Source organism: Manis pentadactyla, chromosome 7, assembly GCF_030020395.1.
Source record: "Manis pentadactyla isolate mManPen7 chromosome 7, mManPen7.hap1, whole genome shotgun sequence".
In the NCBI taxonomy this organism is placed as follows: Eukaryota; Metazoa; Chordata; class Mammalia; order Pholidota; family Manidae; genus Manis; species Manis pentadactyla.
Window position 1 is genome coordinate 135,399,227 of NC_080025.1, and position 288,358 is coordinate 135,687,584.

The following is a 288,358-nucleotide window of genomic DNA, read 5'->3' on the forward strand; positions in this document are numbered from 1 at the left end:
GGGAGCCTCCTGGGCACTCTGTACATATGTCAAAATGGCCCAGCTTTCTAGAAGACAGTAAGATGAAAATGCAAGCAAGTAGAGAGAAAGCAGCTTCACTTTCCAGGGTGAACTTCTCCTGTTCCTCCAATATCCCCTCTTCCTGTCACCATGGCAATGGGTAGAAAATGAAGGTTTTAATTTTTTTATCTTGTTTGAGGAGCTTAATGTTATCGGTTGAATTGCATCCTCCCAAATTCATGTGTTGGAGTCCTAACCCCCAGTACCTCGGAATGTGACCTTATTTGGAGCTAGGTCACTGCAGATATAATTAGATAAGCTGAAGTCATGAGGGCGGGCCTAATCCAATCTAACAGTGTCCTTATAAAAAGGGGAGATTTGGCTGTAGACTTGGACGTAGGGAGAACGCCGTGTGGACGTGAAGGCAGGTCAGGGTGATGCATCTACAAGTCAAGGAACACCAAAGCTGGCCAGCAGGTAGGCGAGAGGCAAGCCACGGATTCTCCCTGGCAGTCCTCAGAAGGAAGCAGCTTGGCCACTGCCTTGATCTCAGACTTCGAGACTCCAGGACTATGAGATGGAATATTCCTGCTGTCTAGGCTCCCTAGTTTGTGGTACTTTGTTCCAGCAGCCCTAGGAAATGAGGACACTTACCTGGTCCTTTGACAGGCCATGAGAAAATGCCTCATTATCCCGTTTCAAACATCTCAAAGTGCTAAGCTACCCAGATTTTACAGACCAGATGGAAGAAACATACACCCGTGTTTGAGCCCACCTTAAACTTTGTCCACTGGGACAGTGACAACCTCAATCCAGAGGTGTGTCTGTGTAGCTGAGGTTTCTCTGGAAACAAGAGAAACAAGGACAGTCCATTCACAACTCGGCTTGAAGAACCAGGCCAGAGTCAGCAGAATGGGGCAAATATGTGTTTTCTGCCTGAAAAACCTTACAGCCTAACACCAGGCTTCTCCAAGAGTACTGACATTATCCTCCAGCAGTGCCCCAATGGAGGTCACAGGCAACAGAGAAGGTTTGCTCCGCTACCTAATACACCAAGCACCTCTGAGGGAATTTCTACTTGTGGAAGAACCCAGGTGAGTCAGAGCCCAGAGAAGCCAAGGAGTCTCCACATTGGAGCCTTTTCTCCAAGGAGAGTGACCTACTGCCCAAGGGCTGCAGTTGGCCCCTGTGTGTGCCTTTTTGAGAATTATGAAAAGTGGGCCCTTGTGGGTAGGCTCACAGAGAGCAGGTGGACTTGAAAAGTGCACCCCTTCCTCCAGGCAGACACAGCTAGCCAGGTGGCTTGGCTTAGTGACCAGATAAGGGCTGAATTCCAAATCCCAATGCCTCCCTCTCCTCTACCCCCAGGCCAGGTGCCTTTGTGCAGTGAGCAACTTGCACAAATGTACATGGCGGGTCTGAGTGCTCAGTTTGCATCTGATTCTATTAATGTACTTATGCCACAAGGTGGGGGATTTGTCCTGTTGCCCAAGGGTATCAAAGGCCCAAAGCTTTGAACAAGAGACACTGAATACCCCACATTCTAAGTCCAGGGACCCGAGCAGTCCCACCAAGCCATTCAGCAGGGTCTACTGAGTGGTACTTACTGAGAACTCCTCCCCACCCCACACCCAACATAAAACCTCAGGGAGGGAAGGAGACCGTCAGTATTTGGAAGGATAGTGCTTGTAGAGAGATGCTATTTCCTTAAAGGGGGTGGGCGCGTTCCCTCCATGAAGCCAACCTCGGGGCTGCAAGGAAACCCCTAGTAAAGATTAGGGGGTGTCTCAGAAAAGGGGACTGGAGACCACTCCCTGCCTGAATGTTTGCTGCGGAGTGCACTTGCTCCTCGGGTTTCTGTCTGGAGCCAGTGGGAATGGCGGGGCCGAGGCGGCTCTCCCAGAGGCTGTCCGGGAACGCAGGGCTCGGCCCCGATCAGAATCTGTGGCCAGAGCTGCACTCAGGGAGGGCAGGAAGCAAGCCTGTCTGGGCTCTGAGTCCCTGGAGGGACTTGCTCCGGCTCGCTTGTCTCCCTGAACACCGTTCCCACTCCCAAAGGGACTCCTTCCCAGCAGGGCCTGAAACTGAGTCCACTCCCGCCTTTTCTTTCCTGCTCAAGGCAGCATGTTCCAAAGCTGTAGCGACCGCCGGCTTCACGTTAGAACGTGCGAGTGTGTCTTTGTTGTCACTAGATGGCGACCCCGCGTCAAGGTAAAGCAAAACATCCTAGAAGTGGCGGCCGCCTGCCGGCCTGAGGCGGCCAGGGGAAGGCGGCCCTCTCCCCGCGAGGATGGGCCCCTGGAGGGGACGCAGAGCCGCCGGCTGCACGAGCAGGTGCTCGCCTCCCGTCCGCCGGGGCCCGGCGGGCGCGGGGCTGGAGGGCCCGGCCTCCCGCTGCCCCAGGGCCTTCCCCGCGCCCCCGCCCGGCCCCGGAGAACACACACACCGGCCGAGCGGGGGCCCCAGGCCCAGACCCGGGGCTCAAGGCCACGGCCGAGGCGGCGCGCGGGGGCCAGTGCGCAGCGGGGGCCAGTCTCCCGGACCGCCGGGTGACTCTGTGTGCGCGCAGCTTGGACAGTTTCGTAGCAGCAATAATAACAACCGCTCTGCGATGTGTTTGGAAGGAAGCCTGTGGAATTGCTTCAGTCATGCAAATTCACGGCACCAAAATCAGAGGGTTTGGGGAGCGATGAGTCTGTTTAGGTCGAAGAAACGAGCGCTGGGAGAGCATTTTCCGCGGCCCGAATAGACCTCACGCTTGATGCGAGTTCACCCTGGCCTGCGAGTGTCTCTCTCAGGTGTCTTGTCTGTCCAGGACTTCAGCGTGCAGCCTCCGCGCGGCCACCGGTGTCACCTGTGGGTTGTAAACAGAAAGAATGCGGCTGCAGGGCGGGCGGCGGGGGGAGCGCTTCAGAGAAACCCAGCCGCCGTTTCCAAAGCAAAATCAAGGTAAATAAAGATGTTTAAAAGGCTGCATTTGTACCCCATTCAAGTTGAAAACGGTTTTATTACTACAGGAGACAGTACTCTACTATTTGCAGTATTTTTGCTACTAGTAACTTATAGTATGCAGTGCAGTAATGAAAACAGCAAGAATTACCGGATTTTTGCTAATAGTGGTATTTTTACTACTTCCAATACCTCCTTCACTGAATTATAGAATGTTTGTGAGGAAAAAAAATTTACTCTCTTTTGAGCCCCTAAAATGTTCATCAATGCCTAGGTACACTTGAAAAGTAATGACTGGAGGAAACTTTCTAATTCACAGAGTATGTTCTATGGACCTTTCAGTTCAGCCCTGGAACAGCTCCAGCAGGTAGAGGGGAACTGAAGCCTAGAGTAAGGAGGTGATGTGCTGAGGGCAAATCTGGTAAATCAACAGCCCCACTAGGGCTGCACTTAGCATGTGCCACGTGGCCAGAAGCATTTGCTGAGACTGCTGTGTGCCAGGCGCCGTGTAAGATTAAGGAAATTCAGCGCAAAGGAAGAAGCTGGGTGCCTCATGGCTTCAGGTTGGAAGTTACCCATCAGAGAGGTGGTGGGCCCCGACTACCCCATAAAACAGCCTCCTGCCTCTCTGTAGTTCCCACTTCCACGGCAAGCATCCCCATTTGATGGCTTTATCTTACCCGCCCTCCACCCACACACCCTCAAATACACACACTATAGTGTATTGTTCCAGGAGAAGGTGCCCAATAAATCCCAGGGAGCACATGAAGATGCCTGCATCTGTCCAACACCCCTCACCTGAGGTCTGTCCCTCAATTTTTCCCTGGGCAGAGCAGCCCCAGAGTTTCCTGTTTTTTTTTGGAAGGGTTCCCTGCCACCACACACTGTTTCCAGAAACCAAGTTATGGGTTTCTTGTTTGAGGGGGCTTCTGGCCCCCCGAGTCCACTCCCCTCCCTTGTTGGCTACTTGCTGTGCCCCATGGTTGTCAAGTTCAGGCTTCTGGTCTGGATGAGGAAAAACACCTAATAATAACTCCCCGAAGTCCAAAGTGGTTCCAGCGCCTGGTGGGGCAGAGTCCGCAGGGCTGCTTAGCCTTCAAGAGCGATACTTCCCAAGATTGTCTTGAATCTCCAAATGTTCAAATACGGCAATATTCTGCAGACATTAGTGATTGTCACACCAGGTGTGGGGGCTTACCAGTGGCATCTAGTGGCTGGAGACCAGGTAAGCATCCTACCAGGCACAGGGCAGCCCCCCAACAGAGAATCATCACAACCAAAATATCACAAGTGCAGAAGCTGAGAAACTATGGAATATACGAATGTGTATTTGGCTCTTGAGTTGCTCCTTAAAAAAAATCACGATGCTTATTCTCATACTACAAGTTAGTTACCTTTTCCTTGTCTACTAATGTTTCATTTCCTACCTTTTTCAAACAATTGTGCCAGCTCCTATCACTTCTGGATCATCTCTGAATGTTTGGTAATGTGGGGGCAACAGCAAAACTGCAGTGAGAGATGGAGGCTGGCTAGCTGGCTAGGCCCGCTCACTAGACAGGTAAGCGCTCTTCTACACCATTGTCTGAAAAACTATGCATCTACACGTCATGGGCCTGTGGTCACTCACAAAATGAGGACACTAAGACTTAGACTCACTTACCCATGTCTTAATGCTTAAGAAGAGGTTTAGACAACAAATATTTAGTGGGTGGGTTTATGAATAAGTGAGAAATTGACCACCAGCTTATTGTCCAAACAGGCAGAGGATCAGCCTGGGTTCTGTGAGGACAGGTGCTGACATCCAAACGTCTTTTGGGGGCGCTGTTCTCTCTTCAGAAGAGCACCTACTAGTCTGAGGACTGCTCATATTCAGGTGTGATCCGTCAGCACCGGTGATTGGTGGGTTCATGACTAATCCTGATGCTGCCATGGAAACCCTGCTCACATGCAGGTCGGAGAGAGCAGGGAGACCCCGACTCGGGAATCCTGCTCTCTTGATTTCCTGTCTTAGTGAGGAAACCGACTGGAATATTTCTGACCAGACCCAGCCCAAAGCGCAATACCTTTGGGCACACTTTACAGCTCACTCGTAATTCATCTTGTGTATTATTTTGCAACTCTCAGTCAGAAGAATGTTCACTTATACTGTATTCTTCACCTCAAAATCAAGTTGAACTGTTTCAGAGAACTTTTGGCCCAGTAATTCCACCTCTAGAAATTTCTTCATCAGAAACACTTCTACAAGGGCACAAAAGTATATGTGCTAGAATGTTCCCTGTAGCATTGTTTGTATTACTAAAAAACTCAAAAGAACTTAAATCCATCAATAGGAGAATAATGAAGTAACAATAATGGTACCACCACACTATGGAATACTATATAATTTTAAAGAAATGCACTTGAGCTTTATGAAATGACAGAGAAAGCAAGTTGCAGAATGTATTAGGCAACTCCATTTTTGTAAAAAAAAACATTTATTTTACCTATATTAAAAAGCAGTTAGAGACACATATAGTATACCAGACTCTAAAGAAAAGTTATTTAAAAAATTTAGAGTAGTCTGCATAAAACTTTGTATTAGTTTTGCAATAAAATCTGTGTTTATTGTTGTTGTTTTAGAAAAAAATACAAAATATGATTTGGTTTTCTTCCTTAGCCAGTGTGAGTTGAGTTTTCTGTCATTTGCAGGTTCCTGTTCCCCTCCTGGGAGAGGCCTAATGCATGAGGCAGTAGTTTGGGACAGGATTATTATGAAGACATCTTTCTCATCCAAAAGTCAATCTTTTGGCCAGGACCAGCTTTTATTGACTGCAGATTTTGGGTACATCAGGAAGTGCTAAACATAGTTGTGCTTTTACTCTTGGAGCTGGTACCCAGGACCCTCGCCTTTGTGGAGCGGGAGTCCGGTGGTCTGTGGGTGGGGAACTGCTGAAGAGAGAGAGAGAGACCACCAAGAGGCTCAGGTTCCACCTGCGGGTGGGGCCCTTGTCCTGAAGCTCCAAGGGCTGCTCTGTCTACCTTGTTGACCTTGGGTGGAGAAAGTGAAGAAAGAATCCTATGGCCAGAATTCTCACCTGGCCCTGATCGGCTTGCTCACTACACACGTGTGTGCAATACGTTGTTATTGACTCTATATAAAGAGCTATAGGGCTGCAAGGCTGCAGAGACTGGGTGGAGGCAGACACAGAGGTGGATTACGGACCTACAGACTGCTGGATGCAGATGTGATCTTAGTGCTCAACCTACTGCCAGGAGAATAAAGCCAGGTATAAACCCTTCTACCCCAAGAACATTCCACTGTCATTTCTTGGTCTCACTGAATCCATAGTGAACTTGCCAGGGGCTGAAACCCTCAGGTAAGACAATCACCTGTTATAAATAATGGTTAGTGGTGTTAATGGCCAAACCAAAATCAAGCACTTCTGGAGTATTTTTGGGGCCAGGGTGACAAAGAAAGGCCTAGTGAGCTTGCAGCTAGCTCCCTGATGTCCCTCCAGAGACCCTTTGGACCCCAAATCCAGGCTTGCTCAGATGCTAGCCTCTCTATGTTTCTGAAAAACGAGGTAAGTCCCCAGCCTTGAGTTCTCAGAGCTGAACTCTAAGCTCCCCTTTCCCTCCAAAGGTCTCCCCAGCCTCTGCTCCTAACCAAAGAAACATACAGGCTGCTCTCCTTTGCCCAGCTCCCGGCCAGCATCCCGGGGCTTTGCTAACCCAGCCATGGTCTCTCAATCAAAATCTCAACTAGGTCACACATTCCATGATCCAGGGATCTTCCCCAGTTGCTCTGAAGTAAGAATTCTAACATAGATTCTCTGAATGCCACTTAAAGGTGAGGCTTGGTAGGTTGATGTTCAATGAAAATGCACATGTACTCAGTTAGACATTCAGAAGGATAGAATACAAAAAACAAGTCTTTCTTCCACCCTCTATCCCCAGTTCCACCAGACAGAGATAAACACCCCTTAACTGTTCCTTGTGTTTTCACAAAAATTCTCATGCTTATTTAAGTGCGCACACACACACACACACGCACACACATTTTGGTAGACACAAATACGCACACACTATACACACTCTTCTTCACTTTGCTTTCTTCTAACTTAATTTATCTTGGAGATTGTTCCAAATCCTGTGATTTACTCTGTTCTTTTTCAACAGCTGTATAATGTTCCACTGCGTATATGGCAAATGTGTTTTTTTTGCCCAGCAGACTTTCATCTTTTTCCCTGGAAAAGTAGCCTGCATTTCCTTTGGGGGGTCATCACTTCCCCACTCTCAGTCCCGTGATTTGGGTGGGGATGTCCCTGATCCCAGCTCCAGACTTGGACATACGGCCCAGACCTCACCACAGTGATTGGTTCAGGGTGACATGTGACCCGGGCTGGGGCAATGCCAGTCATGGTCAGGACTTTATTTAAACTACTAAGAAGAGAGAAGCTCCCTTTTTCTGCTAGCCTTGCACCTGGGGATGTGTGGTCCTGGAGCACTCTCCATGGTGGGAGTCTGAGAATAAAGTCACTACGGAGAAGGGAAAAGCCAAAATATGGAGAGAGATGCTTATCTTGATGACACAGTTTGAGATTCTGGTTCAGGTTGTACCTGGAGCCCTCCCTCTCCACCCTGAACTTTCAGTCACATGAGCCCGTGGATTTCTTTTTTGCCTAAGCCAATCTGGGCAGGGTGTACAGTAATTCACCCTGGGAAGAGTCCTGATAGAACAACTGGCATAAAGATTGGGGGATTGCAAATGACCCTGGACACAGACCTGGCAGAGTCAAGGCAAGCTGAAGCCCCTTCTCTTCTTGGCCAGCTTGCTAGTTGCCCATTCTTGTCATGTAGCAGTGTCACGACTCATCACACTGTTGCCACCCCGACTAGGTGTGCGCCAGGGCTGGAGAATTAGGGACCCAAATAGATAAAAGCTTATTCTCGCCGCTCTCAGCAAGACCCTACATGAAGGAAACACACCTACAGGAAATCCTGCTGCAGTGTGGGCGAAACCTGGGCACGTTATCCTGAATCAAACAAGCCAGTCACAGAAAGACGAGCACTGTGTTATTCCTCTTACATGAGGCACTAGACTAGTCAAATACGCAGGGAAAGAAAGTAGAGCAGTGGTTCTCAGGCTGCGGCAGACGGGAACAGGGAGTTGCTGTTTAATGGGTACCCAATTTATTTTGCAAGATGAAAAGCGTTCTGGAGATGGATGGTGGTGATGGTGGCACAGCCGTGCATGCCGCTGACATTCAGCGAGTGCCATGGAACCACACAGTTTAAAGTGGCTAAGATGGTAAATTTTATGTTACATGTATTTTCCCACAATTTAAAAGGCAGGTACATGGAAAGAAGAAAATACAGCTTTATTAAGAGAGGCTCTTTCTGCCTGTGGCTGAGTGTCTGGCCAAGTTAAATTGGAAAAGCTGAATTACCTACAACAAGCTGTAGTTACCGTGAGCAAAGGCTGAGAGGCAGGAAACAGCCAGACAGCAGGTTGGAACTTGGAGAACAATGACACTAGCTGACATGCAGGTGTCTCTTGTAAGTGTTCTACATATGTGAACTCAGGCCCTCATGACAGCGCTCTGACACAGGCGCTGCTTTACAGATGAGGACAGTGAAGGCGTGGGGGAAGTTAAATAAATCAGCCATGACAAAGTGAGGGACAGAGCCTGGGCTGTGACCTGGGCAGGCCGTGGCTTCGTGACTACTCCACTGCACTGGGAAGCAAATAGCCCGAAGCCCCTCAATACCCTAGGCATGTGTGTTGTCAGAGCTATGGGCGTACAGCTGACGCGAGCTGGTGTTGGCTGACCCCCAGAGAGAGCTCCAGGCCCTGCTACCCCATGAGTGGGTGACCCTGGGTGCGGAAAAGCCATCGTGGGGATTTACAAGCTACCACCATCCACCCACCCCCTCCCACCCTCCCATCTTTGCTCTCACATTCTTCACCACCTGTGCACTGTCTTTCCTTCCTGAGGACAATCTTTGGAGCAGCTTCAGGAAACTGCTGGCTGTGCAAAATTAGTTGCTGCTTTGAGGGTTTCTTCACCACAATCACCTTTTGACATGCCCATGTCCAGGGTGTGACTGAGTCCACGATCATCTCCTGGGCCGCATTATCATGGGTGCTGGGTCTCACAATTGGCTCTGGGATTGGAAAATCTCTTGGCCAAAGTCTTTTGACTATCCCTACTATTTGTGCTTTGAACAATCTGTTTGTGTGTACTACTTGGGGTTGCAAATACAGGCTACATATTAGGCTTAGGCTGAGGATGAAAAAAGTTCTGAGTTATCACCTGGCTGAGGAGTTGCTGATAGGAACGAGCAGAGGATAAATCGTATCACTGGGAACCTGTGGCCAAAAAGGGCAGGACAGAGGAGTGCTCCTTACCTGCTGGGCATTCCAGCAAGATGAGCCACCATCCAGAGAGAAACACCCGACAGAGGGGAGGCTTTGCCCCAGCAGAGAGGCATTTCAATGGAAGGATGCTCCCCCATCTCACGAGAAGGACAATGTCTTCCTGAACCCAGGGCAGAAGGAGCTTGAAGACCCGGCGGACTCACACCGACTTGGCAATGAGCATTTGATTGTTGACAGTGCAGGAGAGACTCGTAAAGGAGACTATGCCACAACACCACCATGTCATAAAATATACTCTGCTGCCAGTATACTGCCAATATACTCTTCTCTTCTCCTTGTCTTGGTCCCACAAATTTTTCTCTTTATTAAATTTTGCACAGTAAAGTGGATTACTTATTTATATTTGTTATTATAAATGATCTGTTCCAAGCCCAGAGGTGGGCTCCTTCCTGCATATGTATGTGCATTGTTGCTGCTGGGGCTTGCCTTACGGTGTTTTCTCTGCAAATAAGAATTATGTGTCAGCATTAAAATTTATGAAGTTTCTCATAACAACTCAGATTTCCAACTCCTTTGGAAAACTGGGAAGCACTGGTTCCCAGTAGGGCAGCATTCCCACTTGGCAATAACTGACTTCTGACCTGGCTGAGGGTCCTCCACGCTCCCTGCTGGTGGGACTTACTCTTGCCTGTGCCCAGTCTGGCTGGGCCCTGGGCATGTGGGTTTGCAGCTCTGGGCCTTCCTCATCCAGGAAACACCAGCATTCCAGAACTGCTCAGGTCACGTGGGGATTCAGGTCTACTCATCAAACTCTGGCAGGTGGCAGGATATCTACTGTAATACAATTTTTGTTCATCTCTCCACATGTTCCCTAATCGTAAACAATACACCAGGCTTTGCATCTCCTTGCCTTAAGGACTTTGGTGGACGAGAGAGCAAAGCTGCCCAAAAAAGAAGCTGACTTGTAATAAAAGCCTACGGCCACTGAAGGGATGATAGGGTATCCTGGAGTGGGAGGGAACACGGTGAGGGTCCTTGGAGAAGTGATGAGGTGACAGAGCAAGCCCCTGCCTGGGTAGGGCAGAGAGGTCTGGGGGCTCCTCAAGCGCAGCAGGGCCCCCACCACTCCATGACAGCCTCCTTCAGGTGGCCACGGGATGGGTGGCCAGGAGAGGCAGAACTCTGGCCCCAGACCCCTGTTCTAGCAAGACCCCATATCCCACGAAAGGCAGGAAGCAGGGCCTGCTGGTCTTCAGGGGACATGCTGAGTTGACATAGGTGTCAGCCATGGCTTCACTCATAAGCCTGATACAATCTTAGAAGAAGAGCCCTCAAAACAGACTGAGATGGAAAAGAATGAAGGACTGACACATGCAATCCAATGGACGACCCTCGAAAACATGCTAAGCGAAAGAAGCCCGTCACGAAAGACCACATGTTGTTATTTATATGAAATGTCCGAAATAGGCAAATCCATACAGACAGAAAGTAGGTCAGTGGTTGACAGGGGCCGGGAGAGGGGCCATGGGGCGTGGCTGCTTTATGAGTACCTGGTTTCTTCATAGTGTGGTGAGAATGTTCTGGAATTAGTGGTGATGGTTGCACAACATTGTGAATATACTGAAAGACACTGGTTTGTAGACTTTAAAATGGTTAAAATGGTGTATTTTATGATTTAATCTCAATCAAAAATTAAAAAAACAAAAACTGAGATGAAATTTTCTACCAGCCCAGTGGGATGGTGGCCTGAAGTTAAAATCAAGCTGGTTGAAAAGAAGAAAAGGAAATGTTGGTTTTTCCTGTGACTGAATTACTTCCTATCACCTAACTCAAGGAGTGGGTACCCTGAGACACAGGAATGCACGTTTACTGGGGATGGAACCATTTCGAGGTAGGGACACGCAGCGTGATAGAAAGCAGTAAAAACGCTGTCCCGGGGGCCAAGGGAAGAATGGTGCTTGCCACAGAAGTCTGAAATATTCCCAGACCTCTCCTTCTTAAGCTCACCCCCATTCTGATCAAGTACCTGTTAAGCCTCCTTAACAGTATGTGACACTGATGTGGGGGTTCCCCGGGGAGCTTTACATGGCCCTTGTAGGAATCCAAGGGCATCTGATAGCAGAGGGTTTAGTTTCTGCTCAGCCTTGCCCGGTAACACTGGGCTCCCCTCAGGATAAGGGGCCCAGACTCTGCTTGGTCCTGGTGGTACAGATGCTGCAGCCATGGCCACCCACTGCCCAAGAGGGGCCCTCTTAAAAGCTCTGTGCTCTCTTGGGCCTAGGGGTAGGGGGCCTGGGTGGGTTGTATCTCAACTGTAGTGTCCATTATCATGAGCTTCTCTTTGACCACAGCAGCCCCTTCCAAAGGACCCTAATTTAGACAGTCACAGGGGTCAGTGTCTCAGTTTGGGTTTCCCCAGAAAAGACTCAGGTGCCGGGCTTTGAATGTAAGTAGTTTATTTGGGATGTGATTCCAGGAAGCACTGGTAGGGGAGCAAGAAAGCCAATAAGGGGCTTCTGGGAGGCTTCATCCTTACCTCTGATCAAGTCCTAAAGGCTGTGATGACCGCTGGAACGGGGAGAGAGGGCAGATTGAGACTTTAAAAGGGAGCATTCGTAAGAGTTGGTGGCTCATTGGATTTGGGGAGGGAGAGCGCAGAAGGAGGGGCGGATGAGGAACCATGGAGGACACAGGACACAGACGTGGTGCTGGGCTGGGACTGGAGGGGACATGGAGCCTGAGGAGACCGCCGCCTCCACGAAAGTGCACAGGAGGCATGAAGGCCGACCAGGGCACCCCGGCCTGGGAGTCAGGAAACCCACAGTGCACTTGCACGATGCCCCTTCAGAAATGCCTTTGACCCTCATTACCCCCAATCCTGAGCCTACACTGGGGATGTTGTCAGCTAAAGTAAAAGCCCCTGGCGCTTAGAAAATGCTCATCAAAGTTAATTGAGCGAAAATGTCGCTCCACCTGACCCCTCAAATCTTTGCTTTCTCGCCGTTTCTGTGGCTACTCTCCTGAGGCAAGAGTCTGGGCAGAGTCGCACCCCCTCCCACCCCGTTACCGCCCCTTCCTCAAACCCCTGCCCCCGCCCCCCACATCGCGCTGGCTCCACGCAGCCCGGGGCAAAGGCTGCCCTCCTCCTAGAGCCGCAGCGCGTGGTCCTGGTAAACCTGATTCCCGAAACAGAGGGCGAACGGGGGGCTGGAGGTGCAGCAGGACCAGAAGTCAGGTCCCCGGCCCAGGATCCGCGCTCCTCGCCCCGCAGCAGCTGGCGTCCGGCCGAGGGAGGGGCGCGCGGCGGGCCCGGGGCTGCGGGGCTGGCCCTGCTCGGCGGCGCCTCCTCCCCGACCGTCTCCCGCCCCGCCCCGCGCGCCGGCTCCGCGCGGAGGCTGCGGCTCGGCGGGGGCAGGCGCGGCGCGCACGGCGGCGGCGGGGACCGGGCGCGGCGGCGGGGCCGCCGCGGGGAGCCGGGCTCAGCCCCGGCCTGCGCGAGCCGCAGCCCTCGGCCACCCGAGGCCGGCCTGGGGGGCCCGCGGGGCGCGCGGGGCGCGGAGTGCGCGTCGGCCGGGGCCCCGGACCCCGGCGCAGGAGCGCGGACGCGGCGCGGCGGAGCGCTCGGCATGGAGCCGGCCCGCGAGCCCCCCGCGCGGGTCCGGCCGCCGCCGCCCCCCGCCGCCCGCCCCGCGCCCGCCGCGCCCAGGCCGCGCTCGCCGGCTGAGGCGGAGGGCCGCGGCCCCGAGGGGCTGCTGCGGCGATCGGGGTCGGGCTACGAGGGCAGCACCAGCTGGAAGGCAGCCTTGGAGGGTAAGCGCCCCAGCGGCCCTCCATCCCCGGCCGGGGACCCGGGAGGCGGGTCGGAGTCACCTTGGCCGAGTCCCGGGGCGGACGGCGGAGCGCGACTGGGACCCGGAGGATTGATTTCAGGCCATCAGATGCCACGCGGGGCGGGGAGGGGCGCGGGAGATGTAACGGGGGCCGCCGGTGGTGACAGCCCGACCCGACCTCTGCAGCCGGCTCACTCTTTGACCTTGGGAGCAGGATTCATGCTCCGAACCCCATTTTCCACACAGGGAAAGGGGACAGTTACTGCCTGATGCTCACCTGAAGGGCATGTTGAGAGGGCGGCTTGAATCTAGCTAGCACTGGAAGGGCTTTGGGCAAAGTGACCACAGCTGTAGCCCCCAGAGAGGTGCTGGCGCTGTGTGTGTGTGGGTGCTTGGAGGTGATGGGGCCACCCGGGGTGGGGGGAGGTGGAGAGGTTCAAGGCCCTTCCTGGCAAGGTTCTGGGTCCCAACTACCCCTTCCAGTCAGATGTGCCTAGGGAGTGACCCGGGCGGGCCAAGGGCAGTAACCAAAGTGGGAAATAGATTTCAAGTTCATGAGTGTTTTGGGAAACTTTGTGTGCACTGTGGTGTGCGGTGTGGGAGATGCTGGAGTGAGCAACACAGCCAGCCCTCTTGACTTCTGTGTCCTCCTGACATCCCCAGTCCAAAGGCTGAGGATCTGGCAGCGCTAACTAGGGAAGGGCAGAGCCTGGATCACCCAGGGAAGGGGTGTCAGAAAAGGAAGGCTTCCGGGAGTAGGTGACCTCTTAGGAGGTGTGGAGAGATAAAGGAAGGGTGGATCAGGCTCAAGGAGCGTCATGTCCGGGGGCCAAGGGGCCAGAGCTAGTCGGCTCCTGGTGGGGACTGAACCCCAGAGTGGTTGGACAGGGGCTAGCGGTAGGCGGAGATGAGTCTGGAGGACCCAGACCGTCAGTGGCCACCCAGGCCTTGCCAGAGAGTCTGGACTTTGTTCTGAAGAACCGCCGAGAGGTTTCAAGCACAGAATGAGACAGTGTGCTTGCCCTTGGGGAAGTGGTGGTGACCCAGAAGAGTCAGAGCAAGGCCAGGCCAGTGAAGGAGGTGGGGCAGTGTTGGTGGGGAGGGGACACGGCCAGCACCTGCTGGGGCAGGGGTCCTGCCCAGGAAGGACAGGTGGGGACAGGAATGTCAGCGTTTGGTCCAAGGGCTGCTGGGCCACAGGGTGTGGACCGCCTGAGGAGGGGCTGTGCAGACGGAGGGGGGTTGTTACATGCCTGGATGGTGATTTGGGACCAAGATGCTGGATCATAGAGTAGAAGAACAGCTGCAGGCTGCGAAGAGCTGAGTGAAAGGCAGTGCACAAACCTGCCTCTTTGAGGGGCATCTCCAGGCCATTGCTGGGTTTGCCTGTGACCCCCTGTTTCTTGAAGTTGCTCACTCTTGCCTGTATGCCTTCCTCTGTTCATTGGTAAGCATTTGTGCAGGGTCTGCCCTGACCTAGCTAACCCCTGATGACAGGGCCACGTCAGGGGCCGGGGCGTCTTGTAATGCCTCTGGCTTGCTGGTTCCTGCCCTACCTCCCGCCCTGACTTTGGCTCCTTCTGCTGCTTTCTGCCAAGGTGGCTGGCGCACGACCTGCGAGGTGGGCTGAGGAGGGCACCCGGGGCAGGAAAACGGCCCGGCGGCTCTCTCCCAGCAGCCCCTGGGGACTCTAGCCCGCTCCATGCTTCGTGCCTGCCCTGTATCCCTGTCCTGCTGTGGTTCTGTGTCTCATGCTGCCTCCGGTCCTCATCCGCCTCCCATGGTCCCCCAGGAGCAGTCCCACCATTGGTACCAGTGGCCCTAGGGGGCTCAGCATCTGGGGCCTGTGGACTGTTTCCACAGGAGTTGTAGGATCTGGAGTCTGAGTCCAGGGCTTCCCACCAGCCCGTTGTCTCCTGGATGTTCCCTGGGTGCCCCCAGCTCCTGGAAGAAGAGGGAAGCTCAGGGACCAGGACCAGCTCTTTCTGGGGTGTTGTCATGTGGGCCCAGTGCCCACGTTCATCCACTCTTCCTTTCCCTCCACAAACATTCATGGAGGGTCCACCCTGTCCAGGCTCGACTTTAGGTGCTGGGAACATCCCTGCCCTCGCAGAAATCACGGGACAAGGGCTGAGGCAGCTTCGTGGGGTGCAAAGAGCACAGAGTCTGAAGTCAGGTAAATCCAAGCCTGATCCTTCCACAGCCACAGGCTAGCAGGTTTTTGAACTTGTTTGAGCCTCAGTTTCCTCATCTACTAAGCTAGATAATGGTTTCTGCCTTTCAGGGCCCCACAAAGGTGCTGGGCTGTAGGCTACACGCAGGTGCCTTCTCTCCCCAGCTCCCTGGAGTTGGACCCTGCAGCCTGATGGGAGCGCTCTCTTGAAGGCCTTTGTCTGCTGGTCTGCCTGCCTTGCATCTGCTCCCCACCCCAAACTGAAGTCCACGTAATGAGCCCAGTCCATGGACTCTTGAGAAACACCTGTGATGGGATGGGGGGTCTGCCAGGCCTGGGGACCAAGGGGTGTTGCAGCATCTGCTTAGCCAAGCACCTGTCTTGAGAACCAGGAGACTTCTCCACCTGACCCAGCTGAACACGCAGGCACCTACCATGTGCTGGACCCGTGTGGAAGTGTTGCCGTGCCATCCCCTTTGATCCTCACACATACCCTTGCAGGGGGTTCGTGAGTGTTGCATCTATTTTCTAGATGAGGAAACAGACTCAGAAAGGCTACATGTCTTGCCCAAGGACCCATGTTAGTTACTCACACACGGACCCCCCTTGTTGGGTTTTGCACAAGGACCCTGTGGCGTGAAAGCTCTGATCCCGTCCTGTGCTGAGCAACGATGTGGGGCTTGGTGAGGTGAATTGAAGAGGATCAAAGTGCGCTTCCGGCCCAGGTAGCCCTCCTCTCCATGCTCCTCAGACAACCCGCCGCCTCCATCACAATTTTCCTTCTCACAGGTTAAGTGAACTGGAGAAGTTCTTACATCTAGAGTCAGGATGAGAGCCTAGGTTTGTAAGACTTTCCTTAGATGAACCGTTAGCTTTACAAATAGGAAGCCAAACAGAAGTTCTCCTTGTCAAGTCTTCTCTCCCTGCGGACTGTAACCTTTCCCCCCACCCCAGCCTCGGTGGAGGGGCTGGGGAAGGTGACCGGGAGCCGCAGCCTAGGTTCTGGAAGGCTGGAGGTGCTTCTGGGTGCGTTTATTTCCGGCATAGGGCGAGCGTGGGGATAAATGGCCTGGGGGCACAGCAGAGGGGACAGCGTGATTCTGCATACCTCAGGCTATAGATTTTTCAGGGCTCACTGGTTCTGAATATTTAATGTGGAAAGTTTCTTGATTAGGCATAAACCCTCAACTTCCTGATCAAAACCACACACATACTTTTAGCAAGCCCTTTTAAAAATTTAAAAATGACCAAACTCTACATCTGATAGTTTTGAAGTCAAGACTAAGCTTGCCAGTCAGTGGCCATGACAATTTAGAGACGTCAGCTATGAGCCCCTTTCGGGCCGCGGGTGTGAGGGTGAGGGGAGAGTGGTCTGGGCGTGGGAGCCGGAGAGTTTCAGTTGTTCCTCCTAACATTAGGCTAAATCATATCCATTTATAAATGAATAGATTGCACCCCAAGCCCCACCTAATACGGGCCATTGCACAGAAGGAACGACTGTTGAGTTAGACAGCTGTCTGGCTTGAATTATATCCCTCCCCACCCCTCAAAGAGATATGTCAGAGTCCTAACCTCCAGCACCCCAGGTTGTGACTTTATTTGGAAATACAGTCATTGCAGGTATAAGTAGTTAAGATGGGGGCACTGTGGAGTAGGGTGGGCTCCTCATTCCGTATCACTGTTGTCTTTGTAAGAAGCTGGTCACGTGAAGACAGACACACCGGGAGAGGGCCACGTGATGAGGAGGCAGACCCTGGAGCGAGGCAGCCGCCAGCCAAGGACTGCCAAAGATCGCAGCAAGCTGCCTGAAACCAAGGAAGGATTCCGGGGAGGAACGGTCCTGCTGACACCTCGACTGTGGGCTTCTGGCCTCCAGAACTGAGAGACAACAAATTTCCGATGTTTTAAGCCACCTAGTTTGTCGCACTCTCTGATGGCAGCCCTAGGAAATGGATACACCATTGTTTGGGGTCGTCTAGCCCCACAGCTGTCCTCTGTGAGGGCAGAGAGTGAACAATGAGTCAGGACTTCCTAGAGTGTCCTTTCCCTGTCCACAGGGCATCGTCCAGAGCAGTTATTCCCATGGAAGAACAGAGATTCTTTGGTTCTGGTGGTGTTGGAGACGCACGCACAGATTCCCCTTCCCCCACCTGCTCTCCTACAGACTCCTGTATCCACGTTGCCTTTCCTACAGTCTCACTTGAGTTTAAGGCTGATGAAGGACGTTGTCACTGGTGCTGCCAAATTCTCCACATGTTTTTTAGTACCAGGGGGTCCTCTGTAACACGCAAGGCAACGGCTGAATCCTGCCATAGAGAACCCAGAGGTGAGTAGGGTACAGCCCTTGCCCGAAGCAGCCTGTGGGCTGATCAGCAGCCGCAGCATGTTGGTGACTGCTTATGCAAGGCACTGTTCTAAGCACTATATATTGAATTCTCACAAAATTCTATGACCAGATACTGCCTTACTTCATTTTAAAGATGAGGAAATGACGGTGGGGCGGAAGATGGCGGCGTGAGTAGAGCAGCGGAAATCTCCTCCCAAAACAACATATATCTATGAAAATATAACAAAGACAACCCTTCCTAGAATAAAGACCAGAGGACACAGGACAATATCCAGACCACATCCGCACCTGAGAGAACCCAGCGCCTCGCGAAGGGGGTAAGATACAAGCCCCGGCCCCGCGGGAGCCGAGCGCCCCTCCCCCCAGCTCCCGGCGGGAGAAGAGCAGGCAGAGCGGGAGGGAGACGGAGCCCAGGGCTGCCGAACACCCAGCCCCAGCCATCCGGGCCAGAGTGCAGGGCCCTCGATACTGGGAAAACAGGGCAGCAAGAACAGTGAGCAGGCACTGGAGGCTGGGCGACAGAGAACATAAGAAAAGCGCGCGACCATTTTTTTTTTTTGCTTTTTTGCTGCTTTGTTTTGGCGAGCGCTTTTTGGAAGTCTTAAAGGGACAGGGACCCCAATATTAGGGAAACAGGGCAGAAAGACGGGTGAGCAGAGGCCTGAGGCTGGCACCGGAGAATAAAGAAAAACGAACGACCACCTTTTTTTTTTAATTAAAAATTTTTTTTTTTTTTTAATTAAAAAAATTTTTTTTCTTGTTTTTTTTTGTGGTCGTTGTTTTGTTTTGGCGGGTGCTTTTTGGAAGTCTTAAAGGGGCAGGGCGGGCCACTTAATCCAGAGGTAGGGAATCCGGGACCTCTGGGCACCCTAACCCCTGGGCTGCAGGGAGCAGGGAGGCCCCTTACGGAGATAAATAGCCTCCCAGCAGCTCCTGCTCCAACGCGACTCCACCATTTTGGAGTAGCTGCCCGAGCCAGGCCACGCCCACAGCAACAGCGGAGATTAACTCCACAGCAGCCGGGCAGGAAGCAGAAACCCTGTCTGCGCGCAGCTGCGCAGCACAAGCCACTAGAGGCCGCTGTTCTCCCAGGAGAGGAGGGCCACAAACCAACAAGAAAGGAAGTCCTTCCAGCCGTCACTCGTCCCAGCTCTGCAGACTATTCCTATCACCATGAAAAGGCAAAGCTACAGGCAGACAAAGATCACAGAGACAACACCAGAGAAGGAGACAGACCTAACCAGTCTTCCTGACAAAGAATTCAAAATAAGAATCATAAACATGCTGACAGAGATGCAGAGAAATACGCAAGAAAAATGGGATGAAGTCCGGAAAGAGATCACAGATGCCAGAAAGGAGATCGCAGAAATGAAACAAACTCTGGAAGGGTTTATAAGCAGAATGGATAGAATGCAAGAGGCCATTGATGGAATTGAAATCAGAGAACAGGAACGCATGGAAGCTGACATAGAGAGAGACAAAAGGATCTCCAGGAATGAAACAATATTAAGAGAACTGTGTGACCAATCTAAAAGGAGCAATATCCGTATTATAGGGGTCCCAGAAGAAGAAGAGAGAGGAAAAGAGATGGAAAGTATCTTAGAAGAAATAATTGCTGAAAACTTCCCCACACTGGGGGAGGAAGTAATCAAACAGACCACGGAAATACACAGAACCCCCAACAGAAAGGATCCAAGAAGGGCAACACCAAGACACATAATAATTAAAATGGCAAAGATCAAGGACAAGGAAAGAGTGTTAAAGGCAGCTAGAGAGAAAAAGGTCACCTATAAAGGGAAACCCATCAGGCTAACGTCAGATTTCTCAACAGAAACCCTACAGGCCAGAAGAGAATGGCATGATATATTTAATACAATGAAACAGAAGGGCCTTGAACCAAGGATACTGTATCCAGCACGACTATCATTCAAATATGACGGTGGGATTAAACAATTCCCAGACAAACAAAAGCTGAGGGAATTTGCTTTCCACAAACCACCTCTACAGAACATCTTACAGGGACTGCTCTAGATGGGAGCACTCCTAGAAAGAGCACAGCACAAAACACCCAACATATGAAGAATCGAGGAGGAGGAACAAGAAGGGAGAGAAGAAAAGAATCTCCAGACAGTGTATATAACAGCTCAATAAGCGAGCTAAGTTAGGCAGTAAGATACTAAAGAGGCTAACCTTGAACCTTTGGTAACCACGAATTTAAAGCCTGCAATGGCAATAAGTACATATCTTTCAATAGTCACCCTAAATGTTAATGGGTTGAATGCACCAATCAAAAGACACAGAGTAACAGAATGGATAAAAAAGCAAGACCCATCTATATGCTGCTTACAAGAAACTCACCTCAAACCCAAAGACATGTACAGACTAAAAGTCAAGGGATGGAAAAACATATTTCAAGCAAACAACAGTGAGAAGAAAGCAGGGGTTGCAGTACTAATATCAGACAAAATAGACTTCAAAACAAAGAAAGTAACAAGAGATAGAGAAGGACACTACATAATGATAAAGGGCTCAGTCAAACAAGAGGATATAACCATTCTAAATATATATGCACCCAACACAGGAGCACCAGCATATGTGAAACAAATACTAACAGAACTAAAGGTGGATATAGACTGCAATGCATTCATTCTAGGAGACTTCAACACACCACTCACCCCAAAGGATAGATCCACTGGGCAGAAAATAAGTAAGGACACGGAAGCACTGAACAACACAGTAGAGCAGATGGACCTAATAGACATCTAAAGAACTCTACATCCAAAAGCAGCGGGATATACATTCTTCTCAAGTGCACATGGAACATTCTCCAGAATAGACCACATACTAGGCCACAAAAAGAGCCTCAGAAAATTCCAAAAGATTGAAATCCTACCAACCAACTTTTCAGACCACAAAGGCATAAAACTAGAAATAAACTGTACAAAGAAAGCAAAGAGGCTCATGAACACATGGAGGCTTAACAACACGCTCCTAAATAATCAATGGATCAATGACCAAATCAAAATGGAGATCCAGCAATATATGGAAACAAATGACAACAACAACACTAAGCCCCAACTTCTGTGGGACACAGCAAAAGCAGTCTTAAGAGGAAAGTATATAGCAATCCAAGCATATTTAAAAAAGGAAGAGCAATCCCAAATGAATGGTCTAATGTCACAATTATCGAAATTGGAAAAAGAAGAACAGATGAGGCCTAAGGTCAGCAGAAGGAGGGACATAATAAAGATCAGAGAAGAAATAAATAAAATTGAGAAGAATAAAACAATAGCAAAAATCAATGAAACCAAGAGCTGGTTCTTCGAGAAAATAAACAAAATCGATAAGCCTCTAGCCAGACTTATTAAGAAGAAAAGAGAGTCAACACAAATCAACAGTATCAGAAACGAGAAAGGAAAAATCACGACGGACCCCACGGAAATGCAAAGAATTATTGGAGAATACTATGAAAACCTATATGCTAACAAGCTGGGAAACCTAGGAGAAATGGACAACTTCCTAGAAAAATATAACCTTCCAAGATTGACCCAGGAAGAAACAGAAAATCTAAACAGACCAATTACCAGCAACGAAATTGAAGAGGTAATCAAAAAACTACCAAAGAACAAAACCCCCGGGCCAGATGGATTTACCTCGGAATTTTATCAGACATACAGGGAAGACATAATACCCATTCTCCTTAAAGTCTTCCAAAAAATAGAGGAGGAGGGGATACTCCCAAACTCATTCTATGAAGCTAACATCACCCTAATACCAAAACCAGGCAAAGACACCACCAAAAAAGAAAACTACAGACCAATATCCCTGATGAACGTAGATGCAAAAATACTCAACAAAATATTAGCAAACCGAATTCAAAAATACATCAAAAGGATCATACACCATGACCAAGTGGGATTCATTCCAGGGATGCAAGGATGGTACAACATTCGAAAGTCCATCAACATCATCCACCACATCAACAAAAAGAAAGACAAAAACCACATGATCATCTCCATAGATGCTGAAAAAGCATTTGACAAAGTTCAACATCCATTCATGTTAAAAACTCTCAGCAAAATGGGAATAGAGGGCAAGTACCTCAACATAATAAAGGCCATCTATGATAAACCCACAGCCAACATTATATTGAACAGCGAGAAGCTGAAAGCATTTCCTCTGAGATCGGGAACTAGACAGGGATGCCCACTCTCTCCACTGTTATTTAACATAGTACTGGAGGTCCTAGCCACGGCAATCAGACAAAATAAAGAAATACAAGGAATCCAGATTGGTAAAGAAGAAGTTAAACTGTCACTATTTGCAGATGACATGATACTGTACATAAAAAACCCTAAAGACTCCACCCCAAAACTACTAGAACTGATATCGGAATACAGCAAAGTTGCAGGATACAAAATCAACACACAGAAATCTGTGGCTTTCCTATATACTAACAATGAACCAACAGAGAGAGAAATCAGGAAAACAACTCCATTCACAATTGCATCAAAAAAAATAAAATACCTAGGAATAAACCTAACCAAAGAAGTGAAAGACTTATACTCTGAAAACTACAAGTCACTCTTAAGAGAAATTAAAGGGGACACTAACAAATGGAAACTCATCCCATGCTCGTGGCTAGGAAGAATTAATATCGTTAAAATGGCCATCCTGCCCAAAGCAATATACAGATTTGATGCAATCCCTATGAAACTACCAGCAACATTCTTCAATGAACTGGAACAAATAATTCAAAAATTCATATGGAAACACCAAAGACCCCGAATAGCCAAAGCAATCCTGAGAAAGAAGAATAAAGTAGGGGGGATCTCACTCCCCAACTTCAAGCTCTACTATAAAGCCATAGTAATCAAGACAATTTGGTACTGGCACAAGAGCAGAGCCACAGACCAATGGAACAGACTAGAGAATCCAGACATTAACCCAGACATATATGGTCAATTAATATTTGATAAAGGAGCCATGGACATACAATGGCGAAATGACAGTCTCTTCAACAGGTGGTGCTGGCAAAACTGGACAGCTACATGTAGGAGAATGAAACTGGACCATTGTCTAACCCCATATACAAAAGTAAACTCAAAATGGATCAAAGACCTGAATGTAAGCCATGAAACCATTAAACTCCTGGAAGAAAACATAGGCGAAAACCTCTTAGACATAAACATGAGTGACCTCTTCTTGAACATATCTCCCCGGGCAAGGAAAACAACAGCAAAAATGAGTAAGTGGGACTATATTAAGCTGAAAAGCTTCTGTACAGCAAAAGACACCATCAATAGAACAAGAAGGATCCCTACAGTATGGGAGAATATATTTGAAAATGACACATCCGATAATGGCTTGACGTCCAGAATATATAAGGAGCTCACACGCCTCAACAAACAAAAAACAAATAACCCAATTAAAAAATGGGCAGAGGAACTGAACAGACAGTTCTCCAAAAAAGAAATACAGATGGCCAACAGACACATGAAAAGATGCTCCACATCGCTAATTATCAGAGAAATGCAAATTAAATCTACAATGAGGTATCACCTCACACCAGTAAGGATGGCTGCCATCCAAAAGACAAACAACAACAAATGTTGGCGAGGCTGTGGAGAAAGGGGAACCCTCCTACACTGCTGGTGGGAATGTAAGTTAGTTCAACCATTGTGGAAAGCAGTATGGAGGTACATCAAAATGCTCAAAACAGACTTACCATTTGACCCAGGAATTCCACTCCTAGGAATTTACCCTAAGAATGCAGCAATCAAGTATGAGAAAGACAGATGCACCCCTATGTTTATTGCAGCACTATTTACAATAGCCAAGAATTGGAAGCAACCTAAATGTCCATCAATAGATGAATGGATAAAGAAGATGTGGTACATATACACAATGGAATACTACTCAGCTATAAGAAAAGGGCAAATCCAATCATTTGCAGCAACATGGATGGAGCTGGAGGGTATTATGCTCAGTGAAACAAGCCAAGCGGAGAAAGAGAAATACCAAATGATTTCACTTATCTGTGGAATATAAGAACAAAGGAAAAACTGAAGGAACAAAACAGCAGCAGAATCACAGAACTCAAGAATGGACTAACAGGTACCAAAGGGAAAGGGACTGGGGAGGATGGGTGGGTAGGGAGGGATAAGGGGGGGAGAAGTAGGGGGGTATTAAGATTAACATGCATGGTGGGGTAGGAGAAAAGGGAGGGCTGTACAACACAGAGAAGGCAAGTAGTGATTCTACAACATTTTGCTATGCTGATGGACAGTGACTGTAAAGGGGTTTATAGGGGAGACCTGGTATAGGGGAGAGCCTAGTAAACATAATATTCGTCATGTAAGTGTAGATTAGTGATAGCAAAAAAAAAAAAAAAAAAAAAAAGGGCAGTTCCTGTGTGGTAACCTCCAACGAGTTCTACACAAGGGTATAAAGGGCATATAAAAGTGTAGGCAAAGGGTCTGTTTGTGTTTATACAGAGGATCAAAGCCTAATTGGGCTACCCCGAAAATGAACTAAGATACGATATGAAAAAGAACTTCCAACATCTGCACCCTCTGGAAGACTCATGCCAGAAGATGATCATCAAAAAACCCCAACAAAGATCCACGCACTGCTACAGCTGTAGATGCACTCATCCCACCAGTTCCTGGACCTGCCATGGGAATGAGGAAGGAGATATCTAAGCTGGCCTGTGCATGCAGTAAAACAACAAAATTGGACTGGATCTATACTGTTGGAACTCAACCAAGAATTTGGAGAAGTGCAAATTGTAGCGCTCCAAAGTCTTACAACTACAAACTATTTATTGTTAAAAGAACATATGGCATGTGAACAGTCCCCAGGAATGGGTTGTTTTAATTTGTCTGATTTCTCTCAGACTGTTCAAGTTCAGTTGGACAATATCCACCATATCATAGATAAGTTTTCACAAATGCCTAAGGTGCCTAACTGGTTTTCTTGGTTTCACTGCAGATGGCTGGTAATTACAGATATGCTTTGGTTATGTAACTATACTCCTATTATGTTAATGTGTGTGTGCAATTTAAGTAGTAGCTTAAAACCTATACATGCTGAAGTTACTCTACAAGAAGATATATCAAAGAAATAATCAATCTTCTCATGTTTTCTTCCGCCTGCTACTTCTATAGCTTTTCTTCTTCCTTCCTAATTACAACCCTTAAATAGAATTCGTGCCTCATATCAAATTTACCGAGTATCATAATTCTTCCAAGTGGTAAAGATACCTCAAGACAAATGCTGGGCATAGAAGCCACAGGGCATAAATATGCAAAGAAGTAAAAAGCTAACTTTTTCAAACAATAAGGCTTCTCTCTCACTTACCAACTTCACATTTCCCTGTATGGCCCCGGAAGATGACTGGTTAGCCAGAGACGGGTAAGATTCCTCAAGGGAGGAACAACCTAAGACAGGCACAGTCGCAGGGGGGCCATCAGGTGAGAAATTGGGGATCAACAGAGGTGAGGCTTAGAACCTCACCCCCCCGTTCTGAGAGAAATCTTCTGCATACGTGGATGTTTTATTGCCCTTGTCTAGCTTGGATTAACACATAGTCTACAGGCACACACCTGATCATCTACATGTGCTCTCTTACAACACTAAACTATGTTTTCTACCTTTATCTTGTATCTACCTACCACTTCAGCATTTTATTAAAAATAATAATAATAAAGAGAGAAATGTGGTATCCACATATAAATCAAGTATAAAAACCAAATGAGTATTCATATTTGAACTGACTGTTTATAGTTCATAATGCATGAGCAAAACCGAAAGTTTCTGTGATGACTGCCCTTGTACTGTTCACTATGTAACTTATTCATTATGTAAGAATTTGTTCTCCATGTAAAAACTTGTTTGTTATGCCTCAGAAGATTGGAGACTGACAAAAATTAGGCTTGGGGTGGAATAATGATTGTGCATTGAGCATTGACTCCCCTATACAGAATTTTATTGTCGTTAACAACCATTTGATCAATAAATATGAGAGATGCCCTCACAAAAAAAAAAAAAAAAAAAAAAAAAAGGACAGACTTCCAATGGTAAAATAAATTAGTAACCGGGATGTAATGTATAGCATAAGGAATATAGTCAAGATATTGTAACAGCCTGGTAGGGTGATAGCTGGAACCTAGAATTATGTATATAAATGTTCTACCACTGTGTTGTACACTTGAAACTCATGTAATGTAATACTGTGTGTCAACTACCCTTCAATAAAAAATAATTATTAAAAAAAAAAAAAAAAAAAAAAAAGATGAGGAAATGAAATAAAATAGAAGCTAAGTGACTTTGCTGTGCAAATTACAAAGTCATTTAGAAAGTGGCACAGAGACTCAGGCAGTGGAGACAGACAGAGCCAAGATTTGAATCCAGGGGAAGTGGTTTAAGGTGCTATGCTCTTAGCCTTAATGCCCAAAGGGTTACAGTGCCAGTGTGAGAAGAGAGGACTGAGAGGTGTGTAAAGAAAGGAAAGGAAGGACACAGCTCACCACAGGTACCATCGTGTGCTCAAAGGGGATCAACCTTCCTGCAAGATGCCACCATGGACAGCAGAGCAGATGCAGAAAGATCCCAGTGCTCGAGGACAGGTGTGAACCTCTGCTGTTACTGTACCCAGAGCATCCACCTCTGGACTCTCAGTAACTTGCCAGTGCAGACCTTGCTCATAGGAAGGACTCCAAAATATTGGTAGGATATGCAGGCAAATGATGGCAGACTGAATGCATGCATTGATTCTCTTTCTTTTAGAAGCCCACTAATACAACAGTAAAGGGGGTTTCAAAAGGCCACAAGGACAACAAGAACAGGAGAGAAGACAATAGCAACAAAATTGTGAGCGATGGGTCAGTGATGAGTGGTCCTGACTTCACCAGCCTGAGGAAGTTCAGAAAGCAGAGGAGCATCCCTGAGAGCACAGAGATGGGGGTACAGTCATCATGGCAGTGAGTGAAGACCGAGTGGAGTACTGGACGTCTGGTGGACATTTCTTTAGGAAGGATTAGATCCCAGGTCCTCATTCTGTACAGCTCCTTCCCAGCCTGGCAGGAGCCTGAGGCTAAATCTGGTGAGAGAGGACCTGTAGACACCAACCCATTGAGAGGCAGCATTAAAGGTGACATTGACATACTGAATGCCAAGGAGGTTTTCCAGACTCTTCTCCCAGTCAAGCCTACACCCTCCAGGAGGGAAAACTGAAGATCCATCTCCAGGAACTCTGGCCCACCCAAGAGGAAATCCCAAGGACATTCAGAGAGCCTTGAGGGTCAGCCCAGTGGGATTGCTCCACTGTGAGCTCCACAGCTGATGGACCCCTCTCCTGGCCTCAGAGGCTACAACGAACTCTTGAGTCCTCCTGCTTTAATCATGAACAAATAACCAGGGGTCCCCTTACATCTGAGAAAACTCTGACATGGAAGTAAAGACCAAAACAAATGAACAGAAAAAAAAGCAGTTTGGAAGAAACAGACTATACAGGCAGGAATAAACTTTCTGCTCAACTCTCCCTTCTATCCTCCCCGACCCCCCCAAGAAACTACCACTAATATTCTCAGAGAGGTAACTGAAAATAATCATTAAAACAGGAACAGGATGCTTTAACAACAGATGCTTTAAAAAGAACAGAAGCCAAAAAAGAAAAAAGCCTTGGAAATTAAAAATTGTAGAAATGGAAAATTCAGGAGAGGGCAATAAGGCAAAGGGATAGTGGACAAAAGAGAAAGAGAGAAAAAAGAAAAGAAAAGAAGCTTGGACCAATCCAAGAGGCCTAACATTTGAAGAATATGACCTCCAGAAAGAGGACAGAGAAAATGGAAGAGAGAAAACCATCAATGATATAACTGAAGAAAATTTCCTGGAGCTGAAAGACATGAGCCTCCAGATTCAGAGGGCCCACTGATTGTCTACTGTAGTAGACGGAAACAGACCCAAACCAAGGCATGGCATGCATGACGAAATTTTAGAACACTGTGTGATAATGATCAGATCCTAACAGCTTCCAGAGGGGCAACAAATAAACAATTGATATTACAAGGATAATCGATGAGAATGGCTCTAGACTTTTAAAGAGCAACACTAGAACTAGAAGACAATTAAGTAATGCCTTCAAAATTCTGAAGGAGAATTATTTCCAACCTATAGGATTCAGGCCTCTGAGTTCACAACTCCAGGGAGCACCGTTCACCCCAGAACACATGAAAGCATTTGCCTCTGGGAGTTGTGCAGTGCACTGGGCCTACCCTTTCCAGGCAGCCTTGGGAAGATGGGCTCCACCCAAGCAAGGGAGGAAACCCACACAGGAAGACGTGGGACAGAAGGAGCAGGAGAGGCAGCACAGGAGAGAGACAGAGATCCTCAGGCTGCTGGCGAGGGGAGACCCCAAGGCGGCAGCTGGGCCGGAGGGCAAAGTTACCTTGGAACAGCACAGAAGGTTCTGGGGACACTTCCTCAGGGAGGATGTTATGAACTGAATGTTTGTGTCTCCCCAAGTTCAACCACCAGATGAATGGATTAACAGAATGTAGATATTCTTCCAACGGAATATTATCCAGCCATTAAAAGGAAGAAATTCTGATACATGCTACAACGTGGATGAACCTTGAAAATATGCTAACTGAAAAAAGGACAAGTATTGTATGGTTCCACTTGTATGGAATATCTAGAACAGGCTAATTCATAGAGACAGGAAGCAGATTAAAGGTTATCCCGGGCTGGGGGAGATGCGAGTGGGGAGTTAATGCTTAAATCCATACAGAGTTTCTGTTTCAGGTGATGGGGAAGTTTTGCAAATAGGCAAATTATACAATATTGTGAATATAATTAATGCTACTAATTGTACCCTTAAAAATGGGTTAAAATGGTAGCCTTCATTTTATGTGTATTTTGTCACAATAAAAAAACTTCCAAAGACCTTATGTCTAAAGTTTAAAAGCGTTCTTTTATTAAATACAAAATAAAAATGTTAAGTGGTAGCAAAAATAAAATGTAAAAAGGGAGAAGCCAGAGGCTCGGGAAATGTCTGGTTAAGGGGATGGGAGGTGGAAGGTGGGCAGGTTTTCAAGAGGTAGCAGTGCAGGAGAAGGGCTTCGGGGGCAGAGACCCAGCTGCAGGGCTGCGGGGACAGGCTGGGTTATTCAAGGAGTCTGTGCGGCTGACAGCAGGGATCAAGCAGAGAAGCGGCAAGAGGTTAAAGGCTGGAAGACTGACGGCCACAGAAGGAGTTCAAGTGCGAAGCCCTGGTGGGAGGGTGTTTTAACAGGGGTGCCACAGAATCAGGGCTCTGCTCCAGAACAGCCCCCTCACACTCCAGCGTGCGTCAGAATTACCCAGAGGGCTTGTTAGAGCACAGATCGCTGGGTCAGCTCTGAGTTTCTCACTATTAGGACTCAGGGCTGGCGGTGGGGATTGGCCGTGGGGGATTGGCAGGTGTCCGGGTATTGAACCCCTTTCTTTTCTCCTCAGACACCACCACGCGTCTCCTGCTGGGGGCCATTGCCGTCCTTCTCTTCGCCATCCTGGTGGTGATGAGCATCTTGGGTGAGCATGGATATTAAGAGCGTTTAGGCACCGTGCTTGTCAAGAGCACGTCTAATTAGCTAAAGAAAGGTTCCAGACATACCATGTATTCTGCTGGGGATAAAGCAAATAGAAGATGGGGGGTTGTTTCTAGATGAGATTTTAGCCTAAAATAATATATTCACATACTGTATATACATGTTCCCTTTACTAAGCCATGCAGGGAAAGTGGAGATGTTACTCAGGCACTATTACTCAATCCCCATGAGAACTCAGAACACACCTGGCGTGGATTACACAGGCAGTGGTTCTTGGGGTTGGTTTGGAGATGAGGGCTTTTAAAGATCACATTTATTCATGATTTGTGTGTTCATTCAACAAACATTGATTTAGCCCTGCTGTATGTTGGGCCTTCAGCTAAGTGTGCTAGGGATAAAAAATGATGAGTATGGCATTATCTCCCCTGTCTAGTTATAGTGGCTTTACTGCCCAGTGCGGGCACATGTGCTAAACCCTAAAGAATGAGTAGGGGTGACCTAGAGACCAGGAGATAGAGAGGACAGAACATTCCAAGGTGAGAGGCCTCAGGAACATGGAGTGGCACGTGGGACTGAAAGGTGGAAAGAATAAAAGAAGAAACTGCACCCAAGAACAGGTGCAGCCACATGACCAGGAAATTTGGCTGTTTTCAGTGGATTCAAGCTGAAGTGTGTCGTGGGTTCTGCAGGGTTTTTAATCTTTGAGAAACTCCATCAGATCAGAGGTGGGCACCTCAAAATGGGAGAAAAGTCCACTGGCAATATCAGTTCCCACCAAGTCCTCACCTTTGGGCCTGCATGATGGGCAGGGGGTTTGTGAGTGTCTGCAAAAAAGTATGTTGACCATTGGGGCCAGCTTGGAGTCACCTAGAATAATTACTACAAATTAACAAGTTTATTTTTGTTCCGTTACTAGGTTGGGATGTCAGGACGAGGCATAAACATAGCATACTGTGATTTCAGTAAAACACAACAGTGTTTCTTTGGACATCCTTGTGGAAAAGCCGCTGAACTGTAGCCACACCGTGGTCAGTGCTCCCAAGTGGACCTGCTGCTTATTGCACAGATTTGCCAGTGACAGTTAATTAATTGGTGTTGGCATGACTGTAGATCCCTAAGAGCTGAAGTATCATGGGCATGTTTTTGGCTCTTTTAGTCAATCACTTGCATGAAAACAAACAAAAATATGCTAACGGAATTTGTAAGTGATACAATTCGAATAGGGATGCTTAAATATGAGAGATGGAAAAAAAAATCAAGATTGAGATTTATCTTTAAAAATTCAAATGAGCTAACATCAATGACATAAATGTGGAAGAAATACATAGAAGACCTTCCGTTTCAGTTAAAAAAGTGATTTACACATGTTCTGGACATGGGGGAGACCTGGCTTGGAAACAGATCATATGAAAACAACAGAAGACAATGGTTAAATTCCTTTAGGCAGGGAGGCCCCTTGAGAATCTGATGGAAGCGCTGGGCTTCCTTCCCGGAGAAGGGCATGCATGCACGTACCCACAGACTCTTTTCATTGAAGCAGTCTGTAGACTGGAAAGGCCACAGCAACTGAAGGCAGTGTGGTGACCTCGGTTGCTGGTGGTAGGGCTGTGCTGGTGGTGGCACGTTAGTGGTAATGTGGGCGCATTGCAGTGAGCCAGGCAGGATGGAGAGGGGTCTGGAGAGCACCCTCTGCAGGGAGCAGTGGAAGAGATGGTGTCTGTGTAAGCCTGGGTGAGGGGAGGCTGGCATCCATCGGCCGTAGATGGCAGACTGGGTTTGCTCTTTGCCACTCCAGAGACTGATCCTGGACTAGCAGGTCTAGGTTGCAGCAAGGCAGGTTGGGATGCAAAATTGGAAAAGAACTTTCCAGAGGTTTAGGGGTGGAACAGGCCGCCTTGTTGGACAGTGAGCGTAGGCCCATTGACCTTGTGGAGTGAGGACGCATGGCCTCCAGGTCCTTTCCATATCTGAGTTTCTGGAGTTCCATGCCTTGGGGGGTCCAGAGAGAGAGAGGAGACCCTAACCCAGGGGCTGCCTGCTGTCACTTCCCTCATGTGGCATCCCTGCCAGACCCCCAGGTTTCCTGTCCTTACTTATTCAGTCACCAACCTTTTACCTGCCAGGCCCCGAGAGAGGTGCTCCCCTGAGAAGGCACCACAGGAGCCCTGTCGCTGAAGGGCACCAAGGTTGGGGCAGGTGGAGGGGACTCTGGAGTGGGATTCCTCAGGGCGGGCAGGGGCCAGGCGCTAGCAGACCCGAGCTCCTCTCTTCCTGCAGCTTCCAAGGGCTGTATCAAGTGTGAAGCGCCCTGCCCCGAGGACTGGCTGCTCTACGGGAGGAAATGCTACTTCTTTTCAGAGGAGCCAAGAGACTGGAACACAGGCAGGCAGTACTGCCACACCCACGAGGCCGCGCTGGCTGTGATTCAGAGCCAGAAGGAGCTGGTGAGGGCTGGGGACCAGGGGCCTGCAGAGGGAGCCCCACCCCGAGGACGTGGTGTTTCCAGAGCACACCCAGCCACAGCACCGCCTGGGGTGTGCAGGTGGGCCCTGCGGGGTCTGAGCAGGTCCACGAGTGGCTTGTGTGCATGGCCAACCATTTCAATCCGAGGCTGGTTTGCTGAGCTTGACTCAGTATTGGAAAGCATGAGAATTACAAATTACAAATGCATTTGTGAAATGGGAGAACACGCTGGCATCATCTACTAGTCCAAATCAGGGCATGAGCGCTCACTTAACACCCAAAATAGTTTTATAGTAGAAATGTGAAAGAAACACAATTAATGGGTCTATTGGCGTTTTGGATATTGAGGGTAATAATGGTGTGGCAATCCAAAAAGCAGATAATCTAAAAACACTTCTGTTTGTCTCTGATGCACAGTATAATAGCTTCCTTCTGCAAAGAAAGGCCCAGAAGTATTTGGGTAGAAAGACAGGGAACTTGAGCATAGGGAAATATCCCATATAATCCACCAGGTGAGCAGTCCCAAACTTCCTGCCAACCGCAGGCTTCCAGGGACACTGGCATGCTGGGCTGCTAAGCTAGGAAGACAAACCCTGTCCCAGGCTTCCCGGCCCAGCAGGCATGCTTCCAGAGCCCAGCCCCTCGGGGTCTGTTGCTGGGAGGGCAGTGTAAGTGCAGTAACCCCGGCTCCTCACCTGAGGAGTGCAGTAAGGTGTTGCCCTTTTCGCATCTATACGTCGTGGGAGCGAGTCCTCCAAGCTGAGATTAGTCTGGGAATGTGTGAGCAGCCAGGAGACTGTATGGAACTGAATTTGCCCTCTTTTCCTTGGTGCAGGAATTCATGTTCAAGTTCACACGGAGGGAGCCCTGGATTGGCCTGCGCAGAGTGGGGGACGAATTCCACTGGGTCAATGGTGATCCGTTTGACCCGGACACGTGAGCCGAGGCTTTGTCTTCTAGCCACTGAGCTTAGACTGGGGAAGGCCTAGCCCGCAGGACACACAGCCTTGCAAGGGAGAACCACAGGTTTTGTGCTGTTCGGAGCTACTGACCTCTAGGTTCTGTGGGGTATCACAGAGACCCATTCCTGATCATGGCTTTACTTCTCTCTCTCCCATAAAGTCCAGCATGGTTTGGCTGCTCTGCTCCATGTAGTTATCGGTCCCTCCTGCTGCCGAGCCCCAGGCTCTTTCCATCTTGTGACCCCTCCGTCCAAGAAGCCGCCCATCTGCATGGCTCAGTGTGGCTCAGAAGAAGGGGAGGACATGCCTGGGAGTTCCTCTGCATTGGCCAGAACATAGCCACATGACCACACCTGGCTGCAAGGGAGGGTGGAAGATGGGGCCTCTCCTTGGGCAGCCATGTGCCACCTAAACATTGTTACTATGGAAGAAAGGGGTTCTGAACCCTGGGCACCACAACATTCTCTTCAAGAAGACACCTCGTGAGGGTGGTGGTGGTGGGTGCAGTGATAGTATTATCTGTGTGGCCCATGTGGTGTGGCAGTGAGTGTGTGATGGGGTGGTGGGTGTGTGGTGCCAGGGACTTCCTGTGGGGTGATGGTGGCAGCATGGGTTGTGGGGGTGATGATAGTGTTGGGGGGCAGTCTAGGCTTACAGAAGTGCATACAGGGGATTAAGAACCTTCCAGTGTTGGTCCTAAGGCTGGAGAAATAGGCCTGGGGAGCCAGGCTGGGGCCCAGCTGCTGGCCTGAGGTGACTGGAGTGGCAGGAGCAGTACAAGGGCACGAAGACGCCCAGCCGTCCCCTGCGGCTGCAGCCGGCCATCACCGCCTTCCTGGCTGGCTTAGAGCCACCTCCGCCCGGCAGCCTCTGGAGGCTGAGCGGCCTGAGGACAGCGGCCCCTCCCCCCTGCCCCTGTCTCCTGCACTCTGCATTTGGCGCACTCTGTCCTCATCGCCTCCTTTCTATTCTCTTTCCCTTTCTTGCCCTCAGCCCAGATCTGCTCTTAGAGCTGCTGAGGCAGCCTTGCCCTTTCTCTCCCCTTCTCCCGCACTTCTGGAAGCTTCCTGCTCCCAGACACCCTCCTGGGAGGGCGCTGGAACTGGGGTTCCCAGAGTTCCGACCACCTGGGGACCAACAGGCCTAAGGGTCATGGCAGCCTGATGTGGAGGGGTCCGGCCGGCAGCCCCTCACCGGAGGGCTCCTTCCGATGCCCCCCCTTGTGAGACCCCAGCTCTGGCCTTGGCTTGGGGCTCAGATCAGGGTGACCGAATGAGGTTAAGACATCTTGAGATTTAAAAGGGATTATTTGAGGCAGGAAGAACCGCCTGCCCCAGGCCCAGGGGTGATGTCATTGAATTCCTGGGCAACACAGCCCAGGTGTTCAACACTGTGGTCCTTCCCGTCCACCCGAATCTGTGAGGTCACTGAATTTAGCTCATCTCTGCCGAGCTCTACCTGTGCTAGACACGGAGTGCTGTGCGGGAGCCGAGATGAAAGGCACAGAGCCGCCGGGTGGGGAGTGCTGGGGACAGACAGCCTCAGGAGGCGGAGATGTGCAGGCGGGGTGTGGCGGGGAAGGAGGGTGGGCAGAGGGTGGTCTTGAACTGGGTCCCAGGCTGTGGGACAGGTGAGCTGACCCTGGAAGCATGTGGAAACAGGTGTGGGAGTGCAGGGTGTGTCCAGGAAGTGTCCGGGGGCATCCCCAGGGAGGCTGGAGCCCAGCACACAGGGCGGGGAGGTAATGGGAGGCCACACTCACTAGAAAGGGCTGTCGGGGCTGAAAGTCCTGGAAGCTGGCTCCAGAGGGCGGGCTGGGTCAGAGTGCCTCCAGGACTGTCCAGTGATGGGCTATGTGTGCCAAGTCCTAAGCACCGGTCTCTTCTCTCCTGGCCACAGATTCACCATCTCGGGCCTGGGGGAGTGTGTCTTCGTGGAGGCCACCAGGCTGGTGTCGACAGAGTGTCTGATGACCCGGCCCTGGGTGTGCAGCAAGATGGCCTACACATGAGGTAGGTCAGGCCAGAGGCAGCCCTCCAGCCTGGCTCTGCAACCACCTGCCCAGGTCCCTTCCAGGATGACACAGTGATGGGGGAGGTCCCACCCTGGGTCCCTCTCCCTGGTCCTGCAGCCCCGGCTCCTGGACTCCTCGGCCCCAGGCTGGTCCTGTGGCTCTGCTGACAAATCCCACATGCTCAGAAGTGTAGTACCTGTTCCCAGACACACACACACCTATGAATGTGTGAGTGTGCACACAGTTCCCTCTCAGGTTCAGAGTCCACTCTTAGTCACCCCAGCAAGTCCCTCCCTGGCCACATGCTGGCATGTTCCTCCCTCACATGGCCCTGGTGCTTTGAGGAAGAATGGGCACTGACACGGACTGCATTACTGTCTGCACAGACAGGCTGCCTCACTGGTCGTTTCTCTCCTTGTTGCTGGGGAGGCAGGGAGGGCTGGCTGCCCTCACCTGGGCCTCCTACGAACACCACCTCTTCGCCTTCCCTGGGATGCTCAGGCAGGCCTGTGCCCATGGGGCTGGTGTGTTGGTCACTGATGAATAAAGAGATTGCTGGCATCAAGAGAATCTGCTGCTATTTGTTCCAGGGTCATGTCTCAGGGAAAGAGCAGAGGGGCACATCTCTGGGTGCCCATCTGTAAGAGGCACCACCAAGATGCACTTAAGATAGTGTGTCAGGTGGCAATATGTAGGAACTGAGGACAAAAACACGTTCTGAGGCCTTAGGGCACCATGTAATTTTGCTAGGCCGCCGAGTTATTCTTAGATGTCTGAGGGATTTGCTCCATCTGGCTTCTTCATTACTATTCAACTCAATATGACAAATGTTTATTCACACCTACCACGTGCCAGACACCACACCAGGCATGGGCATCAACAGATTTATCACCCAAGGAGCACAGAGGGAGCAGAGGAAACAGCTTGGAAAATACCAGAATGTTCTGGAACATAGTTGAGGGATGGTTATTCTGCGTTGGGGGAGGAGGAGGTGAAGTGGGCCCGAAGATCAGCCGTGGACAAGAGATGATGTTCATGTTGGGCTGATAAAGGGTTTGTGCAGGTCCTATGGCCCCTTCCAATCCCCCCTGGTCAGCTTGGGGAGGAACTCACAGTTCCCCTGGGCCTTATGGCTCTAAGAGCTACCCCCTCCATCACACACACACACACACACTTGGCACCCCAGAGCAAACTGCGGTGGGGCCTGGGCCTCCTCAACCTCCTCCTCTCAGTGGCCCTGGCTGTGTGAGACAAGGGTGGCCTGCCTGGGAGCTGCATGTATGAATTTGGGTCCTGGCCCAGTTTCAGAAAATAGTCAAGAGGGAAACCAGGTCCTGCTCTGCTCAGTTCAATCCTTTACTGTTGGTTTTCAGACAAAACTGTCAACTTGGTTTTGTTGTTCTTGCTGCATGTTTTCCAGATGTTCTGTAAAATATGGGTATTTTGCAGTTTTGTATTTTGTCTTTACTGGGAAGCCAGTGAGGAATGCGGGTGTGCCATCAAGAAGTTAAAGGAGTTCAGGGTGGTGGTGGTGGGCAGCAGCAAGCCCTTGCCTTCCCAGCACCTGTGGGGAATGTGTTGAGGGGCTGTGGGTTGAGGAATGGTCTCCTGCCGCTGCTTGATGGGAGGCTGGGGTGGGGAGTCTCTCGGTGCCACGTGTTCTTAGTGGAACAAGCCTGTGGTTCTCACTAGGATTTTCCCCTCAAAGATGCTGAGGCTTAAAAGCCTCAGCTGCTGCATCACACGTGGCACCTCACTGAATTCGCTGCAAACGTCTCGGCAGGTAATGCTGCGCAGGTGATGAAACTGAACCTTGGCAGGATCCCGAGGCTGTGAGGAGTACTGGAGCCCGGTCTAGGGCTTCTGAGCTGTGCTCTTGCAGGCCCTGTGGGTTCAGCTGGGAAGAACTGGGCCATGAGTGGGCTGGAAAGGAAGCCGTGTGAGCCCTTCGGACCTTCTTTTTTAGTTGGCTATATTTGCTGCGAAAATTTGTATAAAGGGAAGCCTCACTGACGTGGCGTCAGGAGGCCTGCAGGGGGAGCTCTCAAGCCCACCACCTCTGGTCAATTGCATATCCCACCAGAAGGAAGAGAAAGATACCTGCTGACTTTACTATTTTGGCTACTTTACCACCCAGGAGGAGGATGAAAAAGTTTCTGCCTATCCCAGCAACAGCCGGCAACAGCCCAACCAATGAGAGACTGTTAGAACTCAGCCAATGAGCAGCCCTGACACATGGGACCCCCAGTTTCCTCCAAAGGGCCTTTTGCTTAGAGCAGTCCGGTCTTCCTCCTGTAAAAGAGCGTTCCTGGCGTTGTTCTCCGGGACGTGCCTGCGGTTTTGCCAAGGCCTGCTTATCCTCAATTGCAGTTCTCTGCTCTTCCATTTTGCTGGTAAAATAACTGACAGCTTTCGTTTTAGGGTTAATGTCGCTTATCCAAAGCCTGCTGTCCAGAGCTTTCGAGGCCGACAAATAAGCTCTCAACCTTGAGTGTGTACTGGGAACATGACAGTTCCAAATCAGTTCCGGAAAACTAAAGGGACCCTGACACAGGGTCACCCATGTTCTGAGAGTCTTCCTACCTGGTTCCTACTGAGGAAGGAGACACAAGACGGAAAGAAAACAGAACGCTGGCACGGCAAACTTCAAACATGTAGATACCCTCCCTGTGGCCTGAGTCCAGCCCCGTTTACAGGGCTGCGGAGCCCGGTGCTGTGCCCCCGGTGGCCACAGGGGGCAGCACCGCGGGCGGGCCCACCGCCTGCCTCTGAGCCCTGGAGCTCCTGCCTCCTTTGGCGGGGAGGGCCCAAAGGACCGCCCTTCCCCAAGACCCCCAAGCCCACTCCGCAGCCCCTTGGGAAGACTTTTCCTTGGAGCTGCGGGTGTGCTTAGTTTAGAGCTTGGGCTGCCGCTCGCTGGGCGGATTTGGGCCCAAAGCCCAGTCCTCAGTATAACCCTTGGGTCAGACAGGGTGCCTGGGGAAGGCTGGAGCCCGCACACCAGTCACCCTCAGATGACCTTTGTGAAGATGGAGGATGAGGGAGGGACTTTTTAAGGAGAAGTCAGTGCCAGCGGGTTAACTTGTGTTTGCTTAGTCAGTGCCCCCAGCCCTGCACCGCCTGCACGGTCGGCCTTCTCTTCCGGATGAGGAGACAGGCTCAGAGCAGTTCAGGGGCTGGTCCACACGACACAGCTGGCAGGAGACCCATTCCTACCTGGTTCTTGGGAAGCCACCTGTGTGGCAGGCCTGTCCCCTGCTCAGCCAGCTCTGAGGAGGAGGGTGGGAGGGTGTTTCTGCCCCTGTGCTGGAGAAGGAGCCACCCTGGGGAAGGACATCGGGTGCCCATGGGAGATCCTCTTTCTGGACCCTTTTATCGTGTTCATGTGGTTTTCATATGAATTACCCAGAGAGAGTTGGGTGATGCAAATGATGACTCTCCTCCTCTCTCTTCAAGGCCCGGCTCGAGCCTCCCTGGGATGCCTACTGGGACCACAGCAGCCCTCAGTGACCGCTCCCTTTCCCCAAGGCCTCCAGGACTTAGGACTGAGCCTCTCACATGGCCCCTGGGTCGGCCTGGCCACCTATGACTCACTTCTTCACCTGCATCAGATCCTGTCATCTGATTGTAAACCTCTGGAGAGCAGGGATTGTGTGTTGGCCTCTGCGTGGCTCACAAAGCACGTATGCCAAAGATTGTTGTGTGTGACACTAAGATCGCCCACGTGTTGTTGACTGTTTCCTCCGGTGGCAGGTAGCAGTGGCCGCCAGCCTCAGAAGACTCGTCTCTTAAGCTTCGGTGGACATGGTGTGATTTTAGATGCCAGGATGAACCCTTGTTTTGCTTCACTTAAGTGAGCTGGCTCACCTTTCCTAAGCACGCTCACGCTGTGGGCTGAGTGGGTAGCGGCCCAGAAGTACAGGGCCAGCGGGGGAAACGCTGCCGCAGCCTCCAAAGTATCCTTTGGTCTTACCCAGAGCCCACTGATGAGGAGACGGCTGCAGGGGAACCCAGGCCCAGGGATTCCACTGGCGACCGGGGTTGGCTGCCTGAGGGTCCTGTGCTCATGGGGATAGTCATGCTAGTGTCCCTGTGCCGTTCTATGAAAGACAATTTGCTTTTCAGAAGTGTGCACTGTCTGCTGAGTGCTTACGCCAGGAGCAGGGGGAGGTGGAGGAGGAAACTGCCTCTTCCCTCTTCTTGGTCTGTAGCCAGCTCCCAACTGTAAGTATGGGATTCAAACTGGGGACATCCAGAAAGCCTCCTCATGCCTGTCAGAGATCCCACCTCTCTGCCAAGGCAGCCTGGAGTGGACATGCACCAGGCCTGGCTCCGAAGGCTGCCTGAGTCTGGTCTGGGACCAGCTCTACCAACAAGTAGTGTGGAGCCCAGGCTGCTGTGCTCACCCTCTCTGACCCCCAGCTTCACCTCTGTAAGGGAGACATCATGTTTGCTGGGCTTACCTCACAGGGTTTTGAGAACCACAGATGTTAGAATTACAGGTATGAGAAATGATCTGTCCCATTCTGCTATCCCTGAGGCCTAGAGAGTTTAAGTAACATGTCCAAGGTCACACAGCTAGTCGTTGAACTCGAACTCAGGTCTGTGGCTCTCCTGTTCCCTGTTTATACTCTTATTACTGCACAAGTCATGCTTGTTTGTTTACTTGCTCACTGTCCATGCAGAAGTGTAAGCTCCTAGAGGGCAGGGGTCCACTTTCACATGCCTTTGTTTCTCTAGCACCTGGTACAAACAGAAGGTGTTCAATAAATGTGTGTTGAACTGAACTAATCTTGACTCCTAGTTCAAGTGCTCTTTCCTCTGCTCTGATCCCAGAAACCTTCACTTCTAGCTTACTGAGCACAAAGTATGCAAACCTGCAGATGTAGAAAAAAGTAAGCAAGATACTCAACCACCTTATTACTGTGATCTAATAAGTTATAAGAAATATGTATTTGGTCATTCAGATGACCACATTTATATTTCCTGCATATATTTGGTCTTCATCCACAGTTCCTGAAAACATGTGAAAGCCCTAAAGGTGAAATGGGTGTCTTGTCGTTTTGATGAGAGACTTTTGGACCCCACCCAAGGGCAGGGGCTGGACGTTGATCAGCCAATGGCCATCGATTTAGCCAATTCTGACTATGCAATGAACCCCTCACAAAACCGGTGAGAAGAGCATCTCTTTCTTGGGTCCTGCTGCTCTATTGGAAAGAGTTTCTACACTTGGGGAACCAGAATGCTTCCATGTGCAGCCCAGGAGGGTAGAAGCTCCTTTATTTGGGACCTTGGCCTAAGCATCCCTTCATTTGGCTGTTAACTTGTACCCTTTATTAAACTGGCAAATTTAAGTGTTTTCCTGGGTTCTGTGGGCTGCTCTAGCAAATTATTCAGACCTAAGGGGGAGGTCGTTGGAACCTTCAATCCATAGCCGGTTGGTCAGCAGCACAGGGAACAGCCTGAGGCTTGAGACTGACAGCCTGAGCGGGGGTGGAGGGCGGTCTTGGAGGACGGAGCCCTTGACCTGGGGAATCTGGTGCTGTCTCTGGGCAGATAACATCAGAATTGAGTTCTTGGAGGCCCTGATGGCATTCAAGAATTGCTTGGTATTGTGCACCGGAAGACCACACACACACGCACACACACACGCTGGTATTGGGTCCAGGAATTGCTTGCTATTGGAAGACCACACACACACACACACACACTGGTATTGGGTCCAGGAAGACCACACACACACACACACACACACACACACACACACACACACACACACACACACACACACACACACACACACGCACACACACTGGTATTGGGTCCAGGAACCTGAAAGGAGTTATACTATACTTGGAAAGAAAACAGTGTCCTACAGTCTACTGAACAGACTCCATTTGAACAGATACATTACATCTAAGAAAAAGTTGGAACAGTAACAATGAACATTAATTAAGAGCTTATTAAGGCCAAGGACTGTGCTAAGCATTTCACACATGAGGGCTTAGCACATTGCCTTGCCCACAGTAGGTGCTTAATAAAAACTTATAATTACTGTTATTTTTAAGTATAATGGAGATTGGGTAGGGTATTAGAGTATGCCAGCTCCTGTAGTAATGCCCAAATTTCAGAGGCTTACCAAAGTAAAGCTCTCTTTCTGGCCAGGTCAGTGATGGGGAATAGCTCTGCTCCATTCAGGGCCTTTCAATGTGGAAATTCACACAGGATCAGGATGCGTTTCAGGGAATGTGGTAGGGATGACTGACATACACCCTTTCCTCTGGGCACGTGGAAGGATTGTATTTCCTGGTCTCTTTGAAGTTAGGTGTCCAATGGCTTCCTTTAACCAATGAAAAGTGACATGTGTCATTTCCAGGTGGAAGTATTTAAGCACCATTGCACGCTTCTCCATGTTTTCCCTCCCCTACCAAATCATGAATTGTCGATTTGGAGGCTCCCTAAGATTGAAGCCTCTGGGACTAAGTCGGCGTGGGTCGGGGTGGGGAGTGTGGGGGGAGGCAGATAGGTTCCCTGGAGAGCTGTGTGGACCTGCAGCAAACTGGTAAATGAGGAGACAAGCCTCTGAGATTTTGAGTCTGCTGTAGTAATACCGTATCTTCCCCTAAACTGACAGGGGCTAGTTGGGAGGGTGCACACGTTCTGCCCTCGGCCCATTGCTGGGATAGTCGTGGGAGGCTGAGCAATACACTCGTGCTGTGTGTGCGTGTGCCCTGAGATTCTCAGTCTTGTGAGTTGATGCTTTTGATCGATTTTGGAAACTTCTTCACCTTTATCTCTTTAATATTCCTTCTGCAGAAATCTTCTTCTTCTGGGACTCCAATTAAGGCTGTTTGATATAATCACCCAGGTATCTGTTGCTCTAGTTTTTGTTGTTTGTTTTTGTCAAGTCTACAAAAAAAGCGTTCTGGGATTTTGATGGGGATTTCAGTGAATCTCATAGATAAATTTGAGGGACAATGTCATTTTAACAATTTGACAATTCCAATCAATGAATGAAGTAGATTTCTCCATTTATTTATTTTTGATTTTTTGATTTTTACTAAGGTATTATTATGTACAATCTTATGAAGGCTTCATGAAAAACAATGTGGTTACTACATTCACCCATATTATCGAGTAGACCCCCTTACCCCATTACAGTCACTGTCCATCAGTGCAGCAAGATGCCACAGATTCACTATTTCCCTTCTCTGTGCTACACTGTTCTCCCCGTGATCCCCCACACCATGTGTACTAAACATAATACCCCTCAATCCCCTTCTCCCTCCCTCCCCACCTGTCCTCCCACACCCCTCCCCTTTGGTAACCACTAGTTCCTTCTTGAAGTCTCTGAGTCTGCTGCCATTTTGTTCCTTCAGTTTTGCTTCGTTGTTATACTCCACAAATGAGGGAAATCACTTGGCACTTGTCTTTCTCTGCCTGTCTTATTTCACTGAGCATAATATCCTCCAGCTCCATCTATGTTGTTGCAAATGGTAGGATTTGTTTCTTTCTTATGGCTGAATAGTATTCCATTGTGTATATGTACCAACTCTTCTTTATCCATTCATCTACTGATGGGCACTTAGGTTGCTTCCATATCTTGGCTATTGTTAAAAGTGCTGCAATAAACATACAGGTGCATATGACTTTTTGAATCTGAGAAGTTGTATTCTTAGGGTAAATTTCAAGGAGTGGGATTCCCGGGTCAAACGATATTTCTATTTTCAGTTTTTTGAGGAACCTCCCTATTGCTTTCCACAATTGTTGAACTAGCTTACATTCCCACCAGCAGTGTAGGAGGGTTCCCCTTTCTCCACAACCTCGCCAACATTTGTTGTTGATTGTCTTTTCGATCATGGCGATCCTCACTGGTGTGAGGTGATATCTCATTGTGGTTTTAATTTGCATTTCTCTGATGACAAGTGATGTGGAGCATCTTTTCATGTGTCTGTTGGCCATCTGAATTTCTTCTTTAGAGAACTGTCTATTCAGCTCCTCTGCCCATTTTTTAATTGGATTATTTGCTTTGTTGAGGTGTGTGAGCTCTTTATATAATTTTGGATGTCAGCCCTTTATCGGATCTGTCATTTATGAATATATTCTCCCATACTGTAGGATACCTCTTTGTTCTACTGATGGTGTCCTTTGCTGTACAGAAGCTTTTTAGCTTGATATAGTCCCACTTGTTCACTTTTGCTTTTGTTTCCCTTGCCTGGGGAGATATGTTCATGAAGAAGTCACTCATGTTTATGTCCAAGAGATTTTTGCCTATGTTTTTTTCTAAGAGTTTTATGGTTTCATGACTTATACTCAGCTCTTTGATCCATTTCGAATTTACTTTTGTGTATGGGGTTAGACAGTGATACAGTTTCATTCTCTTACATGTAGCTGTCCAGTTTTGCCAGCACCATCTGTTGAAGAAACTGTCATTTCCCTATTGTATGTCCATGGGTCCTTTATCATATATTAATTGACCATATATGTTTGGGTTAATGTCTGGAGTCTCTATTCTGTTCCACTGGTCTGTGGCTCTGTTCTTGTGCCAGTACCAATTTGTCTTGATTACTGTGGCTTTGTAGTAGAGCTTGAAGTTGGGGAGCAAGATCACCCCCACTTTATTCTTCCTTCTCAGGATTGCTTTGGCTATTTGGGGTCTTTGGCGGTTCCATATGAATTTTTGAACTATTTGTTCCAGTTCGTTGGAGAATGCTGTTGGTAATTTGATAGTGATTGCATCAAATCTGTATATTGCTTTGGGCAGGATGGCCATTTTGATGATATTAATTCTTCCTAGCCATGAGCATGGGATGAGTTTCCATTTGTTAGTGTCTTCTTTAATTTCTCTTAAGAGTGTCTTATAGTTTTCAGGGTATAGGTCTTTCACTTGCTTGGTTAGGTTTAGTCCTAGGTATTTTATTCTTTTTGATGCTATTGTGAATGGAATTGTTTTCCTGATTTCTCTTTCTATTAGTTCATTGTTAGTGTATAGGAAAGCTACAGATTTCTGTGTGTTAATTTTGTATCCTGAAACTTTGCTGAATTCTGATATTAGTTCTAGTAGTTTTGGAGTGGAGTCTTTAGGGTTTTTTATGTACAATATCATGTCATCTGCAAATAGTGACAGTTTTAACTTCTTCTTTACCAATCTGGATTCCTTGTATTTCTTTGTTTTGTCTAATTGCCATGGCTAGGACCTCCAGTACTATGTTAAATAACAGTGGGGAGAGTGGGCATCCCTGTCTAGTTCCCGATCTCAGAGCAAAAGCTTTCAGCCTCTCGCTGTTCAGTATGATGTTAGCTGTGGGTTTATCATATATGGCCTTTATTATGTTGAGGTACTTGTCCTCTATGCCCATTTTGTTCAGAATTTTTATCATGAACGGATATTGAATTTTGCCAAATGCTTTTTCAGCATCTATGGAGATGATCATGTGGTTTTGTCCTTCTTTTTGTTTATGTGGTGGATGATATTGATGGATTTTTGAATGTTGTACCATCCTTGCTTCCCTGGGATGAATCCCACTTGGTCATGGTGTATGATCCTTTTGATGTATTTTTAAATTTGGTTTGCTAATATTTTGTTGAGTATTTTTGCATCTACGTTCATCAGGGATATTGGTATGTAGTTTTCTTTTTTGGTGGTGTCTTTGCCTGGTTTTGGTATTAGGGTGATGTTGGCTTCATAGAATGAGTTTGGGAGTATTCCCTCCTCTTCTATTTTTTGGAAAACTTTAAGGAGAATGGGTATTATGTCTTCTTTGTATGTCTGATAAAATTCTGAAGTAAATCCACCTGGCCCGGGGGTTTTGTTCTTGGGTAGATTTTGATTACCACTTCAATTTTCTTGCTGGTAATTGGTCTGTTTAGATTTTCTGTTTCTTTCTGGGTCAGTCTTGGAAGGTTGTATTTTTCTAGGAAGTTGTCCATTTCTCCTAGGTTTCCCAGCTTGTTAGCATATAGGTTTTCATAGTATTCTCTAATAATTCTTTGTATTTCTGTGGGGTCCGTCATGATTTTTCCTTTCTTGTTTCTGATACTGTTGATTTGTGTTGACTCTCTTTTCTTCTTAATAAGTCTGGCTAGAGGCTTATCTATTTTGTTTATTTTCTCGAAGAACCAGCTCTTGGTTTCATTGATTTTTGCTATTGTTTTATTCTTCTCAATTTTATTTATTTCTTCTCTGATCTTTATTATGTCCCTCTGTCTGCTGACCTTAGGCCACATTTGTTCTTCTTTTTCCAATTTCGATAATTGTGACATTAGACCATTCATTTGGGATTGCTCTTCTTTTTTTAAATATGCTTGGATTGCTATATACTTTCCTCTTAAGACTGCTTTTGCTGTGTCCCACAGAAGTTGGGGCTTAGTGTTGTTGTTGTCGTTTGTTTCCATATATTGCTGGATCTCCATTTTAATTTGGTCATTGATCCATTGATTATTTAGGAGCATGTTGTTAAGCCTCCATGTGTTTGTGAGCCTTTTTGCTTTCTTTGTACAGTTTATTTCTAGTTTTATACCTTTGTGGTCTGAAAAGTTGGTTGGTAGGATTTCAATCTTTTGGAATTTTCTGAGGCTCTTTTTGTGGCCTAGTATGTGGTCTATTCTGGAGAATGTTCCATGTGCACTTGAGAAGAATGTGTATCCTGTTGCTTTTCGATGTAGAGTTCTATAGATGTCTATTAGGTCCATCTGTTCTAGTGTGTTGTTCAGTGCCTCTGTGTCCTTATATTTTTCTGTCTGGTGGATCTGTCCTTTGGGGTGAGTGGTGTGTTAAAGTCTCCCAAAATGAATGCATTGCATTCTATTTCCTCCTTTAGTTCTGTTAGTATTTGTTTCAGGTATGTTGGTGCTCCTGTATTGGGTGCATATATGTTTATAATGGTTATACCCTCTTGTTGGGCTGAGCCCTTTACCATTATGTAGTGTCCTTCTTTATCTCTTGTTACTTTCTTTGTTTTGAAGTCTATTTTGTCTGATACTAGTACTGCAACACCTGCTTTTTTCTCCCTATTGTTTGCATGAAATATCTTTTTTCATTCCTTGACTTTTAATCTGTGCATGTCTTTGGGTTTGAGGTGAGTCTCTTGTAAGCGGCATATAGATGGGTCTTGCTTTTTTATCCATTCTATTACTCTGTGTCTTTTGATTGGTGCATTCAGTCCATTTACATTTAGGGTGACTATTGAAAGATATGTACTTATTGCTATTGCAGGCTTTAGATTCATGGTTACCAAAGGTTCAAGGGTAATTCCCTTACTATCTAACAGTCTAATTTAACTCACTTAATATGCTATTACAAACACAACCTAATGGTTCCTTTTTTTCCCTCCTTCATTCTTTATATATTAGGTATCATATTCTGTACTTTGTCTATCCCTTGACTGACTTTGGGGATAGTTGATTTGATTTTGCATCTGCTTAGTAATTAATTGTTCTACTTTCTTCACTGTGGTTTTATTTCCTCTGGTTACAGCTATTTAGCCTTAGGAACACTTCCAACTTTAGCAGTCCCTCCAAAATGCACTGTAGAGGTGGTTTGCAGAAGTTAAATTCTCTCAGCTTTTGCTTATCTGGAAATTGTTTAATCCCTCCTTCAAATTTAAATGATAACCTTGCCAGGTATAGTGTTCTTGGTTTGAGGCCCTTCTGTTTCATTGTATTAAATATATCATGCCACTCCCTTCTGGCCTGTAAGTTTTCTGTTAGGAAGTCTGATGATGGCCTAATGGGTTTTCCTTTGTGTGTGATATTTTTTCTCTCTCTGGTTGCTTTTAAATGTCTGTCCTTATCCTTGATCTTTTCCATTTTAATTATTATATGCCTTGGTGTTGTCTTCCTTGGGTCCTTTGTGTTGGGAGATCTCTGTACCTCCATGGCCTGAGAGACTATCTCCTTCCCCAGATTGGGGAAGTTTTCAGCAATTACCTCCTCAGAGACACCTTCTATCCCTTTCTCTCTCTCTTCTTCTTCTGGTACCCCTATAATACAAATATTGTTCTGTTTGGATTGGTCACACAGTTCTATCAATATTCTTTCATTCCTAGAGATCCTTTTTACTCTCTGCCTCAGCTTCTTTGTATTCCTCTTCTCTAATTTCTATTCCATTTACTGTCTCTTCTACTACATCTAATCTGCTTTAAATCCCTTCACTGTATGTTTCATTTCTGATATGGAATTTCTCAATAATTGAATCTCTGTCCTAAATTCATCCCTGAGTTCTTGAATATTTGTCTTTACCTCCATGAGCATGTTTATGATTTTTATTTTGAATTCTCTTTAAGGAAGACAGATGAGTTCAGTTTCACTTGGCCCTTTTTCTGGCATTTGTGGGATTTTAGTTTGAACCATGTTCCTTTGATGTTTCTTATTTGTATGTGGTGCCCTCTAGTACCCAGAAGCTCCATTCTCTGGAGCTGCTCAGCCCCTGGGGTGACGTCGGGGGTCACAGGGGAGCAGCAATGGTGCCGGGGACAGGAAAGAGCTGTTTCCTGCTTCCTGGCTGCAGTTCCTGTCTCCACTGTCAGAACCAGTGGGCCGAGCACAGATGTATAAGCCTCTGTGCTTTGCATTTGTAGCTGCCAAAGGGAAAGCCTCCCTCTGGCTGGCCTGATGCCAGGGCAGGGACTGCTAGCTTGCGAGCCAGTGCCAGCAGGCCAGGAGGAAGGCACAGCAGGCTGAATATTACAGTGGGGGCCTCAGAGCTGAGTAGCTAACCAGGGGGATGGAGCGCCTGAAGCTCCTGGAAGTTCCCAGCCTGCTGGGCAGAGTGTGACCAGACAATTTCGTCCACCTATCCTTTCTCCCGAGCAGCAAGCTCTGTGCAATCCTTGCCCCTTTAGCAGCCCTCTTGCTGTTAGGAAGTCTCTCAGACTGTCTGCCTTTCTTTTGTCCCAGAGCAGTCAGATGTGGATCCCTGTTTTCCACAAATGGCTGGAATCTCAGTCTCTCCAAGTATTCCGTCTGTCTTAGCTTTCCAACCCCACTAATCTCCAGAGCACCATGCAATGTAGGTCCTTGCTCCCAAGGCAGATCTCCAGGGCTGGGTGTTCAGCAGTCCTAGGCTTCCACCCCCTTCCTGCTCCGTTTCTCTTCCTCCTGCCAGTGAATTGGGGTGGGGGAAGGGCTTGGGTCCCGCCATATCAAAGCTTTGGTACGCTACCCTGTTTCGTGAGGTCTGCTCTTTTCTCCAAGTGTAAGCAGTCTGGCACAGCCTTCTTTCCTGTTGCTCCTCTAGGATTAGTTGTATTAACTACATTTTCATATTATATGTGAAAATGGGAGGCGTTCTTGTCTCACCTCTAAAGCCACCATCTTTAATCCTCTTTCTTCATTTATTTTTTAAAAATTTCAACAACATTTTATAAGTTTTAGAGGTAGAATTTTTGCATCTGTTTTGTTAAATTTATCCCTAAATATTTTTATTTTTCAAGCTACTGAAGATATTTTTTAAAAACTTCAATTCCAAGTGTTCATTGCTAGTAAAGAAATGCAGTAGGTATTTGTACACTTTTATCCTGTAATTTTGCCAGATTGACTTATTAACTCTGGTAGATTTTTTTTTGTTGTAGACTAGAGTTTTAAATTATGTGCTCATCCAATATTTTACTAAATCACAACGTGGGCCATCATCTTTCCAGCCCCTGAAATCAATTTCCTTATTTGTCCAGCTGCTAAGCCAATGATAGGTGTTTTATTTAAGGTGTTTGTAATGGCAGTGCCTTCCTTTGAGGAATCCGTGTCTGTATTAGGATAGGTTAATTGCTATAATAACCCTAAAATTTAAGTGGCTTAAATATAATAAAAATATTTAGTCCTTGTTCTTTTGTGGTTTTGTCCCATGTGGTGTTATTAGGAAGCCATGAGTTTATTTAGAAATCTGGGCTTTTCCCATCTGCCAGCTCCACTGTTCTCTAGGCCCTCAGTCTTTCATGAGATATTCCACAGCTGGTCAGAAATTGTGGGAGAAGAGTGTGGATAAACGGATAAGACTGTTTTAGGGGTCAGGTCTGGCTATATTTACCTGCAAAGGAAGCTAGGAAATAAAACCTAGCTGTGTGCTCAGCAAGAAGAGGAAGTGCCTTTGAGGAATATCCAGCCAGTCTCTGCCACATGTAATGTTATCCCCATTTTACAGGTAAGAAAAACTGAGGCCCGTTACATGACTTGCCAGCTTTTATAGTCATAAACAACAGTGCTGAATATGGCTGACTCCAAAGCCATGCTCTGAATCGCTGTCGATATTGCCCTCTTCCGGCCTGTGTCATCTTGGGCCTGTAGCAGTAGTTTCCCTTCAGTAGGGCTTCCTTCCAGCATCCATTCTCCCTTCTGGTTCTGGACTTTTATCCATCAGTGGGCAATCTGTTCCCTTACAAGCAGCCCTGTCCTCGGGCTTAGTCTGCAATGGATAAAGATTCTGAGAGGGCGACTGAAATGAAATGTAAGAGGACATTTATACAGAACATAGCAAGACATAAAAGTAGATGTCAGGATTGACGTGCGGGTCCCCGGGGGTGGGGGGCACCAGTGTCCGGGCAGCAGCAGGTGAGGCTGCGTGGGTCCAGAGGCCCGAGTCCCACGTGGGTGCTTCCCGCCGGGACTACGGGCGGGCGTGGGGGTGCGGGGCCGGAACCCCGAGAGCTCTGTGCTGTTCCGGAAAGAAGTGGGGGCACACACGGCCCTCCTTCCCGGCTAGAGCCGCGCCGGTGTGGGGGCCCAGTGGATGGGGTCCGTGGCCCTGGGAAACTCAGACCAAAGGTTGACGGCAAGAACGGAGTTGGTCCCCACAAACTAACCAAAGTCAGCAACTTCCCCTGACCTTCTCAGCTCCCAGACTGCTGGCTGTCAACCAACATGCACCTGGCAGAAAAACAGAAATCTTCTCTGGAGGAGAGAAAAGAACTCAGAAAGTCCCCCTGGAATAAAACTAAGATCTTGACCTTGGGAATATATACCCAAAGGAATACCCAGCTCAGTCGCCCTAGAATGACGACTGCAGTTCAGCAAGCTACATGCAGATGGACAGACTTTCCAGTGAGACTTCTGGTGGACAGCTTCTGGTTTGAGCAAACAGCCCGGGAGTATCAGAAGGACAAGGAAAGCCTCTGCGTGCTGTGACCAAGATGTTGAGAAAATACAGGAAGTTGTTACATTCATAAAAGAAGAACAAGGTGCTGTTAAAGCAAAAAAAACCCAAACATTCAGAGAACAAATAAGCAAGCTTCTGGAAATTAAAATTATGATAGCAGATATGAAGGAGGTTTAGATGAAGTAGAGGATCAATACAGAATGTAGAATTTGGGAAATATCCCAGAAAGTAAAATTAAAATACAAAGATATAGAAAGTAGGAGAGAAAAGACAAGAAAACTAGAAGATCAATCCAGAGGATTCAATACCTAAATAATAAGGGTTCCAGAAAGAGAAAACAGAAAAATGGAAGGGAAGAAATTACAGAAAATTCTTCATTCAGAGAATCAAGAAAACTTCTCAGAACTGAAAGCATGCTTGCCTGGTATAGTGGTCCAAAATAGACCCACATCATATCCTATCATGGCACTTCAAAGGGCTAAGGAAAAAGAAGGTTCTACAATCTCCAGAGGGATGGGGAAAAGGGGTTTCATACCAGAACCAAGAATCAGAATAAAACCAAACTTCTCAAAATATAACAGTTGAAGCTATAAGACAATAAAACAATGTCGTCAAACTTCTGAAAGGAAATAATGGTCCAATTGCAATTCCACTCACAGCGGAAGGCATGAGAGCAGAATGCAGATCTCTAAAATCTCTCTTACACTCTTTCTCAGGAAGGTACAGGAGTGCTCCACCAAAACAACAAAGTGAAATAAGAAAGAGAAAGCCCTAGGATCCAAGAAACAGAGAGAAGGAGAGTCTCCAGGAATGGGTTTATGGGAGATCTGACGGTGACCACAGTGCCTAAAAGGCAACGTGTCCAGGATAGAAGAGGTCACAAAGTTCCAGGAAGGATTTCTTCAGGAAGGTGAAATTGACAGAATACCTAATTTGAATATATTGAGGAGATCTGTACACTTTAGGAAGGATTTAGATTATATTAGCAACAAGTACATAAAGAAGTAAGCAGATGTACAAAAAGACCATTGTTAACTTCAGAGAAAACTAAAATATGCAGAGCTTATTAAGATTAAGAACTTGTACTAATCAAAAACAAGTGAAAAGGTTAATTAGAATTTTGAGGAGATATTTACAATATCTCAATTTCATGCCAAACATAAATGACAAATATTACTAAGAATATATAGTGAACTCTAAAACTCAATAAGAAAACCACAAACAACTCAGTGAAAATTAGGCAGAAGATATGAAGTATTTCACAGAAGAGGAAATTACATATGGCCAATAAATACAAAGAGATGTTTGACATTATTGGTGATCAGGAAAATGCAAATCAAGACCACAATGATGTAGGCATATCACTGGCAAAAATTTAAGACTCATAATACCAAATTTTGGATAGAGTGTGGATTCACAAACTCTTTTAAGTGTTGCTGGTGAGGTTTAAAAAATTAAAATATTTTAAATTTTACCTTCCAAAGGTAAAGAAAAACTTCAGAAATGATTATTTTAGGGGGAAACAGAAAAAAATTATATATAAAAGAGGAATGCATGAGAAGGTCCATCACAGCATCGTTCAGCAAAAACCTAGAGACAATCCAAAAGCTGCCCATCAATGGAAGAATGGATGAATCAACTGATAACTTAGAGCAGTCAGAATAAATAAGTGCATGGCTGAATCTCTGTTGTAAGATTTTATCATAAGTGGAAAAGTAAATCTCAGTATACAGCATGATGTACTTTATATAATATTAAGAAAAAAATTTTAATTCCTCTTGTTTTCTATTCACTTATTTGTTATATAGTTTTTTATTTTCTTATTATCCTAGGACTTGTTATCCTTATAACTTGTACGTAAGTTATCCTTATGACTTGTATTCTTAAAAAATTAGTACTTTTATCTCTTCTTGGACAATTCGAAGATTTTAGAATACTTGAATATCATTTATCACCCTCCCCACTTATTTACTACTGTTGTCATGTATTTTAATTTTCTCTTTTTAACCACACACATTATTACTTTTGTTACCTGTGATAAATATTGACTTGGTTTACCCCCCCCCACAAAAAAGTAGATGTCAAGAGGTTTCTTTACAAGGGGACCTATATTCCAGCATTTAGAAGTTCTGCCAAAAGCATAGCGTCTCAGTAGGAGGGACTATATGCCTCCTGTAGATCAGTGCATGTAAAACACTTAAAAACTGGTATTAGATGGTCTCACAATATAAAGGGTTATCTAGCTCCTAGCTCCATTTCTTCCCTAGGCGTGAAGTTTAGGGCTATTGGCTGGACAGTGGGTATTTTCCGTCGTCAAGCAGTGTCAGACAACATAAGGGAAACAGATCTTCTAAGGAGGAAATAGGTCTGCTAAGCAGAAGTTAGCATGGTCCGAGTGGGACATAAAGTGTGGGAGGTGTGGAAGGGAGGGTCCGAGGTGCCTGCTTTATAGCTGAGTCCCGGTAGAAAGGAGAGACTAAACGTGTGGACTGATGGGTCACATGGACTCCTACCCCATACCGTGTTACATACTGTGCATTTAATATACTTTGTGCTGTTATACTTACTAACATTTGCTTAAGATTTGCTACCATAGGGGAGAATTAGAAAACACGTAAGTCAGGCTCTCACAAAAGATGTACACATGGTTGTTGCAAGCAGGCTCCTGGGCATGACCTCCACTCCCCAGGGACTCACCCCCCAAAGGCAGGGGAGCTTGTTGGTGTGGGACCAGCTCCCTGGGAAGCAGAGTCCCAGGCTGGTGGCTGGGTGAGAGCGCCGTGGACCTGCTGGTGTGGCCCTCTTCTCAGGGTTCCTTGGCTCAGTGGGGAAATGGTACTTACGTGTGTCTAGAACTCCACTTGCTGTTCATCATTGATGCAAGTGAGCAACTTAAGACAACTTAAGACTTTTATTACCCCGCTGTTCAATACATTTGAGGGAACATATGACAGCAGTGTTTGTCTTTTCACTTCAGGTTTAAATAACTTTCCAGTGATACTGGTGGTGGGATCCTTATACACAGCAGCACTGCACTCCCCTGGTAAATAGGGTCTGCTTCTCTCTCCATTTCCATGGGCTGTGACACCTGGCGGTGCATTTCTAATAAAAAAGAAAAAAATAGCATGATGGAAGCGTTCTGAAGTTCTGTGAAAATATTTTGCGTGGCTTTCTATGTACTCTGGATTTTGGCTGAGTGGAGTTTAGCAGAGTTCTAGTAGTGGCTGCATTTAGGATTTTGTTGGTATTACCTGAATTCCGGGAGACAGAGTATCCAAAGGAAAAGTAGGCTGATTGGGCAATGAAAATGGGCTGAAGAGTTTGTTCATTTATCCACATATTTATTGACTCCCCCAACCCCGACTCTGTGCCAAGTGTTGTAATAGATGCTCTAGAGCCAGAGATTGAAGAGAAATCCTTACCTGCAAGGATTTTGTGGTTTTATGGGGAAGGAAAACCCAGAAAGAAGTGTTGACGGTATAGGTTAACGAGGACTACGCACGAGGGGCTGGACGGGACACCTCCCTCTCAGGGTCACTGGGGCCGGCTTCTGGAGAGATGACTCAGGCTGGTCCTTGAGGGCAGAGGCGTGAGAAAAGCACAAAGGTCCCAGGTGGGGCGTGCTGCTTGGCCAGGAGAAGCTCTGGAGGTGAGGAAGGCGATGGAGGCCGAAGGGAGAGACATGAGGCAGGCAGGTTTGGGGAAGGGGGCGGGTTTCTCTGGGTTACCCTGGGGGCAGCGGGTCTGATGGAGTGAGGAGGTAGTGCAGCAAGGTTTCCGACTAGCTGGAGAGGCTGCCGATGAGCACAGAGAGCCGGCGATGTCCACAGGCTTGGGTGGTCTGGGCTGCTCTTGGGAGCTTGGGTGCAGGAGCGGACATGGCAGACCTTGCATCGTCTACGGCAAGTGGGTGTGGGAACTGAAGGTTCAGGTCAAGGTGAGTGGACTGTAGGCTAGCTGGGGAGTCTGGGAAACCAGGAGGCACAGGAGCGTGGTGGGCCTGAGGCCCGAGACCACTGGCAGTGGAAGGCAGGGTGAGAGTGCTGGGTGAGATGGGAACCCTTGTGCCTTGCTGGTGGCAATGTAAAATGGTGCGGCCACTATGGGGAAAGTTCAGCGGTTCCTCAGAAAGTTAGAACTACCATATAACCCAGCCATTCCTCTCCTAGGTGAATCTCCCAAAGAGCTGGAAGCAGGGACTCAGATACTTGCATACTGGTGTTCGCAGCGTTATTCACAAAAGTCAAAGGGTAGAACAACTCACATCTATCAACAGATGAATGGATTAACAAAATGTGGTGTATACATACAGTGGAATGTTGGTCTTAAAAAAGATGGAAATTCTGATATGTGCTATATATAACTTACATGAACCTCGACTAAGCCAGACATAAAAGGGCAAATATTGTATGATACCACTCACATGAGAGCCCTACAACAGGCAAATTTGGAGACAGAAAGTAGAAGGGTGGTTACCAAGGGCTTGGGGAGGAAATGATGAGCTAGTGTTTAATAGGTACAGAACTTCTCCTTGGGATGATGAAAGTTCTAGAAATAGTTAGTGGTGACGCTTGCACACTTACAGATGTAATCAATCAAATGTACTACTATCTGTAAACTTTAAAATGACAAATTTTATGTCATGTGTATGTCACCCTAATAATAATAATAATTAATAAAAGAGTGCTGAAAGAATAGGAAGCCACAGTCAAGAGCAGGGTGTGGAGTTTCACAGGCTTCCTGAGGTGACTCAGCTGTGGTGTGAGGGCCAGGGTGGGGCTGTGGTGCTCATGGCTCAAGCGGGGAGTCTCGGGGAGGCCCTGGTGAGTGGACAGGGCCCGGGTGAACCTCCGGGATGAACATGGGCAAGTACTCAGGATAGCAGATGACAGCAAGGACTAGGCCTCAGAGATGGAGTTTGGGAGCAGGAGGGTTGAAATGGCTCTGGAGAGGCAATGCGAGGTAGAGGACTCCCCCCACCCAGCGCCACACGTGAACTGGTCTCTTGGGCACCCCCTGCAGCCACACACAGTCATCTTGGCAACCTGTAAATGCAGTGATGACTTACAAAAATGTTCAGAGGTATTAAGTAATTTCCAAAGAGATAAATAACTTCTTAAGGAAGTCACTCCATATAATAACCACTTTAGTTGTATAACTAGTCTGTTTCTAGAATAAATAAGCATGCCAGGCTGAGTGTACAGTGATTCCAAACAGTTTAATGTAATTCCAAGACAAAGTGTGATTACATTTCTACACATATACAATATGCATATGTGAGTTTACAAATTTTAATTAATAACTCGTTTCACCTCAGAGACCGAAAAAATGATCAAAAAGAAACTGTGAGTAACAAGCTATAACATAGTTCACCACAATGGGACCCCCCCTTTCTCACCCTACAGTTAGTAATATTACAATTAAAATAACTATATTCTTCTATAATTTTTTTCTGTTAAAATCATCTCATAAATTTACAATGCTATTATTAGTTTCCAAGACTAATATAAATTCACTCCATTTTTCTACAACGAAAATGATTAATTTAGAAGCACACGACATCATGATGAAAAACACAAGCATTTTAGTAGCAAGGACTTGATCAGTTAAGAATTATTTTTCTTGTAAAACATTCTAAAGCCAAGTAAAATATCCATTCTTATAACATACCTATAATATGAGACTAAGGGATAGGTTACATATAGGTCTACAACACATTGGTTTATCTTTAAAAAAAGTAGACATTTATAAATAAGAAAGAAAAGAGGGACAATTCACATCGGAAAAAAGAGGTACACGAGAAAATACTGTTGCACGCAATAATTTTCACAAAGATTAACATGGATTAACACTTTTTATTACAGAAACCGTACAGTGAAGGAACACAACAGACCAGGGCTTTCGTAGGGTTATTGAGCTGAGATGACCAGGGGGAGAACGATCTAGGCGAGATGACCTTGGGGGGGAGCCTTGCTCCTGGGACCGGTGGCCGAGCGTCACCAGGCCTCTCCCTCCCTGTCCTCATGCTGGGGAGTGAGTCTTCCTATCCAGAGTGTCCTGAATTCATGGGCAGTTGAAAGGTAAACATTTCTACAGATCTGTTCTCTTTCCATCCTAATGGATACCACTTTTGGAAACGTGATATAATCATCAGAGGCTGCAGCTCGATACACGTGGTCAAAGCAAAACGGGATGGAAAATTCCAGTCATTCTGATTTGCTGTCCCCCACCTCACTCATCGGTGCCTTTGATGCTGGGGACCCAGAGAGAACAGCGGCACCTGCGGGCGCCCCACCTCCCCTGTGGCGAGGTGGGTGGCCAGAGCCCGGGGCCACGCCTCAGGCCCACGTCTGGAAGGTGCAGCCTGGGGACATCCCGGGCTCGCCCCATCCGCCAGCACTGACTCTGACTTCTAAAAGCTCCTCTTCCTCCTCATCCGTAAAGCTATACTTTTCCTATCAGACATTTGGTTTGATATATATATACACAAACATATATATCAACATCTATACCTATACAGTGATTCTACTAAACTACGAGTTCTGCTGCCCCAAAGTATGACTTCCTGGTCTACTTCATTTGGTTAAAAAATGCACGCGAAGAGGATGAGGAGATGCTTTGGGGGCCAGAAGTGATTGTGCCTTGGAAAAGCCATGGAAGAAAGCGCTGAATGAGCAGGAACACAGAAGTGGAAGGGTGGAAAGTGCATGGATGGGGAGCAGCCGAGGCAGTGCCAGGGGATTCGGCCTGGAAGGAGGCGGGGAGGGGGCGGGGGCGCTTCAGGTTCCCTTCAGAGGCCACGGAAAGCCACAGAGGATGGGCCCGGTCAAGTCACTTACCACTTCCCAAGTTCTTCCTTATAACCTGAGCCAAACTATTAAAATAATAATAATAATAATAATAATAATAACAATAACAATAATAATAATAATAATAAATCCATTGCCCCTTCAACCAAGTGGGCAAGTATCTAACAGGGAGGCAAGACCACACCACTCACAAGGCCGAGTGGGTCCTTCTTCCTGCTCTTGAGGGCTTCTTGGGAGTCCTTGGTGCCTGTGGGGCTCTGGCGACAGCAGGGTGGAGGCCAGGGTGGCCCCAGGGACAGTGACCCGGCTCAGTGGGGAGGCAGTGCCAGGAGAGACTCATTTGCGTGGAGACGGGTTGGAAGGGAACTAGAGAGGGGAGATGGCAGAGCCCTTTTCTGATACAACGTATTTACTTTTTTTTTTTAAGCCAATTTCTATACCTCTAGTTTTAAAAAATATGGTTAAGCCTCAAAGACAATGACATGAAATTCATTTGGTTAATTAAAGCAAAGGAAAAAAACCAACCAGAGGTAAGTGGGAGTATAATTAGGGGAGCAAGATGGAAAATGCTTTACAGTAACATTTCTCACAAAAAACTGTAGTAAGAACTTACTATCAATAGAGTTCATAGGGAAAAGGCAAATGCATTAAACACACACACACACACACACACACACACACACAGTTCCCTGGTCCTGGGTGTTTTGCAGTTTTCAAGGTCTTATCTGCTAAAGGAATGCCCTTTGGATCACTGCAGTTCATCGCACTTCGGTGGTGGCACAAGAGAACACAAAACACAAACCAGTACTCGGGGAGCCAGCATTTCCCAGTCTGCTCCAGCAGGACCGTGGGGCCCCCGGTCTGCAGTAGCTCTCTTGCCTTTACACGTAGGATGTCCCCTGCGATGGGAGCCAGGGCCCACCCCCGCTGCCCTTCAGTGACCCCTGCTCTGTGGCACGCACAGTATCCAGGAAGGAGTCTAGGGTCCTGCTCCCACTGACCTAGGCTTCAAATTGAAGTTTGACAGAGTAAAAAGTACAGACATCCTTTTGCATTTATTTTGTTTTAAAGGAGGAAAGGAATGACAGTAGATATATGGAAAACTCAGTCAATGAATTAAGGTGAAGTGGTATATGACTCTCTCTTGCAAAACACCAACCAGAATATTGCTGAGGGCCCAGAAACAGCAGCTGTGCCTACGGGGCCACCTGAATCCCAGAGTCTTCTATTGCCTGGTGACTGAACCCAGTGGACTGATACCAGTTAAACATTCAAATCAAGACAAAATCAACGAACCAGGTGTCTGTTCTCTCTGTCCCTTCCAAGATGTGAACGAGGAGACCCTGAAGACAAGTGTTTGCAGAACATAGCATGAGATCTTTGCATCTGGCCCAGGCTGTGGAAGCCTTTCACACTCATCCCGGAAATCCTTTCACATTCTCTCGAGTTAACGCGGAAACTACTTAACAGGGGGAAATGCCAAGTTAGGCTACACAGCAACACGGGGAGAACACACCTGCCCTGGGGCACACGGCCTCCCACCAAAGAGGCCATTGCTGGGGTTTGAAGATGTCAGTTATAAACAGAAATTTCCTTTAAAAAGTACCAGTTTAAATGTAAATTATAAAACACTTTAACTATAAAATGTAGCCAGAAATATGCTTTAGTATCCACAATCAATTATTTAGTTTATGCATTTAAAATGCGACTCCCTCGATAGCTCTGAAGACTAACAGCATTTTACAGTAGCTAAAAACATATATTTAACATGTGCATTTGACTATCACATTTGATTAAAACACATATAGAATAATCACTTCCTTGACTTAGTTTTTGTTGTAAAGATGAGCAATTTTCAGAATTCACTTAAGCAACAATGTCCAAGGTGTGCAGTAATCATTATTTTCAGCCCACACAGAGTTCATAGTCTTTAAATCCCAGGATCAAGCTGGCTACATGATTTCAAAAAAGGCTAAAACCAGGATGAATGCCCACATTTGAGGTAATTATTGCCATTAGGTCACAGTTTGTGTAAGACAATGTATCTAAAACCTTCTCTAAAAAAATCTTGAGGTGTTCTGTCAGAATTCCAGAATACCTATGGAAACCAACGAGGATCTCAAGTTCTGATTAGTTGGGTTTGCTTCCAATGGAGTTAAAGTTCTAGAGGATTCTAGAACTTGTGTGAACTACCTAAGAATTTAGGCAAACAAGCCTGGAGTCAGTTGATAAAGTTTTTAAAATTAAAAAGAAACAAAAATCCCACCCAAAACAACTGAGATGTTTCCCAAATTATAATTGTTTTCTAGAAAGTTAAAAATCGACTTCTAATGTATTTCTAAATTCTTGTCACCTTTCAACCAAAATTAAAATGCTTCTGTATCCCTATTAATCTCATACCTTGGCAAGAGGCTCTCTTTCCTCAGGTCCTAAAAGTTGGCTGGTTTATCTCAGTTTATACAACTATTGCTTGCCATTTCTTTGAGAAGGTTATCTAAAGGAAAACCTAATTTTGTTCCTCTTTTTAAGAGTCATCTTGTCTTCCTTTTTTTTTTTTTTAAACACAAAGAAAAAAGTTTCTGGACACCAGACCCACATATGGTATTTACACATTTGATGTGAATCCTGCATCTGGCTCTACCCAGAGTTGAAGAGTGGATTTATGACAGAGACCAGAGTTGTCATGATATTTATCAGTGCAGTAAAAAACAGCATTTTGAAAAAAATATATACCTTTAATATTGCCTTTCTAGAATTAACCATAAGCAATAGAAAATTATTTTTTTAAAAGAAAAGAAGACTTTTTTTCTTCACTCTTCGAGTTTGCTGGAGCAGTGCTGCTAAAGCTAGTTGGGACACCGGAAAGAAATCAAAAATCAATTCTACTGTGACTCAACAGAAACTCCCCTAAGAGTTTCCCTAAAGGTCAAACGAATTCTGCCCCTTCTGCTTGTATCCATTTCAGGGTTCCCTCTTCTCACAGACCTTCAGCTGAATTCCACGCTCGCAGCAGGGATGCAGGGGACATTGGGCCTTTGCACGTACGCATAGGAGAAAGCTGAGACTAGTGGCTGCGAGCTCCATTCTGGAGCTGGGTAGGCCCAGGTTCAAGGCCCAACTTCCCCACCAGCCTCGTGACCCTGGGCAGGTTACCAGTCCTCCAAGCCAGCTGCCTCATCTGTAAAGGGACTGATACTGCCAATTTCACAGGGTTGTTATGAGGACTGAATCAAACTAGATAATCAATGAATGACTTTTAGGACTGTGTTTGGCACAGACTAAATGGGAGTGTCATTAAACGTTTCATCAGAAATATGAGGCCATTCATTGCTGTTAATTAAAAAAGCAAAACAAAATCAAATCTCAGTAAAGGCCTGATGGACAAAAATTTCATTAGGAACCTGCAGATTTCAAAACACCATTGTATTTCTTTCCTTTAATGCGTGCTGCTTACTGAGAGCACCAGCCGCCCCTCCCCTGTAAACGGGGGTGTTGTCAGTGGGGCAGCTCCGAGGGCTCCGACAGCGCACGGCCTGGGGCCTGGTATTCAGAAAAACATTCACTGAATGTTGGCTGTTACCTACTTGGGGTACTGTGCAAATTTTAACAAATAAGAGAGGGTCAGTGTGATGTAAATGCAGGGGTCTGAGATCAGGGGCTCTCAGAGGCTCTGGGATTTGAGCCGGGGAATCGGGAAGAGCCCCTTCCAGTACAGGTGTTCTGAGAAGGGTGCCCTGCAGGAGAGCCACTTCTCTGTAAACTGCGAGTCTGAAGTGAAGAACTGGCTTGGATCTGCTGGCTCTTTCAAACTTCTGGCAACAGCAAGAAAGATGTGAGAAACCTCTGCTGGGTGGGGGCACTGTAGTGAGCAATGGGTCCAAAAGCCTTTGGAAGTTTTCTATTGCATTTCAATGTCCTTTCGCCACCTTCAATTCTCTAGCAGCCCGACTGAGATTTTACTCTCTTGTCTGTGGAGGTTAGAAAGAGAGTCCTAAGGCACCAAAGTGGAAAAGTACTGACATCCCCAGCCCAGCTCCAGCAGGTTCTAAACCCCTGACGCAGCTGAGCTTCCTGGCAGAAGGGCTACTCTGGTTGCCGCGCATGGTAACATGAGTTAGTTAAGCCCAAGTATTCGTGCAGTGCCTCAGTCTCCCAATAGCAGCAGCATTTACAAATACCCACTCCTCTTAAAAGATGAGTACAGTTTTGAAATAAAAGCAGAAAAAAAAAAATGTCAGGCTAGAGAGGAAAGAGCAAGGCTAATGGAATTGCATCACTAACAATGTCATTATTGCCCAGAAAGGGAAGACAGGAATGCCATTAGTCCACGTCTGGAGGTGCCTTTCAGAAGGGTTCTTTGGCTAAAGAAAGGAACAGCTTCAGCCTCCTTTCCGGTTTGGTAAGGACATCTCTGGCCTGCTCAGTTTTGAGGCTTCCCCATCTGAAATCCATAAGACACATCAGAAAGAAAAGACAGGCAGGGAGAGAAGTCTGCGAAGTCCCAGGGGCTGCAATGTTTCCTGCGAAATGGCTCGGCTAGTGTCACTGAGGCCCAGGCCAGGCCTGTGGGAGGCAGCCTCCCCTCTCTGGTGAATGCGCTGCTACTTGAGGGCACCTGGTTATTTTCTTCTTTCCATTTTCTGTCCCTAACAGCAACCACAAGAGCCAGCCAGAGCCCCACATGCCCCCTTGCCCCACGAACGAGTGCCCTTCGTTTCATCAACCACAGCCCATCAGTAACAGCTCCGCAAGCCTCCTCATCTCCTTCCTCCGGTTTCCAAGAAAGTCTGCTCCACTCACACACACTCACACACCCCAAATCCTCCACCACAAGCTTGTTCAAAATGAGTGTTTGCAATTCCAAAGATCTGGTCAAGGGAAATCGGCCTGCTAGCAGCTGGGCTAATCTCACCTTCCCTCCTTAGGTCCCACAATCTGGTGTTTGGGCGGGTTGAGTCTTCCAGGGGGAAGAGGACAAGGCCAGCTGGCTCCCACAGCCTGCAAGCCACTCACCGCCAGTAAGGCCAGAATGCAAATTTGGTCCAGGAGACAACCCTTCCTTTCCCTCTGAATTCGATCAACCACCCGCTCCACTTCACAGTATTAATTGGCTTCAAGCCTCAGACTCTCCCACCCATCGGCCTGCTCACCCCTTCCCTTGGAAACAGCCAAACATCATGAATGAGGCACTAGTGCAGAGACAAGGGTCAAACACCCAGACGGGTCAGCAAGAACCCACCAAGCACAGCATATTGACCTGTGGTTCCTAAGGCCCCCATTACATGGTTCTCCTTGACCTGCCCTGTTAAATCTTCCCCTCTTAGTCTCACCTACATTTCTTTAGTAAAGGACGGAGCCAGTTGAAGAACAGATGATGCTCTAGGTTATTTGCGGTTTAAGGACTAGGTTGGCATCTACCTACTTGAGAGCTTGGTCCCAGGGACGGGCAGGCTATTGTTCATCCTATTTGCCAGGGTGACTCAAAGTTGGGGGACTGGCTGGGAGATCCAGGCAAGTGCTGAGTGTACAGGGAGCCTGGCCTCCCCCACTAAGGTCTTTTCCTGGGGCTCCCAGTCCCACAGCTCTGTGGGAAGAGGAAGGCATGTGGGGTCTATGAGAGCATGCACTAATGGCTGCTGAGCATCTGCAGGGCTGGACACTGCCTGACATCTCCCTTTGTAAGCTTCAGCGAAAACAGCCATTCTAACCCAGGGCTCACAGTTTCTGGGTTTGAAGGGCGGTGTGTGGACACCTCAAGCTGATTAGACAAGCCTGTCACATACAGCGCAGTGCACTGAGGGAACAGTCAGATCCTGGGAGGATGGCTGTGAGGCTCTGCTGTGCCCCTTCACTGGCCAACAATTTCGGACGGGGGTGGGCTGCAATGTCTGAGCAGCTGCTGGACCTTGTCAGTGTTCCTCTGGCATCTTACCATCCCTCCACATTTTTTTGGCTTGCTAGTTTGTCCCTAGAATTGCATGCTGAGAAGATGCATTGGGGGGTGAGAGGGAGATGGAGGCAGTGGGCATGGTGGTTAGTGAGCAGACGGAGGGAAAGTGAGGCTGAAACTCCCTGGGGAAGGTGCCATTTGCCTAGCAAACTTACATCAGCTCATGATTCCATTGGCTTCTAGGAGGGACAATTATCCCTGCACTGAAGGACGTAAGCCACATTCCTGGGGCACCGAAGGGAAAGGGGAGGACTGTTAGGAAAGGGGTTTGGTCAGCTGGGCAGAGGGCTTTTATTTTGCTGGACAGGTAAATATCAGATGTGAGGTAAGCCAAGAATCTGGTTAGCAGGCTTCACAAGAACAGGAGAGCTGGGGGATGCGGAAGGGACCACAGCCCAGGGGTCAGCCCAGGAGATGCCTCCTCAGATCTCTGCCCAGGCTGCTGAGAATCCAGAAAAATACAATATTGATGGTAACCATGTTGTCAAGAGCCCAATCTGGCTAGTATGGGAAAAAAGGCCTGATTCTCCTTCAAACTTTTGTTCTATGGTGGATCTTTCTAGATAGTTCTTTATGGAAGAGAGATGACAGGAAAAAAAGGCCTAATGCCTGGGTTTTTCCTTTTTTTTTTGGCTTGACAAAACTACATGTCCCTCTTGTCTACTCATACACTCACAGACATAATAAGTTTAAATATTAAGGAGAAAACACAAAGATACTTGGAATAAATGTGCATTTAAAACCCCAATAAAAATATCAACATGATGATAATGATAATAATTACAATGGTAATAACCAAAATAATTAGTACAATAATATTATCTTTATGAGCAGCATGGAACTTTATTCCTGATCTGGAAGAAAAAGAAAGAAAATGTCAGGTAAAAGGGTAAGAGACTTCTAACTTACAATTTTATTTCAAACGGAAGGCTATGTTGTCTTTTCCCATAAAAGATCAGCTCTAGGAAGGGCTGGAAGTGAACTGTGCAAAGGGATCCAGGATGCTTGCTATCCAGTAAGGCAAATGGAGGCTCATCTGCAGCCAAGAATTCTGTGACTGGGTGAGTAGCTCTGATGGGGTATCGCTGCCATCTGGCTGCCAAAAATCTGAAAGAGACGATTTTCCAGGCTGGTGGCTCTAAGGCTCTGGCTCCCGTGTCCTCCAAAGGCTTTACCCCCTACCCTCCCTGGACTGGCCATTTTCCTGTAGTCTCAGAATGACGGCACTTCCCCACCTCCAGATAAAGATGTACTTATCACAAGAGGGGCATCTGGCTGGCCCCTGATGGGCTGCCTGAGGGTGCCCACCCAGAGTGGGTCCTGGTGTCCTTCCAGCCCGAGGCCTAAGCTGGTTCCAGTTTGGGGACCTACTTCTTTGTAAGATAAGTAGAATTTATGGTTGGGGAGAGGATATTTCCAGAGTTACTTCACATTTCACAGCTAAGAGCTAAGGTAACAGCTTGGCTTCGTTACTCAACTAGTTGGAAATCATAAAAACACTGTTCACAGTAGATCGTTAAGGGAGACAGCAGAGTGGGGTGGAGGGGTGCGGAGATGAGGATGGACCCTCAAAAGTAGGAGTAACCTCTTTGCACCTTAGAAACTTGGCTTTGGGATCAGTTAAGGACTCAGCATTGAAAATCAAACAACTAGGACCACACTTTAAAGCCCAGACTATGACCAGATAGAGTCTCCCAATGTTCGCATAGTAAGAGTAGTTTGCTATGAATGAAGAGACCTTCCCCCACCCCACCTCCAGCGTGATCAAAGCCCGAGGAAACTTCCAGCGAGTTTCAAAGGTGCAAAAAGGCCAAAGGGCAAATTTCTGTGGAAACTTAATGGCTGAGGGAGTGTTTTCCAAAGTGCAGTGTGAGACCCCCTGGTGACCCTCATAAACGTCCCTCCAAACTTCTGCCCACCAGACCCTCTAAAATAGAAAACAAAGTCATGTCTTGGGAGGCCTGGGTAATGTGAGGAAAGATTCAGCAGCAAACGAAGGTTGATGGGGGCCGTCAGAGGGAAGAGGCTGGCAAAACTGTGAGAGCCCAACACAATGGATGGAGCCAGAGGGAGGGGCTGCGCTGCGCGGGTGGGCGCGGGGTGCGTCCGAGCACAAGCTGGGTCCCGGGCCGCCTCTCGCCCAGCCCACGGCCACGGCAAGGCTGTGCTGGGCAGGAGGCTGCGGTGGCCCCTCTCCTTGGCCGCTTCCATACCAGGAAGGAGGGAGCCGCCGGCAAGGCCGACGTTCCTCCCACAGAGATGGGACTTCGGGTGCCACAGGTGGCGGAGCCGGCCCCAGGGCGGAAAGCTGGGGGAAGAGCGGGGCGGGGGAACAGGGCGGGGAGCCTCTCTTGCTCTCTGTCTGCAGGGGAAAGGCTGAAAGCACCACCGTCATCAGATTCACCCCGTCTGCCCATCTCTCTCCAGATCGCGGGTTCTTGCAGCCCCGGCCACCTCCCTGCCACGCCTCTGCTGGCCAACAGCTCCAGAAAGACAACAGGTATTACAACGAAATAAAATTAAAAAAAAAAAAAAAAAAGAGGTAAAGACCAGAGTAAAATGTTACAACAGCACAAAAGAAGAGCTGAGATGATCTGACTCGCCTCAGTCAGCTTCTTGGAGTACCATGGAAGTAAACCCTCACACCGCGTCTGTCGGTCGGTAAGGCACTAGGAGGGAATGGTGTAAAATCAGGGACGTGGGGGCTGTGACGGCGGTGCCGAGGGACACACAGGGGGTGGCCCGCGTCACCCACACGTGCTCACTCACGCTTACACACCTGGACCACCACATTGGTTACATGCCTACGTTATATCACTTCTTTTTGTGCAATTACATTGAGGAATAGTCTATTGGTATCATTGGAGTCAACACAAAGTAGAAAACAAGGGTGTCGAGTGCTACATTCTACTAGGGTGTCAGCGATGCCCGCTAGCCCTACGCTCCATGTCTAGGGATACTGAGTCAAAGAGAAAATAAACCATCAGAAAAAACCCTAAAGTTCGCAACACACATTATTAATGACATCTGAGGACTAACATTGCTTAGGGATTTATCCAGAGGACTCGGAAGGAGAACACGCACCCTTGCCCCAGGAGTCTTCCCTCGGCCGGGCCATCCCCCACCAGTGCTGACCAATGAGCCAGAACTGCGCTTTACAGCCCCAGACCAATCCCCAAAACCAGCCTCCTCAGGCCACGGCCTGCCTGTCCAGGGGGCTACTGACCCTTTAGAGTTCTGGAAAAATCCCTAATTCTTATGTTCAATGAGTAAAAATCTATTGGATTTCCATATCAGGTGTCCCTGACAGCAAATTCTTCAATGTCACTTGCTGTCATATGAAAATAATCTTTGAAAAGTTCATAGATAAAGTTCTTCAAAAGCTGGGGCCCTCCCCACTTCTGGAATTTTCCATTGCTCTCTTCTCCTTTCCAGTTTGGTGCAGAATGGGTTCATGAGCTGTGATTTTTGTTACTGACGTTCTCTTTTTTTTCTTTTTCTTTTTTAAAATAAAAAGCATAGATTTCCCCCTCCTTAATCCCTTCCTTTTAAAAATGTTCTCTTCTCTGCTCTCAGTCCTCCCACCTCCTAGTTCAAGTTTCACGTGTGTCCGTCCCTGCCCCCTGCCCCCCACCCTGTTTGCATTGTTTGTGTGTGGCATCTTCAGTATAAAAAGCGCAGTGCCCACCTCTCCCCCCAGCCCCCTCTTCCCCCCCGGCCCTCCCCCCTCCCCACTCCAGTGTTTATATGTAAGGGTACTGGTTGACCTTGGCAGGGCTCAGTGGGTATCCAGTGTAGACGGTGGAGGCTGGAGAGGCGCTGATGTAGGTCTGGTGGGCAAACTGGGCTGGGTACTGACTCGGGTGGATGGTGGGTGAGGGCAGGACCCGGGGACCCATGCTCACGGGGACCTGGTGGACGATGCTGGCCGGGTAGGCAGTGTGCTGCACGGTGTGACGTGCCGAGCCTTGGGAGGCCACCAGGTGGGCCACGGTGCCTGTGGAGCCCAGGGCGGCGGGTGCTGTGTAGGTGTAGAGGTGGGGCTGGGTGGGGAGGTGCGCTGCGGCAGCGGCCAGGTGGGGGTGCACAGTGCCGTGGCCTGGGCTGCTGTGCGGGAAGGAGTACGGAGCCTGAGCCATGGTGGGCGTGACGTAGGCCTGCTGCCTGCGGTGGCCTCCGGCGCGCTCCGCGGTGACGTGCTGCTGAGCCTGCAAGAGGAGGAGCACCAGGAGAGGGCGCTTTGGGGGCTGGCCTGGGGGAGGAAGAAGGGGCGAGGAGGGGTGGGGAGGAGAGGGGTCGGGGGAGGCCTGAGGCTGCAGGAGTGACAGGGGATGCCTCCCTTGTCTGCGGGCAACTAACACTTCTCTGGGGCTGGGGAAGGGACCCTGCGCCCGGCCATTCCTCAGGCTGGAGGACACACAAAACCAACTGCCAAACTAATGGAGACAGTACGTCTCCCTGGGGCACACTGAAGCTGTCAAGTGTCAAAAGGAGTCGTTCTGAGTGGGGCTGCTTTCTGTCTCACTGTGCAATCTTGTTTTCTAAAATCATAGGCTCTCAGAAACTATGCTGTTTGAAGTTACATTCGTACAAATGGAACAGCCCTTCCTTACCTGGAGAGCAGAGACACAGGGACGTGGGCTCTGTTTACAACCCAGGCGCGCTGGTTCAGATGAGGGCTCTTGGAACAGACGCCCGTTTGTCTTACCTCCTCAGCTTCCCAGGACACAGGCCTCTGGGACAACTTTGCCATTAGGACGTAACATTGACCCTTTACACACAGGCTGGCTCTGCCCTGGAGACTGCTTCATTTACATTCCACCTAAACGCTACCCACCTTTCCCGAATCCTCTGACTCTTTTCCTTGGTTTGGGGTTCCTAGTATGTGGCCTCCCTCACTGCAGTGCATCAGGGAGCCCCACTTCGTCAGATTGCAGGTCTGCCCCTGGTGTTCTGGCCTAACTGGGCCAGGACGCACTGTTCTACCCTTTGCTGGGCTGGAATAGCAAGAGGTGGGCCATCCGACTTTTAGCCCTGGCACCCTGTCACCCTGTCACCCTGTCACCAAGTGCCTTGTAACATCAGACAAGTCAGTTTACTTTGGGCCAGTTCTCACCAAACCAGTGATATTAACTTCCCGAGGGGTGACCCGTGGCAGAAAGGAAACACCCGAGGTCCCACAGGGCGCATTCCGCCTCCACCAGAGGGGCTGAGGCTCTGTGGGCGAGTGGGTGAGGGTGCCCCGCAGGGCCCCTCTCTGAAGCCCAAGGATGGAGGGGAAGTAGAGAGGGGCTGGCCAGCAGCATGGCTGTCCATGGGGCTCACCTGGCTGAGATTGAGAGGCTGCTGCTGCTGGAAGGGGGGTCCTGGCCGCTGCTGTCGGTAGGCGATGGCTCCAGCCGAGCTCCCTGAAGAGTGACCGCTGGTGGAGGTCACGTTGCTGGACGACTTGGACTTGTAGGACGAGTGGTGACTGGTATTGACTACAGGGGAGGAGGAACAGGTCACAGGTCAGTCACAGGTCCTCAGGAGTCCGGAAAACTCGACCCCTTGTGGGGACAACAGCGGCCTTCCAGGAAGGAACACTTCCCTGAGACGGGGCAATCACAGAGGAGCCTCACCTACCCAGACCCAGCCATGACCCCGCCCTGACTCCGCACTGGCCACTGGGCCCTGGCTTGTCCCACTGCTTGGGAGCAAACATTGCCGGGCTTTGGAATCACTTTCTGGTGACACTGAGAAGCAAGGGAGGGGCTAACAGGAGAGTGGAGAGGTCTCTGCAGCTGCTCCCGCCCCACCCAGGGCTGCGGGAGGGACTAGCCACAGAGGTGCGCAGACACAGGGACAGACACAGCAGGACACAGATAACCAAGCCTCAAAAAAAGGACCACACGTGTCCTAGAGGGAAGAACCAGGATCAAATGAATAGGGTAGGGAGGTTTATATTAAATAAGCCATTTTAGTCAATTTTGGTGCTGAGTGATCTGTGAATACTAGCTCCTGACAGAGTGGGACTTGTGCCTGTGTGGGGAAAGCCACAGGAGTGCCGCAGGTGGAGGGGACAGGGCAGAATCAAGTGCTACTGCTTGCCTGCCGCTCGGGGTCTCTCCAGACATCAAACATTTCTCTCCTGAAACTTTGCCTAACACAGATGAAACTCAAGAGGCCAATGTGAAAAAGGCCTTTGGCACAGGGAATCCAGTCACTTGCCAAAACTGCTGCATGAACACCCTGACTCTAAAAACTGTCCACACTTGAGGGTGGGGCCCGGAGCAGGCGTGTTCAAGAGAAGAACCATATGGTATCTAACGTGAAGGGAGACTTGGCAAGGACGTACACAGCATGTCACAAGGCGAGTCTACTTCCCATGCTGTTCAGCAGGAAGAATTCCGACGATTCACTGGGGCCTGAGCATCTTTGGGAAACACAGAAGCCGGGTATGGTCTCAGTTACGTACCTCGTGGTTGCTAGTGTAAAATGAACAGATCTGGGGCTAGAGGCTGCTAAGTATTAATGCGGTACACATCATAAGGAGCAGGTCCTTGATGTATCTGGTTGCATCGATCTATTACAAATCCGAGGGTGATAAGAAATAAAAGTCAAAGAGGAGCTGCCCAAGGCTGGGGCCAGCAAGAGACGATGCTGATTAATTGCTGATGGAGGGAAACGTGAAGAGTGTAGGGAAATCAGAAAGCTGGGGACGGGAGATCAGGGTGCCCCCCAGGGAAGAGCGCCCCTTGAGTAAAGGGAGAGCTGCCTCACTGGGAAGGGAGGTGGTGGTGGTGGGTCCTAGTGGAGACACTCAAACCTGACTATGCATTGGCACCTGGGGGTCCTCCCATCCCACCCACTGAATCAGAGCCCAGTGGGGCTGCCCAGGAATCTGTATTCTTAACAAGCTTCCCAGGAGAGCGGGAGCCAGTCAGGCCCTGGTATGGAGCTGACCTGCTTTGTGCTCAAGCCGAATCTGGTTAGATGTGCAAAAGCTCTCTCAAACCTGGGGGTGGAGGGGACTTGGGGGGCAAACTGTAGGGTAAAACATGGGAAGTTGCAAATGCTGGTTATCAGAAGAACTTTGGTTTCTCTCCTTCATTCAGTCATGGTGTGACTGGTGGAGTCAAACTCCTTCCTGCTCTGCAGCAGGCCATCCATGTGCTCACTGTCCGGGCCCCAGCCATGGATGTCATCTCGCTGCTCCTCTTTCAATGCCCTGGGCATTTTAGGGTAATTATATTTGAGGGAGAAACCCTGAGATAGAGCTATCTATAGCTTGCATCTGCAAGTGAAGAGTTTCAAGTGAAATCGTGTAATGGAGCCTGGCAGCCACCTGCTACTATCATTACAGGTCCGAACAGGGACCTCCAAAATAAGGGAGGGGTCCTGAAGGGGACTGAGGGAGTAAAACAATAATTTCTGCCCGGGGAGATGAGGAAGGTGACAATGGAGTGGAACAGAAGGCAAGTGCCGAAGGTCAAGCTCCTGGCGTGCACTACGGAACTGGCAGGAACATTCCAGAGCCCTCTGGTCAAGCCCTGCCCAGTTGCTCCGAAGATCTGCTGTCCCAGGCATAGCTCTGTCTGCCCGGGGTGTGTGGGGAGTGCTTCCGGGCTCTTGCTTTAGCACCACCAGGAGACTAAGAATCTCTCCCCGACCCAAAATTTTTTATTTGGCAGAAATATCCCTCAGAGATTCTCAGCCATTCAGGGAATTTTTCCTTTATGTCACAGATATGACACAGTCCTTGTGGGCTCAGCACTCAAACCTGCCCCTTAACTGCACAAGGTGCCACGGGCTGAGGATGGAAATGGTTGACATAACCTGAAAGGCATAAAACGTGGGCTTCACAGAGCTGTCCCCTCTCAATGCTCACCTTTGTGTCTTCCAACGACAGAAAACTGCTGGGTGATGCTGGGCAAACTGGCCTTGTGTCCTCACCTGTCTTAACTAGGGCTTGGACTAGGTGGTCTTAAAGTCTCAGTAACTCTTGCCACAGTTCTGTCACCTTCCACAGAGTGGTGCCAGCATGAAAGCCGACGAAACTCCAAGGTGGAAGATTTCTAACTTGCGGAAATCTAGTCACTGTCTCATGCAGCCTCCACCTTGTTTTAAAGGGCCAAGAGAAATTTCTTATCAGCCACCCATTTTTTTTTTTTTTACCAATTCTTCAATAACTTGCCTATGGTCACTTTAGCCAGTTCTTATATACTATTATCCTGTATTTTACAGGGATTGTTACTGTTAGAGAGTTTTCCTGAGATGTCTTGGAACAAAGGCATCCTTGGTTTGCAAAACTCATTGTCTCATTATGAAGGTCTTACCATCCCTGACCTGAAATCCCCAGTGTCGACATTTTTGAAATTCAGCATTTCAGATCTTAGAAGGGTGCTATGGTACATGTTCAGTAGGGTAGGTTACCCAGCAGAGCCTTGGGCGCTACCCCATAATCAAAGACATATATATTCCTGCTACAAAATACAGGGAGATTTCACCAAGTAGCACAAAAACGACTGTAATGAAGCAGGAAGACGGCAGAGGGACTCTGAATAGCCTCTTACTAGCTCAGGTCAGGCTTTACCGCCAGCTGAGTTGGCTGTGAACCTGCTTGGTCCTCTGAGCTTTCTGGATTTTGGATTGCCGCTGAGGAAAGAGTATCTCTTTCTATTTCTGCTCAATAAAAGGGCCAGTCTTAAAAATTTTGACAACATATCTTGAGACCTTTACCTGTTAATTAACCAAGAGAGCCCTTCACACCAAGCGGTGTGCATTTTAGGCTGTGATTTCTGAACTGGGGTACATGTGGGGTTACCTGAGGACTTGAGGGTGCAGGGCAAGTAAAGATTTAAGGGGTTAATTCCCAGATTCTCACCCTTCAAATGCATCTTTTTCCGAGCTGATCTGCCAGCACTGGGACCCAGTGCCTCAGCCCCCACCTTCCTTCCCTTTCAAAGCAAGGCTTCCCTCTCACTCTCAGGAATGTTACTGAGGCACCAGGCCCTTCACCTCCAGGTGTGGAAGGCCTGGCCGGCTCCCGAGGACCCGTGAGGAGAAAGCCAAGCCACCTCCAGTAAGAAACACTGCAGGCTGCCTGGTCTTATTTTCTTCAGGCTACAGACTCTTGGCAAACTCCTTATGCTATCCATCCATTCATGAAATAAAATTCAGAAGTGAGGTGGCTGCCACAGGGGAGACCTTTTCTGACAGACGTGAAGTCAGCTTTGGCTGCCTGGGCTGGTGACGGGGCGTGCCAGCTCAGGAGGGCATGCGGCAGCCTGTCCGAGCATCCAGTGAGCGGGATCTGCAGCTTCAAGGTCTTGACAGACATATTTAAAGTACTTGAATAATGATACAATGTACGTGTGACAGAAATGATGTCTTTTGCAAACATTTAAAGTTAAAAATGTGTGATGGATGTAGTTTTAAACAATTACTGAAGGGATATGCGAACAGAAGAGTATGAGGTCCCTGCTCCGAGGACTCTCCTGGGTCAACTACTCTGTGTGCCTACAGGCTCCTTGGGTCCCAGAGTGTGGCTTCTGCCGAAAATTTTGTGACTTCCACAAAAATACTTGCCTGGGTAGAGAAAGAGGGTTTTGGGAGTGAGATGTCCTTATGCCCCTCCCACTGTGCAGGCTGGCCTACGGCACGGGGCTGGGGAGGTCCCTAAAGACGCCATCCTGACTTCACCTCAGGGGGCTCTTGGGGTGGCATCCCCATCGCCCACGGCCCGCGGGCCTTACCTGGGACAACCACCTGACGGGGGCCCAAGGCCTCCTCTAGCGGGGGTCACAGCCAGTGGGGCCTTCCTGAGGAATAGCAGCAATTCGCATCTAAACAGGATCTTTTTGGCTGTGGGTATCCCTTCCCTTCTAAATGCTGCTGCTTGGTGTGGGGGCCTGGGGGTGGTTTGTGGCAGAAAAGCAGAATGTGCAGATTTCTTCTGGTTTATTCCCCAAATTCTTCCCCAAGGGAGCATGAGCAAGGGAGACACTGAATAGCTGCAGAATCTGGGGTGAGCGCAAAGCTTAGCTGAAAGGTTAAATTCTCAGTCTTTATGCCAGGGCCCCGTTTTTCAGGACAAGGAGAGAAACACACTCCCTAGAGTCTTTCCTCCCAAAAATGAGTTCCAAGAAGATGCGAGATGGGCCTATTTCACCCTCACCTACCAGGACTTGAGAAGGGCCTTCCCAAGGATGGGAAGGATGCCAGGAGCTGATCAGGAACCCCCCAAACCAGGTGTCATTCCGGAGCAGTGGAGAAGGAAATGGGCGGTTTTCATTTCATACCTATCACCCTACTCAGAGGGGCAGCCGTGGTAAAGGCGGCAAGGCATTAATTACAGAATTAAAAAATGAAAACACTACTTATAAATGTGACATTAAGCAGAATCCTACCCCACCTACTGGAACAAAGCCCCTGGGTAAGGATCCATACTACCCAGTGCTTATTAGCGCCCACGTAACAAAATCGCTGGTAGCAGGAAGCAAGAAAACCAGTCTCTGAGAGATGGTCCTGGCCTGCCCTGGTCCCAAATTACCTGGCATCAGGCTGTCACATTCCACCAACACTTCACTGGCTTGGGTTTTCAGGGGTGGCACGATGATAGTTCGCGGGTTCCCTGTGCAATGAGTTTCTAGGCTCCCCTTGGTGTCAAAGGTGTTGGTGGTGTGTCCAGCACGGTGCTGCACGGAATAGGGGCTGGTGTTGCTGGAGGAGTCAGAGTAAGGAGAGTCGTGCACGGTGACACAGCTGATGACGTTTTTTCTCTGCTTGGAGACAGTGCTGAAAAAGAGAGAAATCAGAACTGTGAAAAGGCTGTGAAGTCAGACACTGAACTAGAACTTCAGAACCTGGCTCTGTGAAAAGCCCGTCTCTGCTCATGGTCAGGCGTGGAAGCAGTGGGGGAGAGGGCGGGAGTGTCGTCTCTGCTCTCCACCATCCCAGAAGGGAGGCTGGCACACAAGCATCATCTGTCTAGCAGCAAGGGGACAGGTGGCAATTTGAGACAGGGGCTGGAACTGTGCCCACAAGCGCTCTGGAAACAGCGAGAAGCTTCCGGGTGGGCCTGGGCTCTCCCCAAGCAATAGAGCTGAGCAGAACTGCAGGGGAGGCACCAGAAGCCCAGAGCCATGTGGCAATGCCCTAAGCCACCAGGAGGGGACATCTGAGCAAGCAGAGAAGGGCCAGCAAGGCCTAGGCCACCCAAGGCCCTGGGAGACGGAGCAAACATGGTGGGAGGGACTGCAGCATCCCGTAGGAACTGGGATGCAGGCACAGGGATGGGAGGAGAGGGAGGTTCTGAGGAGGCAGATCTCACCCAACACAGTTCAGATGTGCTGAGAAACAGAAATCAGAATCTGACTCAACACCTTGCCATCTCTGCTGTGACGCTATTACGAGGTATGGCTTTGAGGTGCAGGCCACCCAGGACCCAAGAGTCCCATTCTTAGGGCAGGCCTGGCCCTCCACCTCCTGTAGCTTCCTCACTGGCCGGGCCAAGGACCAGGGAGGGGACAGCACTGCATCCAGGTGAGGTCAGTGGGGGCTCCCGCTGGCAGGAGGCCCATGAGGGCGCTGCTCTGAATCTGCTTCATCCTGTGTCTGAAACTTCACAGGCCGATAGGGAGGACTGGCTATGGATGCCTCTTGGCCAGCATGTTTTTCTCTGAGATATTTATGTTTGTGTGGTTACTTGGGGAACCAATTCTGTCTGTCTCCAAGCTCAGTGACAGGCTGGGGTGAGGATGGATATGGAATTTGTTGCTTATTGTCAAGGTTTTAAAAATGGGTTTTCATCTATTTTGGTACATTGATGATCTATTTTTAAGAAATATTGATTGCCTAAGTAAGATGGTCAATTTCCAACTAATTCACTATGGGAAGGAGGTGGTGTTTATGGAATGCTGGCATTTACTGGAGCCACAACCACCCCTTGAGGTGGTCTGCCCAAGGTCACACAGCGAGTCACAGGCCAGACCCTGCAAGATGGATCTCTGCCACCCTACAGGCAGCAGAGAGGTGGAAGGACAGCAGGGTTGGTGACCTACGAAAGGCTGGAGGGGCTGAGAGGGGCCCACAGGAAGTATGACCCCCTGCTGCCCCAAGAGTGCCACCATGCACATCTCGGTTGGATGATTCTTCTAGTGGTCGCACATTCTGTCTTTCCTGGCTCAAGGTAGAAGGTTCCTCCCTGTGTCTGTGTAGCTATTCAACCTTTGAGTAATTCAGTCTCCTCATCAGTAAAATGTGGATGACAGTAGTACCTATATCACAGGCTTGTTTTGAGAATTAAGTGAAAAAAACACAGGAAAATGCTTTGAACACACAGTGAGTACTCTGTAAAAGTTAGCTGCTATTATTACTATTTTTAGTTGTATTACCTCACTTAACATGTGAAAACAGATTTGCAAAAACCCTACCTAAGCAAAGTGGATTCTATCAAGGGACAGACATGCTGGAAAAGTTTGTAGTCCATGGATAAAACAGATGATTGATATGAAAGAAATTAAAACTCATCAGGTTAGATATCTTAGAGAGCTGTGTAGGCTACAGGGAATTTCTGTACAAAGAAATACAATACATCTCTTTGTCCTGGAGGAGATTAAAATTTCACTGAGAACTGTATAAAAACATGACAAGTTAAACAGTATAAGCTTGAAAATAATCAGTTAGAGAATAATGGATGTCACAAAGCCTTCCATAATGAACTGTCAAAGGAGCTGTATAAATGATAATTGTTAAGAACTCAAGGTGAGGAATGAATTGACTGCATATATTTATCACTCTTCATGTTACCTTTGATAAAATAGATAAATTTTAATTAATAAAGATCTATACTTCCCATGTACAACAATTTAAATGCAAAAAAATCCACATGCTTATTCCTCAAAAGGCTAAACACATTATTACCATATGACCCATCCATTCCACTCCTGGGTATTCATGCAAAGGAACTGACAGCAAGGATTCACACACTCGAGTGCCAATGCTCACAGTCACATTGCTCACAGGAGCCAAAATGTGGAGATAACCTCTAAGTATCCATCAACAGATGAACAAATAAACAAAACGTAGTATATCCATTACAATGGAGTATTATTCAGCCATGAAAACAAAGTTCTGATACATGCCTCAGTACGGGTGAACCTTGAAAACATTATGCTAAGTGAAATAAGCCAGACACAAGTGGACAAATATTGTATGATTCCATTTACATGAGGCACCTAGAATAAACAAATTCATAGACACAGAAAGTAGATTAGAGCTTACCAGGGGCAGGGGGAGGGAGGAATGGGGCATTATCACTTAATGGGTACAGAGAGAGTTGCTGTTTGGGGTGATGGAAAAGTTCTGGAAATAGTGGTGATGGCTGTTCACAATGTGAATGTATTTAATGTCACTGAATTGTAACTTAAAAATGGTTAAAATGGCAAATTTTATATAACATTATTTTACCACAATTTAAAAAGTTAATGTAAGGTATCAAAAACCGATGAACTGTACACTTTAAATGAATCATATGGCATATAAATTATATCTCAATTTTTAAGAAGTCCTCTGCGTGTTCAGAAGCAAAAAAGCAAAGTGGGCAGGCACAGGGGGTGGCGGGAACACTGAGCTCTGGCACGAGAATTAGGAAGTGGAGTGCCAGGAAAAGGTCCCTGAGCCTAAAAGTAGGGAGAAGGAATCAAAGAGCAGCAAAATGCTGTGGAAAGCTGCAGAATCTGGAGGAGGGAGCATCGGAGGGCCAGGAGCTGCTTTCAAATGCAAAGACAAGTGAAACCTGCAGCTGCTTTCTGTGGTGGGCGGGGCTGGGGAAGGGGACAGACAGGTCTGTGCAGTCTGTTGTGTAGTTCGATGTCATTAACGGGTCCCCCTAACCACCACTGCAAAGTGCTCCCAGAACCAGGGAAGATGCAGCTCCCAGTCACCCTGCCCCTCACCCTCTGCTTTGGTCACAGCCAGCTCTGCGTGATCAGCACAAACCCACAGTGGCTTACCAGTCACCTCACAAAACACAGATGTGTTCTGGTGCAAGTACACGGTCTGTGGGTGTGGACCCCACATAAGGAACAGACGCTGGTTCCCAAATGGCTCCTGAGAGCTGGGGTTGTAGTTCTGGCTCTGTCACTTACTGGCATGACCCTGGACTGCGGCCTGGACATTGGTGTGGCCCTGGATGTCCCCCCAGCTCCAGCCTGCTAGGAAATCTCTTAGGGAAAGTGGCATTAAAGGATCCACTGTGAGGGTCCCTTAAAGATGTATTGTTAAAGACATTTAAAATAGGATTTCATTTCCTCCTAGTCTGGAGAAAATAAATCTCTTTATTAAGTATACCCATGTGTGGACCCAGACCTGGCCAATTCCTGCTGACTGTATCTTCCTTGGCTTCGATACACATATGCACCAATTTTAGCCAAGCCGTCATAAAATTCAAATTGGACACATCTGGAATTCTTCACTCAAATTTGGAAATTGTGGAGAAGCTTGAGCTCAATATGAGTAAGGATTTTCTGACAACTGGAACTATCTGACCATATAATGGACCCACTTCATGAGCCAGTGAGCTTCTTGTCACTGAACGACGGCTTCCTGGTAAGAGTCATAACAGCTGACAGCGTGGTCTAGAGGACCTCTGAGAATCCGGGGCCATGTTCTGCTGGAAACCCAACAGGAGAGCGAGCCCTTCCACAAAGAAGCTGAGGAATCCTCGACGCCTAACAAGAAGCGTGGGATTAAACCTCTGTAAACTCTTCGTGGGTCCCATCCTTTCTTTGGAGCTGGGAAGTTCCTAAGCCTCATGAGCAAATGGGTACAACACAGTCTAATGCTAATTCACCTACCTTTTTGAAGGTACATGTGACAGGTTTGAAAAGATGAATTAGAATTTGATAGCTCTGTTTTCAATCTGTTCTGTTAGAAATCTCTGTGCTCTACTTGAATATACAATGCAGATCACAGAAAAAATGGGAAGCTGCAAATAAGTCACTTTATCAATAAGTACACATTTGACAGTCCTCCATGGATTCTTTAGGCTCATATATATATATTGATTCTACTGGGATTCACTTCACTGTGGTGTCTAATTAGTATTGATAGCTTATCAATCCCATTATGAATTGGTTAGTGGAAGTAAGAGAAGATAGTGATAGGAGTAGAATGAGAAATATTTGCTTAAATGACCTTGATAGAACATTACTTCTGAATCAAGAACAAAGCTGCCAGAGTTCATGATTGCATTGTGTTGTCATGACAACAGATGATTCTGACCATTTTAAGATGATGAAAAGAAATAAGGAGCTAAGAAGTGAATCAATCAGCCCCAATAGAGAAAATGCTGCTAGAGGACCAGATGCAGGCCTGCGACCCCTTCCCCACAGGGTGCTTATCTGCAATGTGCTTCTGATTTCTACTTGCTGATCTGTCAACTCCATGCTTCAAGACTAGGGTCAAAGCTTATCTCTGCCAATAAAGTTTACACACATTATTTCACTCCTCTGATTCCACAGCCAAAGTTATATGTGAAAAATACTACTCTTCTATTACTATGACACTGATTCCTGAATATAGCTAACATTGATGGGATGCACAGCAACTATGTTCAAAGTACATCACAGGTGGTTTCTTCTCCAGTCTTCTCAGCCAGACTTTGTGGTCAGGAATATTACAACTCTCATTTTAAGAGCAATAAACGTCAGATGTGGAGAGCTTAGGTCACTTGCTCAAGGTCACACAGCTAGTTAAGGGCAGAGTCAGATTTGAACCAAGAGCTAGCATTCTTTTTTAATTTTAATTTTGGGTGACTAAGCAAGGACTTAGCTTGCTCTTTTTAAAATTTTATTTTACTGTGATAAAAATACTTAACATGAGGTCTAGCCTCTTAACAAAATTTTGGTGTACAGTGCAGTACTGTTGACTATAGGGGCAATGTTGTGCACCAGATCTCTAGAATTTACTCATCTTGCTTAACAGAAATTTATGCCTTTTGATTAGTAACTCCCCCTCCCCTACCTACAGCCCTTGGCAACTGAGATTCTGCTCCTTGATTCCATGAATTTGACTATTTTAGATAGTTCATGTAAGAGGTTTTTTGCATATTGCAGAATTTCCTTCTTTTTAAGGCTGAACAGAATTCCACTGTATGTACGTGCCATGTTTTCTTTACCTGTTCATCTGCCCACTCATCTGATAGATATTTAGGTTGTTTCCACATCTTGGCTATTGAGAATAATGCTGCAATGAACGTGGTAGTGCTAATATATCTTTGAAGACCTGATTTCAGTCTTTTGGATGAATATGCAGAAGTGGGATTGCTGGATCATATGGTAGCTCTATTTTTAATGTTTTGAGGAACTTCAATACTGTTTTCCATAGTGGTTGCACCAATTTACATACCCACCAGCGGTGCATAAGGATTCCAGTTTCTCCACATCCTCACCATCTCCATAACACTTGCTATCTTTTGTCTTTTTGATAACAGGCATCCTGACAGGCGTGAGGTGATATCACATTGTGGTTTGGATTAGCATTTCTCTGATCATTAGTGGTGTTGAGCATTTTCTCATATAGCTGTTGGCCACTTAGGGGTCTTCTTTTAAGAAATGTCTCTTCAAGTGCTTAGCCTGTTTTTAAATCAGGTTACTAGTTTTCGGCTGTTGCGTTGTTCAGGGCCTGTCCTTGCTCTCATTCACTGTGCGGCACTCTCTGTTACCCCACCCCTCCCCCTCCTACCCACAAGCACCAGCGGGCAGACTAACTGGACCGCCTCCCTCTGGTTACCCCAGGGGCATATCTGGTGACAAGGGTCTTCTCTAAGCCTGGGGTGCAGGGTGCTCCAGCTGGTGGTGAGAGCTGCTGGCCACCCTGCTCCCATTCCCCTCTGGCCAGCTGCAGCACATGGCTGATTACATTGAACCAGCCCCTCAGGTGAGGAGAGAGATAAGAAGCCAGTGTCTCCACGCCAATGTGCTCCTTCTGATGGACTATGTAGCTCCCAGTTTAAAGTTATTCGTGAGGACAAAAACTTCACATTTTAAATTTAGTGCATGTCATATTCCATTCAAGTTAAATTATTCCCACACTTACAGCCATATGTATGTCTCTCTTTTAATATACACACACATACATATCACCATGAAGGCCATTTTCACGCAACTACCTTCTAGCGAAATCAGAAACAGGGCCTGGAAGGATCCCCGAGTGCTCACCCAGGCTTCCCCTCACCACAAAGCAGAAACAGGTGTTCTTTCTCCAACCTTCTTCCGCAAACCAGCCCCAAGACACTCCCGAGTCACATGAGGCCCAGCCCCCCCAGCCCCTGAGGACTGTTTTGCCCTGCGGCACCCAACCCACTCCAGGCCTCCTCCTCCTGCCTCGGCCCTGCTGAAGGCAAGGAGAGAACCAAGAAGCTGAAACCAGTCAGTGATGGCTTTGCAGTGTGCTGACGTGGTAGGACAGGCTGTACAGGCAGCAGGGTGCAGTTCCCTTCTTCAAAATGCAGCCCCTTATCCACACTACTCAACCCATTGGGTGTTTTGAATGAAGGCCTGTAAAGAGGATGCAGTGAAGTTGGCTTGACAAAACATCCTTCCATCTCCTGAGACATGTCACGTACTGAAACGTCATTCAATCGTGGGGTGCATTGTGACTTAAACTGAGGAATAACAAAGCCCCTTCACGTGATATTGTGTGTCCATGTTCTTGTTTCTTCTCTCAAATGTGAATCAACACCTCCCCAGCACGGCACTGTGTTGGCTGTTAAGCAGGTTATTAACCGACGGGAGGAATGGAGCAGCAATATGGTTGTAAGTGGCAATGGAAACAAAGTCAACTTTGGCTTGACTTTGCCCATGTAATAATAAACATGTGTGTTTTTTCCCCTTTTGTTAAATGGATGTTAATTTTTTGGGCCAAATTCGTTTGAGCAGCAGTTTGTCAGTTTCTGGTCATGGTTGTTGTGTAGTAATTGCTCCAGATTTTCAATTGAGTGTAAAGGAAAACATAATGGGTCAAAAAATTTTAATATAATCATTTTAAGAGTGATCCCTATCAGAAATACTGAGTTATATTTTTTGCTGAAAGTTTACATTTTGGTAACATTAGCCATGATACTCTGAGGAGCTGTTTATAGATGCCAAGTGACGCACAGTGCGGCAGTGCCCTGATGACCTGAGTAAAATGAGTCCTGCCTACCAGAAAAATCAGGTAACTGAATGGAGGAATAAACGAATGAATAACAGAGGCTGACAAAATCATCTCTAGCTCATCAGCTGCAATGAGCCACTTCGGCCACACACTTTAGAGATGACTCTCGGTGGCAGGTTGTACGATATGGCTTCATGGCCTCTAAAAGATGGTGGCAGCACAAGGAAAGGTTAGCAGAAGGGCCCGAATAGTAAGATGGATCATCTTTGTCCATGGAGAGTTTGAGGGAGAAAAGGTGGCTTATTCAGCACATGGTGACAGTCAAATGTCCCTCTAATCAAAATCATTTATAAATATTTAAAATAAGACCCATTCTACTGTTTAATCCTGGGGGACCCAGAAAAATGTGCTTTGTTTTCTGTCTCTAGCCATGACTACAGAGCCCCCTCGTCCAACAGCGACTCACTGAGAAAAAGGAGACCACTGGACCTTTTTTGGCCTCATCCACTCTTTAAAAATGTCAAAGAATTAGAAGAGGTGACTTCTGCCCTCTCGCTGCTAGAGCTCCTGCATTTTGATGAATGCCTGGCAGCAGCTGGGGCTCAGTGAACAAGCTGTGTTCTCCCCAGAGCCCTGGCCTGGTGCCCTGCATGCAGTGGCTATGACCGTGTATGGGGGTGGCGGTGGTCAGAGGAGGGCGCAGGACAGAATTTATATTTGTTGAATTAATGACTGAAGATAAGTCAGTTATTTTTGCCAGTAATTAAGATCACCATTTCTCTAATGGCTGGGGACCTGAATCCCAATTCTGCTACTTAGAACTTTTATTAACTTGGGTGAGTCACTTACTTTTCCTGGCTCTGTTCCCTCATCTATCAAATGGGACTAGAAATACCAGCCTTGCACACCCCATTAAACGACGCATGAGACAGTGCAGGTGAAAACACTTGGAGAGTGTTCGTCATGATTCCACCTCCCTCCCCGACAACTTTAATTCACTTACTCCCAGCGTGCCCCTCATGCTCTGGTGTCTTCCTAATAAGCAGGAGTTGCTGACCATCCATCTGTTCTGGCAACTAACAGTACCACACACTGGGGGTCAGGAATAGTAGTTTCGCCTTGGCATTCCTCTAAAAATTCTAGGTAATGTCATCTGGTCCTAGAGATCTAGTGACACTCTGAGTTAGACCTAAAAATGTGTCTTTAGTGTTGTCCCATGTTGGCCCTAAGTGACATCAGTGGTGGTGGCACTGCCGTGGGACCCTGCGCCCGCTATCCTGTGAGCATCACTGGCTCCCTGACAATCTAGCTGCTGCGCTGTGGGGGAAGTAATCAGTGTTTCAGGCAGACTTCCGGCACAGGAGATATCAAGTCTGGGAATGACCAAGGTGGGTGGTCAAGAAGGTTAGCTCCCACTGTTCAAACGGGAGCACCAACAAGCTGAAGAACTTCCAGGCCAGAGGTGGTGGAGAGGCTGCCCAGGGGGCTGTACTCGAGGGTACATCCTTGTCTTCCCAGCACTGATGCTTTCCTATGAGCTCCTTAGTACCTCCTGAAGAAGCTGACCACCCCATGAGGGAGAGACCCTCAAACCCGCTTTCCCTTCTGAAATGCCTTTCCCCCTTGCCTCCTGCTTTCTCTTTGATCAGCTGCCCCACTGTGCCCTTGAGCCATCTGCCCAGCCGGAGGCTCTGCCCCACTACCTCCCTCGCTGGGATTTGCAGTCTCACCTCCTCTACTGTTTGTCCACGCTTGTCTAGACTTTTGGCCTTAGAAAGCCCCTCTCCCGTTAGCTCCTCAGCTATTTCCTCTTTGACTCTCACAGTGTTTTGATGGGCCTGGTATTCCTAATGATTTGGATGTGTCTTATCTTGCTTATTATCCTGCATACCTTCTGAGGACAGACTGTGTACCTTATTTATGTAACACCTGTACTTCCTAGCACAATATCTTACCCTGGTGGGGCCAATTTACTGTGTTAAAGTTTATGATAATTGATTTCTAAGAACAAGTCACCATATCAACCCCCACCCCTATTCTCTTCTTCTGAAATGTAGTCACAATAATGTGATCACATTATACAGTAGGTTTCTCTATAAATAAAACAGCTACTGGTTTCTGTTTTATCCCACTCAGACTCAAACACACTCTTTTGCCATCTTGCATCTTCAAAAGCTTTTTTAAAGGCAACAATTTGATACCTCTAAAAAGCATTATTTTCCCATTCTGTGAGCCTCTCGTCACAACTGTGGACAGCTGGAACCCTTCGCAATTGCTCTCTGGCCTCAGTGTGTACCTTCCCCCATTTGGTGCAATGTCTCTGGTGGATTTCATTATGTGGGGCTGCTGAGTCCCCTGCATTTTTGTTTCACGAAGCTGTTGTGGTTGTTCCTCACACGTGTACCTGCCAACTGCCCCTCCCCTGCCGCCCCTGCATCTCCAGTGATTTACGTCAAGGCCCTCAGCGCTGCCCAGTGCCAGCTGTCTCCTTCCGGCCCGGCAGCTGCTGGGGCCCTGAGTCATCAGGCCCAGAAGCTGACCGGCAGAGACGGTGCTCTCATCCTCTCAGACGCGCTATTCAAGTCTCTTCTGAGCATGTATATTGAGATTCTGTGTCAATTCAAATCTCATACTTCAAAAACGATATTACAGTCTGGTTGGTTGCCAGATTTTTAAATTACTTTCTCTTTTTTCAGGTTGTGACAAAGGGCTGTGGGAAGCTGTTTGACTCATCTTATGCCCAATGATACAAATGCATGGACAGGCTGCTCCAGGCCAGGGACCAGGCCGGGACTGGGAAGAACCTCCAGCCGAGCCCATGACATTCCTGGGCTGGGGAGGATGCAGTGTTGACCCAACTCGGGGCTGTTATCCACAAGGAAACTGAGGCCAGTTGTGGAACAGGCAGGTGGGGAGGGGGGCACCGCCCAGTCTCCCTAACCCTGTGGCCCCTCTGGCACCAGGCAATGATGGTAGGACCCGAAGTACTCCATTATGTTCTTCTCGGAGACACACTGAAGATCAGGCTGAACCATTAAGTGGGGAAGAGGGCACTGGAGTGAGACATACACTAGCCCCATCATGAAAACCCAAAACAAAACTCTGAGTTCATATGAAGATGGGCAGGGATGCTCCATGCGGGAATAGCTATAGTGGGAATGTTTTAACCACTCTAGCTGTATATTTTGTAATGACTGCAAGTGCAGGAATTTATTATGCAATGAAAAGGCTTTGTGATTACTAATTGGTGACACTGTGTCTGGTCAGGATTAATAATTTGGGCATAATTGCAGATGTTAAGATCCAGTCATGGGATGTGTGCTGACTGGCAGCACTGGGCTGGGCAGGCCTCCCTTGCCCGGCCCTCAGTCCCAGCGTGAGGAGCTAGTGGGTTGTGGTCATGAGGCTCTGAGATCTACAAGGCCCGGAGGCCCCTGGGGTGCAGAGGCCAAGGGACCGACTGCTCCAGAGGAGTGAGTGGCAGGGGCACACACCTCCTTCTGTTCAAGTCTGGCTGGGAAGGTCGGAAAAGAGGGTCTGGTCCAGGGTTAACAGCCTCCCAAATGACAAATACCTCTTCGCTCTCCAGGAAGCACACAGAGTCAAACGAGTTCTTACTACTCTGGAATAAACAGTAGTGCTTTCTGGGTCGAGAGCCAACTGGCAGTTTGAAAGACTGGGCTAATCAGACGCAGGGAAATTTCTGATTAATTGGACAATTATTTTGAATTCTGAGAGCACCAAGGCAATGCTAGAGAAACATCCTGACCAGCTGGGAATAAATTCAATAGCCTAAGGCAGAAATTTTTACGCTTACGGGGGTTGAAGTACACAGGCATGGCATGTCTGATTTTTATGGTCTCAAGTCCCCCAAATGTATAGGGCCTATAACTATTTTTTTAAGACCAGAGTGACTCAAAATTATTTTGGATTGAGCAATTATGGAAAATCTGTTTGACATTCTCTTGAAATCCTTCAAGGACATGGCAAAACCGACATTCAGGGGCCAGGAGAGAGGGATCATCGTGTGTGATGATGGGAAGCGGCCCAGATCCATGCATTAACTGCCTCCCGGTGTGCGTCAGCAGCACGCAGCACTCCCGCCCTGCCCCTTCCTGGACGCCGGAAGGTGGCAGGGCCTCACCTGGTGGGGGCGTGCTTCTGTTCCTCCTCCTCGTCCGTGTCGCTGCTGATGGTGATGACGCTGACCGTGGGGCTGGGGGTGTCGGGAATGACAATCGTCTGCCGCTGCCGCTCCCGGGCGGTGCCGGAGGCCCCGTCGCCCCACCCGCACGTGACAGAGGAGCTGCAGGCCGGGCTGCTGTGCACCACGGCGCAGCGCGGAGGCGTGTTCTCCTTGACTCGCTTGGACCGCTGAGGGGAGCTGACGGCCTGCGAGGAGGACACCTCACAGGTGGACACGTTTCTGTAACGACAAGGCCACACACACTCAAGGAAGGTCAGGCCCAGCAGCTCCTTCCAAGGAGCCCAACCGCCTAACCAATCTCCATTAAAAAGTTAAGAGGGCCAGGGCACCCAGGTTTATTCTGCAGCCACAGCAGTGGCCACTTGTAGAGTTCTCGCTTTCAATTAGTCGCCACCCAGACGGGGACAGCAGCCTGGCCTCCTCCAGGCCCCGGCTGGCTGCATGTGCAGCTCCCAGAGGGATGAAGGGAGAAGCCAGGGCTCTAAGGACAGGGGAGAGAGGAGAGGGGAGAGGGGTTGTGCCCAAGGAGTGGGCTGGTCTTGTGTGGGCAGAGCAATGCCCAGGATTTCTGAGGTGTCTGCCCCAGGGCAGCCCTGTCTTCAGGGTCAAGGCCCGACTTCCTGAGCTCCATCTTGTCATCCTCTCCCCCACACTGGACTTAGGTCTTGTTTTGGAAGCAGATGGACGAAATGGTGTTTGCCCCAGAAAGCTTTGGTTTCCTTGGTAATGACTGTTTACCACTTATTAAACTAAAACACTCATTTCTTAAGAGTTCCTGGAATTAAAGGATCTCATGCTGGTGACCTTGCCCTCCTTCCTCCTCTGAGAAAGGGACATGACCGTGAAAGTATCTCCGTATGTGCAATTTAAAAAGGGATCTTTAAAACTTTATTTTGATTGACTAGAAATTCTTTATCAAATTAGCAAAATGGAGTTTCTGGAAACTTCAGGAAAAAAATACCTTACCCCTTGCTCTCTCCACCAACCCATTCTGAAGTGGGTTCTATTTATAGTGAGAAACCGAAGCCAAGCGGTAATGAAACTTAAGACTTTGGTAAGTCCTTAGAGATTCTAGCACCTTCTAGTTAAAAGGATGGCAGGAAGATGAAAATAATTCTGTAAAGATGGATTTATTTCATTTTCTATCTAACTGGTGTCAGATTTGTTGCTTGTTCCTTCTTGGGGGCTGGTTAAGTTTTACTAAAGTTACTCCTTATCAGTACTTATTGTTCGTACTTACTTTATAAACCCACGTATTATTGCTAACATGTTGCAATTCTAAGATTGTTTACATCACCCTAGCAGTTAAAATATCTCCATTTGGCATTGTTAAGGGAAAGTATGCCTGTTTCCACCACCCTACAAGGGAAGAGCCTCTGGTCTTTCAGACTATTTTGCCTAAGGCATTGCTCTTCAAATACAAAACTTTCGCTAAAATTCTATTGATCTTGAAATGCACTGGCAATACACCTTCATAAAGCCAGCCGGGTGATGAGTAGGCAACAGGGTGGGGTTTGTCACCAGGTTGGGAGGCTAAGGGTTCTCACTGATCCTACTTGCCAAGGAGAGCCCTGAGGATGCTAAGCTCAGTCCCAGGGTCAGAACAGAGTTCTGTGGGACAGCCCACCTGGCTGGGCATGACAGAGATGGCTGGGTGGTTGAGATGGTGGCCTCTGTTGCTATCCTACTAACGACATGGGTGTGTTGTCACGGGACTGCCACAGATAGATCTGAGATGAATTTCCCTGAGGTGGCAGAAACATCCAAATAAGGCATCTTGAAGAAAGATAACAACTTGAGAGAACTGGATTAATCTTTGAATGAGAAAGAAAGGGGCAGGCCTAATTTCTGGCACCTGCCTAGACGAGGAAATAGAGAACCAACATTCACTAGACATTTTACTGGATTTGTGTCTTGATTAACCAATCCCAAGTAAGCAATCAAGTCAGTGCCAGTGGAGAGAAATGCAGGAGCGATTCTGCAGCCGTACAATCTTGATCTTAATTCTTTTTTGTAAGTCAAGTTTATTGAGGTAAAAGTCATCCTTGGCAACTGCTGGACGAGTGCTGACAGACGTACACATGAGCCCCAACCATCCGGCCACCGAACTCTTTCATCACCCGAGACACTTCCTGTCCTTCCCTGGCGAAGCCTCCTCTGACCTCTGTCCCTATAGGTTTGTCTTTTCCAAAATGCCATACAAATGGGATCATGCAGCATGTGGCCTTTTGTCCATCTTGATTTTTATGAGTTGACTGAGATAAGATTGGATTGAAAGAGAATGAGAAAGACTATTGTTTGGCTGGCTAATGTCTAGGACTAACCAAAGTTGCTTACATTTAAGAAAGCAGCTAAGTGAGTTCTATTTCTGACTGTAGATTTCAAAGAAAGCACAGTTCTCCACTATTTTCTAAGTTACTAGGGTTTCTCAGAGGTAATTCTGAGCGATCTATTGAGAAGAGGGCGGGGGCGGAATTGCACAGCGACTCTGGCCTCCACCCGCAGGCGGCCAACGCAGCTGCGAGCAGGGAGAGTGGAGCCCGGGCACAGACCCGAGCGAGCTCCAGGCCCTAGCCCTATCCACGGGGCGCTGCACGTCCTGCCCCATGCCACGGATCCAGAGGAGATGCTGACACTCCGTAGAGCTAACTGGGCTCCCTGGTTCCCAGACTCCTCAGGGGCCTGCGCTGTGCACTCCCCACCTACCTGGCAGAGGACGGATGCTGCTTACTCTTCCGGGAGGAGGTGCTGCTGGTTGGCTGCTGCCGCATCACATGGGCCACGCCCACATTCAAGGGCTGGGCTGCTGGAAGGGTCACGTGACCAGTTAATAGCGCAGGCTGCTGCATGATGGGATTGTAATGGCTGCCGTGAGCATGTGTGTTCCTGAAAAGGAGATGGGGAAGACATGGCTCTTTATTGGTTTTAACAAACACACAGCTTTTGTTTAAAGATAAAGGTTACCCCCGTTTAAAAGCCAATTTAAAACTAAAAGTTGGTTCTCACTAGCTGATGGGGTTGTTGAAGAATGGGCTTATCAGCTCATTAAGTTTTCCAGGTGCGGTGAAGTTTAAGTGCTGTTCGGAAGGAGGGCAGGAACACAACTTGTGAGGGAGAACGAGGGTGTTTCAAGTGGAGGAACGCCAATTATGCAGCCTTAAGTTCTGGGGAGAGGAGATAAATATCTCCTCCAGCTTTTAAAATCTCCAAACAGATGACTGTGCTGGGCACTTTCTTTTAAAGTGCCTTCTTCAGTGGGTTATTTTACTCTGTGAGGTAGTCAGGGTATTTTAGTTATGTGTTTTATAAATGAGGAAATAGTTTTGTTAAAAAAAACTTTGAAGAATGAGACTGTTAACGCTTCTGGCTTTTAGGAAGTGAACATTTTGAATTCTATTACTGGTTAGCACAATGCTCTGACATGTAGCAGCTGATAAATTACACGCTTGTTGAATGAACAATTAGATTAACCTAAAGTTGATTTTATGTATAAAGAAATCAAAATTAATAATTCAGACGAGTGTTGATAGAAATACAGGTATTACTTGCTTTCTGAAAGTTTACCTTAGCCAGTTGACTCTTAGGAAAGCCCTACAGTTAGCACCCTACTGTAAAGGTGAAAATCCTCTTCAGAGTTCTTTCCATCAGGGAAACAGGTACTACAGGTAGGGCTTTCCTAAAAGCAAAGTGGCATAATGTGAACTTGTACACATGGGGGAATATGCTTTGCTTTATGCCATTTCATCTTACAAAGGTTTCATAGGAAGTTCTGCTTTGGCAAAGTGGGAGAAACCTGCACTGGCAGCCATTATCCTGAAAATGTTACATTTTAAAAGTTCTTATGATCTGGGTTGTTGGAGCTCAAAGGCTTCTTTTCTCACAGAGTGGTAATTAATTCAGAGACTTGCCCATAAAAGCCCATTTAACTCAAGACAAAATTAAAAGTTAAGAATGCATTTGGGTTTTTAAAAAGTATAAAATTTATTTTTGCAACTTGGGGAAAAGGGTGAATGTGAAAAACATGTAGGCAGACACTTGTATAGAGATTTTGATGAATCTTTTGGACATTTACATGAGTTTCAAAAACTGATGTTACACCTTCTTTACTTTGTTGCTGCTGTTTCTTCTACAGACATGGCATTCTTTTTCCTGTGATACAGGCTTAGCATTGGTATATCTCTTCTGTCTAGTAGCCACAATTATGGCTGCTCTTTGGCCCACACATGACCCAGAGATGAGACTGGAAAGAAAGTGTGTTGGCTTTAAGTGTTTTCTGTGACAAAATGGCAAGAGATGTGGAGGGAGGGATAAGGAAGTCTGCATGAATGAGTATGTGCCTACTGCTGAAATCAAATATGCTGCAAATGCTGAGAGACAAAGGAAAAGAGGAAAGGGAGGAGAAAAAACAACTGGTCCAACAGCTTTCTGCTTGGTTGCCATGCCTAATGAGCTGGAGAGGGAGGCATTCTCTCCGAGCATGAACCAGTGTACATAGCGGAAGGGAAGATAACAGGTTTATTTACTGCCTGTCATGTACCAGGCGCTGGTATACTACATGTTAAATATGGGTCAAGTGCTTTGTATTTTGTTTTAATTTAAGCCTTCCAACTATCCTACCAGGTAGGCATTATTACCCCCACATTACTGAAGAAGAAACTGGGGCTCATAAAGGTTAAGCACCTTGCCCCAGGTCATGCAGAGCCAGAACTGAGCCCTGTTTTATCCAGTTTGAAAGTGCTTCCAATGAATGGAGGTGGGCATGGTGGGTGTTGCCAGTGGGAAGTGAGTGGGACTGAAGGGAAGAGCCTGTGTATTCTCTTCTTTTTACTAGTCATAAAACTAAATGGAGTTACAATGGACTCTGCTGTTGAGGCTTGACTGGGGGCTTCTAGCTCCACCCCTATGTGTTTTACTGAGAGCTCTTCATTCACAATAACCTTTAGAAAAGGATCTGTGGGGGAGTCTTCATGGGGGTTATGGAGACTTTCCGAGGTGGAGGGGTACCCTGATGTTTGGCTCAATGAGATCCCAGAGGGCCATGGGAAGCTGTGGACAACTTGAGGGGTTGCCACTTCGTTCTGCCCTGGGGAAAGGGGGCATTGTGGTGGTGCTGGGAGAGGGTGGGTGGGGAGTACAAGGAAAAGTGAAAAATGGCCATAAAAACAACAGAGCAACATGTAGGTGGGGAAGTCAGTGAGTGGGACAGGATGGTACTCTGGAAATAGATGCAGAAGGTATGGCATGCTGGTGACTGTTGGCTGGATGCCTCTGGGGTCTGCGGAAAATGGACTTTGATTTATAAGCTCTGACTATTAACTGAAGAAACACACTCAGCAAACATGCCAGGGTTTACTATTCCACATAAACGCCACTCTGCTAAGCCTTCCTTGGAGAGGTCATATACAGCTCCAGTGTGCCCATGTCTCAAAACACCTTGAGAGCACTTCCCAGAATTGCTTAGGTGCCTTGAGGACTGTCTTCTGCATCCTTGGTGATAAAACTTTGTTTTCTGGGAGTGGAATTTAATTCTAACAACCAAAAATTATTCGGAGGCAAGTCTGATAAATTACACTGGTGATCAAACGATGTAACTGAATTTAGGATCAGAAATGACAACTGACTGTAGAGTAATGAAGCTGACTGTCTCATGCCTTGGTACATTTATGTAAAAAAACTCTCTCATTACACTGCAGTCATATTCCACTTAACCAGCTCTCCACACACCAGGGAATTCAGGTGCAGGCCAGCCTGGCAGCTCTCCGGGGCAGCAGTGGGCATGCCTCCCATCCCAGATGCTCTGCTTTCCTACTTACCTCCAGTCGGCGAGCTGCTGGGTGCCCGCCATGGTCTCAGGAATCACAGTGGCGTGCTGCACCGACGTGTGCGTGGCCACCCCAGTCAGCTGCTGCCATGCTGGGGGAAGCAGGATCTGCTGGGTCCCACTTGGCCAGGCCTGCTGTAGAGGAGAGGACACAGGCAGTCACCAGGTTTGTTCATCGCATAATCCACTGGCACAAATCAAGCAATTATTCTGTGTCTGGGGTGGTGCTAGACCCTGTGATTGCTGTGAAAGTGCCGACTTGGTCTTTGGCTTCAAAAACTAAGTTAAGGGAGAGAAAATTAAGATATTTGAAGTATACAGAAGAGAATAAGTACATGGGCAAACAGTTGTATGGAAGGGATCCATTTGTGTTGAAGAATGACTTATTTATAAATCTGCTCTAATGAACAACGCTCAAAGTTCCCAAAAGTTCATTTTTTGATTCATTCTGGCACACAACTATGTGTAAGAGATTACGGTAGTTGAATTGGGCACTACAACTGCCCTCAAGAAGTTTTCCATCTAGTATCCTTTATTTACTATTTTACCTTCTGTTTGTCAGAATCTAGAGCTCCAACCTGAGTTAGCTTCTGAATCTAAGTCAACATAACTCTGAGATCACCAAATACCTGGCACTTGCCTGCACCTGAGAGTGAGCACGGGTAAAGTTCTTAGCTGGAACCTTGACCTCAGTTGAGAATTACTTCGACTCCTCAAAGCAAAAATGAGGCACAGTTAGGAAGCCATACTTTGATTTTTCATAAATATTAAGCTGCTTCTAAGAAGTCGAAAATGAACTTTCCTGATTCCTCCTTGAATAAACTTACTTCTGTGTGTGTGTGTGTGTGTGTGTGTGTGTGTGTGTGTGTGTGTGTGTGTGGTGTTTTAAGCTTTCTGTGTCCTCAATCACTATTCTTCTTGCCTTTGGTTATTAAATGATTCAGAGTGAACACAGTCGCCTGAAGTTAGACATTCAAAGGACACCACTAAGATAAAATGGCTCTTGGGCAGACCAAGAATTTGAGATCTGGGATCTTAGCTGTCTCTCTCTCCTTCCATCAGGCTGGATATAACTAACACTGGGTGATTTACATACTGCAGCGCTCCACAATCCCTGTGTGTGTTCAACTCATGTGTTTGGCTCATATGTACAAACCAGCCCTTCTAGAAATGAATCATGGAGTTGAGTACAGGCTTAATGAACAGTGATGTGTGTAAAAATGATATGACCACGTTTCAATCTGACTGGATGGTTCACCTGGTCCATCTTTCTCATGTCACAGATGAGGCTCTCTGAGATCTCTTATACTTTTTGGATATTTATGAATCTGTTTTGATATAGACAGAAAACTCAAGGAGCAGAGATTATACACAGGAAGTGCTTAATAAACGTTTGTTGATAAAATGAAAGAAGCATTATACAAGGTAATTAACTAGTTAACTGTATTTCAAGTTTACTGAATTAAAACACAGTAAGCAGAAAAGTAATATAATTGACTAAAACAGTTATGAGCTCAAAATGTTAAATGAATAACAATTTTGTTGGCAATAAGATTTGTACTGACTGGAACTCATTTCAGATCTCGTGAAAAGCATGTGTTTGACTAATAGCATTTTTAATTAACAAATCTTAATATCAAGCTAAAGATGTCATTTTTCCCTTAGTTCCCTAAAATGGAATTAACTTTTTACCTCAAAGAGATGGGATAAAGGGCTTTTTTTTTTTACCTCTTTCACTGATGGATATGTTCAATTCATTACACATTTCTATAATTTATAAGATTAGAGATAATATTAGAGTTACTATTTCTTTTTTTTTATTAAAGTATCACTGATACACAATTTTATGTTGGTTTCAAAGACACCAGTAGTTCAACATTTACCCATATTATCAAGACCTCACCCCCTCCAATGCGATCACTGTCCATCAATGTAGTAAGATGTTACGGAATCATTAACTGTATTCACGATGCTATACTACCATCCCCGTGACTGACCTATTATATTGTGATTGTGAATTACTGTGCCCCTTAATCCCCTTCCCCCTCCTTCCCACCCTCTTCAACCTCTCTTCTTTGGTAACCACTAGTCCCTTCTCAGTGTCTATGAATCTGCTATTTTGTTCCTTCTGTTTTGCTTTGTTTTTATACTCCACAAATAAGGGAAATCATTTGTTATTTGTCTTTCTCTGCCTGGCTTATTTCACTGAACATAATACCCTTTAGATCCATCCATGTTGTTATAAATGGGAGGATTTTTCTTTTTATGGCTGAATAATAGTCCATTGCATATATGTATCACATCTTCTTTATCCATTCATCTATTGATGGACACTTGGGTTGTAGAGCTAATATTTCTTGATGCATATTGTGTGCCAAGAGCTAGCACAGAGCTAGGACCATAAATAGGCTTTCTGACTTCATCAAAACACCAGTACTATGAGGTAGGGACTATTATTTCCTCCCATTTCTCAGATGAATAAAATGAAACACTGAGAGGTTAAATAACTTCCCTGAAAATGTGGTAAATTAAACCTATACATGTATTGCTCTCTCTCTCTCTTTCTTTAAACCCAACAAAAATGATAGTGAAAGAGTAAAAAAAAATATAGGTTCATATGGACAAAGATAACAGGGAGAGACAATAACAGTTAAAATTTTAGAAGCTAGAAAACAGAAGGGCAATCAAGGAATTAGCAGACTGGAAGGAATCTAAGGTCACATCTGCATATTAAATCATGAGAATCCTCTGCCCCTCAGTTCCCATATTCCTGGTATGTAGGTTTATATCCTCCTCCTCTTTCCCTCTCAAAGCAGGAGGCTGGAAGATTCTCTCTAGGGAAGCTGTCCAAGAGAAGAAACTACAGATACATGTAAGGATCAGGGATTTGCCAACAAAAATGCTGGGCTACACCTTCAAAAATGAAGAGCCTACAGAGAAGCCCATATTTGAAAGTCCCACCTCCCCTGGAGCTTCCCAGCTAGGTTTTTAGTCCTCCGATCCTAAATATGCTCACCAAGGGTTACCACGTGTTAAAGGAAGCTTCTAATATGAAAGAGACTAGAACAAAAAGGAAACCCAGAGGAAACAAAACAACATAGGAATTAGAATAAAATGTCCAAAAACCTGTAATTAATGTCCCCACAGACTTAAAAAAAAAACAAAACCCCATGAAGCAAGATCATATATAAGAACAGGTATCTATATATCCATATCTATATTCAGAGATACATAACCCAATGAAAGAATGAGACAACCATTAACTCCAGGAGAAACAGTTGTCCAGGAGAGGAAATAGAATCACTATATATTATGAGGCTGAGCTGAGAATAATATTACACAATACTGATGACAATAATTGTGTAAATAATGTGAGGTTGGTTGAATAAGAAAATCAGATGGGAAGAATGGGAGAGAGGAAGAGTGAGTGTGAGACAGGGAGCGTGGGCGTGAGTGTGCATGTGCTGTGCAGGTGGGGGTGCGGGTTAGGGAGCTAAGTCTTCATCTCCCACAGTTGGAAGTAGAAATTTAATTACTGCATTTTTTTAAGGCACCATACTAGTTTTGCAAGTTAGTTTACTTTTGTCCTTTGAAGGGACCATTTAAAAATGTCTAGAAGACAGCTTCAGCCTAACAGGTTGAACATACTGGCGTGGGCTGGTTAAGTGACAAATAGAAAAAGCGACCAACAAAGAGAAAGATTCCACGTGACACTGGAGAGGGCAGGAAGCTTTTTACTTAATGTATCTTAGAAATCTTTGCATGTCAGGACATATTGGTCTACCACGTCCCTTTTAATGGCTACAAGGTATTCCATTTTATGGGCACATCAATTTTCAATTTATTTAACAAATTTCCTGCCAATGAACATGCTAATTGATTCTAGCAGTTAGTTCCCTGTTATAACACCAGAGTGATTAAAACCTTTGTACATGTATTTTTAGTTCACTTTTCCAATTACAGCTTTAGGTTAAATCTATTTGGAGATTTACAGCACTCTAGTGAACCTTTTTCAAGTAAGTGAAAGGTAACGCTCTTCCCTGCTCTGATTAAAGGAGAAACAATATCAGAAATGCTAAACCTATTGGTTTCCACCAAACTGAACAATGAAGAATGACTACTTCGGCTACTAAGAGATGCCGATTATTGTTCAGAGACAGTTCCTGGCTTACTAGGGTAGACTGTGCAAACACAATAAGGCTCTATATGTACCCTTTAAAGTACATGTGAATTCTTTAATTTTTGGCTCACAGAAGAGAGCACTGGGAGGCTGGCCTGGATTTCTGCCACTCAGATAAAGTATGAAAAAGCTATTTTGCCCCTGGCGTGAACTGAAGTCTTTCTCTTGACCTATCCTGGCCTTTTCTGAACTCCCTACTACCAAACTGTGCAAACTAAAGGAAGCTGTGAAGACCAGCAAGAGAGACAGAGGTAGTGGGCCTGCTTTAAATATAGAAGGTTTTTGATTATAGACAGTCAGCAAGACAAAACTTTGAGTGCCGCCAGAAGCTGGTGTTAGTGGTCACCTATAGCATCAATTTGGACCTAAGAACAGAGATGAAGAATGGTTAATATCAATCTTAAATAAGCTGTTCCAGAAAACAGAAGAAGAGATAATAATATCCACCATACTTTATGAGACTGTGTAGCCTCCATGCTCCAATCAGAAAAGGATTCAATATGAAAATTATATGTCATTTCTCACTTTTGAACATAGGTGCAAAAATACTACCTTATTAACAAATAATCCAGTATTGAAAGGCATATGAATATATAAAATACAACATGATCAAATAAAGCTTATTTTGGAAATACAAGAATATTAAGGAACAAAAAGCACATGCATTTTTAATAGGTGCAGAAATAACATTTGATATAATTCAACATTTTTAAAAATTAATATACTTGACAAAGTTCCTCTATCAAATACTCATCATAAAAAAAAAATACTACCGAAGAGTGAACAGCTAGAGGAATTTCTTTTAAAGTTAGGTACAAATTAAAGATGTCTAATACAGATACTGTTATTAAATACTGTTTTGGAGGTGCTGTCAGCACAGAGATATAAGAAAAAGAAATAAAAGAGATAAGGATTGGAAAGGAAAAAAACTACATCACCTGTAAATAGAAAATCCAAGGGAATTCACAGGAACAGTCAGATCAGTTTAGAATGACTGCTAGATAACAAACTTAACAGACCAAAAATCAATTACATTCCTACAAACCAAAGGCAAATAATTAGAAAATATAATTAAAATTATTATGAGCAATAAAATTTGTAAAATAGGAATTATTCTAACGAAAAAAAGCTTAATGAAAGGAATGGAAGGTAATATATAATAGAGTAAAACCATAATCATGGGTGAAATGACGATAACTATCCTTAAAGTAAATATAAATTCAACACAAGTCCAGTAAATAATAATCAGGGTTTTTATGTTTTGAACTGAAATTCTTACATAACAATCATGTTTAAATTTATATGGAAAAGCGAAGGGACAAGAATAGACAAGGAAATTTTGAAGAACAATATGAGAACAGGGCTTTCCCTACCAGATACCAAGAAATTTAAAAAAGTTATAATGATTAAGACAGAAAGATACTAGGCCACTGGGACAGAATAGAGAGCCCAAAACAGACTTAGACAATTTGACTACCTTAAAATTAAAACAAAAACTTCTGTTCAACAGAAGACTACATACATAGTATCTGTGGGAACACTTTGAGAAAAGCCTTTGGGAACTTAACTTACATAAAAATAGAGGCACTTCTAAACTAACAACATTTAGGCCATGATGTGCCTAACACCCAGCAGTGGAAATTATTATATAGAGGCAATACAGCATGGTGGTTAAATACAGATGCCTAGGTCAGACTCGGGTTTGTATCCTGGTTCTGCCACCTAAGTGCTCTGTGAGTTTGAGCCAGTAGTTGTGCCTCATTTTCCCTATTTGTCAAATGCAGTCAAATACCTTACTTACTGCGTTGTTGTGGGGATTAAAGCAATTAACAAGTACAAAGGGCCTGGTATAATGCTGATATTTGTTTAGGTGTCATAAAGGACTGATTATATTATCAGTGCATCATGTTACCTTAAATTTCCACAACACTTTACAAATTTTCAACCACTTTCACCTCTGTGAGCTCATTCTACTATCAGAATATGATAAGGAAGGTTCTAGCTCACAGCTTCTGTGAGCCTATTTTTCCAACTATGAAAACAGGAGATAATCTCCCAGGCTCTTTTTGGCTCTATAAAAAAAAAATAATTTTGACTTTACAAGAAAGAAATTTGAGGCAAAGAAATGTTCACTGACTTGCCTTCAGTCACAGAGAGTTATTAGCAGAGTCAGGATTAAAACCTATGTCTCCCATATTAATTTGCATTATAAAGCTACAATAATAATAATAATAATTTCCCCAAACTCTCCCTGTGTCTAAATTTCTTCCTGGAATTATAAGCTAAATACTTAGGAAGGTAATTCCCTTCGGGATCATTCTGAATATTACTGATGTATTCTAGTGAGTTGAAGCACCTAACTCATTGCCAGGGAGGGGATTAGCAGAGACACTTCCCTCTGGTGAACAACATTAACAAGGATAATGGCAGTAATAATAAAAAAAGAATTACCTGGGCAAGCAGACCAGGTTGGATCTGGAGGGGCTGAGCTCCTGGGGCTTGGGTGACGATGGGAACGGCATTTTCCATTCGCACAGAGTAGCCAGCATGCTTCGAGGGAGAGGCCTGCAATCCTGACCCAGACAACGGGCAAGGGAGAGAGGGCTTAGCCGAGGGCTCAGAAACGGCTGGATGAGAAGCTTCCCAGCCAGCCACCAGTCCCCACCAGGTATCACCTGGTCCTTTGGAAGTGTCCCCTTTAGTTTCTAACTTAAGTAAAAAAATAACCCACAAAGAACAATTCTGAATGTTTCCAAAGATCAGAAGGGCAAATTAAGGAGTCTGCAAAGCTGAAAGTGCCACAGTTAGGCTGACAAACGACAACAGGAAAACAATGGCTTCTGCCATGAAAACATTTCCATGTATGTCAAAGCCAGGGGTGGAGGGCAGACGGCGAACAAACCCACTGGAATCGCACTGACTCTGAACTGAGCAAGCGCACACCTGCTCACACTGTGGGGTCTGCAGAAACAAATTCCCGGAGTTCTGTGTAAGTTGTAACCAAGCACACAGTCAACTCTAGCTTCTTAGTCTTCAGGAGGAGAGCACTGGGGTACACGGCCAAACAATCACTGGGGAGCCTCGGAGGTACTTTTCAGACAGATTTATATTCTGCGTGAGAACTGGGACTCTGCAGGCTGTTAGAGATTGGCAGTCTTCTAGAGTGAACCCACACCGGGGCGACTTTGTGTGAGGAAACGCAAGAGCTGACATCAGCATAACAATAGAGTACAAACAATGTGCTTATTTACAGACAGCTGGTCGGGGACCAAATCACTGGCAGGTGGTGAGAATAACAACAAAGTGACTTGGTGCCGAAGCATAGGTCCTATTGTTCCCAGGCTGGCCACAGTAGGACAGGGGCCCGCAAGTTCAGTGATAGCAGTGCTCTCACCGAAAGAAATGAAAAGGGCTTCTCTCTGAGGAAGGTGCGTGACAGAAAACGGTGGGTGCCAGCGCCCCAGAGGTTGTCAGATCAGAAGCAGCTGAGAGGCTGTGTCTGCTCATTCTTACCTTGGAAGCCGGGTGGACACACGATGAGAGCTTGCTGGAAGGGGTCAGGCCGGGCACAAATCTGGGCTGTTCCTGTCTGCAGGGGCATGCTCCGCTGGGCCACTGCAGCCATGGATGCCGCTGAGGGCTGGTAGAGTGCAGATTGGTAGTTTAGTATGGAGACTTCGGGATTGGCTAAGGAAATAGTGGCACTGGTGGAGGTGGGAGCCTAAAGGGATGATGGGGATTAAACAAAAATAAACAAAAATAAAAAATGAGGTAGGTGGCATGCTGGGAGACACAAATCTAAATCAAATAAATGAACTCAAAGAAGAACAAACAAATAAAAACCAAGAGCCCAAAAGCAAAAACAGAGGAGAGTGGACATACAGTGAAAAGTCTCAGGGAAAAGCAGGCACCTGCTCCCACACGAGACACAGAATCACCTTTGGTGCTTATATTCAGGCCTGCTCCTAACATTTGTGGGGCCTGGGCAAGAGTGCAAATGGATGCCTGCAAAGTTAAAAATGAGGCTGGAAACTATGTTCTGCCCTTCCACTTTGACAAAAATACCTTTATGACAACCTGGAAGGCCAGGTTTGAGTCTGGGATCCCAGGACTCCTTGGGTTCTGCACTGGAGCATGGTGACGGGGGTGAGCTGAACCCCTGCCCCCTTCTCTCCCTGCCCAGTTCCATCCCACAGCTGAGGGGCTCTGGGTGCGCACACGTCCAGTCCAAACTCTGTCCACACCCCTGCTCCCTTGGGCCTGGTGGTGCATGCCATAGTTTGGAGGAGGAATCCAGGGAGAGGCCTGTGCAGGCGCAGGGTTCTGGGTACCCAGAGGGTGGCATGGGAGCCCACATAACTGGAGGATGGCTACAGCAGACCCAGAAGGGGGCCCTCTTGCTCAGGTCTAAAGGTAGTGCTGCTTACAGACACCCTGAGATGCTGCACAGCACAGTTACTACCAATAAATGCACTCTAGAAACAGACAGGGAGAGTGACATGTTCAGACTGGGGTTTCCTGTTTGAGTTCCAGTGTACCTTATGCCGCTGTTCAGCCTCTAGGGTTGGAAGACAGGGAAGATGCTAGTGGGTCAGGAGAATTTACATGGAGATGGGTTAAATGAGTGTTGAAATTATGTCCCCTCTCCTTTCTCTTCAGAAACACACCATCTGAGACAACTTCCATGTGAAGCAAGGCCATAGAAAGAAAACAGGCTCTGTAAGTCCCATGTTAGCCTTCCTCACCCCGATCCTTCAGCGAGAGGCGTTGGTTACCAATGAATAGTTTCAAGTTCAACATTGTTTCAAGCCACTTTGCCACTAGAGGTTTCAAGGACTAAAGAAAGAGGGGGAAAGAGCCATGGGATATCTGGGACACATGCAAAAACAGAATTTCAAGAAGGGTATGTATGTGTGTCAAATATGATAGGAAGGATAAAGTCTCATGTTACATGCTTTTTATGCTTAGATTTTATGCTGAATTTCAGTGCAAAGCAAATCAATTTGTTTGAAAGGAATCACTAAATTATGCGGTGTACATGTTTGGGTTTTAAGCCCATAGTGTCACTGTTGGTATCTGACCTTGCAGCGTCAGAGCCAGCCTCCAGGTGGCGTGACTGGGAAAGCGTGTGCCACACAAGGTGGCCAATGCCTGTTTTGCTGCTGATGCCATGCCTTGTTATTTCCTCTGTTCTCTCCGCTTCCGGACATACACACTTCGAAGGTCCAGACTCTCCTCAGGGCTTGGTGCCTCTGGCCTTCCGTCTTTGGGACCTCAACACCCTGCAGGCCGCCACACTGGGACTCAACTCCTCCACCTGCTGGTCAGTCACTGGTCCTGCGGCCGCTCCTTTGAACGGTCCCTGGGTCCCTGGAGCCCGTTACTCTTCCATGGCTGCTTCCTCAGCTGAGGCCCTCTCCCCTGGGGTCTGGCCCTGTAAGGCTCTGACTAGTGATGTTCTGGCCTCTACTTTTCCTCTCCAAGTCCTTCTTGTGCTAGAACGTTCTTTCCAAAAGACTAGTCTGTGCATATCACACCCCTGCCCCCAAATCTCCAATTACTGTCTAATCAACACTTACATGCACTTTGGTCTGGCACTCCTTTCCCGGGTTAGCCAACTTTCCCCTTCTAAATCTACCCCCTCTGCTCTCCATGTTCAGGCACCAGCCAGGTAGTCTCCTTGTTTTCTAAGCATGATGTGAGCACAGGCCTTGCTGTCTTGGACAAACCCTCTGGCCCACAGCATTCTCTCCAAGCCTCTGTGCTTCAAGGCCTAGCCTGGGTCTCAAGTGCTCGGGCAGTGAATCCCTGCCTGATGCCATCAACTCAAACGAACTTGTTTATGATGTTAACCTCTCCACCTGCTGGTGTGAGGGGTTCTGGTGATGGTGACACTTTGTCACGGAGCTCTTGGGTCTGGCCGCGGACGCCTCAGCCCCAGGGCTGGGCTAAGCACTGGAGGGGATGTTTGTTACTGGACTCCAGGCCTTTGCATTAGCTCTTCCCTCTAAGGAAAGCTTTGAGGACACCGATGGCCCCCAGGGGGCAGCAGATTCCAGGTGGCCTCTTCTAGCTAGGCCTCAGCGACCCAGTGCGCTACAGGAATGGCCAGGAAAACAGGGGGTTGGAGGGTGGTGGTGGATGAAAAAGGGACCAGTGACCCTTCAGTGACAGCAGGGGACCTGTCAAAAAAGAGCGAATGGCCAGGCAGAGGTAGTCATGCTTCGGGATTAGGACATACGCACTCCTCTCCTCTAGAGCGGTGTGCGAGTGTGTGTGTGCGTACACACGGGGGTACTGTTGTCACTGCAGATCGATACTCAGACTGAAAACGTCCAGGGGAAGTTCTTTTGGGGAGAGTTGTTAAGACTGGCACATGGGAATAAAAGTAAAAGTCTCTTAAATAGCAGAGGCAGCCTGAGCTAGGACTTGGGAGATTATTTATTCAGGAAACATTTCCTGATTTCCTGGGTGTCTCCCATATTTCAAGCAGCATGTTGGGTGCTGGATTCTGCTAATTTCCTGCAAAAAGTTGGAATCTGTGGGAAGGAAACCTTAGGTTTCTGGTCTATTTTAGTTCTAGGTGCTGGGATCCTGGTGACAGGCTGACGAGAGGATAGGACCTGGAGAAAGGACAGGTTTAATCTGTCCCGAAGGGAGATCCTGTGGACCCAGCAGTGTGGGTCCAGTGGGGGAGGGGCCTGAACTGGATGATCGCCACGTTTCTTCCAGCTCCAGAATTCCTTACCAGCGGATGTCAGGCCCAAGAGGATCTCAGCGTCTCCTTTACCTTATTCCTGCATCAGGTCAGAGTGACGCAGTATGAGGTACCATCTCAGAAACTACTTGCTTAGAGAGACCTTTCTGGGACCTTTCAATGGGACCAGTAGTCAAGGCAGAATGCCTCGGCCTCTTAGAGGAAATGATCTTGGAAGCAAATAATTTCTTATGTAGTTGAATACAGTACACATACAACAGAATAATTTTTTCCCTTGTATACGATATTGGAGGAGTTTTGCCTCCTGACCAGGTTTGGTGGGAAAATACAAGCTCTGGTACTCACACTGTCAGGCCTGCCTACCTTCCCCTCTGCCCCCACTTACCTGGTTGTGGACAGTGTTCAGCTGGTTGTTGAAGGTCATGGTCAGGTTGGTGGACGTGCTGGGGGCCACGTGGGTGATGAAAGGGGTTTTGCTCTGGTTCACTGTGTCATACATATTCACCCGACGTTTGCAAATCTCCATGTTCTGGAAACATGATTTGACACTGTTCGTGCACCAGGCAGAAGCGTAAGGGAAAGAGAAAGAGAAGAGGGTAACATAATATGGGATTAGAGGGGAGAAAAAAGAGAGAAGAGAAGAGAACAGAACAGTTAACCTAGTCAACAAGACAACCCAGTAACCTTAGGTCTGAATTTCCTGGACTTCTCACGCAAAGCCTGCCTTTGCAGGAGTTCACGTTTAGATGCACTTTGCCCACTGACCTACTACCTCATTCCCCTACTTAGGATGGGTAGAATCTCTCACTGCATTTTCCTCATATGGCCGATCGACCTCCAACTTCACGGCTCATTCAGCTTTCAGTGTGGCTTCTGGCCCACAAACATGCGCGCTCTCTACTAGGAAGGAACATTGAACAGCGGCTCACCACCTGCCTCCCCTTCCTCGAAGGCAACTCCTTGCAGCTCCTTCCCAGCTACTCTGGGGCACCAGCGCCACCTAGGGGCCGGCCAAGGCAGCAGCCAGCCCAGTATCATGACCCTATGGAATCCCCACTGGAATCGTGCATGTTATTAATGAGAACGATCTTACTAATAATTCGCAACAGTGACTACCTTTCATTGAGAGCTGTGGTAGTCGTTTGCAAGTACTCCTTTCCTCAGTCCTACAACCACCACAAGTGGCAGATTTGGTTGTCACCCCTATTTTCCAAGTAAGGACAGGTTTACAGAGGATAGTTTGCTGAGGTCAAGAGCAATCTCCGAGTGTACATCCTCTTTAACTTCCTTCAGCCTGCCTTTTCCTTTTCTAACTCTTGTTCAGGTCCATGAAATAAAAATTCTCTCCCTCTTTTTCTTCCTCCACTGTATTTGTGAATCAAAACAAAACACTGACTATGAAAGTAAAACAGTAAAATATTCCTGACATGGCATCAGGGGAAAGGAAAGCTACAAGGGGCCTCAGCCTCAAGGTTTTGAAAACCCACCATGACGCGTCCTTCAGGATTCATGCACCGCTTCTCATTCATGTCTCTGTGTTCTTGGTCAATTAAACGCACTTTTCCTTAAATGCAGGTTTTCAAGATAATAGCATTTAAATTTTAATTTTAAATGCTTATTTTAAACGTAATGTAGTAACTGAATATACATAATGGTTTTCTACTATTTTTAAGATTAGAAATATAATACTATAGGTATGTTATATTTTGGGCCAAGTAGGTGGGATATCCCCAAATATCCTTCCTATAAAAGATGTTCCAAATTGACTTTGACATGCTCAAAGAATCCTCTTTCTTTCTGAGTTAATGACTACTTATGTTGGCCACACAATGCACATCAAATAAACATTTACTGACTGATGATCCTGGAAAGAAAGGAAAATGTCTTCTATGGAAACTAAGAGCTAAAAGACCAACAATAATGTTGGTAATGACAACATATTTTGAGCATGTATTAAATACCGAGCACACTGCTAAGTGCTTTCACATGGAGGCTGAAGGAATAAAACAATGGATTTTGTATTCTATTTGGAATGAATTTTAAGCATTCAATGGTTTGGTGACAATTCAATGAAAGCTTTTTGACTCAGAACTTTCTAACAGAAATGGCCTGAGTTTTGACTTTCAGGAAGAGGCATAAGCACTTTCACTTTGGGGTAATTCTATGAGAATGGGTTTCTGAGGAATTATGGGATTTGTCCTGTTTCTGGGTGTGGCTAGTGTGCACTAGAACCTTCCCGTGGAGAGATGAGTGGGCTCTCTTACACCTGCTCGTCTAGATGCTGGGGCAGCTCTGCGGCAGCCCCAAGGATGAGGGTCTTCGGCAGGGTGGGCCTGGAATTCTTATGGGTTTCCCAGCAAGTTCTAGCGGCCCTTAGGGATCAAGCCTACTCCCAGGTAAGCCAGCTGTGCTCAAGGACCCGTCTTTCCTTCTGAGGCCCGTTTTCTGAGTTCTGAACTGGCAGCGATACTCTTGGTCCCACTCTGAGCTCCGAACTCAAAGCTCATGCGCACGGTCTCCGTGCTCGGATTCCACTGTTGCTTCGGTGCAGAGCCCAGAGAAGGGCGGGACCCTGAGGTCATTTGACCGCGCCCCCAACTTTATGGGGGTGACTGTCTCACTGACCCAGTGCAGATGGCTAACGGGAGCCCCAGGAGAGCACTCCCCCATCTCCTCCCACAGCTGCTTCCCAGTCACCCCACTTCGCTCCTGACTGATCTTTCGGGAGCCTTGCCCAGTAATCAGTCACCAAGTCTGCGTCCTTTCCGTGGAACAGAGCGACACCCCTTGACTCACCCCCGCCACACCCAGAAACAGGACAAATCCCATAATGAGGTTCTGCAAGGGAGGGGTCCAAGTTCCTTCTCTGTCCTGGCGGTTTCAAACAGTTCTAAATTAGACGCACGCTTTTGGTTGTTGCAATGCAATTTGACTTGCTTAACACCACTGATAAGGGGCAGAATTGCAATGGAGGAAGCGCTCATTGTTTGCAGGCTGGTTAAGGTAAGGCCCCGTCTGAGTGTGGCCAGGGCAGTGCCAACTGGACCTGCAAATCTCTCATCCAGCCGCTTCCCATGTGTCCTCCTCCTCCTAACCCTCACTAGGGTCTGGAGCATTCCTGAGTGCACTGCTTCTCCGCAGACACCAGGGGTCTGACTGTTTATCCTTTCACACCGCGGGTGCCTCAGGGTGGAGGGGATGAAGTGTTAGCGGCTGAACTATGCCCCCCAAATACAATACTGAAGCCCTAAGCCCCTGTACTTCAGAATGTGACTGGATTTGGAGACGAAATCTTTGAAGAGGTAAAATGAGGTCCTTAGGGTCGGCCCCAGTCTGATGCCTTACGAGGAGGAGGAAATTAGGACATGGACATGTACAGAAGGCTGCGTGAGGACACAGGGAGGAGACAGGCGTCTACAAGCCAAGCAGAGGGGCCTCAGAAGAAACTAGCTTGATCTTGGACTTCCAGAATGGTAAGGAAGTGAATTTCTGCTGTTAGAGCCCCCAGCACTCAGTGGTGCAGTACTGCAGCCTCCGCAAACCAACACTCCCCCACCTCTTGCCCAATGGCCTTATCTCTCCCTGTCACCCACTGAGGCCTGTGCCACCGGCTCAGTCTTCCACTAACTTTTTCCTGTCCCCGAGGGAGACGTCAGGGGTCACACTGACTACTGCCGGACACCCCACCTTCTCAGTTCCTCCTCATCTTGAGTGGCCTGGTGTCACTTCTGGCTGCCCATTCCCTGGATGCTCAAACCTAAAACTGCTCCATTTCCCCAGACCACAGATTCAAGCATCCCGCCCCCAGCCACATTTTCACCCATCTGGCTCATTCAACTATTACAGAATAACTGATCTTTGAGCTGATCACACCACCCCATCTCTTGGGAGCCCTCCCACCTTCAGGGCCTTTCCCCATCACTGGAGCCTCCAATAGCTGTTGCTTTGAATTCTGGCTGCTCTCTCACCAATATCCTAAGTCTGTCAACCTTTTTCTCTTAGCAGCCTGGTGAACTCCAACCTGGATGAACCCTACTATCTGTTTTCTCTATGCTTCACCTGGGGAGTTCACACTTGGCACTAGTCATGCCCAACCTCCCTGTGCACCAATTATGCTGTATTGCTCTGTCCAGTTTGCTCTGCCACCTTCTGCTCCAACTACCCAAACTTTTCCATCCTTCCTAAACCACCAGTCACCTTCCTCTCATCAAGACAGGAGCTGTCTGAAGAACTCCCTTCATCCCACTGCTAAGCCAGCACACCTGTGATACCCGCCCCCGCTGCCTGCTGGCCTGCTCCTCCACCTGGCTTGAATCCCAGCCCCTCCCATTTTCTTGGGAAATCTTCTGTGCACCCTTTATCTTTAATCTCTCACTTGTTACAGACACTTCCCATCAGCATCTTGAATTGCTCAAGTCTCTTTCACATTAAAAGACCCCCATCTAATCAGCCCTCTTTTTACCCACTGCCCCCAGCATCCCTAGTTGAACCTGTCTCCTTACCTCCCTCATTTCTGCCACCTGCAGAATGGGTTTCTGTTTCCACCACCCACTGAAACAGCTTCCCCAAGTCACCAGCAACTTCTACGTTGCCAAATCTGATGGGCATTTTTTCCAGGCTCATTTGACTTGATGTGCAGAAGCAGGCAGATCTTCATTGAACATGACTCTAACCAGGCATTCCCTGGCTTCAAAGTCCTACAGTGACTCCCCATCACTCTTAGGATAAAGACCCCGAATGCTTAACATGGAAGGCTTCCCTGGCTGGCTCTCCTTGGCCACCTCACTCCCACTCTGCCCAGCGCTCTGGCTGCCCACCCTGGAGTCTCTGCATGAGCAGCGCCCTTCTGCTCTGCTGGCCTTTCCCCTGGTCCCCTGTGGCTCATCCTTCAGTGGCCACTTCCGCAGGGTCTTCCCTGCCCTGCCCCAAGGGAGGCTCCCCTGTTCCAGGCCCACATCACACACACCATGTGTGTTCGCTGGTGACAGCCGATCATGTGGGTGTCACTTGGTGGTGCCATTCTCTCTCCTGTAGACTGAGCTCCAACGGGCGGCAGCCTCATCTGCTCTACCCTGCACTGCACCCCAGTGCCTGGCACAGTACACACCACATTCAAGGAATGAATGAATGAATGAATGAATGATGAACAAACCCAAACCCAACTAGAGCTGGTTTACTCCGGAAGGGTTCTGGGTGTGACCTTCTGCACTCAAAGTGCCTTTGCTGTGCGGGGACCCCCACAGTCTGGTCCCTCCCAGGCTCTACCATCCTCTCCTTTTTGGTATAAAGCAAACTGCAGCCCAAGGTCCCAATCTGGCCGTCACCTGATTTTATAAATAAAGTTTTACTGAAACGCAGCATCGGTATTTGTTTGTGTATTGTCTATGGCTGCTTTCAGCTGTAACAGCAGAGCTGAGTGGTTGTGACAGCCACTGTCTGGACACAAAGCCTAAAATATTACTATCTGGGGCTTTAAAGGAAAAGTTTGCTGACCTCTGGTATAAACCATCAAGCAGGACACCTACTGTGTACTGTGGGGAAAATCGAGTAAGTGTGTCATGGTGGCAAAGGGGTGGTTCAGGGTCTCGATGGGAGTGATTCTCTTGTCAGCATCTATGGTCAGCATCTTCTTTAGCAGGTCAATGAACTCCCGCCGGTCCGCCTTTTCCACCAACAGGTCACTTCCTTCCAAATCTGTTGTCATGTTCACCTGGAAGCAAGTAGGGACTGGTTACCAAGACCCTGGCTCCCTTATTCTCTGCCCTGCGGCTCCATCTTAATCTCTCAGCCTTTCTTCCCGATCCTGGGCGGCTGCGGCTGCCCCATGGGAGGCCTCATGTTACTACTGCCCAGAGGGTGTGGCCATTCTCTGCAGGAAGGGCGGAGGGAGGCCAGGCGTGGGGAAGGGCAAGGGCCGCTGCTGGCACCTGCAGACATGCGGCGGGGCAGGGCAGGACGCACGCTGCTCTCGCTTGGCGCCTCCCAGCACACCGCGCTGACTGACCACAGGTGCAAAGGGTTCTGGAGATTGGCTGCGTGACACTGTGAATGTAGTTAACACTCCTGAACTGGGCCCTTAAAAATGGCTAAAATGACAAAGTTGTCATTTATGTGTATTTTACCACAGTTAAAAAACAATAACCACAACCAAGCAGTAAACAACAAGATGCAAAAGGCTTCTTTAGCCTTGAGAGCCCTGAGTGTCGTCTTCCTGCAGCTACAGTCCACAGTCCTCCTGCAGGCCCCTGAGTCAGGGCTGGGGTGACTGCTGTGCCTGTGTTCACGGGCTACTCGGGCCAAGACCAGCGCAAGTTCTGCACACAGGAGTTCTCTTCCAAGAGCAAGTCTATACTAGGATAGCCTTTAAAGACTTGTTCGGTGGTACTTCCCATATTTTCCAAGACATGCTCTGGAAAGCAATTTCACTTTCCCAGACGATCTAAGCTTCTAATCAACTGACAAGTATACTTTACTCAATCATGATTCTTGGTTATACTCATCTTTCAGCAAGAGGTGTGCTAACTGTTCATTGGTCTATAGCTTTACTTCTCATTGCTTTTGAGAAAAACTCACTTTGGGTTGCCCTGATTTTAGACTAGTTTTTACACTAAAAATAGCTAAAGTTCAAGAATTTTCTCTGGGCATAAAGGTGAGAGCCTGTAATCCCTCCAGTGAGCCAAGAGAAACTGACTGCAGTGGGCTGAACTGTGTCCCCACAAAAGATACGTTAAGTCCCTGGTATCTGTGAGGGTGACCTTATTTGGAAATACATTTGCAGATGTAGCAAGTTAAAATGAGGTCCTTCTGGAGCAGGGTGGCCCTAAAGCAATGACCAGTACCTCTACAAGAGAAAGAAGAGGGAGACAAGAGGGGACACAGGGATGGAGGCCACCTGGGGTGGTACAGCTGTTAGTAAAGGACCCTGGGGATTACCAGGGACCACCGGGAGGCTGGGACAGGGTCTTCCTAGCGCCTCGGGAGGGAGCATGGCCCTACTGGCACCTTGATTTCGAACTTCCAACCTCTAGAACTGTGAGAGAATAAATGCTGCCCAGTTTGTGGCACCTTATTATGGCAGCCTTGAATCATGGCTGTGGAACTCAAATGTACCAATGAGCTTAAATTCTTCTCATGAAAACATCAGGAAGATTGGCCAGTACTAGTTTGCAAATGGGAACCTAATAAACTGGAGCTATTTTTAAGGAGCTGGTGTAAGGTTTTGAAAATGTTCCGCAACCCCAGTGGTGTTCTTACGAAGGCAGGCACATCACTGGGTAAGGCCTAGGTTGACCCTCGCAGTTGGGAAATGTGGATTTCTCTTGCCTTCCCATATTGCTCTGGCAGAAGTCTTGTTGTGCTTGGTTTCAAAGGGCTAATGCTGCATACTCACCCACACAGCTTACCTGGGCCATGTCATCTAAACAGTTGAAAATGTACTTCCTTGCTTCTTTCGACTTAATCCCTGTCTCTGCTTCATGGTCATCTGGTGTCTGGTCAGGAGAGGCAAAAGCCGACTGGTAATGTCAGTTACGTCCCAGACACTGTAACTCCAACCCTCACTGAGGGCCTTTCCCCACCTCTCAGGGAAGGAGACTGATTCTTCCTGAAGTGACTGCATGCTAACTGCTTCCCCTTCTCACCCTGCACACTACCTCACCCTCTCCCTTCCTTCCCACAGGCACCTGCTGGGGGCCTGCTCTGAGCCAGGTCCAGAGGACTCCAAGCTGAGCTACATCGTCACATGCCTGATAGCTCAACATTCTTCTGTAAGTTTAAGGGATAAAGTAAGATTCCATACGTGGAAAAGCAGAAGCCCTTTTCCACACTGTTTAGAATTTTATTTTAATGTTATTTAGCAGCCTCTTGTACACATAGCTCTCACTGTGTGCCACACCCTATTCTAAAGCACATGAATTCAGCTAGTATTCATCACAAGCATCTTAGGCAGGTCAGTTACCAACCCATTTCCCAGAAGGAGAAACAGGACAGAAAGCTTAGGGACCTGGCAAGGTTGCAGGGCCAGTAAGTGGCAGCTGGTTCCAGAGTCTCTGCTCTGTGCTGCCCCTCTGCCTGGGGCTTGGCGCGCACACGCGGTTCCTGCACTGGCCTTGGTCTAGGAAGTAACCCAATTACTATGGGTCTTTGGACTCATCCATGAGGACAGGTAAGTAGTCCTCAAAGTCTCCCTCAAGGGAAGCTTTCCTGGAGCTAAGGAGTTCCAGGCTTCCATGCTGGGAACAGCTGGACAGGTAGGATTGAGGCTCCTACCTGAGACACAGAGGTGAGCCCTGGCCCTGCCCGGCCGGACCCTCCTCCAGCCTGGGCTCTCTGACTGGACTTGACCTCACCCTCGCAGCTGCCGCGTGTCAGCCCGCCCATCCGTAGCCTGAGACGGCCTGCTTAGCTCCCAGATCTCTTCTCTAAATCTTTTGCAATGAGTGGCCACACGTTATCTTTAAATCTTATTAGAATTTGGCTAAGGTTTCTGTCAAAAAAACCCCACCCACTCTCTTACAGAAAAAGTAACACCTAAAATGAACATAAAACATACTTAAGACTTACATCATTTTCTCCTTCTCAGGAAAATACACTCATTTTAATTACTAGGCACAGATCAAAGTGAAAACAAAATATGTTTCCATCGAAGTAAAACCACCAAAAGTTTATGGTGTGCAATGGTGCGCCATACCACCTGCCAGCAGGGGCAAGGAGCCCCTCCCTGGGGCCTTAGGATGCCATGCTGCTTGCACTGTGTCCTCTGCCTGGAGGACCCCTTCATCCTTTAGGGCCCAGCTCAACTGCTCCTCCCTGGCCCTCAGCCACAGTATTAAAGGCTCCCTCCCCTCAGCAACCACACACGCACACACGGGGTCCAGTCTTGCTCTGGACCGAGAGCTCCTCGAGGGCAGTGCCTGGCCCGTTTCTCTCTCTAGCACAAACCGAGAGGTCACCTTGGTGTACTGGATTAATCCGGGAGTTTAGCAGTCAGAGCTCTGGGATGGAGCTCTGCTGACAGCAGCAGGCCAAGCAAAGGGGTGCCTTTGACTGTTCCAGTTCATCTGCGCCAAGTGTCAACAGCAGCCATCCCTCCCCCACACGGCTGGCTGCCCCAAAGTGAGGTCCAGGATCAACATGCAGATGTCAAAAGCCCCCCACCAGTCAGACCACATCCTTCCCTGAGCTGGGGGTTGGTGAGGAATGGAGGGGACGCCCTTCCTACCTTCAGCCTCCACAGAGGATACGGTGAGTCTGTGTCACGGTTGAAAAACCTGGTTGTCTTTGTCCCTGCGCTTAATAAATATTCAGCTGGCAATCCCTGTGTTTGTGAAATATACCGAATCTGCAAGAAAAGATGAGAATGAGGTCAGGGCTTTTCCTGTCACTGTACATATGTGTACTAATGGCTCTAGTGCCTTTGAGAAAAATGACAATTTTGTAGGGAAAGAAAGAAGTGATCAAAGAAAAAGGGAGAAGAAAGATAAAAAAAGAACAGTGAGGCTAAGAGAAGCAAGGATCAGGAGACAAACCCCACGATCCCATCTGTACGTCATGTTATAAAACATCCAAATGAAGAGAGCGCTTGTGCTGAATACCTGTGCCACCTGGACCCACCTGATCGTACTCTGAAGCTCCTGGATATAGCGGCCAGCCCAGGAACAGCTCTGCAATGACACAGCCCAGGGACCACATATCAATTGCCTCACAAAATGGTAAGCCAAGGATGATCTCAGGGGCCCTAAAAAGGAAGAATGGAAGAAATCATAGCAATCTGGAAATGCTGTGGCTGCTTCTATATGAATTCTATGTAAAATTCTATCTTTTACACCCAGACTAGTATTACCCACCCTCTGTAAGCCTGTGGTCCTGGCACAGTGCTTCAGTGAGCCCTCTTTTCTTTGGCTTGATCAGGGAGCCTGGTCAGATGGCTGTTGGCTAAGACGAAGGGGCGTCTGTGGTTCCAGAACAGGCCTACCAGGAACCACAGCTATTAACTTCATTACCATTATACTCCAACCAGATGCACTAATGACCACTTCAGAGATACTCAGAGGTTATCTTTTGTAGCTGAAAACCCTGGAAACCAATCTTTAGAGAACTCCCAGTTTTTACAAAGGAATTTTGAAATACAGGTATTGTATTTTTTGTAATAGACAAAACTGGGTACCTCCACCCAGAATAATGGGATTAAATCCAATATCCATACACATCAATGACCCCTTGCTTAGGAGTTTGTACCACTTTTTCCCAAGGAAACAAACAGTATTTCTTCATTAGTTCTAAAATGTTCATCTCCTAAAAAGTTCTCCAATATTATAATCGTAGAATCCTGTTCACGACTACAGTCTGAGTATGAATCAGAATTTCATTATAAACCCATTCCTGACTGTAGGAGTCAGGTCCCTTCACACACTAGACAAGGTCACGTGCTGGAGCTTCTGAAGAAAAATCACCTAAACTCAAAGAGAAAATTTGTTAGTAATCAAAGGTAGTCAGTAACCAAAACCAAAGAGGCCACAGAGCGCATCTTCTTTTCTAAAATTTGTCATGATTAGGTGGGGGTGCATTTTGGAGAAAACCAGGTTCAAGGTATGAAATATGAACACAGCTTATGTTTTTTTTTTAATGTGGCTCAAGGCATTCTGCTGACCCTTTGTGTAAACAGCAAGGTTGCACATGCCCTATGGCAGCCATGCCCTGCAGACGCCTATTGTGGCCGTTTTATGACACATCACTGCTGGACCGTTGTGTGTCATGGGGCCCTTGACCCCACAACTGGCCTAGGTCACTGTGTCCAGCACTGCCCACACTCACCAGGCTTCCAGAGTCACCTGATCAGTGTGTGTAATTAGGAGATGACGGCATGTTGCCTCTAGGAAAGCAATCTCTTTAGAGATGGTTTTGGTTAATTTAAAAAACGACATCCCTTAGAAAAGAAGGGAGTATCTGAAAAGAACATTGCAGAGGAAACAACATGCTTTTCCTACTATGTGTCAGAACCATCTTTTCTTTCTGCGTTTCTGGTCTAGACTCAGCGGTGTCCACCTGCCCCGTCTCACATGCACGATTAGGCTTCTTCCCTGAAGAAGAGCTGTGGTCCCGGTTCCTGAGAAGCCCCTCCTTTGGCAGGCTGCTGGCCCCGGATTAAGCATCTCTGAGCCTCCTTCCCCCTGTTCCTCTGTGACCTGGACCTCTGCCCCTTTGCACCCTGGACAGTCCGGTCCCAGGTTGGGTCTTAGAAACAGTCTGGCCCAGCTCCGTGGGGACATCTCTGTGCTTGACCACGAGCTGCCCTTTCTGTCAGGTTAATCACTGGTTCTCATGCACCTAAGCAGGCTGTTTGGAACCTCTAGAAACCCATTTCCCAGTTTCTGCTCCCTGATGGTGTGCAAGGCAGAACCAACAAATGAGACTGACAGGAAACTTCAGTCACATCCTTCGGCAAGAAACGGATCTCGTTGATGGATGTTACATGAACAGGGCCTGTGAAAATCGCTCAGTCCATTTTCTATTAGAAAATGAAAGGGTAGCTACTCACAGTACCATGATATATGGACAGCAGAATATTTTTCTTGCTGTGATCATTATGAACCACTGCTTACGTTGCTGGGAGACAAAAGAAACAGAAGGCACAGTGCTGTGTCCAAGGGTCCCCAGTGCTGGGGAGCCCAGCTAAAGCACATGGGACAACTGAGGCTGAACACAAAACACACACAGTACACACAGATATGGAAACCCAGCGAGTGCAAGCATGAAAACATGCTCTAGCATCTCCCCTTGAAAACTACAGCAGGACAGAGGAACAAACCGAACCAAACAAACCTGCCCTTGTCCCTGTCACCTCCCTGCAGCTGCTGCCCTGTTTCTCTGCTCCCCCACCAATGTCACTCTCTGAAGAGTGATCTGCAGGCCCACTGTGTGCCTCACCCTCCCCACTCAAGAGCAGTGCTTGTCAAGATCAGCAGCCACCATGTAGTCACCTCCATTGGTTCACTTCTCAGCTCCGTGACCCAAGAGCGGCGTTTCTTTCACATAGTTGGCCATTCCCTCCTGTTTTGAGATGCTCAGTCTGGTTTTCACGACACCCACACACTCCCATATTCATCCTGTCTCAGTGCTTGTGGCTTGTCTGTTTCCTGTGCTGGCTCGTCCTCTCTGTCCAACTGCTACAGGATGGCAAAGTCCCGGGGTCCCTCTTTTCTCTCATTTCATCCTAGTTCTGGGTAACTGTTATGGGTGGAACTGTGTCCCCCACAAAAGACACGTCGAAGTCCTAATCCCTGGTACGTGAGAATGTGTGACCTTGCTTGGGAATGAGGTCACTGCAGATGTAAGTAGAGTTAAGATGATGTCATACTGGAGTAGGGTGGCCCTTAATCCAACATGGCTTGGTGTCCTCATAAGGGGTAAATCTGGACACAGGTGCAGAGGGAAGACGGGCATGTGAAGATGGAGGTGGAGATCGGAGTGATGCTGTCACAGGCCAAGGAACGCCTGGGGCTGCCAGTCAGCGGAAGAGGCCAAGAAGGATCTTCCCGTAGAGGCTTCAGTCGAGCATGTCCCCGCTGACACCTCGACTTTGGACACACATCCAGCCTCAGAACTAGGAAAGAATAAATCTCTGTGCTCCTAAGCCATGCATTTTCTGGTACATACCTGTTTTTATAGCCCTAGGAAACAGATACAGTATAGTAATCATATCCACTCCCACAGATTTAAACTCCAATCCTATTTCCAAATGGCTATCTCCATCTTGGACTTTTCTCAGCTCTAGATTTTTACGTTCTGATGGCCAGACTCCACTGGATTGTCTCACGATCATCTCATTTTAAACTTACTATGTTTAGAAGGGAACTCTTCTCCTCTGCCCCCTCCCAGATACTCCTCCCTCTGTCTGCCTTGTTTCATTCAATGGAATTATACCCCCCCGACCCCCCAACTGCTACTCGCGCTAGAAACCTGGAAGGATCTTGAATTCCTCTCTCTCCCCCTTTATCCTCACCTCCCAATCCATGAATATGGCCAGCTCCAATGTATGTCTCCAAGTGGCCCCGGACTCCCCACCTCGGCTGCCACCGCTCTGGCCCTGGCCGCCCTGTCGCACGGGGAGCCGCCTGGCTGCTCTTTCCGCTTCCTCTCGCCTTCCTCCAATCCGCTCTCTACAGAGCTGCCCAAGTGAACAGGTCATGTCTCTCTTTGCTTCAGAGGCTCCCTGCCAGCACCCAGAACGAAACCTGAACCCCTCCTGTGGCCCACAGGCACCTCCCTGCCCAGACCCTGCCCAGTTCTCCACCGTCCTCTCCTCCAACGCTCCAAGTTCAAGACTCCAGTCCTGCCAGTTTTCTTGCAATTCTAGAATGCCCAGGCTCCTTGTGGGCCTAGGGCCTAGGGCTTTCATGATACTGTTGCTTCTGCCTCAAATGCTCCCTCTGCCACTGGCTCTCAGATGGCTGCCCCTTCTCATCCTTCAAACCTCAGCTGAACTGTCACTGCCACGGACAGGCCTCCCTTGACACCAGTTAGTCTCCATCCATGGTGCCATAAATGTCACTTTACAGCACTTTCCCAATAACCTGCTTACTGTCTTCTCCCCCACTAAGTCCATGAGGGCAGCACAGTGCCTGGCATTCAGCAGCCACTCAATCAAGAAGGATTAATAGACTGAATAACTTTACTAAATAGAAGAAAGCGCTAAAATATGTGATGCAGATAGAAAGTTGTAAGGCAAACACAGTAGAGTGCAGGGGGTAAATCTTCAGCAAGGAGGAAGTCTGGGCACAGGGGCAGGGTTGGCAGGGCACTGGTTCCATGCAGTCGGGTGTGTGCCGCAGGGGTGGGGCCCTGAGGTGCTCCCGGAGCAGGGCTCCTGTGGCAGGGTGAGCACTGAGAGTCAGAGGGTCTCACAAAAGAATGATAGCAAAAAATCTGGAGAGAGTGGCAGGGGCTGGAGGCGGCACCGGCATGGTACAGGGCCAGGGCTGGAGGGCCGGGGCTGCCTCTGAGATTCAGTCCTCTGCACTCTGTCTCCTCCTTCTCACAAAGCCAGAGCTCTGCACGCAGGATACATTGATCATATTTCTGCTACTGGCCCCCCTCCCCACCCTCCTTCCTTACCCGAACACTGCCCACTTCCTCCCTGCTGGTGTGCCAGGCGATGAAGATGGAAGCACGAACGACCAGACTGGCCCTGTGAGTATGAGCGTGTGCTGTTCTAAAGGCACGCCCCTACGTACGTCCCTACATATGCACCCCACCTAGCCTTCTCGGGGCAGGGCCTGTGTCTCATGTATCTGCTCCTCAGCCTGACCTGCTCCGTCAGTATCTATCTGCTCAACACCCAGGCCACGGCCCTTAGGTAAGGAAAGGACTGTTCTACCTGGTCCTCAGTAACCCTTGGGGGTACTGAAGCCCATTCTGCTGTGATCTTGCAGCTGCCTTGTCCCCGTTTCACTAGTGCGTAAGGCTCTGAGCTCCTGGGAGTTCAAAGTCAAGTCAAGAGTCAGTTTCTTTTGCTCAGTGAACTTGAAGCACGTTTGATGGTTGCTAAGGCTTGTTTGCTTTCAGTGGAGAAGAAACTATTCTATTCTTAATGGTTATTCTAAACCAGAATTTGGTTCCAGCTCCATTCATTCACTCACTTACTCAAATATTCAACTATTTCTAAGTGTCCACTATGTGCCAAGTCCTGTGCCAAAGAGTGAAAAATAAACCAGACTTATGGCCCCTCCAGTTTCACCACTGAGGTGGTGGTAACAGTGTGCCACCAGCTAATATACAATGTGCCAAGTGTGAGCCCCGTACACGAAGGGGGGCTGGTTGGCAGGGAGAGGCAAAGCAGGGAGGGATTCCTGGGGGAAGTCTGAGCTGAGTCTCGGTAAATGGCAGGTGAGGGTGGCCCCCAGGCACAGAGAGGGTGAGTGCGTGTCTCTCTTCTGCCCCGTCATGTCATGGCCACGTCCCCGGCGCCTAGCACCATGCCTGGGGCAGGCTGGGTACTCAGTACACATTTGTGAAAGGAATGAATCTTTCTGTTTCGACTCCATACCCACAGCAGGGGTCAGTTTTCCCTGCGGCTGGCACCTTCTCCTTGGCAACTCCTCCTATGACAAGAGGCAGACGACATGGCCTTTCTGTTTCAAAGTTTACATGCTTTAAAAAAAAAAATCACATTCTGGTTTCTTCCGTGGGGGCCGCTTCAGTTCTGTTTGGTTTCACAGCAGGTAGGACTGCTGTTTTGGGGAATGGCCTTCCCCTTGGGCTCAGAATTGCCCAGGCTCTGCGAACAACTCATCGTTCATTTGCCACCCACGGAATCATCTTGCAGTCTCCTCACTGCTATTTTGGGATGTCAAAAATATTTTAAACATACATGAAGTGTCAGACGAAATCTGCACCTAAGAAAGAAAGGGATTGTTCCTTTCCAATATTCCCATAGCAAGACGCTGAAAATTCTATTTTTCTGTAGAAAGAGAATAAACAACTGTCATTTTGGACATGTCCGTTATTGAAGCTTTGCTATTTCACCCCACTAGCACTCCTGACAGCACACATAGCTGGTAGGGTTTTCCCAGACCACACCCAGATTATGTGACCCTATGGGGCCGTGATCCCCAACAGAGGTGTGGAGACCACTCAAGTCGAGTGGGAATAACATATACTTGGGAGCCATGTTCACAGGTAGAACCCAGGGCCGCCAGATTCTAGCTGTATGCTGACTTCCTGATGCTGATATGAGGATGAAATTAAACAGGACACTGTAGGAAGCGTCTGGCACAGGGTCTGGCATAGAATAGGCAGTCAGCCAATATGAAACCACTTATCTATAACACGTCTAAGTCCATGTGATAGAGAACAGACACAGAGTAGCCCCACTCCATCCCCTTTCCTCATTTTAAAGCCCGGTTTCCCCCTTATAAGTTGAAACACTCAGAAAACTGTCTAAATAGATTAAAGAACACCTATTAAGCATTTTTCATTTATTTATATAAAAAAAATACAAAGATTAATATAACCAACAACCAAGTCCCTACCACCTACCTAACTTTAGAGAGAAACTAGGTCCACACTTGCACATGCCTCTCGCACAGTTAGCAGGGCCCTAACTCTGCATTCTACGCCATGGCGCTAGGTCGCCTCTCCCAACCTCCCAGCCAACCATGAGAGTCAGTGCCTTGTTCCTCTTCATGGTACACTAATAAAACAAGTGCAAGGTTCACAGCCACTCCCAACTTGGGCAATAAATCTGAAACAGTAGTCAGAGAGCACAGGAAGAACTGTGTGTTTCTGGAAAAATGTTACTCAATTTCTCTGAGTTTTTATTTCACCATCTATAAAATGTGATTATTAATCTTGCTTTTTTTCTTGTCTCTACAGCAGCTTATGAAGATAAATTATGGTCGGTGGAATTATAAAGCAGTTTGAACTCCTTGGAAGCAAGACACTCTATTAGCCCATGGTATTTTATAATCACTGATATTATAAGGTGTACTTGGATTGAACTGCTGTGAAAAGCCCGTTCCCACAAATATATGTAGATTGAAAGTAACCTCAGTATGGCTGGGGCAGAAACAATCAAAATGTAAAACTGTATTTCAGATGTGTTGTTAAATCTTATGTTTCCACTGCAAAAATTAGGAGACTTGGAAATGCTGACATGAACTCTGAGCCACTGTTTGAGCTGGTGACCTGGGGTGGGCGGCGAGGGATTACACCAAAGCAACGCAAGGCCTGAGAAACGTCAGAAACCAGAGGACTAGGAGGAGGCTATTTCAGAGACATTGGACCCCAAAGCCCAAGGGATCTGCAGAGAAGACAGCCCAAAGGGTGCATGCAGGACAGGTGCAGCCCAATGGGGAGTGAAGATACCCTCTGGGCATCGCTGGGCTGCTAGGCAATGGTGAGCAGCATCCCTAAGTGCCGGAGTCATGCCATGTCTTGGGGGCCCAGAAAGGCCCAAGTGGAGATGTAAATGGCAACCCAGGCTGGCTAGCCCAAGGCCAAACTGGGATTTGATTTTGAAAGACAGCTTTCTAGGTGAACAGGAGATATGAGGGAAACAGCTTTGTCTTGACTGGGGTGCCCGGTAGCTGAGAAGGGCAAAGGAACACAGGGACGGAACTCCAGGAATGGACCCAGGGAGGGGCACACCAGGAGCCCGCTCACTGCGTCAGCTCTACCTGGGCCAAGGTGGCGAGACGGTCCCTGTAATGGCCTACCCAGACACTGCGGAGCCCGAGTCTAGGCACACTCTCCTGAAGAATACTTCGCCCTGGAATAAGCTGAAGATGACATGGTGGTGGAGAGCTGCTGCAAAGGCACAAGGCTCTGGCTCCAAAGAAGCCTGGGAAAGACACCCCACTCGAGCCTGTGGGAGGTTCCAGCTTGATGTCACACACACCACAAAATCGCTGCACAGGATTTCTAGAAGTTCTACCTTTGGCCCCTGCTGCTGTCCATAAAACTGTGCGCTCATGAGGATCACCTCAAGACCCTCACCAGGGATTCTGTCATACCTGAATCACCTCTAGCTGTCACCAATAGACGTGCTCAAGAAATGAGGACGAACCATCACACCCACATGGAAGGTTGATTATAGATAATCAGTGTGGTCTAGATGCTGATATCATCTCCATGCCACACTTGGACAAGCTCCCAAAGGAAGCTGGGTTCATTGATTCAGCCGACCATTTCCAGCATAACGTTAGAATCAGAGCGGCAGTTATTTGGATTCATACTGGCAATGAACACCTTGGCTCTGAAGAAGACTTTTCCTGGTGTGCACTATATATATATATATATTCATTCCCTCCCCCTCACCCCCACGCTGATCCTCGGCTCCTAGCACTGCTTCAGCTCTGCAAAGTGCGATGCCAAAATCTAACTTTCTTGCTTACATATCAGAAGAAAAGGTTGGATCTGGAACTTAACTGACTATAATTTCCAAAGGCTTTAATGATGTTGATGTAAATTGGAAACCAGCTCTCAGATGTCTGGAGCATATTTTAATGTTAGCCTCTAAATTCCTCACAAGCCTCAATGAGAAACGTTCCTATAAAGAACCAGCTTGGACCCCACAACAGTTCATCTCCAAACAGCCAGGAAATTCCTTCCCCACTTGATGTGCACGGGGCCTGCTTTGCCCAGCGGCCCTGTATTTCCCAGTTTGGTCTCTGGTGCCTTTATCATGAAGCCAAGGGTTGCTGGAGAAAGCCTGGTCTTACTTGCTAGCAACCCACAGGACTATAATATCACCAGTTTATGCTCGTACTTTTTGCCAAAGTGCGTGCTCAGTAAATGTCTGCAGAAACACGTCAGCTGGGGAAACGAATTGCAGGTTTTGGTACGTTTATACATAGAGTGATCCTTTCTACACATATACTGCTCCAGGTTCTTTTTTAAGCTTAAAAATATCTTAATTATTATTATTGTTTCTTATTGTGAAAGATAACACACAAAGAAGTACATAGAGCAAAAGTGTAGAGCTCAGTGATTTGACGGAAAGCAACGACCAGTGTCACTACCAGCCAGGTGAAGAAACTTAACGTGGTGGGCATGACAAAGCCTGTCTCCACGTGTGTGACACGCAGCCCGTGCGGGTGTGTGCGCCTTGGCGGCGTGGACCCCGGCCTCCGCTTCAGCCCTCTGCCTGGATGCAGGTTCCTAGACAGGCGGCCCGGGTGGGAGTCCCGCTCAAACTGAGAGGGTCTCAGCACAGAAGCCTGGAGCCGGGAAGATGACACAGTTGGCTGAGAGAGAAAGGAGACAAATGCTACCTTTTCAGTTCCTTTTGTTGATTGTTTTTCTTCTGCTTTGCTGTTGTTAGTTCTGTTGACTGAAACTAAGGGTTGAAACTGCATGGAGAGCTTCCCCAGGAAGCCTGCCAGTACTGGAAGGCCTAACCCAAGCCACACTGCCACCTGCTGTCACCTTTCAGCTTCTGAGGCCACTCTTTGCACTGGGAGGGAATTTGGGATTTCATTCTTGTGGATCAATTGTGAATGCAGCACCTTCCCTTTATTCAGAGTGGTGATGATCTGTTACTCACCAAGAATAGAAAGGAGACATCAGGTGGGGACAGAAAAGGCTGGTCTCTTTCATGCTGATCACTTAATCCAAGGCTCACCATCTACCCCAGATAAAGGCGTACTAAGAATACTTAGGTGTACTTTATTAACATAAATATAAAACTTCCCAATGGTCAACATTTAGCTTCAACTGGTTCATAGTGAGTACTCAAAAATGTTTGTTGTATGAATGAATGAACCAACACAAGACTGAAGAATCACACCACCTTCCTGCCAGGGGTCCCCATGCTTGCACTGCAGAGGCTCGGGAGTTCCCAACACTTAGCATGACCTGTAACAAAGACAGGCTCGTCTTTGGGGTATTGGTTTTCCTTACAGCACCATCTGATCATGTGGCTTGTGGGGCAAAATCACAAGGTATTCTTTATGGCTGATGGCCTGGAATAAGAGGGGCAAGCCTGAAACCTCCACCCTCTCTGGAAGGGAGATGCATTCAGTGTCACTGCCTGGAGACACACCAACTGAGAGCAGAAGGCAGAAACCTGAGATTCGAAGAAGGATCCACTGAGTGAAGTTGCCAGACACACAGTGGACAGTGAATTTCCATTGCAGCTGTAGGGATGTTCCCATAAGGCAGGGTCATCAGAGGAGGCCTCCTTCCCTATATGGCACTGTTGGTAGAGAATAACTGAGAAAGAGGGTCTAAGGCTGCTCATATGCTACCTACGCAAGTGTTCAAACACAGCCAGGAGCCATCCTGGCTGATGGAGTAGGTTCTGGCCCAGGGGGTGTGTCCTGCCTCCAAGCTGGCAGGTGTGAAGAGGGTGAGAGGAGCTGGGAGGAGGTCGGCCTTGCTCCATGGGGAAGCTCACACCATTCTGGCTTTGCCAGGAGACCAAACCCACAGAAGAGGACTGAGGGCACAGCCTTCACTCAATTTCCTGGCAGGAAACTGCGGCCTGTGAAGACCTGCCACGGTCAGGAGCAGAAGGGAGTTCCATGGTGGCTGTTTGCTCCAGCAGGACGTAGCACCAGGAGAGTTTTGCCAAAGAAAAAAAAGGATATAAATAGCAGGTCTCCAGCCACAGGCAGCTTATTTATCCAACATCCAATTTTTCCTAAAGTAGCTAAAAAACCAAAAACCAAAATCCCCTCCAAAAACAAATCTGAGTTTTCTTTCTTGTTTGTTTGGGTCATGGAGGAAAAACTAAGCTGGCTCTGCACAGCTCACACTAGGGGGCGCTGAAGTGCAGCAGACACAGCCCTCGGAAAGGCACCTGGACCTGCCACTCTCATGGGACAGAGGGCTGGAACTCCCTGGGGACGGCTGCTGAAACTCACTGTGCGAAATCCACAGTAAAATGTAGAGCAGAGCACCGGAGATGTTTTTGTCAGCGGCAGAGAAGTAAGGTGTCCCCTAGGAGAGGATAACACTGCCCCATCCTCCCACTAACTGTTTTTCCTCATCCTAGCAATGGGGCCTCTTTGTAGTCCAAGAGCCAGGACTCTTGCACATATCTTTGGAATGGAGCAGCCTTCAGCAAAAGAGATGAAAATATTCATTTTGCTCTCCTGAGCACCAAATACTACTCTAGCCAAGTGAGCAAACCAGTGTGTGGAATCAGGGAGATGCCATATGTCAGCAGGAACTCAAAGGCAGAGTAAAAGGAAAGGCAGGAAGGAGGGAGGGAGGGAGGCAGAACCCTCCAGGCTCACCAGGGTGGTCAGGATGAGGCCTCTGGACACCCACAGGCGCCCCTAGTTTGCCTCTTTGGAAAGCACTCCTCTGGCTGTAGACTGAAGCCTTCAAAGCTGACGTGAGTCCTGCCTCCCCAGAACGCTGACCTCCAGAGGTGCTCCGCCTCTGTGTGTCCCCGCTGCACACCCTAGCTGACCCTGCTTTTTCAGCCATCCTCACATTGATCCTTAGGGTTTTTGACAATGAGAATAACCTGCAACCAGCTTTTCAACAAGACTGGAAGCATCTCGGGATGATGGACTGTGTGCATCACTTATCTCTGCATAGCTCACAGCACCCAGCAGAATTCGGGAGAGGGGTCTGCCACAGACGTTGATTGTCACATGTCACACTCATGAGCTGGAAGATGCTATGGCTTCATTCTTTGTTCCCTGCCACCAAGAGCTATGCAAGGACACAGTACATGGATGTGTGCTCAACTGGAGAGATCGTCTGAGGAAGAAGTAAAAATGGGCATTTCTTACTACTTATTTATATATTTATGTATGTATGTGCTTTTTGTAAGGAAAGAGGATGGGTAGGGGGCAGGCAAACTCTAAGCTCTTCTCTGCTAATGGGAATCTCATGGAGAAATCTGCATGGGAATGGAAAAAGGTCTCTGCTTTTTAATGGGAGAAGCTTGACACAGGAAGTTTGTACCTTTAAAAAGTATAAACCAAGGAGTGGTGGTTGCAGAAGGAGAAACGATCTGGAGATGGAGAAAGAAATAACAGATGGAGATAGGAAGAGAGGAGGCAGCTAGGGAGCTTTCTAAGACTTCAACTAAAAAACCCACAAGCAACTAAAGGGATGTTTGAAAGAATGGTAATGATGATTGGTGTGAAGAGCTCAATCACTTTTTTGCCAAAGAATTAAAGTTTTGAAGTATTATTTAAAGGAACCAAGTGACTGACTGTCATGTCGCCTCTGTCGCGTGTCAGCTATGTAAGTAGGTCTTTATATGTATGCACTTAGACTTGCCCTGGATTCCCCCATGACATCAAAAGTTCCTTGAGGAGAAAGAACCTGTATTTGCTTCCGGAGGAAGTGCAGTGGCTGCACCGCACACAGCAGGTTCCAGGCAGCATTAACCAACTCGCTACCCCCCAGGTCTGTCCCCACTCTGAAAGGATCTGATGCAGAACTTAGTTTGTATTACTGGGCCTCAAAAAGAGTTTGCTTTTCAAGAAACAAAGCAACCCCACATGCCCCAAAGACTCAACTCTAGATTCAATTTGAGGCTGAGTGAAACAATTCTGCCTGACTCTTGAGTGATACTTGTGCAAAAAATCAAACATAAGTCTTCCTCCTTCTCCCCTTTGGGCTCCCCTGCCTTTCCGGAGGCTGACAGCCTTCCCATGACCAGAGAGCCCGAAGTTATGGGCCATCACCAGGGACTCACAGTTCAGGCCAGGAAATCAACACCGATGGAGGAAGTGTGGAGGGTACAACCCCCAGCACTTCAGGCTGCACAGAGGAGAGGTTGAGGGAAGACACACGGCACACACGCCCCAGCCTGGTCATTTTTCCCTAGGACTGCATCAGCAGCTTCAGTGGGAGCGAGCCTATTCCTGTGTGCACCTAAACATCTGGTTAAAATGACTCCATTCTGTAAGCCAGAGTGTAGGGTCCCTCACAGGTTCTTTCATCACTCCTAGTGAGCAGCCACGTCCCACACGCTTCTCACTGGCCCTTCCGTATCATCACCGAGGACCATCCTCGGGACTGTCTTGATGGGCTGGGGTGGGGGCTGGGGCAGAGGGAGGGCAAGGATGCTGCAGGGGTATTTTCTTTTCTCATACATACTGTGCTCAATATGCACAAATACTTGTATAGCCTCTGTTTTTACCATTAATATTGGGATAAAGTAGTTAATGACTAGATTTTTCTATGGGAAGCAGCAAAGCACAGAGGGTTGGGGTTGGGGTGGAAGTAAAACCCCAAACATAAGAAGAGAAATGCTAAAAAGCTGGCATCTGTAGGTATTATTCAAAAACAATATGGGAAAAGGCAGAACTGTATTTCCTCTGTTCTTCTAAGGGGAAGTTCAGAAAAAGGTCAGAAAGAGAACAATGCAGGCCGTCTATCAGCAGCCTCTAACCTAGAAGGTTACTTACACGCTGCAGCCCCATTTCTCAATTCTGTAATTACCACCCCCTTCTGCAGACCGCACGCCACCTTGGCCTTATGAATTATACATTTCATTTCCATTTGCCAACACCCCGACTGCCGAGGCGGAGGGGTGGGCGGGCTGGGTGGATGCTGGCCCCCTCTCCCAGGTGCACACGCGTGTTCCAGAGCAATGGCGCCCACCCGGGGCTTCTGCTTGTGTTGACCTTCAAGTCCCAAACTAAGGTTTTGTTTATTGAACAAATAAGCGCCAGCTACCAGTGGGATTTTCCTAGGGGAAATCACACTGGGGCGCCTTTCCTTCACTTTAACATTTTTATTCAGGTGAAATCTGGTGAAAATGAGTATTAAGGGTGGTCGCGAAGGGGGCAAAGGTGACATGCAGCCTGAGAGGTGCGCGTGTGTGCTTAGAAGCGCCACCAGCACCCCCTCAGCCCTGCTGTTTGAGCTGGGGTGGGGAGGCTGGAGAGGGGCCACCAGAAATAGATACCATGACAAGAACGGAGTAACCCCTCTCTCTCCGCCTGGTGCCTCTGATTACCTGGCACCCCTTGCCTACCATTTCAGAGGGCCCCAGGGAATCTCTGGGAGCTATTTGTCTTCACAAGTACTATTAATATATCAAAGGGGTACTATTCTTTGTTCAGGGTGCTACTTCTACTTCTTGGGGATTTTCTTTTCAAATGTTTAAAAAAACCCATTAGGTTCGGTAGCGAAGTGTCATCTCAGGAACCCAGAGAATATGAGAACGAGGAGCAGCCCGTGAAGCTGACGGGGTAAGCAATAATTGAAAGAGTTTCCTTGAAAAGCAGATGGCACACTGGAACCTACCACTCTAACACGTGATGCAGGGAGAGGTTTAAAACTATTTTTAAAAAATGTGAGACCCATTTAGGGAAGACAGTGCTAAGACAGGTATAAAAATAGGATATTTAATTTCTGAGGTTGATCTCAAGAACACAATAGCAAATGGGATTAATATTAGGTACAAATTGCTGTGACATAAATGTTATTCCCTTAGGTTTTTTGAAAACTACTCTCAGTGTTGGATCATTTGTTTAGAAAGGATTTACTGCGGGTTTATTGGGATGTGCTGTGACAGCCAGCCTCTCAGATGGCCCCCAGGGATCCTCGCCTCCTAGTATTCAACATCCTTGTGTGGTCTCCTCCCACACTGAACAGGGCAAACCTGCAGGACCAACAGGATACTGCAGACATGACAATGTGACTTTTGAGATTAGGTCATAAAAGACACTGCAGCCACCACCTTGCTTGATCCGGGGTCACTCACTCTGGGAAAAGCCAGCAACCATGCTGTGAGGACACGCAGCCGCCCTGTGCAGAGGCCACATGGCAAGGAGCTGAGCTGCCTCGGATGAGGCTCCAACCCCTCTAGCCCTGTCAAGTCCCCAGATGACGGGAGCCACACAGTTGCATGACTAGACGCAAGCAGAGCTGCCCAGCCAAGCTGCCTCTAAAGTCCTGGCCCAGAGAAGCTATGAGAGAAGACATGCTTATTGTTGTTTTAAGCCACTGAGTTTTGAGGTCATTTGTTGTGCAGCGACAGATAACCAATGCCCAGGTGTGCGCGTTTGGCTAAGAGAGGAAGGATCACGGAAAAGAAGTGTGACTCGTTTTTTCCACAGGCCTGAGTTGAGCATTGGCCTGGTACCCAATACTGTACTGGACACTCCATCTGGTCCCTTCCCTGCAGGGGCAGATGCTCTGGAGGGGAATCAATTAAATGCCCCTTAAAAAGGTTGATGGCACAATGAAAACAATGTGAGAAGAAGACTTTCAAGGTCCAAAGATAGGAAGGCTTGAAGGGATGGAAGAAAGGTTGTAAACTGTTACTCCACAGACACAGACACATAAACTGTTTGGCCTGCAAAAGATTGAAACATTTTAGAATTAGTTATTGACATTTAGAAATCAGGTGGTATTTCCTAAAAGTCTGAATTTCCAGCTTCTCTTGAAAACCCAAAGCTCTGGCAACTGTGGGCTACACATCTGTGCTTGGCAACAATTAAACGAGGCTGAGCAGCGCTGGCCCCTTAAACGGCACACACGCGACCCCCACCACAACCTCACCAGCTCGCCGACCTTGCCTGCGCTGGCCCAACATGCACTTGAGTTTGTGACCCTGAGGGGAGAGACTGGAGGCAGGAAGACAAGAAGTGGAGGGGCTAAGCAAAATGACTGTTTCTAGCTGTATACTGGGGACTTTTGAGGGGTGTAAAACTATTCTTCTATTAAACAAACAAGGTTTAGTCAACAGCTACCCCAGAAGCAAGGGACACCTTAGAACTTATAAGGAATATGAAACAATTATTCCACTTTACATTAAACAGCATGGACTTTAATAGGAGAGATCCCATGTTAAGTTTATGCCCTGTTTGTTTATGACGGTCTTCATTACAGCAGACCTCAGCAGAGAGGAAGTGCAGCCCTGGAGTCTCACTTTGCTGATTTGGCTTTCTACTGAAACAATAATCTACAAGAACAGAAGAAAGGAAGGGTCTGGCGCCCTAACTCAGTGAGTATCTGCTGGATTCTTCCCTCCGACAAGATACAATAATATACCCTTTTTTGGCCTTCTTCCAACTCTGCATCTGAAATGGGATTATAATCAGTTTTCAGCCTCGCTTACTCAGGAATTAACTAGCCAGCATTGGAGAACTGATTCTTGCACGAGACGATACAGCCCATTGCAAATTTTCGGAAGAGCAATGCAATGTTAACAGCATCATACTCTTAAGAATCGCCTTCCTAAAGAGTCAAGAGCTGGATGGGAGGAGGGGGCCCTGTGCTGGCTTACAATGCTGCTCACGGTGGTTTTATCTAAGAGAGCAGGAGAAAGGCACTGCCTTCCTCCCTGCCCCCACCCCATGCTCGGGAAACACTGCTGAGTGATTGTGTGGTAAACTCAATCACCAGTATTTCCTAGAGTGCCGTGTGTTCAAGACTCTGCCAGAGGGTGACACAGAGTCATGGTTTTTGTTCTCAGGACGCGGAGCACCTGGTGTATGTGTAAGGAAAGACGGATGCAGGCAACAGTACTGTGTGTCCAATGCCAGCTAAGCTTACAGAGAGCGATCACCGCCTTTCAGTCAACAAATATGTACAGAGCAATTACTATACACTGGGCACTCAGCATTTGGCAATTGGCGAAAAAGATGGTGTCTGCCCTCACACAGCTTAACTTAGTGGACTTTGGTGGACTCTGCTCCAGGCTGGAAAGAACAGGGCAGAATTCAAGCAGGTAGGATTTAATCAGACTGTAGACAGCCCAGAGAAGGGAGAGGCCTGCAGGTCGGAAAACTGTGAGTGAAGAGCAGAGGCCGGAGAACACACGGGTGAATGTTCAAGGGAACAAGGAAGGGACTCGGCGGGCCGGGGTGAGGGAGGGGCCAGGGAGACCAGAGAAGCCCCGACTACTTCCGGTGCCCCGGCTCGGCGTGAGGCAAGCTATTGGACCCCTCCACTCAGAGAGTGCAGACACAGGCTCTTGTCTGTGAGCATGAGAACTGGGAAAGGCGGGGCTGAGGACTGTTAAATGGGCAGTGACGGTGGCTCTAGAGATCTTATGGGACAAATCACAGCTCCCACACTGTCACCACCGACCACAAAGGTCTGACACACAGACCTGTGGAAGGGGGCACCTGTCAGAGGCGGGCCACCGAGGTGAGTGAGCAACGGAACCGAGCTACCGCTGCTTCCGGGGGCACAGCCTGGGCCCCTGGATCTGGTGTGTGGACCCTCCAAGTGTCCTGTTAGCAAAGCGTGTCCACCTGCACGATGTTCTTTCCTTTCCAAGGGTGGGGCGAAAGCAAATGGTGCTTCCCCGCCCCCAAGACTGTGTCTTTAATAGTGCAAGACAGCTCACTGCAGGTGCAGCCTCGCGTGCTGAATGACAAAGGAGCAAAAGGGTCCTAATGGCGCAGAGACCTGTTGGGACCACATTCACGCAGGGTTAATGATACAGGACACACATGAAAGTTCCTGCTTCACAAATGAGGCTCCTCAGGGTAAATGTTACAAGCACGTCTTCGGAACTGCCTACTGTATTCAGGGTGGGGTGGGGTCCATGCTGGGCTTCCCTGAGTCTGTCACCTGGTCCGTCAGGGCCTCCCTCAGGAAAGCACCCCGCACTCTCCCCACGGATGGGGCGAGGCTTAGCAAGAGCGGAAGGACAAGTGCGAGGCGGACTCTAACTAGCCCAGCAGAGTTCTGATCTTTAGAAAACCTTCTCATGGTGTTATTCCTTAATTTCTTCATATCAACTCTCAAGCCGCTCCTGGGATCACCCACCCAATATTTATTTTGGGGAACTGTTCAAATCAAGAGAAAAGCTATTAATAGTTAAACAAAAGCTGTTGGAGGGAATCCCTGTGAGTGGGAGGTTGAATAGGGTGATTTCTAAAGTCCTTGCCAACACCACGATTCTAGGATTCTATTAATGCTTTCCTTCTAATCATGCGCAACTACAGTCACAGGCAACGAAGAGCAGCACGAGAGAATTCATTTGTGTGGAGGGGTGTTATGACTGGGGAGGGATTCACTTGGATAAGAAAGTGTCGAGGAGTGAGGGGCCTAGCCTGGCGCTGATGAGCAGGCTACGGGGATTCCAAGGGCCCAGAAGGTGTAGAGTTAATGGCAATAACCATGCGGAATTAAGGGCCCACAGACAATAAATGCTAACCAGGGAGACAGTGGAGGTAAAGTACTAAGAAGGCGAACAAATCAAGAGCAAATGAAGCAATGTATGATGATAGGCAAATATCTATCTTCCCTTTGGAACAGTTAAGCCATAAACTGCAGCACAGAGGAGGTGAGCAGGGCCTTCAGGGGACCGTGGGAGACGCGCACTCCAGAAGCCTCACCTGCCCCACATGTGGGCAGCTGTCCCGCTCCCGGCTCTGTCTCCTCTCGTTCTCCCTCCTTTCCGCCTCCCTTCCACTAACCTCCCTCCTCACCCCACAGCTAACAACAAGCCTCCTTCATTTCCAAAGTATCTCACAAATCTAATTTAAAATGTATGATTAGATTGATATTTTAGAAACATTGCTATTAATTGATTATGACTATGGTTGTAAAGAGAGAGCACGCTCCTGGCAGGCCCCGGGGGACCACTGAGCGCCCAGGCGGCCAGGGAGCTGCTCACCGCCACCCAGGCCTCCCCCTCGGCTCCCAGCCTCAGCTGCTTCTCCCTCTGGTCACACCCCCTGATGATCTCCGGCTCACTTTCAAAACCCCCTCAGGGAGCCGTGTGCTGGGCTGCCCCGGCCCCATTTCTCCCATCAGCCCTCTCCTGGGCTTGCCTCCGGACCCTGCAGCCGGCTGGGCCCTGCGGGATGCTCACTGTCAGTGTCCAGTCATTCAGCCGCGCCCCTGGCCTCGGCCTCTCCTTGGGCTCTATGCCCACCATCTCAAAGGCTGAACTACCTCCAAACTGAACTACCACCTTCCCCCGGCCAAAATGGGTTCCTTCCAAACCACCCAGTTATCCAGGAGCACCATTACTTTTCATCTCCAAAATGAGGCCCCTCAAGAGTCATCTGTGCCCAACGCATCTCCCCTTATGTCCCAAGTTTCTGCTTTCTTTCTGGAATGTACCACCTGCAAAGGCACTTTTTCCTCTTCATCCTCAGGGCCACTGCCCCCGAGACCTCACCCAGGCTACTGACAGTCTCCTGGCTGGTTTTTCTGCCTCATCCTCCCCCATCCCCAGCTCCACCACAGACTCTGGTCAGACTTGTTTTCCTAAAACTGCTTTAGTCACACCACTCCCTTCCTCAGCAACCAATTTGCTTATCACATGGAATCCAAATTCTATTGCTTCCAGGCCCCAGAGCAGCCATTCCTATCTCTCCATCCCAGCTGGTTCTCCCCATGTTCCATTCATAACTTCTTCTCCTGGGCCAGAATCTTCACTTCTTATGCATTCGGTGGCTGGATCTCTCCTACTCTATCCATCCTGCTCTAACCCAGAACATCCTCAGCGGCCAGTCTGCCCCCAACCTGGAGAGCAATCCCTTCGCATCCGGGCTCCTGCCATGACCTAGAGCACCCGCCATGCCTGGGCCACCTTGCCGCTGCCTGCTGGGAGGCATCCCCCAGCTCTGACTCTTCCGAGACAATGCTGCCTTAGCAACCACCGGGCTGCCGGAGTGGCTGGGGCTGACCTAAATGTCCCTTCAGACCTTGCCTGTTCTAGTTTTCACTTGCCTGGCCCAAATCCTCAGACTTCATGTATGCTGGGCTTTCATACCTCACCCTCAGCCTCCTCTTTTCTAGATACAGACAGGACTTGGACCTTCTGCCTTCAGCCACATGACCCCTGGCCCCTGCTTGCTAGGCCCTCACTCTGGTGGCCTCTGGTTACGCAGTCCTCCCTCTGCCCAAGATTCAGTTTCAGTTCTTTCTTCAGGAACTTTCTGGGTGTGTTCCAGAACTCTCTTCTTTCCCTCACTCACCTTCCATTAAACTTGCTTGTTTGTAGGTCTAGCAGTTTGATCTTGCCAATTAAACTGTAAGCATCTTGATGAAAAAACTATGCATCATCTTTTTTGCATCACTGAGCACAGTGCTATACGATGGGTGCTCACCAAACACAACTGGTGGGCGCATCACGTGACTGGCCACCATTCTAGATGTCCTTGAAGAGTTCTGGATCAGGGACCAGGAGACCTGGGTTCTACACTCAGTTTTGCCACTTACTACTTTGTGTGTCTGGTTAAGTCTCAAATGTTCTGAGCCTAAGTTTACTCAGGTATAAGGTGGTAAGAACAATTCCTACCTCATCACTTTATCAATTGAGGTAGATCAACTGAATGTCAATAAATGTGAAAGCCTGTTAATTATAAGCTTAACTCACTCCAGTCAGTATATGCTACAGGAGTGACAAGGATATTATGTAATGATGAACCAGAAGTTGTCAATTCCACTGAATTATTTTCATGGAATATCTTCCATGAGAAACAGGAAAGCGAAAACAAAACTTTCTTCATGCGAACTAACTTAATGCCAACACTAGTGGAGACAAATACTAGAAGTTTGACAGGGAGATTTGGCTTATTAATAAAGGATTTCATCCTGGGTAGAAAGAGGAGACAATCAGAGTTCTGATGGGTAGAGCAAAGCAGAGTTGGGAGATGTTTCAAAGGTGGGGTGAGATCTTGTTTTGTACATTCCTCATTCCAAGTGTCCACTAGCACAGCTGCTCTTCTGCAAGCTTCTTCAGGCAGAACCCCAGTAGGCTGCTAAAATGCTTGCTGGTTTTACACGGGAAGGCCAGTCTCAGGTCATGGTACTGCCTGTCCTCAAGGAGAGCTCTTTATCTGAACCAAGGAACACAGAAAATTATCTGAGTTATCTGTCACAGCACTCTGGGGACCCAGGAGGGAAGCAGATTCATTACACACAATGGATGTCGTACGGCAGGAGGGCTTGATCCTCCCCTGGACTCCTGGTTGGGGAAGGCCAGATGCTGACCAGTGGACATGTTTCTCACTAAGGCCAACAGCATGTGACTGACCCAAAACAATGGGGCCCCTGTTTCTTTGCTGCTACCAGGGCAAGAAGGCTGGGAGGGATTTTCTCAACTGAAGAGCACTACCTCAAGGCTGGCAGACACTTTTCGATTCCCTTGTGTTCACATTTCCCACACTGCCCCACTTCTGTCCCGAGAGTATCCCTTTTCCTAACCTTTTCTCTGCCATGCATCACAATCAGGCCATTCAAACCAAACTCCCTACTCTATAAGCATGCTCAGGTATGCATTTCATGAAGCTGAAGATTTAACAGGCACAACTTAACTGCATTCAATTCTTTCGGTACTTGTTTCAAGTGATAAGCAATCTTTTTCAAGTCCATCCTTTGCTGGGTGTTCTGGGCCCTGAGCCCATGGGTCAGTGCTCTGCTCAGTAAACCCAGCTCGAGCTCCTGCCTGTCTATAGCCGCAGCTGCAGCTCTTCTAAGTCTAGAGGGAGATTCATCCCTGGGCTCCTAGTGTCCCAGGTCAGGCCTAAAGGATCATCAAGTCTTCGCACCTCATCCTATAGCTTCTGCAGAAGGAATCCTGTTTTCTCTTCATTCCCTGTCTTTGGCCTATACACACACCTTCTTTCCAAGGGTGTGTCTCTAGCCTGTGAACTTTTGGTTGGCTACAGCTGCATTCTCTTTTCTGCCTTCCTTTCTATCTTGCCTTTATTCCTTTATTCAATTCTCCCTGGCCCCTTTTCATACTCCATCAACATATGCGGATTACAGTTCATCTTTACTTGGTTCAGTTGCTTCTAAAATAGACCTGTTTACAGCATCACAATACATATACTGCATGTTAAAGGCACACCTATACTTTAAACTCCAGTATCTATAATTTGCATAATATAAGACACAGAGTTGCTTGCTTTACAGTTCAAAAATCACCTTTGGATGGGTTATTTTGGCAAGAAAATTTTATCAAATACAAACAATTCACTGGCTGGCAATTATGAACTTTACTGGAAGGGCTTCCACAGTTACAGAAGCTCATGTCTGGTTGTAGCTTAACCATTCATGGGTACAATTGTCTGTCCCCGGGAAATCAATAAGGGGTGGGAGTGGGGAAAGGCATCACTGGGGAAACCAGAAAAGCCTTTGGGGTTTCAAACGGGACATACCAGAAAAGTAAAACAGTGATTATTATTATTATTATTTTTTTCACTTGGAACCTCAGAACAAACTCAAATAGAATTTGCATGACCACAGCTGAATTTGCATGACCACAGCTGAATTTGCCTATTACGTCTACTACAGGACATATGCTTTTCCCAAACATATTATGATTCAGACTTTATTCAAATCCTCTCTTTAAAAAGAAACAAGAGATAACACTAGAATTAAAATCATTGTTTCTCCCTGCCTATGAGGCACAGGGGACTGGAAGCTGATTCTGAGGTCGAGCCACACAGCCCCATCATTTGGGCTGTTGTTGCCATACAGCCTGCAGGCCTTTGTGGTTTTCCCGACCTGGACCTTGCACCTGTAATCACTTGTTCTCAGTAGCCCAGGTGTTTCCAAATCCCATTTCAATGGCTGAATTCACAGTCCTTTTTGGCTAGTGCTCAGAACGGGGTGGGAGCCACCTCTCAGAGGGCCAGCAGGTCTAGATACATAACAAGGAACGAATTATTCCAAGAAACAGAAGATATTCGAGTTTCCCTGGCAGATCTTGTGACAGAGAAACTCACAGGCCCCAGATCTTGGCAGGAGATAGCAAGCGGTTTGAGCACCAACAAGGGGAGCTGTGCACAATGAAGGGAAACAGAATCTGAAAAGTCCAAAGAATATAAACATGGATGATCCCTCCCCCAATCTGCACTTTCACATTCCAGAGGATCACAGCTTCTAACAGACACTCTTTATGCGGGACAATACGGGTGGTGTGCTGGGACATGGATGCAGGATGGGTGTGGGGCAGGGCTGATCCATAACATCTGCAGACCTCTGTGGTATAAATACTCTCCCCATGGCTGATCTCAAACCACCAAGAGTTTAGCTACTAGCTCACAGAATTCCTGGTACAAACAGCTCCCACAGATCACTGGATCATACACACTAGAAACCATGGGGTACACCCCAGACCCATGGTTAGAGTCTCACCTATGGAATCCCCAACAACTGCTTGTCAAACTTCTGCTTCATCTTCCACTGATGAGCTGCCTAGAAAGCCCCAGGTGTGTTCACTGAAGAGGGGAGGGCCAAGTCCACCTGGCAGGCTCTTCCTCAAGGCAGCTCTCTACAGATTTGAAGATGGTCGTCATGAACCTTGAGGTGTTTCTTCTTCATGTTAAACAAACACTCCCAGATTCTTCAACCACCACCTTTCACATCAAAAGTGAAACAGTCCCCCCGCAAACAGAACAAACACAGAATGTTCCATATGTTACATGACCAAAACATGATGAGGTCATTACACCCCCCTTGTTTTAAATAACATATTTTCTTAATCTAATTAAGAGTGCATTAGCCCTTTTGATAGTCATCTGATACTAACCACTTATCCTTACATAACTGTTCCCCCAAAGCCCTTCCCCCATCCCAAAGTTTTATTTAATATGTTCTACAATTAATTCAGGTTTCTCCCATTAATTGATTTAAAAAAAACACAACACCATGTTAAGACTATATTATTCTTACTAAATGTGACATGGTTAGCTTGGCTCATGACTCTGCGCTACGGAGATCTTTTTCACCATTGATTCTTTCATCCAGAACTTCTCCCCGCCTGTCAAGTTCCTCCATCCCTGGCCACACCCCTTCAGCTCTATACTGGCTGCCTTTCTGCCCATGGCTGGCACAGTAATTTCTGTTTACACCTCCCTCAGCCTGTGAACTCTCTCCCTGCTTTCTGTCTTGCGAATTCCTACCTCACCTTCGAGGTGCACCTCAAACCCTCACCTCCATGAAGGTTTTCCTCAACTCTGGTCTCTACTGACCTCTGCCTTCTTTTTACAGGATTCACTTCAATGTTTCCAGTATTCATAGACTAATGGCTGTTAAAACCTGGAAGACTGGACCGCAGATCACCAATCTGAGCTCTCTTTTTAGCTCTGCAGGGAGTTCACAGCCACAGAGGCGGCAGTACAGTACAGAGTAGCCAGGACCGCAGGACGCGGGGCTGAATGACCCGTGGGTCTGAGTGACAGCTCTGCCGCTTCGGGTGCGTGATCACACGGGACCCTCCAACACCTGAGGTTCAGCTGGGGCGCTGTACTGAAAGCTCTTCAGAAACTGAAAAGAGCCACACAGCTGTAGGCTGCGGGGTTATTACTAGTGTCCCTCAGCTAATGGGTGTAGACCATAAACCGACTGTCGGGTAAGAGGGGCTTCAGGCAGCGGCTGATCTCAATGCTATGATATGTATTAGAGGCCAAACAAACCAACAAGCTTTAAATTATAGCTTCAGGTAAAACTGGGCGCAGGAGACATTAGAAACAAACAAAAACCATGTAAAAGTTGAATTCAAGTAGGCTCAGGGGTAAAATTTAACCTTGAGAGATTAGTACTTTCTATACTCCCAACCTTGAAGCCTAGAGACAAAATCATTCATAAGAAGCCACCAGCCCAGAAACAACCTAAATTCCACCTCCTAGTTTCTCTCAAGCCCAGTGAGCTTTGTTTCACGAGCGCTCAGAACTTCTTTTCATGGTCTCTGTCAAGCACATGGTGGGTGCGGTGCCCGGCCGCTGAGCCGCCTTGTGCCACCGGGACCCCTCTCCTGGCACTTGGCCGTCGCTGGGCACCGCCCGGCCTCCAGACTTCTCCTGAGCGGAAGAGAATCCTCACCTCCATCACCCTGCTTTCACCTTCCGCTGGCCCTGTTGCCTGCTTGTTCCTGTCCTCCTTTTTCAACTGCTCCATCAGGCATTGCCCGCCAAACTCTCTCCCTCGTTCCTCCGTTTTGGCTTTGTCCTCACTGTGGTGTTAGAGCATCCCTTCTGGAGAACACTGAGAGTACTCCGCTCCGGGACTCACGGGGGTCTGAGGCTACAGTGGGGGGCTCGGTTTCTCTGCTGTCCCTTTCCCCCTCTCCACTATTAACTTAATCCTTCCCTGGACCTTCCACTACTTTTTCCTACTGCACATTAATTCACCCAAAACACAAAAGATCCACAAATCTAATCTCTGGTCCTAACTCTTAAGGAATTCTATACCTCAATTGTCTGCAAGAACATCCTATTGATAATGGATATTTACAACACACCGAAACAGGCAACTCAGAGTCCCTCCTCTGATCTTATTATAGGCGCCCTGTCCCCAGCCTGTCATCAGCACCACCGTAACAACAGTTTCCAAAGGCTTAACATTCCTTTCGACTGGCTCTTCCCCTTAGTTACCCTTCCTCTTCTTATCTCACATTCAACACTTCATGAAACTGAGCAGATTCCTTTTGTGTACAAGATCTGACTGCTGTGTCTCCCCATTTTCTCAGCAGATGCCCTAGCTATGCAAACACCAAACCAGTTTTCCTAGCTGGACTCCCGTGTTTAGCCTCCTTGGCCACATTGGTCAGTCAATCCATTGCTTAGTCACAACTTTTATTACTTACCAAAAATCTACAACTGTTCTTTATTCTCATCACATTAGCAAACTCATCCCCTTTGAATTAGTACCTTGTACTTCACTTTTTCTTTCATGCATAGTCCCTCCCCCTGAACACCCAGATTAGTTTAGCTAATCTGACCCTGTTGCTCCCTTATTCAACAATGCCCAGCCCTTGGTTTAACACAAACACTTGTGGTATTACCAGTCTTTGCTAAGCTTTGAGAACATTCTTCAGTTGTTCTGTTTCCAACTCAACTATAAGCTGTTTAAAATCAGTAAGCTGATCTACCCTTCTTTTTTTAAACATTGAGATGCCCAGATGGTACTTTCAATTACTCAATAGGCTGAGCTGATGGGCAGTGACTATTGGTAGCCAGAAGCCATTTCCGTAAGGGCTAGCAATAACACGCAGTCAAAAATACATCAAGGAGGGACTCTCTTGTCCCCTCCTGGCATAAGCCAGGAGCTCTGTCCTTTCACTTTATCTCTAAATAAAAGCCTGCACCTTGCTCTAGTAAAAAAAAAAAAAAAAAAAAAAAAGGATAGAGATGACATGGTAAGCATGTTTCTGAGGACTGCAACTTCTCAAAATAATTTATTGGTCTACGCGAAGAGCAGGTATTTTTACCTGCTCGGGCCCTTTCTCCTTTAATAAGAAAGTCAAGCAGAATACTAGTTAAACCAGTTTCAAATGGGGTGGGAATACCAACCTATTCTTTTACAGGCAACCCAGTGGCCACGGGTTCAGGCCTCCTGAGACTTGAGGAGAAGAGAGTTGGCTATAGCGTGCCTTCAGCAAGAGGGGTTGTCACTATGATAACCCAAAAACCCAAGGCTCACTGGAACCATTCAGGACTGTCTGGCACTTCATAAAAGTTAAAGGTCAGGTAGGCAAATGTCAGTTTATGCCCTGGCAAATGTCATCTTCTTCCTTGAGGCTTTAACTAGACAGATAAGACACTACAGAGCAAATTATCCCACTGAGTAAATGGCTTTCTGGGAGTTTGTATGGATGCTTAGGAAATGCAGTCATTCTTTCAGGATGGTGCAGATGGATATAGTCAGTTATGAAATGGCACCATAATATCACGACACACCTTATTTTTGGGAATATGACACTCAAGGACTGACTGATTCCTTCAATTCCTCCTTACAATGCTATATAACAAAAACATGTTAGAAAATCTATTAAGCAACTTGGTAGCAATATAAAAAATGAAATACCCTCCCCCCTTACATATTCCTATTCTAACACAATAGTTTTTCATTAAAAATTTTGGATATAGTTGCAATCATAGTGCATGTAAAACTTTGTGTTGTTTTGTTGCTTTGATAGCTTGTAATTCCTCTTGTATACTTTTGGCCTTTATACTTATAAACCAGAGTCCACCAACTATTAGTATTCTGTTTTTCAAACTTTGATTCTTTATAGCTCATTTGCTGATTTTGGTTGTTTCTAATACTCAACTTTGAGAAACAAAGTTTCTCAAAATATGTGGATAATCATATATACACAGATTGCTTTTAAAAATATTAATCACTTGTAATTTTAAAGGAACAAGATTATCAGGTAAAAGGATATAAGGATATTTTTGGCTGCTGGAATGATTTGCTAAATTGACCTTTGCACAAACATATAGTTCTAAATTCAATTTTATAATTTTTGATCTACTCTTGTGCTGAATCACTGCTGCAGAATCCTAAAATAGTGACTGCCATTTTGGAAATGACATTGACTTATTGGCTTTTATAATAAGAAAACAACAACAAAGAATGAAGTCTTTAAGAAAAAATTTGCCATACCCCCAGGAAAAAAATGTTTACTTCTGCATACCATGTAACCATGTTGGTTAATTTCCTTTACATTAGAGCAATCTGGTTTTATATTCTATTTTACTTTGGGTTATCTTTTAGGGAAGAGGGAAGATAGCATTTACTTACATTTGACACACATCAATTAAAATCAACAGTATCTAAGCAGCAATGGTCAGATGGCTGCAATAGTAACCATGTAAGTCTGATTAACATTAAATGTGGGAAACAGCACGATTTACTTTTTATTCAATGTCTGCTAAGACATCTCTTGAAGCACTGATAAATGTGCTTTATCACATTTATTTCTTCTAGACTGATTAGAAGAAATGAGAAGAAATCAATTCTGCTATTGCTTAATGCCATTCTTTGATTAAAAGTTACAGATGTTATTGAGATGTTCTGGGATTCTCTGGTTAATGTTAAAATTGCACATTAGACTGGATATTAGCTGTTCTCTTTAGCTGAGACAAAATCCAGCTTTGAATCAAAGTGGTTAAAAATGGTGAAGTAAAAAAGGGCTGATGACTGTGTTTCATTCCTCTAAATGTAACTATTTACAATGATTGGCTTTTGTCTATATGCTTTACAAATGTCAGGATATTTTCATAATAATCAAATAACCGTGGAAGAAATTCAAGTGGCAGGATCGATTTAACCCATGCCTTCTTGTATAAGGTAGTAAATCTACAGAAGGGCTAGTTCAATTTTCTTACGAAAAACAACAAAGCCAAGGACATGGCCTTGAGATCCTTTCCTTTGGGTTAATCCCTTTAGCTAAGAAATACATTTAAAAAATTGAGGGTTTATCCTTCTGGGTAGGGAGTGACCTTTCCAGAAGAATCACAGAGCCCCCCTCCCACCCAGGAAGCTACAATCTACCCCCTAGGCCAGTGGGTCACTGTGTTCCCAGCCTGCTTTTAAGTCACTTAAATGGATGAGCCGTAAGCAGAAGCCATGTTCTCTCACATCCTCAGCTTCAGGAGTCGGCGATCTGGCCGGGGAGATAAAACTCAAGGGAGATAGTCAACCTGTGATTTCACATAAACACAGAAACAACATTAAAAAGCCCATTTTTCTTTCACATATGGAGAAAGATCTTAAAAATTGTCTCCTTAAATTCAGCCTTTCAAGACTCATTTGTGAATGAGAAAATAAGGCTGTAACAGGTTCTCCTAAAATTACCTGAGGAGTATGGTTCTTAACGCAGGTGAAAGTTGGCAAATGGAGAGATGACTGTGAGACCACATACATGCGATGGGAAATTCCTACGTGTTACAGAATTGTTTCAGTAGCCACAAAACTACCATAGTCATGAAAAAACTAAGTGATGAAGTTAAATGTACTAAGGCCTAGAATAACCAAATGGATGATATCTCACAAGAAATCTCAATAATGCTAACCTACACCAGTTACGATGGAAAAAAAACACAACAAACATATGTTAGTATGGCTTTTAGAAGAAATGGATGAAATATAAAGAGCTATTGATGGCAGTCATATGGCAATGAGGTCAACACTGCAGCCAGGCACAGGCGTACCCACTGCTGAATCTAAAACTGGGGCAATTCAGCTTTATTTACTCCTCGTAATGCCCATCATTTTAACCTCTTCTTACAGAAATGCCAAGACACAGAAAAATATAGCATAATTAACAGGTTAAATTTATTTTGCACTACATCTACTGAAAGATTTGGTTTAACTTATTCTCAAATTGCTCCCAGACGCTCAGCCAGTGAGAATGGATAGTGTAAAAGCTAAACATTTTCAACTCTCATTATGGGTTTGAGAGGCTGGCCCGAGAAGGCTCAGAACTCATGCAAGAAGGCTGTTCTTCTATTAGGGGAAACTTTTCACCACATGGCTGGTGGAGGGGTGCAGAGTCAAAGATCCCCCCAGGTCTGCACCCTGAATTAAGATTCTGGATGCTCCTGACCAGCTCTTTATGTGGCAAGAGCAACATCATGTAATTATTGATCATTCCTATTGACTGCAGCCAAGGAAGTGGGTCAAGATGCCCCTCGGCATTCCCGATACTCAAAATGGATTTCTTCCAGCCAAGTTTAAATATCATCTAGTTTTGATTACAACTTGAAAAATAACGCTTTAAAACCCACAATTTGAAACAATGAACCGAAGAGTAAATTGGGACAGAAAGAACATTAAGATATTGTTATAATATCTGAAAACTAAGTATTACAACTGGAATTTAGTAAAGTGAAATTGGCATATCAAACAATAAGAGATTATAAAAGCAAAAGGTAGAATAATTGATAGCAGCAATTATACCAAAGACACGTTATAGAAAACATCACTGATGAACTTTGTATTTATAGACTGATTTGAAAAGAACTGCTGATGTGACATTTTCTCTAATATGTAACTGCTCTGTACCTATCTTTATGCCAGTCTCTTTAAACACTGCTGAATGCAGATCAGAAAATTAAAGCTGATTAAGAACTATTTATATGATCTGTGTGAAGAAGTGGATTAGACTCTCATAGTACTTTCAGTTGAGAAATGAAGTGAGTTCTGTGCATTTATTAGGAATAAACATTACCAAACTCCAGGTGTTGAATGCTACAATTCAGATCACAACACAAAGAATTTTTCATTATTCCCATTTGCACGTTTATATTTCTTGTTTAAAATGACACACTTGAATTTTAACGTAATATATTCTGGATTTTTATAAAACGATTTTTATTGGTTTCTTATAGCATATGTCTCTGGTTCCTTCCTTCAATATTTATCTAGTGACCACAATGTATGCTGGGCATTGTTTCAGACACTGAAGATAATATAGTGAATAAAATAGACTTATCCCCTCCAAACATCCCTGCCTTCATGAAATTTACACTCTACCTCATACCCTTGAATGTTAGTAGAATAGATTAGCTTCCGACTTATTTGAAAATGAAACATTATATTTATTTAAGGTGGAATGAAACTATAAAATATCATTGATATGGAAGACCAGTCAAGTTTACAAGGACAACTGAAAAAGTTCTAAATATATCAACTAACCATTAACTACTGTGACAAGGTCAGCTCAAGTCCTGACTTCAGAACATGAGGCCTTCAAAACAAGAATTGAAAGTAAAATTTCTGTTAATCTTGGGGATTAATTAAGATAATCTAACCAGAATCACAATTCACTTAATCATTGTGGGTTGTCTTCTACAGGTCTACCACATCTTTATTTCCTATTATATTTATAAATATCTTATACTTTTACTATGCTCACTCATGGCATGATTTAATATTTTACAACTTAGTATCCTCCTTGCAAAAAACAATGCAAGTTGGAAAAAAGCCCATAGGCAACACTTGCCACCTGTACCAATTAAGACAAATATTTTAATAGCAATAAATCTGTCTAGAACAGAAAGTCCCAGTGGTTAGAACAGTGGTGATTACCAAAGCAGTGGTTAGAACATTTTTTTATTAAAAAAAAAAAAAAGGAAGGGGGTTGGTAAGAGGGGGAGTAGATGGCCAATAAATTGTATTAGAAACTACAGAGTGACCCCACCTGCTTGGGGGCCCGGGAGAGGTGAAGCGGGCCCAGGATGGACTGAGGACGCTGAAGACCGAAAGGCTGGAAATAAGCAGGAGGCTGTTGGCTAACAAATGCAGGCAGTAGTGGCGGGCCTCTGACCTTGACAGTGACTACTCTCTTCTCATTCATATTCTGTCAGCTCTCTCTCCCTCACGGTCAAATTCCTGCTCTGTGCAGTGGCCCTGAGACCTCCGGACGTCCCTGGGGCCTCAGGTCTGCGGGGCCATGTGTGAGGGCTCCCGGGGCGGTCCTCCTCCTGCTCTTGGGGAGGCAGATACAGGCTGGGCTGGCCCCGGGGGGTCTGCCATTTCAATTCTCTTCTGGCTTCAAGAGGGGCTTCTCTATCCTTTATCTACAGTGGCAGCAGGAAGACTGCGGGAGGCTGTTTTATAAAAATATTTTCTTTCTAGCAAATTGGCACAGGCTAAAACCCATTCATAAAGGGTCTTTGGAAGCTTGTTGACATTTGGTTTGGAGATCTTAAGTATAAATGTGCTAGAGAAGCTAAGATTTATATAGCCAACAGTGATGGTGCCAATAACTAAGATTTATGTGGCACTTCGTAGTTTCTAAGGAGTCTCCCCACATTATCTCGGCTGACCCAGAGCTGCACAGAAGAGGTTCCCTCATCAGCTCACTGAGGCTGGACTTTACACTATACACAGTGAGGGGAAATTTTTGTTTTTATTCTTTTAATCCTTTCCATTATCCCACACATAAAGAAAAATTAATGCTAAATTGTACGGTATTCATTAGGTAAAATAGTGACTTAGGTAAAAATGTTGACGGGTAGAGATTCCTAAGGGCTGAGAGAGCCTGAATCTGTCTAGAGACTGAGCTGGGAGCTGAGCCCGACCAAGTGAGGTCTTAGGAAGGAAGTGCTGAATAGAGGGCCTTCATTTGTGGACGGGGCAGGAACCAACGCACAGAGATGGGAGTCGGACCAGCTGTGCGGTGAAGAGTAAAAACGGACTCCAGCACGCCTATCTGGTCTAGAACCAAGTACCAAACCTGGCGGGGGCCAAATACTGGCTCCTTTCCACAAAAGGGAAGCAAAAGGAACATAATAATCACATTAATCAATTAGTCTTCTCTTTTCAATATCAAGTCCCAGAGTTAATGACTTCATTAAGTAGGAGATTCTCCCTCGATTTAGGTCATTAATTAATATTACTAAGTAAAACCTGATTTGTATTACCAAAACTTTTGTATTTCATAATCTAGATAGGACTTAGGGTCAAGACGAGAAAGAGGTGTTAGATATGAATGGAGGCTCCAGCCCTATCCACCCAGGCTCTTCTGTGTAAGAGCCATCTCACTGAACTGTCCTTGAAGGCCACGTGCTTTAGCATCTGCCTCTAGCAGTCTTACAACTAACATTGGGATAAATGCTCTCATCTTGACTGTATTTGTGCTGTGTCTAATTTTAGTTTTATTGTACCAAAATGACTGGCGTGGGTTTAATTGCTTTTATCTGATGGATGTTGGTGCACCAGACAGACAGATGCTTGCTCTTACAATTACTAGCCTGACGTATTCTGACTAATTTGTGGAATGAGCCAGGGTATGTTTTCTCCAACAACTCATCCCATTCAGCGACTGTATCACCAAACATTTAGAAAAGACCGGTTATGTTCAAAATATTACTCTAACCACTGAGAGAGGAGTGGCCCAAGTCCCTGGCCTCAGGGCAAGGACTGGTTGTGAGATAGGACACACATCTACACACAAACACCACTAGAAGGATGGATGTGACCAGGTGGGTAGGTTCACTTTAATTTTCTGGAAGGAATTTGAGTTGGACCCCTCAAACTGGTGACATGAACTGAGGGCAAGGGTTTCTAGTCCAGGGGGCAAAGTGTGCCAAGCCAACTTTCACTGAAGACTCAAAATACAACTTTCTTCAATGGTGCCTGAACAGATGCCTGTAATGGCCTCCTAACTGGTCTTACACCCAGCTCCTGCCCCAAGCTCCATCCCATTGAATCACTGCCATATTAATGTTCCTAAACTATACCTCTGATCAAGTCAGTCCCTGGTCAAGAGAATCAAGTATACACCATCCCTTTACAGTATAGCCCTAAGGTAACTTGCACTGTTCCTGGTTTATTCCTCTAGAACTGAGGTCAGCAAACTCCTTCTGTAAACAGAAGATAATATTTTTTGCTTGGCAGGCCATGTATTGCAATTACTCACTTCTGCCAACACGCACAAAAGGAGCCACAGACACCTGGTAAACAAATAGATGTGGATGGCCCCTGGGCCATCATTTGCTGACCCCTGCACAGGAATCCCAAGGCTCTACAAGCTGAACTCCCAGCCCACACACTAGTCTCCTTACTGGAGTATCCTCACACTCCGTATTGGCGATCAAGGTCCTACACATTCTTCTGGCCACCTCACAGGCCCCTCCATCATCACTTTTCCTGCTCCCCATAAGCTCCTTCAGGCATGCTGGCTGCCCAATGAGTGCCAAGCACCTGCTGAGTGCTGGGTATATGCAGGGAGTGGCAGGCTCCCGTGTGTAGCACTATAATACAGCAGAGGCAAGGGCAGGTAGTGGATAATTTCAATAGAACGAAGACACCAGATGAAGTTCCCTTCCTCTGATTTGTATGGTACCCTTTCTCTACAATGAAGTAGACATGCTTCTGTATGCACACCAGACCTCACATAGTTCTTGCACGCAGTGGGTACTCAAAAAACAGTTGCCAAGTTGAATTAAAGTACATTTAAATTAATAATGCCTTATGCCTATGGGACACATGAATACAAATTTTAGAACCTTAATATTTCTCAACGTGTAAAAGTCTATGTCAAGGTGAGAGGACAGACTTCTAAAGAACCTGACCATGAGAAACAGGACCAAAACAGGAGCTAGAGGCTGACAGGATTTTTTTTTCTCCATATTGATTAAACGACAAAAAACAACAGAACAACAACTCTGTGACCATCTTTTTAGCTAGGTGAAGTGACTTTTGTTAGCAGACAACCAATTATGAAGATTATACTAAGGAGGTGCAGCTCCTCTGAGTAGACCAGAGAAGTGTAAATGGGGCTACAGAATCCTCTTAGGAACACCGTATGCTTGGAGGTACCAATCTTTAAATGAGGCCACCTAGCAAACCACCTTCACAGGGTTCTGCTAGTTACAGATGTGCTATACCTGGCTGGAAGAAAATTGCAGAGAGCTTGCAAAACCTTGCTAAAGCATTAAAAATTTCTAGCCATTTCATTATCTGTCACTCAGTGCATGTTAATATTTCTTTTTGTATTCCTACTGATGCTTGAAATTAACATGGCTTTTTGTTTATTTTTTCATTTCTGCATCCTTGTCAGCTTGTCTCAGGAATGCGGTTTGTCAGTTGGCTGCTGCAGAGCCAAATAAAAGAGCCGAAATATACACACTGGTTAGTAAAAGGCTCTGCATGACAATACATTTTTTTTAACTTCTCAGAAGTAGAATGTTTAGCTTAAAATAAATATTTAATACCTAAGACACCTTATCAAGAATCATTTTGACACTGACATTAGTTTTTCCCCATCCCCAAAGCCAGAAACTCTGGGGAGCAAAGCTTTGTGCAGATTGTGCAAAGAAGAGTGTGTATGGGTACGAGGAGGCGGCACCAAGGGCGAATGTGTAGTTTTCTAAGGGGAAACAGTCTCTGAAGAATGTCCCCCCACCTCCCTTAAAGACTCTTAAGCAGAATTCAGCATAAGTTCAGCATATTTCAAGCCACCCTGGGATGAAAAAGGTCCCCTCTGCCGCAGGACTGTTTACCCTGGATTCCAGCTGCTCCCCACTTCTTCCTGGGGACCTGCCTCCAGAGGGCCTCCTCCCCACCAGGAATCCTGATTCACACCCCAGCTTAGCTGGTGCCTGAACGCTCAGCAGGTGTGGGGCCTTTGGAAAAAGAGCCCTCCCCTGGGCTGAGGCACTCTGAGGGAGATGTTGGCAAACTCTGACCTGGGCACCTAATGAGACGGATCATTGACTTAAGATCCTGTCCCACAGGTGCCTTGGGTGTTGACGGGATGCTGCTTTATTTTGGCTTTTGTGGGGGCAAGGGGTGCTTTGAAAAGCTCAGACAATGACAGACATGGGTATTGAACGTCCCCAGGAACAGAATCACGGGGGACTGTATCCAACACTGGCTTGAAGAAATGCCTCAAAGGAGGCAAATCATTTTTAACTTCCCATTGAGATTGGCCAAGGGTCTCCGAAGACAGAATCTTTTTCACGTTCATAGGCATGTGTTTCCTGAACTCTCAATCAGGACAAGAAGGGCACAGCCCTCCTGTTTGTTTCAGAACACGACTACCTGATAAAGCTCGGGGGACAGCCTGACTGGCAGTGTCTCTGGTCTTTCACGGGGCCCAGGACCCCACTTGGACTACGGGCCACTCCCTTGCACATCACTCCCCCACACCCCCATTGGTGTGCCTGCCAGTGAAATCCCCCGCGGAGAATATCGTGATGCTATATTCATCCTTCCTCTTGGCTGATGTTGACTCACTATATGATAAAGCTGCACTGAGTCACTATATGATAAAGCCACTCTTCAATCTCTATTTTGGGTAGACTTTGCACTTTGGGGGGGCTGGTGACACACCTTTCCTAATATAAACGTAGAGGAGAAGTCATTTAACGCAGCTCTGACTGGCCTGGAAGTTTTAATTGGGTCAAAGTCTTAACTGCCACATCACACAACCAACTTGAAGACTAAACTTGCAATGTTGTCTCTGGCTTTACCTTCCAGCCCTTCTCTCCCCTGGCTTGCTTTGATGATGGAAGCATGCTGCCCTCCCAGATGAGGGCTGTGGACAGGCCGGATGTGAATGGGGGAGGAGGGAGGAATAAGCAATCCTGCTTTTCAGGTCCTCTGAGTTGCCTTTATTGAAAGCTGATTTCAAAACTTTGTGGTGAAACTTCAGAACATCAGGCACCTCTACATATAAACAGAAGCACAAATCCACTTCCAAGCCAGAAGATTTCTGGATTACCTGCCAGTTGACATACCAAGCCCCAAAACTCCACCCACCCTCCCATCTCCTCCCCTATTAGCCAGGACCACCAAGAGGGGACTGTGAAAAATTGTTTCCAGTGGTGGCAAAACACGATGTAAGAAAAAGTCTCTTTTTCTGTGAATGCAAATTAAGCTTGTTGCTGTACAAGAAAATTAAGGATGCTGTGGCTGCAGAGGGTGGTGGGGCAGTGGGGAAGCACATTTAAAGACCCTTACAGGACAAGTCCTGGTACTCCAGGGGAAAGAGGTTCTCTTTAAAGAAAGTCTCAGAATGCAGCCTGGACTCTCCACAGGCCAAGCCGAGTCCTCTGTAGCAACCACGCTCCTGGGAGCAGAAGGGCTGAGGTTCTGAGCTGGAGTCTCCCCGTGCTGCTTCATCCAGCGACCCAGGGCCCCGCTTCCATGACAGCCTCTCCCTGGACTTGGAGTTGCTCCAGACCAAAGTGGTTTGGCTCGAGTGGGCCCCGCTCAACTGCATCCTTCAGGTCTGCCTCCTTCCCTTAATTTCACCTCTGTTACTGATACACAGTGCTGGGCTGGGCTGGGGTTCACAGCAAGGCTCCGATGTGGCTACTGCCCCAGCGTCCACCCTGTCCTGCAGGCCTGCAGGCCACACTGTCTCCCTGTTGGCTGGAAAACATCCTTAACGGCCAATTAGTTCACTATTCATGGCATTCCAGGCCCTTATCATTCAGTCCAAGTTACCTCTCCAGCCTCATCAATCACCATGTATGTTCATTCGTTTGTTCATTCATTCATTCAGCATCCCGAGGACCTCGTGTGAGTCAAGCATTGTGTTAGGCACCAGCCCCCTCTAGATGAACGTCATACTTGAACATGGAGAGCCAGACCTATAAACATGCATGTGCAATACAGCGTCAGAATGAAAGGTTCTGTGCGGCACTAAGGAGGGAGAAGCCAATTCTACCTTTCTCCAGCTCGGCCTGGGTGCCACGTCCCGCGGGAAGCTTTCCCTAGCCCCCATCAGCTGCGCACCTGCCTCCCCCTTGGGTCCTTTTGGTGGGCAGGGCAGTAATAAACGCGCTTAGCCGTAGCACCCACTGAACAGTCCCTGAGAGCAGAACAAGGTTTCTGCTCATGTCTGCACTCTCCCTTGCAGTGGGCACCTGGCTTCTACAAGGCAAGTGCTCTGTGCATTCTGATTTTTTATTTGGATGCACCTTATGGTAAATCTCAGAAACAGAGTCAACAGCAACCTTCCATAAGTATTGCACTAAGAACACAGGTTCCTTTTTCTTCTGATGGAGGGGACGGAAGTGTGCTGGAAGTTTTCCAGTCAGGGCAGCTGACCATTGGACCCGGCCCTGCCACTCAGGAGCTGTGCGCTTTCCAAAGGTTCCCCTCACCTTCCAGCCCCTTGTCCCCTCACCTGTAGGACAACTAGAAGGCCCCTTTCCAGGGCTATTAGGGCAGTGGAGGTCCACAGACTGGGAGCAGAGTGGGGAGGAGAGGCCCAGTTCTCTCAGGCAAGTGACATGGCAGGCGGGGGCCAGACTTTCTAGAGGTGGAGAAAGGAGAAGGTGCGGTCACTCTGAGATAAGGCATTTTCAGCACTAACATACCAATCCTGGAGCAAGGCCACTTTCTAATTAATGAACACAACCTTGCTGTTTGAGCAATATTCAGCATTACCCAGGAGGGCCTGGCTTTCAAACTCACGGTCTGGACTTTGACCACAACGTGCTCATCTGTTTCATATACACACATAGGCTACAGATATCAAGATAAAATACGATAAGACACTGTATTAGCTACCTGTTATGGCATGACAAGTCCCCATAAAACTTATGGCTTAAAATAATGGTTATTATCTCAGTTTCTGTAGGTGAGGGCTTCAGTAGTGCCTTAAGCTGGGTGGTCTGGTCAGGGTCTCTCATGAAGTTGTAATTAAGACGATCAGCCTCTAAGCTCACTTACACAGCAGCTGGCAGGCAGCCTCAGGTACTCTCTGGCTGTTGGCTGGAGGCCTCAGTTCCTCCTTACATGGGCCTCCAAAGGACTGCTCACAACATGGCAGTCAGAGCAAGTGACCCGAGAAAGAGAGAGAGAGAGGTGGACAGATATAGACACATCAAGACAGAAGCTACAATACCTTTCATAAGCTGATCTTAGAAGTGGACATGCCATCATTTCTGCCAGATTCTATTGGTCACACAGACCAATCCTGGTGATTACCAGGAGGTAAATCATTGGGGAGCATCTTGGAGGCTGGCTATCACATTATATGCCATTGAACTTCATTATGATTGGTTATTTCCTTTCCAGTGTAAAATAAATAGATAGATCCAGTATCCTATATTATAAATACACCAACGGATGGATTTTTTTTTTCTTTCCTCCTGTGGTTTTGAAGGCTGCAGATGCTTTAGAGAATAGTTGTGAAATATTTAAAGGGTTCAGGTTTTGAGAAGGGGAGATTATATATATATATATATATATATACACACACACACATATGCCATTAATGAACAAAAATTTCAATGAAATTAATGAACAAAAAATCTCTTTCTCTGTTTCTTAAGAAGTAATTTACATGTTCTTTCAAAATCCAAGCAAACAGCTCTATTGAGCCAAGTTTATAACAGATCCTGAGTCAAAGCTGCTGCAGAGGAAATAATTATAACCAAAGTTTGGCTCTTATAAAACTCAGGTTATAATCCTAGACAGCTGGGAGTGGGAATTTTAAAATAAAAAATCATTAAGTACATAAAGATAAAAGTTTTCCCTTCCTCTTGAGGAGGAGGGCAAAATAAGGTCACCTGGCTTAGGAAACTCCTCCGTAGCTACCCGTCCTGGAGGTGAGAGAAGGCTGGGGGGTCCTGGAGGTGAGAGAAGGCTGGGGGCAAACGAGAGGGGAAGCTGCTGCCCCAAAGCCTTGGGGCAGTTCCTCAGGAAGTGGAGAAGTGTATGAAGAGGTGTTCTGTTCAGCTAGCCTTTAACCTAGCTGTCAGTGATGAGGATCAACGGTAAGGGATCAGTGATGAAATTTTATATATTTTTCAAAATTCTAAATGCCTACCACTTTTTAAAATTGATTGGCAACAGGCAACAACATATTTTTTGAGTATTTATAACATGCCAGGCATTGTTAGGTACTTGAGATACAAGATAACACTGGTAAAGAAAATGGACAAGCAGAACATTTAATGTTACCTAAAAATTTCAGTTTTAATTTTAACAAAGGGTATGGACGATAATTAACCAGTCTTTGTCTCAATCCATCCCCTGTGTCAAGGCCCTCACCAGACTCCCCTCACCAAGACCTGGGAGGAAATCCTAGTCCCCTGGATTCCTCAACTTGCAAGCCTGGAGCAGTGCAGGGTGGGTCTGATAATTAGATCCTGCCTCCCCTAAAGTAAACAAAATTCTGGCCGAAACAGCGCAGCTTTGTGCTCAATAATGTTCTGAGGCACTTGCGGGACTGCTGGATGAAGGGTGGGTGAGAAGAATCTAGACATGAGAGGAAACAAAATTTCCCACAGAGAGGGCCAGGATCTCTGGGAAGAACCACCCCTTGGGCCCTTCAGGCCAAGCTCTGAAAAGCTGTTTGAGCACATCCAAGGGTAAGTCTGCCCTTGTTCCTGAGCAGCCCCCAATCCACTGCTGCCAAGGTTGGCAAACACAGATGGCCCACTGGGCCTGGAGGGACAAGTTCAGTGGGCTGCCACATGCATGCACACCCGAACATACATCTACACACATGCTCCGACCCTCTCCCTGCCCCCCAAGGCCTGGCCAGGTACAGCCTGGTGAGGTCCTGCTCCTTCTTGACCATGTGAGTCTAGCACTGACGACTCATTCTCGAGATGCTACCTCCTGGCATTCTCTTGGCTCTGCAGGCTCCCCACACTTCTCTGCGTGTATCCTTTCCAGCTCCTCGCCTGTGACCGCAGCTACCTGGGAGTGATGGTCATGGAAATGATAACTTGATCTCTGAATGTCAGAAGCAGCGGAAGGCAGCCAGAAACCGGAAGGAATAGGAACGCCTGGAAGAAATGGCTTCTTACTCTCACCTCCGGAGTCTGGGTCAGATGCCCAGGGCCAGAAGGTGGATGATGGCTGCTGTCTGGATCTCTCCCAAGGGCTATGTTGAGGGGGGTCTGATCCCAGGTATTGGTAAAGATCTACAGAGGGCTGTTTTTTCAACTACAGCCTATAATTTTAGAATCAAATACTTCCCTGAATAACATGGTATGGGATAATATTTATCAATCGTATATCCCTGTTGACTACCATTTTTAACGTCAGAGATGAATTCCCATGTAAAATTTTATTCCCTTGTCCCACCTCCCATTCATCCAACTAAACTGCAAACTTAAAAATACTAATGAATATTACACAGAGAATTCTGCCTATACATATACTTGATGTTTGGTACCTGTACGGAACTTGACAAAAAGTTAGTGAAAAGGACTCCTAACTCATAAGACTTTGGAGACTTTCAGGAACTTATGTATGCTAAAATATATCACAATTTTACTTTCAGTCTTATTAAGAGTCCATGTCTTATGGTATCACTGCAGGCCAAACACCAGCATTCACAAGGCAAATGAAAACATCCCTAAATGTTAGTTGGCGATCCAGAGCAATAGCAAAAGATGGATCTTGTTGGAGCCTGGAAATGCCCTGTGAGTGCCATTTGCCTGGGGCAAAAATGCAGCCACAGACCTTGTGGTCTCCTCCCCAGGAGACGGGGAAATCATGGACTTCTGTCAGGGAGGCCTGCTCTGCTATGGGGGAAAATGTACTAAGTCGGACACATGCAATCAGAGCAAAGTGGTCACATTCTGTTGGTGTTAATAGGACTGCCTAATTCAATCACCTCAGTGAAGTTAATGCGCAAAACAGAGCTTTGAAGTTCTCAGGATTAAGGTTTAGCCAGTGCAAGTACGTCATCTTGAAGTTATTTATGTTACATACCCTCTTATGAGAACTGGCTTGCAATCTAATGTGGAATGAAAATAAATATTTCCTGTTAAATAGCCCAGAATTATTTTCACACAACATCATTTATATATATTAGCTAAATTGTTGAAGGGGCCTAGTACTCTGCCTGCTATAGGGGAGCTGTTCAGAGATGTTTCACACCTAATGAGCCCAGACTGGACTTTTCCTCCTGTACAAACCTGCCCATCTCTGCCTGTTACCAGCTTCTCACTGGGCCAAGGGTAATGTTTGACCTCACATTTGATCATGTGGCTCAGGACTCCAAAGTTGTGGCTTAAACGTTGCTACAGAAGTCAGGGCTAATTGGGATCCAGAGATTTCTAACTCCAAAATTAGAAAAAGAGGAGGGGAAGAAAGAGGTAGGAGAAATAGGTTAAGTAACCCTGAGAGACACAGAGCTTCCCTGGCAGGGACAGGGACAGAGGTGACATGGGACAGAGGTGACACACGGCACAGGGGCTAGATTCAGGTTCCTGATGAACAGGGAGCAGCAGAGAGGCAGATTTTAAAGGGACCGCAGGGCAAGTGCTTGGCTAAGAGCTGCGTTCAGAGTGCCTCTGTGCTCAGCAGTGCAGGATGCTGGCTGGCTGGCCGACTTACGGGAACAGAGGCCGCATCAGCCTGAGGATCACCTGGTAGGGCACATGTGCCTCTGTCTAGTGTCATGAGCGCAGCACACAGTGCGGGGAGCTGGGCAACGGTCTTGGATCTGGCCCTGCTCACTGGACAGGGGAGGGCTGAGGGGCAAGAGGAGGGACGCGGGGAGGCCCTGGGTGAAGGCCAGCCCCCTCCCAACCCGGTATCTGGACCCAGCCATTCTCTGCCTCCTCAGCACCTGGCTGAGGACCTGAACCTAGTGTGTGGTCAACATAAATGTGTTGAACAGGATCTGCACTGAAGGAGGTGGGATTAGATAGGAGCCAAGATTGCTTTTGGTGCTCCAGTGCTAGGATTCTGTGGGAAAGACAAAAGGAAAACTTCCCTCCTTGTTACCATAGTCTGGGATTGGCTACACATGTGGTGAGCTGTGGGCCCGGGTCTATGTCCCCACAGTTCTGCGGTGTCTATTGTGCACACATCTGGCACCGCTGCTGGTAAAACTGAATGTCCAATGACGGCAGGTGCTGGTAATCAGATGAGCCCGTTCCCATCATGATGAATGAACTTCAGCATTCATGTCTGTGGAGGCAGTGCCACAAACACAGGCTTTCTTTTTATATAAGATGAAAATAATACTAGATAGCCACTGTACTGCTCTTTCGAGTTTTGAGGATTTTTGTCCCCCATAGTAGTAATATATGTTGCTTGAATCATTTAAACTCTGACCTGACACCACTGCATGGAATACAACTTATGCATAAGCAACTGGACTAAAACGAAGGCCAGGGTGCCGGGAGAGCTGGCTGGGGCTGGGGACCAGCTGTCCTGGCTCCTTCCTGGCTCTGTGTCCTGGGGTGAGGCAGGCTCTCAGTTCCCACATGTGTAAGTGGGGATGAAACAGAGATGTTCTGATGGTTAAATGAGAAAGTACACATGATCCTGCTCCGTAACGTATAAAATTATATTTATATATTAAAAACAAATAATGAATTAGGAACTAAGTCTTATGAAGCAAATCCAGATACTCTTTGGAACAGAGACATACTATGTGGCACAATTTATTTCTCCTTTCAGGGAAGGTATTCAGTCTATCATGCCATACCAGGTTGTACAAAAAGACAAGTTAAAAAAAAAATTCTTATATTCAAAACTACAATTTAAGAAGGGTGAGAGGTTTTTAACATTCCAACATGCCTACCTACAAAGGATCAGTTTTGTTTTGCTTTGTTTTAATTTTAAGTAAGCCAGTAGTCAGAGAGATGACTAATCTGATGTAATTTCTAATTATAAAGTATCTGAAATGGTATCTTGCATTTAGTAGACATATATAAATTTAATAACATTTGGGGCTCATTTATTTGGCATTAACAGCTATGCAGAATATAATCCAGAACCTGGGAGTAAAGTCCAAAAGGTCTTTGGGTACTACAACCAAATGTGCTCAAGTCCATGCACGCTGGCCAGGAGTGTGTGTCAGGCCTTCTCCAAGTCTGGCTTCACGCAAACACCTTTCTTCAAGGGCAGAACCAGGCGGCTGGCTCTGTGCCCCCTGCACATTGTTTCTACACTGTGGACACACACACAGCAATCCTCCTAAGGTGAGCAGGGCGGGTGCTCTCCCCGTGGTGGAACTGTGGCCCCCAGACATTAAGTGGAATGTTGTCCCCAGCTGCAAAATGGGGAGGGAGGGGAGTCAGGGCCACATGATAGTAAACATACTTTTACTATTATCTTCCAACTGAGAAAATACAAAATGCCAAAAGCTATGGCAATCAAGCAATGTTTTTCAGTATCTTAATCACAATAACATCTACATGCATCAGAAAAAAAAGTTGTGTGCATATGTTCCAAACATAATTTAGTCTATACACATTTTGTGGATGGCACATATATAGAGATTCTCCTACATCTGTGATAAATGCCCAGGCAGGGGCGCAGGGACTACGGGCTTACAGTTGTAAAATTCCAGGAGTTACTGGCTTGCCAAGGTCATGTGTCCAGTCGAAGGCTAGAGTCCAGCTTCTTTGGCTCCTTTGCCAATATTTTTTCATTACATCTAACAAGTTCAGTTACCTGACTGCTGTCATGAACAGATTCGAATATCCCATTAGAAGGGGGAGGGGTTGGCTCCCCGACAGTCTCTGAACCCCGAGAGGACCAGAGACAGCCACCATGGGGGCACGTGAGTGCTTTGGAGGCAGAAGAGCTGGCTCCAGCAGTGACTGGTTATGCGGATCGGGGGCAGTTTCCTTAACCTCTCTGAGCCTGTTTCCTCATCTATAAACAGAGATACTATCTAGAGGCAGGAGTTGTGTAGAATAGAGATGATGTATTTAAGTTCCTGGCACATAATAGGCACTTAATAAACAGCAGCTTGAGTTATTTTAAGAATTCAATGAATACAGGTAACAGGAGCCTTTTAAGTTTGGAGCACAGAGAATTAAACATCTAAATAGAATACATGAAGTGCACCTCTGTAGTTGAGCACATCCCATCACACGCCTAATGATAACCCTGAGGGATTAAGAGAAGGCTGAGCTGCAGAGAGGACACCCTTGCGTAGAAAGACCACGTGTCTGGGAGTCAGACACTTCTGGTTCAAATCCCAGCAGCATTCCTGACTTATTAGCCCTGTGCCACTTGGTAATTGGTTTTCTGGGACTCAATTTTCTCACCTACTAAATGGGAATAATGATGGTTGTCATGAAGATTAAATGTAGGCCTTTGGCCTTCAGCAGGTGATTACTAAATGTCAGTGCCATTTCCCCTCCGTCCTATACTCTGTATCAGAAGGCAGTGGGAGGTGGTGTGTTTTCTTGCTAGATTTCTGTCCAGACAAGTGAAAATATTTGAAGTATGGTATTGAAACGGACAGGTGTCAGTCACTTGGAAGACTACACATATTCTTTATTCTCCAATATTGTGAGACTCGTAAGCATTTCTAAATAAACCAGTGTATTAATTAATATTAGTATTAGGTTTCTCAGGTTTCTCTTTTGACCTGGCTGAATTAGACTGTTTAATTTCAAGTTAGCAGAAAAGCACTTGATCTTCCTGATTCACGAAACAAATATATTCAGTTAAACCCACCTCCTCCCCATACCTCTCACAGTCATGTTCCACTCTCCCAGGGACACGTGCTCTCACGTGCTCCGCAAGAAACAAGGTATGTGGTGAGAGTGAGGCTCGGTCCCCCAGCGCAGTGAAGAACACCCGCATCACCACCACAAAGATATCATGGACTGACAGTGGCACGTCCCAGCCGCCCTCAGCTCAGCGCTCCACGGTGTGTCCTCCCCCAGGGCAGGGCCACCTGCTGTCTCTGGAGCCACAGGGGAACTCCATTCTGGTCTGCCAAGGTCTCACAGGGCCACATGTCAGGGTTCAGGGGTCCGAACATGTCTACTGTCACCTGCTGGCCCAATCACTCCTGTGTGCCCAGTGGCGTGTATGGTCGCACAAGAACAGAGACAGCTGGTAAAATGTGAGACAGGGGAGGTAATATCTGCTTTGGTTTGGTGAGAAGAAGTCGGATAAGCAGAGGAAGGGGAGGTGGAGGACCGGGGGTTCAGTGAGTGGGCAGCAGGGGTTCCTGTCAACCCCAGTGGGGAGTAACAGAGTGACTTTTTTGGAGGGGCACTACCACAGCCACATGGGAAATTCCCTGCAAAACTGCTGACAGTATCCATCTGCCTCCGATGACATCACAATGTAAAACTTCACAGGTTCACCCGTTTTACACGGCCTGCCATGCTGACTGGCATTTCTCCCAGCTTGCTGCTCCTCAACACACCCCTGCCTCTGGCTGCTGGGCTCACCATTTTGTCAAGAAAACAATACGCCTGTCTATAGCTCAGTGCTTGGACTTCACTGGAAAACACCATCTCCATGAAAACCTAATAAAAAAGTAATAAAAGTGAAATATAGTTTATTAATATTCATCCTGTCTCCCACTGCCAGCAGCCACATGTGTCCGGGCATTCGAGGAGGAAGGAGGCTGCTTGCAGCCTGGTCCCCCAGGAACGGTGCTCTCCGCCATCAAAGTGGTCCTCGCGGTGGGCAGCTCCAAACGGAGGCCGAGGCCAGAATGTAACTGCATGACCGTGAAGACGCCCAGGGCCACCTTTCATCCCTGGCTATCCGGGCGGCCTTGCAGGATTCTCCACACCACCTCCTGGGGCCACCCAATCAGGAATGGGGCTGGTAATGCCAACCCAATTGGCTGACATCCATGTTACAAAGGAGTAAAACTTCTGTCTCCACGATATAGAGATGGTTATGAATGAGCTTGAGGACGTTAAGTGCTTCCTAAGAGGCCAGAGCAACGTGAAGAACCAGATCAAACAGGAGCTATTTTATGGACTATTTAGAGGGCAGTTTGTTACAACCAATACAAACTCCCAGGAGGAGAATGGACACACACTCAAGAGAAAGATTTAGGGAAGGGAGATTGACAAATAATCCCAAAACACATCCTGCAAATGATGTTTTAGACAAATTACCCAAAATTATGGGGAACTATGACTGGGGGAGAAAATGGCTACAGAAACAGAGTGTAATGAAATCTTGTCTCCCTTTACACGGCTCAATATTGGCCCTCGTGATTTCTAATTTTCCTTACTGGATTCTCCTTGAGGGAAGGGCCTATTACTGATTCACCATTGCACACTGCCTTGCTTATAACAGATGTCCAAGAAATGCTTCCTGAATGAAGGGGAAAGTGAAGTATAACAAATCAACATCTGAAGAGCTGATGTGCATGTTTAAGACCTGGGCATGCGGGCCAGAGGGGAGCATGGATGGCAAGTCAACAGGCACCACAGCAGGAGGGAATGCCTGCAAGGCCACTGACCGTGGAACGTCCACTGAACTTTGGGTGGTTTTGTTGATAGCAGGGGGAAATAAAGAAAATATGCAAATACATATGTGTATGCAAATTTCTCTCTCATCCAAAGGCCTGTGGGAATAAAATAGCATTATCGCTATGGAATCAAGCAGTGGGGAAGAGGGAAATGCAGTCTCTATTGATTAGGAAAGACAGCAATGGAAAACCAAACAAAATCCAGGCATATTCCCCTCAATGGTGTGAAAGGGTGCGACCCAGAGGAACACACATGAGGAAGGGGGAAACAGTAAGGGATCACCAGAGACTCAGAGGAACCCTCAGTGCCCCTGGAGTCTTCCTACAGGTGGCACTTGCCCCGGTCTTCCTCTTCAGAGAAGTTCATGCGTTCATGCCTTCCCCTGTCTGGGCACTGGGCAGTCTAGTACCTTCCTACAAACACACAGTCAGTAAGCTGCACAACTGGAATTTTATTTCAGGTTTGCCAACTCCAAAATCAACTACACCATATACTTTAGGATACTAAAAATAATAAACAAAGGTCTTTTTTCTTCCAGACCAACATTAGTCTTCCTTGTAAGACAGGGGTGCAGGGGGTGTGGCTGGAGAGCGCCACACCACATAAGCGGCAGGTGGGCTCCTGGTGCTCGACTCACTGTGCACGTTGCATCCGGTCCTCAGGGAATACCATGTTTGTCAGAACAACGCCAGCCTCGACTTCTACAACCTCCAGGCGGCCTCAAAGACAGCTAGGATAAAGCCGTTCATTTTCTTCTCAGGGAAAAAAAAAGCCCAAAATTTGCTTTAGTGCTTCAGCCTAGCACCAGAGAGTATAAATCACCCTCAAATTTTTGCTTTTGTAAGGATTTTTAAATCAGCTCCTACAGCTACTACACAAGTGCAGCTCTCGAAGCTACTCGTGGCCTCACTGGCATTTTTAACAATTCCAGGTCCCATGTACAAATAAACCAAACAGGGCCCCAATCTTAGTTCCCAGTAAAATCTCAGCCCATTCCAACTACGTAGCCTGAAAATGTTCTTGTTTCTTCTTAAAAATTCATTGAGTGAGGTGAAATTCACAGAACATGAAAGAATTCCATGGCGTTTACTACATTCACAGTATTAGGTAACCATCACTTCTAATTCCAGAACATTCCGTCACTCCGAGGTAAAACCCCTTCCCTATCCAGCAATTGCTCCCATTCCTCCTTCCCTCCGGACCTTGATAACTGCCAATCTGTGTTCTGTCTTTACAGATGTATCTACGTTGGACAGTTCACACAAAGGGAATCATACACCACGGGACCTTCGGTCTCTGGCTTCTTCCGGCACAGTTGGTTTGGATGAACATCCGCATCCTGGCATGTATGAGTACTCCATTCTTTTTTTTTTTTATTCTTTCTTCTCAGGATTGCTTTGGCTATTCGGGGTCTTTTGTGGCTCCATACGAATTTTAGAACTATTTGCTCTAGTTCGTTAAGAATGCTGTTGGTATTTTGATAGGGATTGCATTGCTTTAGGCAGGATGGCCATTTTGACAATATTAATTCTTCCTATCCATGAGCATGGAATGTGTTTTCTTTTAATGGTGTCCCCTTTAATTTCTCTTAAGAGTGCCTTGTAGTTTTCAGGGTATAGGTCTTTCGCTTCCTTTGTTAGGTTTATTCCTAGGTATTTTGTTCTTTTTGATGCAATTGTGAATGGAATTGTTTTCTTGATTTCCCTTTCTGCTAGTTCATTTTTAGTATATAGGAATGCAACAGATTTCTGTGTATTAATTTTGTATCCTGCCACTTTGCTGAGTTCAGATATTAGATCTAGTAGTTTTGGAGTGGATTCTTTAGGGTTTTTTATGTACAATCTCATGTCCTCAGCAAACAGTGACAGTTTAACTTCTTCCTTGCCAATCTGGATGCCTTTTATTTCTTTGTGTTGTCTGATTGCCGTGGCTAGGACAGTACTCCATTCCTTTTTAGGGCTGACTGAGATCCTATGTATGGACAGATGACAATTTGTTTATATATTCATCCACTGATGGACTGGAATGGTTCCCCTTTTGGCTACTGTGAATAACACTGCTAGGAACATAGCTGTACAAGTATCCGCTAGACTCCCTGTTTTCAGTTCTTTGGGGTATACACCTAGGAGTGGAACTGCAGAGACTGTGTGCTAATTCTATATCAACTTTCTGAGGAACTGCCATTGTCTTCCACAGTAGCCACACCATTTTACATTCCTACCAGCAATGTATGAAGGTTCCTGAAAAAGCTCTTTTAAACATATCTACCTTACAAAAAAAAAATCCTGAAATGATTTTCATTAATGCTGACCTTTGCAGCTCATGAAAAGCTTACCGGATTTATATAACAGCCTTCCTTTAACAGGCCTTGTGAAATCTCTAATCCTCAGCTCCCCCTATCAAGTATGGAGAATATGTTAATCACCAGAATGGGAACCCAGGACATTTATAACCTAGCTGGTCGCCCAGGACTAACACCCAAGACATAATTATAAAACATATGCAAGTCCAAAAGTTCCATCAAATGCAAGGAGGCATAAGATACAGATTTTAAATGCAACATGAATTTATAGCAGACAAGGGAGAGATGCATGGAGAGCAGAGTGGCCAAAAAAAGATAATACAGAAATGAAACTGGAGTCAGTGCTTGAAGGATGGGTATAATAAATAAGAAAAACAATAACCCACATGGAACACCTAGCACCACAGCCTGCCTCAATCTGATCCGAAGACCTGCCTTGCTGAGGGGGTGCCTGGCTCTGTGAATGCACAGTAGTGCAGGCAGCAAGCACCCTGAGCAGGAGACACTGAAGAGCTGGGCTCGTCCACCTCCGTTGCTAGCACAGGGCACTGGCTCATTTCCCAAAAGCAGAAGGGAGCACATCTCCTGCAGAAGAGCTCCCCTCCTACCTGCTATGAAAGGCAATGTTGTCATGTTTTGTTAGAAATGTTACATTTCTGTGGCAAAACATACCCAGCAATTCTCATGCTGGGCAGACAAAATTGGAAGTTTTTAAGTGTGGTGAGTCTTGCTTGCTAGATGGGAAGAGGGATAACATGAATATGTACAAGGCCCGTCCTTCTTCCTATTACATGGAGAATGTGACCATGCTTAGTGTGTGCCTTCCTTCTGCAGCAAGAAGCTATAGCTCGTGCAGGGAGGAGTACTACCAAGAGCAGGTTGGCGTGAAGCTCGGACCCACGCTGCTGTCAGAGGGCAGGTCTGGGATGGGCCAGTGCAGGTCCTACAGCCCCACACACATGGTGGTCCCTCCCATCATAGAGCCTGCAGCACTTGAACTTCAATGAGCTTCTCTCTACCTGGCATTACAGTTCTCTGCCAATCCATCCTGTTTATGCTCTTAGGGGTAAGCTCCTGGGGCCGAGGCTGTCCTGCCAGAATTCACCTTGGGGTGCCGTGTGGACCTGTGGCACATGATGGCAGATGTGAGCATGTGCTATGGCTGCACACCTGTGTCATTTGGTCTCTGGCGCCACCCTGTTTGGTGTCAAGGACACAACATTTCACTACCACCAGGACAGGAAGGCAGCAACAAACAAAACCAGTATGCAAATCCATGTCCCTACAGAAGCAAGCATGGACCCTTAACATGACAGGAAAATGAATCATCACTCAGTGGCCCTCTCTAGAAGACAGGACACTAGTCAGTATGAGGTGGGGAGCCCATGAGGACAGACTATTCCATGCTGTGCAGGCCAGGGCTTTGCTGGAGGGGCTGGCCACTGTCCACCTGCATCTGTCAGAGTCCTAAGATGACTCCATCTGGGGCCCTCAATGTCCCCAGCTTTCTGCAGTGGGGCAGGAAGCACTGGACAGAGTGGGACCCACAGGCTGCACCTGTGGGTTAGTTACTAGCATGTGGGTGGCCCTGGGCAGGCGCTGACCATGAGTTAGACGTGGACAGTAACACCACCTAAGCTATCTTCAGAGTCAGGATGATGGTCATGTAAGTCACGTTCCTGGCACGCAGAAAACTTGACTCACCATCATAATCAAAGGCCTGGGCAACCCAAGCTGTTTATTCCTCCTCAACGAGAGAAAGCCTGGCTCATGGGCACTTACACTAATGTCTTTGGCGCCCTCGCGTTCCTGAGGCTTTTGACCAGATGGGCGTGCCCACCGACATTCGTCCCAAAGAAGCCGCAGCACGCTCCACAAAGCCAGAGGCAGTGGCCCCTTCGCATCTGCAGCGTCACACATGTGGTAGGTGTTAGACATCCCTTGCTGCACAGAGCTTATAAAGTTAAGCAGTGAGATGAAGTTATATATCGCTCTTCCTATACAAACCATAATGCAGAATATAAACATGAAAAGTTAGAAAAAAAATTCTGAACGGCACATTTCTCAGAGAAAAATCTATCTTCAATCTTACCCTTTCTGTTGGTGCCAGCAGAAACCTCATTTGGACCTGAATTGAAAGTCACACATGAATATGTTTTTGCAGGGGCAGCCCTGACATAGGACAGTAAAGCAATTAACTGGCAACACTCTGAAAGCTGAGCTCGTGCCTGACCGCGTCCCCAGTGCCCCAGGGTAGCCGTGTCTGGAGACTGCCCCTTACTGCTGCTGTGTCCGCCTGGGTTAGCCTGGGAGAACCTTGGGAACACAGGCAGAGGGAAGAGAAGAAAGGGACAGCTAGGAACAGAAAGGAAACAGGGCTGGCGGCCATGGTTAGAAATGCCGTCATTTACTGCCTCTGCTCTGCCCAAGACACGGAGGGGTGAGGTGAAGCCAAACACGAAGCTTCAGACTCACTCAGACCTCGTGGTTCCCATAAGGCCCTTGTCCGGCGCCTCGGCCGAGCTGGTGAGCTGAAGGAGATGGCACGTCGGGGAGGGGAAGAACCCCGCCCGAGTCACACAGCCGGCGGGGCCCTGGCGCCCAGGTCTCTGTCTCCATGTCACCTCTGGATTAAGCAGGTGGTGGCTAGTTATTTCCACTCATGGGGAAAGTGGTTGATGACATCAGCTCTGGTTCGTTCGCAGGGTCCAAGAGCCAGACCCTGGTCCCAGGAAGCACATGATTTTCCTGGAGATCAAATGGATGAAGGGATGACTAAGGAGAGAGGCTACACTAAGCCCAAAGGTTTCGAGGAGGAGGAATCACTTGTGGTGGCGGCAAATTTGGCATTTAGGTTTCACGAAGGGGATGAGGCAGGGCTGGATTTGGGGCTGGGGTGGGGTGGAGGGCAGGGAGGCAGCCTGAGCCGAGGGACGGTGTAGGCTCCCGGCAGGTGCTGAGGCCACCAGGCAAGGGGCAGGGGGTAGCCCTGGAACAGGACTTCGAATTCTGGGTTGGGACCTGGGGTGTGGGAGCTAGAGCAGGAGCAGAGGAAGGAGCTCAGAATCAAGGGAGGAGCTTAGGAGGTGTCTCCTGGGAAAGAAAAGGGAACATTTAGGATCAAGGAAGAGCATCCCGAGGCTCCCTGGAACGAGTGTAGAGGGAGCAGCCTGGGTGGCACAAAGGGGCCAGGCAAACAGCAATGGCGCGGCCCTGAGCTCAGCTCGGCAGATGGACGGGCCTCTCTCTGCCAGGGGCGTCAGGGAAACCCGGGTCTTAAACTGGCTGCTCTGAGCTGCAGAGGACACCGGGAAACATTTATATGCTGCAGACCCTCTTGCTTCTTCCAAGGAAAAAGTGAAAAGCTCCTGTCAGTGGGAAGGGAAAGGAAGAACGTGGCTCTGTGCCCAGCATGTGGCCTTGGGCCATGGCCCAGTTATTTGGGTACATGGCCCAGGTTATGCTGCTAGGAACCAGCCTCGCCACTCCCAGGACCATGGCTGGGGACAGGGGCCCCTCTCCACAGCCTACCACTCAGAACCTAAACAAGATCCCCAAAATATATCCAAAATGGCCCACAGGCGCCCTCTCTGCAGCGGGGTAACAAAACCCTCCTTCCTACAAAGCCAGCTTGTTCTCTGTGCCAGCGTGAAAGTCCCTTCAGAGGCTTGCCCAGCGAGAGGCTGCTTTGGGGAATGTTGTTTTCTACACGGGTGTGCTGGCTGTGGTCATAATAATGTAAGGGCCAAGGAGAGGACCCCGTAGGTACAATAAGGCTGGTGACCAAATTACACAACGACGTGATCTTCTTTCTGGAATGTGGTGTTTCAGAGGCAAACTTTCTGTTTCTAGTGGTTGCTGTCCTTAACTTTTAGAGGAAAATTCCATGACTGACACATGAAACAGCACATAAAATAAAGAAACTGCATGAGAGAAATGCTTCCGTTATCAGCAGCTGTTTATTCCCCAGAGTTGTTTTCAGAGGTCCCCTGTCCAGCCATTTCCAGAAATGCCTGTTACCCTGTTGGCCATCCTGTCACAGGATGAACAAAGATATCTCTTTTACCCAAACACAGCACAACAAAACAAAAACAGGAAGAAGAATGGGGAAAGATAAGGTTTAAGGGCTTAATATTATCAACAATTTCCTTAGGTGTCTTTGGGGGTAAACACATGTAAAATTTTTATTTAAATTTTTAAAAATTTCATTTTTTGATGAAAGTTCTAAGTGTTTTAGCCCCGTATGGATTTGTGCACCCCCACATCTCCAGGACACAGGAGCGCCGTCTCTCCAGTCCGCCCCGCTGATGCTCAGGGCGAATGCGCCACTTTCACAGCGAGAGCACCGGACTCGCAGTGTCACGTCTGTCTTGTGTTCCGGGGCTCACACATAGTGCAGGTATTTTTTTTCCCAGCATACATTCTCATTTACAAAAAGAGGAGTGGCACTCCTCCGCTGGAGGTCAGTGGGTGGCAAAAAGTGGCCCCGACAGTTTGTCCCTCACTCTGGCCAAAAACCTTTTATTTTAGGGTCAACACCTATGTAAATAAGACTGTGACTGCAGAGGACACTTTCTGAGTCACACGAATCAGGACCAGAAGGGGCTCCAAATATGGGGAACCCTCTAGGCCAGTCTATCTGCTACCGCTGAACACGCACACCCAACACACACCACCCACACCAACCCATCCCACACATCACGCACACACCACACACACACACACACACACACACACACACACACACGTGCTGCCTTCAGGGGTCTTGGAACAGTCTTGCCAATCACTTGTCTTGGCTCCCGACAGATGTCAGTGGGACGGGGATTGGACGCAGGAAGTCAGGGCAGATGTCAAATGCAATGTGCCTTCCTGAGGCTCCCTGCGCGCGGGTCCCGCTCCTGAGGCTCCTGGGCCCAGGAGGGCGGGGCCGCGCAGCCTTGCTTCAGGCGTGCCAGCAGCAGGACAGCGTCTGGGGTTGTGTCACATCTCCCCCCAGGGGAAGCTTTGCTGCTCCTGTCCTCAAACACTAACCCTTTCACTGCTGCGCAGAAAACTGTCCCTTCCTGAGCCTGGGGGGAAAACCCACCAAACATACTCCCAGCATGCAGATGCTGCTCATGTGGCACCCACTGAATGCGAGGCTGAGTGCCACACCTCCAGGTTTCTGCAGAGATGGGAAAGAAATGATGATGGCTAATAATGCTACCAGGCCAACAAAATAAATGCTAAACCAGTGGCCCATAGACTGTGAAAGGAGCCCAGAGGAGGCACAATGGTTACGATTCAGTGGCCAGGTGCCAGGCCAGGTGCACACAGGTGAGTTACACACATGCAGCTATCTCACTTAGTCCTTGTGCAACTCCAGGAACTGCTGTTACTTTTCCCTTTTAGGAGGAAACAAACAATGAGCCTCAGAGGTTTGAGAACTTGACGAAAGTCACACAGCTCTAGAGTAGCAGATCTGGAATCCAAACCCAGGTCTGTCTGTCACATAAAGTAATGATGATCAGAAGGACGATGACAGTAACAATAGGAGTACTAAAGAAACCAGCAACTAACATGTACCTGGTGCTTACCATGCGCCTGGCACGTGTTGAGCAATATATGATTAGCCTCATTCTCTGCAGGAAATCTTTGTTCATTCAGCTCCTAGGTTTGAATACAAGTGTCCAGCACATCTGTAAAGTCTCCAAAACAGAACAGCAGATAAGAGGTCAGAGGCCCAGAGGACGGCACTGTCTTCCTACCCTCAAGGTACTCTAGGGAGGCCTTGCTGTGCTGGCCCTTCCTCGTGCTAAGGAAGTCATTTCTCATTTCCTGTAAAGGTATAATGGGACATGACAGATGTTGGCTGATTTCAGGGAACTAATCTGTTAAAAGCCAAGTCAGCTGTCTTCAGGTTTTAAATTGGTATATCACAGGTGGAAAGGGAAGATGGGAACGAACGTTTTTGGTGAGATGTGGGTGCTCCTCAAAAGGCCGATACTGGGGGCCTGCCTGTATGATCCAGGATTGGGAGATGCCAGATGCCAAGGGCCCGAGATTTAGGTAAACAGTGAGACGACAGCGTGAAGAGGGCCACAAGAGCTGGGCCTGCGACAGTTTCTGCTGTGTGACAGTGTGAGCTGAGCCGCCAATGTCATTCATTCATTCATTCACTCGGCCGGTCAGTTACTCATTCAGTCAACAAAGGTGCCTTGGGGAAAGGGGGCTGCAGCATCCACTGGGCATGAATGGAGACATGTGAAAAAAGAGTGACTCCCCTCCACCTCCCTCCACTGCTTCTCTGACAAACTCCTACCCAGGCCCTCTGGCACCTCCCAGACCTCGGGCACTCTCCCCACCACTAGCTGCCAGTCTGTTCTGTGCACCGCGTTGTCTCACGCTTCTGCTTTCCAGCCTCCACTGAGTCTGCTCCACTGCACCCAGTCCTCACAAAGGCCTGGGCCACACAAAGGCACCGGGGAGCTAAGACCCTCTCTCAAGGCTCCCAACCTCGGGGACCCTCTGGGTCTCTCGGGAGTAGAACGGCGCAGCCCCTGACTCCTTTGGGACCAGTCCCCTATTCCCTGACTCCTGCTTCCTGAGATCTTTTCCCAAATATACTCCCTGAACCCAAGCCCTGTCTCAGGCCTGCCTTTGGGGATATCTAACTGAGGACAACCACTCCCACAATGTCTCCCCTCCGTCTCTACCCCAGGACGAGGGCCACAGCCCAATGCCCAATACAGAGAGCCTTAATCCTCCACCCTACTCTGAGCCCCTGGGAACCCACAGCCCAGGGGCCAGGGTAAAGGCGCATGGTGCAAACTCTACCGGCTGTGATGCGGAGGCCTGCCGTCGTGGGAGGCCAGGGGCAGACGGGAGAGGGTCCATCCAGTGGGGAGGGCACCCAGGCCTTAAATTATACAAATGGGCCAAAAGCCAGTTGCTGGGATGCCTGTTCTGGGCGGATGAGGACGGCAGAGCCCAGCACACATGGCCGCTGGCTCCCCAGGACAGCTTATTCCATTAGAAAGTAAGGGAAAGAACTGCATAGCTGAGGACACTACTACCCATTTCTTGAAATCTCAGCACAAATCATAGTCTTTGGCATCTCTTCAGAATTCATCTACTTGTTCAATGAATAAATGAGGACAGAGTCCCAAACCCGACTAAGGCTGCAGGGAGAGTCCAGTGGCCACTTAGCAAGAAGTGCTCCGTCTACTGTAAGTTATGCAAAGAGTGATGTGTATTAGTCTCCTCTGCTATTCATCGGCTTTCTCACCCCCACCCAGCTCCAACTGTTCTCGTCCTAACCACCCACTTGCCAGCTCCCCACCCACATAACCTCTCCCATCATACTCACCTGCTATTTTTGGATCTCCACTGTCACCACCATTGGGGCACAGGGGGTGTGACCACAGTAATGTAACACTGGGGTCCCGTGGAGGGACTACCGACCACCCAGATAAGAGATGAGCAGTACAATCCTGGGATATCACCAGTGACCCTGCTTGTCCCATCTTGCAGGGCACGCAATCCACCCCCCATGGGTGACAGAATGTGGAATCCAAGCCACCTAGAGCAACTGCTCTCAAAAGATAAAGGAATCATAATAATAAGTAATAAAGAGGGAGGGAGGAAACTTTTGGAGGTAAAGGATCTGTTTATGGCACAGATTGTGGGGATGGTTTCACGGGTGTTTATTTATCTCCAAACTCATCAAGTTGTACACGTTGAATATGTACAGCTTTTTGTATGTCAATCATACCTTTAAAAAGTGGATTTAAAAGAAAAATTAGCTGCAGAACTTGTTACAATGCATGTCACCTGGTCCCACCCCCAGAGAACCTGCTCACTAAGATTTATTTTGCAACCTGGGACTCTCCATTTTTGACAATCACCTGGGTGATTCTGGGGCAGGAGGATCCTTGGAGCCCACTTTGCAAACAGCTGGTTTATACCTGGAGGCCAAGAATGGCTTGGGCCTTACTGTCCTCAGGTTTGGGGATGTATAGTTGTCAGCTCTGTAGCAAGGCAGAGAAGTGGGCCAAGTTTCTGGTGCATGAACACCACTTCTACACCTGGGCCCTCCACCTCCAGGGCTGTGCCAGTTGGCTCATGTGGTCTGTGAAGGTGCACGGTATTTCAAGGTGTGCATGTGTGTCTCTGTAGGTATATGTATGCCCGTTGCATTTGTCTGTATACCTCCCTCCATGTGGGGGGCATGTATGCACATCAGCATGCTGCTATAGCCAAGTGTCAGCTGTGTCACCACGGCGCTCACAAGCACACCTATGTCTGCACGTGTCATGCACAGCATAATACTGTTACCTGAGCCTGTGTGAGTGTGCACACATGCACGTGTGTGTGTGTGTGTGTGTGTAGGGGAACTGCAGCACCTGAGCAGAGACACACTCAAATAAATATACACAGAGCCTCCCTCTACAGAAAATTTTAATTTCAAATTATTTCAATGTAAAGTTCAAGCTGCTAGAGACAAGTAAGAAAAAATTGAAGATCACCTAACAGCCAGATAGCACATTGATTACTTCTCCTCAGAAAAGAATTTGCAACCCTAAAAGCTTTCACATATTTATAACCATCCCCATGGATGAATGAGATAATCAGTGGGTTGAATATTTCACTTACTATTCTAAGTGTCAACTAGGATCTTTTCCTGTTGTGTCACTAGTAATAAAAGATCGATTAAAAAAGTTAATGGCTACAAAGCAATTGCTTTAAAGTTCTTCTTTCAATCAAAACTAACTTCTAGTCAGATACCTTTTATGTTTTATAATTTGTACAAACTATGCAATTTTTGAAATTTAAACTACTTATGTTTATGGTTTTATAAAGCTACGCCCTATTTTGAGGTGACCTGGAATATGGCATTTTGGAATAGGCCTTGTTCTCTGTTCTCAGAGAAGAGTCCATGGTGGGCTCCAAGTTTGTTCTAATGAGGTCAAGGTCAACCCACAGGAGAGAAAATGGTCTCCCGGCCACAGACAGAAACAACTCTGGGCAACCTTCATATAAACATAGTCCTGGTCCTAATAGAATCCAGATGCTGTGGTGTGGATGACTTGCAGCTGATATTCTAGCAATAATGACTCAGTGGAAGTGAGTTGGGGGGCCAGTAAGAGAGCTTAGCCCAAGCTCCTTCCAGAGCCACTCCATGGTATTGTGGGATCTGAAACCAGGTTTCTTCAGGAAGAGACCAGAGCTTCAGAACTGTGCCTGAGATGAAGTAAAATCAATAAACAGAAGACAGCAAAGCAACAACAAAAAAACTATTCCCTCCAAGCCAATTCTGCAATCACAGTATCAGAGAAGTTAAAAGCACTCACAGTTCACATGGATATTGGAGGGGTCCCCATAGTGATCCGGGGCCCCTTCCCTTTCTCCTGAGTAACTACTACTGTCTCCTAGCCTCTGGGCTCCACTCAACTTTTTTTTATCATTCCAGTTGATTTACATCACTAACAACCTTAACTTCATGAAACTGCTCCTTTATCAAACCCAAGCCCCTTAACGACCATGCCAACATTCCAGCGTCAGACCTCACTCACCAAACCCTTACTTTCCAACCCAGGCTCGGCTCCCTGCAGGTATCCCCATTGGTTCCCCATCCTCCCTTATTTATTCCAGTCTCTGTGGCTTCCAGACTCCCCCCACATCTTAAGGCCTGCCTCAAGACTCCTTCCAAATAGCTCCCGCTCTGTAAACCCTCCCTGTTAACCCATCTTGCAAAATCTTCCACTGACTTTGAATTTAACTGTTTTTTCTCATCATTGGTTCCCTAGAGTCTCAGTGAATTATCTGTTGAATGATCAAACATTTGCCACATCAAAGCATCAGAATTATACTCTTGGCAGTTTGTTTGTGTTGTTTAATCTCCTCAGAGAGACTGTAAACTCCTCAAGACTAGAGATTGTGCTTTACTTGGTGCCCTTCAGCAGATCTACCGCAGGACACACATCGGTACCCAACGGATGTCTGGTGGATTGAACTCAATTAAAATACATCACCACCCCCACCTAAAACAACTATGGAATCAACTTCAAGACAATCTCTGCAACCAAAAGAATTGGACGAAAAGGTTAGATTATTCTGAGGAAGGTGTAAAAATCTGACATGACTGGAACCATTTTAAAATGGAGCTGAGCAGCTGGTGCAGAGAAACCCCCTTAACACCTCTGAACCGGGTCAAACCTTTGGAATTGCAAAACCGGAGCTCTTTGAGGCAAGTGCTTGAGAAGTCAGGGAGCACGGACTTCCTGATCCCAAGACTGATGACTGTGGACTTTCTGAAGATTTAATCAGCAGTCAGTCAGTGTACCACCCCGAGTAGCTTAGCTTGTTAACACTCGTGGAAAACTTCTTTTCTTCTACTCATGTAATTTCCCCCCTTTTCTTCATAAAAACCCCTTGCTTTCACCCTACAAGCGGGATGCTGGGTTTCTGCCTGAATCTGTGCTCCCTGAATTACAATTCCTTGATCCCAAGTAAACACTCTCTATTCTTAGGTTAGCAAAGTAGATTACTGGCCACTTTTTATGTCCTAAATTTTTACGTCCATTTTTTAGGTCCTAGTAATGGTCTTAAATGCTTCAAATTAAGTCTAGGCAGAGGATTCTGAACAGCCCGGTGCAGAAACAAAAGTCCACACATTTTAATGGCTCTCCTTTGCCTGAACGGCAGGTCTTTTTGTTTGGATTTCCTGAGAGTAGAACTTCATATTTGGTCTCGGTTTTAGTTTGCTGGTCACGCTGATGGTGGAAATATCCCTGTATCAATTTACTGCTTGCTCCAGAAAAATAACTGGCAACAATGCCGAATCAAATAGGGAAATGGCAGGGCTTTGGAGGTAAGGTGGCAGAAATACACAGGATCACTACCTGCACCTCCACTCCTTAGGGTGCGTACACCTGAAAGGGGACACCATCAAGGAAATCCCTTTCCCCCCAGCAGTGTTTCTCAGAGTTGGCTGAAAACAACCAGCACAAGCTGACCTCCAGTTCCCTGCACGTGTGTGTGTGTGTGTGTGTGTGTGTGCGCGCGTGCCTGTGCACAGTGGAGACCTTTACTAGGGGCACTCCTCTGCAGATTCTGGTGGAGAAGTTTGGGGGCAAGACCTTGGCAGAAATCTGTGCTCTTAACAAGCTCTCCAGGTGATTCTTCTGCACAATAAAGCTTGAGAACCAGCACAATTTGACACTTACCTATGTGACAGATCTTCAAGTTGGAAGGGCCTACCCATGCCAACACACTTAAAAACTAAGAAAAAGCAGCTTTTGTTTCCAAAAACACACCATAAGGCTTGCCTCAGAACACCTACAGCATTATGTCACTGACCTCAGCTAAGCAAAAGCCTAATAGCCAGAGAGACAGTTCACTCCCGCAACACCACCTACTTTCCCAGGTGCCCCAGGCCAAGGGCAGGAACACCTCTGCATATCATCCTTGGGGACCAAGGTGGATGAGACATTTATGACCGTCCCATTTAAACCAGGGAGGGACATATAAGTGGTCTCCCTTTGGAAAATGAGGGGTCCCTGGGGGACAGTATGTCCCCCTAAGACACAGGGGAAGCCGGGGGAACCAGGCCCTGCCGAAGGCTGGACCCACCCCACGATGACTCCCCTGCCTGGGCAGCCTAACACGGACAACGTTTCCTCAAGAGGCAGCCAAGAAGTCCTTCTCAGAATAACAATGGACAACTGAAAAGCTTTTTTCTGCCTCCTCTCCCCCATAAGAGGCAAAGCAACTGGGAAATCAACTTGATAAATGTGGCCTGAAGCTGGCTGTCTCATTCAGTGAGGGTAACGTGGTCAGAGCCCAGGATGGTGCTCAAACACTCACCACTCTGCATGGGAGCTGAACACTCCGGGCTCAGACGAGGCCGGGAGAGGAACGGAACGTGGAGGCCATTTAGAGATGAAGCATCATTTCAAAAAAGCAAAAAAAAAACTGGGTTGGTTTTCATGCTGTCTATGCCCTCAAAGCCAGAGCTGGGCACGGGGGGGCCACCACGAGGACCCGAAGGACATGTCTTTTTGGCTAAAGTGACCATGAGGAGGAAGAGGTTATCCTAATCAGTTTTAGGCATTGGTAACTTAAGGGCCAAAGAAAAGGGATTATATCACACCCAGGGGGAGGGCCTTCTAAGAGAAATGGGGGTGCATGCTAGAGGAGGAGATGGGGAGAGGAGGGTTGAGACTGTCAGCAAACAGCTTCAAAACCCGCAGGAGCATTTCTCCTGCCACCCTGACTTCCTGGCCGGGGTCCCCAGCACCAGGGCATAAGGGGCAGACACAAAAGCAAAGTAAAAACTGGGAGGTCCCCCTGTTGGTAGGGGGGTGGGAAGTGTCACATGGGCTACAAGGTAAGAAAGCAAGGGCACTCAAGAACCCCAAAGTCAATTTACTTGATCCATCAAGCTTTGCTCTAAGTAAGCACTGCCTTTTAAACAGAGTTTATTTAAAAGTCTTTTTACAAGTTGCCATGCTCAATTTTTAGTAAATGCAAAACCAGTGCCTGTTTACTAAACGGCAATTCAGAATAACTAAATAAAAGCCCAGGCAGCCCGAGTTCGCTGCAGTTCCCCCTGACTTCAGAAGGAGCTTTGGCACGCTGAAGCGGTACAACTGAGCAGCAGCGGCGGAGAGAGGCTGCCGCGGGGCGCCCGGGGCCGGCTGGTGACGGCGGTGAGGTCCCGAGCCTGCTTTCAGAGAGTGCACACGCTGTCCCAACCCCTGCCTGTCCTCCTTCCCCGGGCCTCCTCCGGCCACGCGCAGGGCTCCCATCAAACGGGGCTCAGGTCTTCCCTCCGCAGGGCCCTGATGAGAACCGCCCCGCCCTGCAGCAGAGGGCAGAACGGATGGTGAAGGCCTGCGCTGACCCGGGGGAGAGGAAGCGGGGAGCAGGAGCTGATCGCCCCTCAGTGGCAAGGGAGGCTCCTCCTCAGCCCGGGAGGTGCGCACACACCTGAGCTCGGTGCAGAGGAACAAGGAGTCGCTGGGGAGGGAATGTGTGAGGACCTGGGGACCCGCTGTGGCCAGGAGTACTCCCGAGGGGAGGGCGGCCAGGCAGGGAGCGGTAGGCGCAGGGGCCCAGAAACCTGGGAGTGGGGATTGAATGAGGAAGGTGAAAGGGGCACAGGGGACCCCTCAGGTGGCTGAAGACCTCCTGGGAAGGGGGGTCTACTGACCCTGGAGGCTGAGAAGGAAACGGGGAGCAGGGGTGGGAGGGCAGTGAGCAAGCGGCTCTGGCACATTCTCCCGCCTTCCCTCCACGGCCGGCAGGGGAGGTGGAGGCAGCGCACCCGCAGTCGGAGTGGAGCGGAGGCTTGGGCACCGTGAGCCTTGGGAATCCCTTTTTATTGGCTGTCATCCTCTTCAGCGTGTGTCCGCCTCACGTTCTCACCAGAGGTTGAGCTATGCTTCCGCTGTCACTGGGCTACTCAGTATCACCCCAGACAGAACCCATCACTGTCCCCGCAGCAGGCACTCTGGCTCCACTTCCGTCCACCCCCTCCTGCAGCGACCCCGGGCCGGACTCAGGGCCAAGCGCCCAGGCAGGGGCTCAGCGGTCCATCGCCCCAGGGCCCCGCAGGGCGGATGGGGGGACTGTCCAGTTTGTGGTACGGAGACAAAGGTCAGGGGGATGGGGCAACAAGACCAAGTCACACGGCTTAGCGAGTGGGGAGACCAGGCTCGGCCCCAGGGTTTCCCTGGCCCCGAAGCCAGTGCCCCCCTCTGGGTGCCGCCAGGGCAGTGGCTGAACCCTGGCTGCCCACTGGGATCCCCAGAAAAGCTGAAGGACAACACCCTTCAGGGCCCACCCACACACCTGAGATGACTGAGGTTGATCCCCTTTGTGGGGCTTGGGCCAGACCCAACCCCCCGCCCTGTCCCAGGGACTTTAATAGCAGCTAGCGCTGGGAACCATGTGCCAGACACCCCAGGATGGCCTGGCGGCTTCCCGGTGCCAGCTCTTCACCTGGCTGTGCTGGGAGTATGGCCAATCCCTGCTGAATGAGTGAAGGAACGAAAGCTTTGCCTTTTGCCCTTCCTAACAGGATGCTACCATCCTTCCACTGCCCGGCCCAGCAGGAGCTCTCTCCCAGGGAAGCAGGCCCATTGGCTCCTAGGCTAGCCTCTCCCCACACCATCCCTCCTCCCCAGGGATGTAGGAGACCCCGCCCCCCAGGGCATCGCTTTCATCTTGCTACCTTGTTCAAACGCCTCATGCTTGCTCCCTGTTTAAGGGTACAGTTGTAACCCATCAGTCTGGTGCTTAAGACCCCAACAACCTGCTCCCTGTTCAGTCACATTTCCACCACCCACAGTCTCCATTCCAGCCACTCGTGTGTCCTCTTTGTCTCCTATGTGAATCTTGTGCATTCCTACCCAAGTGGCTTCAGTAATGCACGACCCTGTCCCCCGTCCGTTTGGGTCCCACCCATTGTGAGGACCTGGTTCTGTGCCATGCCTTTGCTCTTCCCCTTGGCTTCCTGGGAATCCCCTCCAGCTCTGAACAGCAATGCCAAGACTCGCACTTGGCTCCATTCTTACAAGGCTTCTATCCATCATTTCAGTGTGCACTTGTCCTAATTTCCCTACTAAATCATGATCACTTGAAGACGGCAACTTCAGGCATATAATTTAATCCCCCCCACAGTGACCAACACTGCACATTCTCCATGAGTGCCCTGGGCATCCCGCATCTCCTGGGCCAGTGAGAATGGTCTTACCTGTAGTATCTGGACTGCAAGTAGGTGGAACACACGGCCTTGGACACGTGACTGGCTGAACCAAAGTCAATGACCTTTACTCTGTAGGGCTGTCTGGATGGATCTACCAGCATGATGTTTTCTGGCTTGAGGTCGGCATGGATAAGACCCAGGCTCTTTAGTTTCATCAGGGCTGTGGCTACCTGCTGGAGGACTGGGCGAATGTATTTGAGGGGCAAGGGGCTAAACTTGTTTTGCTTCAGAAAGTCATAGAGGTTCTGCTCCAACATCTCAAAGACCAAGCAGGTGTGATTCTTGTGCTGGAAGCACTCATAGGCCCGCACAAAGTTGTAGTCGTCAGCACTCTCAGTGCTCAAGCGGGCCAGGATGCTCACCTCGATCTGACCCTGCCGGGCGTACGAAGGGTGGTTCTTCAGGATTTTGATGGCCACAATTTCATTGGTGCCCCGTTTCCAGCACTTGACCACTTGCCCAAACGTCCCTCGGCCCAAGAACTCTAAAACTTCGTAAGTGTTGGTCATGGAGCACAGCACCTCATGCTGCACGAGCTGATAATCCCCTTCACTGTTGGAGCCACTGTTCTTGGAGGTGGCAGTTGAGGTGGTGGCAGTGGCTACAGTGGCCCCGCTGGCATTATTCTGAATCATGGGTGGATGCTCTTCGATGATCTGCACACTGCTCGTGTTCTCAATCTCCTCACTCTTACGCTTGAGTCCACATTTTTGGTAGGTATCAAGAAGGCTCACAGTGCTTCGCCGCATTAGGTTATGTGGTCCTCCGAGGACTTGCCCAGTGACAGAAGTGCTGCTGGCTGATGTTACAACTATGTGCCCAGTGCTTCCTGGGAAGATGATGGTCTGCTCGTAAGGTAGGCTTGGGTTTGGGATCGGCAAGGAGGTGCTGACGGTTGTGGTGGCTGGCTGAGAAGGTGGTATGTTCTTGCTCTGGCTGTACACTTTGCTGTGGGAGCCGTACCCAGTCATGTCCCAGTTGGAACTCGGCTCTACTTTCAGTTTCTTCACACTACAGAAGGCACTTGATTGAAGGGTGTGAGGGGAGAAAACTTGTACATGCGAGGCCATACCTACGGGAAAATAAAGAGAAATAACTGTTTTAGTTACCATTGCATGAACAAACCCAACAGACTCATTTCAGTTCTGACCAGTGGCTGGGGTCCTACGGAATATTTTCTTCCCACTTCAAAAGAAGATTGAGAAAGTGAATCTGTGCCACTCGGAAGCTCATTCTGGGTATTCAGTTTGTGGAGCCCCGCAGTTCCAGTGTTCTACCTGCCACCAGTAGGAAGGTGGGAGGCTTGTTAAGAGTAGAGCCAGGAATACAGTCAAGATTCAGATACAGAAGCAGAATATCAGGACTTCAATAAATTCATTATTTATTTCTAAAAATTGTGAAAGAAATGGATTTCTCCACAACTTTCACTGGGCTGCAATTCTATTAAAAATGAAGACTGTATCGGGTGGCCCTGTTAATTCTTAGGTATTTAGTGGTCCCACATGGTCAGCTACTTCTTGTCACAGACCCTAACTGTCATTAGGGACTCAAATCTCCCCACATAGGTCCAATCACAGAGCTACTCATGACCTTCTGGATAAACCGTAATTACTCTGTGGGATCCTATCACCTTGCATGAATTCTGTAGGGCTGAGTAGTTCAGCAGTTGGTCTGATGTTTTTATTTAGACAGTCTAAATAAAACATATCAGCCTTCTGGCTGGGTTGGGGAGTGGGCAGCCCAGTTTGTAGGCTCTATGTACTAACTTTTCCTGCTAATATTATAACAATATATTTATCTAGAAAGTACTATTACTTCATACCAGCATCTCAGCCATAATTAAGATAACCTCAGAAATCTGTAAGACCATCGCTCCGGAATAGTTGTACAATTATAGTTACGATGATACTAGAAACAAAAATCCATAGACAAGTATTAAGGAAAAGTAATCAGACACCAAGAAAAGATAAGGTCTTAAAGGTGCAAGTAGAAACAAATATTGCCCATCTTCTAAGCTGCAGTTTGATAAACATTCCTTACAGAAGCGCAAGGAAAGTGAGTTCTATCGCGCACCCTTGGTGTTTAGCCATCCCGGAATCCGCGTCTCTCCGATCCCCCAGCTTTACATAGAGTGGTCATCTAACGCTTCTCGTTCACCCTGCTGCCCACCTCCCAGGGCACCCTCTCTCAGCAGACCACCCACCTTCCACTTTGTCAAACGCCTGCGGCCAGCAGTCTTGGTTTCTACTTTTACTCTCTTCATTTCTAGACATTCCTGAATCTGCATCCATCCTCCATCCACTCTTCCTTCTCTCCATTCTCAGAGAAAGAAGTGTCTCTCCTTCCCAACAGAGTCCCCGCTGTCCTCATGATTCACCCTCTCCTGTTTTCTCTTGAAGCCCCTTCCCTCCACTGTCCCCTCCTTCTCTTACAGCTTTCAGTTTCTCCCCGTTCACTGGATCCAAGGATTTCATATTTAAGTCTTGCCAATTGATCCAGTGGCTCAGGCCTTCCCTTCTGCCTTCCCATGGGGGTGCCCACACAAACTCCCAACGTGGAAGGCAAGAGGAGTAGCAGCCGTCTTCCCCCCTTTTAATTCTTTCCTCTTCCTCCTCCTCACCTGCAAATGGTTTATGCTCCCTTTTCTTCAAGGCTCACTCCTTAATCCATCTCCCCCACATACACTCACTATGGGGCTGTGTTCTTAAAGGAAAACAACTTCCTAATTGCCTGACCCAATGGCCTTTTTCTAGCCCCTATTCTCCCTGACCTCTCGGCAACATCTGATACTGCTGACCACAGCTTCCTTCTGGGCGCCCTTATCTGTGCTTAAGTGAATCTGTAACCTCCTCCTCTAGTGCCTGATTGCACAGTGTGTGCTCCGGGGGGTTCCTTTTCCTCTTCTTCCTTTAATGTGTTGGCGTTTCCAACGTTTTGACTCTGTTCTCTCTGGAAGGCAACAAACCATTCAAGTTGTTTAAGCTGTCATCTGTAGGCCAGCAACTCCCAGAAGTTCATCCAGGCTCTCCTGCACACCTTCCATTAGCGTATTTCTGTCTCCTGCTACATCCAAGACTGTCTTCCCAAGCCAAACTCCTTAATCTTTTCCTAAAAACTTACCCACCTCATCCTCCATCCTAACATCCCCATTTCTGTTAATAAAATATTCTTCCAGTCACTTGATTCTAAAACTATGGATTTGCCTTTGATGATTCTTCTTTGCCTCCATGGATAAGAAAGTGCTAAGTCTTATTAATTTCTCCTTCTTTCAAATTGTCTCTTGCATCTGTCTCTTTATTTCTGTCCATGCTGCCACTTCCATAGTTAGAACATTTATCAGGTCTAGTAGGACTAAAGCAAACACAGACATCTGGTCTTCTTGAGCAGTCTTATAATTTGCCCATATCCAGCCACCAGATTAATATTTATTCTTAGACTATTTCTAAGCATTTCACTCCTCTGTCCAGAAGCTTTCAATGACTCCATAGTGTCAAGATAAAGTTGAAGACTCTTTTACTTAATACCATCACATTTTAATTTCAACTATCTTACTGGCTTCATCTCCAACTAGTAACTTTTCTCAACCCTCAACTCTAATTAAGCTGTTCTAGTCACTGTTTCTAGAATGTCTCTTATATTTCCTACCTCCACACCCTTCCACCATCCCCTATCTGGCATGCCTTCACTGCTTCTCTTAATTTATCCAAAGACAAGATAATTCAGATTCCTCCTCTTCCTAGACCCTTCAACCCACAGTGACTATTCTCCAACATTCCGTCTTATGGCACTTAACCATATGTAACATCCATTTTATTATCATTTGCATTTCTGCCTTGCAAAATCTCTTGTCTTGTTGAAATGAATTACTTATCTTTTTGTGCTGTTTAAGTTTTACACATTTAGGTCATATTTCCATAACCAGGCTATATTCTGGGGGCAAGAGCTACAGATTACACCTCATGCTTCCCCCAGTATTAAGTTAATTATATGTGGTGGGCACTCCGGTGACGGGATAAAGTGCTCTAACTGGCCAGGCCCTCAGGACAGCTTACTTCTCTGGCTATAAGCAATGACCAGTCCCAGGCCTCACTCTAGAAAGTGACAGTATTTTGACACTGCCAATATTCCCCCATCAAACCATGACTTTAAAAAGAAAACAACAAGTCAGGGGCTAGGCAGTTTCCACCCTAGGGTTTGCATTCATGTTATGTCTGTACCTCAGCCTGGATGTCCCCTGACTTCCCAGGGGCAGCCTCAGCCTAACTCCCAACACCTGCTCTCTGAACCCCATCTTGACTCTGATACTATGGATCTGACAGAACTTCCTTTCTGGTTTAGATCCTGAACTCCAACGCCGACTTATGTAATACAGACTACACTTCCGTAAACACCCTTCTGCCTGGCAAGACTATGTTGGCTTGCTTATTCAAATTCTATAATTTACCTCTTTCTTCCTACTGCTCTTTTTGTTCAAGTCTACCTTCCCCTCATTCTATAATAATACATAATGTGGTTTTTCTATATTTATAGTATTAAATATCCATATTGTTTTAAATGTTGTATGCAGTATAGAAATAACCAACCCTTTGGCTATGAGTAATTTATTCACTGAAGAGGAAAAGCAGATAAGCATTTCCTTTTCCTTTTGGAATCTAGTTTGCCCCTTATTCCTGGATCCTCAAGCACTTGGGTGGGGTGGGGTCGAGAGTGGCAACAGAATATACTGATGTTGCATGAAGACATGTAGCTCTATTCTCTATTTTCACTGTTTCAAAAATATTTTGGTAGAAAGGCCAGGGTGTAGAAGTACAATTTTACAGAGAGGAAGAGGAAGGCTTATGACTTATTTGTTACTGGGATGATGACCAAGGGTTGTAATATTGTGAAAATCATCGTCGGCTCCCTTGGGTGACAGAGGCCTGGGATCAGCGAGGAGGCTGCATGGCTAGAAATGTCTCTCACCATGCCTGCTGCCTCAGACCCACATTCCTCAGGATTCTCACATTTTAAAATCTTGAGCGCCTAGTACATACCAGGCTCTGGGCCAGATGTTTTATGGACAGGGTAAGCACATATCTGACTTTGGACTGGCATGGAATTACCCTGATGTTAACCCAGTTAATGAGAGCACCCTTGCCACCTCATTCTCACAAGGATCCTAGTTTAAGAACTTGGAAGTCAAATGGTGGGTTAGACTGTTAAGATAAGTGGAAAAACCAGACCCTGACCCCAGAAGTGCAAACCTAGGTGATTCTATACGCCTTTGTCTGTCTTAATGGTTTAATGAGAAATTCATTTTTCTAGGGTTAGGAGGAGTTTTTTCTACCTAAAAATCTCCATGAATTCCCTCACAAGATTTTTTAAAGGTCGTTTGTTAAAGGGTTGGCTCATTTAGTTCTTTTTTCCCCACTTATTTGTTTAGTTTCTTCATAATTTTATATTTCACAACTAGATGAACTAAAAGTTGCTTCATATCTGAGTACATTTCCTTTCCATTTCACCACCCAAAATTATCTACTGGAACATCAGACTCTGGTGAAACTACACAGCCAAGGGGAGGTGGCAACTGATGGGCAGGAAGGGGTGGATTTGAAGTGCGGGGCACACTTCTGCCCACCACCTGACAGAAGAGTGGGCACCCAGACAGCGATCCCAAGCCATCTATCATTTCTGGACCCCCTGCTTGTGAGGACATTTGAGAAAGATAATCACTCAAAATTGTTCAAGTAACATAAGCCGACCTCCCTAAAGAGGTAACCTTCACTTGTCAGACACACAGCGGCACAGTGCACGGAGCACCGGCCTTGACCTGGGCTGTCACGGCGGTCCGGGCGCAGCTGGTGAGCATCTGCACTAAGGAACTGCCTGAGAAGATGGAAAAGAAGGCAGAAACATATGACTCTGTAGGGACGAAAAGGCGGGACACGCTGACAGATGTAAGGGCAGAGGAGGAAGGGGAGTCAAATATGTCAGGGACTGAAAGGGAGGGGGGAATCCATGGATGGTGACAGGAAAGATGGGAAGCGTTCCTGAAGTTGTTTATCTCAGGGGATGGGATAACGGGATGCTTTCAGTAGGTTGAATTACAAGCATTGACGGGATATCCAAATTGAAATATTCAGTGTTCAAGTATTCCTACCGAAACTCTGAGGGAAGAAATTATTAATTTACCGAAGTTGAAGTACCAGGACCCACTGGTCACTGCCAATCAGCATCTAGTTCCCATTTGCTTAGTTGAATCATGAATGAAGACGAACCATTTTGAAAGAGAATGGACTTCAACAGGATGGGCTAAAGCCTGCTGCACAGAATTAATTGGAAAGGGAAGGGCAAGGTGACCTAAACCAGTTCACGGACAAGGCCTAAGACAAAGGGACATGGCTAAAAATACTGCTAAACAACGATCGGGAAGACACAATGACAAATATACCAAAAGGGGAAAAGGTTAAAATCAAAAGTTCACATCCCATAGAGACTGAGGTTGTGAGAGCAGAATCTAGCTTCAAGAGCTCTGTTTTGGATAAATATCATTTTAAACATTAGTAACAATGCAGAGGAAATGTTCTATATGTGCTAAGAAAAAAAACCAGGACAGAAGAATGGGGAAAGGTCATGGCTGGAGATGCTGACCTGAGGGCTGTCATCAACGCCTAGAGGAAAATGGGAACCATGTGGGGAAAGCTGTTTGCTAGGAGAAACGGTGTAGAAAGTAGAGCAGATGGCAAATAAAGTAATCCTTGGGGGCACAGACACTGTCAAATAGTATGAGGAGGACAGTGTGAGTCAGAGGGAAAAGTAAAGGACAAAATGATGATAAACACAATGAAAGGATTGATCCAGGAGAACAGAAGAGAGGCCTGGCTGGGAATAAGCCAATCACCCTTTTTCCACAGGATCTGGAGGAGAGAAAGGGATGATGCAAATGCACCAAGTCATGCCCATTGCTTTTCCAAGAAATGTGATTCTCTTAAGGATTTAAAAAATCTTTATGGCACCTCCCTTGAATCTGTGAATTCTACCATAAGCTATGTTTCTTCAATTGAGAAAACATCCTTTTTCTACCATTTCCAAGTTCTCCACGTATCTACCTACCTACAGGCTCACAATTCGTCGAAAGCAGCTCCTCTCCACGTTCAGACTTACTTCTCTTTCTGAAAGTTGCTAACCTCATCTATAACCTGTAAAAACTCTCAAATTCACTTTCCGTGATGCTGCCATATACCTTGGACTAAGCCATACACTGCTGTGGGTGAACCAGCCTTTTACTACAGTGGCTAAGGACACGTGGTCCATAAATTGCTTATCTAGAAGCCACATTACCAAGGGTTCATAAGCCATCTGGAAACTACCAATCCAATATCATTCTGGTGAAGGAAAGAATGATACTAATAAGATACACATGCTTTTCAGTTTCTTCCTCCAGGAAATTAGTGGCATCAATGAAAGGAAAACAAAACAACTCAAAAATCCCTTTCTAAAACAGTAGTTGCACTAATTAAGAGTTGTAATTACTTCTTGAAAAACAAAAACTTCTATGAGTTTGCTAGGGTAGCTATAACACGATACCATGCACTGGGTGGCTCAAACAACAGAAATTTGTTGTCTTGCAGTTCTGGAGGTTGTAAACCCAAAATCAAGGTGTGGACAGGGTTGGTTCCTTCTGAGGACCGACGAGAGGGTCGGGTCTATGCCTGTCCGTGGTTTGTGGGTGGCTGTCTTCTCCCTGTGCCCTTCACATTATCTTCCCTCTGTGCATGTTTCTGCTTCCTAATTTTTCCTTTTTATAAAGACACCAGTCACACTGGATGGGGGCCACCCTCACGATCTCACTGTAACTTGGTTACCTCGATGAAGACCCTAGCTCCAAATAAGGTCACATTCAGAGATACCAGAAGTTAGGACTCCAACACATGAGCTTTAGCAGGGGACACAATTCAACTCAGAACCATAGGTTTAAGGAAACCGAAAGTATTTTACTGAAGTATAATTTTCTTAGGATACATAGGCATGATATTCCCAAAGAACTCTCATAGTTTCCCCCTCTGTGGAGATGAGACATTTCATTTTGTGATTTCCCTGTGTCCTTTGCCTACAAGGACCTATGAAGGCATGGCAGTTAGTCAAATATTATGTATGGAAACAAGCAAAAGCAAAGTGAGTATTTTTAATTAAATTCTGCATAAATTTATGTTACAGAACTTCTGTAAGAGGAATGTATCTGTAATGCGTACATAGGATAACTAGAGTCACTTTGGTGTAAAAGAGAATTGGCGGTGACATATCAGTAACACCAAGATGCGGAAGAGTAAACTAAGCTTCTAGCTCTGATGTCAGGTGTGTCAAACATTTCTGAAGGAGAACATGAGTAAGCTCCCAAGATAAACCATTTGTGGGCTGGGCACGGGATGTAAGTTTCCTTCTTCAGCTCCTCTTCTGTGTTAATGAAGAGCCTTGACCACTCTCCTCATCCTCAGCGGCCACCTGTGCCGTCCTTTAGCCCAAAGCCTACAGAGGCTGTTATGCTTCTCAACTCTGCCTTCTCCTTCCAACCTTCCAACTGAGGATCTCAAGAAGGTAACCTTTTAAACAAACGTTGCCGGGATGAAAAAAGGCATCCCCTTTCCCACAAACTATAAAAACAAAACCAAAGCTAGACTTCTGGTTTCAACACAGACGAATTCCATTTAAATACACATTTTGCGAAGATCTAGCAGGCTGCTCACTCCGTCCCTGAAATGTTCTAAATAATGCGGTTGAACTTTCTTTTTGAAAAGGATTCATTTTCCGGTGTTTGTGTTACAGATCTGTACAAAAGCACTGTCCCCAAATTCAGCCCCTGAACACCCATCCCCCAGCCATCCGCTGTGTCAGAATCAGCCCCGCCCACCCGGAGCAGGGACTGAGAACGCTGGGCATGTGTCTGGCCAGCTAGGTAAGCCTCAGGGTGAATTTCTCGGTCCTTTAGAAATGTCTTACAAAGTTTAAATCAGCACTAAAAATCAGTAGGCTTTTCCCTCTCTTTTGTGCAAAAATGAATTAGTTCCTCTTAAATGTCTGGCACCACACTGGTAATGGAAAATCAGGTGTCTAACTTACTGCTCACCCATCCCGGGCCTGGCCCACAGCTGATGTGTTTTCCTGTTTGTTCAGGTTCTCCTTCGGAGAGGTGTGGCACCCTCAGCATCAGAACTGGAAACCTCCTTTACCCTTTCCTATTTTGGTCTTTTTACTACTGTTGCCAACTGCCAATTCTCTTTTATACCAAAAAAGAATGTAAATTCTGTCACTCCACGTTCCTCTATCCTCTCAAAAGGCTCCAGGCCCTAACCCCCTTTTTGGAAATAAGGTCTTTGCAGATGTAATCAAGTCACAATGAGGCTGCTAAGGTGAATCCTAACCTAGTATGTGGTGTCCTTGTAAGAAGAGGAGAAAGGATACACACACACACACACACACACACACACACACACACACACACACACACTCAGAATTCCACCGAACAACAGGGACGGAGGTTGGAGTGACGCGGCTGTAAGCCGAGGAGCGCCAAGGATTGCTGGGAGCCACGAGGAGTTGGAAAGAGGCAAGCAAGGATTCCACCTTGAGTCTCAGCGGGAGCAGTGGCCCTGCTGATGCTTTGATTTCAGACTTCTGGCCACCAGAACTGTGAGAGAATAAAATTTCTGTTGTTCCAGCAGTAGGCTCATAGACACTGAGAAGTGACTAGTGGTTACCAAGGGGAAGGGGCATAAAGGGGCACAATAATTCACAATCACAATATAAGTTGGTCACAGGGACGGTAGTGCAGCATGGAGAATATAGTCAGTGATTCTATAATATCTTTCTGCGTTAATAGATAGTGACCACACTAGGGGGGTGAGGATTTAATAATACGGGTAACTGTGGAACCACTGTTTTGTACATTTGAAAGCAACATAAGATTATATATCAACGATACTGAGATAAAAAAAAAACTTTGTTGTTCTAAGCCACCCAGTTTGTGGTACTTTGTACAGTAGCCCTAAGAAACTAACACATTCTGAAATAAAATTCAGGATGTATTTCATTGAACAAACATGTTTGTACTTAAGCAACGATTAAGTATTTATAACAGTCACCAAGGCATGCCGGCCAAATGGCAGATTGCCCTTGCAGCCTGTTTTTGCTGCCTTTTGGGTGAAAAGCAGTAAGCACCCTCAGCTCTACTCCCCCGTCTTGGTTCCAATTCCTGCCAGGTGCTGAACACCTCCTCTCTTTATGCAAATATGTTTGTTCATTGAGACTGACGTCTGACTTCAAAACAACAAAATTCCCTGGGAAGACATAGGGAAGTTCAGTCTGTCCTCAGCAGCTACGTCAACAGTTACAGAGCCCCAGGATGGCATTTCCTCAGACCTGCCCTTCTTATGCCCACACTTCTTGCTGCTGTACAGAGACCAGGACAAAGCACTGCCACTTGCGTCCTGCTCTCAGTGCAGCACCTATTCGCTGTCTCTTGTACTCATGTTTATGTATTTCTTTGAACATTTTTTTCATAGGCTGCTATCTACCTGCAAAGAAAACTTTGTGAAAGGTGTCATACAGACACAGTGAGGCCCACGATGCCAAGGCATATAACCCTTTCCTCTGGGCTCTCTTCAAATACAGCATTCACTCCACACTCCTCTTAAAGCAGTCAGACATCCTTTTTACTTGATTTAAATGGCAACTGCTGTTTACAACAGCAACTTAGCATTACGGCCCCTTTGTGCCTTGGAGAATTTTTTCATTACTCTCAGTTGCCTCTAACTGATGGATTAGAGATCACTTTGGGAAAGGTACCTCAAAGCGCCACCCCACAGTGTAAAGACAGAAGGAGGCAGGGAGGGAAGACACAAGGGAAGGCAAGTCAGGGGAGTGGGGGGAAAGCAGGCAGGGATGCTGGAAAGGAGTTAGGTAGGGACAGGGGGAAAGGAAAAAGAAACAAAAGACTGGAGAAAAGTGAGAAAACAGGGACATTGTATTGGAAGTACACTCGGAATAATAAAGCAGCATGGTAAAGTCCAATAAAAATGCGATGTAGTCTTAGTTACATTAAGTAGGTATTTGGGTCTTGCAGATGCAAAAATCAGTTGGTACAGGGGTCCCTTGGCAGTGCCACCAGAAGCCCATTGTAAGCTATGCAGATTAAAGTGGGCTCTTTGGTCTGCTGCGAGGACATTTTTATGCTATGAGTCACTGTCACCCAACCAGTCCTGGTGTTGTTACCCAACACCTCCATAGTGCTGTGCCATCTGCACGCAGCGCTGGGGGGTGCCCACTCTGGCTCGATCGGTTCTCGCAGTAGGGCACCTTTCTAAGATGTCAGATAACTCTCATGGGTCCTGCTTTAAAAAACACAGGAAGGCGTCTGGTGACACAGGCAGTCTCCAACCTAACAGTGGTCTGTGTTCCAAGAGCTCATTTCAGATGCTTTGAGTCCCCAGCCGCTGTGAGATGCAGGCTCTGCTCCTGGCTGGCTGCGTGGTCTCAGCAAGTCCCGCAGCCTCTTTGTGCCTCAACTTCTTTATCTATAAAATGGAGATAATAATAGTATTTCCTGGAGTCCTGGTGAGGATTAAATCAGCTAGTACACATAAGACACTAAGAACAGTGCCTGGCACGGAGTAAGCCCTAAGTAAGTGTTCCTTGAAAAATGACAGCAAGGTCAGCTGGCTCCCAGGGCCTAGCTAACGTGCACACTGGCTCTCTAGAATGAAAAGCAGTGCTCACAGGACTCAGCACAATGCTGGGCACATACGAGGGACTCAGCACCTATTTTTGAGTGGACAAAGGAAGCAGAGAACAATGAAATGGGACAATAGCTCACTTGTTACTAACCTCGCATGCTATTCCCTGAGAATCAAGGCAGGTTTGATCAGGAAGAAAGCAACTTCCAATGATTCTGAAGAGGCTGGGAAATGTCAAGGGCTTCAGAAGACTCAGAGACAGGCTACATTCTACCTACTTCATGTAAAAAACATGTGCACTTCTTTTCCCTGTAGCATTTTATACAAAAGCACCACCCTTGGTCATAATCGGGGCCTACTTTCTTCTTCTGTTTTATTAAGGTATAACTGAGAAACAATATTGTATTAGTTTCAGGTATAAACATAGTGACCAGACATTTGTATGCATTGTTAGTCTAAATGATAAGTCTAGTTACCATCTGTCACCTTGTGAAGATATTACAATATTATTGACTATATTCCCCATGCTGTACATTATTTTCCCATGACTTATTTGTTTTATAACTGTAAGGTCTGTACTTCTTAATTGCCTTCACCCATTTTGCCTGCCTCCTCCCAACTTCCTTCCTTTCTGGCAACCAACGATCTCTTCTCTGTCAGTCTGGGTTTTGTTTTATGTGTTTGTTTTGTTTTTTAGATTCCACATATAAAGGGAAGCATGTGGTATTTGTCTCTCTCTGACTTATTTCACTTAGCATAACACCCTCTAGATCCATCCATCCATGTTGTCACAAATGGCAAGATTCCCTTCTTTTTTATGGCTGAGTAGTATTTTATTGTACATATATATATATATATATACACACACCACATCTTCTCTATCTGTTCTCCCATTGACGGACACTTAGGTTGTTTCCACATCTGGTTATTGTAAATAATGCTGCAATGACCATAGGGCTGCATAAATCTTTTAGTGTTTTCATTTTCTTTGGACAGATATCCAGTTGTAAAACTGATGGATCATATGGTAGCTCTATTTTTAATTTTTTGAGGGACCTCCATACTGTTTTCCATAGTGGCTGCCCCAAGTTACATTCCCACCAACAAGTGCACAAGTCTTCCCTTTTCTCCATATCCTCACTAACACCTATTACTTCTTGTCTTTTTGATAAAAAGCCTTTCTGATAGGTGTGAAGTGAGGGGATGCAGTTTCCAAGTGCAACATGCTCACTGCAGATTTGTATCGTTGGATAAACTACATCTCAACTTTTTTGATTGCGCACTTAATCTGTACAAAGACTGAACACTCCTAATACATGTGATATTTATTTTTCATAAATCATATTTGTTCTACTTTAGTGTGTTTAGTAAAAACACAAAAATAGAAAATTTAAGAGGATGAGATAAAATATACATATTCTAACACTGTCTTCTGTATCCCAATAAATTGCCGTGAGCCCTTCACTCTGAAAATCCATGACTCAGGGATCCCAGGCCAAGTAACCTACAGTTGGTCTGGCCATGTGATCAACCACGGCCAATAGAAAGTGAGTGGGAAGTGTCCTTTCTGGGACAGAAGCTTTTCAGAGCCAGTGTGCATCTGCTACTTGATCCTCTTTCCCTGGCAGCAGCAACTAGAGGTGATCTAAGGGGCGGAGGCTCCACAGCCTGAGAACTGAATGAGGACAGCCAGGAGCAAGGACCCCACCTGAGCCCCCCACGCAGACAGGCAGCATGACAGTGAAACAAACCTTTGCTGTTTTAAGTCCCTGGGATGTGGGGGGTGTTTATTGCTGCAGTATAACTTAGCCCATCCTAACTAGCACTGTCATTTCCCTTAATGTTGCTATCCCAAATGAGCCTGAATCAATGAGGCTGAATGTAATTATATTTTAATGCTCAGCATGCTCACCCATCAAAACCAAAGCACTCATTTTTAGAGAACTCAGAAAATTCTGAATAGTTCTATCTCTGCCTTCCACACTTCAGCATAGCTTCCGTGCACTATGAAAATGCTTCATGGGGTCGGTGCTGGAACAAATGACGGCCAGCACTGATCCTCGTGGTTATTTGTGATTTCAGGTGTGCACACACTGATCCCTACCCAGTAACTGTCCTGAACAAGTGGAAGGTATAGACAGGCTCTTCTGTCACAAACGACTCTTGTTTGGTTTGGAAACTTTGAGACAAATGACTTTCTAGTGACTAAAATGGGAAGCTGCTCTTCAAACTGACTGTGGGATCTTGGCACAGCTGAATTCAGGCCTATGTACCCTAATGGGAGAATCAGCTTATGCCCTGTACTGCTGTTTACTCTGGGAAAAACAACAACAAAAAAAAGACTTTTCACACCCTGCCCCCAGTTGCATGATGTAATGCTTATGTTCTTGGTAAAGAATATTCAACTTCTGACATCACAATAACCATGGACATTACTCACAGTAAGCTCACAAGCCTGGCAAAGCACGTTCTGTACCCTCTTTATCACTGAAGTCAGCACTGGGTTTAAAAATAGCATTGCTCACACACCCAGGGTACCACCGATTCATTAATGGCCGAACAAACACTGTTCTGGACTCCTTGCTTACACAGGGCTTTAGGCTGAGAGTCCAAAAATTGAGACAACAGCATTTGTCACTTCCCCACTAGGGGTGTTACGTTGTACAAACTTAGAAAGAGATCTGCAGACCCTGAAAGGAATCGCCAAAAATTACAAAGCCAGGATTTAAGACGCCTCATCTGTGACCCAAAAATAACCATACTAAACTGTAATTAGTGAAAATATCTATAAACTTGGGAACCATAACATGTTGAACATACCAAAATAAAGAGGGATACAATGTAAGTGACACTTGCCTTTGTGAAATCTGTAAGTAACAGTCTGAGGTTTTTCACTGAAGCGAAATCAAAAGGTTATTTGATTCTAGATGCCTGATTCAGGTTCTTTACAGAGAAACATCCTGGGAGCAGAGAATGCTTCCATAATTTATAGGTATCCTTAACAGTACATAATGCCATTTGTTCAAATTCTGTGCTCAATAAACAATCGACTCTCTTACTGGGATTCCAGAAAGAACTTTCTGGCTAAGAAGGAAGTGCCCTGTATATGCATGCCTAGCTTCTCTGGGGTTCTGGGATCTCTGTCTAAATGATTCGGATTGATCCATCAGTCTTCTGTAAGATCAGTGAGTATGAATATGTCCTTCAGAACCTCATAATCCTTGATATGGATTTATGAGGTTTAATCTCTAAATCTGCCAAAGTTAGAATTCCAGAGGCTGTGGTGTGCATCCTCAGGTTATCTGCTGAAGGCCAACCAGGTTCAAGCACCTGCCGAGAGCTGTAGGAAGGCTACTGGCACTGCGAAAAGGCGGTACTGCTTTTCGAGAGACCAGCAAGATGACATGGGTGATAGAAGAAAGCCTAACTGACCACCTAAGGCAGTCGTAACTGTTACCGACTGAATGTTGCAAGGTTCAGGGGGAGGATGGAGCACAGAAGAGAGCATCCCAGGAAGGAGGAAGCGAAGCACAGAGGACAGCTCACCAGGAGACATGCATCGGGGCTAGGGAATAAGATCAGACCTGTTTTTATTTCAGGTTTACAAGCCATCCGCTTCCCACAGGACCTGGAGTAATTTACAGAAACAGTATAAAAGTAAGATAAAAAAGGACCGAACCATCTGAAGAGAACACGATGAAGAATACAGATGCCTGACCACAGCTGGGCTCCCCTAGGGCGTGGCAGTGGAATTTGGAAAGACAGGCTGGAGGGCCTTAGCGCCTGGTTTCCATTTTATCTTGCAGGTAGCATGGAGTCACAGGAGGTGTTTGGGAGGGGAGGAGTGGAATAGTCTGGCCTCCGAATGGAAAATGGGCTCATGCGGCAAGGGCCCAGAGGCCACCAGCCCACCTGGAGGAGCATCTGTGAGATAAGATCCGGAAATAGGTGGCGTCAAGAGTGAGGAGGAGCAACCTGAAGGCCTCAGCAGCTGACGGGGGAGGGGGCGGGGCAGGCGAGGACACTGCCATGATGAGGAGTTGTGGTGACAGGTGACGGAGGGGGTGGAGGCTGGTCTCTCTTAGTGCCCTCCCTGGCTTGCCATGGCAGAGGAAGGCATGCCCTGGCATTCATGGCCAGGCCCGGTGTGCGGTGGGCCTTGGAACACAGGTGCTCACAGGGGCTTGGCTTCTGGGCTGCCAGAAGGAGCTGGGACCACAGCAGAACACAGAGGCACATGCTGGCAAAGACCCCTCCAGCCTTGCGGGTGCTCAGTGAGCTTCTGCAAGGCCAGAGCCAGTCTAAAACGCAATCAGTTCTCAGACTGGTCTGTGAGTTACTGTCTTCAGTGGTGTGCTCTAGCCCAAGTTGGGAGGGCACCATCAGACAAGATAAACTTTAACCCCTGGGCTGGGGGCTGGGAGGGGCATGAACCTAGAACCCTCACATGCAAACAGACAGCAACCCACATAGCAGCACATGGGCCCACCGAACAGTCTGGCCAGTGAGGTGCCTCTTCTCACACACACGATATTCATGGAATGTCCAGGTCTCTGCTTCCTCTGCTGGTTGGATGCAGGGACCGTCTGGCTCTCTCACCAGCATCAAGTACTCGATTTACTCCTCCAAACGGGCTGAGCAGACCTGGCGCTGAAGGCCCTCGGTGTGTCGGTTCTCCAAATGTGAAGGGCAGAAACTTCACCGCTGTCCTGCACCATACAGCTCTCAGCTGCTTGCCTTGCGGTCCCAGCCTGGCCAGCCAAGCCTTTTCATTCTTTTTTAGTTAAGCAGAAAATGAAGCTATCAGTTCCATTTCCGCTCTCGGCATGAATCCATTTCCCTTTTCTTTCTTGGCTCAATCTATATGGCTTATAGGATTCCCACCGAGTTCTTCAGTGACTCTTACCTTGCTAAATATTTTTCTCTTTTAAGAAATGCTGGATCCAAATAAAAGGTGGAAGAAAGTACGAGAATACATTCTAAGGGGCAAACAGAGATACAGGAAAGGTTAAAGGATAAGCCTATTGATTTCTTGTCTCCCAGCTTTTACTCCCACAAAATGCTGGGAATTATTGGGGAAGGACATCTATGGAAGTGAAGTCAGCAACCTGCTTTCCATACTTACTCATGCTATAAAATCCCATTAAGCCACCAGGAATCCCTGAATGATAAGCTTGAACACCAGTTAGTTCAAAAGTAGAAATCACTCTGTAATTTGCTCATTTCCCTTGCTCTTCATCTAAAACCGGGAGATGAAAATTGCTGGGAGCCCACCTTTCCTCTGCACTGGAGCAAAATGAGCTGATGATGGTCAGGGTGGGGAGCACAGGGGGATGAGGGACATGCCAGCAGCCCAGGGCCTGCAGATCTGGTCTCCACTGAACAAAGAATTTAGTGCGAGAAGCTCCGTGTCCCATTGATCCTGGGCCACGTGAAGTGATCTAAGCTACGGAGCTGTGACTTAGCCACAAAAGAGAAAACAAATGAGGAACAAGATGAGCCCTTTTTTAATTGCAGGCAAAAACCTGGGAGAAGTTACTCAGAACAAAGAAAAATAGTTGATTTGCTGGGAGGCGGGTTTCCTTTGACTCACAGGCAATCTTTCCCACTGACTTGACAGCACAGCACCCCTGCTCCAAGACCGATGTCAGTGCATGAGGGGGAGCTGCCCCTTGAGTTTTCAACCTGTGACAGAGACTGGAAACAAGCCTGAGCTAGGGACATGCGAGCTGGCTCCCGCACATGAGCTACAGAAAGGACTGGAGCTCATGCGGAGAAGGGCCAGAGGCAAAGGACCACCTCAGGTCAGAGCTTAACAGTCAGCCCAGCCGCTTCCCTGACACCGACCACGCAGATCTGGGCCACAGAGAAGAACGAAGACCTCATTCCAAAAGGAATGAGAGCATTACTGGGTCAACTGACAAAACTGAAATACAAACTGTGCGGTAGATAAAAGCATCATGTCAGCACCAAGTTCCCTAAAGTTGCTCGCTGCAAGGTGTTATGGAGGAGAGGCACCCAGAGAGGGACTCGTGGTGAGGCTGTGCTGTCCACCAGTGCTCTGGGCAATATTGCAATCTCTGTGACCTCTTCTGCCCATGGGTGGGCACCGGCTGCCAGTACTTGAGAATGTGGCTAGTGTGACTCTGAGGACCTGGTTTTTACATTTCATTTCATTTCATTTTTAAACAGCCATTTGTGGCTAGTGGCCACATGGCACAGAAATAAAGGGCCGTTCATGAATAACCTTCTTGCAGATCATTTAGAAAAAGAGCATTATATGTAGATGTTAATACACATATGTACATATACACACGTGTGACAATGAAAGAGAGTGAAAATGAGAGCAGGCATGCAAATGATAGGGCACCTGGGGTAAGATGATAACCAGTGAATCTAGGTAGGAGAGACGGCACTCTCTTTGTGTTATTTTAACTGTTGTAAATTTTCATTAAGTTTAAATTGATTTCCAAATTAAAGATTTTTAAATGTATGAGTCTGAACATTTATTCGTTAATCAATGAAAAATAACAGGATCCAACTGGAACTTATTTGCAGGGAGGAGGCTGGGACTAGGAAGTTCAAGGCATTCTTAAATTTTGAGCAAATGGGATGGATCCCACAAACCCTTGATGTGGCCGCCAAGCATTGCTCGCCCAAGCCCACAACATGGTGCTTCTTCCAGGGGCAGGATCGATGCTTTTGTCCCACCATGGGCCTTTCCAATTCTGCTCACCTGACTGCTAGCCTACAGATGTCCAGGAGGACTGGCCTGCAATGGGAAGGTCAGGGCAGCTTTGTTAATAACAGCTTTATTGACATTTAATTCACATACCATGACAGTTACCCTTTTAAAATTGTGCAGTTCAGTGTTTTTGTTTTTGGTATCATTAATATACAATTATATGAGCAATACTGTGGTTACTAGACTCCCCCCATTATCAAGTCCCCACCACATACCCCATTACAGTCACTGTCCATCAGCGTAGTAAGAAGCTATAGAGTCACTACTTGGCTTCTCTGTGCTGTACTGCCTTCCCTGTGCCCCCCCCTACATTATGTGTGCTAATCGTAATGCCCCTTATTCCCCTTCTCCCTCCCTTCCCACCCCCAACCCCAGTCTCTTTCCCTTTGGCAACTGTTAGTCCATTCTTGGGTTCTATGAGTCTGCTGCTGTTTTGTTCAGTTCAGTGGTTTTAAATAGAGCTGTGTGGCCATGATCACTAGCTTCAAAACAGGTCCATCTTTCTGAATAGAACTCCCACACCCATTAGCAGTCACCCCCCATCTTCCCCTCCACCCCGAGCCCTGACAGCCGCTACCTACTTTCTGTCTCTGTGGATTTGCCTATTCTGGACATTTCACGTAAATGGCTTCATACATTATGAGGCCTTTGTGTCTTGTTTCTTTCACTTAACAATGCTTCCAGGGTTCATCCATGTTGTAGCACATCAGCATTTCATTCCTTTTTATTGCCAAATAATATTCCATTGAATTGATCTAGCATGTAGCTTATCAATTCAGCAGGTGGACATTTGGGTTGTTTCTACTTTTTTGGCTGATATGAACAATGCTGCTATGAACTCATGTACAAAAGCCTGAGTAGACAAATGTTGGTATTTCTCTAGGGGGTAACCAGCAGTGGGACTGCTAGGTGGTGTGGCAACTCTAGGTTTGACCTTTTGAGGAACTGCCATGCTGTTTTCTAAAGTGGCCTCCTGAAGTCCCCAAGTCATTCCATACAGCAGTGCCCATTAAAGCCCATAGAAGGCAATTCTATAGAAATGGCTGCCCTTCTGTCATTCTGTGAAATACCACAGCCTACAGTCAAAGCAGAACTCAGTGTTTGTTTGGTTCGAGGTAAATAGATCAGGGAAGCTGTGACTCGCTCGGTGCCAGCAGCATGCTTAGCCTTGTATCGTCCCGGAGAATGAGCCAGCACCTGGCATGGCAGACGAGGTCTGGCACATCGTGCGCTGATGCCAGATGAAGGGGCGCTCTGTGCGTGGTGCAGCTGCAGCAGGATGCAGGCTGGCACTCCCTCTGACTGTCCCCTCACCACGGCAAAGCTGTTTGTGCTTCTGGTCAATGCCTCGGGTAGAGTTATTTACTACCGCCCACAGACTGCAGTTCTAAAAATGTCTGCTGGGAAACTTGCAGAGAGAAAACCTGGAGAGGGTGAGGATGAGAAATCCCAAGAGCAATTAGATGCAGAGGATATCAGAGGCTGTCCTTCAGGGCCTGTCGCCTGTCAGTCCTGATATATTGCAGATGAGCGCAAAGACCCGTCCCCAGGACTGAGGCCCAGGAAAGCAGCCAGGCCCACCACACACGCAACTGGTGATTCAGCATGTGGCCCCTCGCAGAGGGCGGCAAACAAATGCCTGCGCTTCATGTTAGGGCGCTGGACTAAATTCCTAAGCATAAGGACAAATTCCAAAGCTACACAAGCAAGTTTTGAGGCTGGGGTGATGGTCTGGTAAGGCAAGACGGTTTCTGAAGACACGAGAAAGAGAGAAGCCTGGAACGGCTGGCTCGGCATTCGCCTCTCTTGAAAGCACTGGGGAAGCATCTGCCCCATCACAGACCACGAGCCCTTGGCCCCCTTCTGCCACCCTCATCTCCAGCTTCCCGCTGTCCCATGCCCTTGCCATGTTTCACTCATCTTCCACCTCTCCCACCTCAAACAGCACACTTTATTGTCAAGACTGCTAAAGTAAATTGTATTCCAAAGGCAAATTGCTACCTGTTTAATAAGAAACTGCAACCACAGTCCTGTGTTGTGGGGATGGAGAAATGGAAGGCAGGAGGCTTGAGACCCTGAATATGTCTTACCTTGCACACAGTCTGTGCACCTGGCCCCAGTTAATCTGCACATTCCAGCCTGTCCTTTTTCCACAGGCCCATGGATGTTTAGCAGTTCAATGTAACTCTGAATCCCATGTGCATTCATCCTTTGATTCCCCATTCAATAAATATCAATTATGAGCACCATCATTTTCTTGGTGACTTTAACATGCTCAGCCTTTTAAAATCATAAATAACTGGACCTAGCACCAGGTAATGTGAGAAAAGTTTGAGGAAACAAGGATATGAGCATATTCTACCTCAACTAATCCTCACAATAGACCCATGAGATCACTATTATCCTTACTTTTCAGAAAAACAAGAGACTCCAAGAGACTAACGGGCTTAGCTGTCCAAGGTCACATGACAGAACCAGGGTTCAAATGCATGCGAGCTTTACTCTAAGGCCTGTATGTTTTCATTAATAAATAAATGACAATATTTTGAACATCATACACTCTTATTCAGGCATGACACAATTATTTGTAAAAAAAAAAATGGAGTAGGAGTTAGGAAATTTGGTTTCAAATCTGGCTTTGTGTTGACTTTGAGCAAGTCACTTAATATTTCTGAACATAGGTTTCCCTGTCTATAAAGGAGGCAATGTTTCCCAAAGGGTGCTTAGTATCCTTTGAGTTGTTGATACCTATTATGGAAACAGGAGAAAAAATTTTGAGATTAATTCAGTTAATTAAGAAATGCTGAGTTAAATCATATGAAGCTGTCTTCTTTATTGAAGGATTTCTCAGAGCCTTTAACACTGAATCTCCAAGAGGGTCACATAATATACTCTGTGACCCAAAAGAAAAGGAAAACTTTTCTTTTTCCCTCTATACAAAGCACTTAATGGCTTTTGGTCAAGGTAGGAGATTGGAAAATATTGGACTGGATAATCCCCAAGGAATCTTCCAGCTCTAATAGTGAATAATTGTCTGAGTCTTCTTACCCCTCCAACTAGAGGGCACGCTTTCTGAGGGGAGGATGTACTATTCTGTGAGGTCAGGAGGATGGCTGCCAGGTAGAGGCAGCTCTGAATGCTCAGAGAAACAAAAGCAGTCAGTGACAGCTACGCTGCGGACAATCACTGCTAGAAAGCGGCACCCAAGTGCAACTGGGCTGGTTTTGTCCTTCAAAGCAAATTTCCTTAAGCATTAAGGAGTCTTTGACCTGTCCTGACTGAAGAGAAAGAACCAATGTTGTCTGTCCACAATGCTGCAAATTCACATCTAAGGAAAGTATGAGTCTTTGGGGCAGATCTGTGGCTTGGTAGTTTAACAAATTGGTGGCGATGGCTTGCTGAGGGGCAGTCCAGGCCGGCCTGCCAGGGCCTTCACTTCTCCGGAGGCACCTCCTTCCGTGACGTGCAGCAAGAGGGGGCCCTAACTTCAGAGGCCCTGACAGACCTCTAGGAGGGCCAGGAGACCTGGCTAGGCTGCGAGGGACGGTTGTGCATGCCAGGTTAGAGGGTGGAGAAGAGGGCGACAAGGCGCAAAGGCAAAGGGGCAGCGAAGTACAGAACGTGTCTCAGGAACACTTGAGTGCAGTTTTTAGAACACAGAGTAACTTCCAGGTCTTCTAGGCAGCTTCAAGGGTTTCCCATGAAACTCCTTTCTTTTAAAAATAGACCCATGATTTTCCTTGAGACATTTTTAAAACATGCTTTTTTAAAAAAGCTTTATTGAGATATAATTCACATACCATCTGGTTCACCCTTCTGAAATGTAGAACTTATTGGGTTTTAGTATATTAGCCAAGTTGTGCTTTGATCACTACTACTTCCAGAACATCCTCCTCACCCCCAAAAGAAATCCCACACCCATTAGGTCATTCCCCATCTTCCCCTCACCCTAGTCCCTGCTAACCACTCATCTACTTTCTGTCTTTATGGATTTGCCTGTCCTGTCCTGCTTGACACATGCTATCACCCAATGAACCTAAGAAGTGTATCATTATCCCCCCTTTACAGGCAAGGAACTTCAGTGTTGGGGAGGAATAGCTAATTGCCAAGAGTTGCACAGCTAGCCATGTGATGGAGACAGGATTTAAGCTTGGGTCACTGAGTCCAAAGCCTCGTTCTGCCCACCTCACCATGCTGCATCTTGTCAAGGTGAATAGCTAGCTTGCAAAGGCATAATGGTTCCTATGGAAAAAGCAGTATTCCCTGGACAAAGATCGCTGACCATGTAAGATGCTGGTGTCAGAAGTCGTGTTAAAGGCCATATTACCAAACCCCTTCAGTTTACACAGGAATGAGGAGAGCTTCAACGCAATCGACTGACCTGTCCACAAACCAAGGCAGTATGGCTGCTGGGAACGTTCACCCCTCTCATTTTACAGAAGACAAGTTGGTGTATTGCTCACTGCAATTAGTTAGGAATCAAAAGGCAAACAGAGTTCCCCCAATTGTGGCGTACAGGTCAACAGCCTTCAAACACACCGCCTCAGATCCAGATCCCAGCTAGGAGATCACTCCAGCCAGTTATAGCTCACATTCTTCTGCACTTACCCTGAAGTTTCACCCCCAACCCCAGGAGTGCTCTGAAAAGTCCCACCAGGGTGTGACTGTTCCAAGATTCCCTCAGAGCTTTTGAACTATTTAGCAGGAGCAGGGAATTCTGGATTTAGTATGCACGTGGGAGCATAAAGGCTAGGGAGACTTAAGAAAACTTTCCTCCCCACTAATCTAAGTGACTCTATGGGGAACCACTGGAGAAGGGAAGGGAAGGGAAGCAGAAGGCGAATGAATTCCCATTGTAACTATGGGGTGGTAAGTACTCCACGCCGGGGGTCTTTAATGCCTGCTAATTAACGTCTCCATGGGGATATCCTGTCCCAAACTTGAATGTCCCAAGGCAAGGTCTTTACTCTGTTCTCCACCCCACGAACCTCCTGCTTCTTTAGCTTTCCCTTTCTCCCATGACTGCCCTGTCATCACCATTTTCCCAGTGGCCCAAGCTAAACAGCCTGCTTGCCTTCCCAGCCTTCCCCCGGCCCCCGCCAGGTGGTGCCAGGGCCTCCTAGCCCTATCTCCTCACCCACTCATGGGCCAGAGTCCACCTCCTCTTTTGCGTGCTCAGAAAGCTGTCCTAGACTCAACAAATGTTTACTGAATCGAGAGGTCAGTCCCACCCACTACTATCTAAGTCCCTGACAGTGAGTAGCAGCCAAGACTATTTACACACAGAAAAAGAGAAAAAGGGCAAATGTTTGACCTCACATGCACAGGTCACAGAGAGGTTATTAAATAAAAGATAGAGCCAGGAAGAGCAGAGCAGATGGGGCTATGAGCAGCGCCCTGCGTGTAGTCTGCTGGAAAGGAAGGCACACTGAGACGCAGGGGCTACTGCCTGCATCTGCAAATTATTCATTATTTCGGTATAATTCCTCTGAACTCCCCATCTGCTGATGGCTACCACCGTCAAATAATTACATTCAAATGGAAAAACCTGTGACCTGTGACGTGTTCCAGTTGTACCAAGTTAGACATCCTCGGTCCCCAAGCCGTACCTCGTGCATCGCTGCCTGGAGCAACCTTGGGTCCCTTGGCCGCCCATCCAAATCAAGACCACCTTTCAAAGACCAGGTCGAATAAAGCATCCCTGGTCATTTGGGGTCTCAGGGCTCTGTCTCTGTGCCTCTCTGATGGTGCTCGGCACAGATTACCTTGCATCATGTGGTATGTTCAGTTGCTTTGTTTAATCTTTTCTGCAATGAGTTTATAAGTTCTTGGAGAAGAGAGAGCTTGTGGTTGATGGGCTAATGCACTGCAATACCATATAAATGAGCATTCACTACTATCAGCCACCAGCACTTAGTGGTGTCCCTCGGGGCCCCCATGTGTTGTGCACACATGTGATAAAAGCTACCAAATGTGTGGAAGGCTGACGAGCACTTTCTCTTGACCTTCCTTCTCTCCCTAACCTCTTCTCAAGCTGAAACCCCTGCCCTACACAACCCAGAAATTCCGGCTGACCATCCATCTGCTTGCTTACAGCTCAACCGGGAGAATTACCCCTTCTCTCCACAGCATCCCCTACACCGTTTAGGGTCTGGTCTGCAGGAGTGAAGGTGGCGAGGGAGGGGGAGGGGCAGGCACCACTCTGCCATCAAGTGTCTCTGTATGACACCCCTCATTTGTCTCAGGGTTTAGAAAAATCGTAAGACTTGATGAACCATTTACTTTTCTGTGAAATCAAAATGATAACTAAGAATAGGAAAAAGAAGCAATTTAAAAATTACATGGGGCACTGAGCCAGAGCCAGTGGTGACACAATGACAACAGTCATTTGTCCGGGGCTGGCCAAAACATTCACAGGGATGTGTTCTTTTTCAGGGTGAAACAGCATCTACTAATGCCTGGCTGGGGCTCCACTTCAGATGCTGAAACATCTCACATGCTCTCTCTGAATCCCTGTCCTCTGGTCACACATTCCAGGTGACAGACTGAGCGCAGAGGGTGGGGCCGGGGGCTGAGTGCCAGCACCTTTCACCAGGCATCTGCATAAAACAGATCCAGCGAAAGACTCCAAGGGAGACCCTCCTGCCTTCGGAGCACAGGTCTAAACCAGACATTCCCATCTTCCCAACCCTGGGACCTCGGGGCCCTTCGGGAACATTGGGGAGGCACACACCCAACCTCAAAATAAACTCCATCCACCTGGACCCACAGACCCAGCTCCCCACTTCCTCCTCACGTTCATTAATTTGTCCCATTTCTCTAACTGAGCACTGAACACTCTAAAGATAATTTGGGCTCTGAGGAATAATGGCAAACAAAACCCCATGTTAGCATCTTTTTAGTAAAGCATCTAGAAAATTCTGCTTGTGTTTTTCACTTTTACTCTTCCCAGGGCCTCTTTAGCAGAGGACAAGACCATGCACAAGGGCAGCAGCAAGCACAGGGTGACCAGCTAGCCCCAACTTCCCACAGGCCTCGCTGAAAATCCAGACTGCCTGGACTTCTCCTTTGGGCCCTACGCCACTGCTACCCTTACGTTCTAGACCCACTCTGTCCAAAGCGGCAGCCACTAACCATGAGCAGCAACTAAATTAAAATTAAATAAAATTTAAAATTTAGTTCCTCAGCAACACTAACCACATCTCAAGTGCGTAACAGCCACCTGCAGCAAGTGGCTACCATTCTGGAGAGTGTGGCTCTACAACATCATAAACAGAAGGTTCTACCAGACAAAGCTGTTCTAGATGGTGAGATTTAAACTTGTGGGCAGCCAATCTTTTAAAAAAACTGACACCTTGTTGTCTTGAACAACATATATTGCCAAACCTAATGGACAAACTACTTTCCCTGAAAAACCCAATGAGGTAAAAGGTCACCTCAGAGCAACACCCCTCAGACAATAAAAACACATTCTTCAGAAGCTGGTCAGCTTGTCTGGGATCCTTCTCTTTCTACTTCCTAAACTCTCAGCCTCGCAACCAACTCCCACCCTCCAGTGGAAACTAACCAAAGCACGTGAATGACTCTTACTTCTCTTCTGGAGTTCGTCAGTCACTCTAAGGCATGGTACCAGGAACTGTGTGACTTCAACAGAAATTTGTTTTCTCAGTTCTGGAGGCTAGAAGTTCAAGATGAAGGTGTCAGCAGAGTGACTCCTTCTGAGGCTGGCAGGGAGAGTCTATTCCTGGCTTCTCTCTGAGCTTCTGGTAGTTTCTGGCAATCTTTGGTGTTCCCTGGACTGTAGACACATTACCCCGACCTCTGCCTTCATGCTTATGTGACATTCTTCCTACGCGCATGTGTGTCTGTGTCTAAATCTTTTTCATAAGGATGCCAGTCATATAGGATAAGGGTGCCCCATCCCAGGATGAGCTCATCTTAACTAATTACACTGGCAATGACCCTCTATCTAAACAAGCTCACATTCTGAGGTACTGGAGGTTAGGACTTCAACATATGAATGGGGGTGTGCAGGTGGGCACACAACTGAACCTGTTAAGAGGCCCGCAAAGCCTCTAAGAAAGAGCACCCTCCTGGCACACCATCTGTTTTCCATTATCCTATTAATATGAAAAAATCCCGAAGAACTTACTAGCTACTCAGCTTTGTGGAAGCAGGTGGTGACCCCAGGCAGAAGCTTATGCCACATGAGGCTATCGTGAGACTGTTATGCATCGAGTCAAATCCAACCCACTACACTGGATTTAACAAAGTCCAAACACCAAAACCAGAAGCTGGACTTTGGCAGAAGCACAAAAGGGAAACTGTCACAACTGTCATGGTCACAAAACACAGCACCAGTGAGCCCCTCCCTGCTCACCTAGCCAAGCTGCCTCACTGCACAGGTAAACTCTCCAGGCAGCATGGCAAACCCTCAGAAAAATCTCTCCCCACCCAGACTCCTTAACAGAGAACTTGGTTGTCATGATCATCATACAAAGCACCGCCTGAGTTTATCAAATGTGATCACGAAGAACAGAAAGTCATCCCCCAGCACAGTGCACCCAGAAAGCTGCTTTGGTTCACAGCCCAAACGTTGGGGTTATGAGATACAAGACAGTTATCTATAAATTCAGCAGCATGGAACAGAAAAACCAACAGGCTCTATGCTAGAAAACTTGGTTTGAATCCTAGCTTTCAAACTTACTAGATGAAAGCCACTGGACAAGATCATTAACCTCTCTACGCTTCAGTTTACCCATCTGTACAATGGGGAGAACAAGATCATTCTCATAACTACCATGTACTGATCCCGATGATAGAGTCACACCTCCTCCCTGGGAGGCTGTGGGGTAAGGCACCATCATTATCACCAGGGTTTGAATGGGGAAACCTGGGCTTAGAGCCCAGAGCTGGGTCTCTCTGATTGCAAAGCCATGCTCCTAGCCATGTCACGATATGCCCGGTACACAGCAGGAGCTCTATAAAGGCTCATTCCCTCTGCTTCTCACCTCCTCAATCCGTGCTGTGCCGCCATCAACCACTCCTCAAATCTGCACAAGAATTGGGGAGCATCAAAAGTCATTTAGAATAATTATCACCTCTGTCAGGACACAACTATTATCTCATCTGACACTTCCCCAAACCCTCTTTCATAACCTCTTATGACAGGCCATGCCTGAGCTGCTGGTGGTGTCCCATGGATGGAGTGGTTTGTCTGGCTGTTGACCTACTCCACTCTTTCTAACTAGTTAGCCTCTATACAGGTGACACTGTCCCTGGGCAAATGGTGACTTCTTGGTTATGGTCTCATGGTTTTCAGTTTTAACAGTTAGGCTTCATCCCCAGGAGTGGTTAAAGATAGATATTAGCACAGTTTTCCACCCAATTATCCTATTTACAAAAATAGAACTCTCCTCTGTGAGTGTTTCAAATAGAGTCCTTAATTTCTGCAGAAGATGTCAAGCTTACCAGGTCGATTCCTAGAGCCTCAATCAGTGAGCCAGAATACACATGGTAGGCAATGGGATATAACCTCAAACTATCTCTTCTTATATATATGTATAGTGTTATATGCATATATATGTATATATACAGACACACACACCAGTCTATAAAGACTGTCTGATGAGCATGTAGAACAGCAACTCCACTGGGTGTTCTGGGTTGTAGCACCGCATGGAACCACACCAAAAGAAGGCTAGAATTCCATTCACTGAGTTGCATTTTGATGTTATGTCTTGAGCTGCCGCTGAGAACTGCTGTGAGAAAGAGCTGTGAGAACCCAGTTGTCCAATTGCTATGGGGATGCTGAGCACCCTGTTCATGCTACTGCCCAGTTTCTCCTAGATCATGAAGTCCATATGCAAAATTTAGTTTACAACTAAAAACTCTTTGCTTCTCTTGGACTAGCATGTTTTCCTTCTCTGGCAGCAAGAATTACTGATGTGACCATATTTTCCTTGTCTCTTAATCCTATGAAGCTCACAGACAAGGAGAAACTCAGCTAAAGCAATGTGGGGACCTTTTTATCTGCATATCTGTGATTCTCTTTCCCCCTGGCTTTGAATTTCTATATTTATTTGTATTTTTCCCAGTCCTGTTCTTAAGTTCTTTTTTGTACTGTACTGGTTATTATAGCATATGTGGTTATATGGTAAAACAAATCATAATTTGTAGAACAAGGTGAGGTATAAATAATTAATGGAACAGAAATCAACTAAATTACCATAGTAAATACAACCAAACTTAGAGAATGCTATAGTTAAAAAATAACAGAGTAAAAAATAAAAAATTAGTATGTTGAAGCAGATACTCTAAGTTGCCTTCCTAAGAGCCATTCCTGCTCTCTCCTCTGGCAGAACCCTGATTTGGCTCAGATGTCACCCCCAACATCACCACCCCCTCCAACTACCTCCCGTCTTCCCCGTGTGACTCAGGAGCCCGTCTTGATTAGTCTTAGCTAGTAACTTCCTGCGCCTGGACTCACTGATCTGGGCCGGGTACGGTACTATAAGGCAGAGGAGATACGCTGGAGGCTCTTGGGAGGCTTTCCTTGTTTGATGAATAGTTTATTTGGGTGGATGGATGGATGGATGGATGAAATTTCTGCTGGGCCGACCACACAAGTATTACTGTCACTAAGAGTTAGGCACTAAATGCACCCTTCGGGAGATAGGAGGATAAATGAGAAATGAGAAGGGGCCAGAGGGAGGCAGGTGCCCCAAGAACCAAAACACTCCTCAAAATTCTCCTCTAAATGCAGCTCTCCAAATCTTTCCTTGAACCCCAGGAGGTCTAGAAGGTTAACCTCTGATAAACGCCCAGAGAAACTCAAGTACCAAAATTTCCACCACCGTGTATGAATAGCTCTTGCTCTTCCACAAAAGAACATGTTACAAAGGAGGGAAGGAGGTCAGAAAAGCCTACCACCCATTTCCAAGCAACCGAGTGAAGTAGCTTCCACGTTCAGGACAGCTGCTCCCAACAACACTGCCTTGTCCATCTGCTTCTCTCTTAGAGACACGCAAGGGCACAAAGACTCAGAAACCATCGCAAACTTTCTCCAACCCACCTCCTCCGCCCCACAGACACGTTTTCTTCTGGGGGAACAGGGACTGACGTCCAGGCTGCTGTTGCGCCCCGGCCCCTCCCTCGCCGTCTCCCTGCTTCTGCTGCCCCTGGATGTCAGTCGTTTCCCACCAAGCCTTGCTCCGCTTGCATCAAGGACTCCAGCATAGATGTCCCGGAGACACAGTGGAGTGTCATGGAGCTCTTCTCCATCCTCCAAGTGATCTTGCACATGGCAAAATAAAGTCAGGTTCTTCCATATTCTGGTAACCCCACCTGCCAGACTGCAGGTGGCCTGGCATGAAGTCCGTCGTGGTTGCTCATTCCTCAAGACGGCTGCATGTGGTTTTCTCACCTCCGCTCACCTCTCTCCCTTCTGAACTGCGGAAAGCCCATAATCTTCCTGAAAGCACCCAAAGCTAACTTCTCGGGGTTAGGGCCACTATGCCCAATATTCCCTCAGCACTAGGATCTTTAGGCTTCTTTTGCCTCTGAGGACACGATTCTCCAAAGTCATCACCTGTAAAGCAAACCCTTTCACTGACCTGTATTTCCTCACAGCAGAAACAAAAACAATAAACTGCTGAAGCCCGTGGAGAACTGGCCACACCTGTTCTGCTGAGATGTGAGGGGCTTTCCCTCAGTGGACTTTCTGGTCTGGCTGAAAAACCCCTTTACTCCAACACAGCCCAACACTACTGCTCTGGGCTGACTTCTGCACGCTCAGGTCCCCTTTAATCCCAAAGGGGGTGACGAGCAAGGCAGACACAAGCACAGGTTCATCCCTGCAACTAGGAAATCGACTCCGAGTGCATGTCCCACAGAAGGGTGTCTATTTACACTTAGAGAGCACAGGGGGGCATTTGTCCCGAGGTCCTTCTGATTCTCTTTAAAGTGATCCAGACTGCACGGTTGTATTTTCTATGCTATTCTCAGCTGAACCACCCAGCACAGGGCTTTACCCACAGTGGGCCTCAAATGCTGCTGAAAGGCTGACTGCTGTGAGCTTGGGAACGGTGGCTGCCTTCACGGACAGAGGGGAGCAGCAGTCGCAGGCATACCCTTAGAGAGGCCTCTGGTTTTAGCCGAGGGGCAGGTAATAAAAACCCAGCTTCCAAAGGAGCTCAGATGGAAGGGGCTGGCTTGTCAGCTGAGCTGGAAATCAGAGAGGATGCGCAACCACGGGAGACTCCCTCCATCTCATACTGTTCGCTCAGACCCGCCCCGACTGCAGATGAGGAACACCCTGGCACTCACCTGAGACTGAGCGTGTAAGAGGAGACGGGGGAAGATTAGTGGAGAAAGATACCAATGCCATGAGTGGTAAAGCAAATCCCAACTTGGGATCATGCAGACAGGATATCATGCCCAGCATGCATTTTTCCCAGCAAGATACTAAAAGCCTTGTGCATCATAGGAGGCAGCATGCTTGAAAAAAAAAATGTGTTTAGGTTGACCACAATTGGGAAAATGCAAAACTAAAGCTTATACATACCTATGACTCTTTTAACACTTCTGAAAATGACCACTTGGAGGGATGCAGGACAGGGTATTTGTGCACATGTGCACGCACACACCCCAACATGACCCTAGTCACCCACCCTGATCTAGCACAGTACAAGCAGTTAAAAAGGTGAAACTGTTCCTTTAATTATGCCAGTTGTGAGATGGGGAAGGCGCCAGTTGAGGAGGCATTTAAAAGCAGATTGCCCCATTTAGGGAGATATGATTCTTGGAAGGGAAGACTGGCACTTTTCCTAGACTAAAGGTTGCATGAATAACCAAGGAGCAGGAGGAGGACAGCAGCCCTGCCCCTGGGCTTCAACCTGACCTCAAAGGCAGGCGCCACACTGGAGCCAGACGCAGAAACAGAGGGATCAGGGAATGCTGGAGGCTCCAGGCTGCTCTCTGCTCCAGTTTAGGATCCCATCCTGGTTCTCTCAGGACCTACTTTTCACTGAGAGACACCCTGAACTTGGGCCTGAACTGAAAGGCTAGAAAGAGGAGTACTGGGCCTTAAGCTCCTTGTCCTTTAAATTTCAGACCCATTTTAAGAACAACAATTATGTTATGGAAGTCCTCCGTAACAGAAGGCATACAAATGGTAGATGCTCGGCAAGTGTTGTCACCTGAGGCTCTGGGTCAAGGGGATGCCCCTCTGAAGCTTCATTTTGCACAGGGAGAGTAGAACTGGGCATATGGGGTCTTTTCATGGAGGTCATGGGGCACAGAGCTAGAGCCACATTCTTCAGACACATTCTATCCTACCAGGTCTAGCACGTGCACTCTCAGGAGAAATTTTAAAGGTCACGTAGTGCGACTGACCATGTCATGCAAGATCCCCCTCTCCAGCTGTTCCATTGAAAGGTGCTCATCTTGAATACCTCCAGCACTAGAGGAATCACTGTTCCCCAGGACTGTCCATTTGTGGGGAGATTGCAGCATTGTAATGTTCTTCCTTACAGTTTGATTAAATCTGCTCCCTGTGGCTTTCAAATCACTGATTCAAATTGGAGCCACAGCTACCTTTTCTAAAAAAGATCCATCTGCCCTTCAGATACTGCTTCTATCTCATACAGTTCAATTCTCAATTAATTCCTTTCAGGCAAATGTTTCCTTACAGCAAATACATACTCTTTCGAATCATGTTCTACCTTGCCCACCTCTCAGGCCCAGACACTATAGGGAAATCAGTCTGTCTCCTTCAACCAATGAATGAATGAATCAGTGAGCTAATCAATCTCTCTTTCTTTCTCCTACCCCCAAACTAAACATGCCTAATAATATAAGGGTAATAATCATGTTAAAAATCACATATTTTGAACAAAATTCGGGCAATATAAAAATTCAGTGTTTTCACAGCAGTGGATTCACAGAACCCAAGAATGGACTAACAGTTACCAAAGAGAAAGGGACTGGGGAGGACGGTTGGGAAGGGAGGGATAAGGGGAAAAAGGGACATTATGATTAGCACACATAATGTGGGGGGTGGGCATGGGAAGGCAGTACAACACAGAGAAGACAAGCAGTGATTCTATAGCATCTCACTACGCTGATGGACAGTGACTGTAATGGGGTATGTGGTGGGGACTTGATAATGGGAGGAATCTAGTAACCACAATGTTGCTCATGTAATTGTATGTTAATCATACCAAAAAAAAAATTCAGTATTTTCAGCCTTTAAATCCTTGGAGAGTGACCCAAAAGTCTCCTGCAAACACACACACACACACACACACACACACAGTCTCACCTATTTCTATAAAAAATCTTTCTTCATACACGGACATTAAAGAGAAATAATAGTTTCTTATTTAATATTCTTTTTCTGACATTTAATTATTTCCCTTTTCCTACAAAATATTTGTTACTACACTTTATTTTTTAGAGCAGTTTTAGGTTCACAGCAAAACTGAAAAGAAGGTACAGAGATTCCCATATACCTCTTACCCTCATACTTGGGTCAGCTCTGCTCTCTGAAATACTCTTTAAGGCTAGCTTGAGACCCTAATCTTAACTGATACCACCTTGTTCTATTGTTATATGTGATCTGTGTCCACACTACTACCTTACAAATTTGGAACGTACTCTTAATAAACTTGGGACTTTTAAAATACATATGAGCTGATCAATCGCATTCAAAATCCCTGTTCCCAGGCCCAGAACACCTTTACCTAATTTCTCATCTCTACCTTATGCATGTTACCAAACAGCCTCCAATAATAATAGAATCTAGGGCTCAAAATCATCCTCCTGAAAAGATAATGAATCTCCTAGACACATGAACAAGCAACTCTCAGTCATTTATTCTAATGTAAGAAAAAGTAATGTTGATCATCACAAACCATATATATGAAATTGTTTTGACTGGGCTGTTAGATTAACACATGACTTTCCCAGAGGAGGAGGAAAAAAACACCCTCTAATTATGTTGTGCCTGGGGTAAAATAAAAATTAATTTATATGTGCTAAACCACATTTTAACTCTAAAAAGTAGAGGTGGCCTACATTCATTCAATAAGTATTTACTGAATATCAAATGTCTGCCAGGCACTGTGGTAGGCCTGGGGACTTCGAACTGAAAGCCCACTCCTGCCCTCATGAAGTATCACTGGGGTGGGCGGCAAAAGGAAACTAAATACATACAGAGATCAGCAGGTCACAGCCACAGATACCACTTCACACCCATGAGGATGGCTATGATGAGAAAGACAGACACGTGCCACAACGTGCATGAACCTTGAAAACACGATGCCAAGTGAAAGAAGTCAGTTGCAAAAGACCATGTGTTGTAGGATTCCACTTACGTGAAATTCCAGAATCAGGAGTAGACTAGTGGTTTCCAGAGAAGGAGGGGAGGTGGGTCTGGGGAATGACTACTAATGAATGCATACAGGGTTTCATTTTGGGCTGATGAAAATGCTGTAAAATTAGGTAGTGGGTGATGACTGCACACTTCTGTAAAGATCCTAAAACCACTGAACAGTACACTTTAAATGGGTGAATTATATCTCAATAAAGGTGTTAAAAATACATACGGAAATCAGTAGGCTTCACATGTGCAACAGCAACCAATTAATGACTGTATTTACAAGAATAAACTTAAAGAGATATACAAATTATATACAGAAAACTTTAAGCATTACTAACACACACACACAAAAGAATGTGTGGAAAGAAAAATATGATCTTAGATAAGAAGACTTGACCTTGGAAATATGTTAATTCCCTCAAAATAATTCATACACTTAATGTGATCCCAATGGAAATATCAACAGGTTTTTTTTCTGAAATCAAGACATGTTGATTCTAAAGTTCACATGGAAAAATAAACAAGGAGAACAGCCAGGAAACTGAAAAGGAAGCGCAATGAGGGAGGACTAGACCTTTCAGATAGTAAAAGATAGCATAAATCTCAATAATTAACAACAGACTAACCAATGGAAAAATAGTCTGGAAACAGACCCTCCAAGCCTATAGGAATTTAATATATGAAAAAGTAGACATTACGATACTGTGAGAAAAATATGAACTTTTTAATAAATGGTGTTGGGATAACTGATGGTTGGAAAAATATCAAGTTGGCTCTAAACCTCAGAATATACCATAGTATAAACACCAAACGAAACAATATGTAAATGGAAAAAATAAAATTACAAAAGTATAAGGAACTTAAAAACCTGAAATAGGAAATGTCTTTCTAGTTCTGAATCAAAACACAGAAGCTATAAACAAAAAGATAAGTCTGATTACCTAAAATCAAATAGCCCTTGGAAAGGCAAAAGACACCACCATAAGTGAATCAAAACATGTATGGCCAACTGGGAAAAAACATTGTACTCGTATCACAGACAATATATAAAGAGCTCTTAGAAATAACAAAGAAAATACCAGCAACATAGTAGGAAAATGTTCAAAACACAGTTTACATAAAAATAAATATACAGTGACATTTAAACAAATGAAAATATGCTCAACTTCACTTATAATAAAAGAAATAAAAAGTAAAATTACATTGAAATACCATTTCTCACCTACCAGCAAAAATACAAAAGTCTGACAACAGATTCTATGGGCAATGCTCTAGGGAAACAGGCAGATACTTATATTACTTTTATGAGTGAAATATGGTAGAAATCCTAAACAGGAGGAATTTGTCAATATCTTTAAAAAAAAACTACAGATATACCTGCCCTTTGACCATACAGTCCCCATTATAGGACTGTATCCCACAAATGTACCTACATGTGTATGTAAGGTTATCCATTACAGATGGTTTGTAAATAGCAAAAGACTGGATACAATCCCAGATTATATTAATGTTCCAGAAACCATAGCATGTCAACAAAATGGAGTACTTTGTGGCCATAAAAAAAGACTGAAGATAATCTTCAGGTACTAATGAGGACAGAGCTCCAGTTAAGATGTAGAACAATATACATATATGTTTGTATAAATAAATAATGAGTACATACACACACATAAACACACACAACACAATACACAATTTGAATCTGCAAAATGAAAAGTGCAGAGGGTTAAGACAGATACTAATAAAAATGATTGGCCTATGAGAGAACAAAGTAAAGATGGCAAGACTTCATTGTGTATATCTTTCTATACACAGTTGTCAATCTTTACCCACAGTTTCAGTTACCTGCAGTCCAGAGGCAGATGACCCTCCTTTGGATATATCGTCAGTTCAATAGTAGCCTAATGCTACGTCTCAATGGTCACATCATTCATTTCACTTCATCTCATCATGTAGGCATTTTATCACCTCATATCATCACAAGAAGAAAGATGAGTACAGTAAGATATTTTGTATCTTATTTTGTACACATTCACTTAATGTGAATGTTATATTTTATATTGTTATAATTGTTCTATTATATTATTATATATTATGTTATGTATTATTATGTTGTTATGTTATAATTGTTCCATTTTATTATTGGTTATTGTTATTAATCTCTCAATGTGCCTAATTTATAAGCTAAGTTTTATCATAGGTATGTATAATGTGTATATAGGAAAATATATGTATATGATTTATGTGTGTGTGTATATATATATATACACACACACACACACACACACACACACACACACACACACACAGTGTTTTTATAGGAAACACTGTATGTATAGGGTTCAATACGATCCCTGGTTTCAGACATCCAATGGGGGGTCTTGGACTGTATCTCCCGTGGTTAAGGGGGAACTACCATACTTTAAATTTAATTATTTTAACTTTCAAACATAAAGAAATGTGGAAAGACTAACATAACATGATCCCACATACCTGTCAAATAGATTTAACATCTACATAGTTTTGACCTTTCAGTCATATAAATGCATTACATTATCTTTAAAAAGCTACATTTAAAAATTTCTTAAACTGAAAAGAAAGTGAAAGGTATGAACCTACCCAAATGTCAAACTGTTGACGCAGTCACCCTGAGGAAGAGTATTTTTAGGGACTTTAGAACACAGTTTTTAATTATACATCCTTAATTGGATCCATTCTAAGAACAAGACAAAAATTTAAAAGATGTGTTAAACTTTCCTTTGTAGTTCCAGTATTTATAGTAATATAAATACTGGTATTTTAAAACTTTATTCCTACATTTATAGGATAAAAGAAGAAATAAAGATCTTTATAGAAGAGAAAGGAGGTACAATGGTAAAACTGAGGAAATTAAGTGAAAGCACAGGGAAATTAAAACCAAACTGAACAGTCAGTCAAAACTCTTAATTTTTAATCATGTGTGTTTTCTAGCTCTGTCCACTGAAACTCCCCAGAAACAAGTTACCTCTGTAGCAATAACCACCCTAATGTCCAGATTGTGGTCTCTATTACCATCGTCCAACATCACTGAAATGTCTGATGGGCCTGGGGCATCTTGTGCCATTTAGCAAGAAAGGTTTTCAAGATTATGAAAAAAGGTCACAGGAGCTAGCTGCTGGGGGTCTGACTGCCTAGGACTGTAACAAAAAGATTAATGATTAAAACATACCAAATCAATAAAAACCCATGACTACGTAATGATAAAAAAAGAAAAAACTCATTTCTCACGATTTGAAATGGCTATTACACAACTCTTAACTTTGAAAATCAATGATTAAAGGGGCCTACTGGCAATAATCCTGCCTTTCCAGTTGGACCTGTTATTTCAGGGTAACCAGACACCCCCAATAGTTGAGGAAAAGCTCTATTTAATATAAGAAATGAAATATTTAGAAAAACATCATTTTACAAAACCTAATGAATACATGTGTTCAGGCAAAAAATTATTGTTTGGTGCTGAAACCACTCAGGAAATGGCCTATATGGCAAAGTTACACCACATGGATTTTTGGTCTTATGGGGGCAAACAGAACTGGACCATGGAGGGTTCAGGCTGCCACCCAGGGGGTCAATCTTAGTTAGCTTCACTAACAGTGGGTCACTGGAAGTGAGTGAAATGCACAGAATCACCTCTGGGGTATTCTAGCCACAAATGATGAATTCAAATCCATCAAGCCTTTAGATATAGGAAATACATGGACAGTCAAGCTCAGCACTGCCCTAAGGAAGCAACCCCACACATCTAAAGGTGAGAGCTTCTGCATGCAACTGGCCCATTTCTTCAGGAAGACACTGTGCCAGACTAAGAGACTAAAAGGAAGGGACAACCAGATGCAGTGCACGGTCCTCTATTAGATACTGACTTCCACAAACCAGCTTCAAAGGACATTTGGGGGCCGATTATGTAAATCTGAATAGACAAGGAATTAAACGAAATGAGCTTTACTGAAATACAAGGTTGGAACATGTTCACTGAAAAAAGCAGATTCCAAAACAGTAATATATCATTTTGGTAAAAAAATATATATATATATATTTGTACATATATGTGCATAGAAAAAGTCCTGCAAGGTTTAACTGGTAATCTCTGGGAAGTGTGTGTGTGTGTGTGCGCGCGCATATGCCTGTGTGTCTGTTTTGTTTGCCTTTATAACTTTATATAATGTATAAGTGCCATTCCCATATTAAAGCATGTTTTAAAAAGGTAAGTCTTTAAATTCCACCACTGCTAATCTACAAAAGGCCGACTGAGAAATGACGCATTATTTTCCTGAGTACGCTAAGGGCTCTGTCCACACATAGCATGCAGGATTCTTGGAATGACTTGGGAACAGTCTCTAATTTGGAACTTCATTGCTAACTAACATTATTCTCCGACAGACTAGTGCTATAGAAAAAAACAAACACTAGTTAGGGTCTCAGAGAGGTGGGGTGATGTTTTGAGAGAAGATATTCACAGTCCGTTTTAAAAAGGGGTGCCAAAATGTCTCCTCAAGCACATTTTACCCCCACTTTCCTGTGTGAAAACATTACCAGCAAAGCTCAAAACCCCCTCTAGGTAGAAAAAGGGAGACTTGCAGAATTTAACATAAAACTCAAGTCAAGCACTTGAACAATGGACTAGATATACCTGTTGGCAGAACATCCCCTTGGACAATAAAGACAAAAAAAACTCACTCAAGGGGATGACTTTTCTTTTTAATGATTACTTTCAATTTCAGAAGATACACTATCTGCTCTAAAAGGGTGACTTTTCAGGTTTCTATATTATACCTTCATACAAAAACCTGCATGAAAAAACTATGTTGTACAATCATGCATTGATTTAGCAAGATTTAGGAAGTGTCTGTAATGTGTGTGAAGACAACACATGTAGAGAACACAGACACCACGACAGACATGTTCCTATCTTCACAGGGCTTGCAGTCTAATAGGGGAGGCAAGTGGAAAACAAATACACCTGAATAAATGGGTACTTGAAAACTCTTAAATTGTGAAGGAAAAAAACAGAGTGCTCAGAGGCCAGAAGAGGGATGGAGATAGTGACTGGAGGCAGGGACATTTCGGTTATGACTGCAGTGAGCAGCAGTCAGCCAGGCACAGGCGCAGAAGAGTATTCCAGGCAGCGAGACTTGAAGTAAAGGTGCTGCAGCAGTAAACAGCTGGGAACAGTCAGACCTGGAAGAGGCCAGGATCAGGCAAAGGGGGGTAAACTGGTATGAAATGAGATTGGAGAAATACGCAGGGACAGTGTTACACTCAGGATTTTTATCATTTTGGATTTTATTTGAAGTGTGATGGGAAGCGGCTGGGGTGATCAGATCTAATTTACACTTAACATCACCATGGAAGTAAATCAGGAGGCTCAAGAATGGATGTGGGTGATGGGTCAGAAGGCAGCTGGATGAGATACTGGTGGGTCAGACTAGGCTATCAGGATCCAAACTATAGCCTGGGGGCCAATTCAGCCCAAAGCCTGTTTTGTAAATAAAGTTTTCCTGGAATACAGCCCCACACACTCATTTATGTATTGTCTATAGCTGCTTTGACCACAACTGCAGAGCTGAGCAATTGTGACAGAGATCATTTGGCCTTGTGAAGCCTAAAATACCTACTATCTGGCCCTTTGCAGAATGAATTTGCTGACCAGGGGATGGCAGTGGCAAAAGCATTAGAGTCCACCATACACAGTTGGTCTTCGCTATTCACAGATTCTGTATTTGTGAATTCACTTGCTTGCTAAAATTTATCTGTACTCCCTAAATCAGTACTCAGAGGGAGCTTTCAGTCATTCCTGGGCACTCGCATGCAGCTGCCAAAACGCACATGTTCACAGATAAGGTCAAATGAGGTCATGCTCTGCCTTTTTGTTCCAGCTCTTACACTATAAGCAAGTATACTTTACACAGTTTCCTTAGTATCACATTTTCCACATGTTTCGTGGTTTTTGGTGAGGATTTTAAAATGACCCTAAGCATTGTGCTGAAGTGCCCCAGTGTTCCTAGTGCAAAAAGGCTGTGATGTGCCTTACCGAGAAAATGTGTCTGTTAGTAAGCTTCATTCAGGCAAGAGTTACAGAGCTGTAGGCTATGAATTCAATGTTAATGAATCAACAATGCATATTTTAAAAGGTGTCTTTAAACAAAACACAAATGAAACAAGGTTATGTATTGATCAGCTGACGAAGATGTGACTGGAGGCTCACAGAAAGCTAACCTAGGAGCAATGGCTTAATATTTACTAAGTCAGTGTTTGCAGCAACTTTATAGAACAGAATTATGGTGAAAAACAAGAATGGTCATATTTGGGAGGCAAAAATCAATAAAACTTGGTGATGGATTAAATGTGAAGTAAAATGAAGTCACGGCTGACTCTCAGGTTTCTGATGTGAACCTCTTGAAGATGATGCCATTTATGGAAATAAAGAATTCTGGAAGAGGCACATATTTCAGAGGGTCGATCAAGTTCTTTTCTTTGTATTCATTAAGTTTGAGATGCTAGTGAGACATCCTGCCTTGTTCTGAAAGTTTCAGCTCTGGGCAAGTTCACTATGGATTCAGTGAGACCAAGAAATGACAACGGAATGTTGTTGGTTCATACCTGGCTTTATTCTCCCGGTGGTAGGTCCACCACTAGAATCACATCTGCATCCAGCAGTCTGCAGGTCCATGATCTACCATTTCTGCCTCTGTCCAGAGCACTGGAGAGAGCTCTTTATATAGTGACTCAGTCAATAATAGCTTACTGCCTGTGGGTGTGGAAGCATTAGCCTAGCAGTAGGCCAATCACACCACCAAGGAGTTTAGGGTCAGGTGAGGATCCTGCCATAGGAACTTTCATTTCCTCACATGCCACCCCTCCAGGATTCTCGCCTCACAATCTACATCCCTCAATCTTCTGCAATGGTCCCAGTGTGAGAAAACTGGAGCATTACAATCAGATTCCACAACAGCAACAGAGGATAACAACAACATAGAGATAATAATGAAAACTATGCTACAGGTAACAAAATGAATAATCCTCAAGCCTGGGGAGGTTATTCCAGCTGTATTCAAACCAGTTCTACTCAGATGAGTTCAGGACTTGCACTTTCTACAGGAGAAATCAATCTTCTGCAATGGTCCCTGGGCAAGAAAGCTGGACCCTTGTAACAACAAAAATTATAATAGTTGTCCTCAAGCCTGAGGAGATCAATTGCCACCAAGAGGTCATCCCAGCCGTACTCAAACCAGTCCCAGTTCACAATTCACACTTTCCATAGGAGGCCAGTAGCAATACTGATAGGGAACTCCATGCACCCCAGTAAGTAGCAGTTTTTTGCTAGGGTGTGTGCCTAATCCACAAAGATGTTAGAGGAGATTAACCTTAAGGGCGATAAGACACATGTTTTAATGACACTAACACAGGCAAATCTCATCCATCAGGTAGGATGCATGCCAGAGAGTGGTCCTGTGATAGGACAGGGGCAGAAAGGCACTTTTGTCTGGGTCTAGTATACATACCTTAACTCCTACCACAGTGCCTCATGGCAACACCATTTCATTTTTTAACAAATCTTTTACTTCCTCCACAGCTTCTTGATGCCTCTTCTCATATCAATGCCACTTCATTCTTCAACAAATCCACAGCACTTTACAGCTCGCGTTCCCACACTGCCATTTCTTTGTTGGCAAAAATTGAGTGTTGGATGGCCCAGTGATCAGGATCTCTTTCAGGAGCACATTCTTCTCATCTGTAGCCTTTTTTAGTACTGTGAGAAACAGCCAACCCATGGTTCCCACCTTGTGGGCACTCTGTTTCACAAAGGACCTCCTTAGTATGCCAAGGGCCATCTCTACCGCCTCACGCATCACCTCCACCTCCCCCCAGTCCTGAGGTAGGGCCCAGTCCTCTAGGAGGCAAGGCACCTCAGACCACATGCCCACTGGGGGACACTCGAATGTCTCCCCATCCACAGGGGCAGCCCACTGAAGCACCCCCTCCTGTGAGGGCAGCCTGCTCCGTTCTTCCATCTACAATGAATCCTGCTGATGATGCCAATTGTCTTGCCTGAAGGTTTCATCCCTGAGCAAGTTCACTAGGGACTCAATGTGAGTCCTCTACATTGAGTAGTGGAGTGGAGCTAGCCCTCCACTACTGTTATCTTGCAGACCTGGCTGTTCATACCCACTGCCTGATCTGATCAAGACTGAGAAATAACAATGGAACATTCTTGGGGTAAAAGGGTTTATACCCAGGTTTATTCTCCCAGCTGTAGGTCAAGCACTAGAATCATGTCTGCATCCAGCAGTCTGCAGGTCTGTAATCGACCTCCATCTCTGCCTCCTCCCAGAGCACTGGGCAGAGCTCTTTATATAGTGACTCAGTCAATAATAGCTTATTGCCTACAGGTGTGGAAGCATTAGCCTAGCAGTAGGCCAATTACATCCTTCAGTAGTTTAGGGTCAGGTAAGGATCCTGGCCTTAGGAACTTCCATTTCCTTACACATCTAAACAGAGATGTCAAGTTGATTGTTGGCTTTATGACTTTGGAGCTCAAAAAAGAAGTCTAGATAAAGATCATAACTCTGGGAGTCATTGATATATATAGATGGTGTTGAAATCCCTTGGACACAACATGTTCTCTGATAGAGAGGCCAAAGGCCCGAGAACAGTGTGGAACTCTGCTCCTTCACTGAATGGGTGGGTGAATTTAAATCTTTACTAGGTGGTTTAATTTAACATAAAAATACATTTGGGAGGAACATATCTAGAACCTGATAAATGTTCATACTCCTTGACCTAGTAATTATACCTTGGAGAACCTATCCTAAAATTCAGATACACCTTAACATTACATTAACATTGAGAAATAATTTATGACAATAAAACCCAGAATAACCTTAAGATTTTGGGACTGTTAACACTTACAAAAACTACTATTTTCCTCTTTGACCTCTTCCATAGTTTCTAAGCTTAGACATTTCAAACCCCTCCAGAGGTTTAGTTAAGTATCCACTTCTATTTCTCTCAAGTTTTAAAGTCAGTGGATTATTACCTTTATCTACTAAATGCACACTACTTCAGGTAGGGGTTTCCATCTGTTTGCTCATTACTGTACACCCAGCACCTGGAATACTACTTGGCATATTGAACATGCTCAATGGACTTTGGTTGAATTTAACATTTTAATCATGTGGAACTGATGTTGGTATAATGATGTGAGGTGATGATACCCAGTGAGATTTTTCAAATTGCTACCCCACGGTCCCTCTCCATTCCCATTGGTTCACTCAAGTTTCCTTTCCCCGTTGCTTCATGACACCTTCTTCATCATCCACGACATGCTCACAGGCAACAGGACCTTAAATCTGGCTCACGCATTCTCCCCACTGATGGGTCTGCCAAATTTTGTACCAAATTTGGAGCTTTATGTTTTAACACACGGCAGAGCTAGCCCTTCACTACTGTTATCTTTCAGACCTGATTGTTCATGCCCACCACCTGATCTGATCAAGAAGACCAACAGAAATCAGTTTCTCAAATTTTAGAACATTTACTCAGATTTTGATGAAAACAGAGAACATGCACATTTGGAGGAGAACGAAAGAAGAACGTGTTCACACATTTCTCTCCCTGATCTAGGACAGGGTTGGGAAGACCTGCACCTTGTTGGATGGCCCGGTGATCAGGCTGCCACTTCACGCAGCAGAGCCTTCCTCTGAAACAGAGTGGTAGCTTTACTATAAGGATTCAAGGAATTGGTATGTGTGAACCCTTAGAACAGAACTGGCCAGGGCTTGGTAACTATTAGCTTTTATTATCATTATCTTCTCAGGGCATTTTTTTCTTAGAGGTCTCAGCAAAGTTATTCTCAGTTATTTTATCTGTTTTACTGCTCAAAGGGGGGCTCACGGCTTGGCTGCCCTTTACTATATCCCTCCTATGTGCCAGCACTGGACTAAGTGTTTCACATTCACTACCTCATGTGATCCTGTTTGACGAAGAGAGAAATGTGTTTGCAACATTAACACTTAGCACCATCAGCCCACCATGTGGCCCTTTCCTCCAAGAAGGATCCTGATCATGCATCTCCCTGTAGGTTGCACAGACCACTCCAACTCATCTGTGAGAAGAGCAGCCAGTCAGTCAAGATAAGAGCATGCTCTGGTATAAGGTGGGGTTCAAGCCCAGGCTCTACCAGTGACTACTTATGAGACCTTGGATGTGCTATTCAACATCTCTATGCCCCAATTTCCACTTCTGTAAACGGAGAGAATCATAGAGATCTTCATGTTCATTACTAATAGTATATTATTGTGAGAATGATATTTGCCCAGTCTATTCTGGGGACCCAGGGCCAAAGTGGATGACCTACAGATTGGCTGGCTCTGGAGAAGACAAGGACTTGTCTCTCCTGGAGCCAGAGACAGGAAGGCTGGCAGAGCTGCACAATGTCCTCTGGCTTCAAGAGGTCACGGCCACAGAAGGCAGTAGACCTGCAGTTAATGCTAGTAGAGGTCTCTGACTCTCATATGCAAGGAAAGTTTTAACCAAAACAACTACCATCTGATTTCACATATTTATTGATCTTTCATTCTGAATGCTTTCCTCTAAAACAGAGGCTCTCAATTAGAAATGCAAATTCTTGAGCCCCACCCAAGACCTACTGAAACAGAAACTCTGAGGGCAAGGCCCAGTTATCTATTTTAACAAGCCCTCCAGGTGACCGATGACAGCCCCGCTGGAGTTAGAAAACCACTTCTCCCAAACAGTTCCCTACACAAATACACTCAAAAGGGAGTTCCACGCATACCTCCACAGAGACCCTCACACCTTCAAGTATAGCAAGGCAAATACAGAGCCAAGACACACAGAGTCAAAGAAAAACAGGTAAAGGAGCCTGGCTGTGGGTAGATGAGTGGGAAATAGTAAGTAGGTGGAAGCAGGGAGGTGAGATGACACCAAGCAAGGACAGTGGTAGGAGAGGCTGTGTGTGTCGGCTGAAACTGACAAAACAGAAAGGCTGTGGGATTTACTAGGCTCTCTGTCAAGTCTCACTGTGGGAGGAACAGGCTGGTTACTGAGCTACCTTAGCAAGCAGCAGGAAATGGGTCAGTTTCATCCACTATGCTTTATGGAGCAACCACAGCATAAGGTAGAGGTTGAGGAGGGAAAGAAAGGTGGCAGAATATCCAGGGAAGCCATCACCAGCCAAGACTTTTATCAACAGGGAGCATTTCAAGTTGCCTCTGTTTGCCTAAGTTTTTACAACAGTAAGTCCCCTAGCAGCACTGCCTGTAGAATAGGGGAACTGGGGCTCCAGGCCTGGGGTTCATACTTTCAGGGTCCCAGCTACCCACCTAACCAAGGGGAGAGAAGGCCCCAGGGTCAGAGGTGTGCCCACTCTCAAGCTGGTCACCTGCCCTCTCAGACCCACTCAGGTCCCCAAGACCCAGGGGATCCCTGCCCCACAGGCCTCGTGCCTGCTCCCAGGCCATCCCAGGGCCTGTGGGCACGAGTTCCGGTCATGTCAATGAGAAAGAATGTCTCTAAACTGTACCTTGAGAAATCAGCATTTAAAAAAAAAAAACCCTCTATGACTGAAAGGTGCTCTGAGGTTCTGTGAAACTCATCACAATTGTACTGGCTTCTCTTGTGATTTTGTTTTGTTTTGTTTTGTTTTTGTTAATAAGTAGCTCATGGTGACAAGCTGTGAACTTTCTCAGGGAAATACAAGAACAAATTCCTAACAGAAGACTCTTTAAACACTGGAGCTGAGGGCATGTGGCTTTCTTTCCTTGAGAGAGGGGGAAATACTCCCTCCAGACGGGCGGGTGAGGCACTGTGCGCTGCGAAGGGACCCAGGACGACCACAGCTGAGCAGCTTCCTCCCCGGTTCATGCCTCTGACAGCCTTGCAGGAACCATTACCCCTGGGGCTCCCTCCAGCTGGTAGTGCAGCCCAGTGGGGCTCAGCTCAGGGTTCTGTGGCTCTTGTGCACACTGTGCAGGAACAAGAACCCTGGCCCTGCCCCCCGGCAGCTCTCCAGGCAATGCTGGCGCAGCCTCGGCACTGCTCTGGGCCTCAGTTTCCTCCTGTCAGTCCCGACCCTAATATGTGAAGACCCCACTGCAGGTATTCTGTGACCTAACAAGATCCTGAGAAGCTGTGGTCCCAAAGTGGAACGGGGCAGAGCCTAGTTAAAGAGATTCTTTAGAAAACAGAATAAATATGATACTGCCCACACCAGCGAGCTTTCCCGACCCTAAGGTTTTCCTCACTGCAATACGGTGTGGGGGGGAAAGCGCAAAGGAACATCAGGTGCGCTGCTAAATCTCTACTGCGCCCTCCTACGTGACCACCAGTAGCAGCCCCGCTCCGCGCTCACACCTGCCTCTACACCACACTGCCCTCCGCAAGGTTCACCCTCAGGCTGCCTCATCCCTTACATCCAGGCCAGGAAAAACTACCTTGTCCAAGTATCATTTTGATTATACTGTCTCCTCCACATCTTAAATGTCTCTGGAATTGGGACCCGTTTTAAACCTTTCAACGACTGATCCCCAAACATCTACCCTTCTTGTCTGCTGGTCTATTTTGTGCTTCCCAATCCAGCCAAGCAAAATTACTTTGCAAATGAATTGCATTATGCACTCTGCTCATTCACCTTGTCGAGCCCGCACAAGCGCTTTGCCTGTTTCTCTCATCTCTTTGTATAGGAATACCTCATTTATCCAACATCCTTGGAATAAGCTGATGCACAAAACTGATTTACATAAATTAATTTTGCCTCTTCCAGAAACTTAACCCTCTAAGTGGCCTTATATCCTTTCTGGAAGAAAAGTCACGGTATAATGAAAAGAGTTTCTTTATTTTAACCATTTCCTGATGGAAACATTTCTGTAATACATTAGAGAACCTTCCAGTCTCAGTTAACAGAACATAATGAATATCGATTAATTTTTTCCTGATGGTGCAGGTCATACTTAATGAGTAACAGCAATCATACCACGGTGGAGCTGCGACCGCGAGTGGGTCAGGGGCTAAAGCTCAGTGCGCATGTAACTCACTCTCCCCGCCTGTTAGGAGTTTCCCTGAAATGCACTTTCCTGAGGAAGCTCCTCCTCCTATCAGCCTGGGTAGGTGCAGTCACACAGAAATTGGGGAGGCTGTTACCTGCTGCCTTTCTGTACCATTTCAAGAATTTACATGCTGGGCTTTGTCAGAGCTCTATAAATTCATTAAAGGAAAGAAGAAGAAAAAAACCACCCACCCTTCCACAACCAGCCAACAAATCAATTTTCCAAATCTCCATACTGTGTGACTTTTAACAGGATTCCAGGCACACATACCATTAAAATTTGTTCTTTAATGTTATGAAACCAGAAGTTCTAAAGAGAACTGGTATGATGGATTATTTTTCTTAGGATAAGGTCTCGGAAAAAAAATCATTTTATAAAGTGAGTAACAATTCCTTAGGTTGAATTCATGAGGTAATACTGATGGGGAGGAAAATGGTAAAAACAAAGAAACAAATCTTATTTCATCAGGATGCAACCTGTACTTACATGAACCTAACATGCTTTCCTACCCGATGTGATGGCAGGTTCTCAGCGATCTTTCACTGAGGATGACAGCACAACCCAGGGGAAAACGCCCCTGTCCACTCATATATTAGGCTGCATTCTTTTTGTGACAATAAAGGTCTTATAAAGTCTACAGCATTAGCACATGCAAGAGTCAATCAATCTTAATTCTGCTTAAACACAGTGGCATTTAATTAATCAGAATCTACTAGAGCCAAAGAAGTTAGGCAAGAACTGCTAAAACAGACCACTTTGAAAAACACTACAAATCTCTTCAATGCCACATTTAGAAATAAGAGACTATTAAAACCACAAAATTGTTTTGCAGTTTTATAAAGGTTTGCTGCCTTTTTCTTTTACTGGCAGCTACTTTACTAGTTTCCTTTCTAACGGCAACGGCATGGCCCCCATCAGAAAATCACAAGCTTACAAATGGCTCTTCTGTGGGGTTCAGCCCAAAGACAGGGAGGAATCCCCACTGCAAGTCGGACTTGTGGCCGCTCTCGTGAACACCTAGCTTACTCATCAGAGAGAACCTGGAAAAACAGGTAAAGCTTTAGCTGACTCAGAATCTGTGAAGAATTTGACAAATTGCCTTTTCTAGACCTGGATGAACTGACATTACACCAAATCATTGAGATTCTTCTGTGGGCTCGCTCCTTGTCCTAGAGTAGTTTGACTTTTTTACACTTAACGTCCTCTGCATTCTGCTTGTCAGAACTGTAGAAGATAAGTAAGGTTCTGAAGAGCGGGGACAGAGAGGTGGGATTAAAAGAGATCAAGCCGACTCACAGAGTGAAGCACAGGATGGCATTGCTGCGGTGAGGGGTGGCTAGACACGCGTACAAGAAAAATAAAAACTTGGGACTTGAGCAGAAGCAAGCTAACTATGAGTCGCCAATCCAGGGCTGGTGTAATATAAGTTATTACTTAGATACATTAAAAGGAAGAGTCAATTCAACAATTATTTATGAAGTGCCTACCAGGTTTAAGGAACTGAACAGCTACTGTGGGGGATACACAGATGAATCATATTTGGATCTTGCCCTCTGGGGGCTCATGATGATGCAAGAACCCTGAAGCTGTTTTTCTTTTGTACGCTGTACTAATGAGACCATTATTAAAGAATTGGATGCAGTTTTGATCACCACCATTTTTTTTAATGTGGGGAAACTAGAAAGAGTTCTGAGAAGGGCAAAGACACAAAGAACTGTTAAGGAAAGCTATAGAGACCCCATTATTATCCTCAAATAAAGGAAAGGTTTTAGAGAAGGAACTGAGTAAAAGAAAACAGGTTTGAATGACAGAAGGTAAGACTTCAGGCTGACCCAGGAATTTTATGACAAGCAGGTTAATAGAATTCTGGAAGTGGCCACTGAGTTCCTAGTGTGGCCTCTTCCCGGATAAAAATGTTTATTTTTGATGAACTGACAAAAGTCATGGACATTCACCTTCCTAAAGGTAGGAAGATGAACTAGATTCATCCCAGGTCTTTTGCTCTGGGCTCCGGGTTTCTGAAGGGCAGAGCTGGGTTTTCTTCTTCAGCTTTCAGAGTCATCTGCTGAGTGGCCACCCAATCTATCTGCTCACCAATGCGTACTGTGAAACTACTAGAACACAAGATCTCAGCCAGGCAGCAAAGCCAGGAATTAATTCTCCAACAGCCATGTATGATGCAAGGGTCAATCCGCAGTGGAGCCTATAACCCAGAATACCAAAAACAAAGTCTCCAAGTGGCATGTGCAAATTAGAAGTATATTTGCATTTACAAGGACATAAAAAGCCAGTAGTGAAAGAGGAAGACTTCTACAAATTAGAGATGGTCATTTCTAAGGAAATTCCTCATAGGTATTTTCTACATTCAGAAATTCTTTTTGGATTACAAATAAAGAAAATACTTCAAGAGAATTTAGTGAAATGGGGTCTTCCCTTTACACCTTAAGAAACATTTGCATGTAAGAATTAAGAACTGGTACACAGCCCCCACCCCTAAACAAAGCATTCCATCTTGAGTCAGACCAAGCTCTCATGAGCCCATTTGGTTTGGACTTTCACTTCCCATACCCCCTGCACTCCTCAAGGACAAGGGACATTATGTAAATATTCACTAAATGAATGCATTCAAGATGTGCCCTGTGGAGTGGGGATGACAGAGCCTACCTCGTGGGTCTGTTAGGAGACCAAGTGAGTTAATGTGAGCAGAGGGTACAGCATGCTAAGTGGGCTCTAAGTTACAATAACTGCTGTGAACTTCAAGCATCTCAGTTTCTTTAGAGGAAAAATAAAGACCTCCCCATACTCCAGGTTTTCAATTTTTTTTTTTATTCAACAGGGTATTGCCATATGAAATGGAACTATTAAGAGTTTGGGCCTTTCAAGTTCACACTCTATTGGGTGGTTATATAAGGTCTGCTGGCATTATTCTGAATCCTGTCTTTGATAAAAACCTGAAGTACATGAATTGTCATCGTAAGACTACCAGAAAGCATTGGCAAATTATGTGTTCAGAGAATAAAAAGTGTTCACATATCATACCCTCTTGATCACCACTACTTTGTTCCATATAAACCTCAAAGGTGGTTCCCAAAGACTGGTCTCTCTGGGAAGAAGGAAGAGAAATGAAGACACATAAAAAAATCAAACATGAAAATACGAGCAGCTGTAACTTGCATAAAGCACCGAATTTTCTTTTGCAGGAAAATGATGTCTAACGCATGATGAGCCAGGCCTTGGCCCCTCGGGGAGCTGTCTCTGGGTGCTTCTTCTCCCCCTGCTTAAGGGCAAAGATTATCTTTCATACTTTGGGATGCTTTCCCAGAGGCACAGCTGCAGCTCCTGAAACTCTGTTCTAACGGTTTGTTTCCTCATTTTGAAAGTGGCGTAGTATGTGAGAAAATCTCTACCTGAAACCAGCAGAGTCTCAGTGGGAATAAAGAATCTGGAAAGGTCACACAGGGGGTCAAAAAAGGCTCTTTCTTCTGTGGCCAGAGGGGGGTTTATTGTTGCTGGTGCCCAAGCTGGAAAAGGAATAGCAGGAGATTAATAATTGAAATGTTGCTATTATTGGTTTTCTAAACTATTTGTGGGTTATTCTCTCCCTGGAGTCATCATGCCTATGAGCAGCTCAAAAGATAGAAGGATTTAACACGAACTGAGAAAATGTCTACTAGAGCTGGGCACTTTACATACACTAGTTTCTAATGGATCCTTGGGCAATCCAAGAAGGCTTAAAAAAAAGAAAAAGCTCAGAGAAGTTAAGTAACATGTCCATATTCAAACCCAGGTTTCTCTGATTCAAGTATTGAACCCCAGTGTCTGGAAGTGAGGATAAAATTAATAAGCCTTGATTCACTACTCAAATGTGGTGAGAATGAAAACAATATTTATACTCACTCATTTTAAAAATATAAAACATAAACACAGGAAAAGATATTTTGGAACATGTGTCATCAAATTCTTTTAATGGAAGATGATTCAGAATCTACCTCTTGGTGGCATTTTGATAGGTGTCCTCAGCCCCATCTGATGATAGACTTCAGCATTACAGTTTTGGGAAGTCTTACTGTGTAAGCCAATACTAATCAACATGGCACATCTCAGGTACAGTGGAAAATAACTGACTTGGAACTTAGGGTCCTCTAATGCAGAACCCGTGGCAATATAGACCTTTGCGGGTGGCCTTTGCACTACATATTGAAAAACGCCTTGCTAAGCAAGTTGATGGAGTAAGCACAATTGCAGGGCGAATGTTTAACCTTCTAAAGAAAATAAACCTTTTTAAAGAAGTTTGACTTAATCAGCACCAAGTCACTGAAAACCAAGTGCTATTTATAAACCCAACTTTAAAAGCAAGTTGTGGAAGACTGATGACACTTTCCACCCATTAAGTCATATCATCAAACATACTCTGATTTAAAGACAGCATCTCTCTAAATATCTGGCAGTTCAGAATGCTCCACTAACACAGTCAGGCCATTACCCAATATCCCAACCTGGGGCAACTGCAGCCCATTTAAACAAATGAGTGCCCTCCTGAATTCCAGCTGAATGCCTCACTTGTCATCATCAGACTTCTCCTGAGAAAAACCCCATATTCAATTTTGTAGTAGCTGGAGAACTATTAGAAATCACTCTCCTTGGAGAATTCCACAGGAAAAGCCCTGCTCCTTCAGGACACACACAGGAAGTCCGTGCATTCTGACTGGGATACGGTAAAAATCAGGTTCACCAAATCCAGTGGATGTCGCCAAGGAGGGAAAAAGGAGGTCACCAGGGTTTCAGAAGCACTCATCACAGTAAGTGATTGCAGGTTCCCACAACACAATCCTTGATTACAGAGGTTACCTGTCTAGTTTAGAGCATGATCAACAGTCTCTTTCAAAAAGGCCCAGGCCTAGGCTTGAGCAGAGTGATGCTGGGCTGGTGGGGAGGGGTGAGAAGGAAGACCAGGAAAAGAATTACAAAGATGTACAGAGAAATACTTGCAGAATCAAAGGGTACAAGGTGTAGGAATCATTCAGAGAGCACACAGAAAAGACTGAGGGAGGCACAGGGTTGAAGGAGGTGACCAGGTAGGTCAAGTGGGGCAGGGAAAGAGGGCTTGCAAATAAAAACAGTGAGCCCCCGAGACCTTTGAGATCATCATTCTTAAACCGAAACACTTACACACCCACAGCTCTTTATTTGGTGTAATGCACTTAAAGAACACTGTAGTAAGAACAGGAGTGCCAAGTCTTAGCCTTGGGGGAATGGCCTACATTCCATATGGGTTTAGAACTAAAGGAACAGGAGGAGAACAGCACAGTTCCCAAGATGGCTTTCTACAAAGTTGACAAAATACATCCCAATCCACATACCCAGCCCCTTGCAAAAGGGAAAGCAGCCTTTACTATACTTGTGAATTCAATGCCAAGTTCCTTTTCTAATGCTCCCCCGGAGTGTCCAGCAGAGGGAGTCTCAAGGAGGTACTTAATAAAGAGAAAATTGTTTCATTTTAACACTCCACAGACAGTGGGAGCATGGACTGTAGCCCCCTCCCACAGACACAGACGAACAATGAATGCCCGACATGGGCTCTCGGAGCGTGTTCACAGGGGCACTGGTTCGTCCTATTCTGCGCGGTGGAGTGATCAGAAATTTCGTTTGTTTTGTCGAACGGTTAAATGGACCTTGTGTTCTTCAGAATCAAAGAGGAAAGCCCCTGGAATAACATCTCTCTGTTGCCTCCTAAACAGCCCCTTTGTTTCTAAGAGAGTCTGAAAAAAAATATTTACAGTCCATAGGTTATTTACAGCCTCATTATCCAGGGCCTGACTGGTAACTTTATTCCATCCAGAAACCTAATTCATTTGGAGCTCTGGAACTAATAACAGATTTTCTTTTCAGATACGTTTTTTTTTTAATCTGCCTCTTATAACAGAGATAAAACTATTAATGCGTTCCCTGTCTCACTGGCCAGCAATGTTCTCCGGATTTATGGAAGGATTAAAATCTCCTCGCCTCGCCCCTCCTCTCCGCTGCACACAAGCCCTCTCCCCTCTCATTTGCTATTTCATCCACAGAATATCTGAACAAAACCGAAAGCCAGATGGACTGACGCTAAAAGTATGTAAAGGCTGCTCTTTCAATGATTTGAGAAGAACATTTCCACGACGAAATGACTGAAAAATCGGGCACACTCTGGCTTAAAAATCCCTTCTACTACAAGCACACAAAAACACACCGAAGTGTAAAAACTTAGTTGATTCTGGTTTGATTTCTGGCTGGAAGCTGACAGAACTGACTAGGAGCGGAGTGCCCGGGAAAGGCGCTGCCCCGCTGCCCTGCCCTGCGCTCCCTCCTTTCTTCCTGAAGACAAGTCACCTCGGAGAGGCGACCCAGCGCCAGGTGACGGTGCACCAAGCGGGGGGACCCGGGCCCGGACCCGGACCCACCGACAAAACGTCTCGGCCGCCTCCCCGACTCCAAACCCTAAACTACCTTTCACACGCCAATGCGGGGAGATTTTAGCCTATTTCATTGTTCCGTCCGGGTCTGAAATGGACTTTTCCTCTCTGCCTCCCTCACCCCCAGCCCCATACATTCCGATCCCACAGCCCCCCAAATTCGGAGGCTCGCCAAGAATAAAGGAGTGTGGGGTGGGAGTGGAGAGAACGGCGAGGGGCGCCGTGAGGGCAGAGCGGTGAGATGATCCTAAAGGTAATTTCTTTGCGGGGGGGTGGGGGTGAAAGCTAAGCCGCATCTCCTTTATTTATGACAAATAAAAAGCGCAGTCACGGATCTGCCTTTGCAGGCGCCCCCTCCCCACCGATTCCTTTTCTTCGGGCGGGAGCCCAGCTTCGCACCCACGCCGCCCCCCAGCCTCTCTCCGCCCTGCAAGTGCGATCCCGAGAGATTCCGGACCCCGGCCGTCCCCGGCGAGGGAGGGCGCCGGCCGGAGCCCCGGGGGTGGGGCGCGGGGACCGGGGGCTGCCCGGCGAGGGGCCGCGGGCAGAACAAAGCTGCGGGGGCCGGGCGGCGGCGGCGGCGGGGGCGGCGCCCCTTACCTTCGTACACGGGGGCCATCGGGGCCGGGGTGTCCGCGGTTCATGGCACCGGGGAAGGGAACGCGGCGCGCGGTCTCGGCCCCCCCAGCCTCAGTCGGCATCTGCCATCTTGAGCCTGTGTCTCCGCTCTCGGCGCAGCCGGGGCCGCCAGCGCCCGCATCACCGCCTCACTTGGCCGGCGCCGGGGGAGGGGGCCGGGCGCCGCCGCGGCCGCGGCCGGGCCCTGCGCGGGGCTCGGGCGGCCGGCGGGCGGGCGCAGCGGCCGAGGCCGAGGGCCGAGCGGCCGCGGCCCCCGAGCGGGTCCGCGGCGGGCGGGAGCCGGGGCGGGCAGCGCGCGGCCAGTCCCCGGCCGGGGCTCAGCTCAGCATGGCTGTGTGTGGGGGCTTCGGCAAAAGTTGCCCGGGCGGCGGAGGAGGGGCGGGAGGAGCCGGGAGGAGCCGGGAGGCGGGGCGGGCCGGGGGCGGCGGGCCGGGCGCGAGCGGGGAGCGCGGAGTCCGCGCGCAATCGAGCGCCGATGGCACGGATGCGAGGCGAGGAGGGCCGAGCGAGGGCCAGCGCCGGGCCGCGGCGGGGCGGGGAGCCTGCGGGCAGCGGGGTCGGGGGCCGGCGGGCTCGGCCCCGCGGCGGCCGGCAGGCGGACCCGGCGGCTCGGCGGCGGCCGGCGCTCGGCGTGTGCGCGCGCGGGGAGGGCGGCGCGCCGTGCCCGGGGGCGCAGGTGGCCGGCTGTCGCCCCTCGCGCACCTGGAGGGCGCTGCCCGGGAGCGGAGTGCGTTGCGGAGGAAGGAGCGGGCGGCCCGCTGGCAGGGAGACGAGTGAGTGGAGGGGCTGCTGAGACCGCGGAGGACAGAGATGCGGGAGCCGCGCGTGCACGCTCGAGACAGGCAGCGGCCGGCGGTTGCTGAGTCCCCGCGGGAATCCGGTTGCCACGCCATCGTCACGTCCATCGTGTCCTGAGAGGCGGCCTCCCTCGCCTGGACGGGCGGATACCACCGACTCGTTCCCAGGCCTCCGCTGGTCTCCATACTCGGTCCCACGCGGGCTTCAGCTGAAGTCTCCAAACTCTGCCCAGCCCCGAGTGTCGCCACACTCACTTCGTCAGCCCCCTCCCGGAGTCTTTGCTGGGCTGCCCTGCCATCGCCTCCGACTTAAGACCGGAGTCTCCTTTTAGGTAGTGGCTTTAAAACTGTGGGTTGTGACACATTAATTGGTCATAAAATAAATTGAGTGCATGGCGATCAACCTTTCAAAAACGTGAAATGTAATAGAAAATATTAGGATTCGTTGCTCTTAGTAAGGGTAAATGTTTTATAAACCTTTTGTTTCCGTTAAATATCCTGGACAACTATACTAGATAGACCATGATGTAAATTGTATTTCCTGTGAGTCATGGATCAGAAAAAGTTTACTATCTGCATTTTGGGGATGTAAAATAATGATCTCTAACAAGAACAAACTCATTTTCTTAAGAACTAACTCATTTTCTCGCTACCTCTTCTTATCCTTCCCAACCTCCATACCCTATGATCCTCTGCCCCCCAAATAAAGGCAGACCCTTTCACAAGCTGACCTAGTTTTGTTAGCAGCACAGCCTTCCCCCTTCCTCTCGGGATGACTTTGGCTCTGCATCTTCCTTGCCCCCATGTTCATGCTACACTTCCTTCTGCTTCTCTTAGCCTAACATCACTCACATTTGCAAAATGCTAGACTACCGTTGCTAAAAGGGGCCTCAGAAAAAAAAAAAAAAGGGGGGGGGGCCTCAGAGATCATCTGAGCCAGGGCTGGCCCTTCAGAATTGAAAAAAAAATGAGACCCAGAGAAGTGAAGTATATTGTCCAACATTACACAGTATTAGATCTTAGGGTTACATCTTCTGGTTCCCACTCTGGTGTTCTTTGCTCCACACCATTCATGTATCGCTTCCTTCCTATTCCCCTGCCATCCTTAACTGCTCTCAGCCCAGTTCACCCTCGGCACCATCACCTTCATAACACACAGTTCTGACCATGCCATGCTTCTGATAATGTCCTGCAAGGAGTCAGCCTCTGCAGGGTGCTAAGCTTCTTAGCTCCTTGGCTGTCAGTCAAGGCAGGCAGGCCCTGACTTACCTTTCTAACACATGAGTTCAGCAAGTCACTGCCTCTCCAGCCAGACTGGTTTACTCGTGGTCTTCCGCCAGCCTTGGCCACCTGTGCCTTTATGCCTTTGCCTAGGCTGTGATTTTCCCAACACCAACGGTGCCGTCTCCATCTTTTCTCTTTAACCAGATTCTACCTGTGCCTGACTCATTTCTTCCTCAAAACAGCCTTGAGGTAGCATGAGATTAAGACAGACCTAGGTTCAGTTGCCAGCCAGCTCTTCCACTCAGTAGCTGTGTGAACTTGGTCAAATTGCTTAATCTCTTTGAGTTTCAGTTTCTGCATCTTGATTATAATGAGAATAGTAATAATAATAATACTGTTCTTCCCATGTGGTACATATACAAAATGGGATATTATTCAGCCATAAAAGGAAAGAAATCCTACCATTTGCAACCACACGGATGGACCTAGAGGGTATTATGCTCAGTGAAATAAGCCAGGCGGAGAAAGACAAATACCATATGATTTCACTTGTGGAATATAAAAACAAAACAAAACAGAAGGAACAAAGCAGCAGTAGACTCATAGATCTGATATGTGACTGGTGGTTACCATGGGGGAGGGGTTGGAGTGGGTGGGTGGGGAGGGAGAGGGGGATAAAGGGGCACAAAAGTTCTCAATCATAATATAAGTTGGTTACAGGGCTAGTAGTAAAACATGGAAAATATAGTCAATGATTCTGTAACATTTGCCTATGTTGATGGGTAATAACCACACTAGGGGGTGGTGAGGATTGAATAATATGGGTAACTGTTGAACCACTGTGTTGTATATTTGAGACCAATCTGATACAATTTTTATTGTATATCAATGATACTTCAATAAAAATAAAAGCTCTTCCCTTGTATGTATAAGTCTCTATCATGACCTTTGTCATATAGATTTTACCTCGCTTGCCCTTTCCTGTACTGCCTAATAGAACTTGCCACCATGATTGAAATGTAACCATTGGTGGCTCTTGAGCACATGAAATGTGGCTAATGTGACTAAGGAACTGAATTTGTCACTTTAATTAATTTGAATAGACACATTTGGCTAGAGGCTACCATACTGGACAGAGCATCTCTCAGTGCATCTGTAAGCTCAATGAGTACAGAAACCGTGTTGATCTTGCTTGATCTTATATCCCAGCAATGAGCACACGGTCTGACACATGGTAGATTGTGCACAGATATTTGTTGAAAGACTGATAGCTGCCATTTATTGTGTGTTTGCACAACACTAAGACTTGTTGTAAGTTATTTCATATAATCCTCCCCACTGCTCCCAAGCTGGAAGTAGAGATAGAGCTTGTACAGAGAGCTGGCAGATAGTTGAGTTTCAATAAAAGGTGGTTATCGTTATTATGAAAACCTCCCCATGACCAATCCAACTGATTTTTATCTCCTCTTCCTCTAGGCTCACAGAACAGTTCCTAGCTGTCACACACACTCTGTTGTCCCATGGTATACCCCAACCTAGAGGGTTGACTCTTCTCTTCTATGTAGGTGCCCTGTCTGTACAACTGGGTTGGCAGTACGTTGGGGCAAGATCCACAGCATACTTGTTTGATGTCCCTCAGCTCAGGGCTTGCCCTGATTGGTGTTTAGCAATTGCCTCTACCTTCATCCCAGTTGCTGTCTAGCCATGAGTAATGCAAGCTGTCTCACTCCCTGGAACACCCTCACTGTCCCCCAGAATTCATATGTTGAAATCCTCACCCCTGGTACCTCAGAATGTGACTGTATTTGGAGATAGGGTCTTCACAAAGGTATTTAAGTTAAAATCAGGTCGTTTGAGTGGGCCTTAATCCAACATAACTGGTACTTCTACACAAAGAGGAGATTGGAACACAGGGACACACAGAGGGAGGCCCATGTGAAGACAGTGAGTAGGCAGCCATCTGTGGGCCAAGGAGAGAGACTGCGAAAGAAACCAACCCTGCTGACACTTTGATCTCAGACTTCTAGACTCCAGGATCGTGAGGAAATAAATATCAGTTTTTAAAGCCACATGGTCTGTGGAACTTTGGTGTGGCAGTCCTCACAAACTAACACAGCCCCACGGAAGGTAGATTAAAATGAAGAAAGATCACTTGTGTCAACTGAAAACTTTGAAGGTGGTGCCCTTCCCATGGGAAGAGAACCGTCCTGAGCACAGAAATGGAGGCCCATGAAAGGCGAACAGGATGGGCCACATGGAGAAGAGCCCCACCTCCCCCTCAGATCACCATAGCTAAAGCTGTATACTATGTGATGCACAACTCCAGGGAAGAGCATTCAGTTGAGCTAGCATACTTGGCATCATATAGATGGAAAAATGCTATTTAAATGAATTTAGATTTCCTTTTCATGAATTGGCAGGCTGTGTATACCTATTTGTCTCCCTTCCTTTCAGAGACTGCAGACAAGTGGGAGCAGAATGTAACCCTAGCTGTGAAAAGTCACTGGAGCAGGAAGGGGAGAATCTGCAACAGAGCCCACAGACAGGGCATCAGGATTTGGAGTATGAGAAGAAGAAGAAGGACTGCCTGTGGAGGAGAGGGTGGGGAAGGAGGAGGACCGTGGTAGAATGGTACCTTGACCTCCCAGGTGTGGTCAGCAGTGCTGCATGCTAATGAGGTCTCCTCAGATACAGGCCGGGAGGCATTCAGTGCATTCAGCAACAAGGGTTTACATTAGGGACTCTGGTGAGATAAATTATGCAGAAATGCAGGGTTCTTAAATCAACTGAAAAGTGTAGTGTTCTGCTGGGTGAGATGGGAGGAGGGTGAGGTTGGGTGGCGCCACAAGAGGGCACTAGAGAGCATCTGGGTAGAGAGCGCGTGCCTGAAGTCAAGCGGCGGGACGATGAGATGGGTCCCACAGCAGCCCCATTTGGCTAGATTACTATCAGTATATTTTATTTACTTAATAAGCACATTAGCACTTAGTATTCTAAAACGCTTCCAAATATTAGCTCAGTTAATAAATCTGACTTTTTGCACTACGTGGAACTCTAGGTTGCCAAAAGGCCATTTAACTTCAATGTGCTCTGGGAAACAATGATAAAGGCAGGAACTGGAAAGGATTTAGAAACCATCTACTTCACTTATCTCTTCTGCATATGCCTTTTCACAAAATAATGCAAATAGTGTTGTTCTCAGGGGTTAGTAAACATGGGGGAGTTCTGACCTCAAGTTCATTTTGCTTACAGGACAAATGACAAAGGGTCTTTTCTTCATTTATGCCTATAGTTGTGAAAATGCACAGCATCACAGTATCGTCAAGGTCACAAGATGGAGACATTTGTCTTTTGAGTGTAGATATCAGGTGTGCGGGTCTGGTTATTCCTCTCAAGGTGTTGGCAGTACCATGTCTGAGCAGGCCAGACCTTATTTGGACTTGATGGGTGTTGCTCTCATTTTCCTGCCTGGTCCTTACTTCTGTGTGGGAGGCTGTGGTTTTGTCTTTAGAGGGTGTGCCTAGGGGAGGCAGTCTCTTTCTCAGATCTGTCTTTCCAGAGCACGCCTGTCTTTGGGTCTCTTGCGCAATGTGTCTGTCTTCCTCTCTCTTGTTGACAATGTATCTGTCTCATTTTCTTTTTCTGAGGATCTTCCGATCGCTTCCACATGTTATGTCTTCTCTCTCTCCCCTTTCCTCTTTTTTATGATTCTATTTCTTAATAAGTCATAAACATAGACCTATATTCATTTTGGTTACTCCCAGGAAATTACTTCATATTTCTGCCTTAAACCTTTGACCAGCTTAAATGACACATTTTCTAATAGGCTGGTGTTTGGTGACTTCAGGACTCCTTAAACAGAAGCCGCAGTGGCAGGTCGTCCCACTGACAGGACGCAAAGGAGGAGACCTGGCGTTTGAATTAGGAACGATAACAGGAGCTATGGCTTTAAGGGCAAAGGGCAGAGCAAGGCTTGGCAGCATAGAGGTAATCCGATTGTAGAAATGACAGTCTTGGAGAAATTACACTGGCAAAATCAGGGGAATATGGAAGCATTCATTTTCTGCTTTTGCTCCTAGAATAAAAATGATAAGACACCTGAACAAGGATACAAGAAAGGCAAAGACAGTCCCCAGAACAGCATTCAGCAGAAAGGAGTTATGGCAAGAAACCCTCAGTCAGCCTATGAATGTAAAAGAAACTGTGATGTAGACGCACAGAAGACAGGGCGACTTTCCTGGATGTTGCAGGAACGGCAGATTAGGATGGATTTGCACATGACAAGCAGTGCAGAGAAGCAATGCAGCCCTGCAGGGAAATTTCTGTGATGAGCAGAGATGGGTAATGGCTTGGTTTGCCTGACATGCATTCCCGGCTGAACTTGGACAAACTCAGCTGAGCTGGCACAGACAGAAACCTCTAGCTTGAGAGTGGATGTAGAAGGGAGGGAGAGCTCTTTTAAAAGCCTGTGGGTCCTGTTAAGCCAAGTTAAGTCTAGCTCGGTGGTTAATCAGCAGGCCTGCACATTTCTGTGCTGTGTGTCAAGTCTGTTTCATCAAATTTCCTCCCACTGGCATGAAAGAGCTTGCCCCGTCTGGCCACCCCTGGAGGGAGGGTGACCGTATGGCAGAGAGCTGTTAGGACTGCCTGACGTTGCCAGTGGCCTCTTTGATGCCCAACAGTGCCCTTTTCTCACCCCTCCCCTACCTGATCTCTAACAAACATTGGTCAGACACTGTTGCTCCCTTTATCCTTCTTTCCTCAACCCTTCCCTTGACTTTTCATAACAGTGCACTCTTTGAATTTCCCTTCAACTTTCCCGGTCTTTCCTTCTCTCTTTTTTTCTCATCAAGAAATTCGATTCATCAAATGTTCAATGGCTGCTTACTATGTGTTAGATTCTAGAGCAGGAGCTGGGGGTATGAGAGCGCGGGAGCCACAGCCCCTGCTGTCAAGGAGCTCAAGTGCACAGCACGCAGGTAACGAGTACAGTACAATCTGATGAAGGCAGCACAGAGGGACAAATGGCCAGGAGCATGTTCAGGGGTGGGAAGGGGGCACATCTGTGCCTGGGAGCACGAATTCTGGCAGGAGGACAAAGCATGTGTGTCCAGGATCTGTAAGAAGTCAGAATATTGCTAGATCCCCAAGCCAAGGCCCTGGCCGTGGTAGGGGATGAGTCTGAAGATAGAGGCAGAGTCTTGTATGCCAACGCAAGGAATCTGCATTTTATTTTAGAAGCACCAAATGTGAGGAGAAAATGAGTTCAATTTTGAACATGTTGAGTTGAAGCTTCCTATGAGATATTCAGATAGGGATGCTTAGTTGCCAAGTGGGCGCAGGGGTCTGGAGCCCAGGCAAGAGTATTTAAATAGGAAAGAAAATTTTTTTGAGTCACCAGCACATAATGGATGGCTAATCCAGAGGGGTGGGGAGATCGCACAGGGAGAGGTTACATGGCGGTAGTTCTCAAAGTGTGGTCCTTGGGTCATCTGCATCAAAGCCCCACCGAGGCTTTCTTACGGTGCAAGTTTCTTAGATGGAACCCCAAGCCTACTGACTCAGGAATTTCTGTAGTGCCTGGGAATCTGCATTTTAAATTTACCCTCTATGGGACACGGTTATAACAGACGTCTTGAACAGCCACTGGTGCAGGAAGCTAAGAAACAAAAGGATAGAACTCAGAAGGGGGAGACCTAATCATTTAGAGGCTGTTCATTTAGTGGTTTCCTCTAGGGTTAGAGATGCCCAGAGGCCTGACATCTTGGGGATGAACTAACCCGGAACCACTGACTTCCAGGCTTCTTGTTAAGCAAGAGAAGTGAGGTCTTTATCAAGCTGCTTTACCTTGGGCATCCCGTTACTGACAGCTAACAGCATCTGAGCTAGTAGAAGAAAGAATTTAATTTTGTGATTTCCAGACAGTGTTTTATCGTAGTCCATATGTAGACCTTTTCAAAATATTTCAACAGTATCAGAGGGTAATTTTTTAAAAAAAACAAAGGATCTTTTGTCACAGAATTCTGAGGATTTTCACCGTATATGTGAGTTGAATTTGAATTTTTAAAGAACTTCTTCTGAAATATGGTAGTATCTTCGGTTCACATTCCAATTGCCCTGGGTGATGCACTCAATCAATATGCAGAAATGCTGATTTGCTTATCTTTTCTTTAGGGGATATATACTGCCTGGCTGATTTGAGCTCGTTTGTCTGGTTGTGCTGGATGTTTAAACAGAAGGCAGAACAACAAGAAAAAGTAAGATTAAAAAAATATGTTCTTCAATTTCCTTGTGTTCTTTAGACACTATTTCATAGATGCCAAACTTCTGAATATTAAATTCCAGGTTAAATAGCCACTGAGGGGGAAGGTGGCGAACAGCAGAGAGGGGTCAGAGTTCTCTCAGCAGTGAAATAGGCTGTTAAATAACAGGCTGGCATTACTAGGTCTCTGAGTCCAGGCGTTGGGCAAAGCCAGGGTCATGACTGCAGTTGGCCAAGGAGAGCATGTGCTAGAAATGAGTTCAATGGGACATTAGGCCCGAGACCCACCCTGTCTACCTTATTTAATACTGCTACCTGTCCCCCCACCCCCGCTGTCCTCCACTGCACCCCATGTCCCCTTACCCCGTGTTCTTAACCTTTCTTCTTTGGTGAACTCCTTTGGCAATCTGGTAGAGCCCTTTTCAGAATAATGTTTTTAAATGCATTAAGAAAATACATGAGGCTACAAAAGAAATTATATTGAGATACAGTTACCAGATATGCTTCTTAATTGATGCATTAAATAAGACCTAACAACAGATCCAATAGCTACAAAGTAGTGATGAGTATAAACAATAGTTTGAGATACCTTCAGCTCTACAGTGTGATGTAAAAAGATCTGTTACTTCCACTGGTAATAAAATCACAAGTACTGCAGTTACTCCTGAGGTTGACTGCCTACAGTCACATTTGAAGGTTTGCCGTTCCTGAAAAGAAAGGTCATTTTTTCCCTATCCAAGGTCACAGATCACCTGAACACTCTGTCAATGTGGGACTCCAGGGGAGGATAAGAATCCCTGGCCTCATCCTTTTCTGCTATTTTTGCATAGTATTTATGGTCTTCTGACCTCATACATTATTTACTTCTTTTTTAATTCATTTTTTATTGTCTGATTCTCCTTATTAGGGTGTAGTTTCCACAAAGCCAGGGGTCCTTGTCTATTTTGTTCACTGATGTGCCTCGAGCGTCTCACACAGTGCCTGGCATGTACTGGAGGCTCCATAAATACTGGTCATACGAATAAAGCCAGAATACACCCAGTATCTGTGCCCGGGCAGGGTCGCAAGGAGCTCTCTTGTCTTCTTGCTTATTTCGCTGTCTCCTCTCTTCTTTCTCTGTTTTATACCCTCTCCATTTTACCTTTACAATTTTTCCCTCCTTTTCTTTCTCTTATTTTCCTCTTTTCATTTCTGTCTTACTCAAGAAATTCATTCAGCATGTATCTACTGAGAATACAGTTGTGACAAGCAGAGACCCAGACCCGGACTCTGGGCTCCTGGAGCTCATCACCCACTGGGCAATTGCCAAGGATGTGGCCTTTGGAGTTAAGCCAGCCCAAGTTCAATGTCTGCCTCCACACAGTGCTTGCATTCTGACCATGGGCAACTCTCTTAACCTCTCTATGGCTTAGTCTCTTTTACATCATTGAGTCATTCATTAGTCAATCATGAGAGGGCTTACTATGTGCCTGGCACTGGGCTAGGTACTTGCAGCCTAGTGGGGAGAGACGAGTAAACACACACAATGTGGTGTAACAAATGCTCTAACAGACAAGAGACACGTGTTAGGAGAGGGTGACCCTTGAAATCCTGAGGCCCATGAACTTCAGTCTGAGTGTACTGCCGTAGCCAAGGACAGTGCATTAGCTCCAAACAATTTCAAATGATTTCCATTGGATTTTTGCATTTCTGGAGCAACACCAAGGGGAATTCAAATTTATAGTTCATGACAAGAATTATTAAATCTCCCTTTATTCCACCCCTGACTTTATTTCTGTCTCCTTAGGCACCACAGGCTTTCATTGTGTGGACTGACTTAAACTCTCCCCTTCCTTTGGTGCTGAAGGAAGAGGGCAGAAATTTCAGGGCTGGCAGTTTCAGGGTCCCCTTTGGAAGACAGTGGGGAAGAGAGGGCTGTGGATGCCTCCTTTAGGGCTGATTTAGCCCAGACACAGGAGCACACAGGATGGGGCACATCCTGAAGGAAGTGACGTGCAAGCCAAGCCCTGAAGGATGAGCAGAGAAGGGGAGTGGTCCTGGCAGTGTGGGGGTCTGGAGAATGAGCAATCACAGCGCTTAAACGGGGGAAATTCAGTCTTGCTGGAGCATGAGGGATTAGTAGGAGGCTGGCCAGAGAAAGAGTGATGGGGAAGTTGGAATGGAGGGAGGTCCCAGGGGAGAGCTGGGTCAAGCCAGGCCAGCCCTTATAAATCCTCATAGAATCGTTGGGATTTTCCCAGAGAAAATGGGACATTAAGAAGTGACAAGATCAGCTAGAGATTTTAAAAGTCCTTATTAGCTGCAGAATGGGAACGGATCAGAAGACCACAAGATTAGGAGGCCAAGGACAGGGAGACCTGGGCTGTGGTGATGTCGAGAGGAGAAATGACTGGTTTCAAGAGACACTGCAGAGTTGGACTCTACAGGGCTTAGTGACTAATGGTGTGGTGGGCAGGGGGAGTATTATGGGTTAAATTGTAGCCCCCCAGAAGATATGTTGAAATCCTAGCTCCCAATACCTCAGACTGTGACCTTATTTGGGAACTGGGTCATTGTAGATGTAATCAGTTAAATTAAGATGATGTCATCCTGGAGGCCCCAATCCAATAAAACAGGTATCCTTATAAGACAGCATGAGAAGACAGAGACCGAGAGGGAGTGCCATGTGAAGACAGAATTGGAATGGTGCACTTACAAGCCAGGGGTACCAAAGACTGCCAGACAAGCACCAGAAGTTGGGAGGATGCGGGGAAGGATGCTTCTACCGGCTTCAGGGGGAGCATGGCCCCACGGACACTGCGACTGCAGACTTCTAGCCTTTAGAACGGCAAGACAGTACATGACTGGTAGCTAAGCCACCCAGTTGGTGGTCCTTTGTTACAACAACTCAAGGAAACGAATACAGGGAGAGGTTAGCCACACCAGTATGGTGACCCCTAAGGCTACTCTGAACTTTTATCGTTATAAACATTACAAAGCAAGAGGAGCTGGAAAACATGAACAAAAAATCAAAAGGAAAACCAGAAAATACTTTAAATCAATTCAGAAAGGCCTGAAGACCCACAACTGTGGTTAGAATTCAGCATCCTCCTTCCACAGGTTTGCTTTTTGTGGGTAGTTTAGGTGACATGCATGATGCATGTAAAAGCCCTGTGTATGTGTGAAGCGCTCCAGGATGTTAGAGCTTTGTCTTCATTTTAATTAAATAAAATCACAAGGCCATGTGTTGGAGTTGCCCACATGAAAAGTTCTCACCCACAGGCTGGGGGACATAATTTATGGAGCCCAGTGCAAAATGAAAATGTGGGACCCCTTCTTCAAAAATTATGAAGAGTTTCAAGACAGTGACAGCAGAGCACCAAACCAAGCACACGGTCCTGGGCTCCTGCACCCACAGGCTGCCCTGCCCTCAGGAGCTGGGAGCCTGCATGAAGATCTTAGAATGCTGAGCTCTGTGCAGAGCACCCAGGAGTGGATGTGCGGAGGGAAGAGGAGAGGCGAAGAGGAGAGACTTGGGACTGCATGAAGGAATGAATGCATGTGGGCATTGAGTGGAGACTGTCCTGCCCCAGCAGGGGACAGATGTTAGGCAACAGTGAATACAGAATGTGTGTAGACAGTGAGATGGGCCTGCATTTGGGAGGGCCTTTGCTGCCAAGCAGAGGTACTTGACTTTATTTCTATAAGCAGTGGTGAAGCACTGGAGATTTTTGGGCAGGAATCCAAGTTGGTAGCAAGTGAAAAATGGAAAGGAAGAATTGGAAAACAAAAACTGTAAGATTTTGAGGCTGGGTAAGCACCCACCTTATCAATTGTTATCAAAGGAAGACATAACCCCTCTTTCCAGTTCTGCGCATGTGTCACCCACTGATTTGCTAAATGAGGGCCCTTGGCATGAAGGCATGCCATTTTGACCTGTTTTAGTGTCTACATACACATTCACCATTTTGTCTGCTTTATAAAAATTTGAGAAATTATAGAAACTGTCTATACTTAGTGTATTTAATCCAGTGGCTAGGATTTGATGGTCTTTTTACTATGGTCTCAAATCACTATGTCCTGCAGTTGTATTTTTTTCTAGAGTATGTTTAGGTCTATACATGTCAGTTCCTACACTGAGCCCTAACTGCTGCTTTGTAATTGGAACAATGTGGTTAGTTCGGCTCAAGGATGAAATGCCAAGTCACCTGATTCTATGTTCTATTATTTCCTCATCACAAAGTATGCCTATCTCTCCACAATAATTTCCCTTTATCTCACATACCCGGGACCAAGTGGTGATCATTCCAGCCCACACTGCTGTCTCAAGATCTTAGGCTTACTAAATAATTTGTCTTATCTACAAAGTCAAGGTAGCTTTAGTTTAAAATGCAAGTAGGGACCATGAGGTGCCTTTGGGTTTCAGGTTTGAATGAAACATTCACACTTCTTCTGTTATTACTATGGTTATTAAGAGTACTGTGAAGGTTTTTGAAAATTGGAACAATCCAAGTCCTGCTAGTTTCCTTCAAATCTCCTTTCTTTCCTTCCCCAAATGTTTTTTATTCATCCTTTATCCTTCTTTAAAGCAAGAAAAACTGAAATAATGATTTAGAAAGTTTCCACTCCTGTCGAGACAGCAAAAAACTTAGTGTAAGTGATTAGGCAAAAATGACTGACTCAAAGACAGTGCTCCAGAAGAAAAATGATTCCTTAAACTCATGGAGAAAAGAAAGGATCTTGCACTGCAGATCAAACTAAACTAAGTTATGTGGTATCAAGGACGGATTTTCACGTCAGGGTATATTTTTCTTCTTTCTCCTATGTATTCCTCTTATGAATAAGGTAGGGGCTATAGGACTCCATATCAAATTCGTATGAATTAGTGGATATTAAGAGCATGTGTAACAATGACTGCATTTTTGATTGGTGCAGGTTTTGGATTTATATCTGGTTATTCATAAAATAAACAGAAACACTAATACGGCAGAAGCCGTTGCCTCTGTGAAATAACGTGAGCTCCTGGAACAAATCAAAGCTAGCAGTGCTCTAACACAATGGAAGTAGATTGCTCACTCTTACGACAGTCCAGCGTGGGTATTCAACAGGCCTTCCACACAGTGATTCAGGGACCCAGGCTTCTCCCACCTGCATGTGGGACCTCAGAGTCCTTTGCTTCCAGCTGAGACAGGAGGAGAGAATGGGGGAACCCCCATGGAAGGTTTTTATGGGCCAGGCTGAGGAGTGGTGTCCCTGTATTCCATACACATTCCAAGGCAGCAACTCAGTCATGTGGCTACATCGTAATCACAAGGGCTGCTGGGAAATGGGTCTACCCGGATGTCCAAGGGGAAGAGAACAACTTTAGTGAATGCCACATAGTCCCTGCCATTGCTGTATAAAGTGCAGCTGCCAGTGGTCCAGTTTCTGAACAGGGTCACGTTCAAAGAAACACAGGTCCAGCCTCAAGAAATAATTACAATAAGAAATTTAAATTATAACCCTAGCAGAAGTCACTCAAGAAAGCTTCAAGTCATATTCTTCAGGCATTAACTTTGTAAGCCTTCTTCTCGTGTCCCTCGTTCTCTGTGTGTATCCTGTATATGTGGCAGTTACCTCCCAAAGCCCTCTCTTTCCTACTCCAAGCTCCCAAATCTCTTTGCATTTAGATCAGTCAGACCTTTTCTTCTCTTTTACACTAATTGTCCCTCATTTAACCCTCTGGGCTTCAATTTCCCCATCTGTGAAATGAGAAACTTGAACCAGATGACCTTTTGTGTATTGAACACTCAAAGAATATTTATTAAGTGCCCACTGGGCTAGGCCAGCTCAAACATTCTCAAATGCTATGAAAAGGGCAAACCACTTAAATCAGGGACTTTCTCCCACTGTGGCTGGAGTTTTATAAGAATCCATACCCATGGGTTTGTTTAACAGCCCCTTCATGTGATTAGAAATACATTTTTTTTCCTGATAAAAATAAGTTCCTTATCTTTGTGTCATTAAGAAACGATCAATGAAATTCACTGTAATTCATGAAAAACATCTCATAGAGCTGGAACTACCATTTCTTTCAAAAAGGCATTGACTCACTTTGGGGAATCTAGTTTATAGGAACAAAAATATCAATAGCTAATAATATAGACACAGGAGTATTTAATACTTTATTGTTTGTAGCAGACAAAGACTAGGATTGACCTGAAGTAGGATGTTGGGTAATTCCACCCCGTATCATGGAATATGATGCAGCTTATGATTTTGTGTTATATCGATCGACCTAGGAGGAATATCCATGAGGCACTAACTGTGAAGAGTAAGTTTCAGAGTAAAGGTGTGTTGTAAAATCCCGTATTTGTGCAAGAAATATGAAAATCCTCAGCTATGCTGTGTATCTTTGTATGGTCCTGGTGAAGGATAATTTCTGCAGAAGGCTGCACACCACAGTGTCTCCACATTCATTACTACAGGGGCTGGGAATAGAGACCATGGCAGACATTTGAGATCATTAACTTTTCTTTACACATCTTTGGAATGGTTTTTTTTTTTTCCATTTCTTGCAATGATCCCATACTTTGGAATTGAAAGAATTTTAAGTATGTTTTAAAATATTGAAACAAAGAATCACTTTATGATGACACACATAAATGGGTGGTAGCCCTCATGAAATTTAGGAAAAAGAAGTGAAGAGGAAGAATGTGTCTGTGCATCTCCAAACCGTAATATTCTTTTGCCTAGGAACGTAATTTCCAAAGCAGAGCAAGGCTTTCTGTGCATATCAGGCAATGATATTTCCCATGGAAAGTGCGCTCCAAGACTCCTTAGCAAGCTGTCTCCTCATTTGAAATGCAATTAATCAGAAGGTAAGTGCCCTGCACCTAAATACATGGACCCTATAAGGATATATGTCTCACTCTAAATTAATACATTGGTGTCATGATTGGGGGAAAAAACAGATCTAGTCTATGATTTGGTTAGAATAGAACAACTCATCAGATCCTGATAACCCTTGGGTTATCATAAATGGTAAAATGGAGTTAGCAAAGCCACAGGGCCGAGGCATGGGCCCTGACTCCAGAGGCTCTGCAGAGGCTGAAAGAGCCAGCCAGCCTCACCCTGGCTCTGTCTCATGATTTGTTTCTGGCCTGTGTTCTCTCTCAGCATAAACGAAAACCTTGTGAGGAAGAGAAATTCCGTAAAACATCCCTGCAGGGATCCTATTCATTGTTAGAACATTTTAAAAGAATTTATTGAATACCTACTCTGTTGCAGACATCGTTTTGGTGCGTGGCATACATCAGTGAGCACCCCTGTCTTACAGTCTAGTGGTAAAAGACAAAACAGAGACTCAGAAGCAGTGAACAGACAAACAATATAAGGATGGCATGTGGCCATACGGAAGATTCTTATTATAAATTCTATTAACTTTTAGGAAATGGAAAGATCACAGTCTGCAGAAAAAGTCAAGGAAAGCTTAAATTTTGATCCCCACATTTAGGGATGGATTTGATTTAGAAAAGCAGAGAAGAAAAGGGAACATATTTCACATGTGATAGGACAGCATGATAACGGGAACATTCGCAAAGTGCCTCACAGTTGTCAGAGCATTTTCTCATCCGTGCTCCAGAGGTGAGAGGGAGCAAGTTTTTCAGGGCCAGTGCTGAGATCAACCTGACTTAGCAGAAGGTCATCACCCCTCCTCTCCGCTCTGCCCTTCCCTCTCCCTCTTCTGACCAGGGGTCACAGTTTCATATTGCCTTGCTAATCTAACGCCCCTATATAGGGGAATTTCTCCACACAGATGTGCAAAGGAAACCAGGAGGCGGTATTTCTGCTATATAGTGCGTGTGTGTTGTGCATACGTGCACACGTACCAACTAACAGTTGGCATGGGACAATTTCTATTTGGGGTGAAAAGACATGTTGTAGTTTATAATCACAAATTAAATATCTGCTTGACTTTGAAGGACCTCCCTTTCTTAGCCAACCTTACTTCTCATCCTTTCCCAATTCAAAGCAAATCCATTCTTCCTCCCTTTCATACCTTTACTCCTGCTGAATGCTCCTTGCTCCGCCAAGCCAGGTCCTGCCACCACCCTTCAGTTTTCAGAACTTACCTACCCACCTTCAGGAGCTCTTTCCCAGCTATAAGTGCAACTCATGGTGTTGTCTGCACCCTTCCTCATTTCTGCAGTGGTTCATCATGGTGGGAGGAGGTGTAATGCACCCCTTTGAGAGTTTAATGTATGCCTTGGACCCTGGACACAAATATATGTCTAATTTCAAGAGATCCGTGTTCCCCTGAAAACACCAGTTTTCTAGATCACATTTGTTTGATGCAAACCAGCTGCTTCAAGTGCTTTAAAATATACTATAGTATTATTTTGTCTAACGTATGTTTTATCTTCATAATTAGAGTAACCTTGAAAATAAAACTATTTTAGAATCTTTTGGTGTCCCTTAACAAACCAGATCCAATGTAGAACACATAGAGGGCATGTAATTTTAAAAAATGAGTGGATAAACAAACTTTGGTTCATCCATACAATGGCATATCACTTGATGATTAAAATAAATGAGCTTTCAAAAAAACATGGAGGAAAGTTAAATGCCTAATTGTTACTTGAAATAAATCAGTCTGAGAAGGCTACATGCTGTATGATTCCAACTGTATGATATTCTGGAATAGGCAAGACTGTGGAGACATTAAAATGATCTGTGGTTTCCAGGGATTCAAGGAGAGGGAGGGATGAGGAGTTGGAGTACAGGGGATTTTTAGTGCAGTGAAACTAGTCTGTCTGATACTGTAATGCTGGATACATGTCATTCATTATACATTGGTCCAAATCCATAAAATGTACAACACAGAGAGTGAATCCTACTATAAACTATGGACCTTCTTAATAATATTCTATCAATATTGGCTCATCAATAATAACAGATGTACCACATTGTTATAAGATGTTAATAATAGAGGAAACTGGTGGAGGGATGTGTAGGTAGGGACAGGAGCATATGGGAACTCAATATTTTCTGCAAACTAAAACTATTTAAAAAAATTAATTCTGTTAATTTAAAAAAAGGTAAGAGTTTCAGACTTTGTAGCCTCTAATGGCTATTGCAATAAAGAATATGCAACCCCTGAATGTATACTGCATTATTTTAGCTTCTCAAAGGTTGTATCTATTCATATTATAAGGTTGTATCTAAACGTGCTGCTTCACATCGTGTCAACATGGTATCCAGGACTTTTAAATGAGCTAACTGAATTAATATGTTCTCATGATAGAGACTCAGGCCAATCCTAATGGCAGTGAAAAAACTCAATATTTAACACACAAATTCCAACATGAAAAAATCCATTAAAGTATAATTAGTGTGTCTTAGACATAAATGGAAAGAAGGCCTACAAAGACATTATTGTCCTTTAAAAGAGTTCTTTCTTTCTTCCTGGTCTGTCTTTATATTCTTAACAGAAGCTCTGAGGAAGAGCCATATCTACCTACAATGAAATGAGTATCTGGAGCCTCAGAAAATATCAGGTCAGTGGGTAATGGGGCCAAATTCAGTGCCTTTTTCTCCACTTTGAAAGAACATAGTTAGGGGTAACTCGCCAAGTTATGACTGAACTGATTATTCTAAGGTCAGGCAAGGATTTGGGCCATAATATTAGCTATTTACCCCATGTTTATCCTTACATAATATCATCTTGTTTGGTTATTTAAGAGGCTGAATTGATAGAATGAGCCATTCCAAAGTCTTATTATTCTGTCCATCTTAACAAATAAATTAAGTTAAGCGTGCCATGATTCAGCTGTTTGGGTAGAAAGGGCTTCATTATGAAATGGGGAAAAAGGAAAGCTTTTTCCCTCTGCTCTGACATCCTCCTCTGTCCCCAGCAAATCTCCCAACTCTCACCAATTCTTTATCCTGTTTGCTCTTTGGCTTTGCGGGGAAAGGGGGACAAGAGAGCAGTTAGGTAAGGGGTCAGCCAGCGAAGGCTCCAGGTAGTATGTGGATTGTTCTGGAAGCCCCCTTGTGTCATGGCCGATGATACAGTCTTGAGGCCACACTGCCCTCGCAAGGGCTCTGTAGGCCTCCCACTGATCTGGCCACAAGAAGAGTGCATTTGATTCTGTTTACTAGCTTCCTCAATGATCATGAAATTAGCAGTCTGCAGATGAAAGAGACTGCTTGCTTAAACTCTTCTCCTCGGAACACTCATGATATGCATTCAAAGTGCATAGCCTGGGGGTCGCCACTGTGTACACACAATAAATCTCAGTTTATCTGGAATCCAGGCAGTCATGAAGCTTAGATGACAAGAATTTTTTTTTTAACAGACAGAAGTCAGGGAGGGCGGTCATCGCTCAGACAATGAGATTCAAGCAAGTGCTGTTCAGAATCTGTGAGCTCTGTCGGGGAGAAGATGGATGAAGCAGGCACCACTGGCAAAGAAGACAAGCGAGCCAGAAGGGAGAGAAGGAAGTAGGTGAAGCAGGAAGACAAGAAGGCGGTAAGGGGAGGAAGACAAGGAATGGAAGCCAGCGGAGGGGGAGGGGTCTGTCAGCAGGGGAGGCAGGCCCGGGAGGGAACACGGAGCCTGAATGGGCGGGGCCAAGTTTTCACTGTGCTGGGAGCTGGGGAGCCAGGTACATTGCTCTGCAAACCACATGATTAGCTGCCTACCATATGGCTTCCAAAGTACGTGGGGAGAGGCAGAAAACAAAACGTTAGTCAGTCGTGCTAACACTGAAAAAAATCTTTGCCAATTTTGAGAAGTATCAGCATAGAAACCTTCCAGGCAGAAGACTGGTGTCCTTGTACATTTCTTATGTGTGTACAAGGACATTTCTTAATGTCTAAGGGGATATTTGTTCCCAAACCATGGTAGACCTATTTGAAATAAAGTTGTTTCATACCAACCGTAACTCATGTTCCTAATGGTGACCCTGAAGCATGACAAGAACTTAAAAGAAACTTCATATTTTCAAAGGAAGATGAATTATGTTGAGTGTGGTTTGACCAGTGAATGTAGTTTGATGGTAAGTGTGTGTGGCTGTGCTCTAATGCTCGGACGATTGTGAATCTCTGTGTGGGGGACAGAACACTCACCACCTTTGATGCACCTCATTCCACGACCAGTCTAGACGTCAGATCTTAGCTCTGATTCTGTGACTGGGCTTATTGGCCGCTGGATGTTTCTTCTGGCAGCCCTGCCGTCATTTTCAAGCATCAGAAACAGCCCCATCCCTCCCGCTGTCCTTGCCCCAGACATTGGCACACGGATCTCTCATCTCACCTTTGATCCTCTCTGTGTCTCCATGGACTGCCAAATACTCCTTCAGAATACCTTGGACCCTTCCTCACCATTCTCACTGTCCTGAATTACGCCCAGGTCCTCGTTTACTGGCCTCCCTCGGCTCCCTGTTCAGAAGCACACGTGTCCTAGAACAACTCCGTAACACAGCAGTCACTGGGTCTGCCTCCGGGCCTAGATCTCCCCGTTCCCGGGGAGCCTGTCTAGCCTCCCTGACACAACTCATTATCACATCTTATCTGCTCATTTCCCAGCACCCTCTAACCACATTCCCTTCTCCGGTGGGGGGTGTCTTTGCTAGGTTCCAAGCCAGAAACTAGTGGATCATCCTGCCCCTAAAGTCCTGCAGATCTCCTGTGTACCTACCTGCCTTGGCCTTTTTATCTCCAAGGTCACCCCCTAATTCGGGCCAATGTGCCTCCCGGGGGAATCCTGCAACAACCTCCTCACTCTTCTTTCTGCTCTCCATTGACGTCCCCAAGTCCTTTTTCTCTACATAGTGGCCTGGAAGTAGTCTTTACAAATGTGAATCAGGTCATGCTATCCCTCCAGTGGCTTCTCACTGCACTTGGAATAAAAATCCAAAATCCTTGCTATTGCCTCCAAGGTCCTGCCTGACTTCCTCCCCACCTCCTTGCTCAGGTCTCCATCCTCGGGCCACACTGGCCTTACCACCCTTCCACACCTTGCCCAGGCCCTCTGCCCAAGGCTTGTACTGACCACCTTCCTCTTAACCTCTTTCTGCCCTCTGGGGTCATAGCTTCAATATCACATCTTCACCGAAGACCTTCTGGCACTTTCTAAGCTCCCTAAATACTGTCATTCCCACTTTCCACCATTATATTATTACCATGCTTATTTCCTCCAAACCTTTTAATCACAGTTTGAAGTTATTTTGTTTGCTTATTTTTGTCTGTCTGCCCACTGGACTCTTAAGTTGCATGAGTGCCTGGACCACGTGTATCTCTGACTATCATTTTTCTAGCTTTAACATAATGCTCAAGATATGTTAGCCATTGCAATTACTATTTTATCAGGTTATTATTCTATTTTATTTTAAATTATCATTTATTATGTTTCTTAATTATTCCAGACTTTGTGGATGGAATATCCTCCCTTCTGTTTAGGTTCTGTGCCCTTTTCCTCTCCCCTCTTATCTCCTTGGGTACTCCCTCCAGGGGAGATCCTGACTGTCCTGTGTTGTTTTCAGTCCTTTCCCATGACTTTCATTTTCTCTTTCACTTCTAAAAACTCCCACATGACTCAGTCCCACCCTCTTCTCCTTCTTATGGGGTCTTCCATAGGAACAGTTTGCACCTAACTGTATTTCTTAACTCCTGTTTATTCTTTCCCTGTATTCAACTACTTCCTATCCACTGTTTTTATTGACTCAAGATTAACTTCAGAAACAGTTTTTAGCAAGTTTCAAAAATAACCCCACTGGTATGTTACTTGGGATTATATTAACTTTAGTTAAGTTACTCGGAGGGCAATCAATATCTCTGCAGCATGGAATTCCTCCTAATCAAGACATGGTACATTTTTCTGTTCATATATGTTTAAATAAAATGGATGTTTTCTTTGTATTGGTCCTTTTACATTGCTGTCAAATTTCCCCTCAACATTCAATATGTCTAAATCTTGGACTTTTTAAATGAATTTTGCCTGACATGTGATGAGCTTTGATCTATGGATGCACAACTTGCTTCAAGTCAAAAAAGTTTTCTTCTTTAACAATCATATATTACTATTAGCAGAAGAGTATTTCTTCTGCTCCTTTTTCACCTCAATTCTTCAATACCATATTTCCATTGTCCATCTTCTACCTTTAGACCTTATTTGATCATTTTGATCAGTTTGTCCTTTCTCCTGTGTTATGGAATAAAATCCTCAGCTTGTCTTTCTTTTTACTGATTGAGTTTTCTTCTGTATTAGTTATAACTCTTGCTTATGCTAAATTCATTTAAAATTCTACCATGCCATTAAAAGTTTTCTTTCATTATTTTCTTAACTCAGACAACACTCTCATAGCATCTTGTTGTCTTATCTCATTTTTTACTTTTTATTTCATGGAGTCTATAATTTTTACTTTTCTATCAAAGATGTAGTTTAAATGTTGTTTAAATTTGCTTCTGTTTCCTATAGTAATTTTTTCTTTAAAATATGCAATTTTAACATTTCTTGAGTGTTATGTTTATTATTGCTCATATTACAGAATTAATTCATAAGTCATGTGTTTTTATTTTCCTCTTAACTGTTTTGGAATGAGGAAAGATCTGCCTTAACTATGTACTCACTGAAAAGTAATATGGATGGATTTTTCACTGTTTACCTGAACTCTTTCAGGTAATCTTTAGAATCATCTTTTATAATCTTAAATTGGTGGGTGGACTGACACCAGGTCAGTGATCCAATAGCCTGATAGGTGTGGAAAGGCGGCTGCCGCTGGGGGGTGTCCTGACAGGGAACTACAGTCATAATCGTCAATAACTCCAACAATATGCCAGGCCTCATTCTGAGCATTTTACATCGGCTTCCTTATTTAATCCTTGCAATGATTTTATGGGGTGTATTTTATCATTATCCCCATTTTGTAGATGAGGAAATTGAGGCTCAGTTAAATAAAATTATCAGGATTCATACCCAGTCTGGCTCAGAAATCCATACTCCTGACTTATATTTTAAGTTGCCTCACTTTGGCTTATTTTCTTCATTTATGCCTGTTTCTTCCCTATGTCCATCGGTTCAGAAATAGGCCCCTGTACGTGGAGGGCAGGGAGACACCAAAGAGGCAGGTGTTCCAATTGGAAAGTGGCAGGTGGAGCAAGCAGGGGAACTTACATAGAGGCTTGTCTCTGGCGAGTGCAGGATGGGATCTCTCTCCTGTCAGATCTCGGAAGTTTTTATGGAGGCTGAAACAGGCAGAGTCCACCCGCATACTCAGTTCAAATGATCTCAACACCACCTTCCTCTTTCAAGGCTGTGCCCTTGTGACAGCTGCTAGTGCGGGAATGGTGGGCGGAACGGACAGTCCAAGGGCAGAGGAGGGGTGAGGAGCCCCCAATTGCCCTACTCCAGCTCGTGGGTCAACCGGTCGTCACGGCCTCTCCATGGCCTCCTCCAATGGCCAGGCCAGGTGTCTCGGATTGTCTAGGAAGGATCCCCGCCACATCTAGGTGGAGCCCAGTTGCCGGGGGCTTCCCCTCTGCGGCGGCCACGCCTCGCCTGGGCCTGGGGAGCTTGACGGGGAAGGATGCTTCCTTCTCCTGCCACCTCTCCTTGCTGCCATCACTTAGCCCCAGACTGGGAGGGTCTGTCTGTCACTTCTACCCCATGACACACATCACCTGCCGGTGAGTCTAATTTTGGGTCTTCCTTCTCATTTTGGTTCCCTTGCCTTAATATCTAGATAAAATCCCTAGATTTTTTGACAACTACATGGCATATTTAAGTACTTCTGGGTCACAGAGCAGGATTTCTCCCTGTTTTTATCAAAGAACTTTTTCTGGTCCTTTCAGTGGTTTCTGGGGCCTGCGCTCTGCTCCTCTTCCCAGGTTGCCCCCCTCTTCCTGTTTGTGGAAACACTCGTCTCCTTTGCTGCCCATTATGCTCCATTCTCACCAGGGATTTTCCCAGGAGCTCTGCCTTCACTCCTTCTCCATCTGCACCTTGCCTTTCCCCTCTGCTCCATCCTCAGCCTGCCGTATTTTTTCCTCTAGATACTCTCCTTGGTGACCTCACTCACTAACTGTTTCACCACCATCCACATGCCCCTGGTCTCTGGTTCAGGGCCCAGCCCGTCGCCTCTGAAGCTTCCTCTAAGTGGCCAGTTGTCAGCTGGATCTCATAGATCAGATACCACAAACTCCACATGTCGAAAGCTGTGCTGGCCTCCTCGTCTACAGAATGTAGAAATACATCCTAACCTGGCAGTCATCTTTGACTCCTGCTCTAATTAGGCCGTCCTCCCGCCAAATGACACTCTCCACTTCCATGACGATGTTCACCCTTAGAGTCCTTCACAGTCTCTAGCTCCAGCCTCTGCCGTGGCCTGAGAGGTCACGTGGGGCTGGTCCCATCTGGCCCTGGCCCTGCCTATTCTGTTCCCAGCTTCCACACAGCTTGGAGTTCCCTGCCTTTGTCATGCACAGTCTCGCCTCCTGCCTGCTGGTAAATGGCCTTCTGGTCAGCCCCAGTCTGTAGCATTTGTGATTTTTCTGGTGTAAATATTCCCACCCTGGCCAAGCTATCATGAAGGTAGAGTTGGGAAAGAATGGGCAGGAGCCATCATTAGTATTTCCACCATACAGCTACACTAGACTAAAAATCTGAAGGGCATAGATAACTGAGTAAAAATATTAGGGAGTGATACATTTCAGTATTTGTTATCTTTATTTTTAATGTGATTTATGTAATTGTAAACTTACATAATTTAATTCTTATGAAGGACCGTGTTTAACAACCAGTTTGCAAGACGCTGAACATTTAGCAACTGCTCCTCACGAGCAGGTTTGAGCCAGTTCCAGGGCACCACTGACCCCCTTCCCCGCGATCCCTCCTCTCCACCAACATCTAGTCAATGCTTATTCCTCCTTTAAGAGCCAGCTCTGCGCGTGCAGGGAATGTGCCCCTCCCCTGTGCCCATCATCACCCTTACCACATTACAGTGGTCTGTTTACATATGGGTCCCCTCTTGTGTGAGTTTCTTGGGGGCAGAAGCAGTGTCTCATTCAGCTTTGCAATCCCAGAATAGGGCCTGGTACATAGTGGATGCTCAGTGAATTACTGTTTAAAGAATTGGTGATGCCTTTCCTGTAGGGACCATCCTTTCCTCATCCACACCCCTTCCCATCCCCTCTGGGAAGGGCTGCGGGCTGTGTGGTGGAGCACTACACCAGGTCTCACAGGAAATGCCTGTTGATTGGATTAACTGACTAAGGGGACCAGAGTGTTTGTAAGTAGGAGTAGTTTGCCCACATATGTGTGAGGTAGGAAGGGATGTGCTCCCCAAACTAGTCCCCAGACATGGGGTCCCCATGCCCACTTGTGCCAGGACTCATGTTGACAGTCTATAAGATGCAAATTCACCACTTGTGGGAAAGTGACCATTTAAAGCAGTTGTACACTGAAGTCCTGCAGCCCTTTATACTCAGACCTAGTCTTTTTCACTGAATGAAATTAACATTCTGAGTCATCATTCTGACTGACAGAAAATCAGATATTGATGGTATTTTTTCAGTTTTTCTACAGAATGCTTGTCATTTTAATGACAGACTTTAATATCTCAGCATTTTCAGAGTCACTCATATTTTTTGTAGCCGATTAACTACATGGCTATCATCTTAGGGCACCTAATTTACCACACATCTGCTAAGCTTAGCAACTCCAGCCTCACTGAGGAGGGGTGGCAGTTCATTCTCCAGAATTGTTATTTCCTACTTCACTAGGAGGGCTTGTTTATATAACTGAATCCTTTTGTTTTCCAAAAAGATTCAGCAGTTCCATTAGGGAACAGCAAAAGCAGTAGTCATTTCTCCAGGACAGACTTCAATCTCAGCAAGATTTATATTTCCCAAATAAATATTTAAAAGCAAATCATAACAGAGCAAAAACCATCACTCTTGGACATACCCAAACTATGCCAGTTAGTCTGGGTTCATTTCTAACAGAAATTAAGTCTTCCTGAAAACTACGTTGATTTTACACACTCCCTAAAGCAGTTCAGTGTCTTTAAGGTTCTCTCTCCACACCCATATCAGTCTGAAAAGTAAAATCAAAAGGCCGAGGTCACCTGAATTTGATTTAAAGTTGAATTAAACTTACTTGAAAAAAACTTATAACTTGACTGGATTCAATCTAAAAAACAGTGAGATTTCTGAAAATCTTTCACAGGGAAACATTATTTCTTGCCTATAATAGGTACAGATCTATATATAGCCTGCACGTACAGTCCCTCTTTGTCACATCAGACAGTGGGTCACATCTGCGGTGAGCAGATGTTTCCCAAAAGTCAAAGATGCACAAGCAAAGGTGTGGTGTGGGGGACGGTGGTGAGCTGTTCTCAGCAGATGTTTCAAAAGAGAGCTGCGCCTCACAATTAGTCTGAAAGCCAAATTATCCCCATTGGAGAAGGACAGGGTGGCATGAGTGGGCTCTTCCCATGTCTTTGAAAAGTTTAACATCTTAGGAGGATTGTCTCTGTTTGTTCTTAATGATTCTGGACTAGAAATGATTCCATGGCATGACTGGAGCCTTTGGAAAGGAGCACTGTGGAATGTATTTCTGAAAGAAATATCTAGAAGTGTTCTACAGACTCAATAACTGATTGTTAAAAGACAAAAGGAAGGGGCTTTTTCACTCCGACAAGAACCACAGGAGTGATTAACCCTAAAGAAGGAACAAGCAAATGACCTTTGGGGAGGGATATTTCTGAACATTTCAAGCAGGACTTGACTTCAGAGGTACTTCATGATAATATAATAAGTACTTCAGATGGCAATGGAAAGCACTCTTGTGAATGAGAAATATCCCCTTTAAAACAAGCAAAGCCTTAAATTAGTCGACATGACAATGTCTCTGGCTAGGTGGAATATTTCAATCCTAACTTCCTGGCTTCTATCCTTTAGAGCCATTGCATATCATAAATTTAAGGAACATGCCTGGAGCAGGTGGTTGAGACATGGAAATGGTCATAAATCTGGGACTCGATAGCTTCAAGCTCCCAAAGTGAAGGTTCTCAGGTGCTGGTCTTGGCCCAGCTGGAATTCATGCCATAGAATAGTCTTCCACAGGCAGAAATTCAGTATTTTATGTTGATTTCTTATTGCCATTCTTGAAAAGCAGCACTGTGTAGGAATGTTAAAAGAGCTCCCTTTTCCAGCATGCCATAAAAGGCTAGATGGAAGCTCTTTCCAAGGCAGAGATAATTAGGTTGAAATGTTCTACACTTGGTGGCCAAGGCTGAATTCCTATAGAGCAAATGCACATGAGCACAGGAAGTTGGCATTGACCCTAATCGCTGGGGTGAGCTTCTCAGAGAAGCTGAGATGGAGGGAATTAACACCCTTTGTGCACAGTTATCCTTGTAGCCAGTGCTTGTAGCCCAAATCAGAACATTTTCCAGCACTTTCCCTCCATTACAAAAAGTAATGCATGCTCATTCTAGATTTTAGGAAGAATATTTCCTTTGCTATCTCCACATGTACACGCAAGAACATGTCTTTGCCCTGTATTGCATTTTGTGGATTTGCCCCAAATAAAGACAGTATTCTTCTTAGAGACTGGTTTCAAAGTGAGTAGGCAGGACATGAAAGAAGGAGTAGAAGCAGATATATCATCTTTCCATATTCCTGTCTGTATTTTTGGAGTAGAAGTACAGAGCTCCCCAATATTCCTGCATTGGCTAACAGGGCACATGGGCAGCCACTCCACCTCATTCAAAGTGCTTTGAATGTCTGCAAAGAACTGGATTGATCTTCTGAGGAGGCACTCATTCTGCTTGAGAGCAACAAGTGGGGAAGAACATCTTGGGCAAGGCATGCATCTTTCACAGCCAGTCCTTCTGTTATGGAGTGTTTCAGAGACCTCCCAGCATCAGGTCAGCAATGTCCTTTCGGGATATGTCTGACTACCCGCCTAGCAGGCATCGTATCATTTCCTTTGTGGGTAAGTCATTCCACACCATCACAGAAGGACAGGAACACATGTTTCTGGTCAAGGGGCTGAGGAAAATTCCTTGCCCACTAGGCAGGCTATGGCTTCCTGAGATGGAAGAGTAAGTCCAGGGATTCTTAGGTTTGTCCAAATGTTATTTTATACCCTGCTTCTTTGAGAGCATAGATTTACACTTCTGTATAAGCATCATAGGCTTAAGGACTAGGCACCCAAATTGTCCTCAGACCCTGGATTGGGTCCCTGAATCCTACATAACTGTTTGTTTCTAATTGTGTAATTGAAGCCCCCTGACCTGTGTCAGCAACCCTAGAACTCAAGGACTGTGGATTTTCCAGATCTTCTCTATAACTGTGTTAAATGTTAACAGACACTGGATTCACTGATGACGGACACAGAATGACCACCTTTTGCTGCCAGCAGCTGGTGTAAGTCAGAGTTATGACACGTGGGACCCGGTCTCTAAGCCAGCCAGGAGGAAGGAGGCAAAGGCAAGACAGGGTTCCCCCATCCTACCTCGTCCCCTCTCTACACAAGGAAGCCTTTGCTGCCCAGTGTAGACCTGGCTGTCAGCTCTCTGCCTGCCCCCTCTGCATGAGTGCTGCCTGTGGACTGTGTGGGGGACGGGCACCCTGCCCCCTCCAGCACCGCCTTGGCTCCCTGTGGCCCCTGGATGAAGCGTCACGCTGCACGTCAGGATGGTGTCATCCCTTCACTCCCAAGCAGAAAGGTCGCCTCTGGCTTCCTATCATTGCCTAGTGTGACGAGCAGGCTTCCCTGTGGCCCGCGGCTCACTTTCCCCTTGACTCAGCCCTGGCCTGGGCAATTGGCTTGTTCTTCACGAAGGTCGAAAATCTAGAACACACGGTTCCATCAGCACCTTCTCAGGTTTGCTGGGAAGGCGAGCTGGTGCGGCACCTTTCAGACGGAGAGCGCTGGCCTCTGTGCCACTCTCAGCAGGACGGCAGAGCTGCATGTTGGGCACGCTGTCGCGCCAGGAGCTGAGCAGCCTGCGCTCTAGTCTTGCCTCTGCCAAGCTTCACTGAACCGAGCCGGGCCTGAGTGTCACTGTTTGGTCAAGCGGGCGCTCTACAGCCCTGCTACATCTCAGGGTGGCTGCCACTAGCAGATGAAAGGACAGCAGATCCAGGTGGGGAAACTGGCCTCGGGGAAGCAGGATGCAGGCTCTGAGCTGCAACAAGAGAGGGGCTGCTTGATAAGCAAGTGAGTTTCCCTTAATCAGAGGAGTCCAAGCAGAGACCGGTGGACCAGGTGTCTGGGATGCTGGGAAGGTGGAAGGCTAGATTAAGTGCCTGGAGTGATTTTCACAGACTTTTCCAAAGATATTGATTCTTGGCACTGACCTGGCATCCTCCCCCATGCAGTCTTGACGAGCGTCCGGCAGCCTGTGTCACTGAGCGGCAAGCGGCCTGCGGACAGGGCAAGTCTCTCCTTCCTCCTCCCTGGTCACTTCCATGGAGGACCTGCCTCTTCTGAGATGTATTATTCTAATATGTGGCTTATTCAGCAAAGCAAAAGCAGGGCATAACATACCCGAAACTGGTTTTGTTGGTAAACATCACCCAACTGTTGTCTTATTAATTTACCTTGGCAGTACCTCTCTTATCCTGTAATTATGTGGGGTTTCAGAGCCATATTTACTTCTATCCCACACATACCTTATGTCACCTCATCTTTCCACTACCACAGGGAGAGGATGGTCGCACTTCTCTTAGCTCCTGCAGAACTTCAAACAATCCTACTGGGGGGTAAGACAGACATCCACCCCCTCAGACCTGGGGGGCCGCAGAGTGCAGGGTGGGCCCGGGGCTGGGTGGGAAGGGCTCTGCTGTGAGAAAGGAGGCCCGGGACAGGGCAGCCCTGGGCAGCAGGCGAGCAGGCCCCCCTTAGGCAGGAATGTCTCGCCCCTGGAAAGGCAGAATAAGTATTTCTGGAATAAAAGCTGGAGAAAGTAAAGTGACACACTCACTGTGAAAGAACCAGGCTTGAAACACTTGGCATTGCTCAGTGGGGTGGACCGGGCCATCCTGGCCAGTATGTGGCTCCTGCCAAGGAGACGGGGAAGCCAAGGCCTCTCCTGGGGAAAGAGGAGATTGTTAGAGACAGGATGGGGGAATTCATAAACAGAAACCAAACACTCTGCTAAGACGCTGCAGCTCAGATAGAGCAGCGTCTGCAGCCCTGAGGGGCCCGGAGGGGTTGCCTTTGGGTCTAAGTGTGAGTGGACGGAAGACCTGGCTTCTGATTCCCTTGCTCTGTGTAGGCCTGACTTTGGCATTCAAAAATCTCTCTCGGTGCGTGTGATGCACAGCCAGGGTGGGGAAGCACTGTTCTCAGAGAGTGGTCCTGGCCCAGCAGCAGTGTCACCTGTGAATTTGGTAGAAATGCAGATTCTCAGCGCCCACCCCAAAACTATCGAATCGACATGCTGGTGGTGGGGCACAGCAGTCCGGCCTCAGCAAGCCCTCCCGTGTGCCTCTTTCACCCACTACAGTTTAAGAACTGCTGCGTGAGCGCTGCGTGACCATCAGGATGTCCCTTCGCCTGACTGCTCTCCCTCCACGGACCCGCTTCTGTCAGCAACACCAGCCCTGTCTCCCGCAGCCAGGCTTGGAATCTCAAGGTCTCCTTGCAGGGCTGCCGTAGAGCAGGGGACATGGAATAACAGACTCAGGGGCACTGTTCACCTTGGGGCTTTGCAGACAAGATGATTTCCCGGCAGGTAGAGGAATACATGCCTTTTTCTAATTTGCACAAAGTCAGGCTTTAGTGCAGCAGCGGGGGCCTTCCCAGTCCGCTCTCTCCCTCTTCTTCCCAGCAGTCATCAAATCCTCGTTGTTCTACCCACAGAATGTCTCCTGATCTGCATACACATCTGTGCCCTGCTCTTGTCTACACCTCCTCCCCAGCCTCTAAATGACCGTGGTTACCTCTCAGGGGGCCTTTCGTGTTCAGTGCCCCCCGCCCCCAATCACCCATCCTTCTTAACACCATTTGGTGCATGGCCCTCCCTCCCCGTCACACCCTCTCTGCTCACGCACACACACACATGCACGTTTGCCTGCCGGCACATGCTTGCACACGTGTGCGTGCCACCAGAATCCAGCTCCGCTCTTGCGTGTGGGGTGAAGTCCACACCCCTCAGCCTGGTCTGCGGAGGCCTGCTCCTGTGGGCCCCTCCCTGCTGCTCAAGCCTATCTCTCTCCAGCTTTCTTCAGGAACCCTCTGCTCCAGCCAAACTGGTCTACTGGTAAAACCCTGATAAGATAAGCAAGTAAAATTAGAGCCAGTGAACCCGGAACAGGCATGGGCAGCTGCAAGGGTGTCAGCCTGGGACAGCGTCAGAACCTTCAGTCCTCAGGAGTCCAGATGGACACTCGTGGGTCTCTGAGTTTGAACGTACCACCCTGAGATCACCAGGAGGGGGAATGGCACAGAGGACTCAAGGACTTGGTGATGCTTTCTCTGTACTTCTTCCTTTCTTTACGGTATTTCATTTGTTGTATCTTTCTTAGAATGCCTGGCTTGAGAAATGACTTTGTAGCTATTTTAATAAACTGACATATTTTATGGAAAATCAACCAAGCACTTGGATTATGGGACAGACCTCAGTTCCTTTCAGGGGTTGGCACAGGAAGAGCATTACCACTGACCTTCACTACCCAAAGAGCACTATTGCCATCTGGTGGCTACTACCTGAAACACAGGCAGACGTGCCCTCATTCATTCATTCAACAAACCACCTCATGAACGCATTCCTGATTGATAGTCATGCTTTCTCCCAGCCACTAGCGATACATTGCTCAATCAGGTACGGTCTCTGTTCTCAAAAAGCTTACATCTAGAGTGTAGACATAGGATTAGTTAAGCAATTTCAGTGGAGACAGGTTGGGGTATTCTGGCAGGACACGGGTACAACTTATCAGCTTGGGTGGTCCTAGAGGGCCTCCCTGAGGAGGCGACATCTGCTCTGAGCCTTGGAAATGCACAGGAAGGAGCTTGGCCTGTTAGTGGAAGGTGAGGACAGAGGCTGATGCAGAGCCTGTGGTAACTCAGGCACACGGCTGCTGGGACCTGTGTGCAGATGGTGCAGGTGGGGAGGAAGCCAGGCCCAGGAAAGACAGCGGCTTGACAAAGTGCTCAAGGTACAAGGCTGACCTCTTCACGCAGAGCAAATAGTTCTGATTCACACTGTCCACTGGATTGTGCAGAATGGAGGCTGATTCAAGTAGCACCACATTCTAAGCGGTCTAGTTACGTGGACTAATCTCTCTGGTTGGGTTTACATGCCTGTCACACATGGGTAGCTCCAGTGGCTTCAGGGAGCTACAGCAAGCTCGGGCAGTGACTTCCGGGCAGAACCCCAACCAGCAGGCTGGGCTATGGGGAACAGGCTCAGCCTCCTGGGGAGACAGCTGGAAAAACTGGGCCAGATGTCAGCGCTCCAGCATCTTAGAGGCCAGTTGCCTTTGTCCCTGATCCCAGGACTGACTACTGGGCTTTGGCTTTCTGGGCCCCAAGATTGCTGCCCTCCACCTCATCCTGGTGGCTTGTCCCCTACGCAGGAACAGCTGCACCGAGAACGCACCCAGGGTGGCACCTGCCCATGGCAGGCATGCTGTGTGTATGCCATACTTGTTCCTTTCCCCTCCTGGGCCCACTGCGTTTCCCAGCCTCCTCTGCGGGTGTCTGAGTTCAGGCCAAGGAAATGAGGTGGGGAGTGTTTACAGCACCTCCAAGCCTGACCTGTAAAACTCTCCCTCACACCTTCCTCCTCTTTCCTTTTTCCCATTTGCCACCTGATTGCAGGTGACCCAGCAGAGGCCTGAGGGTTAGTGGATGGCAGGGTCACGAGCCCAAAGCAGCCTGAGTCCCCGAATCACCGAGTGGAAGCCTGTCCACGGAACAGCCCCCTTCGGACTGTTAGGGGAGTGAGAAATGGAATTCTGCAGTGCTAAACCCTTGAGATTTGGGGACTCCTTGTTACAACACTTATTCTATCCATTCTTGCCCCCAAGACTCAATTCTTATTTCTGTATTACCGTTCTGGGGACTGCGACCCTACTTCCCACTCAGGTATGTATTTCCTTGAAGGCGGCTGCTGCCAAAACTTCTGCTTATCTCCTGCTTCAGGCTGCCCCATTGTGGGGCCCCATGCATATGCCACAAGGCCCTGCTTACTCTGTGTTGGGGCTTCATGGGCTGACTCGCCTAAAACACCACTGCAGTCTGCTGTCAAACTGTGGATTCGGAATTCTGCTTTCTGGGCGTGCAGCATGTCTCCGGGATGCCTGCCCCGCCCCCAGTGACTAGCAGGTGAAAAATGGCTGTTCCAGGCGCTTGCTTGCCTGAGAGCTCCCAGACATGCCTTAAGGCAGTCAAACCATCTGCTGACTCTCCACGATCACAAGCAGAACTCTGCCTCATCATCAACACGTAGCCACATTCAGCCACGAGGGGTGCCAGGAGAGATTCGATGACAATTTAGAAAGTGCTAACATCTGACAGGCTGAGATCATGGGCGGCATAAATTGATAGAGAGGCTGATATGTGAAGGAAACAGGATGGGCCACGTCTGATTAGCAATGTCAAGGGCAGCCTGCTGCCGACAAGCCCTTCTCCTGCTTTCTTATGAAACACACCGCCAAGGTCTGCAGGGTGGCATGCTTCTGCACACCTGCTGTGACTGGAGCACCTGGGTGATGTCGACAAGCGGATGCTAGACTGTAATCTGATGAGCTCCACACACATTTTAATGATGAAAGTAGGTGGGATATATTTGGCCTAAAGCAGCAGCATGTCACTACCCTGCTCACAGTCCTTCCTCCAGGGGCTTCCCTTTCCTTTGGGAAGGAAGTAGTGCATTTTTCCCTTGACTTTCCAGGTCCTAAGAGCCCTGCCCCCTACCTACTCGCCTGCATCACCCAATCTTACCTTTCCCCTTGCTCAAGGCCTCCCAGCCACGCTGGCTTCTCTGCCTTGTTCAGGCACCCCCAGCCCAATGCCAGGCACCTCGCATGAACTCAACAGATAAATGGTGATGAATGAATGAGAGACAGGGTGGCTTTGGGGAGAAGGTCACAGTGAGAGAGTGCAGAGCTGTGATTGGGTGGATCCCTCTCTAGATACAAGCTCTGTGAGATCAGAACCTGGCTTGGCTGCTGCACCAGTGCATCCTCGCCACCCAGGATGGTACCCGACCCTGAGCGGGTGCCCATCCACCTAGTGAGTTGGTGAAATGAAGTGGACTGAATGACAGAACGAATAGACAGAGGGAGCAGTGGCCAGAAAGAGAGAGACTTCGTAGGCAGCATGTGCTCGGTGCCTAAGGGCCCGTGGAGGTGGGGGCTGCAAGAGACAGAGAGCCAAGGGGGAGCCCAAGGTTCTGACTTGAGAGCTGAGTGGAAGGAGGCCCAATACTGAGACGCAACATGGGACGAGGACAAGGTTAATGGAGGAAGGACGCTGCGACAGTGAGTCTGGCTTTAGACCTTTGGAGTCTGCAGCATCTGTGGGATACCTGTGAGAAGACAGCCAGTGGGCAGCCAGACATATGAGTCGGAAACTCAGGGGTGAGAACTGCGCTGGAGAAAATAGATTTGAGAGCGATCAGCCTGCGGATGGTAATTAAAGCCAGGCAAGCACAGAAGGCTGCAGTGTGACAGGCAGTGTGGTTGTACAACGATACAGGAAATATGGTCCCTGCCCTCGCAACCAATGCAAAGTCAAGATTTGACATAGGCCCTAAAACTGTTTACGAACTCCCGTGTCTCCATGGCAACCACGGAGATAAGAGAGAGCTGTGTCCTTACCCTGGGACGGGAAGCCCACACAGATGGCTGCTGTCTCCCACAGGCCCCCTCATGCAGGGTCTGTCTCACTTCACGTGGGTCCTGCAGATAGCGGCGCCTGGAAATCCCACCCTTGCCAGTCCAAACCTGTGCTTCTCCCATGGGGCACATTTCTGAGCCATGGGACCAAAGAGATGGATGGAAAGGGTTGAACTGATCCTTTCTAAACCTCCTCTTTTCTAGTTCTGTCTCTCCACACCCCACTCCACCAAAACCATTCTGGGGGTGGCCGTAAGGACCGAACTGACAAATCCAGTGAAGCTTCAGTAACAACCTCGCTTGGCCTTTCTGGAATGTTCACACGCTTGGCCATTTCCTGCTTCTTAAAAATGTCCTGTGGCTTTGGTGGAAACAACCAGAGGCCTCATGCCCAGGTGTGCACTGCATGTCGGAGCTCTGCTGAGCATGCTCCCCGGGCACCTCGTTTTCCTCACAAAAAGGAGGTCTATACAATTATCCCCACTTTACAGATGAGAAGCCAAGGCTCAGAGAGATTAAACAGCTCTCCAAGACCACTCAAGAAGAGAGCCGAAAGTCACTGGAACACAAAGCTGTGCCCATAAGCCTTAAACTAGGGTCCCTCTGCTGGGGCTCCTGCTCTGCGTCCCTCAGGCCCCCTGCAGGCTCCGCTTGGACCCTCTCCTGCAAGGCGGCTCTTCTCAGTGTCCTCTCCACAGTTCTCTTTTCAACACTCTACTCCATTTTCTGTGGCCAGTTTTATCCTCAGGGTTCTGCCTCATCCATATGCAGACGGCTCTCAAAACCAAAACTACTTTGCTTAGATTTCTGTCCCGACCTCTCCAGGACTCCTGAGCGTCTTTACCTGGGGCCCAGTCATGTCCACCACTGGAGCCACAGTCATTTTCCTATACATGCTCTTTCTCCCAAGTCCTTATTGTGGTGCATCGCACCTCATGGGCTCAATCAGCAGAGCCAGAAATTGGGGAGTTTCCTCTGTACCCCCACACTCAATCAATGACCAGATACTGTTGAATCTGCCTTGCGGGTCATCATAAAACCCAGCCCAGCCCTCCACACTTCACAGTCTACTGCTTTATTGAGGCCAGCAGCACTTACCTAGATGACAAATAGCTCCTTCGCTGGTCTCCCCATCTCAGGTATAGCCCAGCCAATCTGCCTCCTGAGGGATATTTCTAACCGCAAATCTAATGTAGCTGCTTAACTTTAGGCCCTATTCTGGCTTCCCACTGATCCTGGAATAAAGTGTAAGCCCTTTGGCATGGCCTACAATGCCTTGCATGACCTGGCCTCTGAGAATCTGCCCATTGTCCCTACTCACCCTCACTTCCAATGCCTAGGAGAAAGCGTTGGCTTGCTCCCTCTGCTGAGCACGCTTGTACTGCTCTTGCCTGCTTGGTGAAGTCATCTGTCCAGCCTAGGCTCAGGCAACAATTGTGCAAACTTTTTACCAGTCTCCTTCCTTCTGTTTCGGCCTCCTCGGTGCCGTGTATGCATTTGTGTCACAGTGCTTACAACAGTGATGATACTTAGCTATTTACAGGTCTGCTTCCCTGTCCTGGAAGCTGAGTTCCTGGGTAGCAACACCCAGAGCTTATACGGTGGGATACTATTCCTGGTGCCCAGTGGCTAATAATTGTTCAATAAATGTTTGCTGACTGAAGGGATGAAGGAATGGATGCGGCCTCCTAATCTGACCTCATGATCTCAGAAACTGGACAGAGGGTCCCTAAGATACTGGATGGCATTGAGGAGATTGGGCTGAACTGGGGCTAGCTGAGGTTTTCAGGCTTCTAAAAGGGGCCGGGGTATCTTTTGCAAGGTGATAAAGCAGCCAGCCCATCGGCACACACCAACCCTACATCTTCCTTACCTCTGCACCCCAGGGCATAAACAAAAGGATAAACTATATCACAACCATGGGCTGGCTTGGTGAACTATGAAATTTTAAACCAAGATGTGGCTTTACATTTAGTGGAAACATCATTGGGTTTAAAACCAGAAGACTGGGCTTGAGCCTGGCCTCTAGAATTTATGAAATGTATGATTTCAGATAGTCATATAACATCTCTGAACTTCAGTTTCTTCTGCTTGGAACTGAAAGTGAAAAGTCCCCACCCCTCACGGTTGCTCTGAGGCTGAAATGAGGTTATATGTAAAAGTTCTCTGAACTTCCACGGTGCTGAGCAAACCCCACTGTCCTTCTACTCAGGGTCCTGCATGGCAGAGAGAATGTGTCCCATGCCTCAAGCCTCCCCAGAGATGCCAGGCTCAGAGGAGGCCAGCTGGGACCCTTCAGCAGAGGAGGAAGGCACCCTCAGACATCTGCACAGGCAGTTTTTAAACAGAGGGAGCATGGAGGAAATACCACAGAATTTATGGAGTGAAAGCTTTAAAAAGAAACACAAGGCTTAAGTCAAAACAGTTGACTCAACCCTGGGGGAGGTGAATGCCTGGATGTAGGAGGAAAAAAGATGTAATTGGACTGAGTTGAGACCTAAGGGAAAAACTCTGTGGGGTGTCCTACCAAGTGGGGTCAGTGGGCACCTCAATACACAGCTGGTGGAGGGGAAAACTGAAACTGCCTTTATGGAGGGTAACTCCTACCAGTGTTTTTGGAATGCACATCTTTGGGCCCAGCAGTTGCACTTCTAAGAATGTTGCTTGGGACAGCCTGACCCAAGGCCACAGTGATATGGTCAAGGATGTTCACTGCAGCCTCATTTCTAGTTGAGAAAACTTGGAAACTGTCTGACTGCCACTCGATGGAGGATGGGCTAAATGAATACAGCACACCTGTCCAGTGGATCCCTAAATAGCAAGCGACATAGATCTCTAGGAATGGGCATGGAAAGTGTTCATCAGACAGGAAAGGAACAAAGCCAGGTGCAGAATGGCACAGATATGATGGGGTTGTTTTCCTACAAACTAAGAATGTACCTCTGTTTGTATGTACACGGAAAACGGTACGGGAGGATGTACACTAAGATGGTGACAGAGTTTGTCTCTGGGAGTTAGGATTATAGGGTATTTTCTATATAGTTCTACAGAGTGGATTGTTTTAATAAATACATTATTAAAAAGAAAACATCAAAAGAATAGTTAAAGGCCTGGTGTTTAATTATGGTAAATATTACGGCAACAGCTTGCCCTTCATCCTAGAAAACTCTGGGCCAAACTGTCCCTGAAGTGTCTTATAGATACTGAAATTGTAATACAACTTTAATCATGTTTCTCTCCTGATGAAAATCCTTAATATCTCTCATATCTGACCCTTCCCCTCCATCTCGGTTAATTTACTGTCCACAACTCACTGAGTATTATCTCTGCTCTGAGGCAAGTGTAAAAGGGTGTGGTGACCTGTCCGTGGTGTTTACAGCTTCCACAACTCACAACTCACGTAGGCAGGGCTCCAGAAACATTCGCTGGAGGAATGAATGAGTGAACTCAGTGTCATGTAGGGGGCTGGCAGCAGGGAGGTTAGACATCTCTGCGCTGCCCACCGGCTGGCAAGACCCCCAGTGTCTTCACGAGCAGGGCAGGACCTGTGCCAGCTGCATGACATCATGTCCACTGGGCGACACGAAGAGCACATTCGAGGTGAAGAGCCTGGAAGGGGAGGTGGAATCTGATCACCAGGTGGCTTGGGGACTTCGTGCCGGTCACTTTCCCTTTCTGGGTTGCCATTTCCTCCTCTATAAATAAGAGCTGGGCTTGGTCAGCATTTCTCAAACCAGTTCCTAAGAACACTACATCCAGGATGTGTTAATAAATGTCCCTTACAAAGCATTCTGTGGTCAGAGACACTTGAGAAATACTGCTCTCTGCATCCCACTCTTGGAGTTTCACAACACACATCGCCAGGTTCAAGTCTCTGAGAGGCCTGTCAGTAAACGAACTTACTTATTAATGCTTACACCAGCATTTCTCACATTTCACCTTGGACTCTTAAAAACATTTTTTTTTCCCGAGCAACTTTCTGATGCATAGACTGCTCTGAGCAGTATTTGAGGTTCCCCAAGTCCCTGACCCCATGGCCATGGTGAATGTGCCCCCTCCCCGCCAGCTGGCTGCCTGCTGGCACCTCAAGGTGGCTCCTGGGGCTGATGGCAGGGTATTTCAGATGGTCCTTGTGAAGCACAGCCCTGTTTTGTGAGGGGGGATGCACAGATCTGTCACCATCTCAGTAAGGTGCTGACTGAATGGGATGAAGGTGACGTAGAATATGGAGAGGGGAGGAGGAGTCCAAAAGGGCTGGGCTGGAGCAGGGGGCACTCAGGTAGAGATGGGTTCAGCGGGTAGGGGCCCCCCAAGTAGGAATGCAAAACAGGGAGGTGGGGAAAATGGTCAGCAGAAAGGCAAGTATTTGGAAAATGCTTGGTACTTGCGTGGCTTGCTATCATATTTGTGGCTGTCACTCTTCTTTTCCTCTGAATTTAGACACCACTTGCATATTGATGCTTTCCATGTTTGAATATAAGCTTGTGATGAAGAGAATGGGCTTCAGAGTCATGCATCCCATGCCTCAGTTTCTTTTATAAAATGGCACTAATAATAAGCTTTCCCTCCAAGGGTGTTTGTGAGGATTAAATGAGTTAACACATGTGAACGTTCTTAGAATAGTAACTAGCACCTAGTAAGTACTCCGTAAATGGCCTTGTCATTATTAATTATTACTATTTGTATTTTCAGCCAAGATTCCTCTCTGACTTGACAGCTCTACTCATGTCTCCCAGGTATCTCAAACTTAACAAAACCAAAACTGAACTCTCGCTTTTCCCAACAACACCCCATCTCCCCCATCTCAGTAAGCGGCACCTGCACACCCAGAGCTCAAGTCCAGAACTTCCTCCCCGTTCCCTTTCACAGCCAGCCCACCAGGAAATCCCTCAGGGTCAGCCCCCAAATAGATTTCACATTCACATGCTTCTTTCCACTCCCCAGCACTGCTCCAGTCTGAACAGCGGCATCTCAGGATGAATGCAACAGCCTTTCTAAGTGGCACCCCTGTTTTTCCTCTTGCTCCCTTCCAGTGGATTCCTGACATGCAGCCAGAGGCTTTTACAAACAGAAATACAACCATATTAAAACCCTAACTGGCACATAAAATGAAGCTCCAGTTTCTCACTGTGGCCCTGCGCCGTCTGGCCTCTGTTGCCGTCCCCACCCCTTCCCCGCCGCTCCCCGAGCTGGCCCACTGTACGCCAGCAACACGGGCAGCTCTTGCCCATCCTGGAGCTTCTCTCTGTCGCCCTTTTTGCCCACAGGCTTTGCTCATGGCTCTGGGCATGATGGGCTCCTCCTCAGCTGAGATTCTCAGCCTCAAACTTCCCTCTTTTTGAAATCTGCGGACAGATTTCCCCTGTGACCCTCTCTTAGTGGCTCGCCCCAGTTGTCCTCAGTTACAGCTGTGTGCTCACGACCTTCACAGCACTGTTCTCAACCTACCATTACTAATTTATTTGTCTACCTGTTTATTGTCTATCTCTCCCCAGAGAAAATTTTCCAGACACTGTTTGTAAACTCAGCACAGAGCCTGGCCCCCCATACAGACTAAATAGATGGATGTCATGGTGGGTGAATAATACCTCTCTGATACAGGCTTCCCATAACTAAAGTGTAATGCTGACTAACAAGCAAAGACTCCATCTACTGTAGTCAGATAAGCACCGAGCTAGGACAAAGGACCATTCATGAGCCTGTGGACATACTTTTGGACATATAAGAAAACCTCCAACTCGTGATGAGTCCCTGACTTGCGGCACGATCTTTGGTCGTTCCCAATAGACAGTCGCCAGTGGCCCCTCCACCCCCCGCCGCTGACTCCAGAAGGAACCAGTGGACTTTGAGGGAGAGAGGCCTCAGTGCAGACGGCACTTTCTATCAAGCCCTGAATTTTTCTGGAACATTCACAGTCTCTTGACCCACATCTCTACTTAATTATGAATTTTTTGGGGGGTTGGGGGGTGTTCGTATCACATTACTTGTCTGAGCAGAAACCTATGGCTGCGACCACTATGTATCTCAGCAAACATGGGCCCTGTTCTGCTGGTGCTTCCCGGGGAAGTTAACATAAATGTTTATTGACAACACAGTCATCAAGAAAATAAAGTTGCTGATTCATTGCCTTACAATGAAACCCTGTGTTTTTCCCTCCTCTTCCTTCCTCTTTAGAAGAAAGCGCATTTTGGGGGCCCACTTGATGTGATGTTTCCTTGGTTGCCTGCTCCTTCTTCGGCCTGCAGACCGAGCTTCCCGTAAGGGCGGGGGTGCGGCCTCCCTCTCTCCTCTGGGGGACCAGCGCTCTAGGGTCTCTGAGGAACATGGAAGTCCTGGGGCTCCTCAAGCTGGAGGCGAATGGCTCCACGGCGACGGTGGCCCTGTCTGTGGTCCTCCTGGCCCTCCTGAAATGGTGAGTGCCCCAGCACGCTCCGGGGACGGTGACATTGTCAGAAATCGCAGCTCTGGAGCTTCGCTGCAACGAGGGTGGGTAGGTGGTGGGGGTGTTTTTCTTCTTTTCTAATCTAGAGGGAGTTGAGTATTAACACAGCTTCAGAATTAAAAGCAAACAGCCAGGTTAATCTTTTGCTAAAATGCATGAGATTGAGGTGTCAGGAAAGGCTGGTGATTCAGTGACTGAGAACACTACACATAATTAAGTCTGAAAGAGATGGAAAAAGAAACAGATTGGGAAGGTTTGGGTAGAAGTATTTCCTCGCACCCGCCACCCCCGGGTCACATCATCTCACCTCGTTTTTCTAAGATCCTCTCCTCCTGTTGGATTTGCGGCAGTCAGCCGCCTTCGGTTCATATTACATTAGAAACAAAAGAGACAGAGCAGCTGTCTGGCATCATGCACCTCTGTGTGGGAAGTCACCCACAGGACTTTCCATAGGTTTAAGGACAAAGTGGTGAAACTAATTTCCTATTTGTCTAATGTTTGGTAAGTGAATGGATTCTGAGGAACGTAGGGCATGCAGTGCCCACAAAGTCTGAGATCCTGAAAGGACCTCAGATATGAGCAGAGAGTAGCAGCTTGTGATTTTGTTAATTCAACAGGTTTCCTTATGTCGGGCCCAATCAAAGACTTGTCAGTAAATGGAAGGCCCCACGACATGCTATATTTATGCATATTCACCCTGCTGGTTAAACTTATTAGAGTTACCCACTCAATCAAAAGCACCTGGATTTAGACGGCTCTGGTTTTTGAGGGGAAAGTGGAAAAAATAATGGAGAATTCAAGTTTGAACAGAATTTCAATTTATGCTTCTGGTAGTGACAAAGCCTCCTCTGGATTAATAACTTGGAAAGCACTTTGAAAAGCATCAAGCATTATGCAAATGTAAGGTGTTACTCTTTTGGTATTTGCATAGCTGAAAATGGAATTCATGTTTGATGTCTATGATGATGAAATTACTTCTTGGAAATTGGCTCTGAAACCCAGCTTCAGTCCTGGTGCTGTTTTGCTTTTTAACTGGTTTAATTATCTTCTGAACTTTCCTATCTCAGGGTAGCTTATCTTGCCTTGAAACCAGCCACCTGCAAAACCAAGAGCAAATGGTGGCCCTCTCCCTCAGCCTCCCCCATTAACCCATCTGGACGTGCTTCCATGCTCAGTGACGCACACGGCACGGGGCCTGACGCATAGGAGGTGCGTAGTGGATGTCAGCCACTCTAACTACCATCTGTGTAACCTAACACAGAGGAGAAGACATCTTTTGTGCTCTAGGTATATTTAAAATTTCTTACTAGTGTGATTATTAATATTCATTTCTCATCACTAGCTATGCTTTGACTGTGGTTCTCCAAGTGTCCCACCTGAGTCCTCCAGGTGATCTCACATGTTTGTGTCTGTATTTTTTGTATCTTTTTTCATTTCTGCCTTTGTAACTCCCAACTCAGTGCCTGCCATATTGTATGGCCTTGATAAATGTTTGATGAATGAATGAATGAATTGCCTACATTAATGCCGCTCTGGTCCCAGAAAGCATGTGTCCTGACTGATAAGTTGCTGCTAACTGGGTGTTAATAATCAGTGCAGATCAGAGTCATGGACAATAACGCTGCCCTGTTCAGCAAGAGCTATGCATTCGCAATCTATTCCCTGGGCCATATTAGTAACCTGGGTCAAAGACGCAGAGATTAGATAAAGGCACAAGCAAGGTGGTAAATAGGAAGTAAGAGATGATTTCCATTTGTTATCTCAGAAACATTTATTGATCTGTCAATGTGTGCCAGGCATGGAGTGAGGCCCTGGCACAAGGTCAGGGAACAGGAGGTCTGGGTCAGTGCCCAAGGCAGGCGGAGACTGGAGGCTGTGGGCTAAGCGCCGTGTGTGGAGAGAATAACGCTGAAGGAGAGGACACCGCGGCTCTGGCGGCCCCGGGCCTCTCCCTCGCTCCGGCTCCAGGTGACCGTCCGCAGGCTCCCCACCCGCCTCCTCCTCTAGGCAAGACTCCAGGCGGCCTCTGAGCAGCAGGCATCAGCTTGACTGAGGAGAGGCCTCCCTCCCGCTTCGTTCTGAGAGGAACCCCAGGAGGGGGAGGGGTGCTCAGGGAAAGCAGGAGGTGCCGAGACACCCCCCAGCCCCACCGCCCACGCACCGCCCAAGCCAGTTTGCTCCTGAGGAGAAACTGTGGAGGCCTTTGAAACATCCCAGCCGCCTGGCCTGTCCTTCAAGGGCCTGGGCGGGTGTGATCGCCACGGAGGGCGCGGACCCCGAGAAGTCTACATGATCGCTTCAGCCAGCTGGTTGTTCTTCCAAGGCAGGGATGAGGGCTCTGGCTCACCGCACTTCTGGAAACCTCCGTGCAAGCAGATGTTCCTCCCACAGTGGGTCTCATGTGGGTGAAGTCAAACCACGTGTCAGCCCCGCACGCAGGACACAGGCTGTGGCTCCGCCTCTTCCGGCGCCTCATCTCCCCGACGCGCCCACGCCCGTGCGGTTGGCAGCGCTGAGAACCATCACGCGGCCGCGGGAGGCTTTGCCTTGGCCCTTGCTGGCCTCCCAGCGTGGAATTCCCTTCCTGCTCTCTCTCCTTCAGTGCTAGGTTCAGGGGCATCTCCTCAGAGGAGCTTCTCCTGTTTGCCCAAGGCACTTACCAGCCCCCACTCACTGAGTTTTTCTCATCTCTCTCAGTACCCCTCTCTCACACAGTGCCCAGTATGTAGTTGGCACCTAACATATTTTGGCTAAAGGCTAATTCCAGCCTCTAGTCTCTGCTGGTATTCTTCTTGCTGGTTCTTCTGAGTCTTCATAGCGCAGAATAAATCTTATTCTTTTGCCTACGTGAATCACCCCCTTTCCTGAAAGCCTATTGTATTTTCAGTTTGTACCAACTTGGTGTCCACTTTTTAAATTATTCAGGTGTACTCTTTTTGTATCCCCACTCACCCTGTAAGCAGAGACCATGGCATGCACTTGACAAGTGCTTCTTAACTATTTAGTGCATGTGTGGCTTTGGAAAGAAGACAAAAGACTTAATTTCCTTTAAAAAGAGACCATTATAAAATAGGCATAGTATAGTTTGATAGTTTTCCCAAAGCTGCATCTGACACAATTTTCCAATGACTATCATTTACACTGACAGTTATGTAGCTGCTCAGTGTGAGCTGGGGTATAAGATCGGGGCTGTTCCCCTAGGGTTGGAAATAGAGCCAGGTATGTCAAATATTAGCTATATGAATTATAATATCAGCTATATTAGTACATGAAACACATGTGAAGGTGATTAACACATATGACAAAACATCTTAAGAACTCATTTTCCTATATAAAATTGTTTGAAATTCTTGCTTCTGGAAGAGATTTGATGTACAAGAAGTAAGTTGTGCAAGTTGAATACTGCTAGAAGCAATCTTAACTGCCAGTGTATTTAAACTTTGAAGTGCACCTAAGAATTGGGAGCCAGATTCCTGTTGGTAAGAGAAAGATTTCTTTATTAAAAAAGACTGTAAGGAAATACCCTAAATATTAAGAGTGGTTTCCCTGCAGTGGTGAGATTATGGTGATTTTTATTTCTTCTATTAGTTCTGAAGCTTCCATATTTCTCTGATGAGTATGAATTACTAACAGAAAAAGAGAAACTTTAGTAAAACGAGTAGGAAATTGCTCCTCTCTAGTGAAGAGGAAATGAATTTTAGGCTTTGGCATGGAGGTTTGGGGACAGAAATCTCACTATTTTTTCAGAAGAGTAGGGGAATTTGGAGTAAAGGGGGGAGCTTCTTGGCAGACAAAGCAGTGAGAAAGGTAAACTGTGGCTGTTTGGTTAAGCAGATAAACAGTAAGAGCATGTAAACCCATGAATATGGTGGGGGCTGAAAAGGGCTGTTTTTGAAAATCTGAAGTGTTTTTAATGCCATCTGCACTTACGGCTCTGAAGCCCAAGACCCAGAGCTATGAATCCAACTGGAAGTTAAAATATGCAGCAGGGTATGTTAGTGTTCTGATCAAGTCTCATTCTAAGACCAGGTAAAGGTAAAATGTGTTGGTGATCATTAAAACTTAAGACTGTAACAAAAATGTCCATCAGCTATACCTAAAAGTTTCTTTCCCAGAGATATTGCATTACATGTGGCAAACTAGAATATAATTATAGACTTAGATCTAGTCCCAGACCATATTAAGAAAAACCATTGTTCCCTGGGATGCAAGGATAGTTCAACATATACAAATCAGCACACATGATATAACACATTAACAGAATGAAGGAAAAAAATCATCTGATCATCTTAATAGATGCTGAAAAAACATCTGACAGAATTCAGCTTCCTTTCATGATAAAAACTCTCAATGAATTAGGTATAAAAGGAATTATCTCAACATGATAAAGGTCATATGACAAACCCACAGCCAATATCATACTCAATTCAGTGAAAAGCTGAAAGGTTGCCCACTCTCACCACTTTTATTCAACATAGTACGAGAAGTCCTAGCCAGAGCAAGTAGGCAAGAGAAAGAAAGAATAAGAATCCAAATTGGAAAGAAAAAAGTAAAATTGCATCTGTTTGCAGATGACATGATTTTATATATAGAAAATTCTTAAGACTCCACCAAAAAGCTGTTAGAGAAATAAACTAATTCAGTAGTACAGGATACAAAATCAACATATGAAAATCAGCTGCATTCCAATATATTAACAACAAATCATCTGAAAAAGAAATAGAGAAAACAATCTCATTTACAGCAGCATCAAAAGGAATAAAATACTTAGGAATAAATTTAATCAGTAAGTAAAAGTTCTATACACTGAAAATTATGACATTGATGAAAGAAATTAATTGAAGAAGACAAATAAGGACATGGGAAAGATATCCTGTGTTTGTGGATCAGAAGAATTAATATTGCTAAAATGTCCATACACCCAAAGTGATCTACAGATTCATGTAATAATCCTTATCAAAATTCCAATTGCATTTTCCTCAGAAATAGAAAAAAAACAGTCCTAAAATTTGTATGGAACTACAAAAGACCCTGAATAGCCAAAGCTATCTTGAGAAAGAAGAATAAAGCTGATGGCATGACAATTTCTGGTTTCAAACTTTAATACAAAGGTATAGTAGTCAAAACAGTATGGTTTTGCCATAAAAACAGATACATAGACTAATGGAACAGAATCAGGCATACAGAAATAAACCCATGCATATATAGTCAGTCAATTTTTGACAAAGACACTAAGAATACCCAATGGGGAAAGAGTAGTCTCTTTAGTAAATGATGTTGGGAAAACTGGATAATCACATGCAAAAGAATGATACTGGACCCTTATCTTTTACCACACACAAAAGTGAACTCAAATTGTATTAAAGGCTTGAATGTAAGACCTGAAACTATAAAATGCCTAGAAGAAAACATAGGGAAAAAGCCCCTTGACATTGGTCTTGGCAATGATTTTTTGGATATGAAACCAAAAGCACAAGCACCAAAGCAAAAATAAACAAGTGAGACTACATCAAACTAAAAAGCTTCTGCAAAGTGAGAGAAGTAATTGACAAAATGAAAAGGAATCTACAAAATGGGAGAATATATTTGAATATATTCAAATATTTGCAAACCATATATCCGATAGGGGGTTACTATCCAAAATATATGAGGAACTTATACAACTCAGTAGCAAAAAAAACAACCCAATCAAAAAATGGGCAAAGGACCTCAATAGACATTTTCCCAAAGAATACATACTAATGGCCAACAGGCATATGAAAAGGTGATCAATATTATCAGTTATCTTGGAAATGCAAACCAAAACCACGAGCTATCACGTCATACCTGTTAGAATGGCTATCATCCAGAAGAGACAACAAGAGTTATTGAGGATGTGGAGCAAAGTGAACCCTTGTGCACTTTTGGTGAGAATGTGAATTGGTGCAGCCATTACGGAAAACAGTATGGAGGTTCCTCAAGAAATTAAAAATAAAAACTACCAAATGATCCAGTAATCCCACTTCAGGGTATATATCCAAAGGAAATTAAATCAGGATCTCAAAGGGATAGGATCACCCCAATATTCATTGCAGCCTTATTCACAATAGCTAAGATATGGAAACAACCTAAGTGTTCATGAATGGATAAAGAAATTGTGGAATATATGTACAGTGGTATGTTATTCAGCCTTAAAGAAGAAGAAAATTGTGCCATTTGTGACAATGTGGATGAACTTGGAGTATATTATGTTACATGAAATAAGACACAGAAAGACAAATATTGCATGATCTCATAAATATGTGGACTCTAAAAAAGTCGAACTCATAGAAGAGAGTAGAATGGTGGTTGCCATTGATTGTGGCAATCGTTACACAAGGTATATGAAAACACTAAGTTGTACCCCTAAAATATATACAATTTTTATTTGTCACTCCTACTTCAATAAAGCTAAAAGAAAAAAAGCCCATTGAGATGGAATATGGGCATCCTGCTGAGAAATCTCGAGCTTGTCAGAACAAGGAAGCCACTTAAGATGTCTCCGGATATCATCAGAGGTGGATGGAGGGATGTCTAGCCCATGGGTATTTGCAGACTGAAGATCAGTTTGGCTACCATTTCCCAAGGGGTGTTCTTTAAGAAAGCTTGGGAAATTAAGGGTAAGTTAGGCCCTTCTTGGAGATGATAGCATATCAAAGGCTCTGACAGGTTCTGCAGTAAAGAAATCTGTTAAATTTATTTAACCCAGTATTTCCCAAACTTATTTGATTAAATGATGCTGTACTGGGCAGTTGAGATCAGCTGGGACAGTCCCTGAAAACAGTGGTAAGATGCGTACGTAGCCTGGTGGTAATGGCGGGGCTGCTGAACAGAGGAATAAAACAAGAGCTCTGCAAGCCCTGAGGCTCCAGGGTTGATGATGTTTACTTCAGGACATGGAGGGTATGGAGTCTGGGGGACAAAGTAGGGCCAGTGTGTAGGGCTGGCTCCAGTTCAACACCAAGCAACAAATAACCACAGCTACCTGGCATTGGCGGGGACGCTGCCTTGGGAGTTGGGAGCATCCCTCGGTGGCCATCAGGAACGCTGCCAAAGCTCTTCCCACGTGGTGTGGGCAGTTGGCGCAGATGGCCACCGAATGCCTTCTGGATCTGGACTCCATGATGCCTCGTCTGCTGGTGCTCCTGCCATGCCAGGTGCGAGCTGACCGTAGCTGCTGCTGCTGAACAGCAAGTCTGACAAAACACAGGTGACCGCATAGTGACTGCTCCCTCCTCTACCTGCACGCCCTGCTTCGCCATGTCCCGAACACTCCCAGGAAGCCACTTTAAGGGACCTCACTGTAGCTTGGCTCATGACTCTTGCCTTCCAGCCCATTTTCTGGGTTGCCAGCCAGTCAGAGTGGCTTTGTGAAGCAGAAGGGTCTTGGGCTGTGCCTTGAAATGCAGGGAAGAATTGACTTGGCAGAGGAGAGGAGGGAGAAAATTTCAGGTGGGGAAGAATGACAGGCGAAGGCAACATGAGGGTTTATAACATTCAGTGGAACAAAACATCAACAGTGTGAATAACGGACACATTTTAGAAATACATTTTAAAGGCCGTGGATAATTTCCAGTGCCCCAGAGCATCTAGAAAAGGATGCATGCTATTTCTCTTTTTTATTTTTTGTACTTTTGTCTGGGATATGCTGGGTACTTTGGTTTAATAACTCAGTGATGAGCTTGGAGATAAAATTGAGCCTGCTTATGAAAACCAGGTCCATGCTTCCTCGAGGACCATTTTCACAGAATATTGTTTTTCTGTTTTCTCTCTTTTAAAATAGTTATACACGGTATCTGTAGCCTTCCCCTCACTTTATTGATTTTCCAGAACGAGAGTACGAGGTGTGACTATAAAGTAACGTGACTGATTATTTTAGCATACACACCAGAACTTATACATCCAGATGAATTGTATGACCTTCAGAAGCACTTTCCTGATAGGCTAAGCCGTTGCTGCGGATATGCTGCTAGCAGAAAACGCATTCTTAGCACTTTTCTTTGGGAACGGTCCTTGGTGTGTCTGGATGCAGTCTTTTCACAGCTCAAATCATCATCTTTGTTGAGAATGGTTTGGTTTTTAAAAAATAGCCCAATTTTGGCAAATAGGTGATTAGGCTAGGTAATATTATTTCCAATTCCAAATAGGTGATTAAGCTGGGTAATATTATTTTCAATTCCAAACAAAACATGATTCTAAAACAATAAGGCTTCTTGTTTGCTCAAGAGTTTAGGATCCAGTTCTGCAAGCCTGGGACTCTGTTGCAGGGCCACACTCATCGACCGTGTGATTGTTCTTCATTTTGTTGTGTTGTTTTCAAGGAAACAGCAATCGTCTTAATACTTATGGTCATATGTTCTCTTATCTTGTAAAGAATTCAGGTTTCTGGTAGCATTTATTCTTGGGGAGAGATGAAAGAAGAATAGCATTCATTCTATAAACAAAACAAACCAGGAAATTTGTGTTGGTGCCTTACTGAGGCGCTTGAGTATACGCTTGGTGCCACTTACCATGGGAAGACAGTGGCTTTTCCAGAAATAAAGCTATTAAATGAACCCTTCCTCCATCCCTGAACACCATACAACCAACCTGAGGCTGTCATTTGCCACTGAGGGTAAGTGCCCTGTCTTTGGGAACCTGAGCAATATTACAGGGGTTTGTTTCTCCTTGCAGAAATGTACATCTGGACACGGGGATGGGACTTCGGGGAGAGAAGGGCCGGGGGGCTCACACTGCTGTGGACTGGCACTTCAGTTGCTGAGAGCCACCCTGTTCTTGATTTGCCAGAAATACGTGAGCTTGCCAACTTCCTGGGCTGGGGGAGGGGAGGAGCGTTGGCTGAGGGGTGAGGCCCCAGGGCCCACGGCCTTCTCAGGTGTGTCCGGCCTCCCGGCAGAGTCTGGTGCTGGGCCACAGTGCGGGGACATCCTATACCTCCATGCGTCCTTGCAAGGGTGTGCTGCTTAGATTTCACCTCAGCAGACAGCACTTCCTGAACGTGGTCCCAGAAAGAGGATGGCCCTTTTTTCTCAAACGTATCTGGGCTCATGGTGTGGAGGTGGCCTGAAAGCAAAGCCAGCCTCTTCAAAGAGTGGCTTCGACCGGCGCCTTGTTTCCCAGGCACTGCACAGACACCCGACGGAGAGCCCGCGCTCCGCCCCTAAACCAGCGGCTGCCTCCACGTTCTGAGCTGACAGGCGCCGGAATGCTCTCTCCTTCTGTTTAAATCCTGACCAGCTCTCAAAACCTTGTCCAAATATCACTCCTCTTGAAGGTCTCCTTAAGCAGGCCGGCCCTCCACAAGCCCTGCCTCCTTTGAATTCCAGCTGTGCTTTCTCTCTCTATCTCGGCGCCTGGTACATAATTTTCTTGTTTATGTTTGCGACCCATCTTCCCTGACTGTACGGCGCTGAGGGCAGGGCCTGACTCTAAGCCAAGGAGTGCCTTTGCATGGAAGCTGCTGTAAATGGCAACGGTCACAGTCGTGCCTCAGGTAACTGAGAGAACCGCACTGCTTCCAAAGGGTTATTGTGCCATGTGTGCGTGCAAGCCCGGGAAGGATGGGACAATCTCCCTCCAACTTGCACACTAGTGGCACCGTGTTCTCAACACCTGGCAGGATACCTTGCACGTGGCTCATAGAAAGAGTAAATAAATTACTTCTGAGTTCACACACTCACCGAATGCTCAAGGTTTTCCCCGGCTGTGTGTGGGTTCTACCTCATTGACGTGCAGTTGAGAACATTCCCATGAATTCAGAGGGGTCAGGTAATCGTCACCTTTGAAATGGACGAGCAAGGCTTTGGTGCGAAAGGAGGGGACGGGCTAGGATGCAGGAGGCAGCAGTGGGAAGGCGCGGCATGCGGGAGCACAGCGCCCTCGGGGTCTGAGCGGGGTGCCCCATCACAGAGTGGGGGGAGGGGAGGCATCCCAGGACACACACTTCCTCCTCCGTCGCCACGGCTTACGGCAGTGCTATCTAAACTTTCCCCCCAACACCCACTGTTTATATTGTGTCCCCATAGAGCCCCTGTTCTACTGCCCAAACAACAATGTATATTTTAGTAATGACTGATTTGTTTTCCCATTTTAACATTCAGAGACAAGCTGATGGAGACTCTGTAATGAGAACAGCTGATCGATGAGATAACCAGCGTCAGTGTACTCGGTTATAATTCCACTTCAAAGCAAAGGCACTTGACATTTTAGTTAACCTGCACAATCTTATTATCTTATTATCAATAAACGCATAATTTACATTAGACTCTCTGAAATGTTGGAAATATCTCATGTACCCCCATCCTTCCCTCCTCACAAATCAGTGGGCATCTGGGGACTCCAGGCTGTAAGCCTTGTAAAGCAGTTATACATTTAAGGGTTGGAACTATCTGTACACAGAGAACGACCAAGATAAGTAGCATCATCTCGTGAGGAGAAGACAATAGAGGGACGTAATTGGGGAGTTCCCAGGACAAATCTGTCATCGTGGAAATCAGCTAGGCCTTCCTAGTTTAGGACAGATAACACTTTTTCCACTAGATGACTCTGGGAACCTCATTCCATCCTTTTGCTAGTTACCTCATTGAAAAGAGAGAGTGACAGTCCCTGCGTCTTGGCACATGGCATCTCTCCACCTAGCCACCTGGGTCAGCTCTCCCTCACCAACAGCCAACCAATCCACAGTCTTTCCAGTATCATGGAGAGAGAATGTATTGTACCATTCTTTCCTCTACCTGCTCTCCTTCTACTATAGTTCAGGATTTCAAGAGCATCCCTTGGCCCTAAACTGCTTCCTTGCTGGCTTCCCTGCACCTGTCTCGTGCCTCTCAGATTTGTACTGCAACTCTGCAGCCAGAATAACACCCCAAAGCTTGCTGTTTGGCTGTATAAAGCCCCTCCGTGGCCCTCCACCTAGGGCCTGGTACACGAGGCCCTCTCTGAGCTGGTCCACCCACCTTGGCGTGGTCATCGACCATTGCTTCTCAGCCAGCTCTCTGCTCTCTGGTGCTCACCCTTCCTTCCACACACCATGCTGCCTTCTCTTGGCAGGGTGCCCTGCTCCGGTGAGAGCTTCCGCAGTCCCTGGGCTCCTGGCCCCACTGCACCCACCTTCATTCTCTCTTACCATTTACCGGGCTTCCCATGAGTAGGCGAGCTTCCCGAGGGCAGGATTGGACCTCACTCAACTTTTGCCCTAGGTGCCCAGCACTGGGCTGGGGCCTCAGTTCATTTTATTGGATAACAGACATTCAATTATTTGTTAAGCCAAACTGAATTAAAAGAAATAATATATAGGATTTTGTGTGGCACATGCTTGGCATGTATAGATGCCCAATACATGCTAGCACTTTGCTGCTGTGCATATTATCATGGAGAATTTCCATTCGTCTCTTGCTGTGTATCACTGTCACCAGATTCCACCCCATTTGTTATAAACACAATTTCATTTAACTGAACTCTGGAGCTTAAATGAGATTTTGTCTTTATACTTCAGGCTGGCCTGGGTTGTGGGTGAAGTTCACCCCTGAACTATTAATGAAGCAACGATTGCTAGACAAAATCAGAGGGCAAAGGTGACTGTCGAACCCATTTAGGAAACTAAACTACTCCCCAGCACTCCAGCAGCGTGTCAGTTTGCCAACACTGTCTTTAAAAGCACACTAAAAACGCTTCAGTGTGGGCTGCCTTTCCCCCTGGTGTAAAGGTCCGGAACCTGAGCCCAGACTGGAAGCAGATTGGCTGGATTCAAATCCTGGCTAGCCTCGACTCTTTAAACAAGTTTGAAAGGTCTGTGCATCTCAGCACCCCATCTGTAAAATGGGGACAGTAGCAATACTTCATAGCATGTTGGGAAAATTAAATGAGTTAAAACATGGAGCCGACTCAGAACAGTGCTGGGCCAGTCAGTGTTCAATAAGTGATAGCTATTGTTATTATCTGGTAACTGCAGGCTAATACACAACAATGCTATGTAGATAGATCACGGCTTTGTTTTTATTTTAAATAATCGATTAACTAATTAATTGACTTTAACATCATTCGGAATTCTCACATGATCCCCAGGAATGCACCCAAGTGAGAAGTGAGGAGAGCCATCCCTCAGACAGGTGCCCTGTTTTGCTTGACCTTGGGCTTGTGTCACTAGGTAGCTTTCAACCTTGAACAAGTGAGAGGGGGCTTAAAACACTCCTATTAGATTCAGCAGCTAAGAAGACTTGGGTGATGTTGCAGATGGTCACTGATGGTGTGGTAGGAACAGAAGCCAGAATACAGCAGGTTTGCAAGGATTGGGAAGGAAGGCAATTGAGAAGAAGAGTGTAGGCTTTCCTTTCAAGAAGGTGTGAGATGTCAGCTGCCTTTCTGAGCTTCAGTTTCCAATGACAAAGTGGAGCGGATCCTCCTCTTGCAGTCTCCTTAACAGGGAGTATGAGCACGTTGTGAACAAATCTTATACTGACATATATTATTGGTCTGTTGATGGCAATTGTTTATCTTTTAGTTGTAGGTGTTTAAAAGTAAAAGTAAATCTATTTCTTGGAAAGTGCTTCATCAGTCAAGCTCCAACTCAATTTGCTTTTCAGAAAATTTTCAGTTTCCTATAACAAAATTTACATTTAGCCTCTGATTTGAACAGTAACCACATGATTCTGCTTTTCATTTGGTCTTTGTTTCATTGCTTGACCTTTACCTTGCATGTGAGTTTGGGAACTTGAAGAGTAGATGAGGCATATCAAGCCAGTAAGTCAGTCCCGTCTCCTCTCTGCTCTCAAGACCTTTGGTTTCCTGCACACTCTTGTGCAAGCCCTTACCTTCAATATCCCTTAACTATGACACTGTAAATGTTCCTTTGCAAATGCAATCCTCTCCCAACCTAAAGCACACAAATAGGCCAGCCAACAAACCAACCAACTAACCAGCTAACCACCTCGGCTTTGACTGTACGTTCCACTCCACCTACCCCTCCCTCCTATCCTTCTCTTCCCAGACAAGTAGCCTGAAAGAGGACACCGCACCTATTCACTGTCTCACCTCTTATTTACCCTTCAGCCCCACAAGGGACTTCACTTTCACTGTCCACTGAACCGACTCCAAGGCCATTGTTAAATGGAGTTAACATTTCCCAATCCAACTCTTTCTTTAGTACTTTGTAATATTTGACTCTGGTATGTTTAGCCTCTGTTACTGTTAGGATAGGCCAGAGCCCTCGGTTGTGTAGGGGTAGAAAAAAGGTTGAGCACCTTGATTATGATGTTGAACACCTGATGGCCTCATTTTACAGATGAGGAAATGAAGGTCCAGAAAAGTTTAGTGAATTGAACTGTATTAGCCATTGTTCCAATAATGCTATGTAACAAACAACCCCAAACTCAATGGCAAACAACATTTATTTTTCTCACAGTCTGTAGTGGGATGGGGTAGCTCTAATTCAGGCTATGGGTGGGGTTCAGATCTGCTTCGTATGTGTTTGGAATGGGACTGAGGCTGAGAAGGCTACTTAGGGAAATTCTAATCCTGACAGATCACAGGAAGGCAAAAAAATGCAGGAGGAAATAATCATTGTCTTTTCAGGCCCAAGCCTGGAAGTGGTTTAATGTCACTCCTGCCCATACTCAGTTGGTTAAAGCCAGTGTCATGTCTAAGACTAATATTATTGGGGTGGGGAAGAAGACCCCACCCACTATAGTGGGAGGTACTTAAAAGTCATAGAACAACGGGTGATGATGTAGAATTTTGATCAGGGAGGACATGAAGAATTGAGAGTAATGATTCAATCTACCATTTGCTCCAGAATCTCACACATCTGGGTTCAGATCTCTGGCAAAGCAGAAAGAGGCCATTGAGTTGTCACAAAACAAAGACAAGATAAAACAAAACAAGAAACAAAAATAAAAACAAAGAATAAACAAAAACGTAAATCTATCATACGTTTGGATTTTTATTGTAAATGAGAACAATGCTCTCTGAAAAAAATAACAGGTGTGGATGGGGCATTGACAGCTGAGACCCCTGTACAGTGGGGCCCGGCGGGTCTTGGCCGACCCACTGATGAGCCAACACCAATAGTACTCAAGAAGGGTGGCGAGCTTCAGTTCCAGCCAAGTGAGTATGGAGGCAGATTCTCCAGGCCCAGGTCTTTGTATTGGGCTGAGTATTGTCCCCTGAAAATTTCACATCCACTCAGAATCTTGGAAGGTGACTTCAGATTAGATCTCAGGTTGGACTGAACCTAACCAGAAATTTCTAGTTGAATAAGCAATGGAGGTCAGGGGACTGATGATGGAGCCAGACCCTACTCCAAGGAGAGCAAAGACTGCTTCAGGGCCAGGAGCAGCTGCCACAGAAAGGGCCTAACTCTAGCCTGGAAAAGCAGGACCGAGGGAGGCATTTCCCAAGTCCAGAAGACCAGAGGAGGCCTGAATGCAGAACGCCTCGCGTGTTCACCAGATCCTGAAATACAACAACCACGGGACATCCTTGTAGATTGTGAACTGTATTGTTTAGGACAAATTCATTGTTCCACATGGGGCTGTAAATTTATGGGTACCATTGTGCCAGGAAAGGGCTATGGCTGAAAACATAAATAGCTCTAGATTTGTTTTAAATGTTCTCGTGGGTGCTAAGGCCTACTGTATTATTAAAGAAAAAAAATATGTTCTAGGATTTTCTCTTGTCCTCTAGAAACTACCTCTTGGTGCTGGCCAGTGACTCTAAGAAAAAAGGGTGTGTCTTGATATCACAGGGCCTGTTACACAGGGTGAATTTAACTTCCAAAGGTTTTGGCATTAAACCTTCCAAAAAAGGGTTTCAAAGATAAAAAGAAACTTTAATCTCACTTCTGTCCTCTCCATCATGCCCTTTTGTACTAGGAAGTCTCTGGTGCATCAGAATAGGAGGTGCTTTTGCAATCCAAAATCAGCCACAAAATTTTACTTCCTTTTTTCCTAAAAAAAAAAAGGCTACACTGACTAAAACTGCTAAAATATAGATTAGTTAGTATAATAATAATAAATACCAAAAAAACCCGATAGGGTATGCTTTTTACAAAGCATAACATTCGAAGTGAACTGGAAACATGTTTCTGAATTGAGGTCTCCTTTCATGAGGTCGTTTCTTTCCACCTCACCTCTCTGTCCCCAGAATGGTCAGGCAGACCCCTCCCCACCAGCACACACATGCTGGCCTCTCCCATCGCTGCCAGCAGCTCTGTGGGCTTTGTGCTGGGTTGGGTAGGGGCCCCCAAGAATTCATGAAAGTGACCTTCTCTGGAGACAGGGTGTTTGCAGCTGTCCTAAAGTAGGATGAGGTCACACTGGGTCAGAGTGGGCCCTGGACTGATGTCCTTACAAGACGAGGGGTGTTGGACACAGACACAGACAGAGTGAAGATGGTCTGGAGACAGACACACGGGGAGCACCAAGTGATGGTGGAGGCAGAGGCCAGGAGACACAGCTGCCAGCCAGGAGCCTCCAGCAAGGAAGAGTGAGGAAGGATTTGCCCACAGAGTGTTGAGACACCCTGATTTCAGACTTAGGGCCTCCAGAGCTACGAGAGAATAAATTTTTGTTGTTGTAAGCCCCCAGTCTGTGGGGCTTGGCATGGCAGCCCTCAAAGATGACTGCAGTCTCCTTCCCACGTGGGCCTTGCGGAACCAGAGCCGTCAGAGGCCTGGCTCACGGCTCAGGCCCTCCTGTCATACTTACCAGGCCTGGGCTGCAGCCTGGCCACTGCCCAGTGGGCCAGTCTCTACATCTCAGTTTCCCCATCTGTATGAGGGACATAACTAGGATGTTGGTGGAGATAAAAGGCCACAATGTTTACAAAGCATTTAGTACAAGGACTGACCCATAACAAGCACTTAGTAAATGTTAGCTATTATTTGCCATATGGTTTTCTGAAAGCTTTAAATCCATTTGTATCTATCCCAGTTTGAAGTTTTCCCGAGTTTACTTTTCTAGTAAAAGCCAAGTAAATCCTATCTGCACTCTCGGTGATGTAAGATGACATCTGGCATAGTGCCTGGCACAGAGTAGGCACTAAATACATCTTTACAGAATAAAGAATGGAACAACCCCGTCTTGTGTCAATACCTCATCATTGGAGGAAACAACTTACAGACTCTACAGGGCTTAGTAACCAACTTGAAAAATCCGAGGTTTACAACTGTGGAAAAAGGATGTACTTTAGCTACACTTGTTCACACTGGGGCGCAGGTGGTGTGATCAGCCTCCAAGATGGCCCCTCATGGTCCCTGCCCCCTGCTATTCACACCCCTGCAGAGACTTCCTGACCAAATTTTACTAGGACCAGTCATGTGACCAATCAACAGAATACAGCAGGGGTGACAGTAGAGTACCCCCAAGATTAGTTTATAGAAGACTGAGGCTTCCCCTTGGGTTCTTGCTCCCTCCTGTGGACTACTTATTTAGGGGAAGCCAGGTACCCTGTTTGGCAGCCATGCAATGAAGCTGGACAACAGCTACATAAGCGAGCATGGAAGTCGACTCTCCAAGCCCAGGCAGCCTTAGATCATTACAACCCCAACAGCTTGATTCTAAGCTCATGGGATACCCTGGGGCAGGCCCAGCCAGTAACCCACTCCCGACACCTGACCCTCAGAAACGGTGTGAGAGAACAATACTTATTGTTTTAAGTCACTTAGGTTTTGGGGTAATTTGTTACACAACAATGGATAACTAATACAGGGGATGAGATAAAAACTGCCAGGATGAGCCGGGACCAGGACAAAGTATAGTAACTATACAGGGGGTTATAAGGTGCAGCAGGCAGGCAAGAGGCTGAACCCGGAGGGGCTGGCCACAGGGAGGGTCAAGCAGGTTCTGTGGGTCTGTGCATCTGGTCCAGGGCCCAGAGGGGCGAGAACCAGAACCAACCACATGACGGGCAAAGGTCACCGCGACTCTTAGTGGTCCTAGATGGGAGCTGTTGCCTTCTGACCTTGTTTTGTACAATTTCCAGCTGGACCTACAGTTGATCACTGCAGCTAAGAGGTGATCAAGGGCCAAAGAGTGAATTTACCAAGAACTGAGGTCAAAACAAAGATGTGGAGATTCCAGTAACAGAAGATGCAATGGGATTATAAATATTTTTGAAACACTCACAATATCCCTTTGTTATTTTGATTGCCTAAGCTCTTTAAGTCATCTGCCAAGCTGGGAGACAGAACTGGGGTTCCCAGGCCTGTTCCAGGCCATGGGGCCTATCACCAAGCAACAGAAAGATGGGAATATTTGCTGGGTTTATAAAGACATGACCTCAAATCCAATTGGCAGATACTTTTTGAATGCCTACCAAGTAAGATACAAAGGAATCTAGAATCGTTCTGGCAGCCAACGACAGGTATACAGTGTCCCTCTGTGCTGACCTCGGTCACTCAGAGACCCTGAAACTCATCTGGCCAAGGCGGCAGCCCCTCTACCTGCACAGCTCAGGGCTCCACTCTGAATCTACCTGTCCTTGTTTCAAGTCGTATGACCCTGCTGATCAATTGATTTGATCCCAGAAGAAAGAGTCCAGTGAATGGCATCTGCCTTTCCAGGGGCCTCAGAGTCCTTAACCCACAGAAGTGAGCAAAGCAGGGCTTCCGGTACCTCCTGTCTTGTAGACAGGTTGGGTTCTAGGCAAATTGCTGCTCTGTGAGTAGGAAGCCAGAGGGAGCAGAGGCTGCTGGGTAAGAGCACAGACTCCAGGACCAGATGGCCTGGGTTTGAATGTCAGCTCTGCTCCTTACTGGCTATGTGACCTTGGTAAGTGACTTAGTCTCTCTGAGCCTGTTTTCCCATCTGCGAAATGAAAGTGATCATAATAGCACCTCCACAGAGCACGGAGAGAAGTAAATGAGTTAACGTGTGTGAAGCATTTAGAACAGCTCCTGGCCCATAGGAAACATTCTGTAACTGTTCACGATTATTGTGCAGGACGGAGGCAAGAGCGGCCCCCTCTGCCCTCTCTGGGCTATAATTTAATTGTCTGTTAGGGTTCACCAAAGGCGGATGTCTCTCTTTCACAACAACAGCTAAAGGGTTCTTTAAGGACTTCATAAAAACAAAGGGATTAACCACAGATGACGAAGCCGACATGATGGAAACAGAACCAGGTACAGTAAATAATGAACTTAGGCAGGATTATAGTCCTACAAACAATATACTGAGGGCCCCTGCTCTTTGTTTGCAATGCTTCTGCATTAAGGAGCTGGTGGCCAAGGTAAATGTCTCCATGTGCCTAGGACAGTCTGGGTGGGCTCCTGGAGGAAGCAGCCCTCCAGCAGAAACCTGAAGAATGACCAGGACTTGCCCGATGGATAGAGAAGGTGGACACACCAGCCAGGCAAAAGAGTGTGCTAGGGCCAGGGTGAGGTAAGCAGGCACCTGGGGCTGGAGTTTTAAGGAGACACTCACTCTCAGGGTCCTGCAAGAACAGGGTTGGCCCCGGCACATCTAGGTGCTGCATTTGCCTCACCTTAGTCCTGGCCCTGGAGAAGAGCATGGGTAAAAGCCTGGAAGGGTGAAACAAGTTGGCATAATAAAAAATGTCTAAGTTGATGCAAGATTGGCAGAGCCTAAAGGCCAGGGACAGAGCCCAGTTGGACTGAGGCTGGATCAGGGCCAGATCACCAAAGGTCCTATGCGCCAAATAAAGGAGTTTAGTATTTAGTCTAAAAGTGACAGAGAGCCAACCAAGAACTGAATGGGCTTAAAGGGCCAGATTTGTGCATTAGCAAGATTCCTCTGGCACTGATGTGGATGGCAGATTGGTGGGAGAAGGGAGAAACCAGAGGTAGGAGACCAGCTCAGGACACCGTGGAGGAGTCCACACCCAAGGGCCATACCATGATGGCCTGAGACAGGGCAGCGCCAGTTAGAAGTAAGGAGGAGAACTCACTCAATGATTTGACAGCAGAGTTGACAGGACCTGGGGACTGGCTGCAGATGAGGGCTGATGGAAAGAGTCAAAAATGGCACTGAGGTTTCTACTTGGTGACCATTTAGAAGCCATGCAGAGTTATCAGATAAGATAAGAGGTACATGGAAGGCAGTTAAGAAGGTTTCCCCCAGTTCAAGAGAAGCCCCCCAACCCTCATTTGTTTCCCTAGGATATATGGGGAGTTGGGATATATCTTACCCTTTCCATGGTGTCCACGCTGTGTAAGTATCGCTGAACTAAACCAAGTGGCTTCCAGACCCCAACCTTCCATCCTGTCCATTGGCTTCCAAGTGGCGTTAGGGCTGTTAAAGTCCTTTAAATGATGGCTGTGCAGCTAGGCTCAGACCAACACACAACATGTCC

General features: G+C 46.6%; 3 protein-coding genes across 21 annotated transcripts in view; 2 read left to right on the top strand and 1 right to left on the bottom strand.

Moving 5' to 3' along the window:
* The first annotated feature begins 12,792 nt into the window (after positions 1-12,792).
* Positions 12,793-39,481, top strand: CLEC2L (C-type lectin domain family 2 member L). Its single transcript, XM_036905478.2, has 6 exons — positions 12,793-13,120; positions 29,160-29,234; positions 31,529-31,695; positions 32,550-32,650; positions 34,576-34,688; positions 38,147-39,481. The coding sequence occupies exons 1-5, from the start codon at positions 12,937-12,939 to the stop codon at positions 34,685-34,687; spliced, it is 639 nt and encodes a 212-aa protein (XP_036761373.1). The 5' UTR covers positions 12,793-12,936; the 3' UTR covers position 34,688; positions 38,147-39,481.
* Positions 39,482-52,744: 13,263 nt separating this feature from the next.
* HIPK2 (homeodomain interacting protein kinase 2) lies at positions 52,745-228,650 on the bottom strand. 19 transcript variants are annotated; one of them, XM_057504811.1, is made up of 17 exons: positions 228,454-228,650; positions 185,880-186,015; positions 174,455-175,538; positions 111,217-111,340; positions 110,825-110,944; positions 109,008-109,094; positions 107,130-107,314; positions 101,990-102,152; positions 98,400-98,607; positions 97,338-97,459; positions 90,699-90,841; positions 87,592-87,771; positions 84,823-85,104; positions 73,072-73,316; positions 67,863-68,020; positions 66,305-66,745; positions 54,978-65,206 (listed from the first exon to the last, which is right to left on the bottom strand). In XM_057504811.1, exons 3-17 carry the CDS (start codon positions 175,534-175,536, stop codon positions 65,057-65,059), a joined length of 3,690 nt encoding a protein of 1,229 aa, XP_057360794.1. In that variant the 5' UTR covers positions 175,537-175,538; positions 185,880-186,015; positions 228,454-228,650; the 3' UTR covers positions 54,978-65,056. The 19 variants fall into 19 exon arrangements, with proteins under 19 accessions (XP_036781979.2, XP_057360794.1, XP_057360793.1 ...); XM_057504810.1 differs by lacking the exon at positions 185,880-186,015 and having other exon boundaries at positions 54,978-63,644; positions 65,141-65,206; positions 228,454-228,635; XM_057504812.1 differs by lacking the exon at positions 185,880-186,015 and having other exon boundaries at positions 54,978-63,391; positions 65,141-65,206; positions 228,454-228,634.
* Positions 228,651-268,759: 40,109 nt separating this feature from the next.
* TBXAS1 (thromboxane A synthase 1) overlaps positions 268,760-288,358 on the top strand; it is a 134,490-nt gene continuing 114,891 nt past the window's right edge. The window contains exon 1 of the mRNA XM_036926086.2: positions 268,760-269,005. Within this exon, the coding sequence (XP_036781981.2) occupies positions 268,917-269,005 (89 nt within the window). The 5' untranslated portion in view covers positions 268,760-268,916. The remainder of the gene's footprint in view (positions 269,006-288,358) is intronic.

Coding starts and splice junctions, on each gene's coding strand:
- CLEC2L (XM_036905478.2), top strand. CDS start 12,937: ATGGAGCCGGCCCGCGAGCCCCCCGCGCGGGTCCGGCCGCCGCCGCCC. Junction 13,121..29,159: donor CTGGAAGGCAGCCTTGGAGG/GTAAGCGCCCCA, acceptor TTTTCTCCTCAG/ACACCACCACGCGTCTCCTG. Junction 32,651..34,575: donor GATCCGTTTGACCCGGACAC/GTGAGCCGAGGC, acceptor TCCTGGCCACAG/ATTCACCATCTCGGGCCTGG.
- HIPK2 (XM_057504808.1), bottom strand. Junction 90,842..97,337: donor AACCTGGTCTGCTTGCCCAG/GTAATTCTTTTT, acceptor TCTCCTCTACAG/CAGGCCTGGCCAAGTGGGAC. Junction 68,021..73,071: donor ATGTGACAGCCTGATGCCAG/GTAATTTGGGAC, acceptor CCTCCCCTGTAG/TCAATACCAGTCACCACTCG.